Source organism: Symsagittifera roscoffensis, chromosome 2 (assembly GCF_963678635.1).
Source record: "Symsagittifera roscoffensis chromosome 2, txSymRosc1.1, whole genome shotgun sequence".
NCBI lineage: Eukaryota > Metazoa > Xenacoelomorpha > Acoela > Convolutidae > Symsagittifera > Symsagittifera roscoffensis.
Window position 1 is genome coordinate 43,168,066 of NC_087063.1, and position 288,358 is coordinate 43,456,423.

At 39.1% G+C, this 288,358-nt stretch overlaps 5 protein-coding genes across 6 annotated transcripts; 1 reads left to right on the top strand and 4 right to left on the bottom strand.

Moving 5' to 3' along the window:
- Positions 1 to 28,806: 28,806 nt before the first annotated feature.
- LOC134840460 (uncharacterized) lies at positions 28,807 to 47,331 on the top strand. The gene is made up of 5 exons (XM_063856268.1): positions 28,807 to 28,977; positions 31,660 to 31,786; positions 37,696 to 37,802; positions 41,537 to 41,652; positions 46,819 to 47,331. The coding sequence occupies exons 1-5, from the start codon at positions 28,824 to 28,826 to the stop codon at positions 47,224 to 47,226; spliced, it is 912 nt and encodes a 303-aa protein (XP_063712338.1). The 5' UTR covers positions 28,807 to 28,823; the 3' UTR covers positions 47,227 to 47,331.
- Positions 47,332 to 50,900: 3,569 nt separating this feature from the next.
- On the bottom strand, positions 50,901 to 133,693 carry LOC134840261 (dynein regulatory complex protein 9-like). The gene is made up of 11 exons (XM_063856008.1): positions 133,683 to 133,693; positions 74,424 to 74,655; positions 73,512 to 73,605; positions 64,682 to 64,835; positions 64,089 to 64,217; positions 61,567 to 61,648; positions 59,588 to 59,749; positions 58,784 to 58,858; positions 56,618 to 56,749; positions 52,932 to 53,033; positions 50,901 to 51,431 (listed from the first exon to the last, which is right to left on the bottom strand). The coding sequence occupies exons 2-11, from the start codon at positions 74,643 to 74,645 to the stop codon at positions 51,297 to 51,299; spliced, it is 1,287 nt and encodes a 428-aa protein (XP_063712078.1). The 5' UTR covers positions 74,646 to 74,655; positions 133,683 to 133,693; the 3' UTR covers positions 50,901 to 51,296.
- Positions 78,371 to 104,023, bottom strand: LOC134840260 (uncharacterized). 2 transcript variants are annotated; one of them, XM_063856007.1, is made up of 19 exons: positions 103,768 to 104,023; positions 103,335 to 103,453; positions 102,843 to 102,960; positions 100,648 to 100,793; positions 99,431 to 99,555; positions 95,270 to 95,351; positions 94,761 to 94,893; positions 94,331 to 94,434; positions 93,924 to 93,982; positions 93,771 to 93,856; positions 93,373 to 93,689; positions 92,345 to 92,491; positions 92,174 to 92,231; positions 91,887 to 91,952; positions 91,503 to 91,574; positions 85,844 to 86,060; positions 85,002 to 85,141; positions 83,486 to 83,864; positions 78,371 to 79,440 (listed from the first exon to the last, which is right to left on the bottom strand). In XM_063856007.1, the coding sequence occupies exons 1-19, from the start codon at positions 103,859 to 103,861 to the stop codon at positions 78,750 to 78,752; spliced, it is 3,153 nt and encodes a 1,050-aa protein (XP_063712077.1). In that variant the 5' UTR covers positions 103,862 to 104,023; the 3' UTR covers positions 78,371 to 78,749. The 2 variants fall into 2 exon arrangements, 1 of the variants encoding a protein (XP_063712077.1); XR_010162412.1 differs by lacking the exon at positions 78,371 to 79,440 and having other exon boundaries at positions 83,752 to 83,864; positions 91,508 to 91,574.
- On the bottom strand, positions 108,424 to 146,971 carry LOC134840259 (TBC1 domain family member 8B-like). Its single transcript, XM_063856006.1, has 22 exons — positions 146,764 to 146,971; positions 141,121 to 141,345; positions 130,266 to 130,420; positions 129,659 to 129,794; positions 129,160 to 129,299; positions 128,670 to 128,807; positions 124,305 to 124,507; positions 123,919 to 124,036; positions 123,399 to 123,560; positions 121,488 to 121,647; positions 120,910 to 121,179; positions 120,499 to 120,636; positions 120,089 to 120,226; positions 119,641 to 119,836; positions 118,325 to 118,479; positions 117,764 to 117,937; positions 115,728 to 115,959; positions 114,799 to 115,004; positions 114,006 to 114,222; positions 112,584 to 112,826; positions 112,254 to 112,495; positions 108,424 to 109,157 (listed from the first exon to the last, which is right to left on the bottom strand). The coding sequence occupies exons 1-22, from the start codon at positions 146,876 to 146,878 to the stop codon at positions 108,871 to 108,873; spliced, it is 4,050 nt and encodes a 1,349-aa protein (XP_063712076.1). The 5' UTR covers positions 146,879 to 146,971; the 3' UTR covers positions 108,424 to 108,870.
- Positions 146,972 to 147,095: 124 nt separating this feature from the next.
- Positions 147,096 to 170,625, bottom strand: LOC134839237 (selenoprotein K-like). Its single transcript, XM_063854720.1, has 6 exons — positions 170,162 to 170,625; positions 169,968 to 170,064; positions 169,869 to 169,887; positions 169,733 to 169,788; positions 169,599 to 169,666; positions 147,096 to 147,603 (listed from the first exon to the last, which is right to left on the bottom strand). The coding sequence occupies exons 1-6, from the start codon at positions 170,178 to 170,180 to the stop codon at positions 147,566 to 147,568; spliced, it is 297 nt and encodes a 98-aa protein (XP_063710790.1). The 5' UTR covers positions 170,181 to 170,625; the 3' UTR covers positions 147,096 to 147,565.
- Between the last annotated feature and the right edge of the window lie 117,733 nt (positions 170,626 to 288,358).

Genomic DNA, 288,358 nt, shown 5'->3' on the forward strand with positions numbered 1-288,358 from the left:
AAAACATATCAGCTAGGTTTTTTGCTTCACTTCTTGCTGTTCGCATTCAATTTAAAATTTACTGAAAATTAAAATGTTCTATTTCAAGTTCTCCCCAGGAGATTATTTCGAGGTATTCGAAATTTGGTATTCAATGTTGAACTTTTGTAAATCGAAATATTTCAAATGTTTTCCTCGTTCAAGCTTATTTTTTGACTTTCTGTGTCTTCGTCTTTGTGAGTTGTCACCAGTAAAAGACTCCGAACTACTGCATCCGCAAAATGCATTTTCAACAGTACATATAAAAAGAGGTAGAAAACAAGACCGCTCATATCAGGGTAAAGCCTTGAATGTTTCGTCTGCGTTTTAACTGGTTTCGAAAAGTTTTTGGTGAATTAAATATTGACAAACTATAATTTTTAGGCTGATTTGTCGAAAAAAAACCACCCGAGCACAAAAAACCCACCTCGAGCACATATATTTCACATTTCTTGTTGTTTCGACTCTCGATGCGAAAGTAATGAAATATTTGTGCTCGGACTGGGTTTTTTTCAGACAACTTTTGACTTTTTAGCTAGCCGTTTTTGACAGAGTTTTTTAAATATCATTCAAAAGCTATTAATAACTTGAGCTTGAATTTGAATTTTTTTTTACCTGCAATCATTTTTTGTAAAACTATGGGCGTTTGAAGATTGCCATTTTGGCCAATATGGGACAATTAACGCGCGATATATTTCGCGCTATTAACGTGTAAGCTCAGATTTAATCCGTCTTAGAAAACGATCCAATTTGGTTGAAAGAAGCTTGTTTGCCATAATTGATTTTTTACAAGGAGCAAAATCCATCCGTTTGCACTTTATATGGCGTGTGAGGGGATGGTTTTTATAAAAAATTTCAAATTTTAGAAAAACAATTTGTCGAAAAAAAACCCACCCGAGCACAAAAAACCCACCTCGAGCACATATATTTCACATTTCTTGTTGTTTCGACTCTCGATGCGAAAGTAATGAAATATTTGTGCTCGGACTGGGTTTTTTTCAGACAACTTTTGACTTTTTAGCTAGCCGTTTTTGACAGAGTTTTTTTAAATATCATTCAAAAGCTATTAATAACTTGAGCTTGAATTTGAATTTTTTTTTACCTGCAATCATTTTTTGTAAAACTATGGGCGTTTGAAGATTGCCATTTTGGCCAATATGGGACAATTAACGCGCGATATATTTCGCGCTATTAACGTGTAAGCTCAGATTTAATCCGTCTTAGAAAACGATCCAAATTGGTTGAAAGAAGCTTGTTTGCCATAATTGATTTTTTACAAGGAGCAAAATCCATCCGTTTGCACTTTATATGGCGTGTGAGGGGATGGTTTTTATAAAAAATTTCAAATTTTAGAAAAACAATTCATTTTTTTAATTAAATTTAGTTTTTTTTAGGTTAGGACTGCTCCATAAACCTTAAAAGGCAGTCGGAACATTCAGGGTTTTGCCCTGATACGAGCAGCATTGTTGTTATTTTGATCACAAAAGCAACAAAACTGAAGCCATTTTCTTTATTAAGCAGTGATTTTTCTGGAAGAGCACTTCAAACATCTTTAAAAATGGAAAAAATTTGTGAAAACTTTGCAGGAAAAGCCTTTGCATGGAAGAAGGGCAATTGCATATTTTAGGCTAACTGCAAATAGACCACGGATAATTTTGTTTCAATGACATTCGTTTTCATATATTGAATTAATTAAACTCAAGAGACATGAATTCAGATTGACATATGATACCATTAGATGAGTGCTAGAAAAAAAATGAAAGCCTTCTCGGAAAAACCAGACGGATTATAAAATAATAAGACATTTTCATATGTTGCTTTTGGAGGGGCGTTCAGGATTTGGGGTATTTTCTTATTTGCTCGTACTTTTTTGTATTACTAATACAAAAAGTTGAACTAATTTCTACGATGCGAGGTAGTGGTTGTTATTGTAAGCAATCATTAAATTGTTCTGCCCATACTTTTCCTGAATTGACTATCATCATCCCTTAGGTACTTTCCATTGAAGCATCGGAACCCAAATTGCAGCCATTCATTTCAAACAAGTAAAAATATTAATTCCACTGGGAGGTGAACTATAAACTCAACTGAGCAATCAAAATTTTCCTGTGAAGCACAATGTTTTCCTGCTTTTTGCGTATCCTGGGGTCTCATAAGGGTGTGTATAGTTGATATCCACTATTTTGACTGCGTTTTTAGAACATTAATTTACGTTCACAATGAACTGCTATAAACAACTGCTATTTCTTTTGTATGGCCTGTTTATATATGCCTTGATCAATGTCTGATAATTTAAAAATTATAATTTTAAAAATAATCATCTTTGAAAACTTTTGCCAAAATTTAAAAGTTTAATATTTTCAGTATATGACTTTTGAAGAGAACTTTTACACAAATCAGGTAGTTTTCAATGCATTGCAAATGCCAGACGACCATTCCTTTAGTGATTCTAGTTTCTAGTAAATTATGGTTTTAGTCACTTGTGTTCGGTCACGAACACATCTCAAGACATTTGAGAAATAAAATTAAAAAAAATCAACGTATAAAAAAATGCTTATCCTACAAATTCCATATATGAAAAAATGCTTATATTTGAGTTTTCTTAACGCGTTTTTTGTATCTATGGAATTGTAAAAAGTTGAATGATAAGCATTTTTTATATAAGAAAATTAAAAATTATTTGACAAGCGTTTTTGGTCAACCCGGATGATTTAACCGCATTCTTATTGAGCTTGAGATTAACTATATAAAATTTTGAAGTGAAAATTTTAAAGTTTCAATTCAGTGTTTCGATTTTTGAAAAAAATACTCACAAAAACAGTAAATAAGAATATTAAAATTTCTCTGCTCGTGTAAAGTCCAAGCTCTTAGTTTTCTGAAAAAAGCTGAAAAAACTGAAATTAAAAAATTTGATTAATATTTTCCAAATTGTATCGTGGGCAAACATCAATAAAATTTTATTTGAAAATTTATTAACTAAAATAGCTCGTTTAATCAAACTTGAAATGTTGAGAGCAAACTTATTTGCAGCATTATGCATTATTATTAGTTGAATAAATTGTTTCCTGAATAGGTTCAAATTCATCACTTTAAGTTTATAAATAATCATCTCTAAAGAACCCAATTTATCTTATGACTGTTTTAAGACATCACTGAGTGAAAAAGAAAAAATGTCTTCAAGTTTTTAAGGTACCACTGGTAAACTTTTTATCAATTCTCAATGTTGAAAACTAATTAATTTAATATATTGTTTTGTTGGAAACTTGAAAAATTGTAATGAAAATGCGAACAGTGTAGAAAACTGATACAATGAGAAAGGATTAAAAAATTGTTTTTATTAGCGCATTATTTCGAATTATTGTTGTCTTGGGAAAATATTGAAAAAAATGTTAATTTTGGTCCGTTTCATTTGCAAAACAATTCAAAAATTGTAAAAAAAATTGCCGCTTGTAGAAGTTTCTAGTTCTAGTATCAATTGAAACTTTGTCGTAGTTTTAGAGTATATCGTTGATTTATTTTTCGCTTTTGTGATTTTTATGCAATTAGAAGTAACTGAAACTCTTTTGCGAAACAAATTTTCTTCTTTCCCTGGAAAAATTATACTCATTCAAAACTGTTTTTCGTGAAGCGTGAGATTCTAGTTTTCTGTTCATGTTTATATCAAACATGTAAAACTTAGATTCGGAAACCGACCCGTATACTAATAAACCATATTGAATAACTAGTGCCACGTATGTTTGCTAAATCTGGATCAGTTTCTGTTCAATCAAAACCTAGCGCAATGGATAGATGGCTAAACAATAATGGTTTCATTTTTTTAAAAGAAATTTGATACTATTTAGAACTAGAGATACAAATTCAGATACTGAGAAACGGACTATGATCAATATCTTTATTGTTCATCTCAGTTAAATAATTGTTCTTTTAGTTCCATTAAGTGAAACTAAAAGTTTTGGTTTTTTCCAAGTTCAATTTAGTTTGATTTCGTTTACTTATTTTTAAACACTGACAGTGCATTTTCATAGTTGTTAAAATGTACAATTGTATATTTTCAAAAAAATCAGCCTTTGTTTAATGAATTTATAAAAATTGATAGAGGTTGTGTTTAACGCTGAAAGGGGTATAGTAGGGTTTTCTGGCTTGAAGGAGTAACAGGATGGGTGCTGCTGGAAGGGAATATATTAGTTACTTCATATCTGAAAGGAAGAAAGAGAGTGAGAGAGAAAGTGGGAGACCACTTTTTTGTAAATGTGACTTTTCTGTCAATGCCTGAAAACGCTTTTTGACCTGTTTTTTCTAAAATGTGCCTGCAACGTAGAAATTTTCTTCAAAAACATTCTTTTTAGTGATTTGGGAAGGCACAAAAAATCAATTTGTTCGACGTAAGAAAAAGATTGACAACATTGTTCGAAAAACTGAAAATCCGCCTCCCCTTCTTGAGAAAACCCTAGATCCAGCCCTGCTTATACATAATTTTATCTCTTAATTTAAATTAGGTCTATATGATTTGTAGAATTCACAGATAAGTCTACTATGAATAACTTGGATACGGAATCAGATGGTTTGAGGTTTGTTAGTTGCAGATTTTTTAGATAAAACTGTTTGGTCAATACTCAACAAAACAGTCATATGCTATAGATAATGCTATGCAAAAAGATCCAAGTCAAAGCACTGGACTTGTTTTAAGGTTTCTATCTGGTGTTTCTTTGGCAATTTAACACAAAAGGAGTACACTAGGTGGATCAATCGCACAATCACTCTCCCCCTAATTGACCTACCGTAGAATGTCCACCCTAATTCTGAAAATTAATTCAGTAGAGAATATGCCTTTCGTACAAACGCGTACAAACGCGTACAAACGCGTTTTATTTGAAACTTTTCACTTAAATTGTACTTTGATGGGCTACAAAATTACGTAAACTGACTTTTTAGTTATGTTTCGATATTTAAATATGCTATAGTATAGTTTGATCCGATGCACAAAAAATGATAATTATACAATTTTAGGATCAATTGAGCAATCTCCCCCCATTCTCGCGAGGGGGAAGATAGCTCAATAGGTACTTGAGACATATTTATAACCACTTGAGAATAGTTTGAATGACATGAAATTATAAAACAGACTTTCCAACGAATGTGGAAAGCCAAAATTTACAATATCAAAGGTCAAAAATTTCGTTCAGTGAAAAAAGAATCAATAAAATTGAAGCATACAAAGCGACTTTTTTCTGGGTGCTGCGGAGAACCGATTTTGCTATTCAGATACAAGGCTAGAGCATCAATCCTGGCCAGTTGCTTTCCTCGATGAGGCTATGGTCACCTAAACAAAAATTTGCAACAAAAATTTGCAACAAACGAATTTTTGTTCTAAATTTTTTTACTCGTATAAAATAAACTTCAGTCGGTCAATTGATTGCGTGCTATAAACACATCGTCCATCTTGTAGTGTAATCTAAATTGACTATGAATTGTTTTGTGATTCGAAATTCTTGTATGATAAGATAAAATTTATTTTGTCAAAAAATATTTTACAATTTTCGACCACAAAGTTTGTTTGGAATGATGATTTTCCAGCCATATACAAAAGATTGCGGTTTCTAATTATAATTTTGAAAAAGATTGAATACATCATTTCTCTCGGCGTATCTTTAAATGCATCAAATGCAGTTTTCCTGTGCAATTCATTATTCAACTTAATCTATAGGTTTTCTCTTAAAAGAGTAAAATTTGGTTATTGTGTTTTCGATTTTTTTGTTATGGTAAAATGATTTTCATACAAATTTCATATAAAGAAAAACGGTTATTATACAATTTTAGATACATAAGAAAATATTTCTCGTAGAAGTTTCCCACAGTTTTCTGTACGTATGAAATTGTACGAAATTGTATGATAAGCACTTTTCCTAATAACAAAACTGTATGACAAGCATTTTGATCAAACGGGGTCGGTGATATGACGTTCATTCGAACTTTGAACGCCCCCCTCATGAATTCGACCCCTTCACTATCAAAAGGGTCGTCCTTTGGTTCTAATTTGCAAAATCGAGTCTAGACGGACTGGATCTAAAACTTTTCTAACGGCGCCTTCTGTGCCAATATATGCTAATTTTGAGGGGAACGCGCGACCAAAAAACGCAACTTTTTGGTCAAATCCTTCCAAAATATTCCCAAAAATGGCCACTTCCAAAATATGTCCAAGAAATTTTTGTTAGAATAATGTCATTATAGTCTTTAGGGAGTGCTCAAAAAATCAATTAGGTCGACCCAAAATACAGGTTTTGAAACTTTTTCGAACATCTGCCCCCCCCCCCCTCGAGAAAACCCTAGATTGGCCCCTGGTTGATCCCATTTATTTTACCAAATTTATGCCTTGCTATTATGCTTGTCTCCGCAAAAAAAATATAAGCCTGACTGACTGTTGTGATTCTTACCATTTGTTTTATTTCACTAATTACTTTAAAGTATCTTAACTGGTTAATCTTGATTTGACCTTGCTATCTTCATTCTCTCCGACGGAGAGAATGACCGTTCACTATTTTAATGTTTTAACTTAGAGATTAATTCACTTTTTAAACATATCTTATTTGTAACTAAGTAGAATTAACCGTAACAAAGGAACATTTTATCATGGCGCAGTCAGACAGCAACGAATCAAACGTGAGAGGTATACCTTCATTTTGGCAAAACCACACAGTGGACCCACCAATTCCTTGGGAAGAGTGGAGCGATCTATTCCAGCTAGCAATAATCGCGAAAGAGAATGTCGACATCGAAAACCTTTTGGATCCAACGGAACGATATCACCCACCTCCCCCAACATTGGAAAATCGGCCGGAAAACGAATCCGACGCTCAAAAAACATCACGCATCGAGAGGAATATTCAAGAACAAAAGAGATTCGATGATGAAGAAATGGCCTCAATAAAGTCAGAAACCAAGAAATTCAACGGCATGAGACTGGAAGAGGCGGACAAAAAACTAAGATCCATACTTTATCTAGCCCTCGGAAACGAAGGAAAGAAAATATTCGGCCAAAAGTTCACGAGAGTCAAAGTTCTACAAATTTCTTTCAAAGAATTTTGGGAAAATTTGTCCACAGCTTTTGTGAGAAAAACAAACATAACCTTCGAAAGACACACACTCCTAAACAGAAAACAGAGGGACAGAGAATCATTAGAACAATTCTGGGGGGCACTGGCAGAAATGGCAAAACGATGTAACATTCCCACAGGAGAAGATGAATGGATTAGAGATATTTTTATTAATAACAGGAAGAATTCAGATATCCAACGGAAACTCCTCACGGAAACCTTACCACCACTAGAAGCCTTAAACGTAGCCCTGATTGACGAAAAAGGAATTACAAACCACATCAAGATGAAGAATACTTTTAAATCCAGCGGATATTCTTCCAACAAATCTTTTAATCATTTTAATGTAAAAAGAGAACCCACCCTAAAAATTGAAAGAAATAACACATGTATGAAATGCGGCGGAAATTTTACAAAAGGACATCTAGCGGTTTGCCCTGCTAAAGATACAACATGTACGACTTGTAAATATCGAGGACATTTTACTAGACTCTGTAAATCACGCCGTAAAAATGTAAATATTGTGGATAGTCAAATTGTAAATAATACAGATCATCATTATCCTTCGGAACAACCAAATGTACATATTGATCACGCTAATAGAGAATGCTGTGGAGTAATCAACGCATGGTCAGAGTCTGGACATAGCGATAACGATGATTACTCTGTATTAAACGTAACAACTATCTACGACGATCAAGGAAAGGAACTGAAGAAACTACTAAATATCGGCTTAGGAAATGAAAACCAAGTAATTCTCAATATACAGGTGGATTCAGCAAGCCCTGTAAGCTTCCTTAAACAGAATGTGTTACACGAGTTGAAACTACGAGACCCTTACGTGAAAATATATCCAGTGGATAAGGCTACCAAGGAACTCTATTGTGGATTTACGATTAATGCAATAAATATCACTGGAAAAGTAATTGTCCCAATTTTCTCAAATGGATGGTCCCACAAGGAATGTCACTTCTTCCTAACTCAAGGCCATGAAAGAAATATCTTGGGAAATGACAATTTACCAAAAGTCGGAATCGAAGTTTCACAAAAACAATACGCAACATTCACCAACAAGAGAACCTGTAAGTCTATCAATTCAGTTACCTCACTTGACATAGATAATGAAATAGAAATGATTGGAAAAACCTTCAAACAACTATTCCTTCGGATTGGAAAAATAAAAAAATTAAACAAAAATTACACACTTTCATGAACCATTAAAGCCAATTCAATTAAAAGGCAGGAGGGTCCCTTTACACTTACTGGATTCAGTAAAAACAGAATTATACAGGCTTAAATCCGAAGGACACATCAAAAAATTAGAAAATTGTGACGAGGACAGATTTATTAGTCCGATAGTTATTACTTGTAAAAAAGACAAATCGATAAAGCTAGCCCTAGATTCAAAATTTATCAACAAACAAATCTACAAGAACAAATATCAGATGCCTAATATACACGAATTAGTTGATAACGTAGCGGCTCAAATTTCAAACAATTCCGTCGGAGAAGTATGGTTTACAAACCTAGACCTAAAGAACGCATATAGTCAACTTGCGCTGGACAATTTTACTAGCAGCCAATGCAATTTTAGTCTAGTCGGCGGAGATATAACAGGCACTTATCAATTTTTAACGGGTTTTTACGGACTCGGCGATATGCCAAACGAGTTTCAGAGAGTCATGGACTCAACTTTGGGAAACATTCCTTTTACAAATTGTTACCTCGACGACATATTAGTCGCTTCCAAAGGAAGTTTTAACGATCACAAGAAAATCGTTTATAAAATTTTATCAACGTTAGACACTTACAATTTCGCAGTTAAATGGTCGAAGTGCAAATTCTTCCAAAAAGAAATCGAATGGCTCGGTTTTAAAATATCGAAATCCGGAATCGCCCCACTATTCGATAAAACCAAAGCAATTAAAGATATTCCAATCCCAAAGAATCTAAAAGAACTAAGATCATTCTTTGGGTCAACTAATCAGTACATTAAATTTGTACCAAATTTAGCATCCCTCGGAAGCCCGCTTAGACCTCTTTTAAACAAGAAGTCAATTTTCCTTTGGAATGAAGATCACTCAAAAGCTTTTGTCAAGATTAAATCAGAAATAGTAAATCTTACTGAAAACACTCATTTCGACGTAAAAAAGCCCACGAGAGTAAAAACAGATGCTTCACATAATGGGTTGGGTGCATCCCTTGAACAACTTCATGAGAAGGTTTGGAAAACAGTGTCATTTGCTTCAAGATTTTTAAATCCCCATGAATCCAAATATTCAACAAACAAATTAGAGCTATTAGGAGTCGTATGGGTGGTCGAACATTACAAAAATTATTTCTACGGCTCTGAATTTGAAATTATCACCGACCACAAAGCTCACCTTTCCGATTTGTCACCAAATCACGGAAACAAAACATACCAAAGCCGATTGACAAGATGGGTAGATCGTCTCCTACCATTCAATTTTACTATCAAACATTTAGCGGTAAAAGATATGGGTTTTACAGACTTAATTTCAAGAACTCCTTCGGGTAAAGCAATTCCCTCATCACATTACGACGAAGAATTTGTAGTTGCTACTACCAAAAAAATATATAATGCACTCAATCCTTTGGATAATGAAAATCCATTACGTAATTCAATTAATTCGATTTCAGAAAATTCCCATTACACGAAATTACGAAATCACGTAATAATTACAGCATTGAATTTCGTCAACTCTTCCATTTCAACCTGCAATCAAAAACACTATAGAACAGAACTTTGTAACTCTAAATGTATTCCTTCGGATTTCTCAAACACTGATTTTACTAAAATTTCTCTATCAAATTCAGCCTTTATCTATTTTTTAATTCTTAACAGTAGCTTAATTAGTAATCCTTCGGATCTCAAACTTATAAATAGTGTAAATATGTCAAATAACCAAATTGTAGTAAATCCTTCCACTTCCGGGATACAGGTCTCTATCGATTTTCAAATTTCCTCAGAACACAAGAAGTTAGTAACTAAATTCCGAGAAAACCTCAAGTTACCTGAAAGACCTTTGGATTTAAATACATTATTCAATTTAAAATTGGTCGCTTTATTAACGGAAGATGATGAATTGTTAAACCCAATTGTGAAAGCTTTACAGAAAAAAGTAGATAACATCAACTCAAATTCCCGTTACTTACACCAATTTTCGAAAGACCTTCATGAATCCGACGGACTATTATATATGGATGGAAAATTGGTTATTCCGTTTACACTTAGAAACGCCGTTTTAAAAACCTTACATGAATCTCACCCTGGCCAATTCGACATGAAATACTTGGCACAATACATTTGGTGGCCACACATATATCGACAAATTTACTTCCACGGGATTAATTGCACACAATGCACTCAAACCGGTAAGAATATAAAAAGCATCATACCAACTACACAAATTAGCGAACTTCCGACCTTATTCGAACCTAATGAGGAAATAAATCTTGACTTTGCCGGTCCACTAGATAACAACTGGGGAAACAATAAATACATCTTATTATGTATAGACCGTTTTTCAAAATTCCCTTCAGCAAAAATTACCTCCTCAACGTCATCAAACACAATAATCGAATTTCTTCAAGATTATTTCTATCTCCATGGGATTCCAAAATCTATTCGGGTCGACCACGCATCCTGCTTTACTAGTCAGGATTTTAAATTATTTTGCAATTCTCTTAATATCAAACTAATATTTTGTACAGTTGGAGACCATCGTTCTAACGGTCTTGTAGAAAAACTTGTTCATACTGTAAAAATAAAATTATTAGCAATGTCATTGGATCAACAAAAACCTACATTACAAACCGCCATTTCGAAAATAATTTGGAATCTACGATCTTCCTTCCAATCTAAAATTAAATGCTCACCGTTCGAAATACACTTTAATAGAAAACCGAACACGATCTGGAAGCAATTGGCATCTAATAATTTATCCGGTGGATTTTTAGACAAAGGGAAGTCGATCGTAAGCAGAGAAAGGGCCCTCGACTGGAACGCTGACGATCGGATAGAGGACGGATACAAAGACTCCCTCATACCGAAAAAGAACCAGTCACCATTGGAGAAAGGCTACGATTCAGACCTTCCTACTACTTCAAAACCTCCATCATCCCGAGTGCCCTTAAACAGTCCGTTTAAAGGTAAATTACTACGGAAAACTAACGGAAGTATAAACGGAAACCCCTTCTATAAACAACTAGGCCAGAAAATAATAAACTCAACAAAATCCACGGTTGAATTATCCGACGGAAAAATTATTAGAAAGTCGGACATCGCCATTCCAAAGTCTAAATCCTCTACAATTCGTTCATTCAAAGGAAATATCTCCTTTCCTTTTTTCTCTAACGGTGATTTACAAGTAGGTCAAAGAAAGTCTCACAAACCGAAGACACAACAGACGCGGAAACCACTAAGACAGGAAGACACACAGAGTCGTTCACCCCGGTCACCACCAGATCTAGAAGAACGAACCAGCCTTCAAAATCCAACAAATCGAAGAAGAACCGAAATAAAGCCTCGACGTCGAATACTGGATATTTAGCAGGTGACGAATCCATGTTCATTCCGTCGGATACGTCGGATATTAGCGATTGGGAATGGATTGCGGGAGGTTTTCCATGTAGAGAAATGATAAGAAAACGCTTCATTTCAGATAACGACAATTTTAACAAGGAACCTACCTCATCATTAGACCCTAAAACATATCAAACTAATATAAAACCTGAGATTTTAGACGATCAACCTGAACTATCAGACACAGCGGAATGCCCAATCAGTATAAAACCAGCACCTCAAACTACCTCACACGTACCTGACGAACCTTCTACGGCTACGACAACGGAGACCTCAAACATTCCTTCGGATTTGACAAAACCATTGGTAGGAGAAAAACCGGTCGATTTCCCAGTTTTCGAGATAGAGGACTCCTCCGATGAAATTGGAACCAGCGAGGAAAGACATCCTAAGGAAACTACTACCACCGGTAACGAACTTATTTTACGACGTTCAAGTCGAAATGTTGGTCCCCCACAATTCTATGGTAAGCGATATTACATAGATATTATAGATGAGTTAGAAAACCAACCAGGCTCCGCTATTAACCCTATATCTCTGGACGAGGATGACAACTCGAGCTCCCCCACACAAACATTCAGAGAGAATCCCTTGGATAATCAGACAAACATCTGCAACACATTACCGGAAGACAGTACACCGGATCTAGCATACACCCAATCTCCCGATCAATTCTCCATCGCCTCTACCGACGATTCTCTGAGAGATGCCGTGAACTGCTTTGAAAATTACATCGACTTAGATAGTGAAATTTTCAACGCCGAGCTAGAAAAATTCATGGAAGGGGACAGCTAAACTCAATCAAACTTTAAAACTCGCATTTAGCCATTTAATTTGTAGTATTATTTCGTTTAAGTGCAATTAGAGCTTACCTAGCTGTAACTACGGATTACAATCCGCCGGATTTAGGAATTCTATTATCCTGTCTAATCCAGTAATTCCTTCGGAGCACTAAAATTACATTTGTTTCACCGTGCAGTATTTAAATTTTCATTTTGTCGGACTTCTCGAGAGGGAGAAAAAGGGTTAGATAACATGTTAGGCGCTTAGTATTTTATTTTTTTTTCCCACTAAGGGGAATGTTGTGATTCTTACCATTTGTTTTATTTCACTAATTACTTTAAAGTATCTTAACTGGTTAATCTTGATTTGACCTTGCTATCTTCATTCTCTCCGACGGAGAGAATGATCGTTCACTCTTTTAATGTTTTAACTTAGAGATTAATTCACTTTTTAAACATATCTTATTTGTAACTAAGTAGAATTAACCGTAACAAAGGAACATTTTATCAGTGACAAATTTCTTCCAAACAATCAGTGTTTGTCAAAGAATCCTAATCTGACCAGCTTTCACAACAATTTTTTTCAAATACTGAATTTTGATCTGTTAATATCCGCTCAAACAGTCAACCATTTTGTGGTTTAAAACCTATTTCAACCGTTTTATTAATATAGGGTTTACAGACCGCTGACAAAACTTCATCGTCAAATCAAGTCCAGAATACAGATATATGAATGGTTCTGATTAAAAGTTTTCAATGCGTGGTTGAGAGCGTAATTATTACTAGAGTTTGTTTGCATGGGATAAAGCAAAGGCTCGTAACCGCTTAAACACTATGATTGAACTGTAAGAAACAATTTTTTGAAATGAAAAACGAAAAGGTTCGAGTGTATCGGGAAAATGAGTTTGCTAACTTAAAAGTTTGTTGCATACATAATTGTTATTTAAAAAGATTTTAAGCACTCCTGATTTGGTTTTACTTAAAAGAGCTTTGAAGTTATTTTGAAGAAACCAAGGCATTAAACGGTTGACTTTACAGCAAAAAATATTGATGAATCAGCGAAATTTCAGAGCACTAACGAGTATGCATCAGCCCTGATCAGTGGCAAATTATCCATGATCTAGAAAAATCTAGCGCTAATTCAGGATCTTAAAAGATCTGAAAACGTTCAGCCTATCCATGGTCAGATTGATATAAATTGATTATAATGGAAAAAATGTTGCCCAAAAGGTAGTCATTGTAATACATTTAGACCATGAAATCGCACATATTGTTACTATAATCGATTGATTTCGTAAGAACCCAACAAATATAAAATATCATAAGGGGTCCTATAATCTCGAGTCTTTTTGCCAAAAATTCATAAAACTTGCAACAACTTCTGCATTTCTCAGCGCCTGCTGAAAACATAAACTTAATCAATTTTACAACGCCTCCTGTTCATTCCCCACCCCTATCCCTTCAAGTTCAAAATGTTTGGCTCGGCGGATCATTTGGCTAAATGTGAGGGGGGGGGGGGGGTTGGGGCTGAATGTGAGGGCGCTATATGCAAGAGGGACAAGGAGGGAAGTGATTTAGATTTAAGAGGATAAGTAAAGGCAAGCAAAAATCAAAAAATTGAGAAGCTGTGAAAGTAAGATAAAATATTTTTAAGCCAAAGTAAACATCACTTTATCAAAGGCAACATGTGTTAGAGGAATCGCAAACTGTCAAGTTTCGAATATACTGAACTGTCTTTAGACCAAAGCTAGAAAAAGTGTACAAAATGACAATAAAAAAACTGCTGGTATATCAGGGCAAAATTTTGAATGTTCTGACTGCACTTAAACGCAAATTCAAAAAAAAACGTATTTTGAAAAATTAGCTCTTTTGTTGCCTACTGCCTCCCCTCTGAGTAAGAAAATCCAATCCGAGAACAAGACTGCTCGTATCAGGGCAAAGCCCTGAATGTTCCGACTGCCTTTTAAGGTTTATGGAGCAGCAGTAAAAACATTTAAAAAAAAAATTGAAATAAAATAAAATGAAATTTTTTTCTTCTAAAATTTGAGATTTTTTTATGAAAATCATCCCCCCACACGCCATTTTAAGTACAAAAAGAGAGATTTCGTTCCTTGTAACAAATCAATTCTGGCAAATAAGCTTCGTTCAACTAATTTGGAACGATTTATAAGACGGATTCAATCTCCGCTTACGCGTTAATAGCGCGAATTATATCGCGCGTTAATTGTCCCAAATTGGTCAAAATGGCCAAAATGGCAATCTTTAAACCCTCATAACTTTACGAAAAATGATCACAGGGAAAATATCTTTTCAAATTTAGGCTCAGGACAACAATACCTTTTGAATGATATAAAAAAATTCCGTCAAAAATGGCTAGTTAAAAAGTCGAAATTTGCCTGAAGAAAAAAAAACCCCACCCCGAGCACAAATATTCCGTTACTTTCGTATCGAAAGTCGGAACAATAACTATTCAGTACTTTCTTTAATTATTCAGAAACCAAATCCAATATACTCAATTTTGGTCCATGATACTCGAGTGCAGGCACGCATCTACAACAACGCGGTTTTAATGCAAACGCATTAAGATCCTGTATAGCAAGCAATCCTTATCTTAAATTGTCAAACAAAACGTAGGAAAAATTCAAATGCTTCAAACAATTTAGGGCTCAACCTTTTAATTTTATCATGTCATAAAAAATCGACTGCTTCATTTTGCAAATAAAAACGGCTAACTTAATATATTCAAGACACGTAGTAATTGTTCCGGTTTTCGATACGAAAATAACGGAATATTTGTGTAGGGTGGGTTTTTTTTTCTTCTGACAAATTTCGACTTTTTAACTAGCCATTTTTGACGGAATTTTTTTTATATCAATCAAAAGGTATTGTTGTCCTGAGCTTAAATTTGAAATTATATTTCGCCTGTGATCATTTTTTGTAAAGTTATGGGGGTTTGAAGATTGTCATTTTGGCCAATTTGGGACAATTAATGCGCGATATATTTCGCGCTAATAACGCGTAAGCGGAGATTTAATCTGTCATAGACATCGTTCCAAATTGGTTGAAGGAAGCTTATTTGCCATAATTGATTTGTTACTAGGAGCGAAATGAGTCACTTTGTACTTTATATGGCGTGTGCGGGGATGATTTTCACAAAAAAATTCAAATTTTAGAAGAAAAAAATTCATTTTATTTTATATTAATTTTTGTATGTTGTTACTATGCTCATAGACCTTGAAAGGCAGTCGGAACATTTATGGCTTCGCCCTGATACGAGCAGTCTTTTTACGATTAGTTATTGTTCTGAATGACACGAAATTATAAAATTTCTATGGAAAATGGACACAAGAAAAGAACGACTAAGAAAACAAACAAGCAGTTATCATGTTTATAGCGAGTTTTAAAGAGAATATTAGCCATTACATTTTTAAATTTCTTTTTAGCTTCGTTCTATTATGTAAACAAAAGTTTTTGTTGAAAATCATCTTCGATTTGACAAAAAATACTTAATCAAATAATATACCACGTCACACTGTATGCAACTCTCAAACTTTCAAAACTTGTTTTCTTTTTTAGTAAATTAGATTTTTCTTCATAACAGTCTAAAAAAACAGTAAAACTCAATAAAACGAGCTTTACTTAATCTCGTTACTTGCTCGAAACTGGACAAAATCTTGAGAGTTTCACACCAGTTGTTCTCGACAATTGGACAATTAGTGTCGTTCGAATTAAAGGGCTTTCATATGATATATCACTCGGCCCATTCCGATGAAGAATTGTGGCACCTGATTTAGTGAGGAAAACCAAAAAAGAAAAAGAAAACAAACTAGAATACACACGAAAACAAAGTTCGTCCCCATTTTCATTGGTTGGAACAGAAATCTTTGATCAAGGATGCAACATTCACCCTTTTTTGCTTTTTCCTTGACATCTCTTCTACCGTAGAAGAAATGAGTCATTTTTTTAGCTATTGAGAAATTTTGAATAAATTATTACTTAGCTTTTTCAATTAAAACTGGAAAAATTAAGCTATTTGAAAAAAAAACTGTACTTCATGCAGATTTTTTGGTGCAACTGGAACAGAAAACGCTTTGTCTTGTTTCATTTTAAAAAAACCTATAATCCAGCTTCAGTCAACAACGAGTTGATATCCTTGTATTTAGAGTTTATCTGATATGAGTTGCTGGTTGTTCAAAAATTGAAGGAAGTGATGGTTATTTCTGCTCCTGGTGGTTTTGTTCCTCAGAAAAAACACGGCTTTTTATTTTGTAAGTTTTGTAACGCGCGATATACTTTGTGCTATTAAGGGGATTTCGTCAGTCTTAGAATGCATTCCAAATTGAATTGAGACGTACTATTTGTTCTATTTATAACTTAGCTGCATGTTCAAAACTTCAATTGGTACTTTAGATAGTATGTTAGTATGTGGGGTGATGATTTGTTCAAAAATCTCAAAAAAATTAATTTCGTCATTTTTAAAATTTTCACAAAATTTTTATTGCAAAGATAACTCCAAAGAAACATTACTCCATAGACCTGAAAAGACAGTTGGTACAATCAGGATTTTACTTGATGTGAGCAGTCTGGTTATAATTTGTAACCAAAATAATGAATAGCAGAGAAGGGATGTTGTTTTGGGAGAGTAATTTTTTGTCAATTATACGCTTCTCGAACTTGTTCTCAAAAGAATTTGAGCTTTTCAGCTTTTTTCCTTCCGCAAAAACCCGAAAATTTTGTTTTAGATTATGAGTCTCTAATGTGATATAAATGACAAAATTTTTTTGGGAAGTAATTTTGTTACTAGTTGGAGGGGGTTGAGTTAGTGAACTTTTTTCACGTTTAATTTTAGATCTGAATTTGGGTTTTTTCATGGCTATAAATTGAAAAAAAAAATAAAGCGTGAAATTTTTTCTTGGTTATTTTTTGACTAATTTTTTTTTTGGCTAAGTGTGGTTTCTAAAATCATTTTTAAACTGTTTTTATCTCTTAAATTAAAAATGATTGAAAAAGATTGCAAAATCTATTTTTACATGTGCAATTAAAATCCAGTAGTACCCCAGACCCCAGTTGTCAAAAAAGACAGTTCTTAGTGTTTTTCGGATCTATTGGCCATTATAAAAAATGAAATGCTTAGCAAAATTTTTATTTCATAAATATCCAATTATCAAATTGGGTAAATTGGGCAAAATTCAAACCCCCATCATTTTACGGCAAATGAACAGAATTTCTTTTGGTTTGACATGAGCTTCGGTGAATTTTCTTAAAAGACAATATTTTCTAACAAAATGCTCATTTGAACACGCGAAACTTGACTGAATAAAAAAACGCACTGAGTATAAATATTACGTCAATATTCTTGTTGTCTAAAAGTTTTTTGTTTTGAGTAGTTTCAAAATCAATTCCGATCTACTTTCCCTCATTTTCAAAACTAAATTGATTGTAAAAACTGTTTTTTTTTGTTTATTTGGTGCAATTTAAATCCTAACTTCAAATCAAATTAGTTAATAAACAAAACTGTTTTTGTATTTAAAAAAAATGTTTTTTTTATAGTTCTGGTCAACTGAAATTACAATCTAAACATTTTTTGTACTGTTTTTTTTTCAAATGTGATTATATCTACAAGTAATTCCAGACCCCGATAAACCAGAGATCATCCGTTGGTAGAGTTTTTTCGTTTACAAAAAAAACCCAAAAAACTCGATATTTTTTTGATTTTTTAAAATCTGGAATGGTGCTGTTTTTTTTAATAATTTTTTTAAAAGTTAGGAGTATTTATCCTAATCTCAGTCTCCCACAAACCAGAATTAGTTAATTAAGGCATTCCCATACTATTTTTGGCTGATTATAGTTATCGTGTGGAAAAAATGACGATGTTTGATGTTTTTTGGCTTTGTTGGCCATTATGAAAAAACAAAAGATTTAACAAAAGTTAGATTTCATAACAGAGCAAAACTGTTAATTTTACTCAATGGCCTTTTTTAGCAGGTGCCAAACAAGCAATAGAGCCCTCTTTACTCAAGGTGGTGTCCCTTAAGATGGAGAAACTGAATGATGATAAACTAATTTTAGCCAATCACTGTTGAGATTTGAAAATCGCAAAGTCAATTCCGATTGCGCTAAAATTCGCATGTTAAGCGGCACGCATTCAAGCAAGCCGGTCGGGGAGTCCTTCAGGCGCAAAGAATTGAATGGAGAAATTTTTGTCATCCAAATTTGAAAGAGTTCAACAAAAAGTTCCCCGCATCCAGTTTCAAGCGTTAATAATCGATTATATTACGATTTCAGTGCCAGTCTTGTTAAAAAGGAAAAAACTTTCGATTAATATTTAAAAAGGTTTCCAATTAATTCAAAATTATAAGTTTTTTTTTCAATTTTTCCCCATTAGAGTTGTTTTGTGATGCATATTTTAAGCTTTTTTAAAGACCAAAATATCAGCAAATAGATTTACTTTCATGATTGATTCGGAAAATTTATTTTTCATCTACCGAGGGAACCTTTCCACTCATATAAAAGGATCTCTATGAAACTTTGATTCGCTTACCCATAAGATATAGTTCGAATATAGGAAAATTTCGGCAAAATAAGAGATTATAATCAATTATTCGATTGTAATTGATTTTAAGGGTTTATAGTAAGAACTATAATCAGATATAATCGATTATTACAGATTATAATCTCTTGGAAAATATCACGACTATAATCATTTAATAAATTCCTTCATCATAATAGTCTAAAAAAACAGTAAAACTCTATAAAACGAGCTTTACTCAATCTCGTTACTTGCTCGAAACTGGACAAAATCTTGATAGTTTCACAACAGTTGTTCTCGACAATTGGACAATTAGTGTCGTTCGAATTAAAGGGCTTTCATATGATATATCACTCGGCCCATTCCGATGAAGAATTGTGACACCTGATTTAGTGAGGAAAACCAAAAAAGAAAAAGAAAACAAACTAGAATACACACGAAAACATAGTTAGTACCCATTTTCATTGGTCGGAACAGAAATCTTTGATCAAGGATGCAACATTCACCCTTTTTTGCTTTTTCCTTGACATCTCTTCTACCGTAGAAGCAAATGAGTCATTTTTTTTTAGCTATTGAGAAATTTTGAATAAATTATTACTTAGCTTTTTCAACTAAAACTGGAAAAATTAAGCTATTTGAAAAAAAAACTGTACTTCATGCAGATTTTTTGGAGCAACTGGAACAGAAAACGCTTTGTCTTGTTTCATTTTTAAAAAACCTATAATCCAGTTTCAGTCAACAACGAGTTGATATCCTTGTATTTAGAGTTTATCTGATATGAGTCGCTGGTTGTTCAAAATTTGAAAAAGTGATGGTTATTACTGCTCCTGGTGGTTTTGTTCCTCAGAAAAAAATAAGGCTTTTTATTTTGTAAGTTTTGTAACGCGCGATATATTTTGTGCTATTAAGGGGATTTCGTCAGTCTTAGAATGCATTCCAAATTGAATTGAGACGTACTTTTTGGTCTATTTATAACTTAGCTGCATGTTCAAAGCTTCAATTTGTACTTTAGATAGTATGTTAGTATGTGGGGTGATGATTTGTTCAAAAATCTCAAAAAAAATTAATTTTGTTAAATTTAAAATTTTCACAAAATTTTTATTGCTAAGACAACTCCAAAGAAACATTACTCCATAGACCTGAAAAGACAGTTGGTACAAACAGGATTTTACCTGATGCGAGCAGTATGGTTATAACTTGTAACCAAAATAATGAATAGCAGAGAAGGGATGTTGTTTTGGGAGAGTAATTTTTTGTCAATTATATGCTTCTCGAACTTGTTCTCGAAAGAATTTGAGCTTTTCAGCTGTTTTCATTCCGCAAAAACCCGAAAATTTTGTTTTAGATTATGAGTCTCTAATGTGATATAAATGACAAAATTTTTTTGGGAAGTAATTTTGTTACTAGTTGGAGGGGGTTGAGTTAGTGAATTTTTTTCACGTTTAATTTTAGATCTGAATTTGGGTTTTTTCATGGCTATAAATTAAAAAAAAAGTTATGCGTGAAATTTTTTCTTGGTTATTTTTTGACTAATTTTTTTTTTTGGCTAAGTGTGGTTTCTAAAATCATTTTTAAACTATTTTTATCTCTTAAATTAAAAATGATTGAAAATGATTGCAAAATCTATTTTTACATGTGCAATTAAAATTTAGTAGTACCCCAGACCCCAGTTGTCAAAAAAAGACAGTTTATAAAGTTTTTTGGATCTATTGGCCATTATAAAAAATGAAATGCTTAGCAAAATTTATATTTCATAAATATCCAATTATCAAATTGGGTAAATTTGGTAAAATCAAACCCCCATCATTTTACGGCAAATGAACAGAATTTTTTTTGGTTTGATATGAGCTTCGGTGAATTTTTTTGAAAGACAATATTTTCTAACAAATTGCTCATTTGAACACGCGAAACTTGACTGAATAAAAAAACGCACTGAAAACAAATATTACGTCAATTTTCTTGTTGTCTAAAAGTTTTTTGTTTTGAGTAGTTTCAAAATCAATTCCGATCTACTTTCCCTCATTTTCAAAACTAAAATGATTGTAAAAACTGTTTTTTTTTGTTGCAATTTAAATCCTAACTTCAATTCAAATTAATTAATAAACAAAACTGTTTTTGTATTTAAAAAAAAGGTTTTTTTTTATAGTTCTGGTCAACTGAAATTACAATCTAAACATTTTTTTCCTGTTTTTTTTCAAATGTGATTATATCTACAAGTAATTCCAGACCCCGATAAACCAGAGATCATCCGTTGGTAGAGTTTTTTCGTTTACAAAAAAAAAACCAAAAAAACTCTTTGATTTTTTTTGATTTTTTAAAATCTGGAATGGTGCTGTTTTTTTAAATAATTTTTTTAAAAATTAGGAGTATTTATCCTAATCTCAGTCGCCCACAAACCAGAATTAGTTAATTAAGGCATTCCCATACTATTTTTGGCTGATTATAGTTATCGTTTGGAAAAAATGACGATGTTTGATGTTTTTTGGCTCTGTTGGCCATTATGAAAAAACAAAAGATTTAACAAAAGTTAGATTTCATAACAGAGCAAAACTGTTAATTTTACTCAGTGGCCTTTTTTAGCAGGTGCCAAAACAAGCAATAGAGCCCTCTTTACTCAAGGTGGTGTCCTCTAAGATGGAGAAACTGAATGATGATAAACTATTTTTAGCCAATCAGTGTTGAGATTTGAAAATCGCAAAGTCAATTCCGTTTGCGCTAAATTTCGCATGTTAAGCGGCACGCATTCAAGCAAGCCGGTCGGGGAGTCCTTCAGGCGCAAAGAATTGAATGGAGAAATTTTTGTCATCCAAATTCGAAAGAGTTCAACAAAAAGTTCCCCGCATCCAGTTTCAAGCATTAATAATCGATTATATTACAATTTCAGTGCCAGTCTTGTTAAAAGTGAAAAACAATCGATTAATATTTAAAAAGGTTTCCAATTATTTCAAAATTATAAGTTTTTTTTTCATTTCTTCCCCATTAGAGTTGTTTTGTGATGCATATTTTAAGCTTTTTTAAACACCAAAATATCAGCAAATAGATTTAGTTTCATGATTGATTCGGAAAATTTATTTTTCATCTACCGAGGGAACCTTTCCACTCATATAAAAGGATCTCTATGAAACTTTGTTTCGTTTACCCATAAGATATAATTCGAATTTGGAAATTTCGGCAAAATAAGAGATTATAATCAATTTTTCGATTGTAATTGGTTTTAAGGGTTTTTAGTAAGAACTATAGTCAGATATAATCGATTATTACAGATTATAATCTCTTGGAAAATATCCCGACTATAATCAATTATAAATTCCTTAAACACCTAATTTTGGTAATTATAATCAATTATAATTGTCAAAAAATGATTTGAATAATCCGTTATAACCAATTACTTACGCCTATTCAAGCAAGCCGGTCGGGGAGTCCTTCAGGCGCAAAGAATTGAATGGAGAAATTTTTGTCATCCAAATTCGAAAGAGTTCAACAAAAAGTTCCCCGCATCCAGTTTCAAGCGTTAATAATCGATTATATTACGATTTCAGTGCCAGTCTTGTTAAAAGTGAAAAACAATCGATTAATATTTAAAAAGGTTTCCAATTATTTCAAAATTATAAGTTTTTTTTTCATTTCTTCCCCATTAGAGTTGTTTTGTGATGCATATTTTAAGCTTTTTTAAACACCAAAATATCAGCAAATAGATTTAGTTTCATGATTGATTCGGAAAATTTATTTTTCATCTACCGAGGGAACCTTTCCACTCATATAAAAGGATCTCTATGAAACTTTGTTTCGTTTACCCATAAGATATAATTCGAATATAGGAAAATTTCGGCAAAATAAGAGATTATTATCAATTATTCGATTATAATTGATTTTAAGGGTTTTTAGTAAGAACTATAATGTTATAACTACAGAATTATAGTTTCAGTGAAAACTATAATGTTATAAATACATGTTATTGCAATTGGTACAATAATTTATGAAGCATTTTCTAGAGAGTTGAATTTGGCAAAGAATTGGGGCATGATATTTGACCGACCAGAACTTCCATCATCTTTAATATCAAAAATACCAGATGATTAGGTATTAATCCGCATTAGAATTTTTATAGCTTTGAAGTTAATCAGAACTGGTATATTAGCGGATGGATGTATGGTTTTGCTCCAGGGAGTATTTACATAAAAGCATAATAAAACGGAATCATAGTTGACCTTTTTTCGGTGGAATCCCTCATACACGAAGGACCAAATGCGCAAAAATAAAAATCAGCCAATCAGATTTCAGTAATCTAAAATTTAGAAAGAAAGTAAACATTTCCAGGGACTGGAGTATTGATATTGGCCGAATATAAAAACTGTAGAAACATGCAAATTTTTCAAATTGTCATTGACCGACGCAAAATTGGGACAAATTTTATATTTCAAGGGTTTCGTAAGGAAAGAAACAAAAAATTGCTTCATTTAATTCCTTGAAATTGAATGGCAATTGCTTCTTTTTAAAAATTGACTTTCGGCTAAATTTGTGTTCGATCTTCCGCTCAAGAATTTTTTCGCTCATTCGGTCCTTCGCGCATGAGAATAGCCCCCTTTTTCCGACCAGCTAGTAGTGATCTAAAAGAAAAGAATAATTTATAATCACATATAATTTTCCACAGTTTAACGTGCAGGAGTTTTTGACGCGGAAATGGAGTTTTTGAGTTTTCTTTTGAATTTCTCAAGATCAACCACGTTACTTCGAATTTGTTGGCTAAAATTTTTGTGCCCAAGCATTTTCTTGGACAAAAGGATCAATTTTTACTCAATTGAATACAAATGTGCGTTTTAGTATCCGCTCGATCGTCAAACTTATTGCATGTTGGCCTCATGAGCTCCTTTTACTAAGAATTTTGCACTCTCTTATGACATTTCATGAATGAAGGGAAACTATTAATTTCCGATGATGAGCGGTAAAATTAGTCAAAGAATTTAATTTTTTCCTAAAAATGATAAATTTATCTCGCAGTTGCCAAAAAAACCCTAATTTGTCAGCCTTCAGAAATGTGAAAAAAAAAACAATCTATTGTCCAGGGGGTGCAAAAATTTTTCTGAAGCAAAACAGGACTATTCGTACAGTAGAGCGAAATATATCAGGGCATGAATGTTCTGATTTCACTTTAAGCTCAGTTAAAAAGTTTTTGCTCAACATATTGACAAAATCATAAAAACAATTGAAAAAAAAACTATTTTTTGAACTTTTTTCTTCATTTTATCCCCAATTGTTTAGAAAAAAATTTTTTGGACCAAGTTAACATCCTCCCCCCTAAACACATTTAGGGGGGAGGATGTTAACTTGGTTCTAAGTTGGGAACATTCAGCCAATCAGAATCGAGCATTTTACATGCAGCGCTTAGCAAGTTTAATTTAATTTAATTTTTCTGGAAAATCTAAAATTGAAACACATTTTTATTGACGTTTACTTTTCTGATGTTCGCTGGTGGAGTTTACTTTCCTTTCAACAAAGAAAACTAAATGTACTTGAAAAATCAACTCTCAAATTGCGATAAAATAAATTTGAGCCTGCAACGTTTAAAAAAAACATTGCGACCCATAGAAGAGTCTAAACTGCGTTCATCGACTCGGTCTAAACTTTCGTTGAAAAATGAAATCATCTATAAATTTTTTCAGATGCGTGTGGATCTTAGTTGTTCATTTCTTTAATTTTTTTTTCAACGGCACACTTGCTTATTTTTTAAGGCTCTCGTTTTTTAATTGTGCTCTTGTTACCAAATTTTGCCAAACTTTTTCTGAGAACTTGGTTAGGAAAACCACATTTTCAATTACGTGAGAACAAAAAAACACAAAAAAGACATCAGATAATTTAGCAATGTCAGGAAAGTTTGCTTTAATTATCTAGAAAAATAGAGAGACGTTGAAAGCTTTTCAAATTTCCCCGCATACGATCATCTACATTGTGTAATTCAATTACAAAAACAAATTATTTGGAATTCAAATTAATTAAACAGTTCAAAAGAAAAAAGCGGACGTTCAAAATTAACAAAAGAAATTAAATCCAACAAAGACAAATTAAAACTATATAACTGTTGCAGGGCCTAAAACAAAACAAACTTTTCTTTCGAATTTATAGAATTCCATGTCCTTTTTATTTAAACGAGGAATAAATGCGAACTTTATTCTGCCATGATGCGCGTTTGGTTTTTGTAATGACTCTGCTACATTTTTAAAGCAATATATCAAAGAAAATAGCTAGGTCAATTATGCAGCCAAAAATGCAGTATGGCTTTGATCTGTCATCAACAGATCGCAAAAAAAGCAAATTGCACAAAAAATATCGTGAGCATCAAAATAATATAAAAAATCCTGATTGGAAACAAATGCGGTTATTTCAAAAATTAATTTTCAATTGAACAAAACTGATCATATCAGGTCGAAACTCGCGAATTGCGAATGTACTATTGGCATATTTATGATTTGTTTTTGAGTTTGATCAGAAAAATTGGCTTTTTTCCTGTTTCCCTTACCTGAATATTTTACAGGTAATGATGATTCACCGTTTGATATAGCAATCTGCTGGGGGTATAATGTGAAACATGCTAAGTCAAGCAATTCTCTTGCGTTTTTATATAATATTTAGATCAATGAGCTTGCTTGAGTACAATTTAGAATAATTTGCGAGCCGGAAAGTTTCATTTAAACGCGTTAGTTGAAAATTGAAGATTTCACGTGAATCAATAATTCCAAATTCACAAAATTATACCCCATTTCTTATCACCCGACCCACAAAATAATTTTTTGGAAAATCTGAAAATAAACTTCACTTTCGAAACAAACTTTTCTTGATGTTTTCTTTCTAAATGTTCGATTGTGGAGTTTGCCTTCCTTTCAACAAAGACAACAAACTGTACTTGAAAACAATAACAATCAGATTGTGAAAAAATAAAATTGAGCCTGCAACTTTTGTAGAAGAAAAATTACCGCGACCCATATAAGAAACTAAACTGCGTTCATCGAATCTTAAAAAAGACATCATCTGCAAAATTTTTTAAATTTCATCGACTCTTAAAAAATCATCTGTAAAATTTTTCATATAAGTGTCGTTTTCTAGTCGTTTATATCTAGCAGGGTCATTAAACTTTAACCCCCATTTTAGAAAAAAAAACGGTTACGGTAGAGATTTTTTTTGGCGTGGACTTTTGGTTTTATGTCAATCCTTGATAATACAGTTTTACTTTCAACCTTGAAATTTCATTTTTTTTTGTTATCGCTATAATTCTCCAGCCCTTGTTAATGTATGCCGGTTTTATGGACTTATGCAGTTATGATAGTCAGTCAGTCAGTCAGTCAGTCAGTCAGTCAGTCTTGAAAAGGAAATTTTTATTGATTGTTCTACATGGCATCTTTTTTTATTTAAATTTATAATTTTGACACTTTTGAAACAACTGTAGTAATTATTTCGCCAAAATTTTCTATAGCTTTGCTTTCATCTCATCATCGTCGCAGAAAAATTGTCAAGTTTTCAAAAATCAAAAAAGAATGAAAAAAAAGATTTGCTAACATTTTATTTACCAATCTTCAATTAAATAAGATTTCTTGTAATTGCCTGAAACTAGAATGGTGCAAATCTTTCAGTTACCGAATTACGTGTAGAAACGTTTTTGGCTAAAAAAAATCTAAAAATTTTTTAAAACATTATAATTTTTTTTGAATTTTTGTTTTGAAAACTTTCATTTTTTTCCCATTAGAGCACCCCACCAAGTGCAAACTTTGCCCCACAAAAAGTTTCATATTTTTTTAAAATTGTTTTCGACAAACATAGTAACAAAAACAAAGTGATATGTTTACTGAGTAAGTCAATTTGAACAAAATGTAATGATTTTGTTTTTCAACATGCATAACTGTGCTCCTAATACCCAATATTGAGAACAAAATTAGACATCTCGCATATTTTAACACTATGTTTGGATCTGTTACTCTGCCTATTTTCAATCACATGATTTCTGAGCCGGATTTGTTCGCCAAATAAACTACGCAATAACAGAAAACTGAACTTTCGCGCGGATTAATTATCTGTCAATTTTGGAAATCTCATTACTGCTTAGCTCAAAAAGTTATCATGATATTTTTTTTTTCAGATTGAACTCAAGGTATCAATAATTTTCAGATAAAAAAAACTGGTCACAAGCGGTTAATTGAAACGAAACATTTAAAATAGTCCGAAACAAACAATGCACCAATTTTCCGGCAAGTTTTTGAAATTTGAGCAAAAATTACACCAAGAACAGTTACTCGTTTTCTCTTTCAAAGTCAGATACCCACAATTTTTACAGAAGATAGTTTTTTTCTAATTTAAATCAGTAATTAAAAAATGTCACGGAACAATTTTTTCAAACAGCTGTGATTTTACCAATTTTTGGAATTATTGACATTTTCATTGATGATTTTTATGCAAACTTAGTTTTCCAATAGACGTTTTTTTCATGAAAGAATTGGTCCAGTCAGGAATTAGTCTAACACATACTGAAAACTGAAAAGATCAATTAGTTTAAGAAAAAAAACGTCCACTAAAAAGTTCGATTTGTATAAATTACCAAATAAAATGTCATTATGTCCAAAAACTCGTAATATCACAACCATTATATCAGAATAATTGTTCACTTGCATGTTTGATTTAATAATTTATTACAGAAAAATCATTTTTCAAACTATTTTTGAGAGGTCTGAATTCACAAGAATTGGTATAGTAAAAAACACTAGTTTTTCGTTCCGGAGAAAATGTTTTTTGAAGAAAATGAAGAAAATGCAAGCTCTGGTCTCGAGTGTTTTTTTTTGTTCCCACTATCAAATAAAATGAGCAATATATAAATGGTCGGGGTGATTTTTTTTTTATTTCAGACTAGTTTTCAAAGATTTTTTTTCGAGGGATTAATCCCTGGATCTTCGTGGACCCCGCCAAGGTCTCATACAATATATGTTACCCTGACACAAGTCTAACTGAACTGCTCGTTTCAAAGTTTGATGCCCAAAGTGTAACGCGCATGATTTACGCGTGGCGATTTTTCTCGCACTACAAATCTTTCTAAATTGAGTTAAGGGAGGCTAATTGATCTTATTAATTCTTTGCATGACTCAAAATCTACCACTAAAAATTTGATTTTATCAGCCTACATTTCGTAAATAATCAGTGTTGAATTAAACAAAAACAATTTGAGACCTGTTAATGTGCAGTTGGAGCATTCAGGGCTTTGCCATAAAGCGAGCAGACTTGTTTTTATTCAGACCAATTTCCAATTGATTTAACCCTTTCGGGAGATCAATCATTGGATCTCCGTAGGCCCCGGTGAGAGCGCACACCACCTTATAAACCTGCCACGACTCCATCTAAACGGCTCATTCTCTAGTTTGATGCTGAAAACGTAACACGCATTATTTATGCGCGCGAATTAAACCGCACCACAATATCGCTTTAGTTTTAAATTAAATTGATGCAAGTTAATTGGCCTTAAGGATCCAAGCTCAAAAGAAACTTGGGATGTTGGTGCTTGGGATTTTAAAAAAATATATTTTAAAAGGTTATTTGTAAACTTGGGTGCTAGATCTTCGGGCTACGTGGACACCGGCTGCGGCGCTCACCACTATATTAACTTGACTGTCTGGTCAAATTAAACCAAGTGTTGCTAAACTGCTCGATTTATTATTGATAGTTTGTGAATATTTCATTTAAAAAACTGTTCGAGACAATTTAAAGGGCGATCGGAGCATTCAGGGCTTATTTTTGGTTTAGATTCAAACAGGAACCGGTCTTTGATGAACCTTCCTTATTTGGTGGGTTCAATTGTGGTATCAGTGCTGCTGTCTCTCGGCTGGACTGTGTCTCCCTTCGTAATGGGACACCCCAAGTACCAGATGGAGTTCAATGGCTACTTCTGGTCCATGGACTTCGCGGACAAACACCGACTCGGTAGGCCACAGCCCACTTTCTGCGAACTTTTAACCACCTGCAACAAAATACTCCTCGCTATAAAAGACAACTCGAAACAAAAGACAATTCGCATCAAAAGAGAACTCGCAGCAAAAAACAACTCTCAAATTTTCAGGAACGCTTCCAAAGTTTGAAAATTACTTTATAACGTAAGAATTTCGGCTTAAGGTCACAGGCAACGGCTCTGAATTTTGTATTAAGGCCTACTCTCTTCTCTGTTGGTAAGCTCGCAATATGTTGGCACGACTGCGGCGCTGAGTTTATTGCGAGTTGCCTTTTATAGCTCTTAACAAAATTATCAGACAACGTATTAAATTTCTGAAATAATTTTGAATAATAACTAAATCAAAATACAGTGCTGATTTAATTTATCCGGACAAAATGAACTAAATTTGAATTTTCACACAAGTTTCTCTCAATTTGGGTTAAGATTAAACAAAAAAAGAGGAGAACCAAAATTGCTTAAAATTTCATCAAAATTTATATGGTGCAATTTTTGTTCCGAAATTTTCAACCAAAATTTTTGATGAAATTCTACGCAATTTTTATTCTCTTCACTTTTTGTTTAATCTTAACCCAAATTGAGATAAATGCGTTTTAAAATTCAAGTTTTGTTCGTTTTGTTCGGATTATTTAAATCAGCACTCTACTTTTGTCGGCGCTTAATGTGTTTTTAGCTCTGAAAAATCACATGACAGATAGTTGTTGCATGAAAATGTTTTGTTAATTGTGCTCTTGAAAAAGGCAAAATGAAATTCTCCGAAAAAGCATTGCATTTCTCGATTGACAGTTCAAAAGCAGTTTTGAAAGTTTGCTTGCATTTTAAAGCCATTCCACTGTCTTAAGGTCAGAATTGTTTAAAAAATTAAGGTGTTGCCCGATAAATTTGTTAAAAGCTATAATGAGAGATGTCTTTTATTGTGAGTGACTTTTGTTGCGATTTATGGTATTACGACATTCTGGAGTGTAACCTATTCTCAGTTTTGCTTACCAAAGAGTTCTACTGTTGTTTTTTTTACAACCACGATAGCTATTTCTGGCTAAGCAGCCATAACATTTTTTGAACAGGAAGGGCGCTCATATTTTAAAAGCAGTTTTGAAAACATATTACCTTCAAAAACGGTTCCAAAAAAGTTTTTCTTATAATTGCTTGCGGTGCATCGAATCATTTTTGCCAATTTTGATCACTCTGAGCTAAGAAACTGCAATATTTGGATGACCGCAAAAACTTTCCAAAAATCCTTTTTTCAAAATTTTTTTTGATCATTCCAATTACATCTCAAAAATTAAAAGCAGTTTTCGATTTCAATAGAGCTTAAATTCGATGCTATTGAGAAAAACAGCGTTGAATCACTTTGAAAAACTTCCCACAAAAAACGTAGATTTGGTTTTTGTGCAGACAACTTTCGGTTCTTTAACTAACCATTTTTGACTATCCAACTTAGAACTGAAACTAATAAGCCAACAATAATTTGCCTGTGCCATTTTTCATGCGTTGAAAATACGCATTACCAGACGCAAAAAGTATCATTTCAAACTTTCTATAGCTTATCGGGCTTAAGAAAAAAGATTCAAATGTCAAAATTTTTTCACTGTTTCTCGATTATAATGTAAAAAAAAACTTTTTCACGGACTTTAAAAGGCATTCAAAACATTAAAGGTTTTGCCCTGATACAAGTAATTTTGTTTTCTAATCCCCGCAATCCATTTGTACAAAATTTTAGACTCCAGATGGGTAATTTGAAGAGCAGCCGTACATATAGTGATTCTTTTGTTTTTTAGAAAAACAAATGTCGCAATTTCGACCAACCCATTAGAATTAACCGAAATTAAAACTATAAGTTTTCTTTTAAGCTAATATTTCGTAAAGTTTGATCAGAACAAAGGTATAAAAATCGCTGGAAGATAGTAACAAAATTTTATTTCTTCAAAAAATATTTCCAAAAGTATGCTCTACTCGAACGTATGTGTCCTGAGTAGACATTTTTGAGTTTAAACTTTGAGCAAAAACAAAATTGAATTAATTTGAAAAATGTGTGACTTTGTTGCCAATTTGCCCGACTTGCGTTTCAGCAGCTGTGCGCGTAATTATATGGCGCCTATATTCTACTTATAACTTAAGGACAGTTGTTTACCGCAAATCATTCAACTTTGTTACATTCTGTTCGCATTCCAGTTAATCTTGTAGTTTTGTTCGGGTCAAACATATCACAAAATATCACCTGATGAGCACAAACTATAGTTTTACTTTCGATTAATCTAATGGGTTGGCCAAAATTGCGAGATTAGCGTTTGTTTTCTAGATCGAGAGTTATGATCTACCATCGGAAAGATAAGTGATTTGCAACAGTTTTGAAATCTATATGAAAAACAGCAAAACCGCTATATCTACGATAAAAACTTCGTCCTACAGCAAAACTATAAAAGTGGCATCAAGTTTCCCGACCTTGGGCGATAGTCGTAAATCGGGACTTTGATTGACTCTTCTGCATGCAGCGTGAACTGCGTCCAACCTCGGCACGACTGAGTAACATCGTTAGCGCAATAGTTTTTGGTCTAGACCTAAGCCGCGGACCTCGTACCGGGGAATGGAACCATTTTAGGATTTCTTTTGAGTTTTCTATGACTATTTGAAGAATGTTTGATTTTGAAGAGTTTTAGGACGAGCCTATATCATCCTGCTGCTGATTTTCGAATACTTGGTTCCGCTGCTCGCCATAGTCGGCATCTACGTGGCCATCCTCCACCGCATGATCAGACAGAGCCGCCAGACTGCCTCGCTTCTCAAGTAAGCCTCACTAAAACCCCTCAACTATGGCTCCGTAGATTTTTTCTCAAATTGGCCCAGCTGTTTTTGTTTAAGCATTAGCTCAGAATTGGCGCAAGTCCTAGGCACATTTTCCGATATTTTGCATTGATTCATTTGGTCAATTTGACCGACGCTGATTGAACAAATGCTTGATATTAGCCTGTATATTTGTTCCGACTTTCGAAGAAAGCGCAGAATAATTATGCTTAGGGTGGTTTTTATTCAGTCAATTTTTGACTTTTTAACCATTTTGAACAAATTTTTTACACTATCCGAAAAATATTGTTTTCCTGAGCTCAAAATTGGAAAGATGTTTTTTTTTCTGTGATCATTACATGTAAAGTTATAGGGTTTTATAAATTGCTTATGTGGGAAAATTACGGCGATATAGGGTGCCGGACATCAAGCCGACGGGACTTCATGAGTCGTAAAATGAGGGACTTCACGCCGAAATTTGTCTCATTAAGTAATAAAATATGATTATTTGAAAACTTTTTTGAAGAATTTCTCTATTTCATGATCTTTTTTCAGTAGTTATTGACGTTTTCATAAATGTTAAGCCTCCAAATGATGTTTAAAAAATAAAACACGGTTGAAGTGAATTTTGTTGTTTATAATTTATTTCAAAAACCGGTTGATATTATTAACGGATGCCAATCCTAAGTGATTCATTGTCACGAATAACGCTTATTATGGACTGGATTTGCCCAAATTTTTGAAAAGCAACGTTTTACAGATGAAAAAAAAAAGTGATTTGAGGTAAAGTTTAAAATTCGGTCTGAAGTCCCTTCGGCTTGAAGTCCCGTCGGCTTGTTGCCTTAGACCCCGAGATGTATTACGTTCTTCTAACATGCATAAGCGTCGGATCAATGCAATGCAAGTTGAATTGAGGCAAATCATTCGATCATATTTTCAAAATACAAGACGCTAGAAGCACCCTTTTGTAGCTTACATTAGTGTGTGTGAGGGGGTAAATTGAAATTGTTTTTTTTTTAAATTCAATTATTTCGTCAACTTTTCAACCAAAAAGCTTTTATATTGGCCTTTAAAAAGTAGTCGGAACATACAGATCATTGCCTGGATATACGAGCAGTCTTTTTAAATCAAACATTTGGCTGGACCAACGAATATTCATATGGTTCTTTCCGAGAGTATTTTTTTATTACGACTTCCGAAGAAAACAGAGTATTTATGCTCGGTGTGGTTCTTTCTATTCAGTCGCTTTTCAGCGCTTGAAATGACAGTTTGTAACAATAAAATTATACCGCATTAAACATATCAACTCAAAGTTCTGGGAGTTTGAAAATAGCCAATTTGGGCATGCTCTAGGCTAATTTATGCGCGCTCTGAAAATTCAGTTCATAATTTTGAAAGCCTAACGCGAATTATTGATGCGTGGAGAATTATCTCACATAACAAAATCGTTCCAAATTGAATTGGGCTGAACTAATCGGTCATATGAATTTCGTACTAATACTTTCACACTTGATCTTCGATATTGTCCAAAATTTATAGTTTTCCAAAAGTTTCTTATCAAAACCTTTCGAGACCAAATAAAGGGCAGTCGGAACATTCAAGGTTTTTCCCTGATGCACGAGCAGTCTTGTTTATGATCCCTAAATGCCTACGAAATTTGGATGGAAACTTTTCGAACTCATTGTTTTCGGTTTTTTTGAAGTTAAAATTGCAGTTTTAAATGTTAATCAATATTTAAATCCAACTTCGAAAGGAATAAATGTTTATATTTTTAATCCCTAATTTAAGTTTCAAAGACGTCATTTCCATAGTTTCTGGAAGTTGAAAGCGCCGATATAATTCCTTCGTTGCTCATTTCAAAGGGCGCCTTGATTTCTAAAAATTGTCGCCGTACTTTCCGCATTCGAGGTATTTTGCTGCTTTATTCTGACAATCTAGTTAAAAATTATCCTTTCGAATGCAGTCAAGAAACCTTTTTATGTAAATAAAGATGAGAACCTCATTTGCACCTCCTTGTATTATCTTGAGATTAAAGCTTAAAGATATTCGTGAACCAACTGTGAAACGCGCAGTCAAAATCCATTTAAAATCGTTTCCATAAAGAGTATACTTAACTAGTTTCTTCAATTAGATTTTTGAATTTGGAATGAAAGTAGCATCCATCATCACAATTAAAGGGTGATACTTTTACCATGTTTCTGTTGTGGGATATTTAAAGCAAAAAAACTGCGAATTGAATTTTTTTTTTGCGAAAGTTCAATTTTTTTGCGGGACATAGGAAGCAGTAACTGATGTATTTTTGAATCAGGTTATTTTTCCTTTTTCTACAGATTCTAACTTGATCTTTGTCTGCTTTGTCTGCTATCTGATCTAGCAAAGATTTTGATGTTAAAATTTCAAGGATTGTCAGTTTAACACTCAAAGGTGGACATTTATGCTAATCAGTCGAATTTGCCAAATTGAATATTCCAAGAATATGAATAGTTTAGTATTGCGTGAGATTATCACAGTCTATTTTCAGACCGCAGTCGTCCGTCTACAATCTGTTGGGCTAGTCTAATTTGCATTCAAGTCTCTGCTTAATGTAATTTTCTTTCATAATGCAACTTGCTTCATTTGATGCTTCCAAAATATGATAATGAGTGTGCTTTAACGAACCTAAGTTAAAATTCAAAAAGAGCCCAGATAGTTCCGACTGACCGAATTTCTACCATGTTTCTAAGAGAAAACACAAAAGACAAAATCTTTCAGCTGGTCTCTTCGAAGATTTAACTATTATCAACATTATCAGATATAACAATAATTTAAGTGTTATGCACTAACGGATTTGAGTCGTTCGCAAATGGAATGATAAACTCCAAAAAATCACTCATTTAGTTTAAACTTTATAGATTGTAAAATGAGGTAGCTGAAAAATATACTTTTTCAATACAGTATCACTGCTCCGACCATTACCAATAGTCTTTTTATTTTTCAGTTTTCAGACTACGATCATTTATCCATGATGGAACAAACGAGCTGTTCAGCTCTTTTCAGAGAAACTAGCGTGTAACGCAACTCCGGTACTTTAAACGGACTAGTGAACATGAAAGCTGCTTATACATAAATTATTTAAAAAAACTGCAAAATGCAATCGTAACAAAAAACGGGGAACCGAACAACGCTTTTGATTTCAAATTTTGAACGATAAAAATAATTTTGACTTGAATTTGTATAAACTAAAACGGTCAAATCTCTTAAAACTACAGATCTTCGTAGGCAAAACACTAAAATTTAAAAAAAATGAAACAATTTGAATTGCAAAATCATCTAATTCATAAACAGATTCATAATCAAGCATAATTCATTTTAAAAACTCAGACCCTTTTCTCTTCATTTAATTGTGAGTTTAAAGAAAAAAATGTTAGCTGAAAAACTAGAATGGGAGGCCACTGGTAGTAACCTGACATCACTCCGCCAAAGATTCGGTAGTTCCAAAATTTAAGAAGTATTTATTTGAAAAACAACACTTTTGAAAATTTCCAAAAAAGATAAAAACGTCATATCTAAAAAAGCAAAAGACATTGAAAAGTATTAATTGGGGCCTAGACAAACATCCTGAGAGTAATTCTTCAGAAAACTTCGCCATAGTGTTGAGTATTTTGAACTTGGATAATGAGTTAATTTAAATCTTAAGTTTTTTTGAAAAATTTTGAAAAAGCATAAGAAACGGCCTGTCCTAGAAAAAAAGATGATTTGAGCAGTAACCTTTGGAGGCAAAATTTACAACCCTGAGAGTACTTCGATGGCACCTGACTACAGGTTTGGCAAAATCAAATTTTGCGGAAGCTATGAAGTGGCTAAGTCTCCGCTTGTTGATTGAAAGTTTAGGGTTCAAGGCCCTTTGTTCTCTGTGTTCGTAGCCTGTGAGTGGCAACCTTCGTAGCCTGAGAGTGACAAAAATTGAAATTCTTAACTCTCTATTGTGAGATTCTACCACGGTACTCTCAGTCGTTGCACATAAAACTTAAATAAAATGTTTGAGATATGACGTTTTTATGATTTTTTCAGAAAATTTGAGAAAATTTAGATTTCAATAGTTCCACATCTCAAAACATAAAAATTTTTTAACAGTTAAATTTTATTTAAGTTTTATGTGCAACGAATGAGAGTACCCTGGTAGAATCTCACAATAGAGAGTTTAGAATTTCAATTTTTGTCACTCTCAGACTACGAAGGTTGCCACTCTCAGGCTACGAACACAGAGCACAAAGGGCCTTGAACCCTAAACTTTCAATCAACAAGCGGAGACTTAGCCACTTCATAGCTTCCGCAATTTTTTGACTTTTTTTTTGCAGTAGATGAATAAAATTGAGCTCCCAACCTGATAAAACGAGTGTTTTTACAATATTAAAACTTATCGTCGCTATTAAGTCTTTCTACAATATCAAGTATATCAACAATCTTAATCCATAGCGAAAAGTCACTGAAAACGTTTTAACTTAAAATTTTGGAGAATATAAAAAATTCAGTGTGAATGAAATGAGTCGTACTAACATACAACGACCAATTAGCTAGCCGCAATTCAACTTGGAACGATCGTTTGAACGGGGTATTTCGCCACGCTTAAATGATTCACGCTACGTTTTCAGCATTGTGAAAAAAATCTTCAAAGCACGCATAAATTAGTCCAAAGCATGGCAAATTAGCAATTTTCAAACTTCCAGAAATTTGCAAAAAATGATCGAAGTAAAAATACCCTTTTACATTTGATTTGAAGAAGTCAGTATTTTTAATAGGGTTTTAAAAAGTTTTTACACACAGACGATGAAAAAACTGGCGATTAAAAGCATGCAAAAAGATAGGTGGAAAATACTATATCTATCAAAATTAATAAGGCTAGTTTTGAAACAAAAACAAGCCAAGACAATAGAAATTGAATAAAGATTGGAAGATAATGTACTCATATGTAACAAAGCCAAAAATATCTTACCAGAAAGCCTCTAAGCCGAAAAAAAATCAACAAAACTTAGGACTAATGAAAAGTTAACAAGTGTCCGCCCTCTTAAACCACACAAATGCTAATTTTTTTCACTCACCGGAAGACCAATTGGAGACCACTATACCAATTTAATTAGGGCCCGGAACTTATCAAGCCAAAAAAAGCCGAAAAAAATGTCGCCATAAAAATTTTGAGCTATTAATTCTATAAGATTTTCAAGCAACTTGTGCTATTTCAAACCCAGGGTTTTTGCCGTCCCCAGCGTATTCGTTGCCTCCTCGCTAAGTTTGCCCGAGACGCGAAGAAATTTGAATTCATGAACTGAACCTAAAATTACCATTTGTTTGACCATTTACCATTTAATTTTGACAAAGTTATTTACGGGAAAAAGACAAGTACCCAATTGCAATGCCCTTGCTTGTCGCAAGGGTAGAAAACAACTACAATGCAAACTATATACAGCAAAAAATTCTAAGATGTAGCAACTAAGCCGACAAAATATGAGCATACACATAATAAGCCGCCAGTTTTTTGGCAACGGAATATTTCTCGTTTGAAAAAAAATGGCCCGTTCAGATTCGAACCCAGATTATAAAACAAACCTGGGTCACAGTCGAACCCAGATTCTGAATTCCGATTTGATAACACTTGGTAATCGCAAGCGTAAACAACTATTAAGATCGCCAAAAATTGACCACCCGAGCTCATAATCCGTCATTTTCTTCGAAAAAAATTGAAACAAAAATTATTATAATACATTTTTGTGCCTCAATATACCAGAAATATACGATGCTGGTCTCTCTACCAATCAAAGCTAAGATTATATTGAAACAATCTCTAGCATTACTTCTCCCCTTTGCCCTCTTCCCCTTGATTTGCGAAGTCTGTAACAGAAATATACTTGATCAAATTTGCGGATGCTTGTTTATAGGACTCGCAAGATCACTATTGTCTGTGCTCTGTCCACTGGAGCTTTCATAGCAGGCTGGACTCCCTATGCTCTCCTCACTATCATCTCATTCTTCGGCTACACCCCAGGTGAGTCACTGCCTTACTGACGATGACCTAGTGCAACATTCTATCTATGAAGTTGATGAAGCATGGAGCAAAGAATGAACTCCTAGGATTGATATTCCATAGAAAATCAGCGATGTAATAGCGCATAAATAGCAACTACTATCAATGAACTATATTTAAACTTATAGGAAGACTTGTCAACGGCTCTGACTTGTCAACTACACTGTTCAAACTCCAGAAAAAAACGGCAAAAACAAACAAGACTGCTCGTATCAGGGCGAAGCCCTGAATGTTCCGACTGCCTTTTAAGGTTTATGGAGCAGCAGTAATAACATAAAAAATTAAATGAAATAAAATAAAATGAAAAAAAAAATTTAATTTGAAACTTTTTATGAAAATTATCCCCCCACACGCCATATAAAGTACAAAAAGATAGATTTCGTTCCTTGTAACAAATCAATTATGGCAAATAAGCTTCGTTCAACCAATTTGGAACGATTTATAAGACGGATTAAATGTCCGCTTACGCGTTAATAGCGCGAATTATATCGCGCGTTAATTGTCCCAAATTGGTCAAAATGGCCAAAATGGCAATCTTTAAACCCTCATAACTTTACGAAAAATAATCACAGGTGAAATATCTTTTCAAATTTAAGCTCAAGACAACAATAGTTTTCGAATGACATAAAAAAATTCCGTCGAAAATGGCTAGTTAAAAAGTCGAAATTTGTCTGAAGAAAAAAAAAACCCACCCCGAGCACAAATATTCCGTTACTTTCGTATCGAAGGTCGGAACAATAATAATTGAATGAACGTGTTTGAAGCAAGAAAAAAGCCGAAAATATTAAAGGTGATGGCGCTGAAAATCAAAAAGGAAACGATTGGTCTCAATATTTCTTATTGAATTGTAAACGCCTACATTGAAATGCCTAACGTCCCGAAATTTTTTCTTGAAGTTTATCAAAGTAATGAAAAGTGCCGAGAACGTTTAAAACTATGCCGCTAAAATCAAAAGTAAATTTTTAGTGGAATTATTTTCTGAATCAAAAAGTGAATATAGCTTGAATGACTACGTGACTGATCAAATCAATTCAAAGCGCTAAACTAGTTTTTAACATCCTGATCACAGAACTTCGACCAAACAAATGGACGAACAGTTCAAAAAATGGCTCAAAAATGTTGCCAAATTAGCCCTTTTCAAGCCCTCGTAGTTAAAAAAATAAGATGGAAAAAGTAAAATGTCTAGTTAAAAAGTCGAATTTTGTCTGAAGACAAAAAAACCACCCCGAGCACAAATATTCCGTTACTTTCGTATCGAAAGTCAGAACAATAAAAAAGAGCAAGACTGCTTGTATCAGGGCAAAGCCCTGAAAAACGCGACTGCCTATAAAGGTCTAAAGTTTTCTAAAAATTGATGAAGTTTTCAAAAGCATTTTAAATTTTTTGAAAAGATTTGTTTAAAAATCATCGCACGCCGCATTCAGTCCAAAGTGCTAAATATCGCTCCTAATAACGTACCGTAGCAAGTATGACAACTAGCTTGCTTCAACCAACACTTCGAACGGTTTCTAAGATGGCTTAAATCTCGGCTTACGCATTAATAGTGCGAGATATATCGCGCGTTAAATGTCCCAAATTGGCCTTATAAGCAATCTTTAACAAATAATCTAAACAGTTGAAATATGCGCCATGCGCCCTTTTGCAACATTCTATCCATTGAGTGATAGTGAAACACTTGACAGTAACTAAGCGGATATCGCATCTGCTTTTAAAATGCTATTGAACAAATGCTATATAGCAACAGAATAAGAGAACACTTTTCACGAACTTCTCTATGGGTTGGAAAAAAGTGCACTTCGTAATATGACACTACGCACCGGTTGTGGAAGTTTTTCCAAAATTCCGAATGTTTGAAATTATTAATCATGTTTATGCTTGTGTTCGGATTTTTATCAGCAATCAGGTAATACAGATGCTTCGAACGGATCTAGGACAACAAGCCGACAGGATTGTGAGCCGAAGAGACTTCAGGCCCAACTTGAAATTTTACAGGCACCTCAAAACACTATTTTTTCACCTGTGAAAACTCCAGAATGTGTTATAAAAAGATCATGAAACTGTAAATTTATTGAAAACAGTCTTCTAATTAATCATAATTCATGACTTTTTGAGAAAATGTTCAACTTGAAGTTCCATATTTTACAATTTGGCTTGAAGTCCCGTCGGCTTGATGTCCGGCACCCGCTTTGAACACGTACTTTTACCATAGCAAAAGGATAAGTGAAACTCTTAACGAAACTTCTTACTTGCGTCTTGGATTGGAAAAAATTGTGCTTTTTAAAATGACACTACACTACGCGTGTGTAAATTTTGCCAGCGTTTCGAACACTTGAAAGCATTAATCAAGTTTATGTTTGTGTTTTTTTCAAACAATCAAGTAATGCATATGCTTCATTATTCACTGCTCAATCTCTCCAGAAACAGATTCAAAAAGATAAAAAGCACTAAGTTTTGTTTGGACAAACTGTTATTAATTTCAAACGAAGGAGAATCCGCAGGCCGTAAAACACGAGTTAGGGCAATTTACGGATTGACCATGTGCCTCAGTAGATACAAAATTAGGTCGAACCGCAATGAATATGGTCGATCGTTTGACAGATAGACTAAAAGGGTTCATACACTAACTCCCTAAATTGAGTGATACTAAAGAGCAAAACTGCTTTAATAAGGGCGGAAATCTGAAGCGTTTGAATGGTTTTTAATGTATCTACATATTTATGATTTGAAACGTTAAATTAAATTGATTAAATTCAGAAAATAAAAAAACTTCGACAACCTCCCCTAATTGGTGGTACGAAAATTGCCCAATGGCGCAGAAAAAATACCAGTGGCACAGGAAATTTCCCTGAGGCGCAGAAAAGTTATAAATTGCGCAGAAAACTAACCTGTGGCACTGAAAATTAACTTGAGACGCAGATTATTAATCTGAGGCGTAGAAAAATTAGCTGTTGTACAAAAAATGTACCTATGACGCAGACAGTTTACCTGTGGCGCAGAAAAAATACCAATTACGCAGTAAATTAACCTCTGGCACAGAAAAATTACTTGTGGCAAAAATTAGTAACCTGTTGCGTAGAACATTTACCTTTTGGACAGAAAATGTTCCTGTAACCAGGCAATTTTCCCAAGAGCAACGAAAATTTATCTGTGGCGCAGAAAATTACCAATCACAAACAAAACCTGTGGCACAGAAAATTTACTTGAGTCGAAGCTTTGTGATTTGTGGCGTAGAAAATTTACCTGTGGGACAAATAATGTGTTTGTGGCCCAGGCAATTTATCAGTGGCACAGGAAATCTATCAGTGGCGCAGAACAGTAACCAATCACACAGAAAAATAACCTCTGGCACCGAAAAATTACTTGCCGCGCAGATTATTAACTTGCGGCGCAGAAAATTTACCTGTCGAAAAGAAAATGTACCTGTGGCCAGACAATTTACCAGATGCGCAAAAATTTATCTATGGCTCAAAAAATTAACCACTGGCGCAAAACATTTACCTGAGGCGCAAAAAATTTACCAATTGCATAGAAATTTATGTCAAAATAGGGTCTTAGTGTTTGGGTAGAGCAATATTGTCAATCGAAAGGTCAGAATTTTTAAGAAAGGGCATCCAGCCTTTCGTAGGAGAGTCAGTAATGATAACGTTTTATCAGTAAAAATTAGTGTTACATAATTACCCATGGTTATGCTTCAGGACTGAACTTCGTGTTCGTTGCCAATGCTGCTGCTAAGCTGTCTTGTGTCTACAATTCCTCCATGTTCTGGGCATCAACGTACATGGGACGAGCAAGAGATAGTGGGGGCAATAAGGTATGCTCTGACCCCACAATAGAGATTTCTACAAAGGTAGGGACCCCTCGAGGTCCAGCGTTCCCAGAAGTCCGGCTTTGTCTTGTTCAAAGATTGTATCCCCTAAGTTCAAATTTGAAGCCCTTATAATTCTTCTGATGTCATAATTGAGGTTGAAAAAGATATCAATAGTCAAACTCAAAAAAATATATTTTAAGAGTGATTCACATGAAGATTTCCTGAAAAAATAAACACGACCTAAACGAGTGTCTTCAGTTCGTTCATTGACATTTAATTAGGAACACAAAGTTCTGAATTTTCTTGGAGTCAAATTTTAAAAAAACAAGACTGCTCGTATCAGGGCGAAGCTCTGAATGTTCCGATTGCCTATTAAGGTTTATGGAGCAGTAATAGCATTAAAAAATTAAAAGTAGTAAAACAAAATGAAAAATTTTTTTTTCTAAAATTTGAAATTTTTTATGAAAATCATCCCCCCACACGCCATATAAAGTACAAAAGGAGAGATTTCGCTACTTGTAACACATCAATTTTGGCAAATAAGCTTCGTTAAACCAATTTGGAACGATATCTAAGACGGATTAACTCTCCGCTTACGCGTTAATAGCGCGAAAAAATCGTTCGTTAATTGTCCCAAATTGGTCCAAATGGCAATCTTTAAAACCCAATAACTTTACGAAAAATGATCACAGGTGAAATATCTTTTCAAATTTGAACTCAGGACAACAATACCTTTACAATGATATAAAAAAATTCCGTCAAAAATGGCTAGTTAAAAAGTCGAAATTTGTCTGAAAAAAAAACCCACCCCGAGCACAAAGATTCCGTAACTTTCGTATCGAAAGTCGGAACAATAATTTCCTCGGATAACTGGATTTCTTCAAATGCTACAATGAGAAAGTGTTCAGCTTTTCTATGGCTAAATCATACGAGAGAGGGGAAGCAGATGCCCCACCCCATCAGGGATTCGAACCCCAGGCAAACAAAAGGGTCCTCCATTTGGTACTGTTTTAAGATATCCCTTTCTGCCATACCGATCCTAATTTTTCTAAAGGCGCCTTGGGCGCCAATATAAATTAATTTTGAGGGTATTTTTGCTCAAAACATTCAAAAAACAGCCTATAAACGCTTTTTTAGCCCATTTGATTTTTCAAAAAATTGCCTAAAATGGCGCATAAAAATTGGTCAAGATAGAGTTTTTATAGTGATTTGGGAGAGCTCGGAAAATCAATTTGGTCAACCTAAAATCTTGATTTTTTTTTTGCAAATCCGACCCCCCTCCTTAGAGACAATATTCTAGATCCTGTTCTGCGAAGCAATATAACTTTTTGTCAGCTTTATCTGACGATGTTTTCTTCTCAGGTGTTGCAAAACCTCGATTCGCCGGTAACACTTGTCGTTCCCATAGCCATAAATCAGGTAACTTCACAGAAAGCAACTAATTAAGAGTGGCACTAAAATTAACAGTGTGTTCTTCATGTCGAAGAAAGGGCTTAATTTATAACCCTAATAAAACTTCAGTCACAAATTTATCAAGATAATTTCAAGTCGTAAATTATGAAAAATGCCCGCTGGCACTGACTGAAAGGAAAACATTAAAAATATGCAGTTCAGAGAAATGCCGTTAAAAGTTTTTTTTATTAGTTTACGTTGTATACTTAGTCAGCAGGGATTGATTTAAAAAGCCAAAGCACATCTCAAAGTAAATCATTTAAATTGTCAGTAGAAATTGACTGTCATTCAAAAATTGTCGAACTGTTTAGTATCGGACTGTTTTTTCTTTCATTTTCATAATTTTCCGGAGTGTTTTGTATTGGCTGTTTTGAATGAGACTGTTTTGTACAGACACCGAAAATTCAAAGTTGGTTTCTAGGCTTGGACTATATCCAAAAAAAAGAAAAAAACGAAATAGTCTACGATAGTTACGTTCTGTGCACATAGAAACAAGAGAGAACCAGAATAACGTATCTTTATATATTTCAAGCTTGGTTTAGACTATTGCTGAAGAAAGCGTCACACTGTTCCAGGTCTGTATTACTTCATGTGCACTGGTGTGTTTGCAATTGGGCACCATTTGGATTGCAACTACTTTTGAGACTCTTGATAGCATGTTTTAACCGAGTGCCTAGATCATCAATAATTCTGCATCATCAATAAACACTTTGATGGACTGCCACTTGTGAAATAAGGAAGAAGCGTGATTAAATTAAGACAGATAATTGATTCTGAAAATTATATGACTAAAATGAAGCAGGAGAATCGCATGAACCCTTGAGTTCTTCAAAAGGATGAACAGTAAAATTGAAAATAATACAAGGTGGAAGGTACCCAAACTATTTTGGAAGAGTTGAAATTGGGTATTCTTGGTGACAGATTTTGCTATTTACCTATTATTTTATGTTATAACCATTCACAAGGAGTACAGCAAATGGATACGTTTGTTATTGAAACTCTACTTTGATTTTTTCCATAAGCTTAACACAGACGCGAAGCTGAGCTTCGCACCACTTGCGACACAAAAGAAGAAAGCCGCACAGTGGCAAATCAACACTGTGGCAAATCTGAGCTATGATTGAAGCTGTTAAGCATAAGCTTAACGCAGACGCGAAGCTGAGCTTCGCATCACTTGCGAAACAAACAAAAGTCTACAAAAGCCAAAAATTTTCAATTTGAAAGAAAACAAATTCCAACTGGAATCAAACTCCTGGACGTTGTCATCTCAAGCAACGATGTTATTGCAACTTGGACGAAAGCTGAAACTTGGAAAAAATTGTGCTACAAAAAAAACCCTTTTACATCTGAAAATAAATGTTTTACCACTACATCTAGTAACGCATTAACTCTAGGAACACTAACTCTAGGCATTAATCCAAGACACTGTTAAACGTGCAACGTGCTGAAAAAGGAGTTTTCAAAATTGGACATCAACCTATGAACAAAGTTGTTTATGGGAAAAAAAGTCTAGGACCTGATTGCATAAAATGTTTAAAAAAACTAGATCTATCAAAATGAATCAGGCTAGTTCAAAACAAAACGTGCCTCGACAGAAAACGTAAATAAGCATCGAAAGAAAATATACTATTGGCCGAAACCTATTAAGCCAGAAAAAACATAAAGCCAAAAAAATTCACAAACATTTGAGACTAACAAAAAGTTTTTTAGTCCCCCTCAACCTCAACACACACACAGCTCATCAAATGAAGCAGTATGAGGCCACTGAGCCGATATAATATAACCCGAAACCAGTTAAGTCGAAAAAAGGCAATTAGCAATAAAAAGCGGGAAAAAATTCAAAATAATTAAGACTAATAAAACGTTTTTAAGTCCCCCTCACCCTAAACAACACAAGCACACAATACTTTTGCGCTCGTCACTAAGCCAATATAAAGTAGGCTGAAACCTATAACGCCAAAAAAAGTAAATAAATTAACAAAAAAACCAAAAAAAGTTTCAGACTAATAAGAAACTATTAGTTCACCCTCACCCTCAAAACACATGCTCACGAAAAAAAAAGTTTTTTGCTCGTCGAACGATATAAGGCAAAATGAGGCCACAAAGCTGATGTAATATAGGCCGAAACCTATCAAATATAAAAAAAAATGAAATTTTTACAAATCGAGTTGGTAAAATTACAATCCATGGAAAAGATAATTTCCAATCGGAGAGATAATTTCGAATAAGACGCAAAATATATCGGTAGCTGTTCATTTGTTATCTACGGAAAAATGTCTAGTACCAGATTGCAATGCCCTTGCTTATAGCAAGGGTTAACAGAGAACTGGACTTTTTAACTGCAAATACCATCTATTCCTTAACATTCTTAGTGTGCCCAATAAAAATATGTCGTTTATATGACCGCCGTATTAATTTCTACCCTCAATACTTACTTCCATAAAAACTATGGTCAGGTTCATTGCCTCTGCAATTTGTCATTTTGCAGCGGTTTCTTGAAACTCCATTTTAAGGTTTCTTCGATCTCCTAAACAGATTTTTAAGTTGTATAACATCTCAGAGTTTGCCGGAAAAGAAACTGCAAATTGTCTTACTGGGTATTATTGCAAATTTTCAATTAGTTTACACGTTTAACAATTCAGATAAAAAAATCCGCTTTTGTTTTGCTGTAAAAATTGATTAATTGATTATGATGTTCAGAATATAGCAAACGGACAGTTGAAAACGTCTAATAAATCTGAATATTTTTTTTCAATGTTTTGCGTGCTTCAAACTTCGAATCAAGAAGGAAAATCCGCAGGGAAATCCACTTTTGGAACTTAAAGTTTTTTTCTTGTTTCGCGCTATTCGAAATTCTGTTACTGAAGAGCGTAATATGCCTTCACTTTGGCAAATGGATTTGAACTGAGCTTGAACTACGTTCTAACTTAACTAACTAATAAAAATCAAATTTCAAAATTGATTATTGCAAAAAAAAACTAGAAACAACTAAACGAACTAAAGAAGTGACAAATTACTTCGTTCATTAACACCTTGGCAAGGGAAGGAACTTAAGATTCAATGAAATTTGAACGCATTTCAAATCTAGACACAAGCTTCTGTTGGACAGAAACCCGAAAGAGAATACCACAAAGCGGCAGATAAAACTCTGAAAAAGCAACTTTGAAACCACGAGATAACAAAAAACACAAGAATATCCTTCATATCCTTCTGCTAGAATGAATAGCCTTCTGCTAAAGAATATCCTGCATATCCTTCTGCTAGAATGAATAGCCTTCTGCTAAAGACTGTTATACTTATTTGAAACTTAGGCCGAAAGTTAAATTGAAAAAATGAATCCTCCGAATTGTTCTTTTTGCAAAAATGTTGACTACTATTTAACTATAAACTATATTAAAAATCACGTCGGTAGGAAATACATACCACACCGCATTCAATTCAAAGTTCACCTGCACTTGCAAAAAATTTCCAACGGGAAAGAAATCTTGCGCCCGGTTGCAATACACTTGCTTATCACAAGGGTAATAATCTCCATTCGGTGAATTACTGACTTGAATGGATTACTGAATACTTAAGGACAACTGAACATAGATTGAGTTAACCAGCTTTAATAGCAATGAGGGCCGAAAAAGCACAGAAAACGTCTAAATGGGGAATTCATGCATTGTTTTTAGTTAGCATAAAACAAAGCTAGTATTATCTGAATACTTTATTTAGAATAACATGAAAACATGCAAGGATGATTCTTCGGATTGCAGCCGAAGATCAAGCAGAGGCAGGAGCCTTCGGCAATTCAGCAGCACTCCCCCATCCGCCATCTTCAAAGGCAACAGAACTGGAGAAACAGTCACCGACCACACCCAGAAACCCGACTATAGTCAGGCTCCACCTGCCGGACACCGAGATGTGAACCTATTTCCTCCAAAAAAGTCACCGACACGACTTGAAGTGCGCAAAAGTATACACCGAAGTGAACATGTCGATGAAAGTGTGACATCGAAGAAGTTGAATGATGTTCAACTTAAATTAGCAGAGCCGGAAAAAATGGAAGTTGAACCGCAATCCACGAAGAGACTTTCGGTTTTACCAGACGATACACGCAGTTCCTGTTGCAGCTCCGTTTGAACTTCGCATGAAAAGAATTTTCTTGTGTTCTCTCCCAATACATCTTTTAACATGCTCAAGTTTCAACTCATAATTAGGGGCCTGAACTAATAAATAACTTGCCTACCTGAATTTATTAAATGGCATGAACTTAGCGGGCTGAAATATTAATAAACAGGTATGGGGGCGAAATTAGTTAAAAAACAAAATACTTAATGACAACTTGTCAAAATATTCGTTCAGGTCAAAGTCACTTAAGTTTAGCAATAAATAAAAATATATTTTAAAGTAATTGATTGGTGTTCTTTGGTTTTTGTTAAGTTTAATTTGGGCGACAGTAAAAAACTCAGATGAAAGATAATTTATTTGCAATTTACCAGACATATCAGCTTCAAAACTTTGATTTGTATAGCAAAGGTGAAATTTATGTATGTTCAGAGCTGTAGAACTGCTGATCAATTTATAAATCCATGTTTCAGAATTAAACCAAACAAATTTATTATTTTAAAACTAAATTGCATTAGGTTTAAATATATAATGAATGTCTAATGTCCTTCTCCAATTTTTGTAAGACTTGCTGCTCAAATTAATTGTTGTCTCCATATTTTTCAACCAAGCTACTCGGTCAAACAGATCAATTTTTATGCTAACATCCTAAGATTCAGAAACGCAAATTTTTTTCGATTAACGCTTTTGGGGAGCAAAAAATTGGGAAATATTTTTTCGTCAAACAGTTTTCACAAACTGAAGTTACTCCTTAAACACAAGTAGACTTAAACAGAAACTTGAGCCGAGTAACTACTGAAAAATTTGAACAAATCAAAAAGCGGAGAAGATACTTCAAAAATTTACCGCAGTACTGAAATTTATATGTGTAACCAAAAATTGTTCTGACTATGAAACAAAATTCGGATACAAAATTGAACACTGCTTGTATCAGGGCGAGATATACTGCTCGAATAAATTTTCTTCGACCAATTTCAAATGGAAATTGATTTTTTAAAAATTTCCCATCCTATGTAGATTTAAAAGATACATTTTGCAACTACCAACCCTGAATTTGGACAAGACTGCTGGTATCAGGGCGCATCCTTGAATCTTCCAACTGCATTTTAAGGCCTATAGAGAAGTGGTTGCTTCAAAAAATATGATGAAATTTTTGAAGGAGAAAAAACTACAATTTTTTAAGGATTATTTTTGAAAATCATCACCCGACAAGCTATGTTAAGTACAATGTGATTCGCATATAACAAAGTATTAAATAGACAAAATAGAATGCCAAAATTGAAAATAGAACAATTTCTAAGGCGAATTAAATATCTGCTGACGCGTTAAGCCTCCGATTTACTTTAAGCCTCCGTTACATTTTACGCTTACTTACTTAGTACTTTATCGACAAAAAGTTGGGATCTGAGCTTCCCGTACGTGAATACATTTCATTAAAGGGTTACAAAAACAAACCAAAAATCCCGAACTGTAAAAACACAGCTCTCATAAGAACTCGTATTATCCCCCCTCTCCACAGCAGAAAGATACTTAATCTGAAAAACGGTTGTAAGCGGAGTGTTTACCCTTATTTCTAAGAAATTACTTACATCACTGTTAGAAATTATTAATAACATTTTAAGTTAAATTGCATGGTAAATAACTATGTTAAACAACTTCCCAACCCTGGTACTACCAATATCTCGCAAATCTCATCTTCTTGCAGTACTACTGCGTGAGCTGTCATTAAGACAACCACCTAGGACGAAAAAATCTTGAAAGCAAGTTTACCCTCAGATGAGCAAAAGCCTCATTAAACCAGAACAAATGCAATTGTTGGTAAATGCGCCAGAAAGCACTTAATACGTTCCCGCTCGGGTCTACTAAATCCCGCATAGGACCAAATCCCATTCGGACAAAATACCCCCAAGTACCAAATTCCCCTAAGACAAAATCCCCCCGTGTTTGTTTTAATATCCCCCCAAAATAGCATTAGGCAAAAAGGCAACTCGGAAAACTAAATTACACTTGGTCACCATAAATAGAATTAAGATTAAGGTAGAAGCATAAACAGAACTTAACCATAAATTGAAATTTATAAAGACAAATCAACAGCGAGAGCTTTTAAATATTCAATCTCGCCGAAAGTTCTATACGCCCAAAACAACTTCCTACCTCGCGTGAATTTTTTCTTTAAAGCAATTGCGCCAAAGTAAAAACATGCAATAATTGTTGTTTTTGGGTGGTTTTAATAAATTTCCAGATGTCTGGATTTGACATCTGTAAAATGGACGCAATTCCGCGGTGAAATCCTTCAAGAGCGTTGTTTGTTCTTGGAAGGTCGTCAATTGTACGAAAACAGACTTTCCACATGTTTTCGTGGAGTCTGGCTTGCCTTGGTGAGTGAAGCTTTTTGGTTTTCCCATCCTATAGAAGTATCCTCGAAGTAGCTTGTGATGTCCTCTGGGATCTGTTAGCTATGGCTCACGATTTTGTACCACTGCTCTACATGCAGTAGCGGTACTAAAGCAAGCGGAGCTAAGAGGCGTATGGTCTAGCTGACGTCTTTTTCCTCTAGATATTGAACGGCAAAACCGAAATCAAGTATCTTTCTGTGAATAGCCGGAGAAAAATGAAAGACACATCCTTTATTTCGGTTTCTGGGAAGTTGTCCCCCACGGAGTTTATCAAATAAAAACTGGAGCTTTTACGTCTGATTTCAGATTAGACCACAGTGCACCGTATGTGACCTGTCGCTTACCCGGAAGAAGTGAGTATATGCAGGAGAAAATTGTGCCGTCAACAAAACAATGCATTGTATAGTCCTGATCAGTGGTAGATTTAGGGTGTTGGGCGGCCGCCCCCTCTCCCTCAGGGATTCGACCCCCTCGCCAATCAAAGGGTCCCTCCTTCGGCATCAATTCATGAAATCCAATTTGTTTCTAAAGGGTTTCCAAAGGCGCCTTTCGCGCAAATAAATACTAACTTGAAAGGGAGCACACGCCGAACAGTTTTTTGCTCAAAACTTTCCAAAAAGTGCCCAAAAACGCCGTGCTTGGCCTGTTAATTCAAAATTTTGCCTGCGGTGCTAAAAATTTTGTCAAAACAGAGTACATTATTTTGAAAATCCGCACACCACTATAGAGAATATCCTAGATCCGCCCTCGGACCTGATAGAAGTTTTCGTGGCAACCTGATAAATTTTTTTTTGGGTTTTCATAGGGGAATTTTTTTCTTTTGGGGGTTTTATTCTGGGGGATTATATCCTGAGGGATTTACTCCTCGACCCTTACATACTATACACGCAACTATAGGGAGGAACCAGAAATTCGAGCAACGTCAACCTCAATCTACCACGTTCCATCAACTAATGAATTTCGAATCATTTTCTTCACCAAAAATCCCTACTGAGCTCACACTCACACCAAGCTCAACTACGCTTCGGTTATTCTCCATTAATACACTCTTACCTCAAAAGATTTGACCCGACCGCTAAACCACCGGATCAGCCCAATCAAGACGTTTTATCACGACCGAGATAACCGACGCGCTGAAACCAGACGAGCCAATAACAATAACATGAGCCATCAGTTGTTAATTAAGTGGGATTCAAAACTCAAAGTATCTGCGTCAATCGTCCTTTTCGACATAACAAGGGATTTTTCAAGTACAACAAAGTTGAATCCTAGTCTCCTCCAGTCAAGAATCACTGGAAAACTGAGAAACTAAATTTACAATTATACACATTTCTCAACACATTCATGTACATGTTTATGTTCACTGAATCTACATACCTTTCAAATTTATTTACAGTTCAGAATAGAATAACTAATTTTATGATCTTTGTTAGACCATTCAAACAATTTGCTGATCAAAATAAAAACAATTTCTACTCCAATTTGTGTGGTAGAATTAACTCTCTGGTAGCAAAACTATTCCATGATACGTCTAATCATTGCACAAACCGTATTTTGGATAGGAGTTAAATTTGACTGATCAACTAGAGAAGGATATCTTAAAAATTTCCAATAAAGTCGGTGAAAGTTGTTGCAATCTCGTATTAGTAGTGATTACTGTGCTGCTATTCAATTGGAGTAGGTAGGAGCCTACTTCTTTTTGCCTGACTTCTTCTTTCCCCCACCGCTCTTCTTCGATCCCTTTTTACCCCCTTTCTTGCCCTTCTTTTTCCCGTAGGGGCCAATTTGGTTGCGCACCATGCATCCCCTCCACCACGCTTGTATCTGAAACACCCTCAAACGTCAAGACCAATTAAATCCAAGTGACAATCATCGCACATCCACCATGATAGCTAATTGGCGCTACCTTTTCTTTCTCAACATTTAGGCAGATGCACTTGATATTTGCATGCCATTTATATTAACAATAGATGATATTCAATAACTATACAGCCTCAAATACACCAGCACACACGTCAGGACGACTTAGATTCCTTAAATAGCCGCATGCTTTTGGACTTCTATGTTCGCATTAAATAATTTATGCAACCCTTTTTAAGTTGAATTTCCGCTTAATTTCAAAATAATTATAATAACCTAAACATCACAGCATCACTTCCGCAGCAAAATCTAAAAATATATTCCGTTAAAAATAGAGTTGTAAATTGGCCACTCAATCACTCAAGTACGAGAACTCTCCTTAGAAACGGTAACTTCCCAAATGGTATAAAAGTAAAACTTTTCCCAAATGGCATAAATTTCAAGTTATCATTGTAATTTAAACGTTTTGCCAGGAATGAAAACATGTGATCACGATTTGGAATTAATAGCTTACAAACAAATGTTAAGTGACAAATTTGTAGGAAAAACTGACCACAAGAACCTTATCAATAACCGCAAGCTTATGCTTTTCGCTTTTGATGCAAAATTGTTTAAAAAAATAAGATAAAATGTCAATCAACTGTTATTTTCTCACATTGTTCACGAAAAAGTTGTTCTCGATTTTTTTTCAATGCAACTGTTGCATGAAAATTATGCCATTTGGGAAATTTTTCATTTTCATGCCATTTGGGAATTATGCCATTTGAGACGTTATCCTTAGGAACAATGGCCGCGAATTATCACAGCTTTGAAACGTTACAAACCATGAAGTAATGCACGCAGCATTGTGTTGAATTATGAAGAATTGCATTCGCAAATGGTTCACAGTAAAAACTCTTTGAGCTTCAAAAACTGACAGCCAAAAATGAATCCACCAATAAAAATGAACATTGGTCGAATGTAACTAGATTCGGATCTGAAATTTCACCAAGTTGGCTTCTGTCGATCATTTTGATTTTCCAAGTTCTTCCAAAATCACTTAAATTAACCAGCTTTGCTCCAAGTTTTCAGTTCCGCGGACAAGCTTTCTTCGAGAAAATAGCCAACAGACCGTTGGAAGCGAGTCAGTGAACGCAATGAAACAGAAAAATTGAACTTTCGAAGTTCAAAGTAAAAAATATATGGCCCCTAAGTATAAAAATTTCATTGACACTTTTTGATAAAAACTAACTCAATTTGAGATAATTGGACCAATAGGCAAACGTATTATTTGGCTGCGAAATCTAAAATTAAATTCCACTTTCGAAACTAGAAATCGATCACGTTCTCCGTCACCTTTTTACTTTCGTAATTGGAGAGCGCAACTTACTTAACTTTTAGCAGATGAAATTGAATTGAACTAAAACAGTGCAATTCTTCGGTTACGTTCATCGACTCTTAGTCAAAGAGGTGTGGTGTACTCACAGCATTGCAAGCCTTGTACTCCTCGGCCATCTGCTCTGCCCTGCGTTTGGCCATCTCCTTCTCGTATCTGTCATCCACCACCACTGCCTCATATTCTTTATACTACAGAAATAACAACCAACATCAACATTACCATGCAGCTGCACTTAAAATTATAAATTATTGATAGCTGTTTCCACTTTCGCAAGGTTGGGGGATACTAGCGCATTGTGTGCTTTTTACACCAGACGAATCAACTTAAGTTTGTTTCTTCTTTTTAATTAGCAGTTGTTGAAACGTTTTATACCATCTGAAAGATGTTAATTCCCTGCGCTCAAAATTACCTACGATCTTGTTCGTGAAGTTGTAGATTTGGTAATTGCAAGTTTGGAATGACTTAAACGCACAGAACTTCCTGTTTACTATTAAAACTTGGCGCAGAAAACGAATTAACCCGGCTAAGAAACCGTTCCAAACTGAATTAACAATATACGCAAAACTTTTCCTTCTGAACTTTTCCCAAATGTTTTATCTGTGTCTTAAAATGGAACAAGACTGCTGGTATCGGGGCGAAGCTCTGAATGTTCCGACTGCCTTTAAGGTTTATGGAGCAGTAATATCATAAACAACAAAAAAAAAATTAAATTAATTAAAATAAAACGAAATTTTTTTTTCTAAAATTTGAATTTCCTTTCTATGAAAACCATCTATGAAAATCATCCCACACGCCATATAAAGTACAAAACAATAAATTTCGCTCCTTGTAACAAATCAATTATGGCAAATAAGCTTCTTTCAACCAATTTGGAGCGATTTCTAAGACGGATCAAATCTCCGCTTACGCGTTAATAGTGCGAATTATATCGCCCGTTAATTGTCCCTGAATGGCCAAAATGGCAATCTTTAAACCCCCATAACATTACGGAAAATGATCACAGGTGGAATATCTTTTCATATTTAAGCTCAGGACAACAGTACCTTTTGAATGACAAAAAAATTCCGTCAAAAATGGCTAGTTAAAAAGTCGAAATTTGTCTAAAGAAAAAAAACGCACCCGAGCACAAATATTCATTCCGTCACTTTCGTCGGAACAAAAAATGTGAGCATACCTTCATAAATAAAATTCAATGCCGCGTGCATAAGAACAGTAATGGGAAAAAGATATTGTAGCTTTCTGAATTCAACGAGCAAATGAACTATAGTTTTTTCACATTTTTGTGCATCTATTTAAAATATAGGGCTGAAAGATGAAAAAAATGGAAAAGACTAAGCAGGGTCAAAATTTGAAAAACCTCGTTTTGAAGGTGTAAAGTTGACAGTATATCAAACTAATTTCAGAGGTGTTCTTGCTGTAAGAAAAATCTCGCAACCAGGGGTGGATCTAAGATTTTCTCGAGGGGGCAAAAAAATACGAAAATTTTGTCGAACTTGTTTTAGGTCCACCAAAATAATTTAATCACTCTCAAAGCACTAAAAAGACCTTATTGCGGCCAATTTTTTGACAACAGGCACAATTTTTTGGCGCGCGCTTCCTCAAAAAAAGTTTTAGGATCCGTCAGCCAAAAATCGATATCTCAAAAATAGTCCAGAGGAGCGGCCCTTTGGGTCGACAGGGGGTCCAATCCCAGAGGGGAGACAATGTAATTTGCGCTCCTTCCCTACCTCTACGCTACAGATTCATGATACCTTATTTGTAATATAATAGTCTGTGATATCCTTAGCATTGGCTGTACTTAATAGCTGGTTATTGATCAAAATGAACACATTTTGTCGCAACAATATTTGCGTCGCAACAATGTTTGCGACTTAGGTTGGAAAAAAGAGAGCTTTGCTTGTGTAATAAGCTTTTAAATTTTGCCAAGCTAGCTCCTGAAGCAATGAAACGTGAAATGTTTTAGTTATTTCAGAGCAACTACTATGTCCTTTGAGTTAAGATATTTCATAGCGCATTTCTGAGCGAGTTAGTCAAGTTCAGTCTCCATCTCATTAGAACAGCACGTCTGAAAAAACACTAAGCTCACAAGATAGGTTTTGGCTTTTTTCATGGCAATTTAAATTATCCGGAAAAAACGCATATAACCTGAAATTTAAAACGAGTTTTTCTCAAATTGCATTGACAAAAAATGATGAAGACGGAACATGCTTAGAATCATTTCAATATAATTATGTCGGTGATCAACTCGGTAGTTTTGGCGTAATTTTAGATTGACTGAAAAAGGTAAAACTTTTGGGGTAAAATTTTGGGCCTCAATTTCGAAAAAAAATGCATTATATTAACTAAGCAGAAATTCTTAGCAAGTTCTGACAACGTCATTTTCTATCTCAAGACAACTCAATTTGAGAAAAAAAAAACGTTTAAATTTCAAGTTCAAAGCGTTTTGTCCAAATAAATTCAATCAGCACTATGAATGAATGAAATGTTCACGAAATCCCTCAGACATAAAACGAGATGAAGTTTCATACGGACCTTAAACGAGTCTAAGTTTCGTATGAAGCGCTGCCCTACAAAAATCATCTACAACATTTCAGATTCAAGAAATTTAGTTCTAGAATAATCTTTCCAAGCTTGCTGATACATTCCTTAAACGTTGCGCTCAATTTCTGACCTTAAAACTTCATGCGAATTTGAAGTATTATTCAATGAACTCAAGGTCAATTCATAGAAGACAAAAACATTACCAAAAATATAAAACCCAGCAAGCTGTCGATGCAATCATTCATCCATCCTAGCGCCTAGTTTTTATCATTTTTTGACACCGTCAGTGATGCGAAGTTATCGATCACTCGTCTAGGATCATTCACAGAAGAGTCAATGAACTACGCATTCAGGAAATAATTTCAACCCTGTCGGAAATATTTGAAAGCTCAATCTGCTCAGCACATCCTTTAGATCACCCTTAACTCATTCAATAAGTAATTATAGACTAAAAAAAGACTGCTCGTATCAGGGAAAAGCCCTAAATGTTCCCACTGCCTTTTATGGTTTTATAGAGCAGTAATAACTTCAAAAAATTAAATGTAATAAAATGAAAAAAAAAAAAAAAAACTTTTTCTAAAATTTGAAATTTTTTAAATAAAAATCATCCCCCACACGCCATATAAAGTAAAAAAGGATAGATTTCGCTCCTTGTAACAAATCAATTCTGGCAAATAAGCTTCTTTCAACCAATTTGGAACGATTTTAAGCCGGATTAACTCTCCGTTTACGCGTTAATAGCGCGAAATATATTGCGCTTTAATTGTCCCAAATGGCAATCTTTAAACCCACTAACTTTACGAAAAATGATCACAGGTGAAATATCTTTTCAAATTTGAGCTCAGGACAACAATAGCTTTCGAATGATATTTAAAAAATCCTGTCAAAAATGGCTAGTTAAAAAGTCGAAATTTGTCTGAGGAAAAAAAACCCCGAGCACAAATATTCCGTTAGTTTCCTATCGAAAATGAATATGCACAAAGGAAACAATTCGAGTCAACTCATTTACGCTTATCGCAGAAAACAAGTTTTACGGGAATTTGAAGTCCCATTTCGACTGATTTCCTTTAACAATGCACCCTAAAAATAGCAAACCCTACCAAATTACAAACATAGACACTTTTAAGTTTTTCTTCCTATAAGATAAATGATGAAGTATGAAATTCTCGGTGCCACTGGCTCAGAAACCGGTTATAAATCTGGTATCTTAATAAATGCAGCAACTCATTACCTTCTTGGTAAGGTCTTGTAGATTCTGGAAGTCCTGTGCTTTTGAGAGTTTCAGGATCTCCAGCTCCTTCTTCTTGGCTTCGTAGTCAGTCTCGTACTTCTGACTCCAGTACTCTTGCTTCGCCGACAGCTCCTGCAAGCAACAAAAAACGTCTAGCAATTTCCTACAGACAATTACTTGAAAAGTGATAATTAACAATATTGACCAAGTTTCACGAAACCGTGAGCTCTTTCAACTTCATGGTCGTTTTTGCACTCGAAAGAACTGTTTTAAGGAACTATCTTAAATTGAGAAAAATGTATCACTAAGCAATTTCCATTTTCCGGCGGTTATCCCGAAAACCAGATCCTCTTCTGAAACCAAGTTGCGCTACTTTTCAATTTCGCTGAAGGACATTGATTTTGAGTATACATGAAATTAATTAATCAAATTTCAAGTGACTATTCACAGGGGCGTATTTAGGCAACCATGTACAGGACTCTTGGTAAATCGCTAATTAGGAGAATTTGTATTAAAGCAAAGGGTTATTGTAGAGTCGACTTGCCAGAAAAAAAACAAGGAGTTATGAAGATAGAAAAATGCTTCATATCAATTTGTGATTTGTTTCACTTTGCAAATAGGGTTTCTGTTTTCTATTGGCGCAAAAAAAGTTGTAGAATTCTGACCAGGGGCGGATTTAGGGGGACGGGTAGTTCGACCTTCTGCCGACCCAAAGGCAAAGGGTTCCTATGTACTTTTTGAGATATCCATGTTTGGTGCCGGACCCGAAAAGTTTCTATTTTGAGGGGGAGCGCGCGAAAACTTGGCAAAACAGGGTATTTTCAGTGCTTTGGGAGAGCTCGGAAAATAAATAAAGTCGACCTAAAATAAAAGGTCGACAAAATTTTTTGAACCCCCCCCCCCCCCCCTCTCGAGAAAATCTTAGATCCGCCCTGAACATTCAGAAATTAGATTAAGCTAAAACTGCGCTCACAACAATATCATTCTAGTCAGCTTGAAAAAAATTCAATTTATTTTTATGATCACCCAAATCGACACAAAAAACAGCGGAAATAGATAACAGTTAACATTTTCAGCCTGAAATCAGACTTTGATTGATTGCTCAAATCAGTACAATTTTATTCTGACAAGGCAACTGAAAAAAGGCTTATCTCATTATCGGTCGAAACTTTCACACAGCTTTCGACATTTCCTGACAGAAAGAAAAGGAAATGAGCTCCTTTACTGCCCTCGAAAATATCCCATTCCGCTCTACATCTCAAACAGACAAAATTGACGGGTGAATGTCTTTCTTTAGATCTGAAGCTGCGATTCATTATTTAAAATGGATCAAACATTAGGCATCGAGTGCATTTTATTGAATGAAAGAGTAATTAGAAATCTTAAATATTTCATCAGACCTTCAGATGTAGTCAAAAAAATAGTAGTTTGAAGTACTGTTTATTGATGTTGATGGTTTAATTTTACAAATGAACTCCTTAGTCCGAGATGAGAGGAGAGAAATAACCCTCATCTGTACTTTTTGTTTGAATCAAGAGCAAAAGAAGTACTTCAAAGATACCAATTTGGAATCTCAGTAGACCTTCTAGATATAAAAGTGGTTTTTTCTTTTGCTACAAAGCAAACTTCAAATACTTGTAAAATCAATGCTCACGTTCAAAATCATTTCACCGGTTTGATCACAATGAGCTTATATTAATTTTTATATGAACACATCTGAACTGGTGTGAACTAGATTTAACACCAACGAAAAAATAGATGCATCATGATCTAGATTAGAAGTTGCTTCAATTTACGAAAAAGAATCCCTGCATGAAGCGCGAACGTAATGCTCATTATCATGCTCTAATCATTAATTTTCCGCATATCAGAGTCAGGAGATGAGAGGCTTTGTAATGTGTCTGGCCATATTATATGCGTTCTCGAAAAAACCGAGAACACGGGGATTACTTCGAGGTCAAAGAGTAAGTTTTTCGGCTGTCAGGCAGTGAATATCTAGGAAATCAAAGAATTCGACTATACATAACAAACAGTAGCCTTTAGTGAACAGCTAGTCTCTAACCATCAATACTTGTGAATAAATGATTGAAGCGACATTAGACATTATTAATGCAAAAGCACACTATACTCTTGATTAAGATCTGACGAGAAAGAGAAAAGACTGACCTGCTGTTTCTGGTGTAGAAAAGACTCGATGTCCTGATTTACTCGGATCTCCTCGTTGATCTTCTCATTAACGTTCTAAAAATGAAAACAAATAACAGCCAACATCTTAATAAAAAAAGGCAAATCGGGAAAGCGTTGGAAATCAAAGAAACTAGGGAATACTCGACACTTTTTTAAACAAAATCAAAGCAATTATCAACTTTCGAATTTCAGAGGAAAAAAAACACTTAATAGCTAATAAAATTCAGTTGAGGCTAAACAACTGATCCAAATATGCGATCATAGATAAAAGTTCATCATTTTGTGCCTGCATGAGGATGTTTTTTTTTTAATTTTATCCTTTATTTTGTAAAAAGCTATTGCATATACGTTAAACGTCAGTCGAAAAACACAGGAGCACGCTCTTAAACAAAAAGTCTAGTAACTTTTGCGAAGCCAGAAAGCGGCGAATCAGTCCGTGCACAAATTAAGTTGTGACATGCAAATCGGTCCCATTAATATCTTTCAAGACTCAAGAAACAAACTAATTGTATTAATGAAAAACTCAAAACAAATTGCGAATCAGAAAATGTCGAGGTAGTCGAACTTAATCTTGAAAAGGAAAAAAGGTTTTGTTTTCAAGTTAACAATATCTACTTGCAACAGCGAAGCACTGTTGTCAGCCCTAATTAAAAGCTACATGCAATCTTTCTGGCAGAGAAGTTTTGCCTCAAAACGTATCATGGTATGCCTGGAGCCACCGAACATTTGACTGATCGACAGAAAACAAAACCTCTTTCCATTTTGATTGCCACTTAATTGTACCTTAGTTTCCTCTTGTAGCTGAGCGATTCCCGAATCGCATTTTTTCTTGGTCTGCTGGACAGATACCAGGCTGCTTTTGTGCACGTACTTTCTCTCCATTGCCGTCTTCGCCTTCATCTCCTGCAACTGGTCCTTCAAGTGCGCAATCATCTCATTACGCTTCTGAACAAAACAAAATGAATAGCAATAAAATTAAGTTAACAACAAATTTAAGTTAAAAAAAGATGATAAACTCAAAAAAGATTGATAATATTTGAAGCCCTTTCGGGGAAAAAATACGTTTTAAGCTCTCTGAATTTCAGGGCATTTTAAATTTGATTTTTTTTTTGATAAAATTAACATATCTCGAGAAGAAAGGATGAGAAAGCAAAGTTTTCTTTCGCTATGAAATCAAAAATTGATATACATTTTTTGAAACGACAAGCAATTCACGTTGTTTTGTTGCACAATTTGTTTTCTTTTTGCAAAAGGAAAGTGTACTGTGACTTCTATTTAGTAAAATTATTTGAAGATAATCTGAACATAGACATCAGAGTTGTGATAAGGTTAATGCACTCACAGAAACCAAAAAAACCGGAGCATTTTCAATTTTAGAGTTCTAAGAAAATAAATATTACGTTTAAGCAATTTGAATTTGCAGAATGTTTGAGGTTCGTTCTTTTTTAGGCAAAAATAACCAGGGCGGATCTAGTATTTTTTCGAGGGAGGGTTTCAAAAAAAATTAGTCGCCCTTTTTTTCGGCCAATCAAATTGATTCTATGAGCACTCCCAAACCACTAAAAAGACCGCACTTTGACAAAATGTTCTCCACCGCAGGCAAATTTTTGAAAAAAAACAGGCCAAAAAATGCATTTTTGGGAACTTATTGGATGGAAAGATTTGATTAAAAACTGCGTTTTTCGGCGCGCGCTCCCCCTCAAAATTAGGATATATTGTCGCCTTTACAAAAATTTTTTTTAGGCCAATAGATGATTTTTATTTTCAAATGAGTGTGAAAACAGTTAAGACTTTTTCTCAAAACAAAACGAAAAACCAGAATAGCTACATAAATTTCATCATCCCGTTTTTCGGTAGACCAAATTGATTTTATGAGCTCTCCCAGATCAATTTAAAAAAGCAATTTGACAAAATTTTCTACGCCACATGCAATTTTTGAAAAACAGGCAACAAACAGAGTTTTAGTTACTCTTTTTTTAAATTGATTTGGGAGAGCTCATAAAATCAATTTGGTCTGCCGAAAAACGGGATGATAAAATTTATGTAGGTCGTCTGGTTTTTCTTTTTGTTTTCTAACAAAAATTTCGTTTTTCGGCGCGCGCTACTCACTCAAAATTGGTGTATATTGTCGCGAAGGCGCCTTTAAAGAAGATTAGGGCCGGTCAGCCAAAAATGGATGTCTTAAAATGGTACAAAAATGTCTTAAAATAGTCGAATTCCTGCGGGTGGGCCTCCCCACACCTGAATCCGCCCCTGAAACTAACCCAATTATAGAGAATTGGATCAATAGATAATTTGTATTTTCAAATTAGCGTTGAGTTAGAGTGAAAACAGTTTCAATACTTTTTCCTTACAAGAATTCCTTAATAAAAGAAAAACCATACGAAATTTCATCCAAACCACAAATCGGATCAAGCAATCGAAAACCATACTTCATCATTCCATTCATTGGTACTTCACATTAATCATGAAAATTCTGAAAACAGACAACCAATTTTGAAATTTGCCTTAATTTCATCAAATGATAATAAAAAAACTGAAAAACAAATCAAAATTCAAACTGCGAAAAAGCATATTTGAGTGTGAACAAATTTTAAATATTTTTACTTAAAAAATATATATTAACACGACCTTCATAAGTGTCTTCACTGCGCTCATTGATACCACTAGTTTAAAACAGCCATAACTTCAGAAAAATGTATAAGTCAATTTGAAAAGTTTTATACAAAGTGTTACTATCCATACTGACAGTGACTCCCAACCTGTATTTCATCCTCCTTCTCGCGCTTCACATTTCTGATCTGGTCTTGCAGCTGACGAATCTCACGACGCCCCATCTCGTCTCTAGAAAAAAAAAGGAAAAGCGTGAAGAAAAAAGCCACCATATTCTCCAATCAAATAAACAACTGTTCATGAAATTTAAGCATTTTCTGCAAAACTGCAAAATCCTATTTTCGTAAAAAAACTTTTGGATGCGAAATTGAGCTTCGCGAATGCAAGCAAAAAGGAAAAAATGGAGCTTTGTCGTAGGAAGAAAAAAAATTAGCCAGACTCCGGATTCTGAATCATTCATCTTCAGCACTGAGCCAACTGTCCTAACTGTCTAATAGAGTTTACGCATCTAATTTTAAAAAAATTCGCTCAAATAAAGCAGATAAAAACACGTCAGTAAAATTGAACCTAAAAATTGAGAACAAAAACAGCCGAGAAAGAGCGAACTCGTATTATTACACAAGCGTTTGCGTGTTACTGACTACAAGATCGTTTATGACTCTTTCATAGATCAAAGAAAACATTGTTTTGAATTCGTAGGCACCTCGGTAGCAGGCTAGAGAAAAAATTCTAGCGGCCGTGGCCCAGTGGGTAAGACCCGCGTCCTTAAACAAGTTGGAGGGGTCCCAGTGTTGTCCGCTTCCTCAACGTGGACTGGCTATGGCAAACAGGTTGAAATCAAACCAGAGAAGCAAAAATAGTAAGGACCAGAGCCCACGATAGTTAGGAAGAAGGGAAGGGAGGAAATTTTAAAAAATCACAAATTTTTACATGAAAAATGTTTTCATCTTCACAAATCAAAAAAAGCGCTCCTGTCAAAAATGCACTCCATTCAAAAACACGAATCTTTGTATGAAAAAAATTTTCATCGTTTTAAACCAAAATACAACCCTGTCAAAACGGCAATTCAAAAAAAACAGCCAACAGAGAGTTGGAAAAGAGTCAATTAACGCAAGTAAACAAAAAAAAACAGATTGCCTTAAAGTTCTTTGAATTTCTAGAACAATTTATGATCGAGATCTTTTGATAAAAACAACTCAATTTGAAAAAAAAAAAGAATCACAAGGTACGTGCCATACTTATAAAAATAATGCAAATATATACCTAGAAGCAATCATATTTGCATTAATATGTATGAATGCACTTCGAAGCTATTAAAGGATTTTTATGAAAGCAATTCCTGAAAAAAAAATCGAACACAAAAAACATCAGGATCATAAGACATTTCGAATTTCAAGAAAAAAAGATGGCCTCAAAGCTTTCTGAATTATAAGTACAATTCATGAATGACTTTTTTTGATAAAATTAACCTAAATTGAGAAAACTGGATCAATAAGTAAATTTTTCATTTCACTGGGAAATCTGAAAAGAATATCCTCTTCCGAAACTTGAAGTCAATCACGTTTTTCATGAATTTTACACTTTTGCTGTTTGATAGTGGAGTTTGCCTTCTTTTTACAAAAAATGAACTAAACTTGAAAAGAAATCAAAAGTCAAACTTCGAAAAAGTATATTTGAGCCTGAACAAATTTAAGATTCCCTGATAAAAGTCATCCCGACCTATGTGAGAAACTGAACTACGTTCATCGAATCTAACAAAAACAGAGCTATACATTTTTATTTTTCACTTTATAATCTAGATCCTAGACATAAGTAAAAAACAAACATCGCCAGACAGCTGAAAGAGTTTATGAACAAGGATTTAGAAAATTATCAGATTTTTAATAGTTTTCCAATTCGATTTTCCATACTTAACGTAGAAACTATTTAGAATTTTGATGGACATGTTGACATTGGGACATCTTAAACGTGTGTCAAGTGATACGCCAATTAAATAATGTATAGATTGCCAGACATAATGAGTCATTAAATTTCTCAAATGAAGTTTATATCATTGAGTATTATCATACAATTGTTTGAAACAAAAAGCATACTTTGGTTCATTTGATCATTCTACAGAGGCGAAGCAAGATAAAGAGCAGCTCTATAAAGTGCAAAAAAAAAATAAGAAATAAGCCTCGAATTAGTAAAAAATCGGCTAGGTCTGAGATGAGATTCGATCCTGCGACCTTGAGATTACGAATCTCACACACTAGCCACTCAGCAACGGACACTTAATAGGCACCAAACAATAGCCAAAAATAAAGAAGAGAACAGATCTATGCAATTTCCAATGCTACAGTGAAACTTCCAAATAAGTGAACACTTTTAATGAACACTTTTAACTAAAATCGAAAAAAATCTTAACCATTGCATTATACGATATAGCTTAAACGTGCAAAAATAAAATGGTGAAAAAATTTAAACATGCCGAGATAGTGATGCTCACATTTAAATATATAGTAGATAGACTCACTTCTTACATTAAAGGCGTAATAATTTTTATTTCAAATAACCAAAATTGTCAAATTTTTCGGTCAATGAGACGAAACCGTTACATTGATTTATTACGATAGTTTAGGACGGTATTTACACTACAATAATCCTCAATAAAAGAATGATAGCTTCTCACCTCTTGACCATTTTCTGCAGTGCATTGCGCTTGTTGCGTTCCTCTGCGACTGATGATGCCAGTTGAGAGAAGGTGCCACTGTTGAGCAGCTCAGCTAAGGACTGCTGCAGCACATCCTCCATGAAGGACCTGCAAATAATTGAAATTTCCTGGAAAATCATTGAGAAATAGCTGAATAAATTCGTTTTCTAGATCAATTACAATTTGAACATTTTATAGCAGGGCAAGAAGCATGAAGGTACATCTTCAAACAATTTGATCGATCCATTTTTGATCAACCAGATGTATTCTCCGTTCTCCGAGCATTCGAAGCGACACTACTTGATTGAAAAAATCTGCCAGCCAGGTGCAATTTTGCTTGAAACAGATGTGTTTGACCGCATTTTGGAATATTTAGAACAACCAATCGCTCTTTTTAAGACATGGTTTCTTCAAACTAGTTGGTTTCTTCGCCCAAAGTATGCGCCCGAGATGTTTTCATAAGGAATCTATCAAAGCATTGGTTTTAGATTACATAAATCTGGATTTTAAGTCCATTCTATAGGGTGACGACACATAAACTCTGCTTGCACTTGGCTGGAATGACGACTGACCTGTCCTGCTGTATCTTTTGTAGACTCTCTGGAGTGAGCGGAGACTGGCGCATGGACTTGGCCAAGGCCACGTGACTTCCCTTCAGCTCATCCAGAATGTCCTGCAACTCATTCTGGGTAGCACCAACTTTCTCACGTGACTTCGGGCCGGCAGCTGAAACATTGAATTTGACAGACGCTAAACCACGGACCCATTTTGAATGTATTACAAACGTTTAAAATGAGGAGGCGGGACTTATCATCATGTCCTCGCAACTACAGTGCTGATTTATATTAACCAGACAAAACGAACAAAATTGAAAATGCTGAAAGTGTTTTTCTCAAAAAGGATTGAGTCGACAAAAAGCAATGATTTCCCTGGAAATTTCACCGAATTAGTGTTGCTAAATATTTTGCAAACTTTGCTCACAAAATGGTTGGTTGACTTTTGGCTTGATTTGTTTGACCAAACATTCCACAAAATTTCACGAGTGTTAAATATGCAGTGTATGCAAGGCGGTTTACACAATTCAGAAACTCAACCGACAGCTTAAGACGATAACCATGAAGTCCAAACATCTTAAAATACAATACCGTAATTTCGTATCTTTATAATTATACATGCAGTGGTTATATTTCTAAGAATAGCATTCGCCTGTAATAACTAACACTAGAATCCGATTGTTAAAATTGAATTATCAGCACCACAAAAATTTCAAATGATTTTAATATGCAAGTTGTTCACCCAAAAAGTATGCATTCCGATTTGATAACGCTTGCTAAAGTAGTTGCCAACTGGGAGTCTTAGAAATCATCCTAATTTCAGTGTTTAACTACTATTTTCAGTAACAAAGAGTTAAGGGTGCCTGAATTGCAAACAATTTCTTTTCCCACAATTGAAAAAAAGTTATTGAATTTCTAGCAAATATAGAAAGGACACACGAAAGGGCATCAGTAATGCCCACTATGAGTCTGCCCCTGAAAAACAACCACGCCTTTACATTAAATAGTTAGATTTCAAATTATTCATAGTAAAATTAAAAAACAGAAATAAGCAGAATTAAATAGAATCACAATATATATTTAAAATGTTAACGTGATAGTAATGAAATAAGGACAGAAAAAATATTGAAAATCTTTTGACCTTATACCATGGAGCTGCAGCGCAGATAAAAACTAACAAAAAAGCAACGCATTTATTTTTTTACAAAATCGAAGTTTCGTAACTTTGATAATACTATATATATTTATCAAGTCATACATACATACAAAAAATCATTTACCTTTGATCCTTATTGAAACAAAAGTATTGGCCACCTTAGAAGAAAACAAAGTTTGCACTATAATTTTAAAGAACATATATGGTTCTTATTCAATGCGAGAAGCAAAAATCGAATCCTTGCTCATTTGTAAATAAATTTCAGGCCAGACACGGTTTTCGCTCCATAAATTTAGCAACTTGTATCCTCTATTTGTAATTTAATTTCGCAAAAACTTTTAGTTGCATAATGGATTTTTGAAATTGACCCATGCTGCACTTCTCGTTAAAAACTTTGGGCTTTTATGAGGAAAAAAAAGAAACACTCAGTAGCATTGATATTATTCAAAGATCTCAGACAGAATTTCGAGAGATCATTAACAAAGAGCTCATGCACAGTCAGTATTTTGCCTGAAAATAAAAACTTCCTAAAGCTGTCGAAATTCCATTTGTAGTAAACCACTCTGACTATTTTTTCAGCCTTATGAAAATTGAAATCAAATTTGTGTGGCCAGTGCCACAACAAAAGCTAACCATATTGAAAAAAAAGTTGAATATTATTGAAAGAAAATTAAAACTTTCAATGTGAACAAAACGCAGCATAATGGTAACAATCCCAGAGTGTCTATTTAATTTTGTTGACGCTTTAATACATGAGTCCTGAAGACATCTTTGAATTACTATTGAGGGAAATACTTTCCATAAGCAATGAATGTAGTTAAAAATTACAAAAACACTTAACTGCGCTAAAATTGAGCTAATTTGCAGTCAACCATTCTGCTAATATTTTATTGAATATTTAAAAATCTTGGATTTCAAAAGCAACATTTGCATCATCAGCAAAAACATAAGCTTCTGGATGATTGACTCTGACTGGCATATCGTTTATATACACAACCAACAACAGGGGCTTAGGACAGATCTTTGACACAAACTAGTAATTACTAGCAGCCCGTTCAAATGACTAATTAATGTAAAAATAGCTTGCTCTCTGCTAGTCAAGTAGTTGAGAAACCAATCAGGTACAACCCCTCTTCTTCCATAGGCTTCCACTTTGTTAAAGAATATCATGATTTACCTTATCAAAAGCTTTCTTCAGGTCAAAAAGAAATGCTTCATTTAATAATATTTTTCTCGAATATCATTTTTTAGTCAGCTCTACCAGTGCATCGACAGTGTTATGTATTTTTTCGAAAACCAAACTGCCTTGAATAGAAAGCCTAACAGATGGCAAGAAATGTGTATAATCGTTTTGCATAACCCATCCATAGATCTTTAACAAGCAAATAAGAAGTGATATCAGTCCATAAACATTTCAATCCTTATTCGACCCTTGCTACATAAATGTGAACCTTCAGCCCAATTTAGACGGTCAGCTTAACAGCAAGTTTTGAATGAAAGATGGATAAGATATGTGGCAAAAACAGTGGAAATGCTTTTAATGACTTGGTTGCTAATTTCATCCACAAATGATGACTGCTTCGGTTGTAGCAATTCAAAAAATTATACAACATTAAACAATGTATTGTAGACAAAAATAGACTCTAAGGAGTAATTGATTTCAAACTCTGGTTCATCCCCAATTATCTCAACTAGTTGCGACGCTATGGATGTTTAAGGTTCATTGAAGCAGTTCGCAATGGCTTTATCATCCTTTACCTCAAGATTATTGGTCCAAAGAAGTGAAACTTTCATGCTTTGTGAATAATTTTTTCTTCATTCGTTCAAAAATTTTTAAAAATCTGCTCCTAGTCTCCGATATATTGCCTAATTTTTTTCAAGAATCAAGCTTTGTCAAGTTTTTATCAAACTCTTCGCCTTTTTTTCACTCAAAAACGTTTGTAGATCGTTTCATTTTTAAAATTGTTTTTAACAATTTTCCAGGCAGTGTAAAGCTTATTTGTCTAGCTAATTGCTTTTTTAAATTGATCCTGCAAGCCTAAATTTGGGCATTTTATTTTTGATAGTTGCGAAGTTCTCCAGAACAACTCAAAAACTATCATGGAATAAATTAAACGCAGCAATTCACTGAAGATGTCTGATTGATTTAACTTAAAATTCAGAAGATTTGCAACTCCTGGTAGTACCCTAAAAAACAACTACAGAGTTTAGATTTTCAACTTTTTTTAAATTTGAGTTTTCCGAAAATTCAAAAACCATGAGAAACGTCATTATTTCGAAAACTACAAGGATTTGAGCAGTCAAACTTGGAGCCAGAGTTCGTAACCGCCAAGAAACCCCTGCCAGTACCCAATTACAGAATTGAGAACTTGAAATTTTGTAAAAATTTTACATTCAAGTTTTCTGCAAATTTTTGAAAAAATCACAGAATCGTCGTACCTGGTAAAATATTATGATTTGCGTGCTCATTGTTGGAGGCTAAATTTGCAACCCCTGGGGAAAACCTGACAGCATCCTACTATTATGTTAGTAATACAAAAACTTGGTGAAATAAACACTAAAATTGAAAAAAATCTGAAACGTTGTAATATATATATGATTTTGTTAAACAGAAAAAAAATGCGAAAACAAAAAATTGAAAAAACTTAAACATGACGAGATAGTGAAGACAAATTTTAAAAATATACACAGAGACGAAGCTGGGCTTCGCAAACATTAAATAGAACACGATGAGGAACAGCTGTATAAAACGCAAAGAGAAAAAATAGAAATAAGCCTCGAATTAGTAAAAAAAAAATTCGGCTTCGTCTCGGATTCTATCTGCGACCTAGATATTATGAGCCTCACGCACTAAAAACTCAGCCAGGGACCCTTAATAAGCCGGAAACACTAGCCACAAATAAGCAGAGAACAGATGCTATGAAATTTCCAATGCTACAGATTGTGATTACAGCAAAAGTGCCTCCAAATAAGTGCACACTTTTAATGAACACTTTTATTTGGGAGTTAGGATAGAAAAAAAAAGAAAGTAAGAACTAATAGACTACACTCGCAAGTGAAAATAGATAGATAGATGCCGTAATTTGAAGATAAATTTGTGAGGTAAGAGTTAGTTAGTTCCTTTTCCAGCTCCCCAATTCTGCTGAAACAGTGATTTATTCTACTAAAGTAACTCTCGTTGTTAAAAAACATTTGTGTCAATGTGAACAAATGAAAATATTTGAATTGAACTATTAGGTTCGAACTGCCGTATAAACAATTTGAAGACTGCGAAACTTTATTGGATGCGAAACTGGAAAAGAGTCAGAATTCACAGGCCTCACATCGATATAACCAATCAGCATGGTCAATTGTGTGTAAGATTCAACTTTTTTGTAGATTCTAAACAATTTGTACAATCAATCTTTCAATAAGGTTTCAATTCAAAGAAACCTTAGAATGTTATATAGCTGAATCGCAATTATCAAAGACAACCGTTTTCATATTGACAAGCAACTTTTTTTATTTCGAGTTCAATTGAGTCCACATTGATTTCTCCTAGAGCTAAAATTAGATGTTCAATTAAACCAACTTTACAAGTAGACAGACAATAGGCTGTGGGCGGGAATCAAATGACTATTTAACGACTTGAATTTCCTTTCAACTCAGGTGACACGAGAAAGGAACAGTATAACTACTAAACTTCATCTTTCTGACCTGATTGTTCTGTGGTTTTTGGCATTTAATTTACTTTTAGCCTCATGTTCCAATTTCTATATTGGGAAGGTAAAGGTAGCATTGATTGTAAAGAAACCTACCAGACCAATTCTTTCACAATTCGATCGACCATTTAGGGGGAAAACAATGACATTCAATCTTAGATTTTGCCGTCTGAAAGGCTATTCGACTATGATAGATATCTTTCCGGTCCCCGATCAGACCAACAAAAATTCGGAAAAAAATAAGATGAAAACAACGAAAACAAAGAATTGAGAACTTTTGTAGAATTGATTGTAGCGAAACCTACCGGACTAATAGTTTCATAATTTGATGGCCCATTTATGGGGAAAAATCACATTCAATCTTACGTTTTGCCGCCTGAAGGGCGTTTCAATCATTCAACTATGATAGATACCTTTCCGGTCCCCAATCAGGTCAATCGAACTCCAAAAATTCTACAAAAAATAACATGAAAACTACGCAGGTAGCCAAAAGGCACTTATGGATATGGAAAATTTAGGTGAAATAGAGACCCAAAAAATGATGCACATTTTTAGAGATGTTTTTGATAACCCAATTTGAACGCACTGGATCAAACGTGTTTTTCTAAACTGCACTGAATTATCATTTGAATTAAGCTCCACTATCACACCCTGAGCTCTTTTTTAACATGACAGAGCAATGAGTCAGCCATTTACTAGATGAATTCGAGGTAAGCTGAAAAAAAATTAAAGTGCCAAAATCAAAATTTGAGCGTAAACTTCGCCTTTGTAGTCGGGTATCTTTCTGCCAAAAGTAATTATTTGATTCTATGAACAGTTACTTGTCAAATAATTATTTATGCACCAATCTTGCACTTACCTCAGATAGTAAAACAATTTGAGCGTGAAGCAATTCAAGGTCTTACTAGTTTATCCTGTTGTCATTTAGTAGTACCATTGGCAAATAGACAAACAATGCTGCCAGGAACCAGTTATGTTAAGTCATAGTTCTGTAAAGTTATTAATATAAAAGCGTAACAACAAAGGCACTTATACAGAGCCTTGTGGTACACATGTCATATCAAGTTTTTCAGAAACTTTGAATCATGATAGACAAACTGTACTCTTGAATTGAGTATGGTTTTAAAAAATAAATATATATACCCAAAAAGTCCCATATTTCTCAAGTTTCTGTACTTAAATGGTGTGATCGATTGTGTCAAATGCTTTTTCAAATCAACAAAACATGCAAGTCCAACCCAATGTCTAACAATACACTCTCTCATCAACTCCGTTATTGATACAATAGTATGAACACAAGAATGATTTTTTTCGAAACCAAATTATTGTGGAGAAAAAATTCTGTGCTTATCTATAAAAGCAACAAAACTTCTGCACAATTTTTTCTTCAGAAGTTTCGCTCAAGTGGGAATTAGACTTATTGGTCGAAAGTTACAGGGGTTGTCCATTGGCCCAATTTTGTGAAAATAAATTAACTTAGCCACCTTGAAAGATCTTGAGAAAATTGAACAGTTGTACCAGAAAAAGAATGACTAACGGTGCACAAATTTTAATCATTTGATTAGAGATGCCATCATGACCATAGGAAGATTTACTTTTGAGTTCATTTATAATATCAGATATTTCTATTTTAGAAGTCGGATAGAGATAGAATCAATGTGGGTTATCCACAAAGACATGCTGTGTTGCTTGCCGCAATATTTTTTGATAATCTTTTTCCTACATTAACGAAAAAAAAAACAGTTGAAGTCATCAGCTAAGAGCATTGAGAGTATTTTTTTTTCTTGTTAGCGGAAAATTCGTTAAAAGCAGCGAAAATTTATTTAGGGTTTCGTTTCAATTTTAAGACAAAAAGTTTTGTATTTCTTTTTTGAAAAGCTGTTTATTAAATTCAAACTGTGCGTTAAAAAGGATACGAAATTTATAAACTCTTTGATTACTCAACACGGTTCGCCAAAAATTTTCCGACACGCTTTTGAACATTTTCGACGAACATATATTGATTTGTACATAAGTTTCATTGGTAAGGTTTTCATCAATGAAGCTCTAAAATTGTTTCCATCAATGAATCTCAACCCACTTAAGTTGCAGGCATGCTCAAAATTTGGGCTCTTTTTCCTTTTCCCCCCACCTCACTCAAACATGAATTTTATGGTCTAACGAGTGGTTTTACAAGGTTAATTATGAAGACCAAATATGTTTGTCATGGCCTAATTAGTCTGCATGTCAATTCATGCATGACAATCGGTTCAAGTGAACAGTAACTTCAAATATAAAAATTTGTAGGTGGGGGGGGGGGGGGGGGGGGGGAGGAAAAAGAGCCAAAATTTGTCAGTTAGTTGACGGAAGTTAATCACAAAAAAAATTCTAGCACCCGGTTTGAATACCCTTGCTTATCGCAAAATTAAAGCGATAAAAGAATAAAGTTTGAACTTTATATGGATGTTTTTCTTCAAAAAAAACTACTTAAAATATCTTTAAGGGCAGTCGGAACATTCAGGGATTCGCCCTGATACGAGCAATCATGTTTTTCATTCAGATCAATTTCGACTCTACAATTAACCCTTTTAACTGAATTTTGAAACTATCTGAAAGCTTAAGATGTCTTGCGCTCCAATTCACAAAATTACCTCACGTGCGCCCATTTTCGTAAAGTTATTAACACCTTGACGAATATTCATCAATTTTCTTGTTAGGATTTAGTACCTCTAGTCCAAAAGCAGATGTAATTCTGGGTACTTTACTGAGCCGTACTACTGAAAAGACGTTTTCACTACCGCCTAATGGAAGTTGACAATAACATTTTACGGCCACATATGAAAACAAAACAAATCATTCCAACTTTTTTAACAATCCCTCTTTTTCAAACGCGTCACAAATCGGCGCTTTTCGAAACCTTCCATTTATTGTAGCGATAAAAGTGGTATCAAATTATGTGCCTAAGCAGATTTTCACCAGACAGTAGTCTCCCTCCACACTGGAGACATAAAGTGAGAAGAACAATTTTCCAGCGTCATTTTTTGTAAATTATACAAATGGATTCAGCCCAGGGAGAAAAGAGAGGAGACTAACTGTGACCAGGCATAAAATCAATTACTAGTCACTTCATTCAAAAAAACGTATGATAATTACAGATCTAATAGAAAAATCAAATCATGCTCATTATTGATGCTAGGAAAAAATGTCAAAAACCAAATTAATGCAGCCTTGGTTTGCGCAGAGACTCATTTAAGTCCAGCAAAATAGCCAGCAGAGTACAGGTTTAGAATAAACAGGGGCAGATTTAGAGATTTAGTTGAGCATGCTCCCCCATCTCAGCACCAAAAGGGTCAGGCCTTTGGCCTTATTTTACGACACAGAATTTTGACCAACCCACCATAAAACTTATCTGGCGAGTTGGCTTCAAAACAAAAGCGATACTTCCTTGTGTATTCATTTAAACATCAAAAGAGTCATGAATGCAAGAAAAAACTCACTTTCGAATTTGAAAGAACAAAATAGATGCCCTTAAAGCTCTTTGAGTTTCTAGAACATTTTATGCATGGCACTTTTGGATAAAAGTAACCCAATTTGAGAAAACTGGATCAACAACTTCGCCAAAATCAAAACGAAATTCAACACTTTGCCGACTCAAGTAGGTGGCTACAGCTCCAGATTCACCGGGTGGATGATTGACTTTGAAATTAAAAAGATGCAAGATGAAAAAATATGCGAAATCTTGTAAAAAAAATATGTTTAGGGGAAAAAATTCTAATACCCGGCTGCAGCACTCTTGCTTCTCGCAAGGGAAATAATCAAAAAGCATATTAACAATAGATGCCGATCAAGTTTTTCGTTAACTTACACTTTCGCATTGCGATAGTGAAGTTTGCATTTTTTCCTGAAAAAAAAATGAAAAAAATCATCACGACCTACTAAGAGTCTTAACTACGTTCATCGACTTGGAATCAAAGGTAAAAATGCTTGTTCAGTTATGGAAAAAAAAACTGACCTCTGAGTTCTGCCAGTTGCATGTTGAGCACCTCGAACTGGTTCTCCAGTCTCTTTTGTGACTCCACAATCTCTGAGATTTCGTCCTCCACCACCTGACAAAACCACTATTATTTACCACAATTTATCCACGCTAGAAAATGATTCAACTTCGCATAAGTTCAACAGCCTTTCATATCATTCATCAACCGGCAAATGAGTTCAAAACATTGATATAGCCTTAAAAATATAGCCAACTGATAGTTGGAAAAGAGTAATGAACGCAAGAAACAGAACAAAAATTTCAACTTTCGAAAATTGAAGAAAAAAGTATGCCCTCAAAGCTCTTCGAGTTTCACGAGTAATTTATGATAAAATTAACCCAATTTGAGAAAACTGAACCAACAGGTAAAATTATTATTTTGATAGGAAGTCTGATAATAAAATTCCATTTTCGAAATTAGGAGTCTATCTCAGTTTTCGAAACCTTTACACTTTTGCTGTTCAATAGTAAATATTGCCTTCCTTTTAACAAACGAAATGAAGTGAACTTAAAAACAAATCAAAGGTCAAACCGCGAAAAAAAATTAAGGTCCATTTTAGGTACTGGAAATCGGTCACGTTTTTTGCGTCATTTCCTCTTTTGTAGTTGGAGAGCGCAATTTGCCTACCTTAAAGCAAATCAATTAAATTGAATTCAAAAGTTAACATATACCTAAAGGTATTCATAACTGCATTAGTATGCATGAATGCACTTTCTGTAGTTATTAGAGAATTATAAGATACGAGTTTGAAATATCTTCATCGACTCTCAAAATTAGGCAGCAAAAATTGTTTCCGTTAAATGCAAATAAAGTAAATACGATTAATACTACAAGAAGGTAAACGTTGGTGCTCTATCGTTAGAAACTATCTTTGGATATCAGGTTTGAACCTTGGGTGCTCCCGCATTTCCGCCTAGTGATGTAGGCATGATCCGACCCAAAATGGCCAGTTGGTCCACGGAGTCCTCAAGAACAGCAGCGAGACAGATGCGCTCCACGGCTGTCAGTTGCAGGTTGTCCATCCCCATTATATTCGAGTCCAGATGAACAAAATCTTCCTCTTCTGTTAACGCATTGTCAATTATTTGAGAGGTGACTATGTTCTCACCCATAGTTCAATCTGAAAAGTCAATACAGTGGTGCAATTGGACCTAATATTGCAATTACATACCAAAAAAGTTTCAGATTGAACTCAGATTGTCAGTTCCCTTTGCCCTGTTTGTGATAACGCAAGAGCTCCAGGTTGGATGTGATAACGCAACCTCTAAGCCTGAAAAGGTGCTTATGGCCTGGATATTCGAATAAAATTTTGTGTGCTCTGTGATAACGCGGAGTTAACACTAAAAATAAGTTTTGTTTTTTATCTTGAAATTAATGTTTACCTAAATTTCAATTTTTTTATACTTGGAGATAAATGAGATAACCTTGAGTCTCTACAGCAAAGTAGTGCAATTGAAAACACGGCAAATCATGATTTTTCTTTTTTTCATAAACATCAAAATTAGGATTAATGTTTACATACAAAATGAGCGAATAAAACAAAGGGAAATAGAAGGAAAACTTTCAGGCCAACTGAGGGAGTTCGTGATTTTTTGATCATCTTTCTTTAGTTTTTTTTTCTATCTCAGATCAAGAGAGACATACAAAGCAGTATATCATGAATACCACTGAGCAAATTCTTTCGCAAAAAATTAGATCGTTATTGAAAAACAGACGAATTTCAAGTTAGCCTAACTCAAATAAATTATTGCGCTTTATGTTGCACCGAAACCTGGCTTTAACCAAACCAAAACTTCAAAATTTTAAGAAAGTGATGAGATGAGTATCAACCTCTCATTGAAAGTTCTCGCAAGCGTGGGGGAGGAGGAGTATGCTTATATATAAAAGTTGGTTATATATGGAAACAATCTATTCCAACAAAATGTAAAACAAGCAACCAGAGAAACTAACAGCAGTAAACGTGTAAGATGTTTTTTTTTCAATGTAAAAAAAATCAGCAACCATCTTCGAAAACATTTGTACCTGATCATTTTGGGGTGATTTTAAACGCAACATCAAAAACATGCATAAATGAACCTTTTATTTCCGAAACCCGACCATGGTACAAACTTGAATCTGAATCTTTTCTGAAAGAACTAAAAGAATCTCTATACGACAATTTATTCGATGTTGAAACAAAAATTAATCAATGAATTGCGATGAACTTTTTTTTATTGTTGAACGAAGCCCAGAATTAACATTGAATCATTTTTACCAGAAAAACAATCAATTAGAAAAACCTCCAAGCACTGGGTAGGTAATGAAATGGAAAATGCAGCATCAAAATAACATCGGTTTAGGAAAACTTTTTTAGAAATTGGAACCACAGGCCAGAAGTAAACTTGAATCTCAAAGCAAATTAGTTCGTAAAATGCTGAGTGAGACAAAAACAGCATTTCATCAAAAACAAATTACATTCGGAATCCAATAACAACAGCAGAGACTTCTCCGTCTGTATAACGATCCAACATGTGCTACCAAAGACAACGACAAGGAAGAAAAAAAAACAATTGTTGATGAATTTAACGACTTTTTTTTTACAAATGTTGGAGAGAAATTGGCCAGGAAATTTAATTCTTTAAAATAATTAAGAGTCAGAAAGCAAATTAACTCAATGTCGTTAGCAGACATAACGCAGTGAAACAACAAGTATAATCGAATCGATAAAAACCAAGTTTAGTTTAGATACAAATGGACTTAATTAAAATTACTTGAAAAAAATGTGTCCAGTTTTGACAAAACTTTTTCAAAAATTTTTGGAGAGACAAGTTTTTTCCAGATAGTTTCAAAATTGATAAAATTAAACCTCTCTTCAAAGAAGGCAATGATCTAAACACATCAAACTACAGGCCAATTTCTCTTTTACCAGTTTTTGGTAAAATTTTGGAGCGGTTCATTTATAACAGAATGAAACAATGTCTGACTAAGTATCAATTAATACAAAATTGTTAGTTTGGATTCAGATCAAAAAGGAGTGAAATTGATTCTCCGATAACCATAATAGAAGAAGTGCGTCAAGATTGGAACTCTAAGACCACGAAGACACAGTGCACATTCATTGATCTTAAAAGGCCTTTGATACAGTTGACCACATGCATTTACTTGAGAAATATGACGCATATCGCTTTCGAAGACCTGTTTTACACCTTCTGAAATCCGATTAATAAAAACCGACAACAATACGTTGCCCGTAAAACCTAACGCTCTCAAAATAAAATGTGAATTATTGAGTACCACGGATCCATACTAGGCCCGCTTCTTTTCATCATTTATATAATTGATATTGAACTAATTGAAAATAGTGAAAGTAACATGATTTTATATGCAGACGATACTGTAATAAAAACAACAGCGAGAAACAGTGAGTTAACCGGCAAACACTAGGAAGCGTTGGACAAAACATCAAGTAGGTTAGAAAAAAAAACAAGCTGACCTTAAATGAAGATAAAACAAAAACAATGATACTATAAAAGAAGAGCAGCAGAAAATCATAAGTAAAAAATAATGAAATAACTGTTGAAGAGAAATAATCATTCCGTTATTTAAATGTTTATATTAACTCTAAGCTTTCCTTTATTGATCATATTACAAAAATGGAAAATAATTTGTCGAGGTTTTGAGGTATGTATTACAGGTTGAGAAAAGTTTTAGAAAAAGATCAACTACTGAAAGCATATAACGCTTATGTGAAACCCATTTTACAGTACAGGGTTTTGGCTCATGCGTCAACAGACAAAACTAAAGTAGAAACAATTGATCTCAAAATCAAACGCCTTTTGAAAATTATTTGTTTTAAGAGAAGAAATGAGAGCGTAAAAAAATGAGACAAAAACGAAAAATATACTTCCTAAAGGAATAAAATATCTATGAATTATTAAAGTTACTATGTAAGGTTGTGAGAAAAGAGTGCAGATCTGCCATAATCCAGAAAACTGTAACTGAGAAAAATGTTGAATACAATTTTGAATAAGAGTTTCAGCTAGGCAGATACCTGTGCATTGAAAGGGTAATAAAACAACTTCGATAAATGTTAGAAAACTTTTCAACTTTGTTCTAAATACTACCCAGATTTTGTAACCTGGGTTCAGAGCTGCACAGAATATCAATAACAAATCTTCAATCATGAGTTTTTGGACAATTTTATTCAAGGAAATCACAACTGGTTTAACTAACTTTTGAGTAGAAATAATATTTAAAAAGAATTTTGCTGTCAAGGGTAGGTATACTGCAGAAATTTTCCTTTTTTCTGGTTCAAAAATTTTTTCCTCTTTAAATCATTAAAACTTTTTTTTTGATTTCTTGATTAACTATCGATATTAAAAAATAACAGAAGTCATAGCAAGATCAGAGGCGCCTGAAAACGGGCTGCATAGTTCCACGGCGTTTTCGCAATGAGATTTTAATTGGTTTCACATGTAGTAAATTTTACAGTGAATGGAATCTACATTGCAAACAATTTAATATTACTACCATTTCTTTAAACAACATTATTTTTATATGGTAGTACTTTAACCTATTTACTATGACGGGAGCATCTGCAGACGCTCATTCTTGCTTTTAAACACTTCCTGCGTTTCAATAATAAAGTTCAAAATGCCGTGGCCTTTTTGGGAATTTAGATATTTGAACAGCAGCAATCGCCCTTTTGGTTTGCACTCTCCATCAAAGATATCAAGAATTTATTTCAGCCCTTGAAACCATTTGAGATCCCCTTCGGCTCAAAATAAATTTTTAGAGGACTGAAACACTACTAGGGCAAAAGGTGTTTCACCCCCCTCCCCCTCCCTAAATTTGCTACTGATTGAAAAGAAAACAGTTTATAAAATTTTCTATGTTTTTTTTGCAAATGAATAGAACACTAACTTATTGATAAATTAAATGAATCATTTCATATTTCGGTTTCTTACATTCTTTTCCCACGTCAGTTCACATGCTTCGATCATCTCAAACTATTGTTAACAAAACTATTGCTGAAACTATTGTTGATATCTCAAACTATTGTTGATTTTAGATGCATGCTTTTAATTTAATTTTGAAGCTTATCATACGGATATGAATGGGTACAATTTGTAACAGTGTGAATTTATTAGGTATGAAAAGAGTAGAAACCGATATATTACATCACTTCTTCCAAACGTGCCGCCGATATGTAGACTAAAATTGTGACATTGATTTGGCTAAAATTCTGATATCAGAGGAATAATCAACGACAAAGCTCCGAGAGGGGCTTTCTCGAATATCTCTTCCCCCTGCAAGTCCATTTCGATCGAATCCAATTTGGGTACAACTTCGAAAGTCCAAGGGGCATTGGCAAAGACGTCCTGATCTCTCATCGCATCAACAGCTTCAGATAATTGTCCATCATAACAACTCACAAAAGACTCACTACAATTAGATCGATTAAAAACACATTCCCAGTTTATTCTCGGGAACGGAGCATTCTTGAAAGCGGCATCCCCGAAAATATCCAAACTTTCGTCCCGATTCATATAGCTTTTAGTGCGAAAAGGATTGTTGAAAGTATCTCTGTGTACAACTACAATTGGGTAACGATTAGAGCCTGCTACCGACGCCGTAAAATGGGGTGGTCCTTGATCGGATTGATCAGAATTAGAGTGCGAGTCATCGTTGAATGACGTAATGAGCGGCGCTTGATGAGTGAGATCATCTTCACTGTCATCGTTTGAATCATACTCAGGGTCGCTATCAGATCTGTTTTCTTCTTTAACAACATTGCCTGATGCATCAATAGATTTCTGTTTGATTTTTGGTAGTTTTTTCTCCAGTTTATGATATCCAGAAGATGCAAAAAACTCGGCAGAAGAATCGCTGTCAATATCTGAGTTTTTCACGCCGCCTTCACCCATTCTAAACAAAATTTAACCACATACTAAAACTAGTTTTTGACTGTTTTTCCAATTCGGATCTTGTTAACTATTTCCCCCCTCTTTTGGACCTTGTTAACTATCCCCCCCCCCCCCTATGCATGCATTATTTTTGACAACCATTTCTGTATAAAATATGCATTTCAAAAATGTCAACAATTAAGTGGGTTTTCATTTTTCCGCGTTCGTATTTGTATTACTCACTATTTATATAATACCCACGTAAAAAGTTTTAACTATATATATTTTCCGAAAATTGTTTTAAGCTATTGAAAATGTGGCCGCCAAAGTTGAATTTCTGAAAATTGGGGGGGGGGGGAGGGGGATAGGTAACAAGATCCTCCCATTCAAACATCAAAAAACCATTAGAAAATCGCAATTTACATCAAATTCAAAAAATATATATAATTCGAAATCTAGTTTTGTAAAAAAAACGATGAAGATAACAAAATAGGATCATTATCTGCGCATATAATCGTAGTAGTTTTCTTCTTCTTTGTGCTTTTCAGTTTTTAATTAACCACTTTGAGCAAAGTTTTTCTACCATCTGAAAGGCATTGATATCTTGAGCTCGAATTTATATAAATATCTCTCTTGTAGTCGTTTTTCATAAATTTATGGGGTCTGAAAATTGGCATTTGGGACAATTGAATTGTGGCATGCTTATTGTACAATTAAGTCATAAGCTGCAGTTTTATCTGCTGCAAAAATGCTGTAAACTGACTCGAGGCAACTAATTTGGTATCTTCAATACGTTACTAGAAGCTGATTACTAGATGGGAGATATCATCAATATTTAAATTCATGAAAAACTTTTTTTAAAATGACTTCATTAGACCTTAAAGAAGTCAGAAAATCCAGCGCTTCTCCCTGATACGAGCAGTTCTGTGATACGTACGTATTAAAAACAATTCGATGACCCTTTATAAAAATAGTTTAATTACAAGTGAATATTCCAAGGAGTTCTGTTCTGCCTCGCATCAATTACAACGATTGATTTGCAGATTTTTGAGGATTTTCTGATGAATGTTTCTTCAACGACAGCTTTTCGAATAAATACAATTGAGAATCATCACAACCTAAGCGTCTGAACAACGTATATAAAGACAAAAATAACTGAGTGCTTTTTAAATCTTCCGAGACGCAAAGAAAAAAGTATATCACGTTGTAGTTTTTGTTCTTTTTAAATCATGCTTGAAAAAGTTCGACGCAATTGTTTTTTTTTCGAAAGGAAAAATTAAATTTCAGAAAAACAATAGTGAAAGATGAACACTAAGCATTGAATAAGCTTTTCGTATCCTTTAATGAGCAGTAAGTGTGCCCAAAATACTTTCGTATACGACCATTGAGTCGAAAACCAAGTATGCCTTAACAAATTTTTAATTAAATGTAAAAATTTTTAAGTGTTTAACTTTTAAAGTTAGAAATAATTTCAACACAACCATCTCGAACAGGCAGTTGGAAAAGAGTCAATGAACGCAAGAAAACAGACTTTGAAAAAAAACGTCAACTATCGAACTTCAAAAAAAGTAAATGGCCATAACACTGAATCAATTTGAGAAAACTGGGTTAATAGGAATAAATTCCGCTAAAAAATCTTACAATTAAATACCAATTTCGAAAGAGAAGTCGTTCACATTTTTTCCCGCCATTTCCACGTTCATATTTAGAGAAAGCAAATTACCTAACTTTCAGTAGATTAATTCAAATTGAGCTCGAAAAGTGCATATATACCCAAGTGCACTCATAAAAGCATTAATATGTATGAATACACATCTGTGGCTATTAGAACTTTTTGAAATTTTCCTGAATAAAAATCACCACGATCATCACCATTTATCCGATAAAACAAAATAAAACCATTTTTTATTCCAAAAAAAAACGAAAAAAATCAAAATCCTAATTAGTAAATTGATTAATTAATAAGACGACAATCAATTATAGCAAAAATATTCAAATGAAAAACTCCATGCTTTGTAACTAAGCAGCCAAAATTTAGGCAGAAACGAAAAACCGACAGTGCATTATTCCCGGAAAAAAATTTCGATGTCATGCATGCTAAAAAAAAAACCGACAGTGCATTATTCCCGGAAAAAAATTTCGATGTCATGCATGCTAATTCCGTCCTGGATGAGAACCCCTCGTAGAAGGATGCAAAGGCAGCCTCTTTAACTTTAGACTAAAGACAAATAAGTCTGGCAGTTGTTAAGGTTTAATAAAAAAGGAAGTTCAATTTCTTTCAGATTTGTAAGACAAGTTATTTACGAGGAAATTCTAGTCCCAATTACAAGACTCTTGCTCTTGCAAGTTTAATTAGATGTTGCGAATCAGAAAATTAATATTCTAAATCCAGAGGCGAGACGCAGCTTTGCGCTTCCTGCTATAAAAATGCCAGACTCGACTTTCGTCGTCCATTTCCTGTACGTTAGCTTTGCGCAAAATGAGCAGAAACTAACCTTAGATTGAACTGAATCTAAATCAAGCTGTTAAATGCCACATCGATTTTGAGAGAAAATTTGGTAACATGAGCCAACGTTGGCTGATTTTATTCAGAGAAATGGGAAAGCAGCAACCAATGTTGCATTCAGCCAGCAACAAAGTAAAAAAAACCTCGTAAATATACTCAGACACACTTCGAAAACAAACGTCCTGGCAAAAAAAAAGAAACTTTAAAGAAGTTTTGTTCACTGTGGGATTGATCATCTGTGATTGATCATCTGATCACTGTGGGATTGTGAGCATCTGCTCTATTGACTACCACTTAACCAATTTAACATTTACCCATACTTTCACACAGTATTCTTATAAAGCAGACATAAATATATGCCATGCAAGAAACAATTTTTCAAAGTCATTCGGACAAGTCCCGTAATTACTTGAGCGTATGTGTTAAAGAAACCCTTGAAATTGAAGTTTGTTTCGACAATTTTCCCACAAACTTATTGCAGCTTCGTGACTAATTTTTGCCAATTAATTATTTCCATCTCAGAGCTCCTTAAATGCTTGACTCTTTACAAAAAGCCTTTCTCAAAATTATCGACGTCAGACAAGAAGTAATGGATTTCAAATTGCACTAAGTTTCGGTCAACCTTTGCTTTCTCGAGTAAGGATTAATGGGTTCTTAAAATATAATTAGCTTCAACGACGTTCAGAAACTAACCATAAAAAGAAAAATTGAAGCTTTTGAAGCGTTCAATTAAAAACGAACAGGCGTAATGTGTCTGTCGCAAATTCTAACGTCACTGGCAGAAGGCAATTCACTGTTTTCATGTCAGTCAAGGTTGCAGCCGTTTTCATGATTTTACGTATTGCCCTTTAACTGATAGACCCAAAATTTTAGATATAGAGGCGAAGCGAAACACAGAAACATAGCATTACCATCTAGAAGACACAAATAAACAGAAAGCCAAGAGCGAAAAAAAAGAAAATACAAAGATCACGAGTAAATCAACACTACTTGAAATTACAATAAAATTGCTATCAGATTTTGGCAACGAAGCCGACAAAACAGATAGGACGACAATAATCAAACAAACGATAGGCCGAAACAATTTCAAACAAAACAGGACCTAGTCGGATTCTTATCTGTTACCAATGCCATCCCGAACGTAGTCGATCTCTCTAGGCCAAATGGGTTACAGAATCCAAGAATTTTGAACTTGTTATGAATCAATCTTTCAAGTGATTTTGTTAAACAAGTTTCCTCGTAATGTGTTAGCCAAAAAAGTCTATATTTCGAATTGATAATACTAAAAAGCGTAAACATGATACTGAACCAGCTATCGGTTTTCATTTACTAATGCATTTTTAATGTAGCCATATATTTTGTAGAACGACTATTTTCTTCCAAAATCAATCTCCGCTTTTTCTTGTAATTATATATCACCATTGATAAGGTAATTAATTTTAAAAAGGTATTTTTATATAACAACGTTTTATAGAAAATTTATTTTCTTTCGAAATAGAATCTAGCCTTCCTTTTTTCAAATTATTTGATTAAAATGAAAAAAGGATTTATTCAGTGTTACCCTTCATTCGACCCTCCTCTCATTCTGTCAGGCGAACTACCTCCCTCCTCCCCATCTCCCGATATCATTCCACGCGAACTGTTATCACTTTCGCCTTCATTTTCGCTCGTCGAGTAGAAACTACTCTCGTCGCCTTCGTCTTTAGTCCTTGCTGCCATTGCTTGTTTGAAGTCTGCAAATACATCCACCGAATCCATCTCATTGAATTTGCCATCATAATCGTCATCGTTTAAATCTTCGTCATTTCGACCGGCGAAATGGGAGGAAAAATCAGCTTCGAAAAGAGGGGTTGTCTGTTGGTGCAGAGGTTGTGTTATTAGGGAAGAAGAAGCGTCTAGTATACTACCAGTGCCATCACCAGGAGCTACAGGAAAGTAATCTAAACAATCAGAAGCGTATATGCAACCGGACCAATAGCAATGTCAATCAAAAACTAGACAATTGACCCTCAGAATCCAGGAGAAACAAAATTCTTTTACAGAGGTGAAATTGCGCTTCGCACCTACTTGCGATATAATACCAGAAACCGCTATTCGGAAACAAATTCAAAAACGTCAAGAAAACTACGTCTAGCAAAATGAATCAGGCTAGTTTTGAAAAAAAGAACATGCCAGGACAATCGAATGTGAAATTCGAATCGGAAAAAATTTTACCAAGCGATAACAAAGCCGAAAAGTTTGAAGCATACACCCTTTAATCCCAAAAAAGTCAACAAGACTAAAAACTTAAGTTGAAGTTAACAAGTCAAAAAAAAGAAAAAATTTTTTCGCTCGTCGAAAGACGCAATGAGGCCATTAAACCGATATAATTTGCAGCCGAAACCTATCAATCCAGGAAAAAAATTGAAAAAAGCAAAAAGTTGTCTTGAAATGACTCAAAATTCGGTCACTAAGCCGATAAAATACAAGCCGAAATCATTTGGGCTGAATAACGTTTTTAAGCGAAAAAAAAAACAAAGAAAAACATACGAAGTTAAGAAATTACAAACAGCAGAAGTAAATCAAAACACTAAAAGCAACTACAATGTAAAAAGCGTACAGTCAAAAATAATAATTATGCGATGTTGCAACTACGCCGAGAAAACATAAGTAGACAAATAATAAGCATACAATTTTTTTTTGAAACGGAATGTTTCCCGTTTGAAAAAAAAACAGGTTTTATCAGTTTCGAAGCCAAGACCATTGCCGTCCCAGTCCTATTCGTTACCTCCAGTCCAAGTGTGCCGGAGACGTAAACAAATGTGAATTCAATAAGAACTGATTTCTAATTTTGACCATTCTGTGAACTAAGTTATTTACGGGAAAAAGTCTAACACCCGATTGCAATACCCTTGCTTATCGCAAGGGGAAAAATCTAGCAAGACATAGAAATGACATTTTGATTAATTCTCAAATACTAAGACTCCTTAACTGAGTTCACAGATTTCGAAGCTTCGAAATGTTTTTAACTTTCTCCTCAAGACTATTTCTATAAGTTGAAGACACTTTCTTGATTATGAATGCAAACACTGAATCACCTTTATTATCTAGGATAAAGGTGTCTGCTGATTGATTGTGAGAGCGGAAGGTGTGATCAGAACCGAGTGACGTCTGTCTTCCGGCTGCTGCTTCCATTATCCATAACTCCCCCGCGTGGCCTTGCTTGGAGTCCCAATATCTGGAGCAGACAAACATGGTACAAGCATGAGGAAAACCATCATGAGCAAAGGACCGAAAGCGCAAAAACTTTGTCAACCAAACAAAGCTCGGTATTCAAAAACTCGAAAGAGATACTTTTGGACAGTTTAAAGGGCGTTGGTTGGCTGAGAACTTTCGCGCACTCGGTCCGAGGGCGTCGTTCAACAGTGCCGAAACTGAAGTGTTCAACAGTTTTGTTGATGACTTACGAAACTGCTGTACAACATTTGATTTGTTGGCACTGTTGCACTACCCCTAGAGGGACATTCATCAGTGGCGAAGTACACCAGTGCCAAAAAATTTTCAATGCTACAGATCGTGATTATAGCAGAACGCCACCAAAGAAATCGACATTTATAATGGACAGTTTTATTTGCTTGTTAGCTTAGCAAAAATGAAGGTTCGTACTAATACACTAATGCTCGCTATTGTTAAAACCGATGGCAATACTCTGATTTTAAGAACCTTTTCATTTGAGCTCAGAACGTCAATATCTCTAAGAGGGTACAAAAAGCTCCTTAAAACTATCAAAGATAACCCTCTATAGTCTATGAACCTGGCACAAAATCTTTGCACTAAAATGTGCAAACTTGTTTCGAAGATGTGGATTGCCCATGTAACACTATGCTCGCAACAGCTGATATCACAAGAACGTGATATAAATCTCACACTAGTAACTCACCGGCTGTGATGGGAAAATGGTTGACACTGAGGGATGTCTGAAGGGCGACTGTTGTCTTCCCATGACTGGTGCTGTGCACGTATAAGGCCGCACTCCCCCTCCTCTGCCCATTTGGTTGTAGTAGCACATTTGGCCGGGGGCGTATCCGAGTCCACCTTGTGCAGCTGCTGTTGTGGGAGCGAACATTCGATTGTGCTGGACCGATTGAAAGGGTACCCTATAGAAACGCTTTTGTAGCCCTTTGAATCAGCATCAATGCGGTTTCAAATTTAGAATTTATATCAATTCATAACATAGTCAATCGAAAATTGGAAATGAGTAATGAACGCAATGTACATTAAAAAAAACTGACTTTCTTGAAAAAATCGCAACTTTCGAGTTTCAGAGAAAAAAATAGATGCCCTCTAAGTTCTATGAACTTCTAGAACAAATTACCATTGGAGCTTTTTTTGATAACATGAACCCAAATAGAGAAAACTTGATCAATAAATAAAGTTTTTATTCAGCTGGAAAACTAAAAATTTAATTGCACTTTCGAAACTAGAAATCGTTCACGTTTTTTCGCGCCATTTCCACGTTTGTATTTGAAGAGTACAATTTACGTCACTTTCAGTAGATGGAATTCAATTGAACTCAAAAAGTGCTTTATGAATGCATCAATATGTATGAATGCACATCTGTAGTTATTAAGGACCTACATCAGCAAGACCTACATAAGAGTCTTCACTACAACCATTATCCTTAGTAAATAAATATAAAAATAACATAATTGAAAAATGATATTTAATACTTTTAATATGAAAATTTGCCAAGAAACACCGCCACCGCCGTTAAATCATCATTCAAAATGGTTTGCCGAGTGACAACTTGGCCGACAATACTTAGGTAGACACCAGTTGAGCCGAAAATAAATTGGTCATAAGAAAATTTGAGCTACAACTTTTACACCGCACTCTGTGAAGCATAGAAAAGCAAAACAATCAATTTTAGAAGTTTAAACAATGCAAAATGAGTTAAAGATGTCGCTATAGTATAAATTCAAACTCAATCAAGTGAAAAAAAAAGACAAATCAAAGCTGGTAGTGTTACAAACTACAGTCCTACTTTCAAATAAAATTGCATGAACATATTTTAACAAAGAAAATTGGAGAAAATTTCAAGCGTTGGACCGTAAACCGACAAAAAATAAGCAGACAATCGATATTCCGACAATTACAGTTTTTTAAAAACGAAATAATTTTCCAATAACAATTACAGTTTTTCAAAAAAAAAAATCGCTTGGAAAATCGAAAAATAGGCGAAGCTGTGCTTTGCAAACACTTGCGAGAACACGACACAAAAAAAAACAGCTCAACCAAATGAAATAAGAAAAAGTAGAAATAAGCCTCGAATTAGCAAAAACTCGGCTACGTGTAGGATTCGAATCTGCGACCTACTGTGCAATCGAGAGATTTTGAGTCTCTCGGACTATTCAATCAGCCACGCACGCTTAACGACCGACACACACTACTAACGAACAAAGCAGCTACATAAGCTAATGAATTGCAATGTCATTCAGCAAAAGTGGCACCAAAGAGAAATAGATTCAATTTTGCCACTAAGTAAATTGGAATATTGTCAAAGTAAATTGGAATATAACAAACTGAAGGAGGCATCCCCACTAACTTTGCATGAAACAAATCCCAAAGCATAAAGCCACATTAAGTATAAATTATGCAATTCAAAAAATTGCGATATATATTGAGTTACAAAATACCTAAAATCCAAATTTCATTATTGCTATGTTTGTTGAAGTAAATCACTTTTTTCGGTTCATTTGATGAATTAAAAATGCATCAACTGTGATAAATTATTGCTATTCGAATGTCGGAGCACATGCTATGAAAAAGTTGTAAGGTGCCCTAGAAGTTTTCCAACACCAGCTTTCCTTTAACTGAAGCAGCTAGTTGCTATTACATTGCCAAAGCTATTCAACAAAATTGCTCTCGATCCTGTAGATGAGGAGTCTGCGGTTATGTCGCATGAAAAATATAGATGCCCAAATAAGGCTGGACGTATCAGTTTGATAAAATTAAAGAAAAAGTTCGGAGTGCGTTCAGTGAATCGAAGTTTTAGTTAACACAGAGGCGAAGCTGAGCTTCGCACCACTTGCGATACAAAACATATACAAAACACAGCGATATCAATGAGCTAGTTTTGAAAGAACATTGAGCCAAGACAATAGAATGGGAAATCAAAACATAAGTTATCACGCGATAAACAAGCCGGAAATACCTAAGCAGAAATGCTAAGGCCGACTTTTTTAAATTATCAAGTCCCCACACCCTCAAACAAACAAACACAAACTTTATTCACGCGTCGAGTGAAACAATATGCGGCCACTATGCCGATATCATATTGGCCGAAACCTATTAAACGGACAAAAAAGGAATTTTTATTAGTCTTATTTTTTTTGGCTTGATTTTTTTAATTAAGTCCCCCCTCACTCTCAAAACACAGACAAGCACACACACCTTCAAAGCAAAAACAAGCACACAAAAACTTTTTGCGGCCATTAAACCGATGTAATATACGACGAACCTTATCAAGCGGAAAAAAAACGTTGTCATGAAAAACTTGAACTGTAATTTCTATTAAGATTATTAGCATTTTATGCGATCAGGTGAACTTAAAAATTATGTTTAGCTTGAAACCACTCACAGTTAGGCCATTAAGCCGATTTTATATAGATCGGAGCCTGTTAAGCCGAAAAAACGACAACAAAAAATAAAAAAATCGAGTTGGAAAAATCGCAACCAACAAAAAGCAAATTTTGAAAAGGACGGATATTTAAAATAACAAAAACTCAACCATGCTTAATATTTGCAACCGAGAGGAGTAGAATTTTCAAGCAGGACGAAGATGTGAAAGATTTCAGATGTGATTACTGTGGACAAAGTTATTTACGGGAAAAAAGTCTAGTACCCGATTGCAATACCCTTGCTATCGCAAGCGTAATCACCAGATCAGTATGCCAGAAGACGTGATAATTAATCAATTGTGGAATCAAAGTTTTATAGCAGCCATTTTTCCTGGTTTGGAACAATAAATTTTAAACTTTGGGTTCATGGCAAAAGTTTTTCTTCTCAATTTTTAGTTTTAACTCTCGGTTTGTGATAAAAAATTAACACATTAAACAAATCCATCTTAATATCATATAAAGAAAATTTCGCTCGAATAAATACTTCAATTTCGGTTTACTGATATGATCTTCCCGTTTTCGGTTTCTGATACAACCATTTACTAACTTAGCAGCAAGTGTTTACATTTACTAACCTAGCATCAAGTGTTTACAGTAATGCGTAATTTTGGGAAAAGTAACGAAATGTTAAAAATAGCCAGCAGACAGTTGGGAAAGAGTCAATGAACGCAAATAAACAGGAAAAAAAGTCATTTTTGAAAAACTTCAACCTTCGAACTTAAAAAAAAATGAATTGAAATTAACAAGAAATTAAGTCAAACCGTAAATTGGAAACTTACGGAAACTTAATCCCTACGAAAAACAAAATTTGGCAGCGTAGTTTAAGAAAGTCGAAAGTTTCAAAAAAATGGTCAAAATGAGACAATTTCTATGAGTATAGCTTTTCCCACGAACTTAATTTCCAACGAACGGAAAATTAAGTTTCCAACGAGCGGAAAAACTAAATTTGAGCCTGAACAAATAAGAATATTCCTGAAAAAAATCATCAGAACCTTTATAAGAGTCTGATCTACGTTACTGGGTTCTTAAAAAAAAACGGACACTTACCAAGTTTCTTGCTAATAATCAATCAAAACTACGGATAAAAGTCTTGTGCAGGTGAGATCCTGAAAACAATTCGAGCCGATTGTTTCCCTGTATTCAGAAGTGGCACATTCGTTTTTGAGTAATTGAACGAAGCCCAATAATGAGTCTTAGGTCAATTTTTTCCAGACCCAAAACGGATTCCGCAGCATAATTTGAAAAATTCGTTGAAGTAAGATTAACCCTACGTTGTTTATAGATTAAAACCTCTATCTCATAATATGTCATCAGATTCGAGCAAAATCGGAAACCAACAAAAATTTAAAAAATGAAGTCCAACCTTGATTTTCTACAAAAATTCAGACGTAGCAGCTAACTAAAGATTAATCTTAACATAGAATTTTCTGAAGGATTCTAAAACTCTAAATCTGGCTGTTTATTGTGAAAACTCGAAAAACTTTTTAAAAAAAACTGAAAACTTCAATTTGGAAATTTGCCCCCAAAGCTGTTTAATGAAGTTCAAAATGAAAATTCTTAAGTCCATAGCTGATTGCTTAACACAATTGGGAGAAATCTTTAAAGCAAAGAAAACCCATACAACTTAATCTTAAATTTCATCCTTCAAACTCAGATTTGGCAACATATTTCTCGAGAAAAACAAAACGTTTCCAACGAACGGTCATTTCAAAACGCGGATTTTTCTTCTTTATTGCGTTTGATTTTTTTTCAAACGAAAGGCATATCCGCTACGCAGAAAAACATTTCAAGCACGTTTTTTCAATTGAAACCTTACTCTTAGATTTAGCAGGCATACATGCGTCGGAAAGATCTCGAATAACGGTCAAAATTACAAAAAAAATTTCTGTGACAAAAACTTTTTCTACAAAAATAAGCGTGTAGCTGCTAATGCTGTTAAAAATTTTGCTTCCTCTTTTCTATTGAACCCTTTTTCTCAAATATGGCAGCGTAGTTTAAGAAGAAAGTTTCAAAAAAAGGTCAAAAAGAGACAATTTCTATGAGTATAGCTTTTCCCACGAAAATTAGGTTGTAGCCGTTTATTCAGGAAAGAATCCAAACAAGGCCTCTTGCTATTGAGTCCCTGATCTCAGACTTAAGGCAGGGTAGTTTCTAAAATTTCACGTTCTGTTGATTGAAGTCTTCATTTTTGGGGAAACAACCTAAAATGGGTCAAAAAATTCCCCTACCCGAAAGTTTCGAAGGCTCTCGGGTACGGTAAAAAAGGAGACTTGCGCAATAAGCAAAATACAGGGGAGTAGCTGCTCTTTCCGCCACTTTTTTGAAAACAATGGTGCCACACTAAGTAGCACTAATATTTGCGACTTAACTTGGGGGGAAAAGTGGTCCTGTAGTATCAGACAACGCTCCACTTATGTAAGCAAAAGAAAAAAAAACAAAAGTCAAACCGCGAAAACTATTCCATAAAAAAATTGAGAACCCGGAAGATTTGGGGAAAACGTTGTGTTAAGAAGTTCATGAAGCTTTCTCTTAAAACATCCATATCCTAAACATAGCCAACAGACAGTTGGAAAAAAGTCAGTGAAATAAATGAAAAAAAAACCAAAATCTTTTCTGAACGAAAAAATAATCAACCAGACCTATATGACAGCGAAGTTAACAAAAAAAAACATAATTTTTCCTGAACAAAACAAAATCAACCAGACCTCTTGAAAAACAATCAGAAAAAAAAACAAAAGAGACGAGCTTAGAAAGTGACCTGAACTCATGTCGTTCATTTATGATTGCACGTTCAATTGCTAATGCAATGGAACACAGTTCATTGAAACTTCTCACTTATCAGCATACGTCTGAATTCTAACCATATTTTCAGGACAGACTTTACATGCAAAGAAGGGAAATGTACAAAATATAAAATACCTTGCCTTGGTTGAGCTGCATTAGATCCCAATAGTCCACTCGTCGAAGGAAAATCGAAGGCTGGTTTGAAATCTAAAAAAAACCAACCATTTTATTTTCATTAACGCTTTTTCGAGATAATTCACAAATTCAAGTGTCCTCTTTTCGGACGCCTTAAAAACGACCACGCCCCCTTCATTTCCTAGCATCAAAACTTTCTATAAAAAATGTTGGCAACCATGAAACTCGCTAGGTTTATGTCGTGAACTGGGCATTTCGACTTAATCTGGCAAATAATTTAAACAAAATTGCATTCTGTTCAAGCTTTGAGTTACTATTGATTTACTGTTTCAAAACATTTTCCGAGCTTAAATAAATGGCTGTGGAAACAATCAAACTGCCTACTGGGGTTTGAAGTGGGATCCAGAGAAAAGGGCGCAGATCCAAAAACATCTTCCTGGGTTCCAGCTCCTATAAAATGCGATGAACTAATCAAACACGTAAGCCGCAATGTTTAATTACCGCAATATAATTACGGGATATTTCTAGATTAAGATCTTTAATTACCGATCAAATTTGCTCTAAAATGCTTGACTTTTTATCCAACTCTACTCTCGGAAGCTTGTAAGTCTACGCTCGGAAGCTCGTTATGAAAACACTCTTTGACAATTAGGTGTTTAAAAATGCCTCACCTTTGTCAATCGGTTTGGCCTGTCCAAAGTCTCCATGGTCCTCGAAGGGGTTCAGCATCTAAAAGCATGAAATCTCCGAGCGATGAACGATATCAAACAGCTCATCGCTTACATGTTACATATGAAAAAAGTCATGTAGTACCAGTGCTCCGGGTGAGACAATCTTCTTACCTGAGCGTGAGGTGGATGAACAACATTCCTGTTTAAATCAGGTCTGGAGAGGTTGGAGAAGAACCTCATCTCGGATGGTGTTCCTACACTGACATTGCGTCTATGCGAATTCCCAGCTGCTGCCATGTTAACAGTTCCAGTTGGAAACTAAAAAATAGGGCTCTAGTAGGGTAGTTTTCAACAGCAATTTTTGAAATACGTTAAAATTTCAAAAAGTAGGTGTTTTCTACGCCAAAACAACTAATTTTCTGCCACAAAAATGTTACGTCAACTTTAATATTCAACAAAAATTGAATTGAAAAAATTCATTGACTTTCAGAAGCGAAAGGCGTATTCAGGAATGCATCTAGAGTTTTCGAGCTGTGCGAGTATTCAAAAAAACTATCGAAATTTTAATTAATAATTTTAATTTCCCAAATTGAAATTATAGGTTCTCCTAAAACACTAAGAAACCAGAAATTGTCGAATGTTTGGCGCCTACAGCATTTTGCAAAAATGTGAAAAAGGCCATAATCGGGGCCTTTTTGGACAGCTTCAATCTTTGAGAAAGGTTCCAGGAATGTAAGGCCAAAGTACTTAACGCAAGCCATTTTGACACGAAGTTCCGGCATTTTTGCATAAGGTCAACCTCGTGCGCGGTACGAACTATTGACCGCATAATCAAAAACCATGTCTCCTGTTAGATCTGCATTTAACGATGCATATTTTGATATTGTCCTATTAACTTGGGTTACTTAAAAAACCCAATATAATTTGCCTGTCTTTTCCTGGATTACAAAACAGCACAAACCCTCTCATTCACATCGCTATCTTGTCACGTTGTCAAATCTACCGATTTCAATATCCGCTCAAACAAACTTAATTTCACGCGTTGTTGGAATAAGTGAAAAAATTAGCATAATCAACTTCTAATTAGGGATATCAATGCTAGAAAACGAGATAGGTCACATTTCCTGATAAGATCACATCAAATTACATCAGGGCCTGAATAAACTCAGTTCGCATGAATAGAATTATTTTCAGCTAGCCTGAGAAATAGGTTGTTGTAGGTTGCATGCTTGGAGTAAATTTGCCACGTGTTGATGCGCTGCTGATTTAGCCGATTCCGAGAAATTCATCAAATCAGAGGAATCTCTCTCTTCATCATTCGGTGCCTGTTCGGTAATAGCTACGTGAGGGGCTGAATTAGGCTGTTGTGAAGTCAGTTCCAGTAGAGGATTATTGTTTGAAGTGGAAACTAAAGACTGGCCTTTTGACCTTGGCCTGTCTATACTTGTCTGGTCTTGAGTAAGACTGGGAGTTGCAGTCACGTTCACAAGAGACGGTTTAGATACAGTTGCGTTTTCTAAGGATTGAAAGGAAAACAATGAGATAACTACCATTGAATAAAAGATTATTTTATTTAAACCAAAGCAAGTTGAATAACCTTGAAAATTTGGAGAATCGTGAGAAACATCTCGGGCTTTTTCGGTCAATGTTTTCCTTTCCTGAACTGCTGGTGATTTCATGTTTCTAAATAAAAAAAATCAGCAAGAGATTGTCAATAGTATATTTTTGTTATAGCAACTATATTTCTTACGTTTCTCTCATATTTGACATTGAAGCCACCTCATCTCCCAATTTCGGTAGAGACGACTTCTAAAACATTAATTTGATCGCACAAATTTGTCATCGTAGAGAAAAGTTGTTTTATTCGTTCAGCCAGGATGGACAAACCCTCCACAAAAATAATTGATCCGAAAAAGACGAACGTAGAAATTTATTAAAGCTTAAGAAATGTGGAATCAAATGATTGCGGGTTCAAATCGCGGGTGGGCATCATTTTCCAGTGTGAGATCTTGTAAGTTGAGTCATAACTTTATGCGCGCTGGTTACATGCGCTCTTGCTACTTAAATAATTAACCTCCGGGTTAGGCCTCCAGTCAGTTTGACTAAAAAATTTATCTCAAAACATGAAGGGACCATGTCTAATCATGCAGCTCTAACCTCTATATTTTGGACTGGATTAGGTTTTCTAGCCATCTCGAATGCCACGTGTGACACCTGGAAGATGTCCGGACGCTGCGAGGGATCCACGGTCAACATGTACTCTAAAACAACACTGAAGCTTCTAAAACTCATTTTCACTCGCAATATTTAAGCTTTAACTTCCATTCTTATCAACTGATGAAGAAGTTCTACAAACCATGGATACACAATTTTCAATCAAAAGTTAAATTAAACACCGAGGTTGCAGAGCAAATATCAGGGAAACAGAAATGAAGTAAGCCTCCAAAGCCATTTAAAAAAAAATTTCCTGGGAGCTGGAAAAATGTTTTGTCAGAGGGAGCTGGGAAAAGGTAGGAAAGTCTGTGAAAATTTTAAGGAATCAATGAATGCATATTCATAATAATCTACATTTCTACTGTGAACTTACTGATGAGTTGGTGAACTCTAGGCGAATATTTCGAATCAGGTGGAAAAATGACGTTCGAAGATTGAATGGCCAGAATGGATTCTCCGAATGGGAGAGTGAAGAAGCATAGCTTGTACAGCAAACATCCCAACGCCTATCAAAGAATAACATTACTCCATTTAATAGTTAGTGAGAAATCATCGGATCAGAATCGCTCGACAACATTGAAACTGGTAAATCTCATGTAATCGATGCGAAGGGTTAAACGAAATGAAAAAGTGTAAAACAAGTGTATTAATGCAACAAACATGTTTGAATCTAACAATAATATGAAGGTGCTTCTTGCGACATTTTTTCTGTTGTTAATAAGCTGTTTCAGAAAAATAATTGATCAAATCGAATATTATCAATTTCGGCAAATGGATTTATCGGCCATCTTACATACGACCACGTTTAAACCATCAATTATGAAAACAGATCAGTAATGATTTAATTATATTTAGCTTGAAGGGATCGTTATTTATACTGACCCAAATGTCGGCTTTGATAGAGATACTCTTCCCAGCATACAAATCTGTCATTTCGGGAGCCCTATAGGACAACGTAGTATACCTGAAACAAAACATCAGAAGATGACATATCAACTAAGCAAGGCTATCAGAAATGTACCTGTTTATTTCACTAAACCAGATGCGTGACATCGCGGTCTTTTTCCAACTCTACAAAGTATCTAGATGAATGCGTCTCTATATGAGAAAAATGCTTCATTCAATAAACTACTTCTAATCAAAATGGAAAAGATATAGATTGTCGCCTGGTCCACTACCAGCACGTCGAAGCCAGCTTCGAAAGTTCAGTCTTTCCTAACTGGACTTATTTTCCTGTCATATCTAGTTTTTGATTCAAAAGGGTTGAATTCAAAACATAGCCAATAGATGGTTGGACAAACTTACGAGAACAAGGACAAAAATACTTGATTGCAAAATTTCTTTCGAACTCCGAAGGAAAAAACATATCACGTAAAAGATCTTTGAAGATCAAGAAAACATTATCATAGGCACTTTCTTGATAAGAATAATCTAGAGAAAACTAGATCAATAGGTAAAACTAGATCCATTTTATTCCGCTGGGAGATTGAAAACTTAAATCTTTCTTCGAAACTGAAGTCGATCACGTTTTTGTAGTTGTTTTGAGTCATTCAATCACTATTTTCGATAGTGGCAGTTGCCTTCCTTTCAACAATAGAAGCTAAACGAACATGCAGAAATCAGAAGTCAAACTGCGAAACACCAGTTTTCGCGTGAAAAATTTTCAAGACAAACATTTTTTGGAAATCTACCAACACTAAACTTCAGGTACATAATTATCTGTTTCTGATCTAGCGCCATGTCATTCGCACCAATTAGCTCGCCTCAACTCAATTTTTAATGACTTTTGAACTTGATCGATTTTGACCTTTCAGTTAAAGCCATTGAAACCCTTTCAGTTTCTAGAACAATTTATCATTGGCGCTTTTTTGATAAAAATTAACCCAATGTGAGAAAACTGGATTAATAAATAAAACTGGCAAACCTGAAAATTAAAATCCACACTCGAAACTAGAAGTCGATCATGTTTTTCATGACCTTTACACTTTTGCTGTTCGATAGTGGAGTTTGCCTCCCTTTTAACAAATAAAATGAGCTGAACTTAAAAGAAGTCAAAACTCAAAACGCGAAAAAGTCAATTTCAGCATGAACAAATATTAAAACTTTCATGAAAAAGATCATCGCGACCTATAGAATATTCTGAACGAACTACTTTTCCTAAAAGAAACGATTATAATTGTCCAAAATAACTATCTTTACTCATTACGAGGCCAAACTGTGCACTGGATAGGAGCACAATTTTGTGTCTGTATGTTCCTGGATTCCAAAATTAAGTGGATTCCACAAACTAAATTTCAGTGGATTCCGCATACATATACCAGTAACGTAAATTTTGTCGGCACATTTGTTTTGTTGCGGATTCCGCAACAAGCAAATATAGCTAGTTGTTCTGGATTCCTCAACTGTAAGTGGATTCCGCAAAATGAAAGCGGAATCCGCAAATGTAAGTGGATTCCGCAAACTGTAAGTAGATTCCGAATTTTGTTCGATACTGAAATTGCATATGAACAATTAAAAGCTGAGCTGGAATTATTATCTCTAGCAATGCGGAATTTAAAAGCAAAGACTTAACCATTGTCAGCGGAATCCACGAACAAGTCTTAAAACATTGGTTACCTAAATCGGTGGATGTAATCTTTTAGTATTTTGGAAACTCAACACCAAACAATTTCAATATTTGGAGTCATTGAGTTGAGAGTGTATAGAACACACAGCATATCGACATATTAGGTCAGTATTTGGGATTGCGTCAATCCCAAATACTGATTTTGGAAGCACAACGCCGAATAAATGCAGTAATTGTAGTCATTGGGTTGAGAGTGTATGGAAACACAACACACAGCATATCGCCAATTTAGATCAGTATTTTGGATTCCATCGATCCCAAATACTGGTCAGTAATTGGGATTGATGAAATCCCAAAAACTGGAATAATGTGGAATAAATATAGAATATATCCATTATTTGGAGTCATTAGGTTGAGAGTGATTAGAAACCCAACGCATAGCACATCGTCAAATTAGTTCAGTATTTGGGATTAACAAATAAAATGAGCTGAACTTAAAAGAAGTCAAAACTCAAAACGCGAAAAAGTCAATTTCAGCATGAACAAATATTAAAACTTCCATGAAAAAGATCATCGCGACCTATAGAATATTCTGAACGAACTAATTTTCCTAAAAGAAACGATTATAATTGTCCAAAATAACTATCTTTACTCATTACGAGGCCAAACTGTGCACTGGATAGGAGCACAATTTTGTGTCTGTATGTTCCTGGATTCCAAAATTAAGTGGATTCCAAACTAAATTTCAGTGGATTCCGCATACATATACCAGTAACGTAAATTTTGTCGGCACATTTGTTTTGTTGCGGATTCCGCAACAAGCAAATATAGCTAGTTGTTCTGGATTCCTCAACTGTAAGTGGATTCCGCAAAATGAAAGCGGAATCCGCAAATGTAAGTGGATTCCGCAAACTGTAAGTAGATTCCGAATTTTGTTCGATACTGAAATTGCATATGAACAATTAAAAGCTGAGCTGGAATTATTATCTCTAGCAATGCGGAATTTAAAAGCAAAGACTTAACCATTGTCAGCGGAATCCACGAACAAGTCTTAAAACATTGGTTACCTAAATCGGTGGATGTAATCTTTTAGTATTTTGGAAACTCAACACCAAACAATTTCAATATTTGGAGTCATTGAGTTGAGAGTGTATAGAACACACAGCATATCGACATATTAGGTCAGTATTTGGGATTGCGTCAATCCCAAATACTGATTTTGGAAGCACAACGCCGAATAAATGCAGTAATTGTAGTCATTGGGTTGAGAGTGTATGGAAACACAACACACAGCATATCGCCAATTTAGATCAGTATTTTGGATTCCATCGATCCCAAATACTGGTCAGTAATTGGGATTGATGAAATCCCAAAAACTGGAATAATGTGGAATAAATATAGAATATATCCATTATTTGGAGTCATTAGGTTGAGAGTGATTAGAAACCCAACGCATAGCAAATCGTCAAATTAGTTCAGTATTTGGGATTCAATCGATCCCAAATACTGGTCAGTATTTGAGATTGATGGAATCCCAAAAACTGGAATAATGTGGAATACATATGGAATATATCCATTATTTGAAGTCATTAGGTTGAGAGTGATTAGAAACCCAACGCATAGCAAATCGTCGAATTAATTCAGTATTTGGGATTGCATTGATCCCAAATACTGGCCAGTAATTGGGATTGCATCAATCCCAAACAGTGATCTATTCTAGTAAATTTCTATTCTTGTAAATTTCTATTCTAGTGAAATCAAATCATGTATAATTTTAAAGGCTACTACACATATAAATATATGTAAAGGGAGTCCGCAAACAAAATGCGGATTCCACTTACAATTTTCGGATTTCACTTACAGTTGCGGATTTCACAAGAGCTCAATTTAACGATACAAACGTTTTATCATTTGTTTGTGGATTCCACAAACTGTTCTGGATTCCGCAAATAAAGTTGCGTATTCCTCAAATTCGCCTATTTTTCGAGCGATTTTGAGCGGTACAATGATTTAGGTATTTGTTTGTGGAATCCAAAACAGCATAGAAGATCAAAGAAAAGTAGCAATGTTGCGGATTCCGCGACAAATCTGATTTTGGCCTGTTGCGGATTCCGCATACAATGCAGAGAAGGCACAGTTTGGCCTCGTAATGCTTCGTTCAATGACATCTTAAAACGCTCAAATTGAATTCACGGAAAAAATCTGCAAGCAGGCGAAAAAGCCTTTAATTCGGAGAAGCAGAGATAGTAGTTGAAAACGAAAAAATATATTTCTTTGAAAATCAAAACTGAAATCATGGAGATTATCAAGCTTATTGAAAACAAAGCTATTGCAGGATTGCAGTTCGAATGCCATCGCAACTTTCGGAAAAAAAACACGGTTATTTTTTGCTTGACATATTTTTCACCTCAACTTTTATTGTATCATTTTCAAACTGCGAATAGTTCTAACAACATAGTTCAGTAATTGACACATACTTTTTGATTTCCTCCTCCATGTCTGGTATGTTTGCTCCTGGGGCGGAGGGGTCCATTACTCTGTTGGTGGCACTGCCAAAGTCACACAGCACGTAGTGACGCCCATTGAACAGCACATTCTCAACCTGTAGGTCAAATCGAAGCCATGAAATTGAAATCTATCTTTCATTATGTTTCCTATTGGCTTTTTTGAAGCTTTAACCCAGGGGTTGTTCATGTTCTTATGAAGAAAAGCAGTATCAATTTTTAAAGGTGCAAATCTTCTTTGATCAATGTGTTACGCTCCTCCGGTGTTTTAGAGAAGTCTTCAACGCATTAAAGGTAATAAGAAGTCCTTGACAATACGAAGTACATTAACATCGGAAGCAGTGGATCAATTGAGCAATCTCTCCCCCCCCCGTTATGATCAATTGAACTATATCGCCGCTAAGCATATACGGCAAAACACTATAAAAAGAGGTTTTCAAACACGAACACGTGGTTGAAGTGCATATAGGTCGCAATCACTTGGTCGACTGAATTTGTGTCGAGAAATATATTTTTGAATTTTTTTCTTCAATTTTTTCTTCTTTTTTGGTTTGGGCGATTATTGCTTCGAGGTAAGCAAGTTACCAGAGTCAGTTCTATGACCTTTATTTATGTAAAAACCTACTGCATCCTAATAATGTACGTAATCAATCGCACATTTTTGTTCAAGCAAAACAGGAAAAATTGTGTTTAAAATGCGACTAATTTGGCCATTTTTTCACTCTGAATCTAGTTTTTGGGTTTTCAAGTGATTTTTGGTTCTCCGCGTTTATTGGAGAATATAGCGTATAGTTTTACATAATTAAAAGTAGTTCAAGTGGCTATAAACAGGTCTCAAGTACCCATTGAGCTATCTCCCCCAAGTCAGAATAGGGGAGAGATTGCTCAATTGATCCGAAGCAGTTTGATAACACCCAGAAAGAAAACGCATGGATCGCCTGTTCTTTGATTTCTCAAAGAAGATGGGCAGCTAACGGTTTTTTTCCCAAAAATTAAGACCGAAATTTCAACTGACAGATAAACTTCAAGCTACAGCTCATCCCAAAAAATAGCGTTTAAATGCTATCTTTCGTGATTGAGCTTTCCTATGCTAAGTTTCCGAATTTAATGCAATCGTTTGTGTTATGTTTTTTTTCCAAAAAAATTGCCTGTGGCTATCTTAGTCTGTTTACCTAATTTCGGTTTCTTACTTTGACATCACGATGGATTATGGGTGTCTTGCAGTGGTGTAGTCTACTCAGTGCTTCGCATGTGTCACACAATACACGCAGCACTTCCGTCTGCGAGAAGTGTCCATGTGAGCCCGCCAGTCTGTTCATGTCCTCAATTACACTACCTATTACAGATTAAAATTTCAAACATAAATTGATTTCAAATTTTAAATTGATTTTCCAAAAACTGAACTGCAAATACATGCTGTCGATTAATTGTTCGTAAAGTCGAATGAATTCATACAAAAAGCAACACTTTCACGCTAATTTTACACGGAAAGACATCGCGTTTCATTGATTTGAAACGGTCATTCAATTCTTCTCATTTAAATTGTAAGTATATTGGGACTACAAATGCCATGAGTAACATTTTTTTCGCAATAGCTCTCCGAGAAGCTGCGCATTCAATGTTACAAAGCTTCCTTAGAAAAGCAATTATTTACACAGAGGCGAAGAGAAGCTTCCCTTCATTTGCGAACCCTAAAAAAACATAGCCAATTTACGATTGGCAATTTTTCGATAAAATAAACCCAATTTGAGAAAAATGGATCCGCATGTAATTTTTTTTTAGTACGCTGGGAAATCTGAAAAAACTCCATTTTCGAAACTAGAAGTCGATTACGTTTTTCGTTACCTTTTAACTTTCGCTGTTCGATAGTGGAGTTTGTCTTCCTTTTAAATCAAAATGAAATCGCGAAATAATAAATTTGAGCCAGAACAAATTTAAAGACTTTTTCCCCGAAAAAACAAGAAAAAAAATCATCGACTCTAGAAGTGAAAAAAGCTGGAAGAATTAAGAATCTTTATAACCTTTCAATTAAAAATCTATAGAACAAAAATCTGAACTCGAAAGAAGACACACTACAATAAATCGATTTATCTTTACCAATCTTTACCAATTTATCTTAACTCAAATAAGAAATCCAGAATAACTATTCAAAATAATCAAATTTAAAAATAAGCTCAAGAAAAATTTCATGTCAAATAAAACTTAACTCCAGCTGTTCCCGGCTATTCAACGAACAAAAATTAAATTGAAATGAAAACCTTAAAAAGCAGTTATAAGGTTTAATCGGAAATTCATAGACAACCATTAATTTTATCTCAATTTATCTCAAAGTTGTCTCAAAAAAAAGTTTCACAAATTCTATATCAAAAAACTTTAAATGTGACTTTCAGATTTTTGGGCTCTACTACAGCACGAGAAGTTTTAATAGAGCCTAATTTCACTGTAGAAAAACTGTAAATAAAAAAACTTCCAACAGCCTTATAGAAAACAGTTGGCAAAACAGTTTATAGAAAAGGTCAAAAAATGAAAACAAAAGGTTCAACTATTAAAAAATCTGCTGAAGCTTAAAACAGTTAAACACTAGGGGCCCAGCTAAACCTGAAGGTACCTATTTGATATATATTTCTAGAAAATGCACTGATGTGAAAGGTAATGCGTATTTTTCAAAATGTTTCAAAATATCAAAAAGGTAGATTTATCAAATCCATAGATGATTCTTATCAAAAGTACAGAAAAAATGCTATTGCAGTGGAGATTAAAACATCTCCGTTTATTGAATTTCTTCATTTGGTTCAGTCATTTTTGGGAAATTTAACATGTCCAAAAATGATTCGAAAGGTCAAATAATTCTTTAATCCATAGCGGATTTCTTCCCAAAATTAAAAAAATCTGCTAAGCAGAGGATACCCCTACAGCAGTTCTTTCGATTGACCCCTTAATCTCAGATTTGAAACTGTAGTGAAAAATCAAAAAATTCTAATAACGAGCAAAATTTTAAAAAATAGACTTGTACGAAGTCCATTATTGCTTTTCAAGAAAAAAGAGAGAGTAACCTAAATTGAAATTTCACTTTCTCTAAGGCGAAAAAATTTTTTCCTCAAAACCTCTAAGGCGATAACTTTTTTCATCAAAAACTTACATAGCCATAACATGTTTTTACAAAAATCAGGGCGTAGCCGTTTATACAACGCCGTTCAGATAACATCACAAATTCATTGTGAAACATTAGGTTTTATTTTACACAGCAACAAGCCTATTATTTTCTTTTTTTAATTGATTTTGTTTTGCTTAAATTTTAGTCATTTTTGAAATAGACAATATATATGATCCAAGTGCTTAAACTTTAGTCTATTTTTGTAAGAGACTATATATGATCCATTTTTACCTGGACAAAACTCTGTGAGGAGTAGCACCTCGTGCACACCCGAATCTCCCTTTCCAGGGGCCACTCTGATGTGGGAGTCCAGATGAGTCACTATGTTCTTGTGCCCGGACAGCGTCTTCTGCAACAAACATTTTAGCAATATCTTTCCTGAGTTCATTCATCCTTAATCTTACCATACAGTTTATTGACAGATCAACAAGACACCGCAAGAAATAAAGGCGGAATAACTACATTTCATCGATGAATTTTATTACAAAATTGACTCATCGAAAACATCTGATACCATCTTCTATCAATGTCGTGCGGTAAGTTAAGCGCACGCTTCGTTGGTCCTTCGGTAGAACTTATTTATCTGATTGGCATCCCCCTGTTTGTTGGAAACTATGCGCCTATTGCTGTTTTGTAATTTGTTTAGGAGCACATCATTTGAGAGACAACCCAAACAAGTAAAGTAGTAGCAGAAAAAAGAATCGGTTAAGCTAACTGTCTTACGAGAATGGTTAGTTCCCTCTTGGCAACTGCTAGGTCAGCCTCATTGTTCACAAACATCCGCTTTAGTGCCCCCTTCTGCCCTGAGGGAGTGCGGGCCAGAAACACCAGAGCAAATCCACCTGCATAGACAGGACAGTTTTCTTCAAATGCGTATGAGTATTAAAACATGACCAGCTCGCATGTAATAACCATGTTGCTTCCATTTACGTACTCATGCATTATACGACAGAATCAGCCTCGCACTAACCACAAACCGTTAAGAGAAAGCGTTGAATTTCACAACTTATTGCACAGCATATACCCAAAAGAACCGATTTTTTCAATAGCGCTTCTTGAGAACTGTCTAAGCTAAAATTGAAGATGAAAATTTTTGAGATGAATTTTAATGAACACGCTTTAAAACATTTAAAAACTATATTGCAATGTCACGGACCTTCTGCTATGATATCTTCTATATTGCATGTTGTGGTGCCGACAAGCATCGGCTTGCCAAGTAACGCCTTCAATGCGCTGGATTTTTTCTTCATTCTTCTTCCAAATTGAAGGCTTATCGTCTCTCAAATTCAACACAGACGAAAAATGTTACGCTTTAGTTTTAACACTGATAACTCCCTTCTGCGTTTGCACACGACAGACAGCCGCAGAAACGTTGATTTTTCACCGATGACTAAAAGTTGGCATTGCAAATATTATCTGAAAAAGCAAAGAAAATATCGAAATGGAGATGCAATAAACTCAATGCTTTCTTTTTTATAAAAGCGACAACCTAACCGATTTTGCTTAAGAAATTGCTAAAAAGAAATAAAATAAATCATCGCGACCTATTTAGAGTCTGAAAAACGTTCGACTCTCAAAAATGACCCGATCATTAAAAGCAAAGCTTTCTTCAAAAATTGGAGCAAAATGACACTTAGCGGATGAAACGAACCGAGAATGCCTCCGCTCAGTCGTATTGCACTTATGAGACCAATTAGCACGCGTCAATTCGAAATGATTTTTGAGCCGGATTATTCCGCACGCGTGCATATAGTAAACTCTCAAAACCACGCAATAATTAGCCCAAGTTGACCGGAATAGCACGTTTAAGACTTCATAACCTAACAAAACAGATAGCAGGAGGAATGGTTAGAAGCTAACCAAATTTGAACTAAATTGGTAAAAAACTAACCAATAGACAACACTCTCTGATGACATTTTACCTTAAGCTGTTTGGATTTGAATTTCGATAATCTTTTTCAAAAGAGACGCATCAAAAATTCACACCACTTGCGCTAGCACAAAAAATTGCAGCATAAGCTAGCAGACAAAAATCCACTAGATCAAAAACAGAAATACAAAAAACAATAAAAATTGATCTAGAATGATGATCATTTCCAGCAAAATGCATTTGGAAAAAGAGTCTTCAGCGTTAAATGAGTAATCGGAGCGTATAAGTCAAAACTATTTAGTCCAGATGAAGCTTCTGAGCGAAAAAAGGAAGATACAAAAAAAATCAGATTTAGAAAATTGCAGGAATAAATCAAAAACAATGGATTCGCACCACTTGCGATACAACACAAACATAACAAGACAAAATAACAGACATAATATCAGAACATAGCCAATCGAAGATTGGAAAAGAGTAATGAAAGCAAATAGACAAAAAAAACACTGACTTTGTTGAAATCTCAACTTAAGAATTTCAAAGAAAAAAATAGATGCCCTGTAAGCTCATTGAATTTCTAGAACAAATTATGATTGGCGCTTTTTTGATAACATTAATTCAACTTGCGAAAACTGGATCAACAGGTTAAAAATCGTAAAATTAAATTCCACTTTCGAAACTAGAAATCGTTCACGTTTTTTCGCGCTATTTCGACGTTCGCATTTGGAGAGAGCTATTTACATCACTTTTAGCAGATGAATTTCAATTGAACTCAAAAATGCATATATAACTAAGTGCATTCATAAATGCTGCAATATGTATGCTTGCACATCTTTAGTTATTAGAGACTTTTAAGACTTTTCCTGAAACAAAATCAGCAATACCTATATAAAAGTCTTCACTACGTTCATTGCTCTTAATTAAATTCGCTAAAATTTTATAAAAATTTGTTTGAATAAATCGAGAAAAGCTAGATCAACCAAAAATTTCATATTTTTCCCAAATCTGAAGAATAAAGGTCACTTTATAAAAATGTCAAATAAGAAAATTGAAAAGCAACTTTGCATCAAAAGAAACCTTATGAAGCGGTAACAAACCTACATTTCTTGAGCAGACAATCTTCATTTTTTGAGCAGAGTAGAGGGAAAAAAGAAAAACAACCTAACCTAACTTAACCTTACCAGAATTGGTAATACTGAAACAAACATTTAAAATATGCACAGAACGGGTAATTTAAACGCAAAAATGCACAAAATATGTCAGTTGATTGACGAAAACACAGATTTGAGAAAATGATGCAGTTATTTTTTGGCCAAATTGTTTGTAGGACAAGTTGGTTACAGGACAAACTGTTTACAAGAAAAAAATAAGAATTGATAACATCTACCTAATCAACGATAACAATCACAAGCGAAAAAATTTTGTGTAAGTTAAGTCGAAGTAAAAAAAAACTTTTTTATTATCGAAAGTTTATTATTATAGAAAGTTTATTATTATCTGTCGACGCAAAAAAAACTCGAGGATGTAAAAAATATTAGCACACAAATAAATAAGCTGAAAAATTTTTTGAACGGAATATTTCGTTTAAAAAAAGATCCTGGCTCAATTTGAACCTAAGACCTTGGCCGGCCCAGACCCATTCGTTTGCTCTTGACCAAATGTATCGGAGAAGCTGAGAAAATTGAACTTAATATGAAGAGTTCACATGATTCAACTGATTTTGTTACTTAAGTTGCGAACCAGAATAAGAAGATCTATACTACTATTTGAGAAAATTGATTAATTTGGAGAAAACTGGCCAACTGGTCAAACTTAATGGTTATGCTGCGAAACTTAAAAATCCACTTTTTAAAGTTAAAACTCATCATAATAATCAGACAATTGAAAAAAGTTAACAGAGGCGAATCTTCCAAGTTATCAATTCGACTGCCCTACACAACTGCGCTACTGGTGCTTAAAAAACACTAACTACTACTTATTCGGAGATAACATGCTATTAAGCTACCAATACTATGCAACAAAAGCGCCACTATAATGAGCTCATTTATGTGCCAGTTTGGTTGGAAAAGTGTTTTCCGCAAAAAAAAACACAAATCTAGCTCGCATCTGTAATGAGATCTAACCAAATTTATCTCCGTTTAAAAAAATCCAATTTTTAAATTCAGAGAAAAAAAATCATCACTTTAAACCTCAATTTTAAAAAACTTCCAAAAACAAAATAGCTAGATAATTATCAGGAACCATTGCTCATTACTTTCCTGTAAAACTATAGGCATAGCATGCTTACTGACAGCAGAGCATAAAAGCATTTTATTAAAATCAGCAACCAATTTTCCACCTCTTTGTACAAAGTCAATTAAAATATTACACGAAACTAATTCACTTAAATACAAAAAAAACATAGCCAACTGAAAGTTGAAAAAGAGAAATGAACACAAGTAAACAAACAAAAAACACTGTTGAAAAAAATCTCAATATTCGAATTTCACAGAAAAAAATAGATGCCCTATAAGCTCATTGAATTACTAGAACAATTTATGATTGGCGCTTTTTTAATAACATAAATCCAACTTGCGAAAATTGGATCAATAGGTAAAAATTTTATTCCATTGGAAAACTAAAAATTAAATTCCACTTTAGAAACTAGAAATCGTTCGTATTTGGAGAGTGCTATTTATGTAACTTTCAGCAGATGAATTTCAAATGAGCTCCAAAAAATGCTTATATACCTATGTGCATTCATAAATGTACTAATATGTAAGAATGCACATCTGTAGATATAAGAGCATTTTAAGATTTTTCCTGAAAAAAAAACAAACAAAAAAACAAGTAACTATATAAGAGTCTTAACTACGTTCCTTACTCTTAATTATGCTGGAACCAACTATTTCTACAGAGACGAAGCTGTTCTTCGCAAACACTGGCGAGAACAAAAAGCAGCTCTATTAAGTGCAATAACAAAAAGTAGAAATAAGCCTCGATTTAATAAAATTTCGGCTACGTGTCGGATTCGATCCTTCGACCTGCAGAAATAAAAAGAATATGAGTCTCACGCACTGACCACTCAGTCACGGACGCTTAAAAAAACATAACACTAGTCACAAATAAAGCAGAGAACAGATGCTATGCAATTTCCAATGCTACAGATAGTTATTATAGCTTAAGTGAAATAAATGACCACTTTTATTAACGAGTCAGGTTTTAAAAAAAGGTTGGTACAAACACAATAACGCTCGCATCGCAAGCTCGTAGTGTAAAAACAAAACCGTCCTTGAGCCAAAAACACACGATTAACTCCGAAGACGTTATAACAGTTAAGAAGTTTAACAATTAGTTGTGGTAGTATTAGAAACCAAGCTCCGACAAAAATAACACAGAGGCGAAGCTGCGCTTCGCAAACACTTCTGAGAACACGACCAAAAAGCAGCTCTATCAAGTGACCAAGAAAAATTAGAAATAAGCCTCGAATTTGTAAAAAAAAAAATCGGCTAGGTGTAGGATTCAAATCTGCGACCTACTGTGCAATCGAGAGATTTTGAGTCTCACGGACTATCCAAATACGAATAAAGCAGCTAAATATGCTAATAAATTGCCAATTTGATACAGCAAAAGTAGCATCGATTACAAAAAGATACAATTTTGCATGTTATAAATTGCAAATCATAAAGCCACATTATGTATAAATTATGCATTTCAAAAAATTGCGTTAGAAAATTTCAGAAACCGAGAATTTATTATTGTTGTTCTTTGAAAAAAATAGCGTTTTTTTCGGTTCACTTGATGAATTAAAAAGGAATCAACTGTATTCGAATGTCAAAGCACATTCGATGGAGCAAATATAGTAGTCGCAACAATATTTGCGACTTAGGTTGGAAAAAAAAGAAAGTTCGTACTATAACACATTACTTCGCAAGTGTAATAATTACAAAAAAGTAAAAAAAAAAATAATTACAATAAAGTAAATTCAAGACTATTTCGTGGAAATTATGTTACAGAAAATACCTTGAATAAATTAAAGTCTAGCTAAGCACCTTCAAAATCGTTGATAAACATTAAACTACATTGGTAAAATGATCATGAAGCATTAAATTACAGTTTTATCAGATAGAATCAAGAAGGGCGATGAATATACTTGACCTAACCATACGTGAGCTGGTCAAAATTAAGGACATCAGAAAAAAATCAAGAAGTGTTTATCCTAGATTCAATTGAATATTACGGTCAAAGAACGCTCACTTTGAAATGCTCTGCAAAATTTTGATCTATACCGCTGTTAATTTACAATTCAGCTAAAAACTAATTACAGCAAAATAGATATTTTTAAATTTTAGATTGAAACAAGAAATGGAAAAATATCTTAATCTTTTTAACTCATAACACACCCTTCACTTGCTACTCTGTCTGAGGAGCAACAAGCGTCTTGGATCGATCCTTGATTGGGACTTTGGAGTTGAAGAACTGGAAGACTTCACTGAACTGACTAATACTGGCCAGAAATTGGTTGAACTCGATTCGCCAGTCCACGTCAAACACACCTGGATCCATGCCCATGTTGGGCACCTCTGACAGATCTCCAATTGGACCAGCAGGATTAGTTATGGAGTTGGAAGCTTGCATTGATTCAGCTCGTATTTTGCCCTTTTTGACGTCTCCCATTCTCAATAAATTCGACCCAATAGCTAAAACATGCACTTTGCATTCTTTCCAGCAGATCCAGAAGACCTGGATAAGATTATGGAGCCTTTGTTTGATGTCTGGTTTAGATGAATCATAGCCAACAGACAATTAGAAAAGCGTCAATGAACGCAAGAAGCCAAAACAAGGACAATTTTTCGGAAATCAAGTTTTCAAATTTCGAAGAAAGACATTGCCTTAAGGCTTTTGAATTTCAACAACAATTTATGATTGACAGACTTTTGATAAAATTGACACAATCTGAGAACATTGGATCAATAGTTGAACTTTTCATTCCACTAGGAAATCTGAAAATCAAAATTCACATTCGAAACAAAGTCGATAACGTTTTTCGTGACCTTTACAATTTTGTTGTTCCATAATGGAGTTTGTTTTCTTTTTAGCAAACGAAATGAACTGAATTCTAAAAAATATGTCAAACCGCGAAAGAGTAAATCTGAGACTGAAAAAAATTTAAGACTTTTCCATAAAAAAAACGAAAAAAAAATCATCACGACCTAGATTAGAGTCTTCACTACCTTCATCAAATCTTAATCAAGGATAAGATTGACAACTTTTCGAAGTTATAAATATAACACAGAGGCGAAGATGCAACTGGCAAACGAAAGTGAGAAAACGCCAAAAATTTGTTCTAAATGGCGGAAAAACGATCCTTAGGAAAACATAGCCAATCGAAGATTGGAAAAGAGTAATGAACGCAAATAAACATTGAAAAAATAACACTATTGAAAAAATCTCAACTTTCGAATTTCAAAAAATTGATGCCCTTTAAGTTCTTTGGACTTCTGGAATGACTTACGATAGCTGCTTTTTTGATAAAATTATCCCAACTTGAGAAAACTGGATCAACAAGTGAAAATTATATTCCGCTGGAAATCTATAAATTAAACTCCACTTTCGAAACTGGAAATAGTTCACGTTTTTTGCGCCAATTCCACGTTCACATTTGGAGAGTGCTATTTACGTCAATTTCAGCAGATGAATTTCAATTGAACTCAAGCATAGCCAATCGAAGATCGGAAAAGACTGATGAACGCAAGTTACCATAGAAAAAACCAATGGCTTTCGTGGAAAAACCTCAATTTTCGAACTTCAAAGAAAAAAATAGATACCATTTAAGCTCTTCACGTTTCTTAAATTAATGATTGGATCTTTTTGATTTACAGAGGCGAAGTTCCACTTCGCATACACAAGCAAAAATATGACCGATAACGCTACTGGGAAAAACTGAATAAGTCAAACTTTGAGTCTAAAAAATTTCGTAAGTGACGCACGCCAATTATGACACATTAGCAGTACCAGTCAATTTTGAAAAAAAAATACCAATCAATGCCTCAATTTATAGAGCAGTCTATGGAGCAGTAATAATATGAAAAAATTAAATGTATTAAAAATGAAATGAATTTTTTAAATTTGATATTTTTTGTGAGAATCATCCCCCCACACGCCATATTAAGTACAGAGAGATAAATTTCGCTCCTAGTAACAAATCAATTATGGCAAATAAGCTTCCTTCAACCAATTTGTAACGATTTCTATGACGTATTAAATCTCCGCTTACGCTTTAATAGGCGAAATATATCGCTCGTTAATTGTCCCAAATTGGCAAAAACGTCAACTGTTATACCCCCATAACTTCACTAAAAATGATCACAGGTAAAATATCTTTCTAAACTAAGCTCAGGACAACAATAATTTTAGAATGATATTAAAACAAATCCCGTCAAAAATGGCCAGTTAAAAAGTCGAATTTTGTCTGAAGAAAAAAACCCACCCCGAGCACAAATATTCCGTTACTTTTGTTACGAAAGCCGGAACAATAATAGTCTGTGTTAAAATCCTTAGCATTGGCTGTACTTAATAATTGGTTATTGATTGAAATAAACACTTTCAAAATGAACACATTCTATCGCAACAATATTTGCGACATAGGTTGAAAAAAAAAGATAGTTCAAACTATAACACAAGCTTTGCTTGTGTAAACATGAACCCAACTAGAGAAAACAGGATTAATAGGTTAAGTTTTTATTCCGCTGGAAATCTAGAAATTAAATTCCACTTTTGAAACTAGAAATCGCTTACGTTTTTTTGCGCCATTTCCACGTTCGTATTTGGAGAGAGCTAATTACGTCACTTTCAGCAGATGAATTTCAATTGAACTCAAAAAAGCATCTATACCTAAGTGCATTCATAAATGCATCAATATGCATGAAATCAATGTATGAATTCACATCTGTAGTTATTAGAGACTTTTATGCACATTTTAAGACCTTTTCCTGAAAAAATAAATCAGCAAGACCTTTATAAGAGTATTCACTACGTTCATTACTCTTAAAAATATTTTGGTAAGAGCCAAAATCGAGTCTGCGACCCGGAGATTAACAATTTCATGTCCTTGTATCTGTGCGACGGTCGCTTGAAAATTTACTAACACTACCACCAATAAAGCAGCCACATATGCATTTCAATTGCCAATGTTTGGAAAGCACTTTTATTTACAAGTTAGGTTGGAAAAAATATGGTTCGCATTATAACATGTAAAAGTTATAATGCGAACCATATCTACAAAATAGGTTGGAAAAACTATGGTTCGCATTATAACATAGCGACAGTTGTTCAGATGCTAGTAAGTGGGAATCCTAAAATCCAGGTCGGAGGATTAAATCCGGCTAGTTTTCCTTGTACTAGCCACCAATACAGCAGCCACAGATGCAACTAAATTGCCTATGCTTGGAAATAAATCAAAAGTACTCCCAAATAAATGATGGCAAGTTAGGTTGAAGAAAATATGGTTCGCATTTAAACACTACGCTCACTAGCTCGCTTGCGAAGCAATTAACAATACAGCAGCTTTCAACCCGGTTTTATCATTAATTACACAGGCAAAGCGGAGCTGCGACGTTTAATAATTAAGTCCACTTTTTAAAAAAAAGTAATTTACGCTTTCTTTGGCGCCATTACTTTCTTTTTTGAGGATCATCACTTTCCCTCCTCTTAGTATATGAATTTTAAAAAAAAAACAACGTGAGCGTGAACAAACTTGAAAATTTTTTATTAAAAAAAACATAATCAATACTTACTTCCGATTGCAAAGTATAGGTCCTGTTCGTTAGTTTCATTCTGGAACACGTCATAGAGACTCTTCCACAACTGGATGAATTGCTGCTGATTCAGACTCACCTCTCCCAGTCTCTGATAGTTCATCACCCACTTATCAATTCTGTCCCCTCCCCTTCCCACGCTTGTTAGCTGTCTGTAGGAGCACACGCCCAAGTCACCTTCGGTCATATCAACGGCCATATTACTACTCTCAGTTGTCCTCCTGAAACAAGGGCGATATAATTTTCAAATGCTTACAACGCAAAGTTAATTGAATTAAGATGGAAGCATCGAGGTCATATGATAGTCACCTTTTATGCTGCTTCGAATGTTGTTTCTTCTCGTCAAACTGAGGCGTTGACTTCGATTTGGCAATTGATCCACTGCTATCTGTCTTGTATCTGTCACTTTTGTCTTCTGATTCGTTTTCTGGACTATTGGATCCCCCAGAAGGGACCATAGATGCATCTACGAACTCGATTGGCGAGGAGGAAGCATCGCTGCAAAACATGTCCTGGTTCGCATCGACATCTTCACTTGCCAAACCAGTTGAGCTATAAAAAACAATCCGTTCAGAGCATAACATGAGAGGGTATTGACCAGACATAAACACAGCAAAGAGACTGTTAGTTAATATAGACGACCTCAAGGGCTAAAAATAAGTCTTGAAGAACTCAAAAATAAATCAAACCGCAAAAAAAAAATTTGAGCCTGAACAAATTTTATAAGAGTTTCCCTGAAGCACAAAAAACATCACGACCTATATAAGAGTCTGAAGTAAGTTCATCGATTCTTAAAAACAAGTTTAAAAACAATAGACTAATCCAGCAAATAGTATCTAAAAATTGGATTGAGCATTTCTGAGGGAAAACATCGGTGAAAAAAGGAACTTAACCTCAAGGTCAATGTTGCCCTGAAAAAAATTATTGCTGAAATGTCTTTCATTTTTTTTACATGTAATTAAAATGATATATTTTCAGTAAAAAAATTATCCTCAACTAGTTGCTCACAGAAAAAAAGGACAAGTACCAGATTCAGTTAAAACAAACTATTCAATGTCAAGATTTTGAGTTATGACCTATTGGTTATACTCATAGAGTAATTTCAGATAGGTTATACCGTCCTCTCGTCACGCTACCTTATTTTCGGCCGGATAGATTAGTGCAACTTCTTAGTCTAATAGCAATCTTAATCTTACTCTTATATCTCCTAGTCTCAATAGATCTGGTGTATACTGGTTTATGCGAGTTAGTTCTTGGAGTTTATCCAGAAGCAGAACAACTGTATTCAAAGTTTTATTCAAATTGTTCTGGTGCTGAAACTTTAAATAGTTTCAGCACTTACAAATAAGTGTCAATGTTAGAGATGGAATATGATTGGTTAGTTAGTAATATTTTATAGTGATAATCCATCAACAATATAATTGGTTTATAACTACTAGTTTAGAACTGGTTACAATTTTTCATTTTAGCAGGGAGTTTCGTTTGCATCAAGATTAGATGAAAGAACCAATACGATTCATCCTTTATGACGGTTTCAAACAATTGCCTGGAAGGTAACCTGCCTTCTGTATTTTACAAGGGTTTGCGGTTTGAACACCCACCTCAACTTTTGGAAAATTACACGGTAACTTTTTTGCCTGACAGTTTTTGTTGCCGCAATTTTCATCGTATTATTTTAAAACTGCAATTAGCACTAAAATTACCAACTGAGTCAGTTGTCAAATATGGTACCTGTCAGTGTCTGTTGGTTTGCTTTCTCTGTTGCTACTACTACTGGTATTAGTTGTCGTTATATATGGACAGAGATGCATGAGGAAGAGGAACTTGATTCTCTCCTCCGCCGCCTGTCTAGTCATGAGAGAGAGGGCTAGACAGAACTCGGCGAAGTTCACGAGTCCGTCTCCGTCCACGTCTACCGCCCAGAAGGAACGCTCACACATCTGATCAGCTAAACGAACAAAACATATCATCATGAAAATATTTAGCTAGATAATTCAGGCAGTACCAATATCTACTTTTATATCTCCGAATTACTGTTAGGTCCAAAACGTTTTTAATGTCCTTTTTTTCAGAAACCAAGTTTTAGCAAAAATCTGAGGAGCTTCTAATTCTTGGGTGACGCTATCATTCTGAACAAGAACTGCTATCTGAAATCTGAAGCACGCGACTAAACTTCAAGACAGGGCTCTTTTATATGGAGATGCTTCACAATAATTATTAAGATATACCGGCTGTCTAGACTAACTAATCTGCTCGACCGTCAGAATTGCTTAACCATCAAACACATGGATATTAAGTAAAATAGAAAAGCAGACAGCTGGGTCAGGTTACTCCATCTGAACAGATACAGAAGTAGCGAAATGACAAATCCTTTAATTGACGGAACTTAAAGCAAACTTTCATATTGAAAGCCAAATCTACTGGTAATTGTATCAGTGATTTGGGCCTAATGTTGCCATAATTTTATTGTGGTGAAGCTTTTGATAATATTCATAGTTTCATTCATTTTTCAACTTTTACGCACCCATTGAATGCTGGCACCAAGGCGACAGAGTCTTCATCAAGGTAGAATATCTTTCGCGGTTGATTTTGGACTGGACACAGAAGGGATCCCTTCTGTCGAATGCCTGCTGCGGTTGCAGCTGGGACCAGAAAAACCCAGCCACCTGCTCCTTTTTGAATGCCTCATAAAGCAACTCCAGTTCACTCTCGCTGAACACAGAGCTCTCACTGAAAGTAAAAAAAAATTGCCGTTCATAAAAAACTAAAACTGCGTCAACAACCACTTCTGAATCTTTCAAAAATGTTACTTAGCCAAATGTGCCCTTGCGATCCTTATGAATTAGAGATAGAGATACTTTTTTCGAAAAACTTTTTAGAAATTTAGAATGCCACAGAAAAAAAAGATCACCTTAAAGCTCTTTTTATTTGAAGAATCTTTTAGAATTGAGTTCAAATATATCGCTTTCAAAAAACAATCTTGTTTATTCGCGCCATTTGTACTTTCTTTATTGGAGAGCCAATGAATTCAAAGTAAATTTAAAAAAAAAACATCAGATCTACGTAATACCCACCCACGGAGGAGATTGTTAAGTAGATTGAACAGCCAATTTTAGAATCAGAATGCGGCATGATTAGATCTTTTACTAGAATGCTCTAGTGCTAATTTACTGTTTTTATTTAGAGGGGTGCAGATTGTTTAGTAGATGCCATAGAAAGGGTATTGATAAATAAATCCTTTTAAGTAAAAGTCAAACCGCGAGAACATAAAATTGAGCGTGAACAATTTCTCAAACTTTCTTAAAAAAAACATCCACGACCTAAATGAGTGTCTTGACTTCGTTGAATGACGCTTGATAATCGCTTTACCATGCTATTGAGTACTGCATTTTTTCAAAGTTGCATCATTAGGAATTGAATACCGTATAAAACCATTCCTCGAATGAAACGTACCCCACATTTCGCAGAACAGTGCGTTTAGTAGAATCCTCCAAATTCTGTATGACCTTGATGCGATACTTGAAACGAAGTGCTTCAATTTCCTCATTCGTTATGGTGCCGAATAAGTGATACGCATTGTAAATGATTTTGCCCACCAAAACTGGCTTCCGCTTTTGTCTGGAACCTTCTTTTTGATCTCCAGTTGACGACTCAGAGCTGCTGTTTTCTGGTTCAGTTTCACTGTCTAAAACAAGCGGCAAAAGGAAAATTCTGAAAATCACAACTAATATCGAGAATACGCAAGCAAAACCAAGCCCACAGGCAGTTGCAAATAAGTCAATGATGTCAAGATCACCGCGAAAACGATTGTTTATTTCTTAAACATTTTCAAAAAGAAAAAATAAGCTTTTCAAGAATCTTCTATCAATAACATTTTAGTGATAACACCCCATTTGAGAAAATGGATAAAAACTAATGAATTGGGAACATAAAAAACTAAATCCAATTATGAAGCTAAAAGTCCATCAATTTTTAGCGCCCTTAGTATCTTCGTTATTAAAAAGCGTAAGTACCTTCCATGTAGCATATGAGCTTCGAGTGAACTGAAAACTCTAGCCAACTGACAGTTGGAACAGAGTAATGAACGCAGGGAAACAGGAAAAATAACCTGACAAATTTTTCGAAAAAACTTGACTTTCGAATTTCAAAGAAAAAAAATAGATGCCCCTTAAGCTCTTTGAATTTACAAAAATGATTGACACTTTTTTGATTACCAAATTTGAGAAAACTTGATTAATAGTAAATTTTTAATTTCGCTGGAAATTCTGAAAACTAAGTTCCACTTTCAAAACTAGAAGTCGATCATGTTTTTCGTGACCTTTGCCTTCCTTTTGACCATAGCCTTCCTTTAATAATCTTCGTTATTAAAAAGCGTAAGTACCTTCCATGTAGCATATGAGCTTCGAGTGAACTGAAAACTCTAGCCAACTGACAGTTGGAACAGAGTAATGAACGCAGGGAAACAGGAAAAATAACCTGACAAATTTTTCGAAAAAACTTGACTTTCGAATTTCAAAGAAAAAAAATAGATGCCCCTTAAGCTCTTTGAATTTACAAAAATGATTGACACTTTTTTGATTACCAAATTTGAGAAAACTTGATTAATAGTAAATTTTTAATTTCGCTGGAAATTCTGAAAACTAAGTTCCACTTTCAAAACTAGAAGTCGATCATGTTTTTCGTGACCTTTGCCTTCCTTTTGACCATAGAAATAAACTGCACTTAAAAAAATTAAAAGTCAAACCGCGAAAAATCGAAATTGAGCGTAAGCTAATTCCTGAAAAAAATCACCAAACATTTGCAACTACAATGATAATTGCTTACAGCACATGAAAATTCCGGGATGTGAAAACCAAGCCCACTAAACAATCAGACAAATAAAAGGCCAACAATTTTTCTGAAATGGAATCTTTTCAGTTTCAACGGAAGCAGAACCTGGCCGGATTCTAACCTAGGACCTTCGCCGTCCCAGGCCTAGTCGTTACCTCTAAGCCAAATGTGCTGCAGAAAACAAGCTATCAATTTATTTTGTTCAAAAGAGGCGAGGCTGCGCATCGCAAACACTAGCGAGAACATGACATAAAAGCAGCTCTATAAAGTACAACAAGTAGAAATAAGCATAAATAAATGACAAACACTAGCAACAAATAAAGCAGAGAACAGATGCTATGAAATTTCTAATGCTACAGATCGTGATTATAGCAAAGTAGACAATAAGTGAACATTTTTAATGAATACTTTTATTTGCTAGTTAGGTTGGAAGAAAGGAGGTTCGCACTAATACACTACGCTCGCAAGCTCGCTATTGTAAACAAGTAGTTCACCTAAAAGATTGCCTATATTCCGATTTAATAATGCCTGCTAATCGCACGCGGAATGATTACACTATACAGTGACCCGAATGGAGTAATATTAGAATAGTTCGGATTATGAAACCTCGTAAAAAGTGAATAGACTGAGTTTGTATAGTTTATGGTACGGTACGCTACCTGTTGGGTTGGTGTCTATGTTACTGTTATTTCCCACAGAGGAAGAAGTATGCTCCTGTTTGGTAGGGTTAACTGTCAGCTCTTGGAAGTTCTTCAGGGACTGGAAGAAGTCCACGAACACAGTGATGACGTCAGTCTCCTCTTTACACGCAGCCAACTCCTCCTTGTTCTCCTCTAAAACAGCACTCAATACTATTGAAGCTAAAAAGGCGGCACTTAACCTAATTTAGGACATGGTGGGAGCGAAAATACATTCGACTATATAAAACTAATACAACGATATCATGTATTAATTAAATATCTCACGAAATTAAACACTATTATTTCATCCGATCCACTGATAGCTTATTATTACAAAAGTAATGGTACACGAATTTCAATTTGTAGCTGTCTATCATTACATTGGATCTACTGGAGCTCTCCGTTCCAAAATATTATCGAAGCCACTATTGTATGCAATGCTTGTTTTTGCAAACCATTTACCTTTTCTTGCCTTGAACTCACAATTTGGACAGGTTGCAGCAGCTATCACAACCAAACTAAGCGGACTAGTTTACAAACCCAGTATAGAAAGGGCAACTTGGAATATGGCTCTGGCTCCGTCGCAGAAGAAGCAGTCGATGATGTGGGTGGCACAATTGAATGGCATCACGGAGAGAAAGAGAGTGAGGAACCAGGAGAGAGACACCATCGTCAACACGTCCAACTCCGCCAGCCTAGAACAGTTACTACGTATCAGTTACTGAGTTTGATATCATCTAGCTGAGGACATTAGATTTGAGATATCTTCTTGGGCAGAAAACGCGGTTCTCAAGATGAGCTCAGAAATTGAAATATTACATGTACTTAAATGGATACATGCATACTTGCACACACATTTATGCCTGGAAATTTTTTTTATCGCCCAGAATTTTTTTTTAGTTGTAGGGAAAGGCTTCATCGCTGTCTTCTATCAAAATCATAGGCAACTGACAGTTGGAAAGGAGTAATGAACGCAAAAAAAAACAAACAAAAGCTGACTGGTTTTTTCAAAAATCTTCAACTTTTGCATTTCTTTGAATTTGTTGAACAATTTATGATGGACATTTTTATGTTAAAATTAACCCAATTTGAGAAAACTGGATCAATTGGTAAAACGTTTATTTCACTGGGAAATCTGATAATTAATGTCCATATTCGAAATTAGAAGTCGCTCACGTTTTTCATGACCTTTACATTTTTTGCTGTTCGAAAATCAAAATTGAGCGTGAACAAATTTGAAGACTTGTTCCTGAAAAAAAAGTCAAAAAAAACTCAGCAAGACTTATATAAGAGTACTCACTACGTTCATTACTCTAAATAAGAAAAAGTAGAAACAAGCCTCGAATTAGTAAAACTTAGCTACGTATGGGCTTCGAACCCGCGACCTCGAGAAATAGAGTCTCAAACCCGTCATTCTCGGGCACGAATGCTTAATTATGACAAGCAAATTGGTCCCATTAATATCTTTTAGAACACAAATTGTTTTAAAAAACTCAAAAGCAATTGCGAATCAGGAAAATTATCAAAATTATCAAATTTACTGTTCGATAGTGGAGTTTGCCTTCCTCTAAACAAAGGAACTGAAGAGAACTTAAAAAGAAGTCAAAAAACAATCCGAGAAAAATCATTATTGAGCGTGAACAAATTTCGCGAAAAAAAAAGCAAAAAAGAATCAGCAAGAATTCTATAAGAGTACTCACTACGCTTATTACTTTCAAATTAAACAGTAAAGAATATACCCCTTCCTTTTTTCATTGTTTATAATGACGGTAAAAGATGCAGATTAAAGCAAGTTTGATTTACATCTGTTTGTATTAATACCCTCTCTGCTTCCAAATAATCAATGCTAAACCAACCTCTGCGCCAACTCGGGCATGAACTTCTCGCAGAGTTGCGTCAACACATACTGGTCCACCTGTGCGCCCACCACTCGAGTGTTGTAGTAGTCTGGGAGGAGCCTCTCACAGAGAGCTATGAGGAGCCAGAAGGCGTCCTCCTCCGCACAGTAGAGCAGGATCACACTAGACACTATGTTCATCGCCTGACAGTACCCTACATGCACTCAATTTATCAACATTTATCACATTAAAACAACTGTCGTATTGAGACTATAGAAACATTAGTTTGCAAGCTAGCTCAAGATTTCTCACTTAAAATATGTTATACAAAGGTAGTTTCTTATCTAATAAGCTCGTGATGTTATTGGCAGGAGGAACCTTCATTAACTTGAATTGAAATTTTGTTGGGGCTTTGCGGTGATTAACGGAGCTTTACATCAGATGAATTCAGTTACTTAAGGCTTACCAATGTTTGGGTTCCTTCTAGCGTATGCATTGAGCACCCTGCGTAGAGCAGCTATGCCTACGTTGCTCTGGAAGGCGGGATGTTCGGGCAGGGATCTGTGAAGGTCTCGCTCTATCTCGTCCGGGGCCACTGCATCAGCTGCAGACACAAAAAGAAAAACTTCACATCAAAATCGGTTCTACACTATTACATTTCACTTCTCAACCTTTTAATCACAGTTGACCCTAACTCTGATTGAAAATTTTTAAGCCATGAGATTGGCATAATGGATCGCATTGTCATTAATGCGTCTTATACTAAGACAGCTGGTTTAACTAGCTTTAATTTTTGTTGCACACCTGTAAATCTCAGTATGAGTAAGAAAAAAAATCAGCCTCAGAATCTAACAAAATTACCATGTTAATAATTACCTCTGTTGGGTGTGGAGTATACTAGTTTCTCGTAGTATCCCGGATGTAGTTTCTTGTCGTGTAATGCCCCACTGTAGATCATCCACATCTCCCCTCTGTACAACTCAGGGAGACCCTTCCTGATCAGCTGCAGTGTCTCTGAAACATCAACCCACACAACACACTCAAGCTAATCTGAATTACTACACCCTTATAAAAACAACTTATGGTTATAGCTCCAATTCCTATCGACTTCAGTTAGTCAGAACTAAACAATTTTTTTGCACAAAAAAAACAGAAACCCTATTATAAAAGGGACACAAATTGAGATGATTAAAATTTTCCATCTTCATTACACCTTCTTTTTTTCTGATAAGTCGACTCTACAAAAACCCTTTGCTTTAGAACAAATTCTCCTAATATGCAACTTACCAAGAGTCCTGTACATGGTTGCCCCTCTGCCAAATTTATCAAAGTGGTCTATCCACAGTTTCTGTTTGGCCTCCTCTTTCTTCAGATGCACACTGGCTGCACTTGCCTGGTTTTCAATCTCCCCTTCTCTCTTCACTCCTTCTCCTTCCTCTTTTGATGTTTTAGTTTCAGCCATAGTAGTAGATGTGGTGTTGTCTGTTAGGGTGTCGTCCGATATGACTGTTGATTGATGAAAGAGGGTGATAAGGGCGGGCTGCAGCTCAAACGGGTCTAACAAAAACGAGGAATCACGTTTCAACAAGCTAAGTGAGCGAACTGTCTCATGCTGAAAATGTATCAAAACTAACTTAATTACTTATTTCGATTTTTTAAATTAACTCAACAAAAATTGTTCTACATAACACCTTGACTGTAAAATAGAACAGTGGTCAAATTTTATGACACCCTCTACCCTCATTAACTCTTGAAAGAGCTGCCGGTAACGTTCCCGAATGAAAACGAAAAAGGAAACAGCAAAAAAGACAATATCGGAGGTCCATGCAACTCGAGGTTCAGAGAGTGATTCAGATGAAACTAACCCAGAGAAGACAAGCTGGCTGACTCCTCTTCGTTTTCAGCAGCCCACTCATCCTCTCCATCTTCCAAGTCCCTCCTGGTGACCATGCCCCAGCTACCACTCGAAGTGCCAGAGGACAAATCCCCATGTGAACTGCCAGTTTCTGAATCAACTGTTCTCACCTAGAGCAATTAAATTTTTCATGACGTCAAAAATTGTGTCAAAAACCAAAGACAATATATTTGTAGCATAAAACTTTCACCTGAACCCCTCTGTTTTGTCCTTCTAAAATTAGTAACACATTTAGCCACACATTCATCAAGGGACTTTGCGTTTGAGATACCAGAATCGAAAAGAATGCAGACCTTTTCACGTCCCCCTTTTAATTTTAAAGGAGGCGAAGCCGCAATTCCCGAAAAAAAATGGTTAGAAAGCTCTCTTAAAAGGCAAGAATACGCCAAAATAGCCTTTAAAAAAACGAAGCTTCACCGGTAACAACACAACAAATGAACTTTTTGCGATTTTACTATGGGCATATTTTTGTATCCCTGCGCCAAAGTACACAATGTCGCCTATCAATGAACCGTCAAAACAAATGGTTCAAGTTATTTTTTAATCGGTGCAGCACATACCAAACTATAAACAATTCTTTTCTGGAGAACGAGAAGATCAGGGTCATATTATACTCGAAAAGTAAAAATTGTAACGGTTTTTGAGTACAAAAAAAACGAACTGCTGAAATTTGATTTGAAAATCTTATATGGTTTTCATTCAGAACAACTTTTGAATAAATTAATCACTTATGAAAACACAAAAACAAGAAGATCTGCTTCAAGCGTAAATCTGAGCAATTTTCTGTTCGATCTCGAACCTGCAAACTTTTCAACAAGCTATGGCTTCTTAGTTTCATGCCTGTCAATATCGAAAATAGTTCTTTTTCTGAAATATCCATATCTGATTTTTTACCATAATTTGAAAATCTATATGGTGCAAAACTATAAACCGGTGTTTATTATTTCGGTTTATAAGTTTTCTAAAAACCGAAACACAATGGCTGCAGGCTACAGAACTATCAACCATGATTCAGCTGTTCTGTGCAAACATCAACCCCCCCTCCCCCCAAAAAAATCATTGTAGCTTTCGAGATATCGAGGTTTTTAAATTTTTCTGAATTTGTTCATTAAATTTCCAAACAATTTTTTGTAAAAAATCTCCAAATTTCGCCTACAGTAGATGTTAATTTGATCAGCCAAGCCACTTTTCTATTCTTCCTAGTTTCTTAAATCGGATTTTTAAACAAATATGTATAATTTTTGATCTTTTTATATAAGAGTAGTATAGAAATCATAAAAACAATTTCTTCTGTGTTTTCTGTTAATGCTCAGATTGTTTTGACATCAAGGGTAGACGGATAGTGGGCCAGCAGGCCCCGTTTTCTATCCATTACTGCATTTGATGATATATTGTTGATATATTTGTTAATAAATGGAAAATTAATTTTATAATTCTATTCTTTCTTTTTAACGGAGGCTTTTATACTAAGCATTAAAAAAACTTCACTTAATATTTTAATTGGGTTTCCTAAGATTTAACCAGTGGAAAAACTAGCCGGACAAAGTAAACGGACCCAAAATTAGGAAGTAGAGCATAAAACCAGCTGAAAGTTATATCATTATATAACATTCAACTGGTTAATGATTATAAAAATTCTCAGTAGTTTTGACTGGTTTCGATTGTAGCTGATGTATATTCTGGCTCGATTACTTACCACCAATCAAGTGATACTGCACTACTTGAGTTATAGATACGAAAGTCATGATAATTTCTAACAAATGAAGCAAATTTCGGCTGGTTCAAATGCCCCTGGAAAAAGTTTCCACTGGTTTCATAAATTGTGCTATTTCGGCTGCTTATGGATACTAGCAATATTCACCCTGAATTTTTTTCTCCTGTTGGTGCTAGTGTCTGTGTCGTGTCTGTCTGAATAGAGGTTGTCTTCTATAGATGCAGAGGTGTGTCGCATGGAGCCCGTGATTGCCCCTATTACACTTGTACGGTCACTCAGACGACCCAGCAATACATTGTCCGCTCCATTCTGTGAAAGAACAGTTCGACAACATTTATTCCCAAGTGTACTTAAATCCAAATGAGAAACTCAACCCACTCTCTAGCGAACATGAATTGATGAAACAAGATTAAAAAATCGACGTTTCATTTTTGATGAAACAAGATTAAAAAATCGACGTTTCATTTTAAAACAGTGCAAGCATTTTCCCTTTGAAAACCATTACATCCGGTGTTTTTACCAATCATAAGCTATCAGTTGTCAACTGGTCGTAACATCTACAATGAGCACACATCCAAATTCAACCATTTATCTACCTATTTCACAATTCTACTCGACGGAAGTCTTCTGATGAGAAAAATAAGTGTTCTGAATTTGAATTGAGTACCTTCATAGTGATGTGCACCCCGTCTCTGATCTCATTGGCTGCCTTGTCTATCTTATCCACGTGTGTGATTTCATAAATGGGCAGCACTAGCTTAACCATTGCAGCCCCACTGTCTGAACTGGAGCGAACATAAAAACAATTTTCAAAGATAGAATAAGCACTGCCCATTACCATAGATATGTAGAAAAAAACATGAAAACACGCTGTATTCTTTGAAAAAAATTATCATTGAGTAACTAGAAAAAGTTAGGGAAAGAAAACTGGGGCTGCTATTTCTAGTCTATAATAGATAGGCAGGAATTAGTGAGAAAATGGGTCTCAGAAAAAGGTGGCAACCATGTCTCAGGGAAAACAGCGTGTACACTTGAATTAATTTCATTTTTAACCTGTTGAAGCAGACGAAATTATGTGAGATGTAGAGTTTGCCTCTAATGGCTGTCCTGTCGTAAGGCAGCCACAGACTGCAGCTGCAGTCGCCGTGCAGCTTCTCACTCCTCGGTAGACTGAACAGGGCTCTGTAGTTGTCACTCCTCAACTGGGCATAGAGGTCTCTCTTCATCAGGGAACTGTGCTTCTTCCGCTTCTTGTCCTAAACCACATAAAAATTTCCACCAAATATCAGCTGCAATATTTTGAACATAGGCGCTACGCGCAATACACCGAAGGCATAGAAACTGAAGCAAAAACCAAACAACTTGAACAACTAATAATTGAAGAATAACAGTTCTAGAACAAAAAATCGTACTAATACATGTATACACCAAAATTTTGCTATATCGAGAAAGAGCCTGAAATAACAGTTCTAGAACTAAAAATCGTACTAACACATGTATAGGTTAAATTTTTGATATATCAACGAAGATCATAAAATAACACTTCTAGAACTAAAAATAGTAAGTATTTCAAATTCAGTAAGTCTACTGAGCCGATCTCTGATGCAAGCGCTTGACAACAAAAGCTGAAGAACAGAATTGAGATAGCAACTGTTGTCATCATTTGCAATGCCCGTGGGTCGAAATGGCTCCATTACATGACTGAAAATAGAAGTAACATAAAATTTAACATTTTGCTTTACGTTATTGAGTCCACGCTCCAACAAATTCTTTTTTGAGAAATACAAAAGCAAATTTGAAAATTAATTACCGGACAGATATAACTATAGATAAATCTTTAAAATAAATAATTTAAAATCATTTTTGATGTAGCTGCAACCCAAAAGCAAGTGGACAAATCTCGTTGGCAGCGTTCCCTGTAAATCGTTGTACGCTAATTGGTGATATACAGATCTTTCTGAAAATATCCTAACAGAACAATAAATTGAAAATCATTTTTTGCTTTTAACTACATAGCTAAGAAGTAAAACATCAAATTTCACAATCAAACAACAAAGACGCTAACTAAATAAATAAATAAATGAACGAACAAACCAACAAATGAACGAACAAACCAAAAATAAATAAACATAAATAAATAAATGAATAAATAAATACATACATGAATAATAAATAAAAGCAAAACTAAATGAAAGAAAATAATTAAATAAATATAGCAATAAATATCAACGAATAAACAAAACACACCTGATAAATAAATAAACAATAAAAAAATAAATCAATACATAAATAAATAAATACATACATAAATAAATAAATAAATAAATAAATAAACGCAAAACTGAAATGTACAAATAATTAAATTAACATGAAAAAACATATATCTCATGAACAAATAACCAAACAAACAGACCCATAATATAAATAAATGAAAGTAAATGAATTAAATAAATACACATACATAAATAATAAAAGCAAAACTAAATGAAAGAAAGAATAATTAAATAAATATAGAAATAAATATCAACAAATAAACAAAACACACCTGATAAATAAATAAGCAATAAAAAAATAAATCAATACATAAATAAATAAATAAATACATAAATGAATACATAAATAAATAAATATATAAATAAATAAAAGCAAAAGTGAAATGTACAAATAATTAAATAGACATGAAAAAATATATATGAACAAATAACCAAACAAACAGACCCATAATATGAATAAATGAAAATAAATAAATGAAATAAATACACATACATAAATAATAAAAGCAAAACTAAATGAAAGAAAGAATAATTAAATAAATATAGAAATAAATATCAACAAATAAACAAAACACACCTGATAAATAAATAAGCAATAAAAAAATAAATCAATACATAAATAAATAAAAAAATACATAAATAAATACATAAATAAATAAATAAATAAATAAATAAAAGCAAAAGTGAAATGTACAAATAATTAAATAGACACGAAAAAATATATATGAACAAATAACCAAACAAACAGACCCATAATATAAATAAATGAAAATGAAAATAAATAAATTAAATAAATACACACGCAGAAATAATAAAAGCAAAACTAAATGAAAGAAAGAATAATTAAATAAATAAACAAAACACGTGATAAAAATAAACAAAAATAAATATGTACATACATAAATTATAAATAAATATAAGCAAACTAAACATAATTAAATAAATAGAAGAACAGATAATTAAATAAATAAAGATGAACAAATAAAGAAACAAACATACGCAATCACGTGACATAGCGCGATATAGTCCAGCCCACATGATAATTGATAACTGTGGACGTTATTTGTCGACACTTGACAACAGACAACATTAAAAAAAAACCCGTTACACGATACCATAACACCTTGACTAAAGTCTTCGGTGTAAAAAGCATTCTCTTATATAAAACAGGACACCTAAAATCTTGAGCTACACGACAAAATCCTACCTCTATTTTTTGAACACAGAGCGATACCGATCTTCGCGCCACTTGCGATAGCATGAAAAACAGCATGGCAAGCTAGCAGACAGGGAAAAACAGGATAGCCAGAAACAAAAAAAAAACAAAAAAAAATCGAAAAACCAAAACTGAAACTACAAGATTTTGTCTGGAATGATATTCTTTTTGAGGAACACTCGCCCAGAAACACAATCGACATGGTTTGATGAAAATCCCGAAACAATTATCAAGCGGTAACAGACGACAGAACTTGGGTAAAAAACCGACAAAAAATTGTTGTCATGCAAAACTTTTAGCATTTTGTGCGATGATCCAGAGGGGAGCAAAAAAATATGTTTCCCTTTAAACGACTCAAAATTAGGTCACTCAGTCAACAAAATATCAGCCAAAAATATAGCCAAAAGACAGTTCGAAAAAGTAAATGAACGCAAGGAAACAGAAACAAACTGCTGACTTCTTTTTGAAAAAAATGTCAACTTTCGAACTTCCAAGAAAATAATATATGGTCTTAAAGCTATTTGGATTTCTAGAACAAACTATGATTGACACTTTTTTGATTTAAAAATTCTAATTCGAGAAAAGTGGCTCAACAAAAAAACTTGAACAATGTTAAAAATTTTCATTAAAACTGGATCAACCACAAATTCCCCTTTGCAGGGAAATCTGAAACTTAAGTTCCACTTTTGCGACTAGAAGTCGATCTTTTTTTTCGTAAACTTTACATTTTTGCTGATCGATCGTGGAGATAGCCTTTCTTTTAACAATAGAAAAAAACTGATCTGAAAAAAAAATCAGAAGTCAAACCTCGAAAAAAGTAAATTTGAGCCTGAACAAATTTGAAAGACTTTTCAGGGAAAAAAAAACGAAAAAAGAATCAACACGACATATATAAGAGTCTGAACTACGTTCATCGACTCTTAACAATTTGTGCAGAACAAAAGCTTTTAGCAAAAAAAATACGAAGTCAAGGCTAGTTAAATTACAAAGAGTAGAAGTAAATCAACGCACAAAAAGAAATTACAATGCAGCTTGCCTAAAGCAAAAAAAAACAGTTCTACGATCATGTGGCAACTAAGCCGACAAAACTAAGCAGAAAAAAATTTTAAACGATAGAAAAACTTTTTGAAAAACAGATCCTGTCAGATTCAAACCCAGGACCTTTGCCGTCCTAGGCGTATTCGTTACCTACAGACCAAGTGTGCCGGAGACGCAAAGAAATTCATGAACTGAACCTAAATTTACCATTTCTAATTTTGACCATTCTTTGAACAGAGCTATTTACGGGAAAAAATTGTAGTACCCGATTGCAAAACCCTTGCTGATCGCAAGAGTAATTACATTTTTCTCATTGTCAACGAGTAAGTTGAAATTAAATTATCGCTCAATTGAAGTTTTTTTTAGGTTGAGCTCTTATAAATATCACATCTCATAGTGTGTTCCGAACAATCAGCCATTCGATAGCAGTGCTGAGGCAACAACTCTTCGACGCGGGGAACTTTCATGATAGAGGGACTGAATCATGGAAACTTACCAACCAATCAGAATAACAAAATCGAAATCAATATCAGCAGAAAATGATTTGGTTTTGTATTTTTTTCCTATTTTCGTTATCCTATGGATCCCTAGAATTATTTCAATAAGTTTTAAATTCAATACGTCTTTGGTCTGGCAGTCTATGCACATTTATGATCCTGCGTATTTTGCAATCGGTCAATTTCGCTGTCAATGGCCTCGATTTATTTTGCTGAAAATAACTGAAAAAAATTCCAACATTCGGTCCCTCAATCAAGAGGGATGCCACCCGCTTCGCCTTCTCTACCCAAGTGCATTTAACTGGCCAAACAAGAAGCACAGTTCGTATTTTATAACTCGAGTTCATACCTGCAAAACGAATAGTGAAAATAAGATGAAAATAGAAGTAGTGACCTTGAATCCGAATGAGGAGTATCCGGCCTCTGCCATGAGGAGCCGGAGGGCGAAGGAGACCAGTTGCTGGCACAGTCTGTATGTCTCGCCCGCATTCATCAACATCGAGAACTCAAACACGCCCTGTCTAGTGCACACCTAATAAACTTAAGGATTATATTGGGGGAAACTATATTGCATGTTTTCTAAGCGAGGTGTCTATACATCTATTTGCAAAATATACAAGAAATGATACCTAGAAACAACGCAATCAAGAAATATTTTGAGCTAGTAAAACTGAAGAGAAGTCAACACCGCATACCGAGAAGTCAACATTCGATGTTTTTTTTTTTGAACTTTTTGAAACAGTAGACGAATATTTCCAGTGTGAGATGATGGCTTCTTCCATTTGAAAAACATTACACGCAATTGATTCCTATAAGCAATTGAAGACCGAAAGAAAAGACAAACTAGCTCTTCTTTTCCGCAGTGAGCTGGGACAGACACTGACCGTGATGCGGTTGTTGGTGCCGATGACCCCTTGTTTGCGATCGAGGGAGGTGATGTCACTCCACCTCACACACACTGTGGACTCACTGCCCATGAAGAACGAGTAGAAACACAAGTGGTTCACTGACAGGTACAGCCAGCCTACACAATACAACATAACATATTAGTACGCAGTGCAATCTCAGCGAATCTGTCGTCAAAGCCTCGAATCAAACATCACATAGCTTGCTATGGGAAGCAATAGGAAATGTGTAGTTCATACTGATATGCATATACAAATGCCAACAGAGCAGGTTCATGCCACAGATTTGCATTTCATATGGTCATGATCTATATCATTGTTTGACTTGGGTTCACAATGTCTGATATCAATAAGAGGATTTGTAATAAGAACCGATCTAACCAATGCTGGTTACAACTTTGAGCGAAAAAAAAACTTTTTAAAATTGGTAGCTGGTTTGCTATATCCTTGTTAATATTTCATTCAAAACCCAACTGACCCTGTCTCGGCATGACTCCCTTCCAGTAGGAGCAGGAGTAATAGTTCACCAGCTTCTCTTCTTCAGGCATCTGGAACCTCTTCCTGAACTTCACCGACGCCATCTTGTATGCTTTACTCTCCTCATCCTCCGAGTTCTAAAAGCAACACCCAGTTAGCATGTTTTATATGTATCCATTCTCTGTGCATTGTATTCATATTCCTCAATTCATATCTTTCTCTGATGAAGCACCAGTGATCAGAAGATTTTCAGCGGGATAGGTTGGATTCTGAAGCAAAAACTTCCTCGGTCACAAAAAAAACATAGAAAGCTCGCAAGAACATAGCTGATTATGTATTTCATATTCCAGTCATCCAGTTATCTGTGTTGAAGCCGTTACTATCTAAAAATTTTCGAAAATCATCAAATTTTCGCTCATCAAATTTAATATTTACATGTATATTTAGAACATGTGTACATGTTGGTCTACCATGGATGCTTTAAAACATGAAGTACAAAAAAAGGTCATGTTGAGCAATAAAGCAGTCAACCTCCTGGCTGCTCTGCCTTACTTGCAAAACCATGCCCCTCCCCTTCCCCCATCTAACAATATTTTGATTGTACTAACCCCACTCGACTGATTAGCCATTTTAAACTGGCTGCTAATTACATCGCCACTAGTAATGGTCTCGTCCATTGTATTGCGGGATTCCAGAATGTTCGATGAGTGGTCACGACTGTGCTGCCCGTTTAAGCCATCCGACAATGCAGCGACAAGCGACTCTAGAACAAAATTGAGGCCGGCATTTTCCATGTGCAATGACGGATTAAAACTGAACGACATATTTGCTTCAGCTATTTAGAATTCACGTGAATGAAAACGAAGAAATCAGCAACAATTCAAAAGCTTAACCCACACAATATTAATTGCACTGATTTATTAAAAGAAGCAACTGTTCTATCTTTGCAGCAAAAAGAATAGCAATTCCATAAATTTAAAAAACCCAAGTTTTTTCAATGAAAAAGTCAATTATCTCGACATGGGAAATAAAAAAAATTTTCCTAGGAATAATTAGGAAGGAAAGCCTGAACAAAGTAGTCTGCATTCAATGGCCGTCAAAGTAAAAGGGAACAATGTTGAACTAATCGACTGATTTAATAGCAGAAAAAACTGCTTCCAGGAGAAAATTCACATTGCTTCGAGGATAAAGTCTCAATAAAAACTGAGAGTTTATTTTGTAACGCTTGGATTAGAAATATGTTTGATGTTTAACACCTCAAAAACTAACCAAAAATAAAAACCATATGCGGTAAAAATTAAATTTACGAATTTAAAAGTGCAAACGTTAGTTTTTGTTAACACGCTAGTAGGAAATGGGACTAAAAATCCCATTCAGCTCGGTGCGAAAGTCTTCAACCCAAAAGAAAGGCAACACAACTTATGATTAATAAAATTCGACATCAGCTTCATTTGCTTAGTTGCATGATGGTTAGATGGTGAAACCAATCTATCATTCGCAATTACTTATTCCACCAAACTACTTCAAAATCTAGCCTCATTTTCATTATTCAAAATTTTATTTTGAAAAAGTGTTAAGCACAGGTCAGTCTGACGAAGCGGATGTAACAACAAGTGCAGGAAAAAAACATTGCAAAACAGAAAGGCACTGCAAGTGCAAACTTAATACTTACTAGCGATAAGCAAAAAAAAATTAGGTCATACGAAATAGAATTAGGGCATTTTTTATTAAAAAACAAGCTCGATAATCGAGAAGAAAAGAGGAGACGTCACTCGAAACTTTCACATGAGCTTTTTTACACGTCATTTTTTTTACATGAGCTTACTTCAGTTGCTCAGAAATAATTGCCCCGATTCACATCAGCAAACGTTCCAACTTTCGTGACAATATGCAAAACACATACTAGTTTGCATGAATAACTGATGTTCATTGTAACGTACACAGCCATTGAAACGTAAATGGATAAATGCAGGGTAAAAATATATGCTTTTTAGCAAAAAAACGCTGCTGCGTGCCTTCTTAACAGACAGTTTTAATACAATCAAAAGAAAGAACATAGCTAGCAGACAGTTGGGAAACAGTCAATGATCAAAAAGAAACAGGAAAAAAAATTGAATCTTTTCCTGGGGGAAAAAGAGCTCTTTGAATTTCTATAACAATTTTTTTTAATTTGAAAGATATGGATCAATAGGTAAAAATCAACTTTCGAAACTAGTAGCTGATCACAATTTTTGTGATCTTTACTTTTTACCGATCTTTAAGGGAGTTAGCAAACGAAATGAACTGAGCAAAACCAAAGCTTAATCGTTAACATACTTAAAAAAATTTTCCTGAACCAAAAGAAAAACTATCACAACCTTTTTAAAAGCCTTCACTACGTCCATTGATTGCTTCTGAATAACTAACAAAATCCGTACAAAAAAAAACAATAATAGCCGGTTGCTGTGCAAGTAGCACAGAATATTCCGACCATATTTAAAAAAAACTACGTTTTTTTCGAATGGGGTTGTTTTTGTTTTTGGTGTGATGAGAAAATCTGAAGTAAAGCTTAGTGATTGGGAGTAAAAAAAATTTGGACACTTGAGAAGAGTTTTTCACATGAAATTAATTTCAAAGAAAAAATGACAAAACTTCAAAAAAAACTCAAAGTTTTTGCAAAATTTCATTCCCAAGAAGGCGCTAAAAAATTCTCGATAACTAATTTACGTTGAGTAAAAGTAAGTAAAATTTTAAATAGTTGGAATTTTTTTTTAATGTTCCAATAACGACTGAGAGGGCTTTAATATCACTCGATCTATTCCGAAGATCAATCGTGGTACTTGATTTTGCGTGGAATAAAAATGAAAACTACCCAAAACAAAGTTCCTCCCCAAAACCAATTAAGCCCAAAAATAGGATTATTAAAAAGAGTCGAAAAGAACACAAAAAAAATAAAATATGAAGTCTCCCTCCCTATCAAAAGACATAAACCCACACACAAGCATTTTTCGCTCGTTGAAAGAAGCTATTTGAGTCCAACAAGCCGATATAAAATAGTTCGAAACATACCAAGCCAAAAAAAAATGCAACGAAAAAAATGAACGATTAATTCTATAAAGACTGTAAGCATTTTGAACGATTCAGAGGTGAGGATAAATGATATGCTTCCGTAGATAGAAACGACTCGAAATCGGGTCACTAGATGAATAAAAACAGATCAAAATCATTTGGGCAGAATGAAATTTCAAGCTAAAAAATACGGAACCAAGGGTAGTAAAAATTAAAAACAGCAGAGGGAAATCAGAACACTAAAAACAATTATAAGGTTAAAAAAAAAACAATACGACATTATGGCAACTAAGCCAAACATGAGTAGACAAAATAAGCCAACAATTTTGTTTTGAAACGGACTATTTACCATTTAAAAAAACAAGTCCAGTCAGATTCACACAGAGGCAAAGCACAGCTGCACAACACTTTCGATACAACAAACATCATTACTAGCTACTCGATAGAAAATGAAGCGAATGTCACCCATTTAAAAAATATTTGATCGAAATATCAAGAAAAACTCATATTTTTCTTCATAATCATTTAAATACAGATAGGACAGTAAAAGTTGAACATTACTTTACGAAACACAAAGTATTTGTTATATGAACAGCAGAACAGCAGTATAGAATAAAGGCACAATATACAACCAAGAGTCTACCCGAACACATAATGACAATCTTAAAAAAAACTTTAAAAAAAGTTGGGAAATGTATGCGTTTTTTTTTAATAACTTACACAAAATTACCACATAAAGGAGCCAAACAAGGCCAATGAGCCATTGTTAACACTAATACACAAAGGCGAACCTGAGATTCGTGCCACTAGCGATACAAAACAAGAAAAAAACTCTAAAATGTCGAAAAAACAAGTTGTATCAAAATGTATACAGCTAACTTTGAAAAGACATGCCAAGACAATAGAAGGTGAACTTAGCATGAGAATATCATGTACCCAGCTGTAAAATACATGGTCAGAAAACCCTTGGTCAGAAAATTTAATAAGTCCACCTCGCCCTCAACACACAATCATTCAAAAACTTTATTTGCTGAAACAAAATGATGCCACTAAGCCGATGAAACATCAATTAAAACCAATTAAGCCCGAAAACGTGAGAATTAAAAACAGCCGAAAAAATACAAAAAAAGAATAGGTTATTAAGACCCCCTCACCTTCAAAATACAAGTACGCACACACAAGCATTTTTTGCTTGTTGAAAGACACAATATGAGTCAATTAGTCGATATAAAACAGGTCGAACATAACAAACCGAAAAAATGATGTCATGAAAAAAACTGAGCGGTAATTTTTGTTAAGATTGTAAGCAATTTGATCGATCCAGAGGTGAGTATAAAAAACATGCTTACGTAGAAACGACTCGAAATCGGGTCACTAAATGAATGAAAATAGAACAAAATCAATTGGGCAGAATGAAATTGTAAGCTAAAAAATACGGCATCAAGGACAGAAAAAATTACAAACAGCAGAGGTAAATCAGAACACTAAAAGCAATTATAGTGTAAAAAACAATCCGACAATATGGCAACTAAGCCAAACAAGTAGACAATAATAAGCCAACAATTTTCTTTTGAAACGGACTATTTCCCATTCGAAAAATTAGGTCCTGTCAGCTTCGAACCTAGGACCTGCGCCGTACCAGGCACATTTGTTACCCCCAGACTAAGTGAGCTCAAGACGCAAACAAACTTGAAGTCATTTACTTGAATCTAAATAAAACATTTCTAAATTCTACCACTCTGTGAAAAAAGCTATTTCCGGGGGCGGGTGAAGTCTAGTCACTATTGCAAAGGATAATTAAGGATAATCAGTAAAATCTTTTTTGAAAGAAAAAGTTCAATATGAAATATTTACTCAAAATATATGAAGTTCTTTTTCAAAGAAGTTCACAAAATGTTTTTTTATAATTTCCAAAAAAATGAAAAGGCCATATCTCGAAAAATAGAAGGCTTTGAAAATTCATGTTTTTGTGCGAGAATCGAAACTCCAAAGAAGCTTTGAAAGAAAGTAGACAAAAATTTTGTTGCACAAAATTTTATGATTTGTTATGAACAAAAAAAAACTTTTATTTTCGGTCACATCGCCAATTTTTCCAGGTAAAAGATTGCTTTTATTCATTATATACAGAAAATTTGTACTCTCTTAATTAGAGAATATGAGTTTGACTTAATTTTACAAAAAAAATAGGAACAAACGTTTGGTATTTGGAATTTCTGATACAGTCAAAGAAAATTTTTCGAGAATACTGAATTTAAAAAATTATGTCTATGATTAAATTATCGGAGACAAAACTTCAAAAATCGTATATGTAAAGTTAATGTACATTTAGGATTTTATTATCATCAAAATCTTGCGTAATACTATCAAACTTTCTCTTTCAGTTGAACAATTCTTCGCTGTAACAAATAAAATTGACTCAACTATGCTGAAAAAGCTACGTTTACAAGAAAATCATTAGCTCATCAATGAAACAATATGATGCCACTAAGCCGTTATAACATAAACTGAAACCAATAAAACCCAAAAACGGAAAACTAAAAAGCAGCCAAAAATTTTTTTAAAGGAAACAATAAGAAGTTATTAAGTCCCCCTCGCCCTCAAAACACGGAAAAAACAAAGACGCAATATGAGGCCAATGAGCCGATATAGTATAGGTCCAAACATATCAAGACGAAAAAACGTGGTCATGAAAAATTTGAATTATATTTCTACTAAGTTTGTAAGCAGTTTAAGCGATCCAGAGGTGAGTATTAAAAATATGCTTCAGTAGAAATGACTCTAAATCGGGCCACTAAATGAATAAAAGTAGAACAAAATCATTTTGGCAGAAGGAAATTTCAAGCTAAAAAATACTGAATCAAGAATAGTAAAAATTACAAACTGCAGAGGGAAATCAGAACACTAAAAGCTATTATAATGTTACAAAAAACAATTCAACAATCTGGAAACGAAGCCGATAAAACATGAGTAGAATATAATCGGCAATTTTGTTCTGAAACGGACTATTTACCATTTTAAAAAAACTAGTCCAACCAGATTCAAACACAGAGGCAAAGCACAGCTGCACAATATTTTCGATACAACAAACATCATTACTAGCTACTGGAAGAAAATGAAGCGAAGCTCACTCACTTCGAAAATATTTGATCAAAATATCAAGAAAAACACATATTTTTCTTCATAATCGTATAAATACAGACAAGACAGTAAACATTGCTTTAGGAAACTCAAAGTATTTGCTGTACAAAAACTAGAACAGCAGTATAGACAAGAGGCACAATACACAACGAAGAGTCTACCCGATCACAATGACAATCTTGGATAAAACTAAAAATAAAATGTTAGAAAATGTATACGTTTTTTAAAAATACTTACACAAAATTACCACATAAAGGAGCCGAACAATGCCAATGAGTCATTGTTAACACTAATACACAGATTCGAACCTGAGATTCGCGCCACTAGCGATACAAAACAAGAAAAAACTCTAAAATATCGCAAAAACAAGATCTATCAGAATGTATACAACTAAGTTTGAAGAGACATTGCCAAGACAATAGAATGTGAACTTAGCATGAGAATATAATGTACCCAGCGGTAAAATACATAGTCAGATACCTTTTGAGCCAAAAAAGTCATCAAGACTAAGCACCTATGAAAAGTTGATAAGTCCACCTCGCCCTCAAAACAAATAACCACTCAAAAAATTTTACTTGTGGAAACAATATGATGCCACTAAGCCGATAAAAAATAAGCCCAAAACCAATTAAGACAAAAATAAGAATATTGAAAAGAGTCGAAAAAAAAACAAGAAAAACAAGTTATGAAGTCCCCCTCCCTCTCAAAACACATAAACGCATACGCAAGCAGTTTTCGCTCGTTGAAAGACGCTATATGAGTCCAATAAGCCGATATAAAATAGTTCGAAACATGCCAAGCCGAAAAAAAGATGTCATGAAAAAATTTAACGATAAATTTTATTAAAATTTTTAGCATTTTGAGCGATTCAGAGTGAGTATAAACAATATGGTTCCGTCGAAATCGGTTCACTAAATGAAAAAAATAGAACAAAATCATTTGGGCAGAAGGAAACTTTAAGCTAAAAATACGGAATCAAGGGTAGTAAAAATTACAAACAGCAGAGGTAAATCAGAACACTAAAAGCAATGATAAGGTTAAAAAAACAAATCGACAATATGGCAACTCAGCCGATAAAACAGAGGACAATAAGCCAACAACTTTGTTTTGGAATGGACTATTTCCAATTAAAAAAATAGGTCAAGTCAGATTCGATGATTTGTTAATCAAATATTCATGTGAACAAAAAAAACTTTTATTTTTTGTCACATCACCAACTTTTCCAGGTAAAAGATTGTTTTTGTTCATTATACACAGCAATTATGTACTCTGTTAATTAGAGAACATGACTTTGAATCATTTTTACAAAAAAAAGGAACAAATGTTTGGTATTTGGAAATTCTGGTACAACCAATGGAGTTTTTTTCGATAACATTGAATTTAACAAAAAATTATGTCAAGGATTCAATTATCGGAAGTAAAGTTTCAAACAGTCGAATATTCAAAGCTAATGTACATTTAGGATTGTATTCATCAAAGTCTTGCCTTATACTATCATATCATACTCTTTTGAAAAAAAAAAAAACATTGGAACATTTCTTCGCTGTTACAAACAAACTTGATTCAACTATGGTGAGAAAACCATGTTTACCAAAAAAAATCATTTGCTCATCAAATGAAATGACATGTCACTAAGCCGTTATAATATAAGCCGAAACCAATTGAACCCAAAAAAGAAAAAACTAAAAAAGCCGCAAAAAAATTTAGAAGAAAATATTAAGTTATTAAGACCCCCTCACCCTCAAAACACATAAACGCACACACAAACATTTTTCGCTCGTTAAAGACGCAACATGAGCCCAATAAGCCGATATAGTATACGTCGAAACAAATGAAGTCGAAAAATGATGCCATGAAAAATTTGAATTATATATTTTTAAGATTGTAAGCAGTTTGAGCGCTCCAGAGGTGAATGAATATTATATGCTTCAGTAGAAAGGACTCGAAATTGGGCCACTAAATGAATAAAAATAGAACGAAATCATTTGGGCAGAATGAAATTTCAAGCTAAAAACACGGAATCAAGGGTAGTAAAAATTACAAGGTAAATCAGAACACTAAAAGCAATGATAAGGTTAAAAAAACAAATCGACAATATGGCAACTCAGCCGATAAAACAGAGGACAATAAGCCAACAACTTTGTTTTGGAATGGACTATTTCCAATTAAAAAAATAGGTCAAGTCAGATTCGATGATTTGTTAATCAAATATTCATGTGAACAAAAAAAACTTTTATTTTTTGTCACATCACCAACTTTTCCAGGTAAAAGATTGTTTTTGTTCATTATACACAGCAATTATGTACTCTGTTAATTAGAGAACATGACTTTGAATCATTTTTACAAAAAAAAGGAACAAATGTTTGGTATTTGGAAATTCTGGTACAACCAATGGAGTTTTTTTCGATAACATTGAATTTAACAAAAAATTATGTCAAGGATTCAATTATCGGAAGTAAAGTTTCAAACAGTCGAATATTCAAAGCTAATGTACATTTAGGATTGTATTCATCAAAGTCTTGCCTTATACTATCATATCATACTCTTTTGAAAAAAAAAAAAACATTGGAACATTTCTTCGCTGTTACAAACAAACTTGATTCAACTATGGTGAGAAAACCATGTTTACCAAAAAAAATCATTTGCTCATCAAATGAAATGACATGTCACTAAGCCGTTATAATATAAGCCGAAACCAATTGAACCCAAAAAAGAAAAAACTAAAAAAGCCGCAAAAAAATTTAGAAGAAAATATTAAGTTATTAAGACCCCCTCACCCTCAAAACACATAAACGCACACACAAACATTTTTCGCTCGTTAAAGACGCAACATGAGCCCAATAAGCCGATATAGTATACGTCGAAACAAATGAAGTCGAAAAATGATGCCATGAAAAATTTGAATTATATATTTTTAAGATTGTAAGCAGTTTGAGCGCTCCAGAGGTGAATGAATATTATATGCTTCAGTAGAAAGGACTCGAAATTGGGCCACTAAATGAATAAAAATAGAACGAAATCATTTGGGCAGAATGAAATTTCAAGCTAAAAACACGGAATCAAGGGTAGTAAAAATTACAAACAGCATAGGTAAATCAGAACACTAAAAGCAATGATAAGGTTAAAAAAACAAATCGACAATATGGCAACTCAGCCGATAAAACAGAGGACAATAAGCCAACAACTTTGTTTTGGAATGGACTATTTCCAATTAAAAAAATAGGTCAAGTCAGATTCGATGATTTGTTAATCAAATATGCATGTGAACAAAAAAAAACTTTTAATTTTTGTCACATCACCAACTTTTCCAGGTAAAAGATTGTTTTTGTTCATTATACACAGCAATTATGTACTCTGTTAATTAGAGAACATGACTTTGAATCATTTTTACAAAAAAAAGGAACAAATGTTTGGTATTTGGAAATTCTGGTACAACCAATGAAGTTTTTTTTCGATAACATTGAATTTAACAAAAAATTATGTCAAGGATTCAATTATCGGAAGTAAAATTTCAAACAGTCGAATATGCAAAGCTAATGTACATTTAGGATTGTATTCATCAAAGTCTTGCCTTATACTATCATATCATACTCTTTTGAAAAAAAAAACATTGGAACATTTCTTCGCTGTTACAAACAAACTTGATTCAACTATGGTGAGAAAACCATGTTTACCAAAAACATCATTTGCTCATCAAATGAAATAACATGTCACTAAGCCGTTATAATATAAGCCGAAACCAATTGAACCCAAAAAAGAAAAAAAACTAAAAAAGCCGCAAAAAAATTTAGAAGAAAATATTAAGTTATTAAGACCCCCTCACCCTCAAAACACATAAACGCACACACAAACTTTTCTCGCTCGTTAAAGACGCAACATGAGCCCAATAAGCCGATATAGTATACGTCGAAACAAATGAAGTCGAAAAAGGATGTCATGAAAAATTTGAATTATATATTTTTAAGATTGTAAGCAGTTTGAGCGCTCCAGAGGTGAATGAATATTATATGCTTCAGTAGAAAGGACTCGAAATTGGGCCACTAAATGAATAAAATTAGAACGAAATCATTTGGGCAGAATGAAATTTCAAGCTAAAAACACGGAATCAAGGGTAGTAAAAATTACAAACAGCAGAGGTAAATCAGAACACAAAGCAATTATAATGTAGAAAAAAACAATCCGACAATATGGCAACAAAGCCAAATATGAGAAGACAATAATAAGCCAACAATTTTGTTTTGAAACGGATTATTTACCATTTGAAAAAAAATAGTTCTTGTCAGATTCGAACCTAGGACCTTTGCCGTCCCAGGCACATTTGTTACCCCCAGCCAAAGTGAGCCGAAGACGCAATTAATTTGAATTCATTATGAACTGAACCAAAACAAAACATTAATGAGTTCTACGATTCTGCGAAAAAAGCTGTTCCCGGGGGTGGGTGAAGTCTAGTCACGATTGCAAAGGGTAATTAAGGATAATCAAAAAAATTTTTCTTTGAAGAAAAAGTTCAACAGATTTTTTACTCAAATTATCTGAATTTTTCGAAGCTGATTTTTAATCTACAATTTTACTGCGTGGTAAAATTGTAGATTAAAGTGGAAAACTTTTCATCTGGACAAGCAAAAAAAGGCAAATTAATAATTTCTCCAAATTAGTCTTTTTTTGTGCGCAAAGTGATAATACTTTACACATGGTTAAAAAGTTGGTTAATTAGACATAATCCAATACAGTTGTCTTCAAAAAAATATAACCAACAAAAAATGAAACTTTGCAGAACTTTTTTTTTCAAAAACACAATTTTTTGGTCAAGGAAGTGCCAAACAAAGCTTTCAAAACTTGTTTTTGATCGGAAAAATTTGGCTTTTTTTTAAACAAAATGATCAATTGAACAAGTTACAATCTCTTTATTTGTTCGCTTTATTCGGTGGAAACTAGACGAAAAATCAAAAACTTCAAGCCGGTTTTCTCGACATTGGGATATTTATTTAATGTTCTTCGAATCACGATTAAATGGGCTTTAGTCTGATATATCACTCGATTCATTCCGATCATAATTTGTGGTACCTGATTTTGCGTGGAAAAAAATTAGAAAAATAAAACACCGGAAATCGTCGGAACAAGCGGTCAGAACAACAAGCGTCAAAATGGGTCATAATTGACCAGTTTTAAGGAGGGTTTGGACAGTTTTCCTGTGTTTTTATAAGGTCTGCTAATGGCAGGCGTAATTATTTCTTACTTTGATGCTCAAGGGTACCTATTATTTGCACTAGGACTTACCAATTTTAGTGGACACGTAAATTCGCACATCATCATATCTCTGTTCAAAGCTAACGAGAGCAGCTAGTATATTCTGCTCGAGCCAATCCCAATCTTCGTCAATCTCTTCTCTGGAGTGACTCGCTGCCACTGACATGTACACGTCACTGTCTGGAGTGTGGAGGATGATGCGGAAGGGTGCTGACTTGGCGTCAATCAGGGTGTCCACTGTACCCAGAAACATTCCTTTAGAATAGAAACAATGTTTGAATGGAGCTTTTGAGTACTATGAAGGAACGAAAACTCCGTTTTGCTTTTCGTTAACATAATAATTTCTTTTCCATTTTCGTAATCAGAGAAAATCATGAATTCAAACGAGTCAAAGGCCAATTATGAATTCAATTTAAAAAATTCAAGGCTCCATGCGCTGCATTTCACAAATTAAATTTCAAAAATAACAGCAAATTTCATGCAACGAAACCGCCTGCACCCTTACAGGAAATTTTAAAACCGATTTTGAGATGAACAGACAACTGTTTAAAAAACCAGAAAAGCCCGAGCTATGGCGACTAAGCCGACAAAAAATAAAACACGATAAGCCGACAATTATTTGTTAAAGCCGGAAAATGTTGGCTATAAGAACAGGTTCTGGCTAGATTCGAGCCTTAGACATCCATATTGCCAAGCAGAGATACTACCTCTAATCCAAACGTGTAGAAAAAATTCCGCGCACTTTTAGATATGAAAAAAAAAAACAAATCAGAAACCATGCATCCAAAAATCTGAATGATGGCCCCTTTTTATTTCAAAAAAAAATTTCTTTTGTAACCGAAAATTTTGGCGTGTATAAAGACCAAGAAACCAAGAACTATAATGACCCTCGTGAAATAAAAGTACTTGAATAATCTACCAAAAACAACCAGTAAGACGACAAAATTGGGACGAAATAAAAAAAATGAAAAAATCAAATTATATCTGAATTTTTTCTCAGCTGAAGACCAAGTAATACTGCAAAAGCTCTAAATAAGCTGTAAAACGAACAACTTGGCTAGAAATGGAGCTCTTAAACTTGCAGATCCTAGGAACAAAAATCTTTTTAAGGAAAAATTTCTACTACCCGAGTGCGATACGCTTTCTTATCGCAAGGGTAATCGAGTCATCAAATGATTCAGTGCTTCTACACAGCAAGTTATTCACAGAAAAAAAGTCTGTTCCGATTTGATAAAGGTTGTTAAGTACACACTTTATTTTAATCGACATGGGAGACAGAGGCTGAGCTTTGCAAAAAAATGCATGGCACGCTACTCGTCAAAATCAATGAGACAAATAGAAATAATATCGACACTTCAAAAAATGAACACTTTTATTGCAAAATGATAATTAAAATTACTAAGCAAGTGTAGGTCACACAACTTTTCTGGGTTATATACATATTTACAAAATAATTAAATTAATGGTTCGAATTTCAACATCAAATAAACTTAAATTGTTTCCATGTTGTTTTTCCATAGGTTGCCATAGAAGGATTTTCACGAAAAATAGATGGAAAATATTCCCTAAATTTAAACTTCATAGTCTTGTAAGTCAAACTGCAGCTGTTTATGTTTGAATTTGCATTTTGGTTCCAAATAAGAACTGATTTTCTGAAAAAAAAAACAATTTTCGATATAATGGCTGCTGAATTTTGCTTGAAAGTGTAGTTTTTAGTTCTTTTGTTCTCTTCAGTTATGTTGTTCACGTACTTGATTTTTGTGTATGCCGGTAGTAGTTTATGTTGGATTTTCCATAGATGGCAAATTTTTTTCCAATCAAGAAACAAGGAAACCGGAAGTACCTTGTATTCCAGCTTAGGATCGGATGAACAATCAAATTTTCTTCTGTCACAGCAGGTCTTTATTGCCCAACTGAGTTGTTTCTCAAGTGATATCACTAGATTGGATGTCAAACTGCTTAATAGTATTGCTGGGTAGTGCAGCTGGCTTATGACTAAAGCGTTCAATAATAGTAATCGGTTTTTTATTGACAGTGGTTTTTTTTTAATATATTTTCTTAATATATTTTCAAATTCTCCCTGAAAGGTTAGAAATTGATCGACAATTACCCCCAAATACTTAACTTCTGGCTCTACTTCTATTTTGTTATCATCTAATATTATATTGAACTTTGAATTATGGTTTCTGCCTTGATGTTTTTCGCTAAATATTATCAACTCGGTTTTCTTTGTGTTGAGTTTTAGAGAATGTTTTGTGAAGAACAGAGACAAATTCTCACAGGACTTTTGCAACAGCTGTAGAGCATTGTTGATGTCATTATCATCACAAAATAGTAGTGTATCATCTGCATATTGTATTACTTAGCAAGATTCAGTTAAATTTTTGTTCAAGTCATTTATGGTTGAAAATTAGGGGTCCCAAAATTGTACCATGAGGTACGCCTTGGTGAAGTGAGATCCAATTGGATTCAGTAATATTTACCAGTTTTCTGCTGTCTATTGTTTATAAAGCTATGAATCATTTCAATTGCCGATTCAGAGAAACCCAAATCATACAATTTGTTCTTTAAATGATCGTGGTTGATAGACTCGAAAGCTTTTAATAAATCTAATTAAGATACGGCAACATATTTATTTTCATCCATTGATTTGCGGAAGAACTCAGTGCAATAAAGGATGGCGTCCATCGTTGAATAGGTTTTAATACCGAATTGGGTTTTGCTGAGCAGGTTATTAGATAATAAGTATTCATTGATTTGTTTGTATAGTAGTTTCTCAAACACTTAAGAGAGTGCACCTGTTATAGAGATTGGTCTATAGTTTTCTGCCGTTTCTGGGTCATCATTTTTGTATATTGGCGTAACAATCGCTCTTTTGAGTCTAAATGGAAATAAATTGTACTTAATAAATTCATTTATAAGAAATGTAACGTGTGGATATATTTCATTGCACCTATCTTTTAGAGCCCAGGCTGGAAGATTAGAAGGTTCGGGTGGTTTATTTGCGTTTAAAATTATAATTTTTTTTCACGTTCAATTTCACTTACAAACCGGAAACAAAACTTTTGTTTAAGTTGCTTTTTTTTGTTCTCGTGTTTTTTTGATGGTTGAATCAATTACTTTTTCATTATTTTCTCCCCAAAAAAACTTCCGAGTCTAGAAAACTTGTAGTTCATAAAGATTGCCGTTTTCAAGTTGTTTGTTATCGCTTCACCAAATGAATTTTTTAGTAGTGTGATTTTGCTGAACTTTTCGAGTTTCTTGTGTCATTAATTATAATCCATTTCTGTCGCTCAGTTCTTTTAGGATTAAATATTTTCGATATGAAACTATCGTCTTTCAGGTTGACTTGTGGTTTGTCATTACGAATGTAGACTGTTTTGAGTGGTGCGCATCTATTAATTTGCCTGTAGAAAGACTCCCAATTAATGCTTGTGACGGCAGTTTTGATACTTTTTCTGACTACTTTGATCTATCGTAGATGGTGCACTTAAATGGCACAGTTTAATCAACTAACTTTAATTCAGATATCAAAATTGTAGCTAAGTGATCAGTTATAATTGGTGGAGTGAAATTTATATTTTTGTTCTTCAGTTCGTTTGAGTTTAAATCTGTGATAATATAGTCAATCAGTGTTTTTGAGTGAGTTGACGTCGATTTATTGACAACTTCTAAATTATAGGGCGTTAAAATTGTATCCAAGGATTCTTTTTCTTCGGTATTCAAATAGTTAAGGTTGTAGTCGCCCATGAGAACAATATTTGAATTATAGGATTGTGCGAAGTCAACTGACAGAGCAAATTCATCGACAAACTCTATTTTGTTGGATTTATTTGGATTATAGGAAAAATTTAATAGTGTTGATTTTTCAGTTTTGTTCTGTGATGTTTTAAATTCTACCCAGATGCTGTCATACTTTTGATGAAATAAGTTTAGATCTGTGCGTAGTTTAGGGTTTAAGATTTTAGGAATGAGTATCATGACGCCCCCTACTTTTGTTTTTTCGCTTGCAACTGCTGATCTATAACATCGAAAGGAGACAAAATGATCACTATCTAGTGTCCACAAGTTGTAATCATTAGAGTCATTAAACCATGTCTCAGAGAACCCATAAAGTGTGTTTAACCAACATGTTTTTAATAGTTTTTTTAGACTTGATCTATTTTGTTTAAACTCCTACAGTTTAGCTGTAGAATTTTTATGTTGTTTTTGTAATCGTTTAGTCTCTCCGATATGTCATTGAATTGTACAATTGGACCTGGATTTGGGTTGATGTCGCCGCAGCATAAAAGTAAATTTGACAATAAAATCAATAAAATGAGAAGTATTAACATTAGTAAAAATTAAATTACTAATAAATATGTTAAAGGTAAAGTGCGCTGGAGAGGCACTATAGTGATGTTATTAGTGCGCTTGAGAGGCACCCAACTTGACTTAATGGAAAAAAAATTGGCAACCCATGGAAATTTATTACTTTTTTCGAATTTTTGCAATTCTCGAAAAATGATTATTTCGTTGCAATCGATGAACATAAGCACAAAGAAGCTAGTTAAGAGGTTATTTGTTAACATTGGCAATTTTGAAAACTCCAAAACAAAAATACCAGACTTATACCAATTTCTTCTTAACTAGCTTTAGCGATAGTAACTCTGCATATAATTATATTAGTGGTTTGGAGGCATAGCAAGGTTATTGAAATCACTGCGTGACCATTGGTAAGGATGGAACCGATTTACAGAATTATTTTGCTTCTGACTATTGAAATTTTGTACATTTTTTGTTTTCAGATTACTTGAGATTTAGGATTTATTGCTTATTTTTGAAATGTTTCTCGTATCAAGAAAAAAAATGACATAAGCTGGCATCTCTTAATTTTAGAAAGTTTTCATCAAGGTTAAGTCATAATACAATCAACAAAAAAACCGACTGTTTTCAAGCTTTGACCTCTGTGTTGTGTTTTCTAGCTTTGACCTCTGTGTTGATTTTTGCTCACTAGCATCAGGTCTAGGAATCTCTCTGCAACCGACTGCAATCAGCTATTTTGAGTCTCACGCACTAACCACTCAAGCTCAACCACCGACAAGCAGTAGTCACGAATAAAGCAGATACATATGATAAGAAATTGCCAATTCTTTTAAGCAAAAGTGGCACCAAACACAAATAGACTCAATTTTGCAAGTAATAATTTGAAATATAACAAACTGAAGGCAGCCACAATAACTTTGCAGGTAACAAATCGCGAAGCATAAAATCACATTATGTATGAATTATGCATTTAAAAAAACTGCGATATATTGAGTTAGAAAATTACTGAAATCGAACTTTTATTATTGTTGTTGTTTGAAATAAATACTTTTTTCGAACTATATGTTGTTTGAAATAAATACTTTTTCGAACCATTTGATGAATTACAAAAAGCAACAACTGTGCTAATTTATTATAATTTGAAAGTCAAAGCACATCAAAAAGCTGTAAAGTTGCCCCAAAAGTGGGGTCATATTTGCGACTTAGGTTAGAAAAAAAGGAGGTTCTCATTAATACAGTAAGCTGACGATGTGTAAAAATAACATCTGTTTTCTACAAGCGTATTCAGATTGAAACTATTTCCGACATGATTAAATTCATCGCCGAAATTGTTCAGAACTTATTCATCGGCGAAGATATAATTTCTACCTGAGATTCCTTTCTTAGCTGCTCCTCTGCTCTGCTGCATGTAGAAGAACTCATTCGATCTCAGGGTCTCCCAGAAAGCACCCGGCAACAGAATCTCTTCGGGCAGCACCCACATCTTTAATGGTTATCTCCACTGACTTACTAACTACTTAGCTAACTAACAACCATATACAGATGATCTCTGGTCCAAATTCACATGACTCATAAAAGACCTGAAACCGTTATTTGGACACTATATTTTAATACTCAATTCTGATTTTTATGATGAAAGAAACATGTTATCAACAGTTTCAGTCTTCTTAACATCTCCTTAACATATTTCGAGAAGAAAATACTAACTGAATGTTAAATTATATACTGCCCTTTAACCTACCTATTAAACTTTTTCAAAATTTATACTACCCATATACTGCATTATTTCCAGTAATTTCATTTAACTTAAGTAACTATTTACATTACTGTAATACATGTACAACTTCACATCATAGATCGTTAATAAGGCAAAATAACACGAAACGATGATCAAAAATAGACAAATCAACATCATCTTCAGAGTTCCTCACTCCAGAGGAGTTTGAAGGAAACTCGCCATACGTCGACAAATATAATCTATGTCACATGATTAAGATCTGCCAAAACTGAACATCTAAATAAAGCAGCACTTCAACTCAATTAGATCAAAACATGAAGTCTCTGAACTAGGAGTCTGTTTCATCGACAACTTGATTGCATAGTTGACAAGAGACGTCGATTCATGTTTAAAGAAACTAGTTTCGATCGAGTGAGGGCTGCCTCTTTAACCTCATCCACCTCCAGCCATCGGCGGAGGACTGGCGCCGCCTGAAACAAGATGAAGTCAGAGTACATCAGACATCACTAAAACTAGCGTGTAACTTGCACCTCCGGTGCTTCAAACAGATTGACCACCGTGAAAACTACTTTTATACAAAATATAGGAAAAAAGAACTAAATTAAATGCGACTAAGTACAGACGGGGGGGGGGGGGCATCCAGCACGGTTTCTATGACATTTACAAACAAATTCGACTTCAAGGTTAATTTTTGCCATATTTAAATGGTCATATTTCCATAACTACTGGATTTCAGACTTTCCTATTTTAACTCAGAAATAAACCTCTCATATGGCCAACAGCATAAAACTGCATTTTTCAAAAAAACTTGGGGAAGAACTTACATTTTTAAAAAATACTTAATTCAAAAATAAGATTCTTGTCCAACTTAGTTATTGATTTTCATTAGCCCGTACGTAAATCGTTTGCTCTCATCAATCGTCTACCACAGCGTAATTTGAAAATTTGATTTTTTAAGTTTTTTTATTCATCTACACATTTGGAGGCACATCTGAAACCCCTGGGAGTAACTTGGCATCACCCTGTTATATGGTCGAGAATTTCGAGGCTGATAAGTATTTTTATAAGGTTGAGCAGTAGTTTTTATGTTTAAGTTTCAATTCATGGAAATCTTTATAACTTTTAGTTTCCAAAATATAACGCTTTTGATATAAGACTTAAAGGCGTTGAGCAGTCACATTTGGAGTCCATATTGATACCTGAAAAGAGCATTCTAGCAGCACACCACCATAAAGTTAGAATTTTAAACTAAACTTTTAATCACCTTATAACACAAAAGCGTTCATAACACACCTCATAACACAGCACTCCAATATAAAATTGAGAACTACAAAGAGAAAGTTTTGTGAAAATTTTTTAAAGGCAATAACAGATGGCATATCTCGAAAACGAAAAAGCATTTGAGCTGCCAATTTTGGAGGCAAAATTAGCCACTTATGATAGTACCCTGAGACTGCCCCAAATGAGAATTGAAAAATTCAAATTTTTCTTCACTTTTTCCCAAAAACCAAGAGCCCAGCTAAAGCTGAAGAAGACTGTAAACATTTATGCAGGCAGAGCTTTGCACCTTGTTATTTCAATTTAACTATGAACCTCATAATTGACGGTGCTGTTTTTGAACAAAAAAACATCTTTCAAAAAATGATCGAAATCTAAAATAATTGGCTTTTTCATAGGTGATAACAGTTGAGCTACAAAAAGTTGTAGCTGCTTCTGCGGGAAAGATTTCCAAAACTTGTTCTTTCGATAGAACCGGTACCCGCGGAGACACTTATGAAGGGCCGCTTCCCATCCATTGTTTTTTCCGACTGAAGTTTTTACCGGTTCATGCGGCAAAGACTCCAACTATGTATTACCAATAAACCATTAATCTGAGAATTGGCAGGACAATTTTTGAAACAGAGTAATACAGAGGCGTAGCTGCTCTCCGCAAACGCTTGCAAGAAGACAAAAAGTAGCTTTACAAAGTGACAAGTGTTTGCCTGTCGCAAATAAAGCAGCTATTTATGCTAACAAATTGCCAATGCTCTGCAGCAAAAGTGACACCAAATAGAAACAGAAACAATTTTGCATGTAATAAATTGGATAGCATAAAGCAAAATTGTGAGATATATTGAATTAAATTTCTTGAAATCGAGTTTTTATGTTGTTATGTTTGAAACAAATAACTTTTTTTGGTTCATATGATGAGTTTAAAATTTATCAACTGTAGTTATTTAAAACTATTCGAATATCGAAGCACAGAAAGGTAAAGGTGAACCAAAAGCGGCAAGGTTGCAATTATTTTAGAAAAAAAACTTGTAGTACAAACTTGAGTTTTCCGAGGTCCTTAACTGTGTTCTAAAACAAATTGAACTTTCCGAGGAACTCTACTGTTTTTCTTAAAAATTAGGGAGAAGTCGCTTAAGTAGAGAGGCGTTCTGTAACCTGTTAGTTCTTCTAAACACTTGATATCAGATTTGGCAGTTCCGTTTTTAAAAAGTGCATTTTCTGATGGCCATAAAATTTCTTGTACCAAACTTGAGCGTAGCTGAGTATGCAGGAGAAGTTCTTACAACTCGTTAATTCGATTGAATTCAAAATCTCAGATTTGGAAGGGTAGTTTTCGAGACAGGTCATTTTCATTAAACAGTTGAAAAATAAAATTTTCGTGGAACTTTCTGGGTAACGAAAAGTGAGTGCAGCCAATTATGCAGAGGAGCTTTTCACAAACCGTTCTCTTGATTGAACACAAAACCTCAGATTTGAGAGGCTAGTTCTCGATAAAATTTAAATTTCGAAAAACGAAAGTTCGACTTTTGCGAGGTTCTGAAATTTGTGTTAAAAGAACGGTTGTAAATGCTTATGCGCTAGACCGTCTTTTCAGTAGACCGTACCATTAATTAATTGAACCCAAAATCTCAGATTTCTCAAGGTACTTTTGAGACAAGAAAAAAATCCAAAAAATATGGATCAAATATTACCCCAAGGCTGTAAATATTTCGAAGGCTGTAGAAAGTCTAGTAAGGCAATAAAAGAGTAGTGTAATGGGTATGCACGCCTATAATAGCGCAATTTAGGTAGTATTAGAGAAAAAACTTAATGACAAAAAAAAGAGTTACTGTCTATGGGGCCTTAACATCCAGTCCGAGACAAATTTAATGAAAATCACTTTTTAGCAGGTGTAGATATCTTTTGTCGGAACTGAAGAAGTATGACGGGCTTGGCAAAAATTTATGTGAAATTGAAGCGGCTCTTAAGTGGTACTCAAAGAAATTACGCCAGACTCCGTGCTATGGGAATTGAAAAAAACTAGGAAATATCTCAAAAACAACGAACTAGTGGCGGTATCTTTTGATAAAGTTGTTGGGTTTTGCATCAGAAAAAAACATACATATGAAAGAAAACTGACCCAATTTCTAGTATCAGAACAGTTTGAGAGATATGATAATATGAATGATGCATTTGCTCAAAAAATTGAAGAAAAAAAACTTAGAAAAGAACAACTGGCAAAACAAAAGGGATGAGATTACAGATGGCTTATAAGCAAGGTTGAGGTCAACCTGCACGATTTTATGGACTGGGTAGAGTACATAAAAAGCATACAACACACCGACCCGTCCTCTCTCTCCCCGGTAGTTCTTATGAGAAACTGAATAAAACACTAGCAAATTTTCTGGATAAATCGAGGGTGCAAATATTGAGACCAACATTGAACCAGCTAGGGATATGATAGAGAATACTAAATCAGACTCTGAAGAGAGTATCATTTCCTTGGATGTTAAAAGCCTATACACAAATAAACCACTCAAATATGCTTTTGACCTCGCTTAAGAAAATATACAGCCAGAATGAGCCACCTTATCAAGAAGTACAACGAAACGCCTTTTGTACACCGCTGTTAGTAATGTCCATTTTAAGTGCAAAGACAAATGGTATGTACAGAAATATGGATTGGCCGAGGTCAATTTCATTAAACAGTTGAAAAATAAATTTCCGTGGAACTTAACTTTCTGTGAAACAAATCAATTATGCAGAGGAGCTTTTCACAAACCGTTCTCTTGATTGAAGACAAAACCTCAGATTTGAGAGGCTAGTTCTCGATAAAATTTAAATTTCGAGAAACGAAAGATCGACTTTTGCGAGGTCCTGAACTTTGTGTTCAAAGAAGGGTTGTAAATGCTTATTCGCTAGACCGTTTTTTCAGTAGACCGTGCCATTTTTTAATTCAACCCAAAATCTCAGACTTCGCAAGGTAATTTTGAGAAAATGAAAAAAATCCAAAAAAATATGGATCAAATATTACCCCAAGGCTGTCAATATTTCCAAGGCTGTAGAAAGTCTAGTAAGGCAATAAAAGACTAGTGGAACGGGTATACACGCAGATAAAAGCGCAATTTAGGTCGTATTAGAGATGAAACTTAATGACAAAAAAAACAAGCGTCTCAAACATTAAAAAGAAAACAAAATCCATTACATTTTCATAATACCTCTTTTTATCTTACAAAAATTTTACAAAGTTATGAAAACGTCCTTTCTTGTAACTAAAAGGATTTTAAAAGTCGTATTCGAAAGAATTGAAAACTATGCGAAAACACTAACAGACCACAATAGAAATGACAACTTCAAATATTGTGAAGTTATTCAGATCTTTGATTTAAAAACTAATTTAAAAAAATTTTCTAAGTCGTATTCGCAAGATAGAACTGAAAACAACGCTAAAACACTAACAGCACACCACAATAGAAATGACAACTTCAAATACTGAAGCTTTTCAGATCTTTTTTTTTGAAAACTTAATACGATATAGCTAAATTGTGAAATACAAAAACAATGCGCTGAAAAAGCTTGAGCATGGCGAGATACTGAAGCCCACAATTAAATCTAGAAACAATAGATAAAATAAATATATAATAAAAAGAAAATTTTTTTAAAAAGATATACAATAAGTATATGATAAAAAAGCACAAGGAGCGGTTGTCCGAGCTGATTTCCAAAAGAAGAAGCAGCAAAAGACCGTCGCAGACCCGGCACAGGGCACAGACGAAGCGGGAAGCTGTGGATAGACAGCAGAAGGACGACAATCCAGAACCACAGTGAGGTGACTTGCATTTTGGGATTTAAGCTGTTAGCGCCTTGTGAGTTTTTGTTGCTCGTTGCCAGCAGTGCAATGAACATAGTGCATTCTCCACCGACGTTCCTTAGATTCATTCTCAGAAAAAGACTTTTGTGGAAAACTGTATTGAAATATACAAAGTAGTTAATAAAGTTAACAATATCCAATATCGCCTTAAATTTCTGAGAAAATGCCTAGATACCGATATAATACCTAGTTTTTTTGCGGTTTAGAGTACCTGAGAATGGAGTGTTTTCAGACCAAGCGGTTTACCGCTTTCAATTTAAACTACTTAGGACAGAGATGGGTAGGGCAAAAGAGGTTAGCGGTAGAGCAGCGGAAGACTTGGGCAAAGTAAGGGACATAGTTAGGAGAATAATTGATGAAAGATTATGGCTATCAGTCATTAACTATGTTCTGTGTTAAGCAAGGGACAACGCTTTAGCCACGCGCCTCCGTCATTCTAAGAAAATAGAAAAATTAGCTGATAGACAAGAAAGACACATAGGAAAGATACACAGAAAAGCGGTCAAGGTACTAGAAACAAAATTTCCGGTATGGATGGATGGATGAATTACTGTCTATGGGGCCTAAACATCCTGCCCGAGACAAATTTAATGAAAACCACTTTTTAGCAGGTGCAGATATCTTTTGTCGGAACTGAAGAAGCATGACGTGCTTGGCAAAAAGTTATGTGAAATTACGTCAGACTCCACGTGCTATGAGAATTGAAAAAACTAGGAAATATCTCAAAAACAACGATTTAGTGGCGGTACCTTTTGATACGTTTGCAGCAGGAAAAAACACACATATGAAAGAAAACTGACCCAAATTCTAGAATCAGAACAGATTGAGAGACATGATAATATAAATGATTCAGTTGCTCAAAAATTTGAAAAAAAAACTTAACAAAGAACAACTGGCAAACCAAAATGGATGAGATTACAGATGGCTTATATGCGAGGTTAAGGTCAACCTGTACGATTCTACGGACTGGGTTAAGAACATAAAAAGCATACAAAACAACGACCTGTCCTCTCTCTCCCCGGTAGTTCTTGTGAGAAACTGAATAAAACACTAGCTATTTTGTTGATAAAATCGAGGGTGCAAAATATAGAAATATAATAGAGGGTACGGTGCACAGGATTTTTAGGAGCACATCTGCATGGGAATTTTACCATGAAGCAATGATTACCAATAGACAGAAATAGAAGGAAAACCAAGGGTGACTATCAGAACCAAGTCAGAGGAAAGTGAGGATTGTTTCAATTGGTATCATAAAGATTGTGGTGGCATTTCGGATGAGGATTAGAAAAGCAAATCAGAAAAAAAAGTGTTCTGCAAATTGTGCCAAGAGAGGCATGAATGTGAGCTGACCATGACAGGTGTGAAGCTTTCCTACGATATGTAGACGATATTGTAAGGACTATTTAAGGCGACCCGAGCGTAGTTTTGCAGGCTGCCAAAAAATTGCACCTAACTTACAATTCACATTTGAATTACCAAATGAGAACAGTGACTTCGCTTTTTTAGACATTAATATAAATGTAGCTGGCAACAAGCAAGTTAAATGTGGATGCTACCAAAAACCAACTGACACTGGCACGCTTCTAAACTTCAGAAGCTGCGCACTACTGCAGTACAAGAGAAAAATAAGAGAGGGTACGGTGCACAGGATTTTTAGGCGCACATCTACATGGGAACTTTACCATGAAGCAATGATTACCAATAGACAGCAATAGGCATTTCGGATGAGGATTAGAAAAGCAAATCAAAAATTGGTTCTGCAAATTTTGCCAAGATAGGCGTGAATTTGAGCTGACAAAAACAGATGTAAAGCTTTCCTACGATGTGTGGACGATATTGTAAGGACTGTTTAAGGCGACACGAGCGTGGTATTGCAGGCTGCCAAAAAATTGCACCTTACTTACAATTCAAATTTGAAATACCGACTGAGAACGGTGACTTGGCTTTTTTTAGACAATAATATAAATGTAGATGGCAACAAGCAAGTTAAATGTGGATGGTACCAAAAACCAACTGACACTGGCAACGCTTCTAAACTTCAGAAGCTGCGCACTACTGCAGTACAAGAGAAATATAATAGAGGGTACGGTGCACAGGATTTTTAGGAGCACATCTACATGGGAACTTAAACATGATGCAATGATTACCAATAGACAGCAATAGAAGGAAAATCAAGGGTGACTATCAAAACCAAGTCAGAGGAATTTGAGGATTGTTTGAATTGGAATCATAAAGATTGTGGTGGCATTTCGGATGAGGATTAGAAAAGCAAATCAGAAAAAAATTGGTTCTGAAAATTGTGCCAAGAGAGGCGTGAATTTGAGCTGACAATAACAGGTGTAAAGCTTTCCTACAATATGTGGACGATATTGTAAGGGATGTTAAAGGCGACACGAGCGTGGTATTGCGAGCTGCCAACTAATTGCACCCTAGCTTACAATTCACATTTGAAATATCGAATGAGAACGGTGACTTGGCTTTTTTATAAATGTAGATGGCAACAAGCAAGTTAAATGTGGATGGTACCAAAAACCAATTGATACTGGCACGCTTCTAAACTTCAGAAGCTGCGAACTACTACAGTACTAGAGAAATATAATAGAGGGTACGGTGCACAGGATTTTTAGGAGCACATCTACATGGAACTTTACCATGAAGCAATGATGATCAATAGACAGCAGTAGAAGGAAATCAGTACCCAGAGGAGTGCTCATCCAAAGTTGAGTCGGACACACTAAGCAAAATTCGAGGAGCAAAATTAATACTAACTAAGACAGAAATCATAGTTTACCCATTCTGCGAAATCCATGCACCCGGGGGCCTCTAGGTCCACCTCCTCCTCCTCCTCCGGGCGGAGGGCGCCTAAAATTTTCCATTGTGAAAGCCTGATATTATTCATGGCCCTAAGTTAAGTTAGATATTTCATACCCTAAGCTGAACCCGATTCGGTTCTGGTTTTCATGTCCTTCTTGGTGATTCCTGGCTAGAACAAGCGTTTTAAATTTATAAATAGAAAATTACACAAAAATATATCTGGCGGTCATTCTGGCAGACCTTTGGTTGAAAGACTATGAGAAAGTTCTGGCTAGGCGAACTGAGCCTAATTGTTGTGATAAACTTATTAAATAGTGTCTTTCTAGATAACTGATTGATACGGGACATCCGTGGTGGTCCCTATAGTAGTTATTGGATTCCATATCTTCAAGGATAGCCCTATTCGAAGCATATTGATTGCAGACTCACGATCTGTACAGGTTTGTTCCAGGAAAAGCTCAATACGACAAAATTGTAATATTCGCGGGCGGAAACGATCTGTATAACGGCTACCTACCATCTACGGCAAACGTAGAGGAAGTAACTGATCGTATAGTCAGCCTAGCAAACCATCTGCTCCACGTCTGCGAACGTGTCTTTGTACTTGGCATTCCCGCTCGATATCCCCCTGAAGCCGAACGCGAATCGATTCAGGACCACGATCTCATCCGACACTTCGCAGTAAATCGAAAGATAGAAAAACAAGCAGTTGGCGCTCGTTGGGTTTTCCGAGGCCTATCTGAACAGATTTACTGTGAGAACCACTTCACCGAGCGAGATCACGCCCACCTCAACGAGTCAGCTTTAAGTGGACTAAGAAGCATCTTGAAGAAACGGGTCTTATACGAAGATTATTCTGTAAGTGTCAGCAAGCGACGACCCAACACTGGTTAAGGTTAGAGCCCTCGTTTCGACTTTAACAGATAGGTCTCCTTTTCTGGATTCACTGTTAGAGTCAAACCCCTACCTTCCTTTTTCCGCTCCGCTGTTTGAAAGGCTTGGTAAATAGGTCTCCCTCTCGGGATTCATTGCAAACAAGTCTTAAAGCAAGCAGTCATTACCTAGTAGACCCATATCGATATAATGGGTGAGACCAGGACGCGCCTTGGTTCGGTAGATGCGAACTACTATCCCTCACTTGATCAAATCCTGTCTGCTCACGACGATGATCTAAACAAGTTCCTAAGCAAAACGAAAAAAGACAACATTGTTTGTCTATTCAAAGAATTAAAACCTAAGTTCAACGAAAAAGCGAGCATTCAGAACGACCTTAATGCTATCAAAATTTCCATAAAAAATAGCACGATGACGTTAAATGATCAGCAAGGTCAGAAGCGCGATTAGCAGGGGAAACCTCCAAGGGTAGCTAAATCTCAGCACTGTTGAAACAGAAAAGCTCCGAATATGATAAAAACATGTGAGGTGAGGATCTTGTCAGCTATGAAAAGAAGCCCAGACAGCTAGACATAATACAACACGAAGAAAAAGCCATCATTTCAATCATGGAACATCTCGAAATACAAAAAGAAGCAATAACATCAGCAACACGTATGGAAAATTCAGACCTGAGTCGATAAGACAAAGAACATTTTTAGTCAAGTTTCGCAAGAAAAATGACTCCGTACAGGGTACTTGCGAGTGCCTTCAGACTGAAGCAATACGATGGTACCGCAGACGAAAAATTCAAAGTGCACATCAGCAAATCGTTGAATAAGACCAAGCAAAAACAAGAACGCAAAATCTTGAAAAAAAAAAAGAAGTCTGATCGAAGAAAACACAGATCCTAGCCGATTAAAAATTCGTAAATTAGAACTCTTCCTAGATGGAGCAGTAGTAGATTTAAGTGAATGTTGACTTTCTTTGAGTTACGAAACTGACCAATTTACTGATTATTCGATTCTTACTTTTAATGCCCGAAGCTTAGTGAACTCAAGTAGGCGCACATCTCTATCAAACTTTGTCTTCACCAACAACTTTGACATCATCTGTTTAAGCGAAACATGGCTCACAATTAATATCAGCGACTCCGAACTATTCCTCCCTGGCTTCAATATCTTTCGTTCTGACAGAAACACCAAACAAAATGAAAAAACAGCCGACGATGGGGTCCTTATTGCAACAAAGTCTGCACTAAAATGCTATGAAATCTCTCTTCCTGACCAATTTCGAGGTTATTGCACCGCTATAATCTGGGATTCTTCCGAAGCCACATTACTAATTGCCACATGCTATTTCCCCCCTCCTAACAGCAAATATTATTTGGAGCCCTTCCGTATTTGTCAGCTAATGGACTTCTTGTCGAACTGCAATGCAAATCATCGTATAATAAACGGATACTTTAATCTTTCTTCAATTGACTGGTCCATTCAAACCTCAAAACCGCTCCATCAGTGTATATTTGACAAAATAGATAAAGTAAGCTGAACTCAAACTGTTCATTTCACAACAACGAACGCTAATATACTTGACTTAGTCCTTGTTAGCAACCAGGTTGAAATAATCGACACCCTACCACTCGACGTATTTACTGCACTAAAATCTGATCATAAACCTATTAAATCAATAATCCGCATAAAGGAACTCAAGAAAAGCTCCACATTAAGTAAAACCAGTTTTTATAGCTATTGCAAAGCTGACTTCAACGGTTTAAACGATGCGTTTTCAATCAACACATTCTCACCTTACTGCAGGTAAAATGTTACAAAACTAGTCGAGCTATGGTACGAATGGATTCATAGCTTTCTGCCAAAATTCATCCCGCGTAGAACTCAACATAGACAAAATCTTCCTCCCTGGATAACTCCTGAGACGTCAAATTCAACGAAACGTCTGTCAACATTACGCAAACAAAAAGGTTCGCAATGTGCCTCGGTGATTGCAATGAATGAAAAGGTACAAACTGCCGTAGAGAATAAAAAAAGCGAAGGCGGACAACATCTGTCTAACTCGCGTGATACTAAAGCCCTGTTTAAATACTAAAGAAAGTTCCGTAACTCAGAACTACCTTCCGTCATGAAACTTGATAATTCAGTTGCGAAAACCTTGCCAGAGCAAGCTAATCTATTCGCCAAGTTTTGTTAACTCAGCATTTATAATCTCTTCTCAACCATCCTGTCTTGAAAAACAAGAGCACTCAGTTAAACAATTAATTCATAATATAGAACCAGACATGAATCTGATTGCCAAACTGTGTAATGATCTAGATCTAAAAAAGTCGAGAGGTCCCGATCTACTACCTCCTGTTTTATTTAAGCGTTGTAGTGAACCTTTAACGCCCTCTCTCTACCATATCATATATAAAGCACTCCAGCCCTGTTGTTTCCCTGATCAATGGAAACACTCTATTGTCAGTCCAATTTTCAAAAAGAAAGGAAGCAAGGCCTCGATAAAAAACTACAGACCAATATCACTACTTAATATTGCCAGCAAATACTTCGAAAAAGTTCTTTTCATCGATCTATATAAGCAACTAGAACCTATGTTACACAACAACCAATTCGGATTTCGCGCGAAAAGGTCAGGGACCATCTAAATGCTGCTATATCTTGATACCATATATTCAGCTATTAGCAAAAATGAAGAAGTAGACGTAATATATACCGATTTCGAGAAAACTTTTGACAAAGTAGATCACGGTATTCTGATTGATAAGCTCTACTCGTTGGGAATCAGAGGCAAAATATTAAAGCTAAATTATAACTAGCTGACAAATAGAACACAATGTGTCAAAATCAAAGACTGTCTGTCTCAATCATTCTATGTCACAAGCGGTGTTCCTTAAGGATCAATCCTCGGGCCATTGTTTTTTCTTGTCATGATTAACGACCTACCAAGTGTATTTAATCATTCCACCAGCTTTCTATACGCAGACGACGCGAAGTTCATACGAATTGGTACACTTAACGCAAAATTTCAGAATGACCTAAATAACATCTTCACGTGGACTCAACAAACCACATTGCGTTCAATGCGTCAAAATGCACTCACCTACCGGTTAAACGTCCCACAAGTAGCGACTTTTACTTCGACTCAATTTTAATTAAGAAAGTCTCAGAAGAAAAAGATCTAGGAATAATTGTAAAATCAGATCTAGCTTGGACATCGCAATTTAAACTTAGAAGAGGAAAAGCCCTCAACACTCTATGCGTGCTTAAGCGCAACCCACTGCCTCTTAATACCAAGACCAAACTTAATCTGTTCAAATCCATGGTAATTCCAGTTTTGCTATACGGTTCAGCGTGCTATCAATTGAACGTCGAAGAAATGAAACTCTTAGGTGTTCAACGCAAAGCATGCAAATGGATTGCAACAGATCCTAATTACAAAACGTCGCTTCAGCGTCTAGGAAAACTGCCTTTACCCATGTACATTCAGCTCAATAGTTTACTTCTACTATCTAAAATCCTCAATAATCACTACGACTACAATTTTACTGACCGTTTTCCGCCAAAAAATGACCTAGCTAATTCAAGATCTCGTTTATTCCAATGTACACGCCCTGCAAAATTTGTTTGTGAAAAAAAAAATTTGGTTTCATGCAAAGAGGCTGGCTAATTTGGTGGCCTTACCTCAAAAAGTGGACTTTACCAACACGATAGGACTCAAAGGACGGTTGCTGCAATGAATGTGGGAGCATTTCGAGAAAAGATTCGATGACTCCAACCCCTTTAGCTGGAAAATTCTGTGCGACTGTACCCGAAACAACTGCAGAAATATGTCTTACTAACTGAACTGAAACTTTGGGGGAACCCCTTGCGTACGCTAAATTCATATTATTATGATTATGGACATCCCACAGAAGATTGATATCCTAGACGACATGAACGGAAAATGCCCTGAGTGCAATAGAAGGGTGACTATCAGAACCAAGTCAGAGGAATAAGAGGATTGTTTGAATTGGTATCATAAAGATTGTGGTGGCATTTCGGGTGAGGATTAGAAAAGCAAATTAAAAAAATATTCGTTCTGCAAATTGTGCCAAGAGAGGCGTGAATGTGAGCTGACCATGACAGGCGTGAAGCTTTCCTACGATATGTAGACGATATTGTAAAGACTATTTAAGGCGACCCGAGCGTAGTATTGCAGGCTGCCAAAAAATTGCACCTTAACTTACAATTCACATTTGAAATACCGAATGAGAACAGTGACTTCGCTTTTTTTAGACATTAATAGAAATCTAGCTGGCAACAAGCAAATTAAAGGTGGATGCTACCAAAAACCAACTGACACTGGCACGCTTCTAAACTTCAGAAGCTGCGCGCTACTGCAGTACAAGAGACATATAATAGAGGGTACGGTGCACAGGATTTTTAGGAGCACATTTACATGGGAACTTTACCATGAAGCATTGATTACCAATAGACAGCAATAGGCATTTCGGATGAGGATTAGAAAAGCAAATCAAAAAAAAAAATTGGTTCTGCAAATTGTGCCAAGAGAGGCGTGAATTTGAGCTGACAATAACAGGTTAATATAAATGTAGCTGGCAACAAGCAAGTTAAATGTAGATGCTACCAAAAACCAACTGACACTGGCACGCTTCTAAACTTCGGAAGCTGCGCACTACTGCAGTACAAGAGAAATATAATAGAGGGTACGGTGCACATGATTTTTAGGAGCACATCTACATGGGAACTTTACCATGAAGCAATCATTACCAATAGACAGCAACCAAGTCAGAGGAATTTGAGGATTGTTTCAATTGGTATCATAAAGATTGTGGTGGCATTTCGGATGAGGATTAGAAAAGCAAATCAGAAAAAAATTGGTTCTGCAAATTGTGCCAAGAGAGGCGTGAATTTGAGCTGACAATAACAGGTGTAAAGCTTTCCTACAATATGTGGACGATATTGTAAGGAGTGTTGAAGGCGACCGAGCGTGGTATTGCGATCAGCCAACTAATTGCACACTAGCTTACAATTCACATTTGAAATACCGAATGAGAACGGTGACTTGGCTTTTTTAGACATTAATATAAATGTAGATGGCAACAAGCAAGTTAAATGTGGATGGTACCAAAAACCAATTGATACTGGCACGCTTCTAAACTTCAGACGTTGCGCACCACTGCAGTACAAGAAAAATATAATAGAGGATACGGTGCACAGGATTTTTAGGAGCACATCTACATGGAACTTTACCATGAAGCAATGATGATCAATAGACAGCAATAGAAGGAAATCAGTACCCAGAGGAGTGGTCATCCAAAGTTGAGTACGAAACACTAAGCAAAATTCTAGGAGCAAAATTAATACCAACTAAGACAGAAACTCGAGGGTACATAAAAAGGATACAACTCTACGACCAGTCCTCTCTCTCCCCGGTAGTTCTTATGAGAAACTAAATAAAACACTAGCAAATTTTTTGATGAAATCGAGGGTGCAAATATTGAGACCAACACTGAAGCAGCTAGGGATATGATAGAGAATCCTAAATTAGACTCTGAAGAGTATCATTTCCTTGGATGTTAAAAGCTTGTTCACAAATGTTTCACTCAAAGATGCTATTGACATCGCGCTTAAGAAAAAATACAGCCAGAATGAGCCACCTGATTTGTCAAGAAGTACAACGAAACGCCTTTTGTACACGGCTGTTAGTACTGTCCATTTTAAGTGCAACGACAAATGGTATGTACAGAAGGATGGATTGACCATGGCTGCTGTTGACCAAGGATGGATTGACCATGTAGATGTGATCCTAAAAAGATAAAAAACTACAGACCAATATCACTACTTAATATTGCCAGCAAAAACTTCGAAAAAGTTCTTTTCATCGATCTATATAAACATCTAGAACCTATGTTACACAACAACCAATTTGGATTTCGCGCGAAAATGTCAGGGACCATCTAAATGCTGCTCTATCTTGATACCATATATTCAGCTATAAGCAAAAATGAAGAAGTAGACGTAATATATACCGATTTCTAGAAAACTTTTGACAAAGTAGATCACGGTATTCTGATTGATAAGCTCTACTCGTTGGGAATCAGAGGCAAAATATTAAAGCTAAATTATAACTAGCTGACAAATAAAACACAATGTGTCAAAATCAAAGACTGTCTGTCTCAATCATTCTATGTCACAAGCGGTGTTCCTCAAGGATCAATCCTCGGGCCATTGTTTTTTCTTGTCATGATTAACGACCTACCAAGTGTATTTAATCATTCCACCAGCTTTCTATACGCAGACGACGCGAAATTCATACGAATTGGTACACTTAACGCAAAACTTCAGAATGACCTAAATAACATCTTCACGTGGACTCAACAAACCACATTGCGTTCAATGCGTCAAAATGCACTCACCTACCGGTTAAACGTCCCACAAATAGCGACTTTAACTTCGACTCAATTTTAATTAAGAAAGCCTCAGAAGAAAAAGACCTAGGAATAATTGTAAAATCGGATCTAGGTTGGACATCGCAATTTAAACTTAGAAGAGGAAAAGCCCTCAACACTCTATGCGTGCTTAAGCGCAACGCACTGCCTCTTAATACCAAGACCAAACTTAATCTGTTCAAATCCATGGTAATTCCAGTTTTGCTATACGGTTCAGTGTGCTATCAATTGAACGTCGAAGAAATGAAACTCTTAGGTGTTCAACGCAATGCATGCAAATGGATTGCAACAGATCCTAATTACAAAACGTCGCTTCAGCGTCTAGGAAAACTGCCTTTACCCATGTACATTCAGCTCAATAGTTTACTTCTACTATCTACAATCCTCAATAATCACTACGACTACAATTTTACTGACCGTTTTCCGCCAAAAAATGACCTAGCTAATTCAAGATCTCGTTTATTCCAATGTACACGCCCTGCAAAATTTGTTTGTGAAAAAAAACTTTGGTTTCATGCAAAGAGGCTGGCTAATTTGGTGGCCTTACCTCAAAAAGTGGACTTTACCAACACGATAGGACTCAAAGGACGGTTGCTGCAATGAATGTGGGAGCATTTCGAGAAAAGATTCGATGACTCCAACCCCTTTAGCTGGAAAATTCTGTGCGACTGTACCCGAAACAACTGCAGAAATATGTCTTACTAACTGAACTGAAACTGTGGGGGAAACCACTTGCGTACGCTAAATTCATATTATTATTATTATGGACATCCAACAGAAGATTGTTATCCTAGACGACATGAACGGAAAATGCCCTGAGTGCAATAGAAGGGTGACTATCAGAACCAAGTCAGAGGAATAAGAGGATTGTTTGAATTGGTATCATAAAGATTGTGGTGGCATTTCGGATGAGGATTAGAAAAGCAAATTAAAAAAATATTCGTTCTGCAAATTGTGCCAAGAGAGGCGTGAATGTGAGCTGACCATGACAGGCGTGAAGCTTTCCTATGATATGTAGACGATATTGTAAAGACTATTTAAGGCGACTCGAGCGTAGTATTGCAGGCTGCCAAAAAATTGCACCTTAACTTACAATTCACATTTGAAATACCGAATGAGAACAGTGACTTCGCTTTCTTTAGACATTAATATAATTGTAGCTGGCAACAAGCAAATTAAAGGTGGATGCTACCAAAAACCAACTGACACTGGCACGCTTCTAAACTTCAGAAGCTGCGCGCTACTGCAGTACAAGAGACATATAATAGAGGGTACGGTGCACAGGATTTTTAGGAGCACATCTACATGGGAACTTTACCATGAAGCATTGATTACCAATAGACAGCAATAGACATTTCGGATGAGGATTAGAAAAGCAAATCAAAACAAAATTGGTTCTGCAAATTGTGCCAAGAGAGGCGTGAATTTGAGCTGACAATAACAGGTTAATATAAATGTAGCTGGCAACAAGCAAGTTAAATGTAGATGCTACCAAAAACCAACTGACACTGGCACGCTTCTAAACTTCAGAAGCTGCGCACTACTGCAGTACAAGAGAAATATAATAGAGGGTACGGTGCACGGGATTTTTAGGCGCACATCTACATGGGAACTTTACCATGAAGCAATGATTACCAATAGACAGCAATAGGCATTTCGGATGAGGATTAGAAAAGCAAATCAAAATTGGTTCTGCAAATTTTGCCAAGATAGGCGTGAATTTGAGCTGACAATAACAGATGTAAAGCTTTCCTACGATGTGTGGACGATATTGTAAGGACTGTTAATTATGGACATCCCACAGAAGATTGTTATCCTAGACGACATGAACGGAAAATGCCCTGAGTGCAATAGAAGGGTGACTATCAGAACCAAGTCAGAGGAATAAGAGGATTGTTTGAATTGGTATCATAAAGATTGTGGTGGCATTTCGGATGAGGATTAGAAAAGCAAATTAAAAAAATATTCGTTCTGCAAATTGTGCCAAGAGAGGCGTGAATGTGAGCTGACCATGACAGGCGTGAAGCTTTCCTACGATATGTAGACGATATTGTAAAGACTATTTAAGGCGACCCGAGCGTAGTATTGCAGGCTGCCAAAAAATTGCACCTTAACTTACAATTCACATTTGAAATACCGAATGAGAACAGTGACTTCGCTTTTTTTAGACATTAATATAAATCTAGCTGGCAACAAGCAAATTAAAGGTGGATGCTACCAAAAACCAACTGACACTGGCACGCTTCTAAACTTCAGAAGCTGCGCGCTACTGCAGTACAAGAGACATATAATAGAGGGTACGGTGCACAGGATTTTTAGGAGCACATTTACATGGGAACTTTACCATGAAGCATTGATTACCAATAGACAGCAATAGGCATTTCGGATGAGGATTAGAAAAACAAATCAAAAAAAAAATTGGTTCTGCAAATTGTGCCAAGAGAGGCGTGAATTTGAGCTGACAATAACAGGTTAATATAAATGTAGCTGGCAACAAGCAAGTTAAATGTAGATGCTACCAAAAACCAACTGACACTGGCACGCTTCTAAACTTCGGAAGCTGCGCACTACTGCAGTACAAGAGAAATATAATAGAGGGTACGGTGCACATGATTTTTAGGAGCACATCTACATGGGAACTTTACCATGAAGCAATCATTACCAATAGACAGCAACCAAGTCAGAGGAATTTGAGGATTGTTTCAATTGGTATCATAAAGATTGTGGTGGCATTTCGGATGAGGATTAGAAAAGCAAATCAGAAAAAAATTGGTTCTGCAAATTGTGCCAAGAGAGGCGTGAATTTGAGCTGACAATAACAGGTGTAAAGCTTTCCTACAATATGTAGACGATATTGTAAAGACTATTTAAGGCGACCCGAGCGTAGTATTGCAGGCTGCCAAAAAATTGCACCTTAACTTACAATTCACATTTGAAATACCGAATGAGAACAGTGACTTCGCTTTTTTTTGACATTAATATAAATGTAGCTGGCAACAAGCAAATTAAAGGTGGATGCTACCAAAAACCAACTGACACTGGCACGCTTCTAAACTTCGGAAGCTGCGCACTACTGCAGTACAAGAGAAATATAATAGAGGGTACGGTGCACATGATTTTTAGGAGCACATCTACATGGGAACTTTACCATGAAGCAATCATTACCAATAGACAGCAACCAAGTCAGAGGAATTTGAGGATTGTTTCAATTGGTATCATAAAGATTGTGGTGGCATTTCGGATGAGGATTAGAAAAGCAAATCAGAAAAAATATTCGTTCTGCAAATTGTGCCAAGAGAGGCGTGAATGTGAGCTGACCATGACAGGCGTGAAGCTTTCCTACGATATGTAGACGATATTGTAAAGACTATTTAAGGCGACCCGAGCGTAGTATTGCAGGCTGCCAAAAAATTGCACCTTAACTTACAATTCACATTTGAAATACCGAATGAGAACAGTGACTTCGCTTTTTTTTGACATTAATATAAATGTAGCTGGCAACAAGCAAATTAAAGGTGGATGCTACCAAAAACCAACTGACACTGGCACGCTTCTAAACTTCGGAAGCTGCGCACTACTGCAGTACAAGAGAAATATAATAGAGGGTACGGTGCACATGATTTTTAGGAGCACATCTACATGGGAACTTTACCATGAAGCAATCATTACCAATAGACAGCAACCAAGTCAGAGGAATTTGAGGATTGTTTCAATTGGTATCATAAAGATTGTGGTGGCATTTCGGATGAGGATTAGAAAAGCAAATCAGAAAAAATATTCGTTCTGCAAATTGTGCCAAGAGAGGCGTGAATGTGAGCTGACCATGACAGGCGTGAAGCTTTCCTACGATATGTAGACGATATTGTAAAGACTATTTAAGGCGACCCGAGCGTAGTATTGCAGGCTGCCAAAAAATTGCACCTTAACTTACAATTCACATTTGAAATACCGAATGAGAACAGTGACTTCGCTTTTTTTTGACATTAATATAAATGTAGCTGGCAACAAGCAAATTAAAGGTGGATGCTACCAAAAACCAACTGACACTGGCACGCTTCTAAACTTCAGAAGCTGCGCGCTACTGCAGTACAAGAGACATATAATAGAGGGTACGGTGCACAGGATTTTTAGGAGCACATCTACATGGGAACTTTACCATGAAGCATTGATTACCAATAGACAGCAATAGGCATTTCGGATGAGGATTAGAAAAGCAAATCAAAAAAAAAATTGGTTCTGCAAATTGTGCCAAGAGAGGCGTGAATTTGAGCTGACAATAACAGGTTAAAATAAATGTAGCTGGCAACAAGCAAGTTAAATGTAGATGCTACCAAAAACCAACTGACACTGGCACGCTTCTAAACTTCGGAAGCTGCGCACTACTGCAGTACAAGAGAAATATAATAGAGGGTACGGTGCACATGATTTTTAGGAGCACATCTACATGGGAACTTTACCATGAAGCAATGATTACCAATAGACAGCAATAGAAGGAAAATCAAGGGTGACTATCAGAACCAAGTCAGAGGAATTTGAGGATTGTTTCAATTGGTATCATAAAGATTGTGGTGGCATTTCGGATGAGGATTAGAAAAGCAAATCAAGAAAAAAATTGGTTCTGCAAATTTTGCCAAGAGAGGCGTGAATTTGAGCTGACAAAAACAGGTGTAAAGCTTTCCTACAATATGTGGACGATATTGTAAGGAGTGCTGAAGGCGACCGAGCGTGGTATTGCGAGCAGCCAACTAATTGCACACTCGCTTACAATTCACATTTGAAATACCGAATGAGAACGGTGACTTGGCTTTTTTAGACATTAATATAAACGTAGATGGCAACAAGCAAATTAAATGTGGATGGTACCAAAAAGCAATTGATACTGGCACGCTTCTAAACTTCAGAAGTTGCGCACCACTGCAGTACAAGAAAAATATAATAGAGGATACGGTGCACAGGATTTTTAGGAGCACATCTATATGGAACTTTACCATGAAGCAATGATGATCAATAGACAGCAATAGAAGGAAATCAGTACCCAGAGGAGTGGTCATCCAAAGTTGAGTAGGAAACACTAAGCAAAATTCTAGGAGCAAAATTAATACCAACTAAGACAGAAACTCGAGGGTACATAAAAAGGATACAACTCTACGACCTGTCCTCTCTCTCCCCGGTAGTTCTTATGAGAAACTAAATAAAACACTAGCAAACTTTTTGATGAAATCGAGGGTGCAAATATTGAGACCAACACTGAAGCAGCTAGGGATATGATAGAGAATCCTAAATTAGACTCTGAAGAGTATCATTTCCTTGGATGTTAAAAGCTTGTTCACAAATGTTTCACTCAAAGATGCTATTGACATCGCGCTTAAGAAAAAATACAGCCAGAATGAGCCACCTGATTTGTCAAGAAGTACAACGAAACGCCTTTTGTACACGGCTGTTAGTACTGTCCATTTTAAGTGCAACGACAAATGGTATGTACAGAAGGATGGATTGACCATGGCTGCTGTTGACCAAGGATGGATTGACCATGTAGATGTGCTCCTAAAAAGGCATGTAGATTTTTAGGAGCACATCTTTATGGAACTTTACCATGAAGCAATGCTGATCAATATACAGCAATAGAAGGAAATCAGTACCCAGATGAGTGGTCATCCAAAGTTGAGTAGGAAACACTAAGCAAAATTCTAGGAGCAAAATTAATACCAACTAAGACAGAAACTCGAGGGTACATAAAAAGGATACAACTCTACGACCTGTCCTCTCTCTCCCCGGTAGTTCTTATGAGAAACTAAATAAAAACACTAGCAAAGTTTTTGATGAAATCGAGGGTGCAAATATTGAGACCAACACTGAAGCAGCTAGGGATATGATAGAGAATCCTAAATTAGACTCTGAAGAGTATCATTTCCTTGGATGTTAAAAGCTTGTTCACAATGTTTCACTCAAAGATGCTATTGACATCGCGCTTAAGAAAAAATACAGCCAGAATGAGCCACCTGATTTGTCAAGAAGTACAACGAAACTCCTTTTGTACACGGCTGTTAGTAATGTCCATTTTAAGTGCAACGACAAATGGTATGTACAGAAGGATGGATTGACCATGGCTGCTGTTGACCAAGGATGGATTGACCATGTAGATGTGCTCCGAAAAAAGGCATGTAGATTTTTAGGAGCACATCTTTATGGAACTTTACCATGAAGCAATGCTGATCAATAGACAGCAATAGAAGGAAATCAGTACCCAGAAGAGTGGTCATCCAAAGTTGAGTCGGAAACACTAAGCAAAATTCTAGGAGCAAAAATAATACCAACTAAGACAGAAACTCTCGCGACAAATGACAAGCGAGACGAGAAACCCTCAAAGCTTATGCTTTAATATTGAGGAAATCAAAGTCAATTGTTTGCAAACAAGGTGCGCAGCATCACCAACGAACAAATTAAGTTTACGACCCGGAAATTGAAAACCGCTCTCCCCCCCCCCTTTAAGCCGCCATTACCCCGTGATATGAAATCCAATGTGGTCTACAAACTGTCTTATTGTTGATGTAATTCCACCTATGCTGGACGAACTGTTCGACATTTGACCACAAGGATTGAGGAACACAAGAAAGAGGAACACCAGTAGGCATTCATATACGTCAGTGTGGGGAGGAAGCGACCACAGCACAGTTGAGTCGGGAGATAATAGATCATTCAGACAGCGCAATGAAACTCCTAGCATTGGTAGCGCTGCAAATTAAGCAACTGAGGTCAGGGATCAACACACGGGATGAATTCAGGAGTAGGGAGCTAACACTTAGACTTCAGTCTAAAAATATTTTTAGCTTAGAATGTCGAACAGGTCAATCGAAAAAATTGTAAAATCTAAAAGTTATTATAAGGAAACGCTATGTAAGATTAAAAATCTCAGAAACTTAAGAAAAAAGAATGATTACGTAACTCTTAGGTAGTAATGCTTAAATTTGATAGGTGGAAAGGTTCTATTTTTTGTTTAGAACAACTTAATCATTTTATATCAGTTTTATTAACCTAACGATGGACGTAGTTCCGAAAACGTTCGAATTCACATTTTAATAATTTTTCTTCTTTATTAAAAGTTAGATAATAGAATGTTAATCTTAAGCTTTTATTACGTTTTGACGCAGAGCGGCTCAATGACAGCAAGGCTCAATGAAATCATTGTTTACCCATTCTGCGAAATCCATGCACCCGAGGGCCTCTAGGTCCACCACCTCCTCCTCCGGGCGGAGGGCGCCTAAAATTTTCCATTGTGAAAGCTTGATATTATTCATGGCCCTAAGTTAAGTTAGATATTTCATACCCTAAGCTGGACCCGGATCGGTTTTGGTTTTTCATGTCCTTCTTGGTGATTCCTGGCTAGAACAAGCGTCTTAAATTTATAAATAGAAAATTACACAAGAATATATCTATAAATTGTTGTCAGGGTGGGTACTAACGGAGAGAAGACTGTGCAAGCTGAAACACATATGGTAAAATCGAGTAACATAAAAAAAATTTTTATCGAAATGAAGATCCGATAACTAATGCTGACTTACAATAGAGAAATGAAAGCAAAGAGTTCGGCGAAAAAATTCTGGATCCATTTGAAAGGCGAAGATAATGGCCCTGTTCTCCCATCTTCTATTGTTCCCGCTGAAAAACTCTCTGGTGAAAACAGCTATTCAAAAAAACTTGTCATATAATTTTTCGTGATAAATATTAATTATTACATTATTCAACATGCACTTACACTGGGACACATACACCATTTTCAAGCTAGCAAAACTGTATCATACACCTTCAAACGTGATTACAATAATCATTCTTTGTGTAACCTTCTGATTGAAAGGTAACATCAGACCTCGAAGTTATTTCACCCGTCCTTCAGCATATAGCCAGCACGAAAATCCATGGAACATTAAAGACCAGGAAGATAAAACAACATAAAAACCATCATGATAATTTAGGAGTTTGGACAAAGTTGTAACATTCGCCAGGAAGTACACATCGACGGAAAATCAAGCTAGGTTTGTGCCAGTCGGTCATATTTGGAAGTTTGACCTTGAGCAACGCAAGAAACATTATTTTGGGGTGAAATGAAATTTTTCAAAAATTCGAATTGAACATGTCATGCTCAAATTTCTCGCGACAACTGAAAATATCAAGAAAATAAAATCAGAAGAACCGAATTACAATCGCGGGAAAGTAGTCGAAACAACAGAATGGACCAAAATGCAAATTCAGCAGATTCGGAATTTTAGCAGCGAACCTTCCGAATTGACGGTTTTAAGTGATTAACAACGTTATTGGGACGATTAGTAAAACGGTGAAGGTCAAGATATTCTGGTATTTTGAAATTTTAAAAATTCGAAGTATGACGTCATATTTCTGAGAAACGTCAGAAACGGCCATTTTAGAGAAAAAGCCGAAGAAAAACACAACATTAGTTGCGATAGCAATAACAACGGAAATTGTGATTGAGACGCAACAACAGATTGCAGGAATAGCAGAGACCGTTCCGAGTTGCAACTATTGTGTCGCTACAATAGTTGCAAGTAATGGTTCTTGCGTTGCTCAAGGTCAAACTTTTAGCCTAATTGTTGTGATAAACTTATTAAATAGTTTCAGACCAAAAGTACGTACGCGGAGCCGCCGTGGTGGCCCCGATAATCATTCGACTGATACTAGTGACACAATATCTGCCTTCTGTGCCTCGGAAGGCTGCTCACGACCATCAGGTGACGTGGGCTGGATACAATGCGACAACTGTGACACATGGTTTCACAGTGATTGTGTAGGAGTGAGCAAAGAAGCAGCCCCCAACATCGATTTCATATATAACAACTGCAAAACTGAAATCAACCGAAGCCGCAGACAAACATGCCCTGACTGCAACCGACTCGTCACGGTAAAGGCAAACAAGCAGTTCCACACACATGGTCCCATAAACAACCGATGTCCAGGCACCGGAAAGAACACTACTCGCGATACAGACAAACGACATGAGTTAGATTTTGAAAACTTTCAATCAACTGATTTTATTGATTTGTTAACTAAGTTTCAATGTCCTACTGTTAAATTTGTCCCTAAATTCGCACGTGTCAACTTTGCCTCCACGTTTGCTGAATGCATCAAAGAGGTGGTGACTAACCCGGGAAGCAAAGAAGCATGGGGTCGCTATCTGATCATGCCCTCTTGCTGCCTCCGCAAACCTACACGCGCAGGTAAGAAGGTCAGAGCCTCACTTGGAAGCACCATACAGCAACAGATAAATGCTTTCAACAGGGGTGAGTACACTTTGCCTTCTCCAGTCTCGCAGAAACCAGCAAGCTCTGGGAACAACGACAACTCCAAACTGATTGCTGCCAAACTTGACGAAGGAGATATCAAGGGAGCTGTCAGGTTGGCAGCCAGCGACGATACTTTCTTGCCACCGACTCTTGAGAATAAAACACTGCTCGATGCGAAACACCCTCCTGCACCCGGAGACAAAGCTACACCCCCATCTAACGACTGTGTTCAACTTCAAGTTAGTCAGTCTGAAGTCAGGAGAGCGGTCATGTCTTTTAACGCAGGTAGTGCTGGTGGACCGACGGGCCTCAGACCACAACACGTGAAAGATGCACTTTCACCATCTGCTAACGAAGCTGGCAACAACTTGCTCTCGCATCTGACAGACTACACAAATTTATTGTTGACAGGCAACATCCCTGCGTTCATCAAGCCTGTCGTCTCCAGTGCTACACTCATCTCTTTGGCCAAGAAATGTGGAGGAATACGCCCGATCGCGATTGGAGACACTTTGCAAAGACTCACTTCCAAATGCATTTCACGGCGCATGCTGGAAAAATTCAAAGATTATTTTTGGCCTTTTCAGCTAGGAGCTGGTGTTAAACACGGGAGTGAGGCGGCGGCCCATGTAGCGCGCGATTTCATTGAATGCGCAGAACGTGATCAAGCCTTTGTCAAAATTGACTTTGCCAACGCCTTCAACAGTGTAAGACGTGATGTCATTTTGAAAGCCATCAATGAACACGCCCCGGAGATCCTTAGCTTTGTGAAACTCTGCGACGAAGAAAGCAATTTCTTGATATATGGTGCCTTCACCATCAAATCAACAGAAGGGTTTCAGCAAGGCGATCCCTTGGCTACCTTGGGCTTTTGTTTTTCCTACATCCTGCTTTGCAGAACCTCTTGAGCAAGCTGAAAACTGGATACCTGGATGACGTTGCTTTTGCTGATGAATGGCGCACCACTCTCCATGATCTTCTGAGTATCAAACAAGCATGTGAGAAACTTGGTCTATTTTGAATGAGAAGAAGTGCGAGGTGACAGCTTTTGGGAGCAGTAAAAAGGAGATAGAAAGAGCTTTTCGTGAGACATTTCCCACTATTCAATGCGTTGATGCCGAAGACAGCACACTTCTTGGGGCTGGTCTAGGCACTAGGTCAATTCGAGCAAAGTTAGTGGACAAACTTGCAAAACTCAGGACACTCCTGCAGCGAACAGGTTCTTTACCATGTCAAACCGCTTTCTTTCTCATTAAAAACTGTTTCTTTGTCCCTAAACTTATGTATGTCCTCCGCGCTAGCCCTGCCTTTAAACACACAGATTTACTCGACGAAATCGACACACTTGTATGCCTTGAACTTGAGAGAATCTTCAACTGCATCATTTCCGATGTCTCTTTCAGTCAAATTTGCTTACCCACGAAACAAGGAGGGTTTGGTCTTCAAAAAACCAGCACTCTCAGCTCATCAGCATTTGTTGCTTCTTTTGTTTCCACTGAAAATTTACGGCACCGCCTTGCTCCTGAGATACGCAATCCTGGTCTTTTTAACGAAGCCGTCGACCACTGGGAGTCTCTCAGCAACCACCGATTTGAATACTTAACCCCCCAGTGCGCTCAAAAATTTTGGACAAAACCTATCCACGAACAACAATCCGCAAACATTTTGAGCAATTGTACCGACGAAATTTCACTTGCTCGTTATCACGGCTGTCGCGCGGTAGGTTCAGGCGCTTGGCTGGACGTCCTCCCTTCTCGTTCACTGGGTCTGACTTTGTCCGATGATGAGTTCCGTATTTCAGCTGGTCTGCGTCTAGGAGCCCCAGTAACCGCACAACACACGTGCAAATGTGGCTATGTCGCAGCAACAGATGGAAGACACGCACTTGTCTGCCCGAAGATCAAGCACAGGCTCATCAGACACTCGAATGGCAACATGATCATTAAAGATTCTATAAAATCACTCGGCATCAGTTCCACACTAGAACCTATCGGGCTGCTACGCAAAGATGGACGCAGACCAGATGGACACACACTAATGCCATGGCAGCGAGGACGGACCTTGGCATGGGATTTCACATGTATAAGTCGTTTGGCAAACTCTAATCTGCGAATGGGAGTTCTTCCGGGTGCCAATGCAGCTTCCGAGGCCGAAGTCCGCAAGAGAAACCACTATTCAGACCTCCCTTTCACTGTAATTTTCGAACCCGTTGCCATGGAAACACTGGGTGGCGCTGGTAGGTCTACTGCAGTTTTCTTGAAAGAAATTGCAACGCGAATAACAGTCTTAACGGGTGAGAAACTAGCTTTTAAATTTCTCAAACAAAAGCTAGACCTAGCGATTCAGCGCAGGAACGCTGGATGCATCCTTGAGGCAACTAGTTGACACACACCCTTCACTTTACTGCTTCAACTGTAAACTGTGCGGTATATACGCTCTTTTTATTCCTTGTTCAATTTAATTGACTTCTTTGACTTTGGATAGTCATACGTGTAAGTTGCAAGGCCGTTGCGAACAACGGTGAAGGGTGGAAGACAGCCTTCCGGAAGGAAGATAAGAGCCTTATTTCCCCGGATTCAGGAATCCGGAGGGGTCTCGGGAGTGAAACTTTTATTAACTTATATAAACTTTTAGCTTCCCTATTATGTCCTGAATTGAATTTAATTAACATCTGAATTCATTCTGCTAAGATGAGAAGCTAGGAGTTGGGGGAAAGGGTTGATCCATCTTCGATGGAGATGATGATTTTTATCTACTGAACAAAAACAAAAATAGTTCAATAAATAGTAGTAGCCCTGATTTTAGGAAGGACCTCGTGGTCTGGGGATACTGAGACCCAGCCATGAGCTCACTATTTCTGCATGTAATCTAGTTAATTTGAGTGTTTTGACCGAAGCCGAAAGCAGTAACGTTTTTGTCGACCCGATGTTAGAAAGACCACCGAAAGTACTGGCTTGGTAGAGACGGTTAAAAGCAGGTAAAGCTCTGTTTAGACGTTGGCCAGTCGTCTTAGGACTTAGTTTTATTTTCCATCGATATGTATCTTCCGGGCGAATGTTACATAGATGTTTTTAGTTATTCTTTGGTTGTTATTCTTTTTAACATCATGACCAGCAGAACCGTTAACGAGCACTCCGCGCCGAGTGGATGCTCACATTAACGCCCTTATTAGGCCAAAACCGCCAGGGCGGAAGGGTAGTTCGGAACGCGGAAGCCTTCCGGATTACCGTGAATAGCTTTTTAACCTAGTTAAGACCGAAAATTCACGAACCAGGAAGGGTGGGGGGATTCGCGGTCCCGTCACTTCCTGAGTGGTCCTTGACCAAAAACACTTAAAAATATATATAAAACAAAACAAAAAGTAGTATAGTACCCAAGAAAAACAAAAAACATAAAAAAATAACCGAAAAAACCAAAAACAGTAGAAAAAAAGTAAAAAAATCAGTAGATATCATCCCCCCAGACAAGATGTGATCCGACCCTCCCGTTTGTTGTTGATAGATATATTGTTGTTACAGGCATTTATATCATTCAAAATTGTTACGATCAATTTTGTAGCCCGTTTGTGAGGCTTGTACTGTAGGGTTATTTGAGCATTTAAGCACGTTAATGATAAATTTCGCTCAATCCGGAAGGGTCAGCTGATTCGCGCTCAATCCGGAGGGGTCTTGGGAGAAGACTGATCCGGCAAGCAGTACAAGGAGCAACAAAAAGTGGCTCAACGACAACAACAATCGACTGTTGGGTATCGTTAACAAGTTTTGTATCCCTTTTGGTACAAAAATTAAGATAGTAATCTGTGGGGGGCTCGACAGGGCTGCACTGTAGTGACCCTTCACCGAACTGCGAATATCCGAGCTAAGCACCTTAATTCGGATATTAAACAAACCCGGAGGGGTATAGTATTACTAATATTTTTACTTATATAGCCTGTATTGATACTCCTATATCGTTTTTCAGTGAAAAACACAGAAAGCAGACCGGTTTTTAGGGTCAAAATAGCGATATTTTGATCCCCCCACAAGTCGCGATTTTTGAGATATCGATAATTTTTGAAATGGAAAAAAGTGCTAAATTAGTGTATTACATCGTAACAGCACTACCATAATAGATAGAACCGGTTAAGTTTAGTTAGGAAGTGGTTGGAACTATTTTGGTACCGAAAACCGAATTTTCACGATTTTTGATAGTACGAAACACTATAAATTCAGAAATTTTTTTTGAAATTTTTGAGTTAGGACAGTAAAAATAGTTGTTCGGACAACGTCCACTAGTGAATCTACAAGTTTTAAAACCCGCTACCCGAAAGCCTTCCGGGTTGCAGAGAAATCGAACTTAACGTGTTTGATTTGGTGGATTCATCAATCCGGAGTGGTACAGGTAGCATAGTTTTTCGCAAATTTTTTCAACTAAAGCGTTTTAGATCGGGTCTTTTGCATTGAACTAGAAGAGTATAGGCCTTCTGAGCTCGGATCAATAATTTTTAGGTCGAAAAGAACAGAATTGCGGAAAAAGTTAAGCGGAACCTATAAGAGAGAAATTTTTTGACTTAAAAAAAAAGACGTTTTGGTTAATAACTTTGGAACTACTGGACAGATTCAGTTAATCTTGGTACCAATAGATCAGAAATGAGCTGAGCTTACTGATAGGGTTAAAAGTTTTTCGAAAAAATAAGCGTGAAAAGTTTTTGAGACTGTTTTTAACAAATTCACCAATTTGGGAGGGTAGACCCTTCACGTTTTATAATTTTTTCTAGGAAAGCCCTTACACCCCTACCAAAAGGTAATAGCGGTTGAATAAAGTAACTTTAGGCTGTTCTAGACAAAAAGGGAAGGCTAAAGGCACAGGAAAACCTTAATCGAGCCGAAGTTAGGCTAGCGATAAGACCCTTCACCGTTAGCGTGAATTGTCAAATAAGAGGCTTAACTTCAATCCGGAAGGGTCTAGGAAAGCATTACATGCCCTTCCTAGTTAAATTAAAAAGCAAAATAGCATCGGAGAACGTATCCGGAGAAGTATAGGTTGAAAGAAGGAAATCTCCGAAAAGCTACTTTTACAAAACCAGAGGGCACCCAATCCGGAGGGATCAAAAGTTTTTCAAATTTCGGAGGGGTCCGAATCCGGAGGGGTCTTATATTTGCTAACTCAGAGGGGTCCCAATCCGGAGGGCTCTTACATTTGCTAACTCAGAGGGGTTCCAATCCGGAGGGGTCTAAATTTTGCCAATCCGGAGGGGTCTCAATTTTGCCAGTCCGGAAGGGTCCTATTTTTGCCAATCCGGAGGGGTATTATTTTATTAAAAAACTTAGGTAAACAGAAGAAAGACTACAGTGAGAGGTATCAAGTTATTAGCAAACACGCTAGGAATCAGTGAATGCACTGGTAACTTGCCTTTCAATAAAAACCAGACCAAAACAAAACAGGTCCGAACTCGGATATTCGCTACACTAAGTCTAAACTAAAAAGAGCGTAATCCATTGGTGTAGATTGAAAACCAATACGTTTTTGTGAAAAGTGACTGCCCTGAGGATTTTAGTAGGTCTAGCTCGGGCAGTCCGAAGGCAGATAGGTAACACAGTACTCGGTGGGTGCAATAACCGCCCACTTGAGAAAATTACTGCCTTCAAAGTTTTGTCTGTTTGGTGCAGCACCAAGCAGGGAAAGCTTTTTCTTTAAAATATAAGTTCGACTATTGTACTGCGACTGACTAAAAGTACAATACACATACGTTTTTTTTAATGAGGTATTCATATTCTGTTATTATATATTTTTTTTGTTTTTGATTTTAAATCAACATAATTTGTGCTTGATTAGGTAGTGAGTACACTATCTTTTAAATTGACTGATAACATCATATTGTGCTAGTTCTCAAATCTTACGACCAATAATCGGTTAGTAAGAATAAATTATATACAAACTGTACTCTGACAACATACAGGGGTTCGTGGTCACTATTTAATAGAATCTTATGAAATTCATTGTGTTGTGTCATTATTATTGATAGTCAAACTATAAAGTCACTAGCAATCGAATTGAGTGTATAGACATTAAGAAGTGACAAATTGAGAATGAGTCTAGACAAGAAGTCAAGGATACCTAAACGAGGTAATAGCTCTAGGAAATTCATACCTAAAAAGCAAAGAGAAAAAATGACCGACCCTTTTGTGGATCGGATCAAACGAGCCCGGACCGACAAAGGCGAGACGGTTTCAGGCAGAATGGTTGAAACGAGGAGTCAGAAGACCTCAGAAGAGAGAAACGAAATGTTAGAAGTGGAGGTCAATACGGACCAGGCCATGAATGACAACCAGGAAGTACATGGACTGGAAGGGAGAGGCAGAAGGCTGGCGAGTGAATCTACTCCGGTAGAACAAGGCCATGATTTTGCTACTTCCACCGGGACTCTAAGCCGAGAAGAGATTTCGGAACTGTACGACATCGCTACTGAAAACGTGGCGACTACAAGATTACCCACAGATAACACTAAGATGCATGGTGTGACGGAGAAACCGGCAACGTCCTCCTCGTTTTCAGAAAGAGTAAAGAACACTACCCATGGGATCGGGTACAGGCGATGAAGCAGAAACCCAGGAAGAGGAGGAGGACGATGACGAGCAAGACGACTTTGGGTCTCAAGTCAGCCTCAATGGTTCGACCCAGGAGAATGAGGCATACGTCGAAAGAGAGACTGGAACCATGGACAAATTTGGTGAGGTGAGAACGATAAGCAAAGAGGTAAACACACCGGGCCAGTCGAGAGGCTTCGCGATTATGACAAATTCAGAGCCGCAAACTGGGGAGAGTAGAAACAAAGGGCTAGGCAACGCATTGGCGGATCCTGAAGTGGATAATGAAAAGACGTCGAGGCAAAGAGTCAAGGCCCGAATCTCGACCAGCACGAAGCTACCTGGGACCGACAGTGTTACACCGCCACTAGTGACTCCACTCGTGGATAACGGGCCAGCATTAGAAGAAGCCTTGAACAGCATAGTGGGTAGTATAGGAGAACAAAATGAACAGATGTCCATAAGAATGAGTGAACTAGAAAGAGCAGTTCACATTGAAAGAGAAAGTCTGCGGGAAGAAATAAACCACAATGGACAAGAAGTTGGTAGGAGCGAAAAAGGCTTGAAGGAAAAAACGGACGAGCACATAGCGACGAACTTGTTCCGAATGACAAGAGAAGCGGAACATAGAGACGACTTGGAGAAGTTAAGAATTCAGCAAGAGCAGTCTCTTGACACTCTTGACACAAAGATAGACTCGATGATGGAGAGGTGAACTCAGGCTATCATGGATAGGTTGGACGGGCTACTAGGCAGCAAGAGTGGACAAAACGAAGGGGAACCGAACACGGGAGGTCCCAGCAGGGAGCCGAAGGTGAACTTCAATGACCATCAAAGGAGGAGGACATATGGATCCACTCGAGGTGGGGGCAGTTCATCAGGCTATGCCACAAGGGATAATAGAACATGGGTCCCGAACAGTAGAGCAAGTTCATCGGGGAACAGACAGACCTCTAACGAACGACCAACGCAAGGCACACATGCGACTGGGAGAAGTGATTCCGTTAACAGGAGACATGCGAGCCCAGGGAGGAGTCATGTGGGCCAAGGGGGAAACACTCACGGCAATTCGGATTACAGGGATGCACCGAATACAGAGCTTTTGACAAGGTGTGAGGACACTCAGGCAGGACACGCAAGGGATGCTACGGCAATGGCCACAGCCTTTGAACCCCTAAACAGGTCTTTGGAGACATTCCTTACAAGGTTATCCAGAACCAATGAACGCAGTGAGAAGTCCAGAATAGTCTTTAAGAAACCAAGATGCTATAAAGACGACTCTGATGGCTGTATTGATACCTGGATAGAGGTAATGAAACTGCATTTCGAGGAAGAGGACTTGTCGGAAAGACAAGAATGCAGTGCGCTCACCAGCAACTTGGAAGGGACAGCCCTGAACTGTGTCATGGCCAAGAAGCAATATCAGCGTGACACAGCCGGGAAAATCTTCGAAATCTTGTTAAACTGTTTTGGATCAGGAGTGCAGGGCACCAGGTGATGATGCGCTTCGAGAAACGGAGGCATTGAGAGGACGAAACGATAGACAAATTTCTAGACGACTTGGAAATTCTGAGAAGACGCAGCCAACCGGATGAGTCAAACCGAAGGATGAACCTGGCAGTAGCCTCAAAATTCATTGATGGTGTGAAGATTGATGAACTTCGGACAATGCTGGCAACGCATTACACACCACTATCAACCAATGCGCCGACACCAGAGGAGTTGAGGCTCAAGTCAAAAGAATATCTTTTGTTGAAACCTCCTTCGAGATCTGGATACTATAAGAACAATTATGGCAATTTTAACAACGGACCAGCAATTCAAGGGAACAACTGGTACAAACCAAGGGATGATATGGGCAAGAGACGCTCTTGTACCAATTGCAGTTCAACAGACCATCACGTGTCAGCATGCCCAACTTACAAACAAGGCATGAAAGCAATAGGCTTTAGCCTCGAGGACGAAGATGCGTCTGAAGTTGACCATGAAGATTTCATGAGAGGAGTAATTGCAAAATTCGGCCTGAGGTGTTTCTTTTGCAACTTGGAAGGTCATTTTAAATCAGATTGTCCACAATTCTGGGATGCAGTGGCAGACATCAAGCATCAAGGCATGAGGAAGCTTTATCAGGAGTGAAAGCCAGCAAGGCTCGCCTGTTGAGTGAAACGGAGGCCCGCAGAAAAGACAAACAGCAATAGCTGGCGACGAAGAAAACGCAAGCGGTAACTGAAGAGACATGTGAACCGGAACCAGTGACTGCGGCCGATGACTTCAAGATTGATTATAGGGCAGCCGCGAGGGATGCTCTTAATGGAGTGCGGCAGGAACTGGTGACGAAAGAGATCGAACAAAAAGTGAAATTCGAACTGGAGAATGAGAAACTACAGGAGCAACTGAATACATTCGAAGCAACGGAGGTCGAGGAGACTAAAGCACCAAGCAGTTTGAGCATGAAACTTAATGTAATCTCCGGTCAAAGGTTCGGCATGGTGCCACAAGGAAGCAAGATACAGTCGATAATTTCAGTGGCTGGGCACCAGGTAATCAGAAATCTGAGTGAACCATCCGAGTTCACTTTGATGCATTTGGACACATATGCAGATTATCTGTGGCAGGTGGAGCCACGCACTGAGTCGAGAGCTGTGCGAGCACTACTAACAACGGGTGGCCCTCGCACAAAGAGAATTCATGGACGCTACCTGGAGGTCTATGGGCCGTATCAAGTGATGCTGAACGTGGATGGGATCAGTATCTACACTAGGACTTATGTAACAACATACAGTGACCAGATAGGGCAGATCTATTTGGGTGAGGATGAACTCAAAGTCCGCAGGATAGGCCACGACGCCATGATGGAACAGGATGCAGTACACATTGGGTATGAAGCAGATGTGACCGCACATCTGCTCGACACCAACGGAAAGAAAATCGGAGTCACAGGGCTTCTGGACACAGGAGCGGTAGTGAGTGTGATGCCGATAAAAACTTGGGAAAGAATGGGCTTCACGAGGGATGATCTAATTCCAACGAATCTCCGACTGGTCGCCGCCAATCGAGGAGCAATTTACGTAGCCGGGAGAACACCAATAACGGTTCTCCACATGGGAGGACGGGATCTTTGGATGAGCTTCCTGGTGATAGAGAATTTGGACGACGCCGACCAATTCATCTTGGGAAGAGATTTCGTCAGGAATTTTGACGTGATGATTGACTTGAACAACGGTCTGATACGGATTAGAAACCCGGACCAGAAGTATGTTAAGAAACCAATTAATAGGATAATAACAGACGAAAACAAGGTACCAATTTTTTTAGATAGGAAAGTAAAACTACAGCCAGGACAAGCTGTGGTGGCAATTTTTAGAATGAGAAATTTGAATTCGATAAGTGATAGTAAACAGGTTTGTTTAGTACCGAATCCAAATAGTCAGATTTCGGTGATATTAGGCCGGGGCTTCTCGGTAACGCGAAACGGACTGTGTGTCAGTGTGTTGTTGAACACACTGGACACCACGGTTTCAATCCAGCGTGGAAAGAAGCTTGGTTACGCTTTGCCGATGAGGAACGACTATGAGGAGACACAAAACTTGAAGAAACATGATGTGAAAGACTGTCCTTATCATGCCAATAAAGATAAAATTTTAAAGAGGATTAATGAAATAAAATCTATTCATAAATTGTTTTCAATGAAATCCGAAACGGACGACGGCTTATCGAGCTGCTTCGAATTTTCCGGAACGCCCCTCGTCATATGAACTAGAATCTGACAAACCGGTTTTGCCAGAGACAGAACATTTAAAAGGGAAAATAGGTGAGGGAGATTTCAAAAAATTGCGGGACCTCTTAAATCGGAACGCAGATGTATTTTCAAATTATAAGGCGGATATCGGTTGCTGTAATTTCGTCGAGCACGAAATCGAACTTGAAGAGGGCGCCGTTCCCCATAGGGAAGGCGCAAGACGAATGACGCCACACAAGTCGGAAGCAAGCCGAGCGGAAATTGAAATGTTGCTTGAATACGACATGATATAACCCTCGAAATCGCCATGGGCTTGCGGGGTAGTAATGGCGAAAAAGAAAGGGGGACAGCTTAGGTTTTGTTGCGACTTTCGTTACTTGAACGCGGTAACGATAAAAGATGCGTACCCGATACCGCGAATAGACGAGAGCCTCTCTAAGCTTGGTGATGCCAAGCTCTTCACCACATTGGACTTGGGTTCTGCCTTCTGGCAGGTCCCTCTGCGGAAGAAGGACAGAGATAAAACCGGATTCGCGTGCGAGTTGGGATTGTACCAGTGGAAGAGGATGCCCTTCGGCTTGTGCAATGCAACGGCCACTTTTCAAAGACTGATGGCTCAGGCTTTGACCAGAGTGACCAAGAAGTACGGGAATCTCGTGATGTGTTACATGGATGACGTAGTCATAGCGACACCGACCCTGGAAGACCACATTGATAGGCTTGATGAGGTCTTTGGATGTATGAAAAGAGCAGGCTTGAAATGCAAACCATCAAAATGTGAAATCCTTAGGGAATCGATCAAGTACCTGGGAAGAATGGTGGACAGGCATGGTGTGAGGCCAGATCCGAAAGCAGAAGAGGCTGTGTTGACATGGAAGGCTCCGAGAACGGACACACAGCTAATGAGCTTCCTAGGGTTTGCCAATTATTACCGGGAGTTCATAAAAGGATATGCGGAAAAGGTGTATCCGATGCAGAAACTGATGCGCAACAAAGGGAAAAAGCTCGAATGGAGCGACGAAGCAAAAGTTGCCTTTGAGAACATAAAGCGGGAACTGTGCGAAGCGCCAGTGCTAGGCATGCCTACAGAAAAGGGCATTTATGTTCTTGACACCGACGCATCGGTAGTAGCCATCTCAGGAATATTGCATCAGGAGCAAGAATGGAACGGAAGAACGGTTCTCCGTCCCATTGCATACGGCAGCAAGGTCTTGAGTGACACTGAGATGAAATATGGCGCACCAAAAGCAGAAATGTTTGCAGTAGTCACATTTGTGGAAAAATACCGCGCATACTTGGGGAGCGCTCCCTTTAAGTTACGCGTAGACAACAGAGCGTTATCCTGGTTGAAGACCTACTCGATGGATCAGAGTTATATTGGTAGATGGATAGTAAGATTGGATGGCTACCATATGATAATCGAGCACAGGATGCGTGATAAACACCAGAATGCTGGCAGCCTCAGTAAGAAAACTGATTTCTATGAAAGATTGGAGCAGAAGCAAGCCAATCAAGCAGAAATAAAGGAGGGATTCTCGTTTCTGGACAAAGAAACTTATGAAGCATTTCCCTTAACGAGATGGTTAGATAAGTCTGGACATCCAATTGCGTGGCATCCCGAGTTACCAGTAGAAAAATCAACCGAGATAAAAATCCTATCCAAAAGGGACCCGGTGCCCTTGGATCTGTTGCTGCGCTCAAACCTGGTCCAGCAGGAACTCTCTCGCATGAACATAAACAGCCTCTCATTATTGGATAAAACGGTGCAGGTCACACCGCAAGTGATGCGGATGCTGGATGGATTGTTGGAAAGAGAAGTGACCAGAGATGACCCCGAGAAAACAGCAGCAGTGGCTTCACTAACAGTCAGGGAGAAGGTGAAGATCATGCCGTCCAGACGACAGCACGAAGAGAACGAGAGGGATTGTAGGACAATAGTTCAGCAACTAGTATCCTCAATACCACACGAGGTTTTAACAAGTACTTCTTACGGACGGAACGAACAGGGAAGCAGTACGCGAAGGAAAACCGTTACCTTTGTGGACCAGGATAGAGAAGGTGAGAAGAGCCAGCGAGTATAAGATCAACACCCGGGACAAGAAAGTTTGTCCGGGGAGTCTGAGGTAGATGAAAATGTTCCTGATGAGAAACAGGACCTGGCGAACAAAGTTTTGTCCGGGGAGTTCAGATGGATGCGAAGAAGGCACAGACATGATCTGGAGGAGCGTGACGACTCCATCACAACCTCTTCAATAGATGAAAATTCCCGAATTTCAGGAATTGACACCTATTCAGACAGGAACTCCAGATCGGGATCAGAACTGTCCGAACTAGCGATCCACACACTACTAGTGGAAACACGGGCAAGGGATCTGGACAGAGAGGTGTACCAGGATCCTGACAGTGATCGCTACCTTATACCAAGCGAAAGAGTCTTTGACAACGCAGCGGATGATTTGGAGACAATAGCGGTATCGAAACGTTTGATAAGTCTGTTGCCACAAAAAGAGGTAGTCAGGACTGATCTTCAGCCGTTCAAGCAAGAAACACAGCCGCTGGCGAAGATTTGGTGCGTTAAGATGGAAGAAGACACACAACAGCCCAATGAGCTGAATAGTCAGATGAGGGTCATGAAGACGTACTTGAAGGCGAGATACAGACTCTCGGATCTTCTAAGGACGCAGAGAAATGATCGCATGACAAGCAACCTGAAAAGGTGGATCGAGAATGGTGCTCCGGATAAAGGGGACCTCGAGGAAGAGAGTTATCGTATCCTGAGACAGTACTTCATGCAGAAGGAAGGGAGGTTATATTTGAACAAGGACGGGATTGTGGCTTGCAAAAGAAGAGAAGAAGACAGAGTCCTATACAAGTATAACGCGATAGTCTTGCCGCAATTCTATCAGACAGAACTATTATTCAGGTCGCATGATCAGATGGGCCATCAGGGGATCGACAAAGTATATCAGAGAATCCTGAAGCGCTTCGAGTGGCCTGGAATGAAAAAGGCATGTGAGAAGTGGGTAACAGCGTGCCTGTCATGCCAACAGGTCAAGATTCCAAGGAAATTGCGATTACCTTTACAATCGATCGAGTCGTCTAAATTCAACGAGGTGGTGCAGATAGATCACCAAAAGATATGCATGACAGACAGCGGTTATAACCAAGTCCTGGTCATGATAGATCACTTCACGAAGTATGCAGAGGCCGTGCCCTGCATAACTTCCTCGGCGGAAGAGACATGCGACCACCTGATCAATACGTGGATAGCGAGACACGGTTGTCCGATGACGTTTCAATCGGATAATGGAACAGCTTTCGTAGGAGAGCTTACGAAAGAGCTTATGAGACGCTCACAGGTTGCTCAGGCTCACTCCACGACATATCACCCCCAGACGAATGGCTTAGTGGAAAGACACAATAGGACGTTAGTGCCGATGCTGAGAGTATATTGTTCCAGGTACTTGACCGATTGGGACAGATACCTTCCAAAAGTGATGGGAGCCTATAATAGCACGCAACACTCCACCACTGGAGTTAGTCCACACATGATGCTTACTGGACACGAAAAATCTTTACCCTTAACCTTTTTCTACCCGGAGTATGAGGGAAAGAAAACGTCTCCACAGGTCTATGTGAGGGATGTGATCAGACGTCAACAGGAGTTGAACGATTTATGCAGACGAAATACTCAGCAAGCACAGGCAAGGCAGAGGAAAGAATTCGACAAGAAAGCAGCTGGTGCAAAAGCTTACAAGGTGGGAGATTACGTATGGGTATTTCAGAACGTTATACCACCAAAAGGAACGAAAAAGCTCCTAAAAAGTTGAGGGGACCCTTCATGATTACGGAAGTGCACCAGGTGGGACGCTTTTATAGATTGAGTACTGGCCGAACCGCCCACTACGAGAACATTAAGCCACACAATCCATCGACAGAGGACTGGTGTTTACCCGCAGACCTAGAAGAAGGGGACTATCTGATGATGGATCCTGCTTGTGAGGTCAACGAGAAAGGCACCAGGGAGAAGAACGATGGAAACGAAGTCATAGAGGAAGGAACAAATGCACCACTGGCTTGGATCCAAACGAGGTGATCGAAGAGGACGATGAAACCTTACCCTACGCAGAGGAGGATTGGCAGGATCCCAAACAGATGGAGGTTCCCAAGAATTTGGAACCGGATCTTCCGTTCACGATGCAGACTCGTCAGAGTGACGGGTCAAGACCCAGAAAGAAATATAATCCTTACGGCGACGACTTTGTAGTGGACAGGATATATCTGAAAAAGATAGTGAAAGAAACGGTGGGTCTAGAAGGCATAACAGTCTCACAAGACATCGACATAGTAGATGATCACCACCAGGAATGGATCGAGGACAGGTCGAAACCCAAAGTAGAATTCGACGAAGAGCAATTGGAGTCCTACGAAGAAGATCTCACAAATCTGCGAATCTTGGAGTGGCTGAACGAAGACCCTAAAGAGACCAGCGTCACGATTCAAGACGTAGATCGTGAAAGCATGAAATACATCAAGACCGAACGATATGATCCTTCCTGGGCTGCCCAGGAAGGACAACTTCTCATTCCAGCTTCTAACCTCGACTCGATATCCGGTATGCGATCGACGGGGACGTCGATGAAAATTTTTTTCCGGGGAGTGGGGGTAGGACCTACCCACACTGAAAACTTGATAATAAAAAAATTGAGAATAGCAAGAGAGACAGGAGACTTGGGAGCAAAAACAGGCGAAGAACCTAAGAAACCTGACATAGGGAGGGTAGTTGAGTCATATTTTTACTTACCAAATGAATATTAAAGTAACATAATACTAACAGACAGTGATTTTATACTCACAAATAGAACATGTGCGGTAGCAATTACAGCAGACATGAGTTTTAGGACAGCGTTAGCGGCAGATTTTAAGAGAGAATATAAAAACATAGAGTTCCTATGGAAGCAAAGACCAGGGATAGGGGGCGTAGCAGCCTTACCTCCGGCGGCGTCACAGATACCGGTAAAATACCTATGCTTCTTGGTAACGAGGGCGACGGAGAAGCAGCACGTGGACCCGGAAAACCTAGTCTTGTCCTTGACAAAATTGAGAGACTTCCTCGTGGAAATGGACGTGAAGGAGATTTCGCTTCCAGTGTGCGACCCGAAAAAAGGACGACTGCACCCTCGAGAATTGTATGCGCTTGTACACGTGATATTCTCTGATACTAATATACAAGTATATCAACATAAGAAAAATTACTAAAGTATAGGCTGAGTGACGTGCGAGAGGGTGTTAGGCTAACGACTAAGTTGTATGTAATGTGTGATATGTGTGATATGTGTGTTATGTTATGTTATGTGTTATGTTATTAAGATCCTGGGTAAGAAGGGGTTAGTGACCATGAACAACTGAATGACAATCTTAGAAATAGATCCAAAGTTTGGACTGTCCAATCTTAGGTCGAATTCCAAAATTTTAGAGACCAATTGATTTTAATAAATTTTAGGAGAAAAATCTTCTTATATGACTGTTTTAAATAAATTTTAACGATATCTGTTAAGGTGAAACTGACAAGTGTGATATTCGTGACTTCTTTTCTAGATCCTGATTGATCATTTAATTGCTCTTTTGAGTCAAAACCTTGAAATTGAATCAAAACAAATCGAATCTGAAGAACAGTATGGAGAATTTCAACTTGGATGAATTGAAGGACCTAGCAGAGGCATATGTAGGACCGATGATAGATGCGATGGATCGAGACTTTGCTCTGGAGGACCCAGAGGTAGTCATGTTGCTGACCGCCCTGATCAACATCTTGGGGCATGACAACCGTGGGGACCGCCCCACGGAAGTCCTGTTGATGGCAGCATATGGAGAGAGGGGAGTACTAGACCGCCCGAACATGAGAGTGATGAGGTGGAGAAACGGGGCTCTCTCAGGGAGTGACTTGGCAAATGAGCCTGGATTGGGAAGTTCTAGGACTTACCAACCAGGTAAAATGCCTATGTCCCCCAAGTCCAAACCTGGGCTGACGAGAATGCATCAGGAGATGAACAGCGAGGCTGCCTCGTCTGGTTCACCACTGAGAGCAGCTGTGCCACCAAAGAGGGCGAAAGCAGAACAGAGGGTTCAGATGAACCAAACCATGCAAGATCTGGATGGGATAAAAGACGAACTGGAAAGAACGAAAAAGGAGCTGGAGAGATGACTAAGACCATGCTCATAGCGGAGGACGACAGAGACATGTGGAAAAGATTGTTCGAATACTGCAACAAGAAGCAGGGTCAAGAAATTGAGCGCTTGAGGCAGGACTACAAGGAGCGATCGGAACGGATGGCGTTGACAACGGCTGTGGAAAAAGCGATACCTGCAAGGAGTATTCCTCGTGGCAGTCCCCGATGGAGCTCTTGACGCCTCGAGAAATGAGTCAGACAACGGAGACACGGCTCCCGACAGCAACAGGTCGAGTGACAATCCCGGACCCTAGTGACACCTTGGGTGACCCCGTCGTGGAACAAACGGTGAGGAAGCTGATAGAGACAGCTGGACGACTGGTCGCCAACAAGAATGCGCCAGGTTCCAGGGTGACTGCACCCTATGGAACGATCAATGACACGGGCAGAGTACGACTCTCCCAGACCGTGATCAGACAGGGAATAAGCGACGTGACGCCACTAATGGGGAGCTGTAAGGCCCCAGAAAGAAGAATACAGAAGATGCCAGCGAAGAAAGTGTCACGTGTAATCGACATACAAAAGAACAATCAATTGAGATATAACTTCACGGGAGTTCCGGAGACAGATCCGAGACCTTGCTTCAATCGAGCGACTTGGAACCCGGCAGTAAACCTGCAGCAACCACCACTCGGGACATCACATCTGATACTGGGAGACAGCTTGGTCAGAGTACTATCGAATTTGAGGACCTCTTGGGTCACCACGGTGATGGCCTTCGGAGGAGCGACTACAGCCCAGTTATATCGGATGGTGGAACTAATGAATCCAGGGAGGATTCCCAGTGTGATGATCCAGGTTGGAACGAACAACATCTCGAGAAGTTCGGATGAGGAGGAAGCACTATGGAAATCGATGATGGTTTGCTTGTTAACTACTCTCTGGCAGAAGTTCAACTGCGCAGTACTGACCGTTTGCACTGTGCCTATGAATGCAAGAAGCTTGACAGCGGCAGGAAGAAGGCACAACGAAGGAGTCGTCAGGTGGAATAACATCTTGAGGAATCTCGCAAGTCGGAACGCCGGAAGAATGATCCTCATGGACATCGAACATGAGTTCAGAGCGATGGATCAGGCCAGGCTGACCACAGACGGCATCCACTTCGATAGTATAGAAGGACAGGCTTGGTTGAACAGAGTCTTCCAGGAGCGATTGGATGAGTTGGAGGTAGAACTCTTTGACACAGGAGTGCTGAGGGAAGAAGGAGCATCGAGCGAAACGGTGATTACCACCTTTGTGCCCCCTAACCTGGAAACACGCTTGGGGACGGTCCCTGCCGTCACGAATTATAGACAGCAGAGTTCTAGCGAACCAAGTCAAAGGAGGGATGTTCAAGATCGATTGGGAGAAGCACCGGTAAGGAGGACCATTCATCCTCGGAGAAGACTAGGAACTGTTAATCCAATCGAAGAGACAGCTAGCACGTCTAGATTGGACGCGAGATCGGAGACGACAAGTACCAGTCCAGAGGAGAGACGCCCGGGCAGAGGCTCGTTGATGTGTTCAAGGCCTATACCATCTCCCTGGCATGTATACTATGATGAACTAATGAAGCTGGATCTCCAGAGGGTGAGCTTCATCGAAGATGCAAGGAGGATGCTGAATTGAGCGAGGCTATCCGTCAGCAGACTCTACTCGATAACAGGCGTAGACTGGTTGATAGCCGATAGCATAAATTTCAGTTCCACGACGGCGTTGAGATTTGCTGACCTAGAGGGACTGCCCTCTAATAACACAATGGGACCAGTGAATGCAAAATCATCGCAGGACGTGAGGTTAAATCATGATGAGTGAATCGAGAAGAGAGACCAGGAAGATTTCTGACAACGAGGGCGCCGATTGGACAACATGTGAAGATGTTCAGGCAGGTGGTGACACCCCCGAGTCATGTGAAAGATAGAACATACCCGAAGCTAGTGAGTCAAGATGGTGATGTCCAAAGATACGGCGGATTGAAAGCGATAAAGAAAGATGAGACCATCTTCGCCGCCTATGACAAAGCAGAAATAAAGAAGGCCAAGATCATGATAATAGCGAATTCAGAGTTCGTGTATACTTCCAAGTCTCTGTTTTGGCCGGACGTCATAATGTTGGCAGCGGTCGATCTGGACCTACTGCAATCGGTATATCTGGCTATAGGGGTACAAAGACAGACGGACATGAACCCAATTACGATCGTGTTTGCTGGCATCAATGACCATCTACACAGTAGAGGTTTTCTGAGCAGACTCAGAGATCCTACAACGGCAGAAAATGCAGTGTGGCCAGCGATAAAGGATATCCTTGAGTCGATGGGTGAAGTGGTTGATGCGACGAAGGAGGGGTCGTTCACCAAGGTGACACCGAGAGTAGTATTCGCGTTGTCTCCGGGGTATGCATATCTCCCGGATGGACTAAAATTCGTGTATGCAATCGTGACCTTGCTTTCGGAGGGGAAATATGATGTGATCATATCAGCCCCAAATCGCATGATAGAGATGGAAAACCTGAGGCTACTCAGGGCTGAACTACCTGCAGTGTGGTCAGATATCTCGAACGCTATGAGAGGATTCAAGGACCACGCGCTACACATGTTAGTGTTGGACGAAGTGCTGGGGTTGGAACTGTCCAATTTCAGTCGACAACTCAAACTGAAACCGGGAATAGACGACGACCATCGAGTGATCGCGGCAATGTCCAACGACTTATGGTTCCGAGCAATGGAAGTGGCAGGTGAAGACACAAGAAGGAAAAATTCACTGGAGACAAGAGCTCATCTGGAGGCGATGATTCTGAGAACCAAACCGGAAGCCAACCAGTGGCTACACCTGAACCCTAGAGTAGCGGCATTGGATGCAGATGCTTTTCAGCAAGGCCCCGTAATAATCACGAAGATACATGCCTACTTGTTGAAGGAGGTGAACCTGACCGCTGAGTCCTTCTTGGCAAAAGTCTATCCGAAAGTCTCGCACTATTTGATAAAGGAATTCCTCCAAGCAGTGGTGAGAGTATCGATAGTGGAATTAATAGCCTTATTCGTGACATTCGGAGCGGAGAGTTTCGTGAAAGGACCGGCGATGCTGCTCACCGATGGAATTCAGAACCTGCGGCTAGATGGACTTCTGACATTGATCGCAATTACCCACGGAAACTTGGGAGGACTAATGGAACTGGCACGTTGTCCAGAGCAAATGAAAGAGAGAGTGAGGAACTTGGATATGAAGAAATCCACGGACTCGTGGAACAAGATAAGAGACCTGAGACACACTCTTATCCAGTATCTCTTACAAAAAAATCGCTTTGGAACGGGAGAAGACGAGACGATTGAAAGAGAAGAAGATGTTAGACGACATGTTGGAGGCATGCCACTGTTAACTGATCTGAGCTTGGCTATTTGAACCGATCCCTTGGCGCTGATCAGAGAAGTCACGGAGTTCGTGACAGTGATCTATGGACCAGCAGTCACGTTTGCGTTCCCTGACGTTAAAGTGGAAGCATATAGGAGGTCGGTGCTGCACCTGAACCTCATATCGGCAGTGGACGGTAGTACACTGAACTGGTGTGAGCAGCACACATTGCGGGAGCTCATGAGTGAAGATCTATTATTTGCGAAAATATCGGAGCCAGAGATGACAGTCATCAATTTTGACGATCACTTCCGTGACCGCATGGGAGAAGTAGAAAGAGGACACATCGAGGTGTTTCCAAGGCTTTGGAATCTGAGGCCCTATGATAAAACGAATGGTGAAATAACCAGAGTGCCTCGTCTCACTGCAGCATATCACAAAGTGAGAGAAGAGACGAAGGACTGGGGCGATTACAGGAAGCTGCCGGAGGCAATCCCTGAATTCCCTCCGAAAGGAGGATGTTGCTCGGAGCAGTCTCCGTGGTACAAACTCCTAGGTTGAGAGCATTTGAAATCAATGAAAGGAGAATAGGGAATTTCGTGGGAACGATGGATCCATACTTAGTAGGGAGAAATGCCGCCGTGTTACAATACACACGATTTGCATATACGGATCAAGCGACGAGAAGGCGAATAAGCAACGCCGCGACTCCCAAGCCTGGAAGATTTGACGAGGAATGGGCGGGATTAGGCTTAGCTCCTATGAAGATGAGAGGCAGGACCGAGCTGCCTGAGGCCTCCTTGATCCTGACTAGTGTGAAACCGGAATTGAAAGTGGGAGGAACACTGCAGGCGAGAACCTTCCTAGCACCCTTCGGCTGCGAGGAAATCAAAGTGGTCCATGGAGAAGAGGAAGATAGATCGGCCGGTACATTATTCATACCGAAGTTTCCGGAAGGAACCGACAACGATAAGCAAGGACCCTCGAGCTCAAAGAAGGATATGTCAGAAGGAGACGAAGGACAGGGAGGAAGCCGTCAAGCCGAAGAACCCATGCAACAAGATGCAAGTCAAGCTGGTGGGGAAGACGACAGGGCATCGACAGGAGGAGTATCCAGCCTGGATTTTAATATCTTCAGTGACCTTGAGAACAACGCGGATACGTTGGAGACGACTGAGCCAGCGGATGAAGGCGTTTCGACACTGGAGCCTCCGACAGCCTTTACAGAAATGAAACGGAATTTGCCGGAGAGCAGCTCTCCTGGCAATTCAAGAAATAACGAACAAAGAATCCTCATGGAATCGCCTAGAAGAAGAAGAATAGAGGGCTCAGCCAGAGTACCTTTCTTGGGAACGTTGCCCGAAGAGGAATGGGAAGTACATCACCGAGACCATGAGAATAGGACGGGATGTAAATTGGATAGAGTGGCGTTCATGGAAGAAGTCTGGACAGTAGTTCAGAGCTATGGGACCCAGTCCATTTTGAAAACAAGCCTCAACCGACCGTTGATGCGGGAAGTCCTTGACAAGCTTGATGAGTGTGAAGGGAGATTGAGTGAATTGTTGATTGACTCAGCCACTGATGAGAGTGAAGCGAACTCTCCCATCAAGATGACACCGCAGGACAATAAAGGAGAGGTGGTGTATCTGTCAAGAAGCAGGAAAGGAACGATGCGGTCGAAATTGGTGATTGATAAGATCAACGAGATAAAAATGAAGCTAGGCAGTAGAGTGATGCCGAGGAGAGTAGGAAAGACGAAGGTGGATTCGGAGATATCGATGAAAGCTGTCAATTCAGCGAAACGAAAACGAGTCGAAGAAGCCATGGATTTGGGACAAGGTGATTATCAATTACCTGGCACGAACAGAATGTTAACCGATGTAGCGATGGTGCCACCCATTCTCTTGGCAGGGATAAAGTCAACAGGTTACAAATCCAGAAGGAGTGACCGCACTCTGACTGGAGCAACCTTAGAAATGGAAATACTCAGCCAATGTGGAGAGAGCACAGTGAAAGATTTTAAGCGATCTCCCATGAATCACGGAAAGGGAAGTGTCACAGGACAACTAGTACCAGTGGAATATAACCGACTAACAGTGTCGGAGACTGTGTCGATAGATGAACCAGCCGGTGGATACATGGAGATGTTAGAATACCGAAACTCGGCTAGAGGGTATGTGACGGCCCTGGAAGACGAAAAGGCCATGGAGACAATGGTGCGAGGCACCACCCTCAAGCAGAAGGCGTACGGGACTCTAGAGTTGTCTGAGATACAGGCAGAAACGATGGAGCAGTTAGTGAGCCTTCCATGGAAAGCAGTGGTGTTACGGTACTTCGAAGAAGAAATGAGGACTGCACCAAGAATACACGCTCTCATGGCAGTACCTTACGTGAGAACCGAGTTACAACTGAGGTTTGCCTGGTGCATGATGGGACTGACTCGCGAAGAATATGGTTGAGAAGAAAGGAAGAGGTCAAAAGAAGAGAAGGTTTTCCTTATGACGAACCTGAGGGATCTGATAATCCAAGAGGGAGCAGCAGTAGCGTGTGCGAAGCGGAGAGACGCTCTCTGTTTCATTCGATTCATGATAGAACAGATTTCAGTACCTGCATTGAACACCTGTGTCAAGATGCTGAAGGAGGGCGATGAGCGAGCGAAAGCCTTACTCTTGCCAGCACTGCTGGATATGCAGCAAAGCAAACCGATGAGGGTGAATATGAAAGAACCCGAAGAATTAGAGCCCATGAGAAAGATAGACGAAATCAGGAGATTTTCAAACAAGGAGCTGAGACTCACCCAGAATCTATGGGGGCACTACCGAAATCCAGTGAGTACTGTGGAACGATCAAGAAGAAGTCGTACAGCTACGTGTCCGGAATCATAGGGATAGCGTACAACCCTTTCCTGAGTGAAGACATACGTGATTGCTTCTTCGATTATGAGCAGGCAGTGTTGCTGAGATTCTGGACGTCAAGAATTGTAACGATTATGAGCGCTATCAATCCTCAGATCAGATTGGGACTGGTCTTGGAAGAAGAGGTGACTGCACCTTCCGTACCAAAATCCGACAAAAGAGTGGAATTTGGGTTGGGATTCTCAGATGAATTACTGAGAACCAGCTTGATGGTATTGCGGGAATTGATGAGGCCATCATGGTGTCCTAGTCCCAACGCTGAATCGATATTACGGGCGACACAAGACGTGCAGAGGGAGCTGAATGCAGATTGTAACCTGCGTGACCTGAACATCATATATAATGTGATGATAACAGCCTCTAGGAGCAACGGGGAAGATAAAGTGGAGTTGCCTGGCTGGGGACCAGAAGACTGGGTCAAACCTGGTAGCTGTCTGGCGGAAGTCTGTTGACTGGAAGGTCACGTTTAAGGAGGTCTGGACTGTGTAAAGAACCTAGAGAGACAACACAAGCAATTGACGATACTGTTTGGGAATGTCACGATGAAAGCAAGGACGGAAACGGAATTGATCGCAGATTGCCATGGAGGAACCGAGGTGAATCTAGTGACTGCACTAGGATTCTACAGCATGTTTGGTTCTTTAGAGTCACTATTGAATCTAGAACAGAAACATGAGATGGTCACAGCCATCAGTGTAGAAGTATTCCCAGGAGTTCTGCAAACCGAGCAGAAACACATAGGAAAATGGAGGGAAGCGATCGAGGCGGAACTGAACATCAGACACAGTGAGACTTATTGTAGACCATCAGGAGCACGATATTTGGTGGGCTCGACATTGGCTCCAATGTGCAAGAGCAGATACCCGGTGCATTTCGTAGCTGTGGATGTAAAGAGTACGAGAACGATCGTGGATCAAGCCTTCTCAGTGACAAAATGTGTGAGACTAACGAGAATGTCCAAAAAATCTTACGAGTTGCTATGTAAGATGTTCTCAGCAGTTCCAGAGAGAACAAAGGAGGAGTTGGAATCGATACTGGGAAGGAAGTTCATGGGATACGTGAGTGGGAACTTCAGTGACTTTGAGAGACAGAAACAGAGAGGATCAACTGTTACAGATTACAATACAGTAGACGAGAATGATGAAATCCATCGAGTGATGATGGAAGTGGAACCATTACTGGAAGCTTCGGGATAACGTAAATGGAGGAGCATCATGTTGACACATGACGAGTTTCCCTGCCACTGCCTGCTGCAGACCTGGTGGTATCCCAAGCGTAGTAATCTGGTGTTGATCTGGGACTCTGGAGAGCTGCTCTCCATGGGTTTACCAGACTCATCACAGGCCATAACAATAGTGATAGTGGGAGTTATGATGGCGATACGATGGCTGGAAGCTCATGTAAGAGAGAACAATAGACAGGAAGTGCCAACGAGAGAACAGTTGCGGAAATTGGATTGTCTGAAAGATTTAGATCTTTTTGAGACAATGTGCAAGATTCTAAACATTCCGATGGAAGTGAAGAAGATATGGGCAAGAAGACGATTGATGCCATGGTTCAGAGCTAATATGACTGCATGGTTGTACGAATATGCTAAGAAGCGTATGTCGAAGCACGGCAGAGTGTACAGTGTACAGCATGGCAGAGTGAACAGAGCAGGAGCTTTCAAGCGAGCCTCCGTGACTCATCGGAATGCAGTAACCACCGCTGTGAAGAGAATTTCCAGGACGAGTGAACGTAGGGGAAAGGAGAAGGAAGAGATGTTGAAGGAAGGTTTAGAGAGAAACGTGACGTTGTGTCTCCACAACAGCTTCTGCCGAAACAGAGAATCTAACGTGGATCACCTACCTTGTTGCAAACAGAGGGTAGAAGAGCAGAAGTGTTGGAGGACTGCTTTCAACAGCGTCAGGATAGCTAACGATGTGTTGCAAGACACAGAAACTGAGAGTGCAGAGTCAGTGTCACAGGAGGAAGAGATGGAACATTGACAAACGGTCGAAAGAACAAGAGGTGAAAAGAAAGAAAATTAGAAGAATTTAGAAGTTTTAGAACTTCTAAACGACGAAAAAAGAAGAAAACAAAGGAGTGACGAGGTAAAAGAAATTGAAACTCAGAATTGTTTTTTGTGTGTGAAAAAACTCAAGTGAGAAACTAAGCAACCAAGTTGTAATTGAAAACTGAAACATTTAGTTGATCTTTGAACATTAAAGAATTTGTTGCATTTGTAAATTTGCATTTTGATTTTAGTTAGTGGCTTTAAAGACACTTACTTACTAGTTATTTAGAAAGGCTTGAGTAAAGAGTATATTTAAATATTCCAGCCTGCATGACTGTTTTTAATCAACTAGGGGAACTGATCACTTTGTGGTGATATGAAAGGCTTGGGTAATCTCTCGAAGAGGGAAATTGTTTCATTGTTCTTTCTAACCACAGAGTTTCTTAGTTTTAATATTCAGGACAACAACAAGCAAGATTTCCGAAGGGAAGGAGCATAGTAGGATAATTTTAGCTTGTTGGTTGGCAGGCCTGTCCTGCAAACCAACATCTTTTAAAAAATCAAGGAGAAAAATCTTTTAATCAGGGCATTGACATTGGAAGTCAGAAAAGATGTTTTTATCTTGGGTCATATCCTCAATGTGCAGATTAATGAAAGAATTTGAAGGCTATAGTGATGTAGTATGATGCCATTTGTATTCTGCAGTGAGTCGATGTGACGTAGATAAAAGTAATTTCGTTCATTTTGTAAATTCTGTTCGATGACACTGTATCTATTTTACGAACATTGCGTGATTCAATGAGGACATTGACCGGACTGTCCGGGGAGTGTGTGACATTCAGCCAGAATGGACCAAAATGCAAATTCAGCAGATTCGGAATTTTAGCAGCGAACCTTCCGAATTGACGGTTTTAAGTGATTAACAACGTTATTGGGACGATTAGTAAAACGGTGAAGGTCAAAATATTGTGGTATTTAGAAATTTTAAAAATTCGAAGTATGACGTCATATTTCTGAGAAACGTCAGAAATGGCCAATTTAGAGAAAAAGCCGAAGAAAAACACAACAACATCAGTTGCGATAGCGATAACAACGGAAATTGTGATTGAGAAGCAACAACAGATTGCAGGAATAGCAGAGACCGTTCCTAGTTGCAACTATTGTGTCGCTACAATAGTTGCAAGGCGGTTGTGAAAAACGGTGAAGGGTGGAAGACAGCCTTCCGTAAGGAAGATAAGAGCCTTATTTCCCCGGATTCAGGAATCCGGAGGGTTCTCGGGACTGGAACTTTTATTAACTTATATAAACTTTTAGCTTCCCTATTATGTCCTGAATTGAATTTAATTAACATATGAATTCATTCTGCTAATATGAGAAGCTAGGAGTTGGGGGAAAGGGTTGATCCATCTCCGATGGAGATGATGATTTTATCTACTGAACAAAAACAATAATAATTCAATAAATAGTAGTAGCCCTGATTTTAGGAGTGTCCTCGTGGTCTGGGGATACTGAGACCCAGCCATGAGCTCACTATTTCTGCATGTAATCTAGTTAATTTGAGTGTTTTGACCAAAGCCGAAAGCAGTAAAGTTTTTGTCGACCCGATGTTAGAAAGACCACCGAAAGTACTGGCTTGGTAGAGACGGTTAAAAGCATGTAAAGCTCTGTTTAGACGTTGGCCAGTCGTCTTAGGACTTAGTTTTATTTTCCGTCGATATGTATCTTCCGGGCGAATGTTACAACTTTTGTGTCGAATTACAATCGCGGGAAAGTAGTCGAAACAACAGCGGGAAATAGCTATTCGCAATTTCCAGATTTAAGATTACACGAGAGTAGAGCTGTCTCATTCGAAACAGAAGGCAGAGCGATCGCGAGTAAAAAAGATATCAATTAGAAGTGGACCAGAGTGAACCTTCGGTGGAAAGGTGGACAAGCGAATTCTCCCAATGGTCCAGAACTAAAACTTGTTTCTTGAGTTAAGACTGACTTATTAAAAACTTGAGTTAAACTTGATTATCCATTAAGGAGTTAAACTTGATTATCCTTACTTTTAATGCCCGAAGCTTAGTGAACTCAAGTAGGCGCACGTACTACTCAGGATATGACCAGACAGCCAATCCTACCACCCTTCCTGGTACGTGAATTTTCGGTCTTGACTAGGTTAAAAAGCTATTCATTGGAATCCGGAAGGCTTCCGCGTTCCGAACTACCCATCCGGCCCCGGTGGTTAGGGCCTTGTTATGAGCATCCGCTCGACACGAAGTGCTCGTTAACGTTTCTGCCGTTCATGATGTTAAAAAAGAATAAAACCCAGGAGCGCCATAAAAAACATCTATGTAACATTCACCCTGAAGTACATATTGACAGAAAATAAAGCTAGGTTCTAAAACGACTGGCTAGCGTCTAAACACAGCTCTACATGCTTTTCAGTAATGAGGTCATGGGAGAGGCGATCATGACGTTACTTTCGGCCATGACCGAGGTAGAAACATCAGTGCAGCGACACTTCACTATGTAACATTCGCCCGGAAGATACATATCGACGGAAGACAAAACTAAGTCTTAAGACGACTGGCTAACGTCTAAACAGAGCTTTGCATGCTTTTCACCGTCTCTACCAAGCCAGTTCTTTTGGTGGTCTTTCTAAGATCTGGTCGACAAAAAAACGTTACTGTTTCCGGCTTCGATCAGAACGCTCTAATTAACATAATTATATGCAAAATTAGTGAGCTCATGGCTGTTTCTCAGTATCCCCAGACCACGAGGTCACTCCTAAAAATAGGGCTACTACTTATTTACTATATAATACTTTTGTTTTTGTTCAGTAGATAAAAATCATCATCTTCATCGATTATGGATCAACCCTTTCCCTCAACTCCTAGCTTCGCATAATCTGAAAACGAATTTGGATGTAAGTAATTCAATTCAGGACATCTCAAGGAAGCTAAAAGTTTGTAAAATAAGTTATTCCCCGAGACCCTTCCGGATTCTGTAATCCGAAGAAGTAACGTCCTTATTTCTTTCCGGAAGGCTGGACACGTCGTCTCAACACCCTTCCTGGTTCTCTTGAATTGCTTCGTAACGATTGTATTTGCACAATCGTTACAACTCGGAATGATTTTTGATAATCCTATTCTTTGTTCAATCTCGATCAGTTTCACACAATTTCCGTTTTTGTGGTTTTCACTGAGACTTCTGTCGTTCTGTTTTCGCAGTTTCAGTTGGTGCGAAACATAAAAAAGTTATGCCCAAATCGAAATTTTAAAAAGTAACATGTTAATCAAAACTAACCCCACCCGATTCGTCTAATCGTTCAATTAGCGTCACTAATCTATAAAAACCATCAATTCTCTCGGTCAGATGTTCCGATAAAAACTTGAATACGAAATTGCGTTTTGTCCATGCTGGTCGAATGTCACATACTCCTTGGACAGCCCGGTCAATGTCCTCATTGAGTCTCGTAGTCTTCATCAAAATGATACAGTGCCATCAAACAGAATTTACAAAATGCATGAAATCACTTTTATCCTCGTCATATCGACTCAATGCAAATTACAAATGGCATCATATTACACTATTACCTCCTTCCAAATTCAATCACTAATCTGCACTTTCGAAGATATAACTCAAGATAAAACATTTTTTCTGACTTCTAATGTCTATGTCCCGATTTAAAACTTTTCCTCCTAGGTTTAAAAAGTGTTGGGACGCAGGACGGTCCTGCCAACCAACAAACTAAAATTAACCTACTATGCTTCTTCCCTTCAAAAATTTAGTTGTTATTGGTCCTGAATATTAAAATTAAGAAACTCGGTGGTTAGAAGGAACAATGAAAAATAATCTCCCTCTTCAAGGGATTACCCAATCCTTTCATATCACCACAAAGTGATCAGTCATCTTTGTTGATTAAAAACCATCATGCAGGCTGGAATATTTAATATACTCCCCACTCAAGCCTTTCTAAATAATTAGAAGGTGTCTCTAAAGCCACTAACTAAAATCATAACGCAAATTTATAACTGCAACAAATTTTTTAATCTTCAAAATCAACTAAATGTTTTCTTATCAGTTTCAATTGCAAACTTAGTTGCTTTGTTTCTCATTTGAGTTTTTCTCACACACAAAACAATTCTGAGTTTTAACGTCTTCTCTTTCGTTGCTTTTTTGTTTCTTTCTTTGTTTTTGTCGTTTAGAAGTTCTAAAACTTCTAAATTCTTCTAATTTTTCTTCTTTTTGCATATTTCTGCGACATTGACTCCGCACTTTCAGTCTCAGTGTCTTGCAATACGTCGGTAGCTATTCTGACGCTGTTGGAGGCAGTCCTCCAACACTTTTGCTCTTCTACTCTTTGTTTGCAACAAGGTAGATGATCAACGCTAGTTTCTCTGTTTCGGCAGAAGCTGTTGTGGAGGCACAACGTCACGTTTCTCTACAAGTCTTTCTTTAACATCTCTTCTCTTTCTCTTCCGTCTCATTCACCTGTCCTAGAAGTCCTCTTCACTGCGGTGATTACTGCATTCCGATGAGTTACAAAAGCTCGCTTGAAAGATCCTACTCGAATGTCCAGCTGATACGCACTGTACACTCTGCTGTGCTTCGACTTATGCTTCTTGGCATACTCGTACAACCATGCAGTCATGTTGGCTCTTAACCATGGCATCAGTCGTCTTCTGGCCAATATCTTTTTCACTTCTATCGGAATGTTCAAGATTTTGCACGTTGTCTCAAAAAGATCTAAATCTTTTAGACAATACAATTCCTGCAATTGCTCTTTCGTAGGCATCTCTTGTCTATTGTTCTCTTTTATATGAGCTTCCAGCCATCGTATCGCCATCATAACTCCGACTATCACTATCGTTATGGGCTGTGATGAATCTGGTAAACCCATGAAGAGCAGCTCTCCACAGTTCCAGATCAACAACAAATTACTACGCCCGGCGTACCACCATGTTTGTAGCTAGCAATGGCAGGGGATTTCATCATGTGTCGAAATGATGCTCCTCCAATTACGCTTTCGCGACATTTCCAGTAGTGGTTCCAGTTCCATCAACACTCGGTGGACTTCATCATTCCCATCTACTGCATTGTAATCTGTGACTGTTGATCCTTTTTGCTTCTGTCTTTCAAAGTCACTGAAGTTCCCACTGGCGTATCCCATGAACTTCTTTCCCAGTATCGATTCTAATTCCTCTTTGGTGGCACGGCTGCTCTCAGTTGTGAACTAGACGAGGCAGCCTCGCTGTTCATTTCCTGATGCATTTTTCTCAGACCAGGACTAGGCTTGGTTGGCAGAAGCATCTCACCTGGTTGGTAGGTCCTAGAACTTCCCATTCCAGGCTCGTTCGCCAAGTCACTTCCTGAGAGAGCGTCGTTTTCCCAGCTCATTACCCTCATATTTGGGCGGTCTAGTACTCCTCTTTTTCCATATGCGGCCATCAACCTTTTTATGGTCCCCACCGTTATTATGCCCTAAGATGTTATTCAAGGCGACCAGCAACATGACTACCTCTGGGTCCTCCAGAGCGAAGTCTCGATCGATCAGCCGACGACAGATCGCATCTATCATCGGTCCTACATATGCCTGCGCTAGGTCCATCAATTCATTCAAATCGAAGTTGACCATTTCGTTAAATTCGGTTTGATTATCAGTTTGTGTCAATTGAAATCCGATGAATGATTAAATGATCAATCAGGATCTAGAAAAGAGGTCACGAATCTCACATTTGTCAAATTTATATCTAATCTTTAATTTTGTTTTAAAATTTATATAAAACAGTCAGATAAAAAGATTTCGATCTTAAAATATATTAAAATCAGTTTATTGCTAAAATTTTGGAATTCGACCTAAGAACGGACAGTCCAAACTTTGGATCTATTCCTAAGATCGTCATTCGATTATTCATGGTCACTAATGCCTTCTTACCCAGGGCTTAATAACATAACACATAAAACAAAACATATCACACACAATGCATACAACACACTTAGTATGACACCTTCCTGCATGCAACCTAAACTCAGCCTATACTCAAATAAAATTTCTTATGTAAGTGTACTTGTATGTTATATCATAAAAGATTACGTGTATCAGTGCGTACAGCTCCCGTGGATGCAGTCGTCCTCGGTTCGGGTCGTATACTGGAAGCGATAGTTCCTTAACCTCCCTCTCCACAAGGAAGTCTCTCAGTCTCGTCAAGGACAAGATTAGGTTTTCCGGGTCCACATGCTGCTTCTCCGTCGCCCTCGTCACCAAGAAGCATAAATACTTTCCCGGTAAATGCGATGTCGCCGGAGGTAGGCTGCTACGCCTCCTATTCCTAATCTTTGCTTCCAAAGGAATTCTATGATTTTGTATTCTCTTTTAAAATCTGCTGCTAATGCTGTCCTAAAACTCATGTCCGCTGTGATCGCTATCGCACATGTTCTATTTGTAAGTTTAAAATCGCTATCTGTCAAAATTATGCTACTTGAGTACTCATTTGGCAAGTTGAAATTTGACTCGACTACTCTCCCTTTGTCCAGTTTCTTAGGGTCCTCGCCTGTTTCTGATTCTAGATCACCTGTCTCTCTTGCTATTCTTAATTTTTATACTAATAGTTATACTAAGTTTTCAGTGTGGGTAAGTCCTACCCCCACTACCCGGACAAAAATATCCATCGACTTCCCGGATATTAAATCGAGGGTGGATGCAGGAAGGAGTAATTGCCCTTCCTGGGCAGCCCAGGAAGGATAATCTCTTTCGGTTTTTATGTATTTCATGCTCTCTCGGTCTACATTTTGAATCGTGACACTGGTCTCTTTCGGGTCCGACGTCATTTCGTTCAGCCATTCCAAGACACGCAGATTCGTCAAGTCTTGTTCGTAAGATTGCTGTTGCTCTTCGTCGAATTCTACCTCGGGTTTAGATCGGTCATCGATCCACTCGTCGTAGCGGTCGTCAACTATGTCAATGTCTTGCGACACGGTTATTTCTACTAGACCCACCAATTCTTCCACTATCTTCTTCAGATCTATTCTCTCCACTACGAAGTCATCTCCGTAAGGATTGTATTTCTTCATGAGTTTTGTCCTTTCACCCTGTGGAGTCTGTATCGTAAACGAAAGATCTGGTTCCAATTTCTTGGGGACCTCCATCTGTTCGGGGTCTTGCCAGTCCTCTTCTGCATAGGGTAAGGTTTTATCATCTGCTTCAATCACCTCGATGGGATCCAGGTCCAGTGGTGGACTTGATCCTTCCTCTACGACCTCATTCCCATCATTTTTTCCCCTGGTGTCCTTCTCATTGACCTCACAGGCAGGGTCCATCATCAGATAATCCCCTTCTTCCATGTCTGCAGGTATACACCAGTCTTCCGTCGATGGGATGTGTGGCTTAATGTTTTCGTAGTGAGTGGCTCGGCTGGTACTCAGTCTATAAAAACGAACCTCCTGGTGCCCTTCTGTAATCATGAAGGGTCCCCTCCACTTCCTTAGGAGCTTTTTCGTTCCTTTCGGTGGTATAACGTTTTGAAATACCCATACGTAGTCTCCTACCGAGTAAGCTTTTGCACCAGCAGCTTTTTTTAGCGAACCTTTTCCTCTGCTTTGCCTGCTGAGTGTTCCGTCTACACAAGTTGTTTAGTTCTTGTTGACGTCTAATCACATCCCTTACGTAGACTTGTGGTGATGTTTTCTTCCCCTCATTCTCTGGGTAAAAGAAAGTCAAGGGCAAAGACTTCTCGTGTCCGGTTAACATCATGTGTAGATTAACTCCCATGGTGGAGTGTTGCGTGCTGTTGTAAGCTCCCATTACCTGTGGAAGGTATCTGTCCCAATACAATCGGCCATGTACCTGGAACAATATACCCTCAGCATCGAGACCAGCGTCAGATTTTGCCTTTCCACTAAGCCATTCGTCTGGGGATGGTATGTCGTGAAGTGAGCTTGAGCCACCTGTGAACGTCTCATGAGCTCTTTCGTAAGTTCTCCCACGAAAATTGTTTTGTTATCCGATTGAAACGTCATCGGACAACTATGTCTCGCTATACACGTATCGATTAGATGATCGCACGTCTCTTCTGCTGATGCAGTTATGCAGGGCACGGCCTCTGCATACTTCGTGAAGTGATATATCATGATCAAGACCCGATTATAGCCACTGTCTGTCATACATATTTTCTGGTGGTCGTTGAATTCAGATGACTCGATCGACTGCAAGGGAAATCGCAATTTTCTTGGATCCTTGACCTGTTGGCATGACAGACGTGCTGTTACCCACTTCTCGCATGCCTTCTTCATTCCAGGCCACTCAAAGCGCTTCAGGATCCTCTGGTATACTTTGTCGATTCCCTGATGGCTCATTTGATCATGCGACCTGAATAAAAGTTCTGTCTGATAGAGTTGCGGCAACACTATCGCGTTGTATTTGTACAGGACTTTGTCTTCTTTTCTTCTCTTACAAGCCACGATCCCGTCCTTGTTCAGATATAACCTTACCTCTGTTTGCATGAAATACTGTCTCAGAATGCGGTAACTGTCTTCCTCGAGGTCACCTTTGTCTGGTGTTCCATTTTTGATCCACCTTTTCAAGTTACTAGTCATGCGGTCATTTCTTTGTGCTCTTAGTAGGTCTAAGAGTCTGTATCTCGCCTTCAAGTACGTCTTCAAGACCCTCAAATGACTATTCGCTTCATCGGGCTGATGCGTGTCATCTTCCATCTTCAAGCACCAAATTTTCGCCAATGGCTCTGTCTCTTGTCTGAAGGGTTGAAGATCAGTCCTGACTACTTCTTTCTGCGGCAACAAAGTCATCGATCGTTTCGATATGGCTATTGTTTCTAGATCATCAGCTGCTATGTCAAAGACTGTTTCGCTACGTAGCAGGTAGCGATCACTGTCAGGGTCTTGAGATAACTCTCTGTCCAGGTGTCTTGCTCGAGTCTCCACTAGCAACGTGTGGATCGTTAGCTCTGACAATTTCGATCCTGTGTTCGAGTTCCTGTCTGAGTAAGTGTCAGTTTCTGAATTCTTCGAGTTGTCATCAACGGAAGAATCTGTTACTGAGCATGTTTTTTCCTCGGGGTCAGTTTTGTGCGCTCTGCTCATCCATCTGAACTCCCCGGAAAAAATTTTATCCTCCAGGTCTTGTTCCTCACCTTGAACACTTTCCTCTACAGCTGACTCCCCAGATAAACTTTCTTGTCCCGGGTCTTGTTGATAAACTCGCTTATTCCCATCAACGACCTTCTCCCCGGACAAACTTTCCTGCCCCAGTTTTTGTTCAACCTCTTCGCCTTTCTGATCCTGATCCTCAAAGGTGACGGTTTTCCTTTGTGTCCCTTTCACGTGTTCTTTTCGTTTGTATGATTTACTTGCAAGACGTTTTGGGGTATCGAGGACACTAGTTGGTCAACTATTGTCCTACAATCCATTTCATTTATTTTGTGTTGACGTCTTGATAGCATAATCTTTACCTTCTCACGGACGGTAAGCGATGTCATGGCTGCTGCCCACTCGGGGTCATCTCTCGTCACTTTTCTCTCCAACAATTCACCCAGCATCCGCATCTCTTGCGGAGTGACCTGCACCGTTTTATCCAGCAATGAGAGGCTGTTTATGTTCATACGAGAGAGTTCCTGTTGGACCAGGTTCGAACGTAGCAACATATCCATAGGCACCGGGTCCTTTTTTTGATAAAATTTATATTTCCGCTGCCCTTTCAACCGTTAATTCGGGTTGTCCCGGAGTTGCATAGCCAGATTTTTCCAACCATCTCGTCAAGTGAAGCGCCTCATGAGTTTCCTTATTCAGAAAGGAGAACCCTTCCTTGATTTCCGCCTGATTGGCTTGCTTCTGTTCAATTCTTTCATAAAACGCAGTCTTCTTGCTGAGGCTGTCAGCATTCTGATGTTTGTCACGAATCCTGTGCTCGATTATCATGTGGTAGCCGTCTAATCTGACTATCCACCGACCAATATAGCTCTGGTCCACTGAGTACGTCTTCAACCAGGATAACGCTCTATTTTCCACGCGTAACTTAAAGGGAGCGCTCCTTAAGTACGCGCGGTAATTCTCCACGAATGTGACCACTGCAAACATTTCTGCCTTTGGTGCCATATTTCAATTCAGTGTCACTCAACACTTTACTGCCAGATGCAATGGGACGGAGAACTGTTCTCCCATTCCATTCCTGCTCCTGATGCAGTATTCCTGAGATGGCCACTACTGATGTTTCTGTGTCAAGAACATACATGCCTTTCTCTGTAGGCATGCCTAGCACTGGCGCTTCGCATAGTTCCCGCTTTATGTTCTCGAGGGCAGCTTGAGCTTTTTCGTTCCATTCGAACTTCTTTTCTTTGCTGCGCATCAGTTTCTGCATGGGGTACACCTTGTCTGCGTATCCTTTTATGAACTCACGGTAATAATTGACAAACCCTAGGAAGCTCATGAGTTGTGTGTCCGTTCTGGGAGCCTTCCATGTGGACACAGCCTCTACTGCTTCCGTGTCCGGTCTTACGCCACTTGCCTGTCCACCATTCTTCCCAGATACTTAATTGAATCCCTAAGGATTTCACATTTCGATGGTTTGCATTTCAAACCTGCTCTTTTCATGCAACCAAGCACCTTGGAAGACCACATCGAGCCAATCAATGTGGTCTTCCAAGGTGGGTGTTATCATGACCACGTCATCCACGTAACACATCACAAGGTTCCCGTACTTCTTCGTCACCTTGTCATCAGTCTTTGAAAAGTGGCCGTGGCGTTGCACAAGCCAAAGGGCATCCTCTTCCACTGGTAAAAACCCATTTCACATGCGAATCCGGTCTTTTCTCTGTCTTTCTTCCGCAGAGGGACCTGCCAGAAGGCAGAACCCAAGTCCAGTGAGGTGAAAAACTTGGCGTCACCAAGTTTCGCGAGGCTTTCGTCTATTCGCGGTAACGGGTACGTATCTTTTATTGTCACTGCCCTCAAGCAACAGAACCTGAGCTGTCCCTTCTTCTTGGCCATGACTAACCCGCAAGCCCAAGGCAATTTCAAGGGTTCTATCATATCGTACTCGAGCAACATTTCTATTTCCGCTCGGCACGCTTTCGATTTATGAGGCGTCATTCGCCTTGCGCCTTCCCTATGAGGATTGGCGCCTTCCTCTAATTCTATTTCGTGTTCGACGAGGTTGCAGCAACCAATATCTGCCTTATGTTTTGAAAATACGTCCGCATTCCGATTTAAAACTTCCGATTTAAATACGTTCCAGAAAATTCGAGCAGCTCTACAAACCGTCATCCGTTTCGGATTTCATTGAAAACAGTTTATTAAAAGATTTGAATTCATCAATTCTCTTTCAGTTTTTATCTTTGTCAGCATGATTCGGGCAGTCTTTCACATTATATCTCCTCAAGTTTTGTGTCTCCTCATTGTCGGTTTCCACGCTGGATTGTAACCGTGGTGTCCAGTGTGTTCAACAACACACTGGCACACAGACCGTTTCGTGTTACTGAAAAGCTCCGGCCTAAAAGTACCGAGCTTTGACTTTGGGTTGGGTACCAGACAAACTTGTTTAATATCACTTAACGAATTTCAATTTCTCATCCTAAAAATTGTTATTACAGCTTGTCCCGTCTGTAGTTTTACCTTTCTATCTAAAACAATAGGTACCTTGTTTTCATCTGTTAATATTCTATTAATTGGTTTCTTAACATACTTCCGGTCCGGGTTTCTAATCCTTATTACGCCATTGTTCAAGTCAATCATCACATCGAAACTCCGGACAAAAGCACGGCCCAAGATGAATTGGTCTGAGTCGTCTTAGTTCTCAACCACCAGGAAGCTTATCCAAAGATCGCGTCCTCCCATGTGAAGGACCGTTATTGGTGTCCTTCCGGCCACGTAGACTGCTCCGCGGTTGGCGGCCGCCAATCTGAGGTTCGTTGGAATTAGATCTTCCCTCGCGAAGCCCATTCTTTCCCAAATCTTTTTTGGCGTCACACTTACCACTGCTCCTGTATCCAGTAGTCCTGTTACTCCAATTTTCTTTCCATTGGTGTCTAGCAGATGTGCAGTCTTATCTGCTTCGTACCCTATGCGTACTGCATCTTGCTCCATCATGGCATCGTGGCCGATTCTACGGACCGTGGGTTCCTCCTGACCCAAATAGATCTGTCCCATTTGGTCACTATCTGTTGTGACGTAGGTCCTAGTGTAGATACTTATCCCGTCAACATTCAACATCACTTGATAAGGTCCATAGACTTCCACGTAGCGCCAGAGGAGTTTCTCCGATAGAGGGCCACCCGTTGTCAACAACGCTTGCACAGCCCTCGACTCAGTGCGTGGCTCTACCTGTCTCAGATAATCTGCATTTGTGTCTAAATGCATCATAGTGAACTCTGAGGGTTCACTTAGGTCCCTGGTTGCCTGATGTCCCGCAACTGAAATTATTGACTGTATTCTGCTTCCTTGTGGCACCATGCCGAACGTCTGCCCAGAGATCACGTTTAGTTTCATGCTCAAACTGCTTGGTGGTTTCGTTTCTTCAATCTCTAATGCCTCGAAGGCGTTTAGCATTTCCTGATTTTTATCATTCTTTAGTTCGAGTTTCACCTTTTGTTCGATCTCCTTCGTCATCAACTCCTGCTGGACTCTGTTTAAAACATCTCTCGCGGCTGCCCTATAGTCGATGTTGAAGGCATCTGCCGCCGTTACCGGTTCCGGTTCACGTATCTCTTCCGTTGCTGCCTGCATCTTCTTTGTTGCCAGCTCTTGCGGTTTCTCCTTTCTGCGTGCCTCCGCTTCAATCAATAGGCAAGCCTTGCTGGCTTTAACACCCGATAAAGCTTCCTCAAGCCTTGGATGCTTGATGTCTGCCACAGCATCCCAAAATTGTGGACAATACGATTTAAAATGACCTTCCAAATTGCAAAAGAAACACCTTGGGCCGAATTTCGCAATTACTCCCCTCATGAAATCTTCATGATTGACCTCTGACGCATCTTCATCCTCGAGGCCTAAGCCGATTGCTTTCATGCCCTGTTTGTAGGTTGGGCATGCTGACACATGATGGCCTGTCGAACTGCAATTTGCTCAAGAGCGTCTCTTGTCCATATCGTCCCTTGGTTTGTACCAATTGTTACCTTGGTTTGCTGGTCCTTTGTTAAAATTGCCATAACATCGTTCGGAGCTCATCATTCTTCACACCATCGATGAATTTTAAGGCTACTGCCAGGTTCATCCTTCTGTTCGACTCATCTGGTTGGCTACGCCTTCTAAGCATCTCCAAATTCTCTAGAATTGTTTCTATCGTCTCGTCTTCACGTTGCATCCGTTTCTCGAAGCGCATCATTGCTTTGTGTCCTTGCACCCCTGAGCCAAAACGATTTAACAAGATTTCAAAAAATTTCTCAGCATATCCCGCTGGTATTGCTTTTTGGCCATCACACAGTTTCGGGTGAGATCACTGCATTCTTGTCTTTCTGACAAGTCCTCCTCTTCAAAATGCAGTTTCCTTAACTCTATCCAGGTATCAATACAGCCATCCGATTTGTCTCTACCTTCTCTCCTTCAAGCGTTTTTTGCGTTTGCTAACTTCTTGTCTGTTGCGGTTGATCTTTTTCCGCAGGTTTTCTCTCTCGACGCGGACTGCCCTTTCTAGTTCACTCATTCTAAAGGACATCTGTTCATTCTGTTCTCCTCTGCTGCCCACTATGTTGATCAAGGCTTCTTCGATTGATGCTCCGTTGTCCACTAATGGCGTCACAAGTGGCGGTGTCACCCTATCGGTTCCAGGTAGCTTGGTGCTGGTGGAGACTCGGGCCTTGCTTCTCTGCCTCGACGTCTCTTCATGATCCACTTCTGGATCCGCAGGTGGGTTACATAGCCGTGTGTTTCTGTTCTTCCCAGTCCGGATCTCCGAAATCATCATGGTCACAAAGTCTCCTGACTAGCCTGATCCGTTTGTGGTCTTGTTTTTTGTCCTGACCACACCAAACTGGTCTATAGAGCCAGTCTCTTTATCGGTGTATGCATCATTCTCCTGAGTCGAACTATTGAGGCTGACTTGAGATCCGAAGTCGTCTTGCTCGTCATTGTCCTCCTCCTCTTCCTGGGTTTCTGCTTCATCGCCTGTACCCGTTCCCATGGTAAATGGTACGAGGTTTCCCAAAATGTTCTTTACTCTTTCTGAAAACGAGGAGGACGTTGCCGGTTTCTCCGTCACACCGTGCATCTTAGTGTTATCTGTGGGTAATCTTGTAGTCGCCACGTTTTCAGTAGCGATGTCGTACAGTTCCGACATCTCTTCTCGGCTTAGAGTCCCGGTGGAAGTGGCAAAATCTTGGCCTTGTTCTATCGGAGTAGATTCACTCGCCAATCTTCTGCTTCCTCTCCCTTCCGGTCCATGTCCGTCCCGGTTCTCATCCATGGCAGGTTCTGGATGGACATCTACTTCTAACATTGCCTTTTGTCCTTCTCAGGACTTTTGACTCCTGGTTTCAACCATTCCGCCTGAAATTTTCTTCCCTCTGTCGGTGCGGGTTCGTGCGATCCTTTCCACAAAAGGGTCGCTCCTTGCCTTTCTTTGTTTCTCTGGCATAAATTTCCTAGAGCTATCACTTATTTTAGGTATCCTTGACTTGTCTAGACTCATTTATTTTCAAATTATCAATTCTTACTGCCTATACACTCAATTCGGTTTGCTAGTGTCCTTATTGTTTGACTACTGATACTAATAACACACCATAATGTACTCCAAAAGTTTCACTTAAATAGTGACCACGAATCCTTGTATGTTATCACAGTACAGCGTGTATACAATTTATTCACAATGATTGATTATTAGTTGTAAGATATGAAGCTAGCACAGTCTGATGAGATCAATAAATTTAAAAAATAGTGTACTCACTACCCAATCAAGAACAGTTATTATTGATTTAAAACTAAAATTGAAGGAAAATGAAATACTTTCAATGAAAAACGTATGTGCTTTGTACTTAAGTTAGTCGCAATATAATAGTCGAACTTGTTTTTAAAGAAAGAGCTTTGCCTGTTCGGTGCCGCACCAAAGAGACAAACCTTTAAGGCAGTAATTTTCTCACGTGGGCGTCTATTTCACCCACCGAGTCCTGTGTTACCTATCTGCCTTCGGATTGCCCGAGCTAGACCTAATAAAATCCTCAAGGCAATCACTTTTCCAAAAAAAAGATTTTGATTTCAATCCACACAAATCAGTGCCAAACTCTTGTTCAATTTAGACTTAGTGTCGCAAATATCCGGAATTAGACCTGTTTTTTTTCTGGTCTTTTTAAAAGGCAATTTACCAGTGCAGTCACTGGATTCTAGCCTGACACTTAATAACCTAATATTCTTTACTATTTACTTTTCTTTTGTCTACTTTAGTTTTGACAAAATAGGACCCTTACGGATTGACAAAATTAGGACCCTTGCGAATTGGCAAAAATAGTACCCTCCAGATTGGCAAAAACAGGACCCCTTTCGGATTGGCAAAATTGGGACCCCTCCGGATTGGGACCCCTCCGGGATTGTAAAAATAGCTTTTCCGGGACTTTTAAAATTTTCACCCGATACCCTTCCGGATACGTTCTCCGATGCTATTATGCTGTAGGAACTAACTAGGAAGGTAGTTTTTTCCGTCCCTAGACCCTTCCGGATCGAAGCTGAGCCTCCTTTTTTGCTATTCTGCTCAACTGTAAAGGGTCTTGTAACTAGCCTAGATTCGACTCGACTTTGGTTTTCTGGGTTCCTTAGCCCCATCTTTTGGTCTAAAACAGCGTAGAATTGCCTTATTCAACCGTTACTACCCTTTGGTAGGGGTATAAGGGCTTTCCAAAACTTTTTTTACAAAACGTGAAGGGTCTACCTTCACGAATTAGTGAGTTTGCTAAAAACGTCGTCAAAAAATTTTACGCTTAATTTTTCGAATCATTGAAGGTTCTATGAGTAAGCTTCCTAATTTTTGATCTAATGGTACCAAGATCGAAGCATTCTGATGTTTGTCACGCATCCTGTGCTCGATTATCATGTGGTAGCCGTCCAATCTGACTATCCACCGACCAATATAGCTCTGGTCCATCGAGTACGTCTTCAACCAGGATAACGCTCTATTTTCCACGCGTAACTTAAAGGGAGCACTCCCTAAGTATGCGCGGTAATTCTTCATGAATGTGACCACTGCAAACACTTCTGCCTTTGGTGCGCCATATTTGATTTCAGTGTCACTCAACACTTTACTGCCATATAAAATGGGACGGAGAACTGTTCTCCCATTCCATTCCTGCTCCTGATGCAGTATTCCTGAGATGGCCACTACTGATGCATCTGTGTCAAGAACATACATGCCTTTCTCTGTAGGCATGCCTAGCACTGGCGCTTCGCACAGTTCCCACTTTATATTCTCGAAGGCAGCTTGAGCTTCTTGGTTCAATTCGAACTTCTTTTCTTTGTTGCGCATCAGTTTCTGCATGGGGTACACCTTGTCTGCGTATCCTTTTATGAACTCACGGTAATAATTGGCAAACCCTAGGAAGCTCATGAGTTATGTGTCCGTTCTGGGAGCCTTCCATGTCGACACTGCCTCTACTGCTTCCGTGTCCGGTCTTACGCCACATGCCTGTCCACCATTCATCCCAGATATTTGATTGAATCCCTAAAGATTTCACATTTCGATGGTTTGCCTTTCAAACCTGCTCTTTTCATGCAACCAAGGACCCCATCGAGTTGATCAATGTGGTCTTCCAAGGTGGGTGTTGCTATGACCACGTCATCCACAAAACACATCAAAAGGTTCCCGTACTTCTTCGTCACCTTGTCATCAGTTTTTGAAAAGTGGCCATGGCGTTGCACAAGCCAAAGGGCATCCTCTTCCACTGGTAAAAACCCATTTCACATGCGAATCCGGTCTCTTCTCTGTCTTTCTTCCGCAGAGGGACCTGCCAGAAGGCAGAACTCAAGTCCAGTGTGGCGTCACCAAGTTTCGAGAGGCTTTCGTCTATTCGCGGTATCGGGTACGCATCTTTTATTGCCGCTGCCTTCAGGCAAAAGAACTTGAGCTGCCCCCTACTTCTTGGCCATGACTACCCCGCAAGCCCAAGGCGATTTCGAGGGTTCTATCATATCGTATTCGAGCAACATTTCTATTTCCGCTCGGCACGCTTCCGATGTATGAGGCGTCATTCGCCTTGCGCCTTCCCTATGAGGATTGGCGCCTTCCTCTAATTCTATTTCGTGTTCGACGAGGTTGCAGCAACCGATGTCTGCCTTATGTTTTGAAAATACGTCCGCATTCCGATTTTAAACCGCCCTTAAACATTCAAAATCCCCATCACCTATTTTCTCTCTCAAGTGTTCTATCTCCGGCAAAACCGGTTTGTCGGATTTTAGTTCATATAATGAGGGGCGTTCCAGAAAATTCGAGCAGCTCTACAAACCGTCATCCGTTTCGGATTTCATTGAAAACAGTTTATTAATAGATTTTAATTCATCATTTCTCTTTAAATTTTTATCTTTGTCAGCATGATTTGGGTAGTCTTTCATATTATATCTCCTCAAGTTTTGTGTCTCCTCAGAGTCGGTTTCCACGCTGGATTGTAACCGTGGTGTCCAGTGGGTTCAACAACACACTGGCACACAGACCGTTTCGTGTTACTGAAAAGCTCCGGCCTAAAAGTACCGAGCTTTGACTTTGGGTTGGGTACCAGACAAACTTGTTTACTATCACTTAACGAATTTAAATTTCTCACCCAAAAAATTGTTATTACACCTTGTCCCGGCTGAATTTTACCTTTCTATCTAAAAAAATAGGTACCTTGTTTTCATCTGTTATTATTCTATTAATTGGTTTCTTAACATACTTCCGGTCCGGGTTTCTAATCCTTATTAGGCCATTGTTCAAGTCAATCATCACATCGAAACTCCGGACAAAAGCACGGCCCAAGATGAATTGGTCTGAGTAGTCTTAGTTCACAACCACCAGGAAACTTATCCAAAGATCGCGTCCTCCAATGTGAAGGACCGTTATTGGTGTCCTCCCGGCCACGTAAACTGCTCCGCGGTTGGCGGCCGCCAATCTGAGGTTCGTTGGAATTAGATCGTCCCTCGCGAAGCCCATTCTTTCCCAAATCTTTATTGGCATCACACTTACCACTGCTCCTGTATCCAGTAGTCCTGTTACTCCAATTTTCTTCCCATTGGTGTCTAGCAGATGTGCAGTCTTATCTGCTTCGTACCCTATGCGTACTGCATCTTGCTCCATCATGACATCGCGGCCAATTCTACGGACCGTAAGTTCCTCCTGACCCAAATAGATCTGTCCCATTTGGTCACTATCTGTTGTGACGTAGGTCCTAGTGTAGATACTTATCCCGTCAACATTCAACATCACTTGATAAGGTCCATAGACTTCCACGTAGCGCCCGTGGAGTTTCTTCGATCGAGGGCCACCCGTTGTCAACAACGCTTGCACAGCCCTCGACTCAGTGCGTGGCTCTACCTGTCTCAGATAATCTGCATATGTGTCTAAATGCATCATAGTGAACTCTGAGGGTTCACTTAGGTCCCTGGTTGCCTGATGTCCCGCAACTGAAATTATTGACTGTATTCTGCCTCCTTGTGGCACCATGCCGAATGTCTGCCCAGAAATCACGTTTAGTTTCATGCTCAAACTGCTTGGTGGTTTCGTTTCTTCAATATCTAATGCCTCGAAGGCGTTAAGCCTTTCCTGCTTTTTCTCATTCTTTAGTTCGAGCTTCACCTTTTGTTCGATCTTCTTCGTCATCAACTCCTGCTGGACTCTGTTTAAAACATCTCTCGCGGTGCCCTATAGTCGATCTTGAAGGCATCTGCCGCCGTCACCGTTCCGGTTCACGTATCTCTTCCGTTACTGCCTGCATCTTCTTTGTTGCCAGCTCTTGAGATTTCTCCTTTCTGCGTGCCTCCGCTTCACTCAATAGGCGAGCCTTGCTGGCTTTCACACCCGATAAAGCTTCCTCAAGCCTTGGATGCTTAATGTCTGCCACAGCATCCCAAAATTGTGGACAATCTGATTTAAAATGACCTTCCAAATTGCAAAAGAAACACCTTGGGCCGAATTTCGCAATTACTCCCCTCATGAAATCTTCATGATTGACCTCTGACGCATCTTCATCCTCGAGGTCTGAGCCGATTGCTTTCATGCCCTGTTTGTAGGTTGGGCATGCTGACACATGATGGTCCGTCGAACTGCAATTGCTCAAGATCGTCTCTTGTCCATGTCGTCCCTTGGTTTGTACCAATTGTTACCTTGGTTTGCTGGTCCATTGGTAAAATTGCCATAATTAGTTTTGTAATATCCAGATCTCGATGGAGGCTTCAGTAAAAGATATTTTTTTGTCTTGAGTCTCATCTCCTCTGGTGTTTGCGCATTGGTTGAAAGTGATGTGTAATGTGTGGCTAACATCGTTCGAAGCTCATCCTTCTTCGCACCAACGATGAATTTTGAGGCTACTGCCAGGTTCATCCTTCTGTTCGACTCATCTGGTTGGCTACGCCTTCTAAGCATCTCCAAATTCTCTACAAACGTTTCTATCGTCTCGTCTTCACGTTGCATCAGTTTCTCGAAGCGCATCATTGCTTGGTGTCCTTGCACCCCTGAGCCAAAACGATTTAACAAGATTTCAAAAATTTTCTTAGCATATCCCGCTGGTATTGCTTTTTGAACATCACACAGTTTCGGGTGAGAGCACTGCATTCTTGTCTTTCTGACAAGTCCTCCTCTTCAAATTGCAGTTTCATTAACTCTATCCAGGTATCAATACAGCCATCTGATTTGTCTTTAGAGCATCTTGGTTTCTTAAAAACCCTTCTGGACTTTTCACTGCGTTCATTGGTTCTAGATAATCTCGTTAGGAATGTTTCCAAGGACCTGTTCAGAGGTTCAAAGGCCGTGGCCATTGATGTAGCGTCTCTTGAATGCCCCGCTTAAGCATCATTGCCCTCTGATAGGGGCTCTGGATTTTCCTATCTGTCCGAATCACTGTGATGACTTCTTCCTTGATTCGCATGACTCCAGTTCCTGGAATCACATCTCCCAGTCGCATGTGTGTCTTGCGTCGGTCGTTCGTTTGAGGTCGGTCTGTTGCCAGTCAAACTTCCTCTGATGTTTGGGCCCCGTGGCCTATTGTCCCCTCTGGCATAGCTGGATGAACTGCCTCTTCCTCTAGTGGATCCATATGTCCTTCTTCTATTGGGCTGTTCACTGAAATTCACTTTCGGCTCCCTACCGGACTCTCCTGAGTTTGGTTCTCCATTGTTTGATCCACTCCTGGTTCCAAGTAGTCCATCCAACCTATCCATGATAGCCTGAGTTCGCCTCTCCATCATAGCGTCTATCTTCGTGTCAAGAGTCCCAAGAGTCTGCTCTTGTTGAATTCTCAACTTCTCCATGTCATCTCTCAACCGTAACTCTCTCTGCTAGCTTCCCTCGTCATTCGCGACATGTTCTTGGCCAAGTGTTCATACCTTCTCTCCTTCAAGCGTTTTTTGCGTTTGCTAACTTCTTGTCTGTTGCGGTTGATCTTTTTCCGCAGGTTTTCTCTCTCGACGCGGACTGCCCTTTCTAGTTCACTCATTCTAAAGGACATCTGTTCATTCTGTTCTCCTCTGCTGCCCACTATGTTGATCAAGGCTTCTTCGATTGATGCTCCGTTGTCCACTAATGGCGTCACAAGTGGCGGTGTCACCCTATCGGTTCCAGGTAGCTTGGTGCTGGTGGAGACTCGGGCCTTGGTTCTCTGCCTCGACGTCTCTTCATGATCCACTTCTGGATCCGCAGGTGAGTTACATAGCCGTGTGTTTCTGTTCTTCCCAGTCCGGATCTCCGAAATCATCATGGTCACAAAGTCTCCTGACTAGCCTGATCCGTTTGTGGTCTTGTTTTTTGACCTGACCACACCAAACTGGTCTATAGAGCCAGTATCTTTATCGGTGTATGCATCATTCTCCTGAGTCGAACTATTGAGGCTGACTTGAGATCCAAAGTCGTCTTGCTCGTCATTGTCCTCCTCCTCTTCCTGGGTTTCTGCATCATCGCCTGTACCCGTTCCCATGGTAAATGGTACGAGGTTTCCCAAAGTGTTCTTTACTCTTTCTGAAAACGAGGAGGACGTTGCCGGTTTCTCCGTCACACCATGCATCTTAGTGTTATCTGTGGGTAATCTTGTAGTCGCCACGTTTTCAGTAGCGATGTCGGACAGTTCCAACATCTCTTCTCGGTTTAGAGTCCCGGTGGTGACCACTGCAAACATTTCTGCCTTTGGTGCACCATATTTCATTTCAGTGTCACTCAACACTTTACTGCCATATGCAATGGGACGGAGCACTGTTCTCCCCTTCTATTCCTGCTCCTGATGCAGTATTCCTGAGATGGCCACTACTGATGGATCTGTGTCAAGAACATACATGCCTTTCTCTGTAGGCATGCCTAGCACTGGCGCTTCGCACAGTTCCCGCTTTATGTTCTCGAAGGCAGCTTGAGCTTCTTCGTTCCATTCGAACTTCTTTCCTTTGTTGCGCATCAGTTTCTGCATGGGGAGCACCTTGTCTGCGTATCCTTTTATGAACTCACGGTAATAATTGGCAAACCCTAGGAAGCTCATGAGTTGTGTGTCCGTTCTGGGAGCCTTCCATGTCAACACAGTCTCTACTGCTTCCGTGTCCGGTCTTACGCCACATGCCTGTCCACCATTCTTCCCAGATACTTGATTGAATCCCTAAGGATTTCACTTTTCGATGGTTTGCATTTCAAGCCTGCTCTTTTTATGCAACCAAGGACCTCATCGAGTTGATCAATGTGGTCTTCCAATGTGGGTGTTGCTATGACCACGTCATCCATGTAAAACATCACAAGGTTCCCGTACTTCTTCGTCACCTTGGTCAAAGCCTGAGTCATCAGTCTTTGAAAAATGGCCGTGGCGTTGCACAAGCCAAAGGGCATCCTCTTCCACTGGTAAAAACCCATTTCACATGCGAATCGGGTCTTTTCTCTGTCTTTCTTCCGCAGAGGGACCTGCCAGAAGGCAGAACCCAAGTCCAGTGTGGTGAAGAACTTGGCGTCACCAAGTTTCGAGAGGCTTTCGTTTATTCGCGGTATCGGGTACGCATCTTTTATTGTCAGTGCCTTCAGGCAACAGAACCTGAGCTGCCCCCTTCTTCTTGGCCATGACTACCTCGCAAGCCCAAGGCAATTTCGAGGGTTCTATCATATCGTATTCGGGCAACATTTCTATTTCCGCTCGGCACGCTTCCGATTTATGAGGATTGGCGCCTTCCTCTAATTCTATTTCGTGTTCGACGAGGTTGCAGCAACCGATTTCTGCCTTATCTTTTGAAAATACGTCCGCATTCCGATTTAAAACCGCCCTTAAATATTCAAAATCTCTCTCACCTATTTTCTCTCTCAAGTGTTCTATCTCTGGCAAAACCGGTTTGTCGGATTCTAGTTCATATAACGAGGGGCGTTCCAGAAAATTCGAGCAGCTCTACAAACCGTCTTTTGTTTCGGATTTCATTGAAAACAATTTATTAATAGGTTTAAATTCATCAATTCTCTTTAAATTTTTATCTTTGTCAGCATGATTTGGGCAGTCTTTCACATTATATCTCCTCAAGTTTTGTGTCTCCTCATAGTCGGTTTCCACGCTGGATTGTAACCGTGGTGTCCAGTGTGTTCAACAACACACTGGCACACAGACCGTTTCGTGTTACTGAAAAGCTCCGGCCTAAACGTATCGAGCTTTGACTTTTGGTTGGGTACCAGACAGACTTGTTTAATATCACTTAACGAATTTAAATTTCTCATCCTAAAAATTGTTATTACAGCTTGTCCCGGCTGTAGTTTTACCTTTCTATCTAAAACAATAGGTACCTTGTTTTCATCTGTTCTTATTCTATTAATTGGTTTCTTAACATACTTCCGGTTGGGTTTCTAATCCTTATTAGGCCATTGTTCAAGTCAATCATCACATCGAAACTCCGGCCGAAAAGCACGGCCCAAGATGAATTGGTCTGAGTCGTCTAAGTTCTCAACCACCAGGAAGCTTATCCAAAGATCGCGTCCTCCCATGTGAAGGACCGTTATTGGTGTCCTTCCGGCCACGTAGACTGCTCCGCGGTTGGCGGCCGCCAATCTGAGGTTCGTTGGAATTAGATCTTCCCTCGCGAAGCCCATTCTTTCCCAAATCTTTATTGGCATCACACTTACCACTGCTCCTGTTTCCAGTAGTCCTGTTACTCCAATTTTCTTCCCATTGGTGTCTAGCAGATGTGCAATCTTATCTGCTTCGTACCCTATGCGTACTGCATCTTGCTCCATCATGGCATCGTGGCCTTTTCTACGGACCGTGGGTTCCTTCTGACCCAAATAGATCTGTCCCATTTGGTCACTATCTGTTGGTTGAAAGTGATGTATAATGTGTGGCTAACATCGTTCGGAGCTCATCATTCTTCACACCATCGATGAATTTTGAGGCTACTGCCAGGTTCATCCTTCTGTTCGACTCATCTGGTTGGCTACGCCTTCTAAGCATCTCCAAATTCTCTAGAATCGTTTCTATCGTCTCATCTTCACATTGCATCCGTTTCTCGAAGCGCATCATTGCTTGGTGTCCTTGTGTCCTTGCACCCCTGAGCCAAAACGATTTAACAAGATTTCAAAACTTTTCTCAGCATATCCCGCTGGTTTTGCTTTTTGGCCATCACACAGTTTCGGGTGAGAGCACTGCATTATTGTCTTTCTGACAAGTCCTCCTCTTCAAAATGATGCAGTTTCATTAACTCTATCCAGGTATCAAAACAGCCATCCGATTTGTCTTTAGAGCATCTTGGTTTCTTAAATTGTTTGCATAACTCCGGGTTATCGTCAAGTAGTGTTCCAGTTCTCTATAATCAACCTTACAAATCGCATTAGAAAATGAAATTTATCTACTCCACCTCAATTCACTACGTGTCACAAATGGCATCATACTACATCTCACTGCCTTCTCACCATGAGGAGTGTCCATGATAAAAATTTTTTTTCGATTACTTACGTCATCTCTCCATAAAATTTCTTCTCGCTCCTGCTGAATAAAAAATTGGTAGTTGGCACGGCCACGCACCCATTAAAATTACCTTAATGTCACTCACCAAGTAAAATCATTCATTTGTGCGTTTGCCCTCAATATTAAAACAAAGAAAATCTGTGACTAGGAGAGGTAATGAGGTGCTCACCCTCTTAGAGCGAGCGTAACCGAACCCTATCAGGTCGCCACACAGTGAACACATGTCTTACAGGTTAAAAAATTCCGGCGAATTTAAATAGGTAACTATACTCACCTATGCTCTGGTTATATATATATCTAAATAGTATCAACTAAATTTTTCATTTTTATTCGACAATTACAACAATTTAACCATTTTCGCATTTCCGAATTCGTCATGGTCACAAATTCTCCTGACTGGCTTGTTCCGTTTGTGGTCTTGCTTTTTGTCCTGACCACACCAAACTGGTCCATAGAGCCAGTCTTTCTATCGGTGTATTCATAATTCTCCTGAGCCGAATTATTGAGGCTGACTTGAGATCCGAAGTCATCTTGCTCGTCATCGTCCTCCTCCTCTTCCTGGGTTTCTGCTTCATCGCCTGTACCCGTTCCCATGGGTAGTGTTATTTACTCTTTCTGAAAACGAGGAGGACGTTGCCGGTTTCTCCGTCACACCATGCATCTTAGTGTTATCTGTGGGTAATCTTTTAGTCGCCACGTTTTCAGTAGCGATGTCGTACAGTTCCGACATCTCTTCTCGGCTTAGAGTCCCGGTGGAAGTGGCAAAATCTTGGCCTTGTTCTATCGGAGTAGATTCACTCGCCAATCTTCTGCTTCCTCTCCCTTCCGGTCCATGTCCGTCCCGGTTCTCATCCATGGCAGGTTCTGGATGGACATCTACTTCTAACATTGCCTTTTGTCCTTCTCAGGACTTTTGACTCCTGGTTTCAACCATTCCGCCTGAAATTTTCTTCCCTTTGTCGGTGCGGGTTCGTGCGATCCTTTCCGCAAAAGGGTCGCTCCTTGCCTTTCTTTGTTTCTCTGGCATGAATTTCCTAGGGCTATCACTTATTTTAGGTATCCTTGACTTGTCTAGACTCATTTATTTTCAAATGATCAATTCTTACTGCCTATACACTCAATTCGGTTTGCTAGTGTCCTTATTGTTTGACTACTGATACTAATAACACACCAGAATATACTCCAAAAGTTTCACTTAAATAGTGACCACGAATCCTTGTATGTTATCACAGTACAGCGTGTATACAATTTATTCACAATGATTGATTATTAGTTGTAAGATATGAAGCTAGCACAGTCTGATGAGATCAATAAATTTAAAAAAATAGTGTACTCACTATTCAATCAAGAACAGTTATTATTGATTGAAAACTAAAATTGAAGGAAGATGAAATACTTTCAATGAAAAACGTATGTGCTTTGTACTTTAGTTAGTCGCAATATAATAGTCGAACTTGTTTTTAAAGAAAGAGCTTTGCCTGTTCGGTGCCGCACCAAACAGACAATCCTTGAAGGCAGTAATTTTCTCAAGTGGGCGTCTATTTCACCCACCGAGTCCTGTGTTACCTATCTGCCTTCGGATTGTCCGAGCTAGACCTAATAAAATCCTCAAGGCAATCACTTTTCCAAAAAAAGATTTTGATTTCAATCCACACAAATCAGTGCCAAACTCTTGTTCAATTTAGACTTAGTGTCACAAATATCCGGGTTTAGACCTGTTTTTTTTTCTGGTCTTTTTAAAAGGCAATTTCCCAGTGCAGTCACTGGATTCTAGCCTGACACTTAATAACCTAATATTCTTTACTATTTACTTTTCTTTTGTCTACTTTAGTTTTGACAAAATAGGACCCTTACGGATTGACAAAACTAGGACCCTTCCGAATTGGCAAAAATAGTACCCTCCGGATTGGCAAAAACAGGACCCCTTTCGGATTGGCAAAATTGGGACCCCTCCGGATTGGGACCCCTCCGGGATTGTAAAAATAGCTTTTCCGGGACTTTTAAAATTTTCACCCGATACCCTTCCAGATACGTTCTGCAATGCTATTATGCTGTAGGAAGTAACTAGGAAGGTAGTTTTTTCCGTCCCTAGACCCTTCCGGATCGAAGCTAAGCCTCTTATTTTGCTATTCTACTCAACTGTGAAGGGTCTTGTAACTAGCCTAGATTCGACTCGACTTTGGTTTTCTGGGTTCCTTAGCCCTATCTTTTGGTCTAAAACAGCGTAGAATTGCCTTATTCAACCGTTACTACCCTTTGGTAGGGGTATAAGGGCTTTCCAAAACTTTTTTTACAAATTGTGAAGAGTCTACCTTCACGAATTAGTGAGTTTGCTAAAAACAATCTTCAAAAATTCTTACGCTTACTTTTTCGAATCATTGAAGTTTTTATGAGTAAGCTCACCTGATTTTTGATGTAATGGTACCAAGATCAACTCGATCTGTCTGGTTGTTTCAAATTTAACAACCAAAAAGTCTTTTTTCTAAAGTCAAAATTTTTTCTCTCTTATAGGTTCCACTTATTTCGCAAATCCAATCTTTTCTACCTAAAAGTTATTGATCCGAGCTCAGAAGGTCTATACTCTTCTACTTCAATGTAACAGACCCAATCTAAAACGTTCCAACTGAAAAAATTTGCCAAAAGCAATGCTATTTGGACCCTTCCGGATTGATGAATCCACTAAATCAAACACGTTAAGTTCGATTTCACTGGAACCCGGAAGGCTATCGGCAAACGGGTCTTAAAACCTGTCGATTCACTAGTGACCGTTGTCCGAACAACAAACTTTTTACTGTCCTAATTCAAAAATTTTAAAAATTTATCTTATTTTGTAGCGTTTAGTTTTTTTGAAAAAAAAAAAGAAAATTCGGTTTTTGGTACCCAATTAGTTCCGACCACTTCTGAACTAAACTCAACCGGTTCTACCTGATAAACTAGTACAATTTTGATTTATATCACTTATTTTGCGCTTTTTTCCGTTTCAAAAAATATCGATATCTCAAAAATCGCGATATGTGGGGGGGATCAAAATATCGTTATTTTGATCCTAAAAATTGGTCTGCTTACAGTGTGTTTCACTGAAAAACGGTATAGGAGTATAATTTTAGGCTGTAATAATAGTCAAACTAGTAATATTATACCCCTTCGGCTTTGTTCAATAGCCGAATTAAGGTCCTTAACTCGGAAATTCGCAATTCGGTGAAGGGTCACCACAGTGCAGTCACTGTCAAGCACCACAAACGGGCCATAAATATGATCGTAACGATCCTGACTGATATAAATGCCTGTAACAACATTATATCTAACAACAACAAACGGGAGGGTCGGATCACATCTCGTCTGGGGTGATGATTTCTACTGATTTTATACTTTTTTACTGTTTTTGGTTTTTTCGGCTTTTTATTTAATTTTTGTTTTTTCTTAGGTACTATGCTACTTTTTGTTTGGTTTCCTGTATGTATTTAAGTGTTTTTGGTCACGTACCACTCAGGATATAACGGGACAGCCAATCCCCCCACCCTTCCTGGTACGTGAATTTTCGGTCTTGACTAGGTTAAAAAGCTATTCATTGGAATCCGGAAGGCTTCCGCGTTCCGAACTATCCTTCCGCCCCGAGGGTTAGGGCCTTGTTATGAGCAACCGCTCGGCACGGAGTGCTCGTCAACGGTTCTGCCGGTCATGATGTTAAAAAAGAATAACACCCAGGAGCGCCATAAAAAACATTTATGTAACATTCGCCCGGAAGTACATATCGACGGAAAAAAAAGCTAGGTTCTAAAACGACTGGCTAGCGTCTAATCACAGCTCTGTTTCCGGCTTCGATCAGGACGCTCTAATTAACATAATTATATGCAAAAATAGTGAGCTCATGGCTCCCCTGACCACGTATCCCCAGACCATATATAATACCATAGATAAAACATCAATTTACAATTGTTATTTACAAAATTTTAATTACATTTTGGTTCTAAACCATCACACTAAAAAATTAGCCAATCACAGTTGACCTCTAAATTACCATTATGATTAAAAAATTTTTAACCTCTAAAACAATCGCCCAAAAAATACACAGTGACGGAGCGTAGAAAAAGTATCTATTGACGACTGGCCGGCGTCAGTTACCTAAATTCTACTCGTTTTTCACCGTCTCGACCTAGCCAGTTGATTTTCTCGTCTGTTTCGGGCTAGGTAAAAAGTTACAGTTATTAGGCCATCAGTCAAACGATTTTTGATCAGCTTTCGTTAAATGCGTAGACAACCAATTTGGATGTTCTTAATTCAATTCAAGACATCTCCAGGAAGCTAAACGTTTGTTGAAATAATGTTTAAGTTATTTCCCAACACCCTTCCTGGTTCTCGTGAATTGCTTTGTAACGATTGTAACTGCACAATCGTTACAACTCGTAGGTTTCTGACAATCCTATTCTTTGTTCAATCTCGATCAGTTTGACACGATTTCCAATGTTGTGGTTTTCACTGAGACTTATGTCGTTCTGTTTTCGCAGTTTCAGTTGGTGCGAAATGTAAAAAGGTTACGTGTCGTTCACGCCCAAATCGAAATTGTAAAAATTAGCATGTTAGGCAAAACTAACCCCTCCCGATTCGTCTAATTGTTCAATTAGCGTCACTATTCCATAAAACCCATATCATTTCTCTCGGTCAGATATTCCGATAAAAATTCGAATATGAAATTGCGTTTTGTATATTCTGGTCGAATGTCACAAGTACAAGGGCTTCAGAGTTCCAAGTTTTCATGTTTTTAGATATCTTAGTTTTAGTTATTTATGAAGAAGCTGCAAGCACATTTTTTTAACTTTGTAATCAGAAGGTCAAAAGTATCGTAGTAACCGAAGTTACAGTCAGGAGTCACATTTTCCAGTCAAAATCCTCGGAATTTTCTAGATATGAAGAAATTTCTGCTAAAAAGTATTTTCAAACGTTTTCGCAACTATATACACCGTCAGAATTTTTACAATAAAATAATCTGAATGACGATGAAACATCAATTTACAAATGTTATTTACAATAATTCACATACATTTTGGTTCTAAACCATTACATTAAAAAATTAGCCAATCACAGTTGACCTCTAAAGTACTATTACGATTAAAAATTTTTTAACCACTGTAACATTCGCCCTAAAAATACACAGTGACGGTGTGTAGAAAAAGCACCCATTGAGTACTGGCCGGCGTCAGTTACCTAAATTCTACTCGTTTTTCACCGTCTCGACCTAGCCAGTTGATTTTCTGGTCTGTTTAGGGCTAAGTTAAAAGTTACCATTTTTAGGCCATCAGTCAAACTAATTTTGATCAGCCTTCGTTACATGCGAAGGCAACCACATAGCTGTGTCTCGGATTCCCACACTACGTGATGGCTATTATAACACGGCTCGAGTGTCCTATTTTACCATATTTTTAGTGACGGTTATATACTAAAACCATTGGAGATGGATTGACTCTTTCCTCTTTCTAGCTACTCATACTCTAAAATAACAAATAATACGGGTGTTAAATCAAATGTTTAGGACATCAGAGTAGCTAAAAAATTAGTTTACTAAAAGCTGTTGTGAAGACACATTCCGTTCTAGGTCAGCTTGCAGGTCCTCTCTCTTTTCGGCTTCAGTAACACGAGGCGCTCCAGCTACTCGCTTCACCGCAGTGGTAATATCGTTCCTGTGCGTTAGGAAGGCTCTCTTATAGGCTCCCGGTCCTACATTTAGCTGGAAGGATTGATAAGCTTCCGTGTTCCTGGACATATGACGCTTCGCGTGCTCATACATCCACGACGTCATAACCGCACGGAACCAAGGCATCAACCTCTGCCTCGCATATATTCCCTCAATGGCTTTGGGTATCCTCAGAACCTTGCAGGTGGTTCCGAAAAGATCTAAACTGTTGTTCAATTTCACGTTACTCAGTTGCTCGGGTGTCGGCACAGCCGTCTCCTGCTCACTCGTGCCCGCGATGGCTTCTAACCATCTCACCGCCAGCATGGTACTAACCACCACAATCGACACTGGCTGGTTTTGCTCTGGCAGCCCCGTGGAGTACAACTCCTCCACATCCCATACTAACACCAGATTCCCGCGTTTGGGGTACCATAACGTCTGCGCCAGGCAGTAACAAGGATACTCCCCCTGGGTCATTAAGATGTTCCTTCGGGTTCGGTAACTTGAAGCTCCTAATAACAGTTCCACTTCTGTCATAGTCCGATGTAAGTAGTCTTTTTCATCAATGGTGGGGAATTCGGTGGGTAACACTCCGCTCGCCTTCTTCTTCTGGAATTCACTAACATTACCGTCACTCAACCTCATGAAATTCTCACCCACTACGTCCTGCAACTCGCCTTCAGATCTCTTCGGGTCGGCCCGAATGATATTCGTCAGTAAATCATATGACTTCTCCGACATCCTGGCCAACCTCACGCGTTTTGGTATAGAGAAGAGTTGGTCGACAACACCTGCTGCGTCCTCGCATCCATCACCACCATGTGCGTGGGGTATTTACTATTGTAATATGGTGCGGAGCTCGAACCCACCAGATATTTCGAACCAGTAGGTCTATGAAATGCCTCACTGTCTCTCAAATTCATCCCGTTTTTTAGAGCCTCTCGCCAGCCTCCAATTTTCGGCTCCGTCTGCAATGCTCCAGGGAACTCTTCTACACTTACGGACGTAACCAGCCCGTGGGCACGCTCCAGGCGTTCCAACGATTCGATCGAGCTTGTCATGCTGTAATATCCTAAAGCAGTGATCAATTTCACTTCCGTTACTCCGTGACAATCCGCAATCAATTCCATTTCACTTTTGTCCGACATGCTCAACCTCCCATACAATTGAGCTAGTTGGCGATGTTGCTCACTCAGCGTGTTCAGACAATGGCCCGTACCAAGCACGTGCCCTTCCATTCTACAACTGGAAGCTAGACAGGTGCCCTCTCTCAACCAATCACTCGAAGAACTTTCCTCGGACGGTTCCGTGGATTGTCTGCAATTCAGATTTCAGGGCCAGCAGATGTTGCATAATGGCCAAATCAAGTAGGCTCGCGTCATCATCCAAATCCAATGCGTCATCTGCCGTCATACCTCAGATTGAACGAGCGTTCGGGTGTGGACACCATGAAGGCTTCATGAGCTCCCACATGGTTATTAAGCTGGTTTTTAAGGGACCGTCCCAGGAACTACATTCAAAGCTCACTTGCCCCATTAGCTCGGGTACCGAGGGTTCGACCACTCTCTCCTCCAAAATAATTCCCAGCTTGGGTTGTTCCACCATCAGCATGCCAGTTTCCTTGACTTGCTCGACCCAGAAATCAAGTATTATGACCTGCTCGTAGTCAAAATATGCCTCCCTGACTCCCTCGTCCACAAAGGGATTGTACACCATCCCTGGTATGCCTGACTTATATTGGAATGATTTCAGCTTCACCGGGTTTGCATAATCCTTCTGTTCCCTGACTGCCTCAACTGACTCACGGCTCACCTTCAACTCCTTGTAGGAGTGTCTTCTCACTTCCTCCAGCCTGCGTTAGCTTTCTTTGTCGTTAGTGTCTTTACTCGGTATGAGCAGCGGCATGTCCTGATATAGCTCCAGGAGAGCCCTCAGAAAAATTCGATCACGATCAACTCCCCCTAGCCGAATGGTTTTTACACATTCTTCCAACACAGGAATGCGGATGCGATCCACCACGAACCTCACAAAGCAAAGGGCATCTTTGCGCTTGGCCAAGGCTATCGCGGAATCGTCTCTACTAATCAACACTCGCAGGACTTCCATCAGTTCCAGCTCCTGCTACTTCGATTTTGAGTCCTTATTGGCCTCATACACCGATCTCTTGACTCCCATAAGGCACCAGGCCAGTCGCACTTGCAAGTCAATTCTTGCACATGGGTAGCATTAAGTTCGTACACATGGGTTGCGCAAATTAGCATTAACGTGCTTAATTACTCAAATAACCCTACAGTACAAGCACCACAAACGGGCCACAAATTTGATCGTAACGATCCTGACTGATATAAATGCAAGTAACAACATTATATCTAACAAAAACAAACGGGACGGTCGGATCACATCTAGTCTGGGGGGGATGATTGCTACTGATTTTAATTTTTTTTATACTGTTTTTGGTTTTTTCGGTTATTTATTTGTTTTTTGTTTTTTCTTAGGTACTATGCTACTTTTTGTTTGGTTTCCTGTATGTCTTCAAGTGTTTTTGGTCACGTAACACTCAGGATATGACGGGACAGCCAATCCCCCCACCCTTCCTGGTACGTGAATTTTCGGTCTTGACTAGGTTAAAAAGCTATTCATGGTAATCCGGAAGGCTTCCGCGTTCCGGACTACCCTTCCGCCCCGGTGGTTAGGGCGTTGTTATGAGCATCTGCTCGGCGTGGAATGCTCATTAAGGGTTCTGCCGGTCATGATGTTGAAAAAGAATAACACCCAGGAGCGCCATAAAAAACATCTATCTAACATTCGTCCGAAAGTACTTATCGACGGAAAATAAAGCTAGGTTCTAAAACGACTGGCCAGCGTCTAAACACAGCTCTACATGCTTTTCACCGTCTCTGCCAAAGCCAGTTCTTTTGGTGGTCTTTCTAAAATCGAATCGACAAAAAAACGTTACTGTTTCCGGCTTCGATCAGAACACTCTACTTAACATAATCATATGCAAAAATAGTGAGCTCATAGCTGAGCTCAGATCATCGTATCTCCAGACACGAGGTCACTCCTAAAAACAAGGCTACTACTTAGTTACTATATTACTATTGTTTTTGTTCAGTAGATAAAATTCATCATCTCCATCGAAGATGGATCAACCCTCTCCCTCAACTCCTAGCTTCTCATCTTAGCAGAATGAATTCAGATGTAATTAAATTCAATTCAGGACATAATAGGGAAGCTAAAAATTTATATAAGTTAATAAAAGTTCCAGTTCCATAATCTGAAAACGAATTTGGATGTTCTTAATTCAATTCAAGACATCTCCAGGAAGCTAAACGTTTGTTGAAATAATATTTAAGTTATCTCCCGAGACCCTTGCGGATTCTGGAATCCGGAGAAATAACGTTTTTATTTCTTTCCTGAAGGCTGGACACGTCGTCCCAACACCCTTCCTGGTTCTCGTGAATTGCTTTGTAACGATTGTAACTCAACAATCGTTACAACTCGGAATGGTTTCTGACAATCCTTTTCTTTGTTCAACCTCGATCAGTTTGACGCGATTTCCGTTGTTGTTGTTTTCACTGAGACTTCTGTCCTTCTGTTTTCGCAGTTTCAGTTGGTGCGAAATATAAAAAGGTTACGTGTCGTTCACGCCCAAATCGAAATTGTAAAAAATAGCATGTTAGTAAAAACTAACCCCTCCCGATTCGTCTGGTTGTTCAATTAGCGTCACTAATCCATAAAAACCATATCAATTCTCTCGGTCAGATGTTCCGATAAAAATTCGAATATGAAATTGCGTTTTGTATATTCTGGTCAAATGTCACAAGTACAAGGCCTTCAGAGTTTTCAAGTTTTTAGATATCTTAGTTTTATGAATTTATGCAGAAGTTGCAAGCACATTTTTTTTACATTGTAATCAGAAGGTCAAAAGTATCGTAGTAGCCGAAGTTGCAGTCAGGAGTCACATTTTCCAGTCAAAATTCTCGGAATTTTCTAGATATGAAGAAATTTCAGCTAAAAAGTATTTTTCAAACAATTTCGCAACTATGTACATCGTCAGAATTTTTACAATAAATTAATCTAGATGACGATAAAACATCAATTTACAAATGTTATTTACAATAATTCATATACATTTTGGTTCTAAACCATCACATTAAAAAATTAGCCAATCACAGTCGACCTCTAAAGTACTATTACGATTAAAAAAATTTTAACCTCTAAAACATTCGCCCAAAAAATACACAGTGACGAAGAGTAGAAAAAGCTTCCATTGACGACTGGCCGGCGTCAGTTATCTAAATTCTACTCGCTTTTCACCGTCTCGAACTAGCCAGTTGATTTTCTGGTATGTTTAGGGTTAAGTAAAAAGTTACCATTTTTAGACCATCAGTCAAACTACTTTTGATCAGCTTTCGTTACATGCAAAGACAACCACATAGCTGGGTCTCGGATCCCCCACTGCGTGATTGCTATTAAAACACGGCTCGAGTGTCCTATTTTACTATATTTTTTGTGACAGTTATATACTAAAACCATTGGAGATGGATTGATCCTTTCCTCTTTCTAGCTACTCATACTCTAAAATAACAAAATATACCGGTGTTAATTAAATTGTTTAGGACATCAGAGTAGCTAAAAAGTTAGTTTACTAAAAGCTGTTGTGCAGACACAGGCTCACATTCCGTTATAGGTCAGCTTGCAGGAACTCTCTTTTTTCGGCTTCAGTAACATGAGGCGCTACAGCTACTCGCTTCACCGCAGTGGTAACAGCGTTCCTGTGCGTTAGGAAGGCTCTCTTATAGGCTCCCGGTCCTACATTTAGCTGGAAGGATTGATAAGCTTCCGTGTTCCTGGACATATGGCGCTTCGCGCGCTCATACATCCATGACGTCATAACCGCACGGAACCAAGGCATCAACTTCTGCCTTGCATATATTCTCTCAATGGCTCTGGGTATCCTCAGAACCTTGCAGGTGGTTCCGAAAAGATCTAAGCTGTTGTTCAATTTCACGTTACTCAGTTGCTCGGGTGTCGGCACAGCCGTCTCCTGCTCACTCGTGCCCGCGTTGGCTTCTAACCATCTCACCGCCAGCATGGTACTTACCACCACAATCGACACTGGCTGGTTTTGCTCCGGCAGCCCCATGGAGTACAACTCCTCTACGTCCCATACTTACACCAGATTCCCGCGTTTGGGGTACAATAACGTCTGCGCCAGGCAGTAGCAAGGATACTCCCCATGGGTCATTAAGATGTTCCTTCGGGTTCGGTAACTTGAAGCTCCTAATAACAGTTCCACTTCTGTCATAGTCCGATGTAAGTAGTCTTTTTCATCAATGGTGGGGAATTCGTTGGGTAACACTCCGCTCGCCTTCTTCTTATGGAATTCATTCACATTACCCTCACTCAACCTCATGAAATTCTCACAAACTACGTCCTGCAACTCGCCTTCAGATCTCTTCGGGTCGGCCTGAATCATCTTCGTCAGTAAATCATATGACCTCTCCGACATTCTGGCCAACCTCACGCATTTTGGTACAGAGAAGAGTTGGTCGACAACACCTGCTGCGTCCTCTCATCCATCACCACCATGTGCGTGGGGTATTTACTATTTTAATATGGTGCGGAGCTCGAACCCACCAGATATTTCGAACCAGTAGGTCTATGAAATGCCTCACTGTCTCTCAAATTCAACCGGTTTTTTAGAGCTTCTCGCCAGCCTCCAATTTTCTGCTCCGTCTGCAATTCCATCAATTCCCTTTCACTTTTGTCCGACATGCTTAACCTCCCATACAATTGAGCTAGTTGGCGATGTTGCTCACTCAGCGTGTTCAGACAATGGCCCGTACCAAGCACGTGTCCTTCCATTCTACAACTGGAAGCTAGACAGGTGCCCTGTCTCAACCAATCACTCGAAGAACTTCCCTCGGACAGTTCCGTGGTTTTTCTGCCATTCAGCTTTCAGGGCCAGCAGATTTTGTATAATGGCCAAACTAGTAGACTCCCGTCATCATCCAAATCCAATGCGTCATCTGCCGTCATATCTCAGATTGAACCGGCGTTCGGGTGTGGACACCATGAAGGCTTCATGAGCTCCCACATGGTTACTAAGCTGGTTTTTAAGGGACCGTATCATGAACTACATCCAAAGCTCACTTGCCCCATTAGCTCGGGAACCGAGGGTTCGACCACTCTCTCCTCCAAAATAATTCCCAGTTTGGGTTGTTCCACCATCAGCATGCCAGTTTCCTTGACTTGCTCGACCCAGAAATCAAGTATTATGACCTGCTCGTAGTCAAAATATGCCTCCCTGACTCCCTCGTCCACAAAGGGGTTGTACGCCATCCCTGGTATGCCTGACATATATTGGAATGATTTCAGCTTTCCCGGGGTTCCATAATCCTTCTGCTCCCTGACTGCCTCAACTGACTCACGGCTCACTTTCAATCCTTGTAGGAGTGTCTTCTCACTTCCTCCAGCCTGCGTTAGCTTTCTTTGTCGTTAGTTTCCTTACTCGGTATGAGCAGCGGCATGTCCTGATATAGCTCCAGGAGAGCCCTCAGAAAAATTTGACCACGATCAAATCCCCCTAGCCGAATGTTACACATTCTTCCAACACAGGAATGGGGATGCGATCCACCACGAACCTCACAAAGCAAAGGGCATCTTTGCGCTTGGCCAAGGCTATCGCGGAATCGTCTCTTCTAATCGTTACTCGCAGGACTTCCATCAGTTCCAGCTTCTGCTACTTCGATTTTGAGTCCTTATTGGCCTCATACTCCGATCTCTTGACTCCCATTAGGCACCAGGCCAGTCGCTCTTGCAAGTCAGTTCTTGCACATGGGTAGGCCAGGTACGCTGCCAACGTCGCAGGTGCATGCATGGTCTCAACGAAGTATCTCTGGACGGCCGCCCTCAAGATATTTCTAACAATTTTTCCAGCTCGATTTCATTTGCCTCCGAGGACATCACGGTGTTATATTCGTTCCGATTCAGATTAGAGTCCTCCATCAGTTCCTTGAAGTACTCCTGCATGGCGTGCTTTTCGCTCCAGGCCATCAAGTGCCCTCTCGCTGACTTTCTCGCCTTGAGCATCTCCACATAACCCCCGGCGGGATCCCCCATGTGGACTGAGTAGGGTACTGTGATCCGACTGTACTCGACCACGCCGAGTTGTCCCTCCAGTTTCATCCGGGCCATGTTCGTCCGCGAGGGTTTGTAGTCATCGAGCCCTTAAGATCCACACTGACTGATGACCTCCATATCAAGCTTTGTTTCCGCCAAGGTCCGTGCACTTTTCTTCGACCTCGTGGCTGTTGAGGTCAAACCTGCCAATATAATAGGCGGTATCAGGTTTTCTTTCTCTCCCCCGGCCGACGCCGCACCATCTCCTTGTCCACTCTCACTCGTACGAGCTATTTTTGCCAACGAGGCCACTACTGCATTCGTTTCGACTTCACTACTTTCTGATTAACTATCTTGCTTCCTATTCTCCCTTCAATCTCTTCAGCCCTTTCTTGGCTCACTTGACGGGTAGTTTCCTCATGATCTGACGATCGTCGGCACTGTCCTTTGTAACTCATTGGCACTGTCCTTTGTAACTGATTCGATCAGAACGTCAGACCCTGCGGAGCTCATTATCTTCCCTAGAACCTCGCGCTTGATGGGTTGGTTCAACCCCACCTTCCTTACGGACTTTGTCTCGTATCTGCGTATCACGTCCCATGTTCTTTCCATGAAGGTCACTCGATTCCAGTTTTTTCCCGCTTTCCGTTCAAGTTCGCTCTGGTATCTCTCCCATTCCTCTTCAGGCAACGTGCTCACGAGGAATACCCTCAATGTTTCGTCGATTCTTCTCCTCCTACGTGACTCATGGAGCAGTTTGTGTGTATCCCTACTCCGGTAGTCCACCGCCAGGCCTATCATCGGATCCACTGGGGACAGACTGGCTGGCGCCTCCCTCGTAGCGGACATGAAAGACAGTGGTGTCATCAACAATAGCCGTCCATCGACTTCCCCGTCGTCGTCGCCGCCTTCACTAAATTGATATTCCAGCAAGTCCCTTTCTAACGCACCTAAGTCCAGTCACTTGACTTGTCTTTTTTCCCTCCATAGGGTCGTCATCCTGGTATATCTGATCATCGTCATTAGTTTCTGGTCTCGGTCCAGGTCCCGAAGTGCCTTGGCGCATATCCATGCGCTAGTCTGGCCTTGCCGGTGCGGTCAGGTCCCCTGCGTGGTAGAACAACTCGTAGTTCACCAGGAACTCCAACGACTCGTCGCCATGTGGCGCCAGCCCGTCGACCGTCATGTATGTGCATCCCCTAAGTTCCTTTGGCACCTTCAACAACACCACTATCACCTCTCCTGGCCACTTCAATCGTCAGCCAGTGTGTACACATTACTCCACACGTCGGAGGAACCGTCGGGTTTTCTCGAGGGTGGTGCTTTAATCTTCATTCGGCTCCATGCATCAGGGAAACTGAAGTCAAAGGCGTGCATCGCCCCAACATTCCAACTGATGATGCGCGCTCCATCCCTTCACGTCATTTCCGCATTCTCTCTTCCGCGTCACGGGCGGCTCCAATACGGGGGGCAACAACAGGAGACGTGACTCCCAGCAGCATCCTCCTTATCGGCGGGTATTGAGGTCATTGGCTCGGCAGTGGTCTAGATCCAGCCAGCCATGAATCCTGATTTTCCTTGAAGTGTGCATACGCCTCCGGCCAAGCCGGGACCCGCATCGCCTCTCCCGTGTCTTTCACCACTGGTCGCAAATTCCAGTGCTTGGGGTTTAACTGGATATGGGAAAGGTCTACATCGCCAATACGGCACTTAAAACTGTTGTTAAAGTCCATCAATATCCATCCTGGCTCCGCTATTCTCACGAACAATCTATCGTCAATGGCCAGTCCTCTCAGTTCCTTGTGTTCCACCCAATTTAACACGGAACAGTTTACCACGGAGACTAAATTGACGTAAAACACCGAGTTCCTGTACGCTTTCACTTATACGTCTGGAAACGCGTATGACATCACCGGTCCGTACACCACCGTGACGAACTCCCTTAGTCCATGGACCAGAACCAGCGGATCGATCCGCATCATTACAGCCGGATCTGTTAGCAAAGGCATGCCACAATACTGTTTACTCTCATTCATCCCCGTTGCAACCTTGTCCTCTCCTTTGAAACTCCTGTTCTGTTGTAGGAGGTATTGGAGCAAGAGTATCCTCCAATCCTTCTTTTTCCGGTATGAGGCGGTTTCCAACTGCGCGTTGAAATCTCGACTCGCTCCCTGCAGTTGTTCGGGGTAACGCAAAAGCACGAACAAATCGCCCAACCGACCATATGTCATCGCGATCAGGGTAAGGAGTCCATCCAGTATCAGGTCCACCGACGCTTGGGAGAAGAGGTTCACAGGTCCCTTCACAAAGTTCCCAAGAACCTACGTCACATACACTGCCAATACCAGACCAATTGACAGTTTTCGGATGTCTTCGACGAAGCTCGCGATCAGATTCCTGGAGGCCCTCGGGTAACATGTGGACAGGAAGGATGGCGTCCATCCCACTCCCATTCCTCCCAGGATGGCGTCAGATCTCTCATATTGTGCTTTCGTGGCCAAAATATCCGCCTGGAATCTATCTAGCGACATCGTGTTCACGTCTTGCATCAACTGCAGCATCATGCCTCCGGCTAGCTCCCGTTCGTTGAACAAGTTTTTCAGGTATCCTTGCATTTCTTTGATCACAGTTGGAGCATGCTCAAAAGCATCTTCTCCCAAGGTACACACTCTCGGTGATAAACACAACCATGAATTGGTGTGTGGTTTCGTCCTCAAGGCCAGTGCCATGAGGTATTCTTCCGCTGATGTCAGATTTCTTCTGACCATTCTCCCCTGCGCATTCCTAGCATAATCCACTCTTCTGAAAAAGGGGTCATTCGACACCTGTTGCACTAACAAGTGATCGTCATCCACTCCTGGTTTCAGTTTCAGCAACCTGGCAAAGTTGGACAGTTCCAACCCCAGGGGTTCGTCCAGCACCACCCGAGTCGTGCTGCAATCCTTGAACTCCTGGATAGCGTTCGAAATGTCCGCCCAGGCGGCAGGGAGTTCAGAACGGAGTGGATAATAGTTGTTGGGGTCAACGATCCTGTTCTGCGCGGGTAAGATCACGTTGAATTGTCCTTCCGCTAGTATGGTAACCATCGTGTACACAAATTGGCAGGGCTCTAGCAATGTGACATATCCAGGTGATAACACAAAAATGATCTTCACCACGTTCCTAGTGTGACATCGACCAGAATGTGAAAAATGCAATCTCTGCAGAATTCGAATTTTTAGCAGCGAGCCTTCCGGATTGGTGATTATTAAGAACTAAGAACGTTATTGGAACGAGTGGCCAGACGGTGAGGGCTGGAATATTCTGGTATTTTAAAATTTCAAAAATTCGAATTATGACGTCATATTTCTGAGAAACGTCAGAAACGGCCATTTTGGCTAAAACAAGAAAGAAAAAGAGAACAACATTAGCTGCGCTAAAAACAACTACGGAATTGAGATTGAAAAACGACAGCGAGTTACAGAGTAACAGAGAACACTCCGAGTTGCAACTATTGTACTGCTACAATAGTTGCAAGGCCGTTGCAGACAACGGTGAAGGGTGGAGGACAGCCTTCCGGATTAAGAGGAAATCAGGATTAACGAGCTTGATCCAGCGGATTCATCAATCCGGAAGGGTAAAGGAACTGAAATCTTTAGCCTGTTACATAAACTTTTAGCTTCCTGTCATGTCCTGATTTGAATTTAATTGATATCTAGATTCATTTTGATAAGGATGAGAAGCTAGGAGTTGGGGGAAAGGGTTGATTCATCTTCGATGGAGATCATGATTTTTATCTACTGAACAAAAACAATAGTAATATAATAAGTAGTAGCCCTGTTTTTAGGAGTGACCTCGTGGTCTGGGGATACTGAGACCCAGCCATGAGCTCACTATTTCTGCATGTAATCTAGTTAATTTGAGTGTTTTGACCGAAGCCGAAAGCAGTAACGTTTTTGTCGACCCGATGTTAAAAAGACCACCGAAAAGTACTGGTTTGGTAGAGACGGTGAAAAGCATGCAAAGCTCTGTTTAGACGTTAGCCAGTCGTCTTAAGACTTAGTTTTGTCTTCCGTCGATATGTATCTTCCGGGCGAATGTTACATAGATGTTTTTATGGCGCTCCTGGGTGTTATTCTTTTTAACATCATGACCGGCGGAACCGTTAACGAGCACTCCGCGCCGAGCGGATGCTCACATTAACGCCCTTAATAGGCCTAAACCGCCGGGGCGGAAGGGTAGTTCGGAACGCGGAAGCCTTCCGGATTACCGTGAATAGTTTTTTAACCTAGTTAAGACCGAAAATTCACGAACCAGGAAGGGTGGGGGGATTCGCGGTCCCGTCATTTCCTGAATAGTCCGTGACCAAAAACACTTAAAGATATATATAAAACCAAACAAAAAGTAGTATAGTACCCAAGAAAAACAAAAAACATAAAAAAATAACCGAAAAAACCAAAAACAGTAAAAAAGTAAAAAATCAGTAGAAATCATCCCCCCAGACAAGATGTGATCCGACCCCCCCGTTTGTTGTTGATAGATATATTGTTGTTACAGGCATTTATATCAGTCAGGATCGTTACGATCAATTTTGTAGCCCGTTTGTGAGGCTTGTACTGTAGGGTTATTTGAGCATTTAAGCACGTTAATGATAAATTGCGCTCAATCCGGAAGGGTCAGCTGATTTGCGCTCAATTCGGAAGGGTCTTGGGAGAAGACTGATCCGGCAAGCAGTACAAGGAGCAACAAGAAGAGGCTTAACGAAAACAACAATCGACTGTTGGGTATCGTTAACAAGTTTTGTATCCCTTTTGGTACAAAAATTAAGATAGTAATCTGTGGGGGGCTCGACAGTGCTGCACTGTAGTGACCCTTCACCGAACTGCGAATATCCGAGTTAAGCACCTTAATTCGGATATTGAACAAACCCGGAGGGGTATAGTATTACTATTATTATTACTTATAGAGCCTATATTAATAGTCTTATATCGTTTTTCAGTGAAAAACAACGAAAACAGACCGGTTTTTAGGGTCAAAATAGCGATATTTTGATCCCCCCACAAGTCGCGATTTTTGAGATATCGATAATTTTGAAACGGAAAAAAGCGCTAAAGTAGTGTGTTACATCCAAATTGCACTACCATAATAGATAGAACCGGTTAAGTTTAGTTCGGAAGTGGTTGGAACTATTTTGGAACCAAAAAACCAAATTTTCGTGATTTTTGAGAAACCGAAACACTAAAAATTCAGAAAATTTTTTGAAATTTTTGAGTTAGAACAGTAAGGATAGTTGTTCGGACAACGTCCACTAGTGAATCTACAAGTTTTAAAATCCGCTACCCGAAAGCCTTCCGGGTTGCAGAGAAATCGAACTTAACGTGTTTGATTTGGTGGATTCATCAATCCGGAGGGGTACAGGTAGCATAGTTTTTCGCAAAATTTTTCAGCAAAAGCGTTTTAGATCGGATTTTTTTGCATTTGAACTAGAAGAGTATAGGCCTTCTGAGCTCGGATCAATAATTTTTAGGTCGAAAGGACCTGATTTGCGGAAAAAGTTACGCGGAACCTATAAGAGAGAAAAATTTTTTAAGTTTAGGAAAAAGACGTTTTGGTTAATAACTTTGGAACTACTGGGCATATCGAGTTGATCTTGGTACCAATAGATCAGAAATTAGCTGAGCTTACTGATAGGGACAAAAGTTGTTCGGAAAAATAAGCGTGAAAATTTTTTGAGATTGTTTTAGCAAATTCCTCAATTTGGAAGGGTACACCCTTCACGTTTTACAAAATTTTTTTAGAAAAGCCCTTATACCCCTAACAAAAGGTAATAGCGGTTGAATAAAGTAACTTTAGGCTGTTCTAGACGAAAAGGGAAGGCTAAAGGCACAGCAAAAGCTTAAGCGAGCCGAAGTTAGGCGAGCGATAAGACCCTTCACCGTGAGTGTGAATTGTCAAATAAGAGGCTTAACTTCAATCCGCAAGGGTCTAGGAAAGTAGTGCATACCCTTCCTAGTTAATTGAAAGAGCAAAATTGCATCGGAGAACGTATCCTGAGGGGTATAGGCTGAAAGAAGGAAATCTCCGAAAAGCTACTTTTCCCAATCCGGAAGGGTCAAAAAAAATTTTTTTTTCTCCAGTTAAGAGGGTTCCGAATCCGGAGGGGTCTTATAGTTGCTAATTCGGAGGGGTCCAAATCCGGAGGGGTCTTATATTAACTAACTCAGAGGGGTCCCAATCCGGAGGGGTCTAGATTCTGCCAGTCCGGAAGGGTCCTATTTGTGCCAATCCGGAGGGGTATTATTTTATTAAAGACAAAACAGATCCGAACTCGGATATTCGCGACACTAAGTCTAAATTAAAAAGAGCGTGATTCATAGGTGTGGATTGTAACATAATACGTTTTTGGGAAAAGTGACTGCCCTGAGGATTTTAGTAGGTCTAGCTCGGGAAGTCCGAAGGCAGATAGGTAACACAGTACTCGGTGGGTGCAATAGCCGCCCACTTGAGAAAATTACTGCCTTCAAAGTTTTGCCTGTTTGGTGCATCACCGAGCAGGGAAAGCTTTTTCTTTAAAAGACAAGTTCGACTATTGTACTGCGACCGACTAAGAGTACATTACACATACGTTTTTTTTAAAGACATTCATCTTTTGTCAATATAGACATTTTTGTTTTTGATTTTAAATCAATATAAACTGTGCTTGATTGGGTAGTGAGTAAACTATCTTTTAAATTGACTGATAACATCATATTGTGCTAGTTTTCAAATCTTACCACCGATAATCGGTTAATGTGAATAAATTTTATACAAACTGTACTCTGGTAACATACAGGGATTCGTGGTCACTATTTAATAGAATCTTGTGAAAATTATTGTGTTGTGTCATTATTATTGTTAACAAAACTATAAGGTATCTAGCAATCGGGTTAAGTATAGGCATTAATAAGTGACAAATAGAGAATGAGTCTAGACAAGTCAAGGATACCAAAACGAGGTAATAGCTCTAGGAAATTCATACCTGAAAAGCAAAGAAAAACGATGACCGATCCTTTTGTGGATTGGATCAAGCGATCCCGGTCCGATAAAGGGGAGACGGTTTCAGGCAGAATGGTTGAAACGAGAAGTCAGAAGACCTCAGAAGAGCGAAAAGAACTGTTAGAAGTGGAGGTCAATACGGACCATACCATGAAAGACAACCAGGAAGTAAATGGACTGGAAGGGAGAGGCAGAAGGCTGGCGAGTGAATCTACTCCGGTAGAACAAGGCCATGATTTTGCCACTTCCACCGGGACATTGGATCGAGAGGAGATGTCGGAACTGTCCGACATCTCAACTGAAGTAACGGCAACTAGAAGATCTCCGACAGACAACACTATGATGGCAGGCGGAACTGGGAAACAAACAACGTCATCATCATTCTCAGAAAGAATGAAGAACACCTTCGGAAACATCTTTCCATTCAGCATGGGAGGAGGAGCAGGAAACGATGGTGAATCCCAGGAGGAAGAGGATGAAGAGGGGCAAGGGGACTTTGGATCTCAAGTCAGCCTCAATAGTTCGATCCAGGAGAACGAGGCATACGTCGGAAGAGAGACTGGAACCATGGACAAATTTGGTGTAGTGACAACGATAAGCAAAGAGGCAAATACACCGGGCCAGTCAAAAGACTTCGCGATTATGACAAGTTCAGAGGCACAGACTGGAGAGAGTAGAACCAGAGGGCTAGGCAACGCGTTAGCGGATCCTGAAATAGATAATGTGAAGACGTCGAGACAGAGAGTCAAGGCCCGGATCTCGACCAGCACGAAGCTACCTGGGACCGACAGGGTTACACCGCCACTAGTGACGCCACTCGTGGATAACGGGGCAGCACTAGAAGAAGCTTTAAACAACATAGTGGACAGTTTAGGAGAACAAAACGAGCAGATGTTAATAAGGATGAGTGAACTAGAAAGAGCAGTTCACATTGAAAGAGAAAGTCTGCGGGAAGAAATAAACCGCAATAGACAGGAAGTTGGCAGGAGCGAAAAACGCTTGAAAGAAAGAACGGACGAGCATATGGCGATAAACTTGTCGCGAATGACCAGAGAGGCGGAACAGCGAGAGTTACGCTTAAGAGACGACATGGAGAGGTTAAGAATTCAGCAAGAGCAGTCTCTTGGGACTCTTGACACAAAGATAGACGCCATGATGGAGCGGCAAACTCAGGCTATCATGGATAGGTTGGACGGGCTACTAAGCAGCAAGAGTGGACCAAAAGAAGGAGAAACGAACTCGGGAGGTCCCAGCAGGGAACCGAGGGTGAACTTCAATGAACATCAAAAGAGGAAGACGTATGGATCCACTAGAGGCAGGGGCAGTTCATCAGGCTATGCCACAAGGGGTAATGGAGCATGGGGCCCGAACAGTAGAGCAAGTTCAACGGGGAACAGACAGACCTCTAACGAACGACCAACGCAAGGCACACATGCGACTGGGAGAAGTGATTCCGGCAACAGGGGGCATGCAAGCCCGAGGAGGAGTCATGTGGGCCAAGCGGGAAACACTCACGGTGATTCGGTTTGCAGGGATGCACCGCACACAGAGCCTTCGACGAGGTATGAGGACACTCAAGCGGGACACTCAAGGGATGCTACGGCAATGGACACAGCATTTGAACCCCTAAACAGGTCTTTGGAGACATTCCTGATAAGGTTATCAAGAACCAATGAACGCAGTGAGAAGTCCAGAAGAGTCTTTAAGAAACCAAGATGGTACAAAGACGAATCTGATGGCTGTATTGATACCTGGATAGAGGTAATGAAGCTGCATTTTGAGGAAGAGGACTTGTCGGAGAGACAGGAATGCAGCGCGCTCACCAGCAACTTAGAAGGGACAGCCCTGAACTGTGTCATGGCCAAGAAGCAATATCAACGTGACACTGCTGAGAAAATCTTCGAAATCTTGTTAAACCGTTTTGGATCAGGGGTGCAGGGGCACCAGGCGATGATGCGCTTCGAGAAACGGAGGCAACGAGAAGATGAAACGATAGACAAGTTTCCCGATGATTTGGAAATGCTGAGAAGACGCAGCCAACCGGATGAGTCAAACCGAAGGATGAACCTGGCCGTAGCCTCGAAATTTATTGATGGTGTGAAGAATGATGAACTTCGTACGATGCTAGCAACGCATTATACACCACTATCAACCAATGCGCCAACACCGGAGGAGTTGAGGCTCAAATCAAAAGAGTATCTTTTGTTGAAACCTCCTTCGAGATCTGGATATTACAAGAACAATTATGGCAATTTTAACAACGGACCAGCAAACCAAGGGAACAATTGGTACAAGCCGAGGGATGATATGGACAAGAGACGCTCTTGTGCTAATTGCAGTTCAACGGACCATCATGTGTCAGCATGCCCAGCTTACAAACAAGGCATGAAAGCAATAGGCTTTAGCCTCGAGGACGAAGATGCGTCAGAGTTGGACCACGAGGATTTCATGAGAGGAGTAATTGCGACATTCGGCCCGAGGTGATTCTTTTGCAACTTGGAAGGTCATTTTAAATCAGATTGTCCGCAATTCTGGGATGCAGTTGCAGACATTAAGCATCCAAGACATGAAGAAGCTTTGTCAGGAGTGAAAGCCAGCAAGGCTCGACTTTTGAGTGAAGCAGAGGCACGCAGAAAGGATAAACCTCAAGAGCTGGCGGCTAAGAAAATGCAAGCGGTAATAGAGGAGACACGTGAGCCGGAACCAGCAACTGCGGCTCACGACTTCAAGGTCGATTATAAGGCAGCCGCGAGGGATGCTCTAAATAGAGTGCAGCAGGAACTAGTGACGAAAGAGATCGAACAAAAAGTGAAACTTGAACTGGAGAATGAAAAACGTCAGGAGCAACTGAATACCTTCGAAGCAACGGAGTTCGAGGAAACTAAAGCACCAAGCAGTTTGAGCATGAAGCTTAATGTGATCTCCGGTCAGAGGTTCGGCATGGTGCCGCAAGGAAGCAAGATACAGTCGATAATCTCAGTGGCTGGACATCAGGTGATCAGAAATCTGAGTGAACCATCCGAGTTCACTTTGATGCATTTGGACACATATGCAGATTATCTGAGGCAGGTGGAGCCACGCACCGAGTCGAGAGCTATGCGAGCACTACTAACGACGGGTGGCCCTCGCATGAAGAAACTTCATGGACGCTACCTAGAAGTCTATGGGCCGTATCAAGTAATGCTGAATGTGGATGGAATCAGTATTTACACCAGGACTTATGTAACAACAGATGATGACCAAATGGGGCAGATCTATTTGGGAGAAGAGGAACTCAAAGTCCGCAGGATAGGCCATGACGCCATGATGGAACAAGACGCAGTACACATTGGGTATGAAGCAGATGTGACCGCACATCTGCTCGACACCAACGGAACAAAAATCGGAGTCACAGGGCTTCTGGACACAGGAGCGGTAGTGAGTGTGATGCCGATAAAAACTTGGGAAAGAATGGGCTTCACGCGGGAAGATCTAATTCCAACGAATCTCCGACTGGCCGCCGCCAATCGAGGAGCTATCTACGTGGCCGGAAGAACACCAATAACGGTCCTCCACATGGGGGGACGGGATCTTTGGATGAGCTTCCTGGTGGTAGAGAATCTGGACGACGCCGACCAATTCATCTTGGGCAGAGATTTTGTCAGGAATTTTGACGTGATGATTGACTTGAACAACGGTCTGATACGGATTAGAAACCCGGACCGGAAGTATGTTAAGAAACCAATTAATAGGATAATAACAGACGAAAACAAGGTACCAATTTTTTTGGATAGAAAAGTAAACTTACAACCAGGACAGGCTGTGGTAGCAATTTTTCGAATGAGAAATTTGAATTCGTTAAGTGATAGTAAACAGGTTTGCTTAGTACCGAATCCAAATAGTCAGAGTTCGGCGATTTTAGGCCGGAGCTTCTCGGTAACGCGAAACGGACTGTGTGTCAGTGTGTTGTTGAACACACTGGACACCACGGTTTCAATCCAGCGTGGAAAGAAGCTTGGCTATGCTTTGCCGATGAGGACCGACTATGAGGAGACACAAAACTTGAAGAAATATAGTGTGAAAGACTGTCCTTATCATGCCAATGAAGATAAAATTTTAAAGAGGATTAATGAATTAAAATCTATTCATAAATTGTTTTCAATGAAATCCGGAAAGGACGACGGCTTATCAAGCTGCTCGAATTTTCCGGAACGCCCCTCGTCATATGAACTAGAATCTGACAAACCGGTTTTGCCAGAGATAGAACATTTAAAAGGGAAAATAGGTGAGGGAGATTTCAAAAAATTACGGGACCTCCTAAATCGGAACGCAGATGTATTTTCAAAACATAAGGCGGATATCGGTTGCTGTAATTTCGTCGAACACGAAATCGAACTAGAAGAGGGCGCCGTTCCCCATAGGGAAGGCGCAAGACGAATGACGCCACACAAATCGGAAGCGTGCCGAGCGGAGATAGAAATGTTGCTTGAATACGACATGATAGAACCCTCGAAATCGCCATGGGCTTGCGGAGTAGTAATGGCGAAAAAGAAAGGGGGCAGCTTAGAATTGTTGCGACTTCCGTTACTTGAACGCGGTAACGATAAAAGATGCGTACCCGATACCGCGAATAGACGAGAGCCTATCTAAGCTTGGTGATGCCAAGTTCTTCACCACATTGGACTGAGGTTCTGCCTTCTGGCAGGTCCCTCTGCGAAAGAAGGACAGAGAGAAGACCGGATTCGCGTGCGAGTTGGGATTGTACCAGTGGAAGAGGATGCCCTTCGGCTTGTGCAATGCAACGGCCACTTTTCAAAGACTGATGGCTCAGGCTTTGACTGGAGTGACCAAGAAGTACGGGAACCTCGTGATGTGTTACGTGGATGACGTAGTCATAGCGACACCGACCCTGGAAGACCACATTGATAGGCTCGATGAGGTCTTTGGATGCATGAAAAGAGCAGGATTAAAGTGCAAACCATCGAAATGTGAAATCCTTAGGGACTCGATTAAGTACCTAGGAAGAATGGTGGATAGGCATGGTGTGAGGCCGGACCCGGAAGCAGTGGAAGCAGTGTTGACATGGAAAGCCCCCAGAACGGACACACAGCTCCTGAGCTTCTTAGGGTTTGCCAATTACTACCGAGAATTCATAAAAGGATATGCGGACAAGGTGTACCCGATGCGCAACAAAGGGAAAAAGTTCGAATGGAACGATGAGGCACAGGTTGCTTTCGAGAACATAAAGCGGGATCTGTGCGAAGCGCCAGTGCTGGGCATGCCTACAGAAAAGGGCATGTATGTTCTCGACACAGACGCATCGGTGGTGGCCATCTCAGGAATCTTGCATCAAGAGCAAGAATGGAACGGAAGAACAGTTCTCCGTCCCATTGCATACGGCAGCAAAGTCTTGAGTGACACAGAGATGAAATATAGCGCACCAAAAGCAGAAATGTTTGCAGAATTCACCTTTGTGGAGAAGTACCGTGCATACTTGGGGAGCGCTCCCTTCAAGTTACGCGTGGACAACAGAGCGTTATCCTGGTTGAAGACCTACTCGATGGATCAGAGTTATATTGGTAGATGGATAGTAAGATTGGATGGCTACCATATGATAATCGAACATAGGATGCGTGATAAACACCAGAATGCTGACAGTCTCAGCAAGAAAACTGAGTTCTATGAAAGATTGGATCAGAAGCAGGCCAATCAGGCGGAAATAAAGGAGGGATTTTCGTTTCTGGACAAAGAAACTTATGAAGCGCTTCCCTTAACGAGATGGTTGGATAAGTCTGGACATCCAATTCCAGGGCACCCTGAGTTACCGGTAGAGAAAGCAGCCGAGATAAAGATCCTATCCAAGGAGGACCCGGTCTCCTTGGATTTGTTGCTGCGCTCGAACCTGGTCCAGCAAGAACTCTCTCGCATGAATATAAACAGCCTCTCATTATTGGATAAAACGGTGCAAGTCACACCACAAGTGATGCGGATGCTGGGTGGATTGTTAGAAAGAGAAGTGACCAGAGATGACCCCGAGTGGACAGCTGCAGTGGCATCGCTAATAGTCAGTGAGAAAGTGAAGATCATGCCGTCCAGACGACAGCACGAAGAGAATGAGAGGGATTGTAGGACAATAGTTCAGCAACTAGTATCCTCAATACCCCAAGAGATTTTAACCAGTACTTCTTACGGACAGAAAGAGCAGGGAAGCAGCAAGCGAAAGAAAACCGTCACCTTCGTGGACCAGGATAAGGAAGGTAAAAAGGTAGAACAAAATCGGCTGCAAGACTATTTGTCCGGGGGAGACGAATGATGAAAAGAACCAGCGATCACAAGATCAACACCCAGGACAAGAAAATTTGTCCGGGGAGTCTGAGATAGACGAGAAAGTACTGATGAGAAACAGGACCTAGAGAACAAGGTTTTGTCAGGGGAGTTCAGATGGATGCGAAGAAGGCACAGACATGATCTGGAGGAGCGTGCAGTCTCCAGCACAACCTCTTCGACGGATGATGATTCCCGAAACTCAGGAATGGACACCTATTCAGACAGGAACTCGAGTTCGGGATCAGAACTGTCAGAACTAGTGATACACACGCTACTAGTGGAAACTCGGGCAAGGGACCTGGACAGAGAGGTGTATCAGGATCTTGACAGCGATCGCTACCTTATACCAAGCGAAAGAGTCTTTGACAACGCAGCGGATGACTTAGAAACGATAGCGGTATCGAAACGTTCGATAAGCCTGTTGCCGCAGAAAGAGGTAGTCAGGACTGATCTTCAGCCGTTTGAGCAAGAAACACAACCGTTGGCGAAGATTTGGTGCGTTAAGATGGAAGAAGACACACATCAGCCCAACGAGCTGAATAGTCAGATGAGGGTCATGAAGACATACTTGAAGGCGAGATACAGACCCTCGGACCTTCTAAGAGCGCAGAGAAATGATCGCATGACAAGCAACCTGAAAAGGTAGATCGAGAATGGTTCTCCGGATAAAGGGGACCTCGAGGAGGATAGTTATCGCATCCTGAGACAATACTTCATGCAGAAGGAAGGGAGGTTATATTTGAACAAAGACGGGATTGTGGCTTGTAAGAGAAGAGAAGAAGACAGAGTCCTATACAAGTATAACGCGATAGTGTTACCGCAACTCTATCAGACAGAACTATTATTCAGGTCACATGATCAGATGGACCATCAGGGGATCGACAAAGTATATCAGAGGATCCTGAAGCGCTTTGTGTGGCCTGGGATGAAAAAGGCATGCGAGAAATGGGTAACAGCATGTCTGTCATGCCAACAGGTCAAGGATCCAAGGAAGTTGCGATTTCCTTTACAATCGATCGAGTCGTCTGAATTCAACGAGGTGGTGCAGATAGATCACCAAAAGATATGCATGACAGACAATGGTTATAATCAGGTGCTGGTCATGATAGATCATTTCACGAAGTATGCAGAGGCCGTGCCCTGCATAACTGCCTCGGCGGAAGAGACATGCGACCACCTGATCAATACGTGGATAGCAAAACATGGTTGTCCGATGACGTTTCAATCGGATAATGGAACAGCTTTCGTAGGAGAGCTTACGAAAGAGCTTATGAGACGCTCACAGTCCGCTCAAGATCACTCCACGACATACTACCCTCAGACGAATGGCTTAGTGGAAAGACAGAACAGGACGTTAGTGTCGATGCTGAGAGTATATTGTTCCAGGTACATGACCGATTGGGACAGATACCTTCCACAGGTGATGGGAGCATATAATAGCACGCAACACTCCACCACTGGAGTCAGTCCACACATGATGCTAACTGGACACGAAAAGTCTTTACCCTTAACCTTCTTCTACCCAGAATATGAGGGAAAGAAAACGTCCCCACAGGTCTACGTGAGGGATGTGATCAGACGCCAACAGGAGCTGAACGATTTGTGTAGACGAAATACTCAGCAGGCACAAGCAAGGCAGAGGAAAAGATTCGACAAGAAGGCAGCTGGTGCAAAGGCTTACTCGGTGGGTGACTACGTATGGGTATTCCAGAACGTTATACCACCGAAAGGGACAAAAAAGCTCCTAAAAAATGGAGGGGACCCTTCATGATTACAGAGGTGCATCAGGAGGGACGCTTTTATAGACTGAGTACTGGCCGAGCCGCCCACTACGAGAACATCAAGCCACACAATCCATCGACAGAAGACTGGTGTATACCTGCAGACATGGAAGAAGGGGATTATCTAATGATGAATCCTGCTTGTGAAGTCAACGAAAAAGGCACCAGGGAGAAGAACGATGGAAACGAAGTTGTAGAGGAAGGTACGGATACACCGCTGGACCTGGATCCAAACGAACAGATCGAAGCGGACGATGAAACCTTACCCTACGCAGAGGAAGATTGGCAGGATCCCGAACAGATAGAGGTTCCCAAAAACTTGGAACCGGATCTTCCATTCACCATACAGACTCGTCAGAAGGACGGAATGAGACCAAGAAAGAAATACAATCCTTACGGTGACGACTTTGTAGTGGATAGGATAGATCTAAAGAAGATAGTGGAGGAAGTAGTGGGTCTGGAGGAAATAACTGTGTCACAAGACATTGACATAGTCGATGATCACGACGATGAGTGGGTTGACGACTGGTCGAAACCCGAGGTAGAATTCGACGACGAGCAACAGCAATCATATGAACAAGACTTGACGAACCTGCGTGTCTTAGAGTGGCTGAATGAAACGACCTCGGATCCAGAGGAGACCAGCGTAACGATTCAAGACGTAGATCGTGAAAGCATGAAATTCATCAAGACCGAACGAGATGATCCTTCCTGGGCTGCCCAGGAAGGACGACTACTCATTCCAGCTTCTAACCTCGACTTGATACCCGGTATGCGATCGACGGGGACGTCGATGGATATTTTTGTCCGGGGAGTGGGGGTAGGACTTACCCACACTGAAAACTTGATAATAAAAAAATTGAGAATAGCGAGAGAAACAGGAGACTTAGAAGCAGAGACAGGCGAAGAACCTAAGAAACCTGACATAGGCAGGGTAGTTGAGTCATATTTTAACTTACCAAATGAATATTCAAGTAACATAATACTAACAGACAGCGATTTCATACTCACAAACAGAACATGTGCGATAGCAATCACCGCAGACATGAGTTTTAGGACAGCGTTAGCGGCAGATTTTAAGAGAGAATACAAAAACGTGGATTTCCTTTGGAAGCAAAGACCAGGGATAGGGGCGTAGCAGCCTTACCTCCGGCGGCGTCGCAGATACCGGGAAAATACTTGTGCTTCTTGGTAACGAGGGCGACGGAGAAACAGCACGTGGACCCAGAGAACCTAGTCTTGTCTTTGACGAGGCTGAGGGACTTCCTTGTCGAAATGGACGTGAAGGAGCTCTCGCTTCCAGTGTACGATCCAAACAGAGGAAGACTGCATCCTCGGGAATTGTACGCGCTTGTACACGTGATATTCTCTGATACGAACATACAAGTATATCTACATAAGAAATATTACTTAAGTATAGGCTGAGTGATGTGCGAGAGAGTGTTAGGCCAAAGACTAAGTTATATGTAAAATGTGATATGTGTGTTATGTTATGTTATGTTATGTTATGTGTTAGGTTATTAAGATCATGGGTAAGTAGGGGTTAGTGACCATGAACAACTAAATGACGATCTTGGGAATAGATCCAAAGATTGGACTGTCCAATCTTAGGTCGAATTCCAAAATTTTAGAAACCAATTGTTTTTAATAAATTTTAGGATAAATATCTTTTTATCTGAACTGTTTTTAAGCAAATTTTAACGATATATGTTAGGGTGAAACAGACAAGTGTGATATTTGTGACTTCTTTTCTAGATCCTGATTGATCATTTAATAGCTCACTTGAGTCAAATATCGAATCGAATCAAATCAAACCTGAAAGAATAGAATGGACAACTTCAACTTGGATGAATTGACGGACCTGGCAGAGCCATATGTAGGACCGATGATAGATGCGATCTATCGTCGGCTGATCGATCGAGACTTCGCTCTGGAGGACCCAGAGGTAGTCATGTTGCTGACCGCCCTGATCAACATCTTGGGGCACGACAACCGTGGGGACCGCTCCACGGAAGTCCTGTTGATGGCAGCATATGGAGAAAGAGGAGTACTAGACCGCCCGAACATGAGAGTGATGAGGTGGAGAAACGGGGCTCTCTCAGGGAGTGACTTGGCGAATGAGCCTGGATTGGGAAGTTCTAGGACTTACCAACCAGGTGAGATGCCAATGCCCTCCAAGCCCAAACCTGGGCTGACGAGAATGCATCGGGAGATGAACAGCGAGGCGACCTCGTCTGGTTCACCACTGAGAGCAGCTGTGCCACCAAAAAGGGCGAAAGTAGCACAGAAGGTTCAGACGAACCAAACCATGCAAGATCTGGACGAGATGAACGATGAGCTGAAAAGTACAAAGAAGGAGCTGGATGAGATGACCAGAAGCATGCTCCAGATGGAGGAAGATCGGGACATGTGGAGAAAGTTGTTTGAAGACTGCAACAAAAAGCAGGGTCAAGAGATTGAGCGCTTAAGGCAGGAATACAAAGAGCGATCGGAGCAGATGGCGTTGACAACGGCCGTGGAGAAAGTGATACCTGCAAGGGATATTCCTCATGGGCAGTCCCCGATGGAGCTCTTGACGCCTAGAGAAATGAGTCAAACAACGGAGACACGACCTCCAGTAGAGACGAATCGAGTAACGATCCTGGATCCTAGTGACACCTTGGGTGACCCCGTCGTAGAACAGACAGTGAGGAAACTGATAGAGACAGCGGGACGACTGGTCGCTAACAAGAATGCGCCAGGTTCCGGGGTGACTGCACCCTATGGAACGATTGACGATACGGGCAGAGTACAACTCTCCCAGACCGTGATCAGACAAGGGATAAGTAACGTGACACCACTCATGGGGAGTTCGAGAATCCCAGAGAGGAAAGTGCGGAAGATGCCAGCGAAGAAAGTGTCTCGTATAAGAGACGTGCAAAAGAATAATCAATTGAAATATAATTTCACGGGAGTTCCGGAGAAAGATCCGAGGGCCTGCTTCAATCGAGCTACCTGGAGCCCGGCTGTAAACCTGCAGCAACCACCACTCGGGACATCTCATCTGATATTGGGAGACAGCTTGGTCAGAGTGCTGTCGAATTTGAGGACCTCATGGGCCACCACGGTGATGGCCTTTGGAGGAGCGACGATAGCCCAATTATATCGGATGGTGGAACTGATGAATCCAGGGAGGATTCCCAATGTGATGATCCAGGTTGGAACGAACAACATCTCGAGAAGTTCGGATGAGGAGGAAGCACTATGGAAATCGATGATGGTTTGCTTGTTAACTACCCTCTGGCAGAAATTCAGTTGCGCGGTACTGACCGTTTGCACTGTGCCAATGAATACGAGAAGCCTGACAGCCTCAGGAAGAAGGCACAACGAGGGAGTCGTAAGATGGAACAACATCTTGAGGAACCTAGCAAGTCGAAATGACGGAAGAATGATCCTCATGGACATCGAACATGAGTTGAGAGCCATGGATCAGGCCAGACTGACCACGGATGGCATACACTTCGACAGTATTGAAGGACAAGCTTGGTTGAATCGAGTCTTCCAAGAGCGGTTCGAAGAGCTGGAAGCAGAACTCTTTGACACAGGAGTGCTGAAGGAAGAAGGAACAGTGAGTGACGCGGTGATTACCACCTTTGTGCCTCCTAGCTTGGAAACACGCTTGGGTACGGTCCCGGCCGTCACGAACTACAGGCAACAAAGCTCCAGCGAACCAGGTCGAAGAACAGACGTACAGGATCGATTGTGAGAAGCACCGATGAGGAGGACTATTCATCCTAGGAGAAGAATAGGACCTATGAACCCAATCGAAGAAACAGCAGGCACATCTAGATCGGACACTAGATCGGAGACGACGAGTACCAGTCGAGAGGAGAGACCGAGCAGAGGCTCATTGATGTGGTCGAGACCCATACCGTCTCCCTGGCATGTATACAAAGACGAACTAATGAAGCTGGATCTTCAGAGAGTAAGCTTCATCGAAGATGCAAGGAGGATGCTGAATGGAGCGATGCTATCCGTCAGCAGATTGTACTCGATAACCGGCGTAGACTGGTTGATAGCCGCTAGCATAAATTTCAGCTCCACGACGGCCTTGAGATTTGCTGACTTGGAGGGACTGCCCTCCAACAACACGATGGGACCAGTGAATGCGAGACCGTTGCAAGATGTGAGGTTGAACCATGATGAGGGAAATCGTGAAGAGAGACCAGGAAGATTCCTGACGACGAGAGCGCCGATTGGACAACACGTGAAGATATTCAGGCAGCTGACGACACCCCCTGGTCATGTGAAGGAAAGAGTGTACCCAAAACTAGTGAGTTAAGATGGTGATGCCCAGAGATATGGCGGATTGACAGCGATAAAGAAAGATGAAACCATCTTCGCCGCCTATGTTAAAGCAGAGATGAGGAAGGCCAAGATTATGGTAGTAGCGAATTCAGAGTTCGTGTACACTTCCAAGTCTTTGTTTTGGCCGGACGTCATAATGTTGGCAGCGGTCGACCTGGACCTACTGCAATCAGTATCTTTGGCTATAGGGGTACAAAGGCAGACGGACATGAATCCAATTACAATTGTGTTTGCTGGCATTAATGACCATCTACATAGTAGAGGTTTTCTGAGCAGACTCAGAGATCCTACAACAGCAGAAAACGCAGTATGGCCAGCGATAAAAGACATCCTTGAGTCGATGGGTGAAGTGGTGGATGCAACGAAGGAGGGGTCATTCAGTAAAGTTGCATTGAGAGTAGTATTCGCGTTGTCTCCGGGATATGCACATCTCCCGGATGGACTGAAATTCGTGTATGCAATTGTGGCCTTGCTCTCGGAAGGAAAATATGATGTGATCATATCAGCCCCGAATCGCCTGATAGAAATGGAAAACCTGAGGCCACTTAAGGCTGAACTGCCTGCAGTATGGTCAGATATCTCAAACGCGATGAGAGGATTCAAGGACCACGCGCTACACATGTTAGTGTTGGACGAAGTGCTGGGGTTGGAACTGTCCAATTTCAGTCGACAACTCAAACTGAAACCGGGAATAGACGACGACCATCGAGTGATCGCGGCAATGTCCAACGACTTATGGTTCCGAGCAATGGAAGTGGCAGGTGAAGACACAAGAAGGAAAAATTCACTGGAGACAAGAGCTCATCTGGAGGCGATGATTCTGAGAACCAAACCGGAAGCCAACCAGTGGCTACACCTGAACCCTAGAGTAGCGGCATTGGGTGCAGATGCTTTTCAGCAAGGCCCCGTAATAATCACGAAGATACATGCCTACTTGTTGAAGGAGGTGAACCTGACCGCTGAGTTTGTGAACACAATGTGTCAGATTACTCTGGAAACCTTCTGGACTCAGGAAATGAAAGGACAGGAGGGTTTTGAAAGGACAGACAGCATGCTAGAAGGGTTGGGAGCCGGATGGACCGCGTCCTTCTTGGCAAAAGTCTATCCGAAAGTCTCGCACTATTTGATAAAGGAATTCCTCCAAGCAGTGGTGAGAGTATCGATAGTGGAATTAATAGCCTTATTCGTGACATTCGGAGCGGAGAGTTTCGTGAAAGGACCGGCGATGCTGCTCACCGATGGAATTCAGAACCTGCGGCTAGATGGACTTCTGACATTGATCGCAATTACCCACGGAAACTTGGGAGGACTAATGGAACTGGCACGTTGTCCAGAGCAAATGAAAGAGAGAGTGAGGAACTTGGATATGAAGAAATCCACGGACTCGTGGAACAAGATAAGAGACCTGAGACACACTCTTATCCAGTATCTCTTACAAAAAAATCGCTTTGGAACGGGAGAAGACGAGACGATTGAAAGAGAAGAAGATGTTAGACGACATGTTGGAGGCATGCCACTGTTAACTGATCTGAGCTTGGCTATTTGAACCGATCCCTTGGCGCTGATCAGAGAAGTCACGGAGTTCGTGACAGTGATCTATGGACCAGCAGTCACGTTTGCGTTCCCTGACGTTAAAGTGGAAGCATATAGGAGGTCGGTGCTGCACCTGAACCTCATATCGGCAGTGGACGGTAGTACACTGAACTGGTGTGAGCAGCACACATTGCGGGAGCTCATGAGTGAAGATCTATTATTTGCGAAAATATCGGAGCCAGAGATGACAGTCATCAATTTTGACGATCACTTCCGTGACCGCATGGGAGAAGTAGAAAGAGGACACATCGAGGTGTTTCCAAGGCTTTGGAATCTGAGGCCCTATGATAAAACGAATGGTGAAATAACCAGAGTGCCTCGTCTCACTGCAGCATATCACAAAGTGAGAGAAGAGACGAAGGACTGGGGCGATTACAGGAAGCTGCCGGAGGCAATCCCTGAATTCCCTCTGATAAGAAGGATGTTGCTCGGAGCAGTCTCCGTGGTACAGACTCCTAGATTGGGAGCATTCGAAGCCAATGAAAGGAGAGTAGGGAATTTCGTGGGAACGATGGATCCATACTTTGTAGGGAGAAATGCCGCCGTGTTACAGTACACACGATTCGCATACATGGATCAAGCGACGAGAAGGCGAATAAGCAACGCCGCAACTCCCAAGCCTGGAAGATTTGATGAGGAATGGAAGGAATTAGGCTTAGCTCCGATGAAGATGAGAGGCAGGACCGAAGTGCCAGAAGCCTCATTAATCCTGACCAGTGTGAAAAAGGAGATGAAAGTGGGAGGAATATTGCAGACGAGAACTTTCCTAGCACCCTTCGGCTGTGAAGAAATCAAAGTGGTCCATGGAGAAGAGGAAGATGAATCGGCCGGTACATTGCTCATACCGAGGTTCCAGGAAGAAACCGACAATGACGAACAAGGACCATCGAGCTCAAACAAGGATAAGTCTGAAGGAAATGACGGACAGGGTGGAAGCCGTCAAACCGAAGAACCCATGCAACAAGATCAAGCTGGTGGAGAAGACGACAGGGCATCGACAGGAGGAACATCCAGCCTGGATTTCAATATCTTCAGTGATCTTGAGAACAATGCAGACACGTTGGAAACGACTGAGCCAGCGGATGAAGGCATCTCGACACTGGAGCCTCCGTCAGCCTTTATGGAAATGAAACGGAATTTGCCGGAGAGCAGCTCTCCTGGCAATTCAAGAAATAACGACCAGAGAATCCTCATGGAATCACCTCGGAGGAGAAGAATAGAGGCCTCAGCCAGAGTACCTTTCTTGGGAACGCTGCCCAAAGAAGAATGGGAAGTACATCACCGAGACCACGAGAGTAGGACGGGATGCAAGCTGGACAGAGTGGCGTTTATGGAAGAAGTCTGGACCGTGGTTCAAAGCTATGGGACCCAGTCTATTCTGAAAACAGGTCTCAATCGACCCTTGATGCGGGAAGTCCTTGACAAGCTTGATGAGTGTGAAGGGAGAATGAGTGAGTTGTTGATCGACTCAGCCACTGATGAGAGTGAAGCGAACTCTCCCATCAAGATGACACCGCAGGACGATGAAGGAGAGGTGGTGTATCTGTCAAGAACCGGGAGAGAGACGATGCGATCAAAAATGGTGATTGATAAAATCAATGCGATGAAAATGAAGTTAGGCAGCAGAGTGATGCCGAGGAGAGTTGGAAAGACGAAGGTGGATTCAGAAATATCGATGAAAGCTGGTAACTCAGCGAAAAAGAAGCGAGTTGAGGAGGCCATGGATTTGGGGCAAGGTGATTATAAATTGTCTGGCACAGATAGAATATTAACTGATATAGCGATGGTGCCACCCATTCTCATGGCGGGGATAAAGTCAACCGGTTATAAATCCAAAAGGAGTGACCGCACTCTGACTGGAGCAGCCTTAGAAATGGAAATACTCAGCCAATGTGGAGAGAGCAAAATGAAAGACTTCAAGCCATCTCCCATGAATCATGGAAAGGGAAGTGTCGCAGGACAACTAACACCAGTGGAATACAACCGACTGACAGTGTCGGAGACTGTGTCGATAGATGAACCCACCGGTGGATACATGGAGATGTTGGAATACCGAAACTCGGCTAGAGGGTATGTAATGGCCCTGGAAGACGAAAAAGCCATGGAGGGTTATCTAGAAACGATGTTGCAAGGCACCACCCTCAAGCAGAAGGCGTACGGGACTTTGGCGTCGTCTGACATACAGGCGGAAACGATCGAGCAGTTGGTGAGCCTTCCATGGAAAGCAGTAGTGTTGAGGTATTTCGAAGAAGAAATGAGGACTACGCCAAGAATACATGCTCTCGTGGCAGTACCTTACGTAAGAACAGAGTTACAACTCAGGTTCGCCTGGTGCATGATGGGACTGACTCGCGAAGAATATGACTCAGAAGAAAGGAAGAGATCAAAGAGGAAAAGGTTTTCCTTATGACGAACCTGAGGGATCTGATAGTCCAGGAGGGAGCAGCAGTAGCGTGTGCGAAGCGGAGAGACGCTCTCTGTTTCATTCGATTCCTGATAGAGCAGATTTCAGTACCTGCATTGAACACTTGTGTTAAAATGTTGAGGGAAGGCGATGAGCGAACGAAAGCCTTATTCTTGCTAGCACTGCTGGATATGCAGCAAAGTAAACCGATGAGGGTGAACATGAAAGAACCTGAGGAGTTAGAACCCATGAAAAAGATAGACGAAATCAGGAGATTATCAAACAAGGAGCTGAGACTCACTAAAGAATCTATGTGAGCATTGCCGAAATCCAGTGAATACTGTGGACCGATCAAGAAGAAGTCGTATGGCTACGTATCCGGGATCATAGGGATCGCGTACAATCCTTTCCTGAGTGAAGACATACGCGATTGCTTCTTCGATTATGAGCAGGCGGTGTTGCTAAGATTCTGGACGTCCAGATTTGTAACGATTAAGAGCGTTAACAATCCACAGGCCAAATTGGGACTGGTCTTGGAAGAAGAGGTGACTGCACCTTCAGTACCAAAATCCGACAAAAGAGTGGAGTTTGGGTTCGGATTCTCAGATGAATTACTGAGAACGAGCTTGATGACAGTGTGGGAATTGATGAGGCCATCATGGTGTCCTAGTCCCAACGCTGACTCTATATTACGGGCGACACAAGACGTACAGAGGGAACTGAATGCAGACTGTAACCTGCGTGACCTCAACATCATATATAATGTGATGATAACAGCCTCTAAGAGCAACGGAGAAGATAGAGTGGAGTTGCCTGGCTGGGGACCAGAAGACTGGGTCAAACCTGGTAGCTGTCTGGCGGAAGTCTGTGGACTGGAGGGTCACGTTTGTGGAGGTTTGGACTGTGTGAAGACCCTGGAGAAACAAAACAAGCAATTGACGGTATTGTTTGGAAATGTAGTGATGAAAGCTAGAACAGAAACGGAACTGACAGCAGATTGCCATGGAGGAACCGATGTGAATCTAGTGACTGCACTAGGATTCTACAGCATGTTTGGTTCTCTAGAGTCACTATTGAATCTAGAACAGAAACATGAGATGGTCACAGCCATCAGTGTAGAAGTATTCCCAGGAGTTCTACAGACTGAACAGAATTACATAGGGAAATGGAGGGAAGCAATCGAGACAGAAATGAACATCAGACACAGTGAGACTTATTGTAGACCATCAGGAGCACGATATTTGGTGGGTTCAACGTTGGCTCCAATGTGCAAGAGCAGATACCCTGTACATTTCGTGGCTGTGGACGTGAAGAGTACAAAAACGATCGTGGATCAAGCCTTCTCAGTGCCAAAGTGTGTGAGATTGGCGAGAATGTCTGAAAAGTCTTACGAGTTACTATGTAAGATGTTCTCAGCAGTTCCAGAGAGAACCAAAGAAGAATTGAAGTCAATACTAGGAAAGAAGTTCATGGGATATGTGAGTGGGAACTTCAGTGACTTTGAGAGACAGAAACAGAGAGGATCAACTGTCACAGATTACAATGCAGTAGATGAGAATGATGAAGTCCACCGAGTGATGATGGAATTGGAACCATTGCTGGAAGCTTCGGGAAAACGTAATTGGAGGAGCATCATGTTGACGCATGACGAGTTTCCTTGCCACTGCTTGCTGCAGACCTGGTGGTATCCCAAGCGTAGTAATCTGATGTTGATCTGGGACTCTGGAGAGCTGCTCTCCATGGGTTTACCAGATTCATCACAGCCCGTAACGATAGTGATAGTGGGAGTTATGATGGCGATACGATGGCTGGAAGCTCATGTGAGAGAAAATAACAGACAGGAGGCACCGACGAGAGAACAGTTGCGGAAATTAGATTGTCTAAAAGATTTAGATCTTTTTGAGACAATGTGCAAAGTTCTAAACATTCCGATGGAAGTGAAGAAGATATGGGCAAGAAAACGATTGATGCCATGGTTCAGAGCTAACATGACTGCATGGTTGTACGAGTATGCGAAAAAGCATATGTCGAAGCACGGCAGGGTGTACAGTGAATATCAGCTGGACATTGGAGCAGGAGCTTTCAAGCGAGCTCTCGTGACTCATCAGAATGCAGTGACCACCGCTGTGAAAAGAGTTTCCAGGACGAGTGAACGTAGTGGAAAGGAGAAGGCAGAGATGCTGAAAGAAGATTTGGAGAGAAACGTGACGTTGTGTCTCCACAACAGCTTCTGCAGAAACAGAGAATCTAACGTGGATCCCCTACCTTGTTGTAAACATAGGGTGGAAGAGCAGAAGTGTTGGAGGACGGCTTCCAGCAGCGTCAGGATAGCTAACGACGTGTTACAAGATACGGAAACTGAGAGTGCAGAGTCAGTATCACAGGAGGAAGAGATGGAACATTGACGGATGGCCGAAAGAAGAGATGAAAGTAGAAAAATTTAGAAGTTTTAGAACTTCTAAACGACGAAAAAAGAAGAAAACAAAGGAGTGATGAAGAAAAGTTAAAACTCAGAATTGTTTATGTGTGTGAAAAACTCAAGTGAGAAACCAAGCAACCAAGTTGTAATTGAAAACTGAAACATTTAGTTGAGTTTTGAAATTGTTGCATTTATAAATTTGCAATTTGATTTTAGTTGAAGTGGCTTTAGAGACACTCACTTACTATTCATTTAGAAAGGCTTAAGTGAAGGAGTATATTTAAATATTCCAGCCTGCATGACTGTTTTTAACCAGCTAGGAGAACTGATCACTTTGTGGTGACATGGAAGGCTTGAGTAATCTCTCGAAGAGGGAGATTGTTTCATTGTTCTTTCTAACCACAGAGTTTCTTAGTTTTAGTATTCAGGACAATAACAAGCAAGATTTCCGAAGGGAAAAGCGTAGTAGGATAATTTTAGCTTGTTGGTTGGCAGGACTGTCCTGCAAGCCAACACCTTTTAAATCTAAGAGAAAAGTTTTAATCGGGACATTGACATTGGAAGTCAGAAAATATGTTTTATCTTAAGTCATATCCTCAATGTGCATATTAATGAGAGAATTTGAAGGCTATAGTGATGTAGTATGATGCCATTTGTATTCTGCAGTGAGTCGATGTGACGTAGATAAAAGTAATTTCGTGCATTTTGTAAATTCTGTTCGATGAGACTGTATCTATTTTACGAACATTGCGTGATTCAATGAGGACATTGACCGGACTGTCCGGGGAGTATGTGACATTCGACCAGAATGTGAAAAATGCAATCTCTGCAGAATTCGAATTTTTAGCAGCGAGCCTTCCGGATTGGTGATTATTAAGAAATAAGAACGTTATTGGAACGAGTGGCCAGACGGTGAGGGCTGGAATATTCTGGTATTTTAAAATTTCAAAAATTCGAATTATGACGTCATATTTCTGAGAAACGTCAGAAACGGCCATTTTGGCTAAAACAAGAAAGAAAAAGAGAACAACATTAGCTGCGCTAACAACAACTACGGAATTGAGATTGAAAAACGACAGCGAGTTACAGAGTAACAGAGAACACTCCGAGTTGCAAATATTGTACTGCTACAATAGTTGCAAGGCCGTTGCAGACAACGGTGAAGGGTGGAGGACAGCCTTCCGGATTAAGAGGAAATCAGGATTAACGAGCTTGATCCAGCGGATTCATCAATCCGGAAGGGTAAAGGAACTGAAATCTTTAGCCTGTTACATAAACTTTTAGCTTCCTGTCATGTCCTGATTTGAATTTAATTGATATCTAGATTCATTTTGATAAGGATGAGAAGCTAGGAGTTGGGGGAAAGGGTTGATTCATCTTCGATGGAGATCATGATTTTTATCTACTGAACAAAAACAATAGTAATATAATAAGTAGTAGCCCTGTTTTTAGGAGTGACCTCGTGGTCTGGGGATACTGAGACCCAGCCATGAGCTCACTATTTCTGCATGTAATCTAGTTAATTTGAGTGTTTTGACCGAAGCCGAAAGCAGTAACGTTTTTGTCGACCCGATGTTAAAAAGACCACCGAAAAGTACTGGTTTGGTAGAGACGGTGAAAAGCATGCAAAGCTCTGTTTAGACGTTAGCCAGTCGTCTTAAGACTTAGTTTTGTCTTCCGTCGATATGTATCTTCCGGGCGAATGTTACATAGTGAAGTGTCGCTGCACTGATGTTTCTACCTCGGTCATGGCCGAAAGTAACGTCATGATCGCCTCTCCCATGACCTCATTACTGGGAATCGATCCATCCGTCAGAAGGGACAACAATCTTCTGTTCTGCAGGTGGTCATTCGAGCCGGCAGTTATTATCACCTGTGGGTCCATGCTGACCGTCTTCTGCACGCTTATTGTCATGCCCACTGATTGTCCCCAGTCCAATTTAGGCGCTGTTTAGAAAATCACGTCGGGCCAAAAGAGAGTACGAGGCGTATAGAGATAATCCAAATTGCCCACTAGCAGGTATTTGGCGGCATTGATGTCTAGGGGATCATAGGCAGCAAACAGACATTGGTGTCTTCAGTCCCTCGTACCTCCTATTGTCCCCAGCCACCGAGGTCGCTCGGGGATAGTCTCTCAAAGACTAACCGGGCACTTGGCAGGGTGGTTTGGAGAACTGCCGTTACCTTTTGTGATGCTTATTATTGGGCCTATTCTCTGTCATAAACATGCCCCTTCGAGGAGGCAGCGTCAATTCTCTGGCTCTCCGACGGACGTCCGTCAGAGATCGGGTGTTCAGGGATCCAAAGGTTTTGTCCTAAGGCAATCCATCTAGATCCACAAACCTGAGCGTGGTTGCGGAGCTAAGCTGCTGCTGTTCCGCTTATAGCCAGTCCACGCCCGGTATCCGATGTAATCCCAACACTGTGGGACCGTCTCCACCCATCATCTTCTGATCGACACGTTAACGTATTCATGTTCAAGTTCGCCAACATGTCAGTTTTGTATTGCCCCAACCGCTGGGATCTAGACGGTTCCAGAGCAGCACACTGTTTGGGTCAATTCCCTCCGCCGGCGTGGCACTCGTCGATGGGCTTCGTGCAGAAGCAGGAGCCGTCGCGGGCGTGTTACTCGTCCTCGCTACGGTTTGAGAGCTATTCCGACTCTGATCAATTGGCCTCCCTAGTCGGCTCTCTAACGGTTGTCTTCTAGGGGGAGGAGCAGTCCCCAGTCTTTCTTTTACGCGTGAGCTTGGTGCAATGGGAGCAGTTGCACTCCTTTCCATAGCTAGGGGCCCGAGACGACCGGCGAGTGATTCCGACACGTTGCCTCTCAATCTACCTCCTCCAGGCGACCTGGTCCTAGCCAGAGTTTCGGTTGTTCTCAATTCCTGCTCCATTTCCTCAGTTTTCTTCTGAAACACGTCATTTATCCAGCGCTTTCCTTGTGCTGTATTGAAATGTATCCCTTCCCTGGTGAGTGCGAGATGGTCAGTCATCCGCAGCGTGTTTTCGAGATCCATGAGTCGCAGCTCGCTAGGATTGCTCCTCACCAGATTGCGGGTCATTTCATTCCACCGGGTCACATTGCCATTCACAAAATCCGCCACTGGCGTACCCACCTCCGGGTATGCGGGATTGTGCACAGCACCACGAGTCTAGATCTGTACTTTTCTTTCAAGTCATTCAAAAGGCAGACCAGCAGCGGCTCCCATTTGCCCTCTGGGGTAACAATGACCCTTGAACCATCATTAGTACCGAGCATTATCACCAATGTGTTAAACTGATCCTCGCTCTGGAACTCCATCATTTTAATGACTTGAGCCACGGAGGCCCCTCCGAAAGATAGAACAGTGGTCTGACCACTCACAAAGATCTCGTTCAGATCCATCACCAGACTATCTCCAACAACCAAATGACGACTTCCTGGAGGAATTGCCTGATTGTTTATGGCAGGGTTCCAGATCATGCCGTTCAGCCAGGCTCAAGGATGCTCCGCAGCTACTTGCAGGAACAAGTTGCGGAGCGCCAAGTTCTTTCTGACGTCCACTACTCGAGATCTCAAAGCCGTCTCGCCATGTGTAGGTCCCGTTGGCGCTATGGCTCGTGACGTTCGTTCCGATTTACTCAAGGAGCGATCAAGGCGTTGGGAAGGGACGACCATACCCAGCGTCCGTCCGCTGGTCCTGTTGATTTCGTCCATCGTCGCTCAGGCTACCTGATTGAATGACTCCTGAAACTGAGGAGTCAAATAGGTGTCTGAAGGATCCGGTATCGTGTTCCTAGAGCTCAAGGCAGATTGTAATATCTGCCGAGGAGCCCCGGGCTCCCTCGGGGTGCAGAGCTTCTGTGCCTTTGTCCTGGGAAGCTTGTCCCTGGATCCATCCGAGGAGTTCATCGTTGCCAGAACCGTCGGCGATACTTGGCTCACCCTTGCCATATATAACTCTCTTAGGTGTTTTATCTGTCCTTCTTTGAGGGTTAATTGCATTTCATCGTTTTTCTTCTTCATTTGTCTCTTTCTCGAGCTATTGCTTTGTACTCCTCAAACTTGGCATGCAGCTCCTTCCGGTCCTTCTCCTTCTTTTCTAAAGTTTCAAAAGTCTCCGAGGTCCGAATCTCCATCTCACTCATCTTTACTCTCTTCAGTAGAGGAGCAGCCGTTTGAGAATCTGCTGAGTGTGACGGGCCCGGTCCAACACGTTATCCTTTCGCTCCGATAAGAGGTTGCACCTCGCCGCTATCTCATCAGTCGGTTTCGGCCTCTCTCGGCGGTCCCGGACTCCCCGAAGGCCAACATTGAGACTACTTCTGTGGAGCAATCCCCACGACCCTCTCGTCCTAGCGCGTTGAGGAGTGCGACGGTGAACATCGCCGGCTCCGGGTCTTTTTGCGCAAAGTTGCAGTCAATCAATCGCTGGTATATCTCGTCCAGAGTCGTTGCCAGAGTCGCTGAGATGAAATTCATCAAATCATTTGTGTCACTCATTTTTCTTTGTGAATGTCTTGTCATACTCTTCCGATTGCTGAAAGTCAAAAAGCAAAGTGGGATCAATTAAGATCTAAAAAACAAGTCACGACTTAGAACAATCATTCCAAGCTGTTCCTTTTCTGGGATAAAACTTCCTTCACATCTTTTAATAACAATCCATTGAAACTCTCTTTTGTTCTTGATTTAAAAGCTAGCACCAAGGTGGATCGTCCACTTGCGATCTTGTCAAGATAACACAACTGAGCGCTGTCCCCTCTCGTACCTGGAGTGTTCCAGGCTTGCATGACATAAACATCACATAAAACATAACCTAACAATAACATAATATTCAAATATCACACATCAACACTATCACATAACAGCCTAATCCCTAATAGTTAACCTAAAACCTAATCCTAGTGCCTAAAAAGCAAACCTAACAAAGACTACTTAACACCTAATGTGGCTCTAGCATATGCTCAGATAAAGTTTTTCATGTAAGTAGACCTCTACGTCCGTTTCTTAAAACATTTTTGTACGAGGGCATACAGCTCTCTCTGATGCAGTTTTCCCCTATTTGGATCATAGACTGGTAAAGAGAAAGAGAGAGAGAGAGGTCACTCCACTCTCGACCAGAAATCCCTCAGTCGAGTTAAGGCCAGCACCAAGTTCTCGGGATTTACATGTTGTTTATCAGTGGCCTTGGTTATCAGGAAACCCAAATTTTTCTATGGTAACTGTGATGCAACAGTGGGCAGCGCTATCATCCTTCCTACACCAGGCCTCTGATTCCATAAAAACTCGATATTCTTGTACTCTCTTTTAAAGAGCTAACGCTGTCTTGAAACCTACATCCGCAGTTATCGCTATAGCGCACGTACGTTCCATGAGTATGAAATCACTGTCCGTGACAACGATATTCTTTGAGCAGTGATTTGGTAGATCAAAATATGATTCAAAACTTGTCTAAAAGGCGGAGTTTTAGCATTTTCGCTCTCCGTTTCCAGCTCTCCGGTTTCCCTTGCTCATTTTAATTATTTTAATCATCAAATTTTTGGTGTGGGTGAGTACTAACCCCACTCTCCGGACAAAAATATCCGTCGACGTCCCGTCAATCGCCAAGATTGAGCAGATCGAGGTTGGATTCTGCAACGCGTAAAGGACCATCTGGAGCAATCCAGTTGGATTCAGTGTTGTCATGACTGACGTTTTTGATGCCATCTTTATTGACATCCTGAATCGTCAAGATTGTCTCTTTGGGATCTGCTGGCAGATCATGGAGCCACTTGAGCACTCGCAAGTTTGTTAATTCTAGCTCATGCGTCTGCTCCATCTCTGGTTCGAACTCCACTTCTGGTTCAGAACGATCATCGATCCAGTCCTGTTCTACGTCGTTGACTAGGTCGATCTCTTGTGGCACCACTACTTCGTCCAGTCCCACTAGCTAGTCCATCAAATCGCTCGAAACGATTCTGTCTATGACGAAGTCCTCGCCATACGGGTTGTACTTTTTCTTATTCCTTCCTTCCTTTCTTGCCCTGCCGTGTCTCCATGGTGAATGGAAAGTCAGGCTGTGCTCCTTTATCAATTTCTGTTTGCTCTGGCCAGTCCCAGTCTTCTTCTGCATATGGAAGATTTTCGCGTCAACCTCCGCTCGCGCGGTCAACTCCAGGTCTAGTGGCAGATCGCACTCATATACAACCTCATTCCCGTCGTTTTTGTCACGGGGGCCTCTCTCATTCACCTCGCAGGCCGGGTCCACTATTAAATATTCTTCCTCATGCATGTAAGCTGCGATACACCACGCCATTTTTTAAAGTAATTTTTGGTTCCCTTTGGTGGAACTACTTCCTGGAACACCCAGACATAATCCCCGACCGAGTAAGCTTTTGTATCCGCAGTCCTTTTATCAAATTTCTTTTTTTCTCTGATTTGCACCTGTTGCGTCTACCTCCTGCCTAAATCATTGAGATCCTGCTGCCTTCTGATCACATCACGCACGTACGTTTGCGGTGCTGCTTTTTTTCCTTCGTACCCAGGGTAGAAGAATGTTAATGGAAGAGCTTTCTCGTGGCCAGTTAGCATCATAAGCGGATTTATTTCCTTGGTTGAATGTTCTGCGCTGTTCTAAGCGCCCATCACTTGCGGCAAGTGTCTATCCCAGTCATCCATGTACTGTGAGCATTAAAATCTCAACATGGACACCAAAGTGCGATTTTGCCTCTTCAACTAGGACATTCATTTGTTGGTGATAAGTGGTTGAGTGGGCCTGTGCCACTTGCGACCTCTTAATTAACTCCTTCGTGAGATCACCCACGAATGCTTTGCCATTGTCCGATTGGAATATGATGGGGCAACCGTGTCTCGCTATCCGCACATTTATCAAATGATCGCACGTTTCTTCCGCCGACGCTGTCATGCAGGGGGCTGCCTCTGCGTACTTTGTGAAATGATGAATCCTTACCAGCACTTGATTGTAGCCCGTGGCTGTAATGCATATTTTCTAATGATCAATTTGCACCACCTCATTGAATCCTGACGACTCTATTGACTGCAGGGGGAAACTCAGTTTCCTGGGGTTCTTGCCTGATGACATGACAAACATGCCGAGATCCATTTTTCACAGGCTTTTTTCAAGCCCGTTCATTCGAAACGTTTCTGTATCCTATTATAGACTTTTCCACGCATTGATGGCCCATCTGATCATGTAAACGAAAGAGTAATTCAGTCTGATAAAACTGCGGTAGCACTTTCGAATTATACTTTCGAAGTACAACAAACCCTTTCTCTTCAGATAAAATTGCTTCAAAATTTTATAGGTTTCTTTCTCCAGATCTCCTGTGTCAGGTGCTCCGTTCTCGATCCATCTCTTTAGATTGATCGTCATCCTATCATTTTGTTGAGCCCTTAAGAGATCCGGCAACCGGTACCTGGCTTTCAGACACGTCTTTACCACGTTTAATTGACCGCTTATTATCTCCGGGGCCTGGGCATCAACCATCAACTTGACACACCATATATTTTTCAAGGGTATTGCTTCCTGCACTGCTGGTTCCAGGTTGGTACGGACTACACGTTGGTACGGACCAGTTCAAGCTCATCTGCGGCATTATCCACTACAGTGCCCTCCTCATCGGAAATATACCTGTCTCTGTTCGGGTCCTGATGCATTTCCCGATCCAACCCGCGCTGCTTCCATTCCACTAACAAGGAAAGAATCGCAATCGCCGAGACGTCATAACTGGAAGTAGTTTCCGACGTATTCTCCCAGGACTGAGTGCTGGAGTCATCACTAGAGCCGATGGATTCCACATCATTATATTCCAACTTGTCTGTGATGTTTCTCGGCTCCCCGGACAAAATTCTGTCCCTAGATCGCTTTGAATACGGTTCCCCAGTCCACTTTCTGTCCCCCGGTTGTCTTGACATTGTCTCCCCGGACAAGTCGTCCTGTCCGGGGCCGAAGGCGCATGACTCCCCGAACAATGTCTCGTCCCCAGATGAACAGTCCGAGCACGGCTCGTACTATTCTTTTGCCTCTGTGAATTGAACTTTTCTCGTCACGCTGGATTTTGACTTGACCCTGACTTCCTCAGTGGTTTGGACATGGGTTGCTTCCCGATGTTCCGCGTACGAAGTCTTCAACAAGATATCTTTCGGCATGGATTTCACTAGCTAGTTCCTTATCGACCGGCAATCCCGTTCAACATCCCCACTCCGCATGGTCACCGGCCTTTTCTCCGTTCTTTCAGTGATGGTCAACCGCTGCATGGTATCCATCCACTCATGATCATACCTATCGACTTCTCTATCTAGCAAGTCACGGAGCTTCCCCATGACGTCCGGCGCCACGTTCACTGTCATATTTACCAGGGCTATGCTGTTTATACCCGGCCTGGTAAGCTCTTGATGTACCAGGTTTGATCGAACTAGCAAATCCAGCGCGACAGGATCACCCCCGGCCAACATCTTTATTTCAGCAGCCGTCTCCACTGGAAGTTCAGGATGTCCTGGTATGGGGTGCCCTGACTTGTCAAGCCACCTGGTGAGTGACAGTTTGTCTTACGTCTCCTTGTCCAGGAATAAAAATCCATCTTTAATTTCTGCTTGATTGGCCTGCTTTTCCTCTATTCGCTCATAAAATTCTGTTTTTTTTTGCTGAGGCTATCGGCCTTCTGGTGCTTGTCACGGGTTTGATGCTCTATGACCATGTGGTATCCGTTCAGGCGCACGATTCAACGACCAATATAGCGTTGGTCCATCAAATAGGTTTTCAGCCAGGCAAGAGCACGATTGTCCACACGCAACTTGAAGGGAGCACTCCCTAATAAGGCTCTGTTTTCTTCCACGAAAGTGATCACCGCAAACATCTCTGTTTTTGGTGCACCGTATTTCATTCCAGTCTCGCTCAGGACCTTATTTCCATAGGCTAATGGTCGGAAAACGGTTCTCCGGTTCCAGTCTTGTTCTTGGTGAAGTATGCCCGATATCGCAACCACTGATGCGTCCGTGTTTAACACGATCATCCCCTTTTCTGTCGGCATGCCGAGGACCGGCGCCTCGCAAAGTTCGCGCTTGATGTTTTCAAACGAGACGTGAGCCTCATCAGTCCAGTTGAATTTTTTACCCTTGTTTCTCTTCAACTGCTGCATGGGATATATCTTGTCAGCATATCCTTTGATAAACTCCCGATAATAGTTAGCGAACCCTAGGAAGCTCATCAATTGCGTGTCTGTCTTCGATGCCTTCCAGGTCGGTACCGCTTCGACCGCTTCGGGATCCGGTCTGAATCCATGCTTCTCCACAAGGCGGCCCAAATACTTGATGGAGTGTCTGAGGATTTCGCACTTGGAGGGGTTACCTTCAGGCCAGCCTGTTTCATGCAAGTAAAGACTTCATCCAACCTCTCTATATGGCCCTCTAGGGTTGGTGTTGCGATCACGACATCATCGACATAGCACATGATGAGGTTCCCGTATTTCTTGGTTACATTCGTGAGGGCCTGGGCCATCAGTCGCTGGAATGTGGCCACCGCGTTGCACAATCCGAACGGCATCCTTTTCCATTGGAACAATCCCAGTTCACACGCGAAGTCCGTTTTCTCCCGATCCTGCTTCCTGAGGGGCACTTGCCAGAACGCGGATCCCAAATCCAACGTCGTGAAGAACTTCGCATCTCCTAACTTGGAGAGGCTCTCATCGATACGGGGAATCGGGTATGCGTCCTTTATCGTCGCTGCGTTCAAATAGCGGAAATCACAACAAAATCTAAGTTGCCCCCTTTCTTTTTGGCCATGACCACGCCACAAGCCCACAGAGACTTTGACGGCTCGATCATGTCATATCCCATTAGCATTTCGATTTCTTTTCTGCATGCTTCTGACTTATGTGGGGTCATTCTTCTTGCCCCTTCCCTGTGAGGTACCGAGTCCTATACTATTTCGATCTCATATTCTACAAAAATGCACCAACCTATATCGGCCTTGTGTCTAGAAAAAACGTCTGCGTTCCGATTCAACACATCTCTGAGTGAGTCCGGTTCCTTATCCGATATATTGTCTATCTCAAGTAGGACCGGTTTGTTCGATGCTAATTCTGTTTCTGTTGGTTTCTCAGGAAAATTTGAGCAACTAGACAGCCCATCGTTTGTCTCTGATTTCATTGAAAACAGCTTTTTGGAAGACTTCAGTTCACTTATCCTCTTTAAATGCATTCTCGTATGGCATGAAAATGGCATTCAGTCACTTCATGTTTCTTGAAGTTCTCCACACCCCGATACCCTGTGCTCAAAGGCGAAGCGTAACCAAGTTTCTTACCTCTTTGTATCGTCACAGTTGTTGCCTCTGTGTTCAACAACACACTCACACACAGTCCGCTCTGAGTGAGTGAGAAGCTTCTTCCTAAAATAGCTGAGCTTTTACTGTTCGGATTAGGAACCAAACACACCTGTCTGTCGTTACTAAGCTCGTTCAGGTTCATGATCGTGAATGTCGCTATTACAGCCTGATGTGGTTTTAACCTAATTTTCCGATCCAAGAAAATAGGCAACTTTGCTTGGTTAATCAGGATTTTATTAATTGGTTTCTTTTCATACTTCCTTTCTGGGTCCATGATTCTTATCAACCCGTCGTTGATGTCAGTCATGACTTCGAAGTTGCGCACAAAATCTCGTCCTAGGATGAACTGGTCGGACTCATCAAGATTTTCTCGAAGACCAGGAAGCTCATCCAGGGATGTCTCCCTCCCAGCTGCAACGAGATGATAGGGGTCCTTCCGGTCACGTATATTGCACCCTGACTAGCCGCTGCCACTCTGATATTAGTCGACCTATCAAAAACCATTTTGGTCCAAGTGCTCACAGGCATGACACTGACCACTGCTCCGGTGTCTAATAATCCCTTCACGGAGAGCTGTCTACCCTGCACGTCTAGTACATGCGCGGCCAGATCTGCTTCACAGCCTATGTGGACTGCGTCTTGTTCGAGCATGGCGTTGTGTCCGATTCGTCGGACCTTAAGCTCTTCTCGACCGATGTAGATCGGGCCTACCTGGTCACTTGCATTGGTCACGTGAGCCTTAGTGTAAATGCTTATACCGTCCACATTCATCAAAATCGGATATGGCTTATGGACTTCGATGTGATGTCCATCTACTTTCATTAGTCTTGGACCTCCTGTTGTGAGCAACGCTCGCACTGCCCTAGATTCCAACTTGGGATCTTTCTCTCTCAGGTAGTCCGCGTAGATGTCTAGGTGTACTAGCGTGATCTTGGACGGCTCGCTCAAGTTCTTCACCACTTGATGGTCCGCGACTGATATGATCGACATTATTTTCGTCCCTTCTCTTGTCATGTCGAAGGTCTTTCCCGAGATGACATTCAACTTTAGACCCTGCTTCCTGGGTTTCTGGTTCTCCTCTTCCTTCGTCGATCTTCCCAGAATGTCAAGTTTCTCGCGCAGCTCTGTATTCTCTTACCTTACCCACTGCTCACCTTACCCACTGCTCAACCTTTGGTGGCCAATTCTTGCTGAACATTCTGTAATGCGGTCCGTGCCGCTAGGCCATAATCCACTTTGAGCGCAACGGCTGACTCTGCCTCCAGGCTCGAGGCAATCGCCTCATCAGGTAAGGTCTTCACCTTCTTGGTTGTGAAGGTGCCTGTTGTAACCTCTTTCTGCCGTGATTCGGCTTCATTCATCAGGCGGACTCGACCTGCCTTGACCACCGAAAGTGCCTCCTCATGTCGGGGATGCTTCGCGTCCGCTACTGCATTCCAGAATTGAGTGCAATCCAACTTAAAGAGTCCCTCCAAGTTACAGAAGAAGCATCTCGGTCCATATTTCATTATGAGTCCTCTCACATACTCTTCGCGGTCCTCGTCGGTTGCATCAAAGTCGTCAAGAAAATAGCCTATCGCCTTCATGTTTTGTTTGTAAGAAGAACAGTCGGAAACATGGTGGTCCATCGAACCACAGCTCGCACACGACCTCCTCTTATCCATGTCGTCACGAGGTCTTTACCAACTGGAGTTCGCGCCAGTGTTTGTTCCGCTGTAGTTGCCGTAATTGCTGTAACGATTTTGCGCACTTGGTTTTATGAGCAAGTACTCACGTGTCTTCATACGCAAATCATTGGGCGTGGGCACCTGGTCCAGCGAAAGGATGAAGTATGTGGTCAACATGGTTTTTAGCTCATCACTTTTTACACCATCCATGAACTTCGAGGCAATGGCCAACTTTCGCTCCGATATCCTCTCATCGGGGTTGCTCCTCCTTCTGAGTAATTCAAGGTCATCCAAAAACTTGTCTATGGATTCGTCATCTCTTTGACGACTCTTTTCAAACTTCATCATAGCTTGATGACCCTGTACACCAGAGCCGAAGCGATTCAGCGAGATGTCGAATATCTTGCGAGCGCTGTCTCGTTCATTAGTCCTTTTCACCATTACACAACTTAGGAACGTGTCCTCTAGGTTGCTTGTCAGTGCGATGCATTCTTGTTTCTTGGAGATTCCCTTCCTCAAAATGTAGCTTCATTACCTCTATCCAAGTATCGATACAGCCATCCGACTCGTCCTTGTACGATTTCGGCTTTTTGAGTGTCCTTATTGACCTCTCTCCTCTCTCGGTTGACTCGAGAGCTTGGTGATGAATGTTTCAAGAGATCTATTCAGAGGCTCAAACATCGAAGCGTACATCATTGTGTCTTTCGAGAAGGTAGTCATGTCTGGCACTGACCTGACCTGTGGCATAGTGGGCAACTGTGTCCCCGAGGTGGCATCCGCTTCCGGTGGGACTGGGTTCGTCCAACCAGGCCTCGACGGGGCTGCCCTGGGTCTCTCCCTATGATTTGACTCGAAATTTACTCTTGACCTCGGCTGGGCCCCGGCACAGCTGCGGGCTCCATCTACATCAATCGCCTGGCGTAAGTCCTCTCTTGGGGCAGGACGCTTCTCCCGATTGCTACCGTTTAAGATTTCGTCTTGCTTCCGCATCATCAGCTCAGATTTGGCATCTAACCTTTTCTCCATGCTAATCATCGTATGAGCATAGGTATTGTCATGATCTTTCAGCAATCGCTCGATCTCTCTCGTCATCCTAATGTCTCTTTCTTCTGACTCCTAGGCAGCTAGAGCCAAGCTCTCCGCTAGGCATTGATCGGTGTTCCGAATCAATTGGGCCTGATCGGTTCTCGCTTGTGACTTCACATCCGTTAGCTCATCTCGCAACTTCTCTTGACCTTGCCGAGCCCTTTCTTCGACTCCATCTATTCTCTTGTCATGTCCCGTCGCAGCTCTTCGAGGCCTGTCATTACACCATCAAACATGTCGCTTACGCCGCAAGCCGTCCCCAGCACTGGGGTTAGACCCAGAGACGATGAAGTCAACTGAGGCTGTAGCCTGGTGCTTGATGACGCACCGCCTTTCCGTGTGCCCATCGACATCATCAGCCTGTTGAACGCCGAGGATGCTCCCACCGTTATCCCATCTGACATCGGCCTGGATGGCGAGTTCGACAACGCTTTCTTTCTTTTTTCATGCCTCGGACTCGATATGAGGTCCACATCTGAATGCAGTATTCCCGGATGGTCATAGCCGGAAGACAATTCCTCAGTTGGGAGCAACGTCGTGCGTTCATTGAACAAAATCTTAAAGCTTTTCTTGGCTTTAGAATTCGGCTGCTCCTCCCTCGGGCTTATGCTCGACATCATCGCTTTCTTGTCCTGTTTGACTAGAGAGGGTTGTTCCTTTCTCCACCTGTTGCTCTTAGTCTCCGATTTGGACGTTCCCTTTTGAACAACAGTTTTTCTCGAGCTTCGACCTCGGAACGCGACGAGGCCTCTTCCGTTCTTTCAACTTCCTCCCGTTCAAAGTCCTCGCCTGGCTCTTCCAGGTCCGCGTGATGGTGGTAGTCGGGTCGGGTCAGCGTTTGCTCCCCCTCCTCGAAAGGGTCCGTTGGTGTATCGCTCGCCGGTCCGGCCTCAGCACTTCGCCCTTCATCACCATTGAGGTTTTTCTCGCTTCTCAGTTTCATTCCGCTCACTGAAAGACCAGCTTGACCTTTAGTCGTTGCGTCGTCAGCAAAAACGTCGGAAACGCTGCTAATCGTGGACCGGCTACGCCGTGATGTAAACTTTCGCGTGCTTCCCGTGCTCAGCCTGGTAATCTTAGTTGTTACTCCTATTGAGTCTCTACGCTGCATGTCTTGTGATTAATCATAATATTCATACAAATTGACGACAAGGTACAAGTGCCGCAAAACTCTTGAACAAACTTGCCTAAGCCGGGTTCTCCTATCTTTTCAAATATCAAAATATCCTTTCAATCTCTCAGAGATTGTATCAGTGACTCAACTTAAATTACACAAAGGGCCTGTTTAGTGTTAAGATTTTACTAACTCCACTCAGTTACCTGGTATAACAATATCACAAATTTTTTTTAATAACCTATAACCAATACACAAACACAGCTTATAGTCTGATAAAAATACCCTACTGGTGACAGCAATCTTTCGTCCAGTATCACTTTACCGCCACAGTCGTATCAAATCACTGCTTCGTTTAAAACCAAACAATTTTTTATAAAAGAGCAGTGATGATTTAGAAACAGATAAATAAAACTTAGTCTTATAGAAAAAGACTTCCCTCAATTGGAACACTTCAAGCGAACAAAGTCCAGGACACTATCTCCTCAAGTGAGTGTGTCTTGACTAGTAAACTCACCGAGGTCTTCTTTCAGCTGTCCTGCGATTGTCCGAGCTGTCCTACTAAGCAGCTCACGGCAAACTCTGATCAAAAATTTCTAAAGTCTATGGAAAAGCTCTCCCACACAAGGACAGCTCCAAGTGCACGAGAGCAGGGAACAACTTTTCTTCTCAAGTGAGTTTGTCTTGCCTAACACACTCACCAAGGTCTTCTTTTATATGTTCCCGGATTGCCCGAGCTTTCCTATTAAGTAGCTCAAGGCAACCACACAACCAAAATAACAATCAAAAACAAATTTTGTTCGGGTACTTCTGATGAATCCGATCTAGAATCCAAAGTTGATCGCAATTTTCCGGGTCAACTGGGCTCCTAAGTTCCCAATATGTAAACCCCGCTAGTAGTTGACCTTCTATTCCGACCTTAAATGGATATTTAAGCTGTTCAAACTGCCCCGGAGGGTCCTCTAAATCTTCACTGAGGAGGGTTGTTATGGGGCTTAAGTCACTCCGGAGGGTTACTTTGGAGGGTTGTTAAGACACTTAGCTTACTCCGGAGGGTTGTTTCGGAGGGTACTTTAGTCAACTAAGTGGCTTCGGAGGGTCCCCTTAAATTCACTAAGGAGGGTCAATAAGAGGCTTAATACGCTCCGAAGGGTTCCTTCAAAATTCTAAGTTTTTCAAGTCTCATTTAGAAGGGTCTCCAACTAGTCTGAGAAAGTGTCAAAACAAGGTAAATTCACTCTGGGGGTTATTTTAACTTCCTCGGAGGGTTGCGTGAAAAAATTTTCACTAAGGAGGGTTGCTAGGGGGCTTAGCTGACTCCGGATGGTTGCTTCGGAGGGTTCCCCAAAAATCGAGAAAACGGATGGCTCCACCGCTGTAAAGCCTCCGATTGCAGTCTAATTTACTTAAAACTAGGTTGACTGACTTGGTCTACCTTCCCAGTAGGTTAAAAAATTGATCTTATAAAACTTTTTGCCGCTGGGAGGGTTCCCTGAAATTTGGACCCTCTGCACCAAATTTTTTTTTCTGTGTTATCAACCCAAGAACGGTTGCGGTCTAGGAAAGTGATAAAAAACTTCGACTTATGGTACCAAAGTTTTTTCAATCGGTTGGCTATTCTTTGAGAAATCACCAAAAAAGCATTCGTCAAACTGGCCTTTTTTTACCACCTATATAGGTTCTCGGAGACTTTTTGAGCAATTCTAACTGGAAGTGCCTAAAAAATTTTGAAACGAGCGTAGTAGCCCTGTACGGCACTGGAATAATGCAAAAAAATTGGATCAAATAAGGTTTGGAAACATAAATTTGGCCAAAACTAATCAAGCTTGAACCCTCCGTTTCCTTTCTTTTCCTATCTTTAAGTCCTTAGCTCTATCCACGGCGCTATTCGGAGGGTTACTCAAAAATCTATCTAGCAAATGAGCAAGTTATCCTAGCACGCTCCTAACAAAAAACTTTTATTGCTCTCCCTCTAAAACTCAAAAACTGAATCCTCAAAACATATTGACAAAATTCGGAAAATTATCAAAATTTTGATCGAAAAAAATTTAGTTTTCGCAAACTTCTACTAAGTTTTTTTTCGCGCGGTTTCTTTAGTGAGGGGGATTGAACCACGTAGTAGCTCACTGTACAAAAGCTTTTTGCTGTTCAGAAAAGCTCGGATATCAAAAATTTTGGGGTTTAACAGTTTGGTTGAAAATTGTTTTTTTTTCGACGAAATGGGGTGTTTCTCGGATCTAAATAAGAGATAAGTAAAATATACTAGGGATATTAATCTATTAGTGGTCGCTACTCAAAACTATAAACCTTCTTTGCATCAGAATACCCGAATTAAGACCTTTAACTCTGAAATTCGCAATCGACAGAGGGTGCAATCGGACCGCGCCAGTTTTGCCCCCCCCCACCACTTTAATTTTAATAAAATAGTACCCGATCGATATTAAAATTGTTTCAACGGTACCCTCAGTCGTTGTGGATGTTGTCCTTGATGCCGTCTGTTGAGTCTGGAACACGTCTATCATCTTGCCGCTCTACCCTCCGATCACCGGCAAATTTATCATAAACGTGCTTAAATACTCAAACAAAACTCAAGGGAGGGTGCCTTACCCACCAGCAAGACACTGGATCTTTCGATCAGAAATGATATAAATCAATCTGAAACAACAACAATAGGAAAGTCAGGTCACATCCCGTCCGGAAGTAATACATAAACTGTCATTTTACATTTTTAAAAACTGTTTTTGGTCTTTTTTGGATTTTAAAATTTTTTCTTTCCTGTTTTCAAGTAAATTTGTTTTTGGCTTTTTCTTGGTTATATACTATTTTGTTCGGTTTTAAGCTTTCCCTTTGATTATTTTTGGTCCAGGAACCTTGAGATAAGCAGGCTCATGACTTCCCACCTTACTTTCCGGCCCCAGAATTTTTGCTCTTAACTAAGTTAAAAAGCTAAATAGTACCAAGCGGAGGTTCGGTACCTTCCGCCTGACACAGCAAAAGACATTAAGGCCTCTAACTCAGGCATACGCCCGGAGCGGATGGTTCGTCGCTGAAACGTTTGCTGATCATAATGGTCTTATGCCTTTAACAGGCCCACCCAGGAGCGCCATAAAAACGTCTATGTAACGTTAGCCCAAATACTACACAGTGACGGAGCGTAGAAAAAGCACCTATTGACGACTGGCAGGCGTCAGTTACCTAAATTCTACCCGTTTTTCACCGTCTCGACCTAGCCAGTTACTTTTCTGGTCTGTTTAGGGCTAAGTAAAAAGTTACCATTTTTTGGCCATCAGTCAAACGACTTTTGATCAGCTTCCGTTACATGCGAAGACAACCACATAGCTTGGTCTCTGATCCTCAGACTACGTGATTTCTATTAAAAATACGGCTCGAGTATCCTATTTTACTATATTTTTTAGGACAGTTATATACTAAATCCATTGGAGATGGATTGACCCTTTCCTCTTTCTAGCTACTCATACTCTAAAACAACAAATAAAACCGGTGTTAATTCAAATGTTTAGAACATCTGAGTAGCTAAAAAGTTAGTTTACTAAGTTTTTTTTTTCGCGCGGCTTCTTTAGTTAGGGGGGCTGAACTACGTTTTCAGGTTTCTTTCTCCAGATCTCCTTTGTCAGGTGCTCCGTTCTTGATCCATCTCTTTAGATTGATCGTCATCCTATCATTTCGTTGAGCCCTTAAGAGATCCGACAGCCGGTACCTGGCTTTCAGACACGTCTTTACCACGTTTAATTGACCGCCTATTATCTCCGGGGCATGGGCATCAACCGTCAACTTGACACACCATATCTTTTTCAAGGGTGTTGCTTCCTGCACTGCTGGTTCCAGGTTGGTACGGACGACCTAGCATGCCAAAGTAATCTGGTCGGACGTTGCGACACTGCTATCAGTTCAAGCTTATCTGCGGCATGTATGACTGTCTCTGTTCGGGTCCTGATGCATTTCCCGATCCAACCCGCGCTGCTACCATTCCACTAACAAGAAATTAATCGCAATCTCCGAGACGTCATAATTGGAAGTATTCTGCGTTCTTTCAGTGATAGTCAACCGCTGCATGGTATTCATCCACTCATGATCATGCCTATCGACTTCTCTATCTAGCAAGTCACGGAGCTTCCCCATGACGTCCGGCGCCACGTTCACTGTCATGTTCAGCAGGGCTATGCTGTTTATACCCGGCCTGGTAAGCTCTTGATGTACCAGGTTTGATCGAACTAGCAAATCCAGCGCGACAGGATCACCCCGGGCCAACATCTTTATTTCAGCAGCCGTCTCCACTGGAAGTTCAGGATGTCCTGGTATGGGGTGCCCTGACTTGTCAAGCCACCTGGTGAGTGACAGTTTGTCTTACGTCTCCTTGTCCAGGAATAAAAATCCATCTTTAATTTTTGCTTGATTGGCCTGCTTTTCCTCTATTCGCTCATAAAACTCTCTTTTTTTTGCTGAGGCTATCGGCATTCTGGTGCTTGTCACGGGTTCGATGCTCTATGACCATGTGGTATCCGTTAAGGCGCACGATTCAACGACCAATATAGCGTTGGTCCATCAAATATGTTTTCAGCCAGGCAAGAGCACGGTTGTCCACACGCAACTTGAAGGGAGCACTCCCTAATAAGGCTCTGTTTTCTTCCACGAAAGTGATCAGCGCGAATATCTCTGTTTTTGGTGCACCGTATTTCATTTCAGTGTCGCTCAGGACCTTACTTCCATAGGCTAATGGTCGGAGAACGGTTCTCCGGTTCCACTCTTGTTCTTGGTGAAGTATGCCCGATATCGCAACCACTGATGCGTCCGTGTCTAACACGATCATCCCCTTTTCTGTCGGCATGCCGAGGACCGGCGCCTCGCAAAGTTCGCGCTTGATGTTTTCAAATGAGACGTGAGCCTCATCAGTCCAGTTGAATTTTTTACCCTTGTTTCTCTCCAACTGCTGCATGGGATAAATCTTGTCAGCATATCCTTTGATAAACTCCCCATAATAGTTAGCGAACCCCAGGAAGCTCATCAATTGCGTGTCTGTCTTCGGTGCCTTCCAGGTCGATACCGCTTCGACCGCTTCGGGATCCGGTCTGAATCCATGCTTCTCCACAAGGCGGCCCAAATACTTGATGGAGTCTCTGAGGATTTCGCACTTGGAGGGTTTACCTTCAGGCCAGCCTGATTCATGCAAGTAAAGACTTCATCCAACCTCTCTATATGGCCCTCTAGGGTTGGTGTTGCGATCACGACATCATCGAAATAGCACATGATGAGGTTCCCGTATTTCTTGGTTACATTCGTGAGGGCCTGGGCCATCAGTCGCTGGAATGTGGCCACCGCGTTGCACAATCCGAACGGCATCCTTTTCCATTGGAACAATCCCAGTTCACACGCGAAGCCAGTTTTCTCCCGATCCTGCTTCCTGAGGGGCACTTGCCAGAACGCGGAGCCCAAATCCAACGTCGTGAAGAACTTCGCATCTCCTAACTTGGAGAGGCTCTCATCGATACGGGGAATCGGGTATGCGTCCTTTATCGTCGCTGCGTTCAAATAGCGGAAATCACAACAAAATCTAAGTTGCCCCCTTTCTTTTTGGCCATGACCACGCCACAAGCCCACGGAGACTTTGACGGCTCGATCATGTCATATCCCATTAGCATTTCGATTTCTTTTCTGCATGCTTCTGACTTATGTGGGGTCATTCACTTGCCCCTTCCCTGTGAGGTACCGAGTCCTATACTATTTCGATCTCATATTCTACAAAAATGCAGCAACCTATATCGGGCTTGTGTCTAGAAAAAACGTCTGCGTTGCGATTCAACACATCTCTGAGTGAGTCCGGTTCCTTATCCGATAATTTGTCTATCTCAAGTAGGACCGGTTTGTTCGATGCTAATTCTGTTTCTGTTGGTTTCTCAGGAAAACTTGAGCAACTAGACCACCCATCGTTTGTCTCTGATTTCATTGAAAACAGCTTTTTGGAAGACTTCAATTCACTTATCCTCTTTAAATGCATTCTCGCATGGCATGAAAATGGCATTCAGTCACTTCATGTTTCTTGAAGTTCTCCACACTCCGATACCCTATGCTCAGAGGCGAAGCGTAACCAAGTTTCTTACCTCTTTGTATCGTCACAGTTGTTGCCTCTTTGTTCAACAACACACTCACACACAGTCCGCTCTGAGTGAGTGAGAAGCTTCTTCCTAAAATAGCTGAGCTTTTACTGTTCGGATTAGGAACCAAACACACCTGTCTGTCGTTACTAAGCTCGTTCAGGTTCATGATCGTGAATGTCGCTATTACAACCTGATGTGGTTTTAACCTAATTTTCCGATCCAAGAAAATAGGCAACTTTGCTTGGTTAATCAGGATTTTATTAATTGGTTTCTTTTCATACTTCCTTTCTGGGTCCTTGATTCTTATCAACCCGTCGTTGAGGTCAGTCATGACTTCGAAGTTGCGCACAAAATCTCGTCCTTGGATGAACTGGTCGGACTCATCAAGATCTTCTCGACGACCAGGAAGCTCATCCAGGGATGTCTCCCTCCCAGCTGCAACGAGATGATAGGGGTCCTTCCGGTCACGTATATTGCACCCTGACTAGCCGCTGCCACTCTGATATTAGTCGGAATCACATCCGACCTGTCAAAACCCATTTCGGTCCAAGTGCTCACAGGCATGACACTGACCACTGCTCCGGTGTCTAATAATCCCTTCACGGAGAGTTGTCTACCCTGCACGTCTAGTACATGCGCGGCCAGATCTGCTTCACAGCCTATGTGGACTGCGTCTTGTTCGAGCATGGCGTTGAGTCCGATTCGTCGGACCTTAAGCTCTTCTCGACCGATGTAGATCGGGCCTACCTGGTCACTTGCATTGGTCACGTGAGCCTTAGTGTAAATGTTTATACCGTCCACATTCATCAAAATCGGATATGGCCCATGGACTTCGATGTGATGTCCATCTACTTTCATTAGTCTTGGACCTCCTGTTGTGAGCAACGCTCGCACTGCCCTAGATTCCAACTTGGGATCCTTTTCTCTCAGGTAGTCCGCGTAGATGTCTAGGTGTACTAGCGTGATCTTGGACGGCTCGCTCAAGTTCTTCACCACTTGATGGCCCGCGACTGATATGATCGACATTATTTTCGTCCCTTCTCTTGTCATGTCGAAGGTCTTTCCCGAGATGACATTCAACTTTAGACCCTGCTTCCTGGGTTCCTGGTTCTCCTCTTCCTTCGTCGATCTTCCCAGAAGTTTCTCGCGCAGCTCTATATTCTCTTACCTACCCACTGTTCAACCTCTTTGGTGGCCAATTCTTGCTGAACATTCTGTAATGCGGTCCGTGCCGCTCGGCCATAATCCACTTTGAGCGCACCGGCTGACTCTGCCTCCAGGCTCGAGGCAATCGCCTCATCAGGTAAGGTCTTCACCTTCTTGGTTGTGAAGGTGCCTGTTGTAACCTCTTTCTTCCGTGATTCGGCTTCATTCATCAGGCGGACTCGACCTGCCTTGACCACCGAAAGTGCGTCCTCATGTCGGGGATGCTTCGCGTCCGCTACTGCATTCCAGAATTGAGTGCAATCCGACTTAAAGCGTCCCTCCAAGTTGCAGAAGAAGCATCTCGGTCCATATTTCATTATGAGTCCTCTCACATACTCTTCGCGGTCCTCGTCGGTCGCATCAACGTCGTCAAGAAAATAGCCTATCGCCTTCATGTTTTGTTTGTAAGTAGAACAGTCGGAAACATGGTGGTTCATCGAACCACAACTCGCTCACGACCTCCTCTTATCCATGTCGTCACGAGGTCTTTACCAACTGGAGTTTGCGCCAGTGTTTGTTCCGATGTAGTTGCCGTAATTGCTGTAACGATTTTGCGCACATGGTTTTATGAGCAAGTACTCACGTGTCTTCATACGCAAATCATCGGGCGTGGGCACCTGGTCCAGCGATAGGATGAAGTATGTGGTCAACATGGTTTTTAGCTCATCACTTTTTACACCATCCATGAACTTCGAGGCAATGGCCAACTTTCGCTCCGATATCCTCTCGTCGGGGTTGCTCCTCCTTCTGAGTAATTCAAGGTCATCCAAAAACTTGTCTATGGATTCGTCATCTCTTTGACGCCTCTTTTCAAACTTCATCATAGCTTGATGACCCTGTACACCAGAGCCGAAGCGATTCAGCGAGATGTCGAATATCTTGCGAGCGCTGTCTCGTTCATTAGTCCTTTTCACCATTACACAACTTAGGAACGTGTCCTCTAGGTTGCTTGTCAGTGCGATGCATTCCTGTTTCTTGGAGATTCCCTTCCTCAAAATGTAGCTTCATTACCTCTATCCAAGTATCGATACAGCCATCCGACTCGTCCTTGTACGATTTCGGCTTTTTGAGTGTCCTTATTGACCTCTCTCCTCTCTCGGTTGACTCGAGAGCTTGGTGATGAATGTTTCAAGAGATCTATTCAGAGGCTCAAACATCGAAGCGTACATCATTGTGTCCTTCGAGAAGGAAGTCATGTCTGGCACTGACCTGACTTGTGGCATAGTGGGCAACTGTGTCACCGAGGTGGCATCCGCTTCCGGTGGGACTGGGTTCGTCCAACCAGGCCTCGACGGGGCTGCCCTGGGTCTCTCCCTATGATTTGACTCGAAATTTACTCTTGACCTCGGCTGGGCCCCGGCACAGCTGCGGGCTCCATCTCCATCAATCGCCTGGCGTAAGTCCTCTCTTGGGGCAGGACGCTTCTCCCGATTGCTACCGTTTAAGATTTCGTCTTGCTTCCGCATCATCAGCTCAGATTTGGCATCTAACCTTTTCTCCATGCTAATCATCGTATGAGCATAGGTATTGTCATGATCGTTCAGCAATCGCTCGATCTCTCTCGTCATCCTAATGTCTCTTTCTTCTGACTCCTAGGCTGCTAGAGCCAAGCTCTCCGCTAGGCATTGATCGGTGTTCCGAATCAATTGGGCCTGATCGGTTCTCGCTTGTGACTTCACATCCGTTAGCTCATCTCGCAACTTCTCTTGACCTTGCCGAGCCCTTTCTCCGACTCCATCTATTCTCTTGTCATGTCCCGTCGCAGCTCTTCGAGGCCTGTCATTACACCATCAAACATGTCGCATACGCCGCAAGCCGTCCCCAGCACTGGGGTTAGACCCAGAGACGATGAAGTCAACTGAGGCTGTAGCCTGGTGCTTGATGACGCACCGCCTTTCCGTGTGCCCATCGACATCATCAGCCTGTTGAACGCCGAGGATGCTCCCACCGTTATCCCATCACAAAAATTTTTAAATAACCTATAACCAATACACAAACACAGCTTATAGTCTGATAAGAATATCCTACAGGTGACAGCAATCTTTCGTTCAGTATCACTTTACCGCCACAGTCGTATCAAATCACTGCTTCGTTTCAAACCAAACAATTTTTTATAAAAGAGCAGTGATGATTTAGAAACAGATAAATAAAACTTAGTCTTATAGAAAAAGACTTCCCTCAATTGGAACACTTCAAGCGAACAAAGTCCAGGACACTATCTCCTCAAGTGAGTGTGTCTTGACTAGTAAACTCACCGAGGTCTTTTTTCAGCTGTCCTGCGATTGTCCGAGCTGTCCTACTAAGCAGCTCACGGCAAACTCTGATCGAAAATTTCTAAAGTCTATGGAAAAGCTCTCCCACACAAGGACAGCTCCAAGTGCACGAGAGCAGGGAACAACTTTTCTTCTCAAGTGAGTGTGTCTTGCCTAATACACTCACCGAGGTCTTCTAATATATGTTCCCGGATTGCCCGAGCTTTCCTATTAAGTAGCTCAAGGCAACCACACAACCAAAATAACAATCAAAAACAAATTTTGTTCGGGTACTTCTGATGAACCGAATCTAGAATCCAAAGTTGATCGAAAATTTCCGGGTCAACTTGGCTCCTAAGTTCCCAATATGTAAACCCCGCTAGTAGTTGACCTTCTATTCCGACCTTAAATGGATATTTAAGCTGTTCAAACTGCCCCGGAAGGTACCTCTAAATCTTCACTGAGGAGGGTTGTTATGGGGCTTAAGTCACTCCGGAGGGTTACTTTGGAGGGTTGTTAAGAAACTTAGCTTACTCCGGAGGGTTATTTCGGAGGGTACTTTAGTCAGTTAAGTGGCTTCGGATGGTCCCCTTAAATTCACTAAGGAGGGTCAATAAGAGGCTCAATACGCTCCGGAGGGTTCCTTCAAAATTCTAAGTTTTTCAAGTCTCATTTAGAAGGGTCTCCAACTAGTCTGAGAAAGTGTCAAAACAAGGTAAAATAACTCTAGGGGTTATTTTAACTTCCTCGGAGGGTTGCGTGAAAAAAATTTTACTAAGGAGGGTTGCTAGGGGGCTTAGCTGACTCCGGATGGTTGCTTCGGAGGGTTCCCCAAAAATTGAGAAAATGGATGGCTCCACCGCTGTAAAGCCTCCGATTGCAGTCTAACTTACTTAAAACTAGGTTGGCTGACTCGGTCTACCTTCCCAGTAGGTTAAAAAAATGATCTTATAAAACTTTTTGCCGCTGGGAGGGTTCCCTGAAATTTGGACCCTCCGCACCAATAATTTTTTTTCTGTGTTATCAACCCAAGAACGGTTGCGGTCTAGGAAAGTGATAAAAAACGTCGACTTATGGTACCAAAGTTTTTCCAATCGGTTGGCTAGTCTTTGAGAAATCACCAAAAACGCGTTCGTCAAACTGGCCTTTTTTACCAACTATATAGGTTCTCGGAGACTTTTTGAGCAATTCTAACTGGAAGTGCCTAAAAATATTTGAAACGAGCGTAATAGCCCTGTACGGCACTGGAGTAACGCAAAAAAACCGGATCAATTATGGTTTGGAAACATAAATTTGGCCAAAACTAATCAAATTTGGACCCTCCGTTTCCTTTCTTTTCCTATCTTTAAGTCCTTAGCTCTATCCACGGCGCTATTCGGAGGGTTACTCAAAAATCTCTCTAGCAAATGAGCACAATATGCTAGCACGCTCCTAACAAAAAAAAATTATCGCTCTAACTCTAAAACTCAAAAACTCGATCCTCAAAACATTTTGACAAAATTCGGAAAATTATCAAAAATTTGATCGAAAAAAATTTAGTTTTCGCCAATTTCTACTAAATTTTTTTTCGCGCGGTTTCTTTAGTTAGGGGGATTGAACCACGTAGTAGCTCACTGTTCAAATATCAAAATATCATTTCAATCTCTCAGAGATTGTATCAGTGACTCAGCTTAAGTTACACAAAGGGCCTGTTTAGTGTTAATATTTTACTAACTCCACTCAGTTACCTGGTATAACAAGATCACAAAATTTTTTAAATAACCTATAACCAATAACAAACACAGCTGATAAGAATACCCTACAGGTGACAGCAATCTTTCGTCCAGTATCACTTTACCACCACAGTCGTATCAAATCACTGCTTCGTTTAAAACCAAACAATTTTTTATAAAAGAGCAGTGATGATTTAGAAACAGATAAATAAAACTTAGTCTTATAGAAAAAGACTTCCCTCAATTGGAACACTTCAAGCGAACAAAGTCCAGGCACTATCGCCTCAAGTGACTTTATCTTCACTAGTAAACTCACCGAGGTCTTCTTTTAGCTGTCTTGCGATTGTGCGAAGCTGTCCTACTAAGTAGCTCACGGCAAACTCTGATCGAAAATTTCTAAAGTCTATGGAAAAGGTCTCCCACACCTGGACAGCTCCAAGTGCAGGAGAGCAGGGAACAACTTTTCGTCTCAAGTGAGTGTGTCTTGCCTAACACACTCACCGAGGTCTTCTTTTACGTGTTCCCGGATTGCCCGAGCTTTCCTATTAAGTAGCTCAAGGCAACCACACAACCAAAATAACAATCAAAAACAAATTTTGTTTGGATACTTCTGATGAACCCGATCTAGAATCCAAAGTTGATCGCAAATTTCCGGGTCAGTTGGGCTCCTAAGTTCCCAATATGTACACCCCGCTAATAGTTGACCTTCTATTCCGACCTTAAATGGATATTTAAGCTGTTCAAACTGCCCCGGAGGGTACCTCTAAGGAGGGTACCTCTTCACTGAGGAGGGTTGTTATGGGGCTTAAGTCACTCCGGAGGGTTACTTTGAAGGGTTGTTAAGACACTTAGCTTACTCCGGAGGGTGACTTCGGAGGGTACTTTAGTCAACTAAGTGGCTTCGGAGGGTCGCCTTAAATTCACTTAGGAGGGTCATTAAGAGGCTTAATACGCTCCGGAGGGTTCCTTCAAAATTCTAAGTTTTTCAAGTATCGTTTAAAAGGGTCTCCAACTAGTCTGAGAAAGTGTCAAAACAAGGTAAATTAACTCTGGGGGTTATTTTAACTTCCTCGGAGGGTAGCGTGAGAAAATTTTCACTAAGGAGGGTTGCTAGGGGGCTTAGCTGACTCCGGATGGTTGCTTCGGAGGGTTCCCCAAAAATCGAGAAAACGGATGGCTCCGCCGCTGTAAAGCCTCCGATTGCAGTCTAACTTACTTAAAACTAGGTTGGCTGACTCGGTCTACCTTCCCAGTAGGTTAAAAAGATGATCTTATAAAACTTTTTGCCGCTCGGAGGATTCCCTGAAATTTGGACCCTCCGCACCAATAATTTCTTTCCTGTGATATCAACCCAGAACGGTTGCAGTCTAGGAAAGTGATAGAAAAAACTTCGACTCATGGTACCAAAGTTTTTCCAATCGGTTGGCTACTCTTTGAGAAATCACCAAAAACGCGTTCGTCAAACTGGCCTTTTTTTACCACCTGTATAGGTTCTCGGAGACTTTTTGAGCAATTCTAACTGGAAGTGCCTAAAAATAGTTGAAATGAGCGTAGTAGCCTTGTACGGCACTGGAATAACGCAAAAAAAACGGATCAAATATGGTTTGGAAAGATACATTTGGCCAAAACTAATCAAATTTGGAACCTCCGTTTCCTTTCTTTTCCTATCTTTAAGTCCTTAGCTCTATCCACGGCGCTATTCGGAGGGTTACTCAAAAATCTCTCTAGCAAATGAGCACAATATGCTAGCACGCTCCTAACAAAAAAAAATTATCGCTCTAACTCTAAAACTCAAAAACTCGATCCTCAAAACATTTTGACAAAATTCGGAAAATTATCAAAATTTTGATCGAAAAAAATTTTGTTTTCGCCAATTTCTACTAAGTTTTTTTTTCGCGCGGTTTCTTTAGTTAGGGGGATTGAACCACGTAGTAACACTGTACAAAAGTTTTTTGCTGTTCAGAAAAGCTCGGATATCAAAAATTTTGGGGTTGAACAGTTTGGTCGAAAATCGGTATTTTTCGACAAAATTGGGGTGTTTCTCGGATCTAAATAATAGATAAGTAAAATATAATAGGGATACTAATCTATTAGTGGTCGCTACTCAAAACTATATACCTTCTTTGCATCAGAATACCCGAAATAAGACCTTTAACGCGGAAATTCGCAATCGACGGAGGGTGCAATCGGACCGCGCCAATTTTGCCCCCCCCACCACTTTAATTTTAATAAAATAGTACCCGATCGATACTAAAATTGTTTCAACGGTACCCTCAGTCGTTGTGGATGTTGTCCTTGATGCCCTCTGTTGAGTCTGGAACTCGTCTATCAGCTTGCCGCTCTACCCTCCGATCACCGGCAAATTTATCATAAACGTGCTTAAATACTCAAACAAAACTCAAGGGAGGGTGCCTTACCCACCAGCAAGACACTGGATCTTTCGATCAGAAATGATATAAATCAATCTGAAACAACAACAATAGGAAAGTCAGGTCACATCCCGTCCGGAAGTAATACATAAACTGTCATTTTACATTTTTAAAAACTGTTTTTGGTCTTTTTTGGACTTTAAAATTTTTTCTTTCCTGTTTTCAAGTAAATTTGTTTTTGGCTTTTTCTTGGTTATATACTATTTATGTTCGGTTTTAAGCTTTCCCTTTGATTGTTTTTGGTCCAGGAACCTTGAGATAAGCAGGCTCATGACTTCCCACCTTACTTTCCGGCCCCAGAATTTTTGCTCTTAACTAAGTTAAAAAGCTAAATAGTACCAAGCGGAGGTTCGGTACCTTCCGCCTGACACAACAAAAGACATTAAGGCCTCTAACTCAGGCATACGCCCGGAGCGGATAGTTCGTCGCTGAAACGTTTGCTGATCATAATGGTCTTATGCCTTTAACAGGCCCACCCAGGAGCGCCATAAAAACGTCTATGTAACGTTAGCCCAAATACTACACAGTGACGGAGCGTAGAAAAAGCACCTATTGACGACTGGCCGGCGTCAGTTACCTAAATTCTACCCGTTTTTCACCGTCTCGACCTAGCCAGTTACTTTTCTGGTCTGTTTAGGGCTAAGTAAAAAGTTACCATTTTTTGGCCATCAGTCAAACGACTTTTGATCAGCTTCCGTTACATGCGAAGACAACCACATAGCTTGGTCTCTGATCCCCAGACTACGTGATTTCTTTTAAAAATACGGCTCGAGTATCCTATTTTACTATATTTTTTAGGACAGTTATATACTAAATCCATTGGAGATGGATTGACCCTTTCCTCTTTCTAGCTACTCATACTCTAAAACAACAAATAAAACCGGTGTTAATTCAAATGTTTAGAACATCTGAGTAGCTAAAAAGTTAGTTTACTAAGTTTTTTTTTCGCGCGGCTTCTTTAGTTAGGGGGGCTGATCTACGTAGTAACTCACTGTACAAAAGTTTTTTGCTGTTCAGAAAAGCTCGGATATCAAAAATTTTGGGGTTGAACAGTTTGGTCGAAAATTGGTAGTTTTCGACAAAATTATGGTGTTTTTCGGATCTAAACAGGAGATAAGTAAATTATATTAGGGATAATAATCTATTAGTGGTCGCTACTCAACCGCGCCAATTGTGCCCCCCCACCTCTTAAGTTTTAATAAAAAAAGTACCCGATCGATACTAAAATTGTTTCAACGATACCCTCAGTTGTTGTGGATGTTGTCCTTGATGCCCTCTGT

Coding starts and splice junctions, on each gene's coding strand:
- LOC134840460 (XM_063856268.1), top strand. CDS start 28,824: ATGAACCTTCCTTATTTGGTGGGTTCAATTGTGGTATCAGTGCTGCTG. Junction 28,978..31,659: donor CGCGGACAAACACCGACTCG/GTAGGCCACAGC, acceptor GAAGAGTTTTAG/GACGAGCCTATATCATCCTG. Junction 41,653..46,818: donor GAGATAGTGGGGGCAATAAG/GTATGCTCTGAC, acceptor TACTTTATTTAG/AATAACATGAAAACATGCAA.
- LOC134840261 (XM_063856008.1), bottom strand. CDS start 74,645: ATGGGTGAGAACATAGTCACCTCTCAAATAATTGACAATGCGTTAACA. Junction 61,649..64,088: donor CTGCAGAAAATGGTCAAGAG/GTGAGAAGCTAT, acceptor TTTTTTTTCTAG/AGACGAGATGGGGCGTCGTG. Junction 56,750..58,783: donor TTCTACACCAGAAACAGCAG/GTCAGTCTTTTC, acceptor TGTTGCTTGCAG/GAGCTGTCGGCGAAGCAAGA.
- LOC134840259 (XM_063856006.1), bottom strand. CDS start 146,878: ATGTGGGTGCTGCCCGAAGAGATTCTGTTGCCGGGTGCTTTCTGGGAG. Junction 129,795..130,265: donor TGGCTAATCAGTCGAGTGGG/GTTAGTACAATC, acceptor TGTTGCTTTTAG/AACTCGGAGGATGAGGAGAG. Junction 123,561..123,918: donor GGGTGCACATCACTATGAAG/GTACTCAATTCA, acceptor GTTCTTTCACAG/AATGGAGCGGACAATGTATT.
- LOC134839237 (XM_063854720.1), bottom strand. Junction 169,667..169,732: donor CGATCCGGGTCCAGCTTAGG/GTATGAAATATC, acceptor GGAAAATTTTAG/GCGCCCTCCGCCCGGAGGAG. Junction 147,604..169,598: donor GCATGGATTTCGCAGAATGG/GTAAACAATGAT, acceptor ATCTTGTTTCAG/GCGGCGCCAGTCCTCCGCCG.
- LOC134840260 (XM_063856007.1), bottom strand. CDS start 103,861: ATGAAGAAAAAATCCAGCGCATTGAAGGCGTTACTTGGCAAGCCGATG. Junction 93,857..93,923: donor ATGTCAAATATGAGAGAAAC/GTAAGAAATATA, acceptor TTTTTTATTTAG/AAACATGAAATCACCAGCAG. Junction 93,690..93,770: donor CGATTCTCCAAATTTTCAAG/GTTATTCAACTT, acceptor TTCAATCCTTAG/AAAACGCAACTGTATCTAAA.